Genomic DNA, 288,358 nt, shown 5'->3' on the forward strand with positions numbered 1-288,358 from the left:
CTCCCCGTGTCTGCGTGGGTTTCCTCCGGGTGCTCCGGTTTCCTCCCACATTCCAAAGACATATGGGTTAGGAAGCTGTGGGCGTGCTATGTTGGCGCCAGAAGCGTGGCGACACTTGCGGGCTGCCCCCAGAACACTCTACGCAAAAGGTGCATTTCACTGTGTGTTTCGACGTATGTGTGACTAATAAAGAAATCTTATCTTGGTTTAAATCTTCTCTGCACTCTTTCCTGTTTAATGATGTCTTCACCAGAACAGGGCAACCAAAACTGTGCGCGATACTCCAATTGTGACCGCACCAACAATATTTTATTTTCTATAACTTATATTCCTAAGGTAATTGGGGAACCTGGCGGCTACTCCAAGGCAGTACTGAGGGATTGTTGCATTATTGGAGGTGGTCCATTTTGCCCGTGATGTTAAACCCAGGATGTGTCGGTCCCTCTGGAGGACATGATAAATCCCACAATTCGGAACAAGGAAGTTTTCTGTAGTATCCCACCTAATGTTTAGCCCTCAGTCATCACAACCAAGTCACATTACCACAACACCACCTGTAATATTTTTCTAGTCTACAACAGTTTCAAAAGCAAAGTCCTTCATGAAATCCTAAGGACAGGGGAAGCGTGATGTTCATCACGCCCAATACATCACGGGCACATCCCTCCCCACCATCGGGAGTATCTACAGGAGGCGCTGCCTCAAGGAGGCAACATCCATCGTCAGAGATCCCCCACCATCTGCCCCCACCATCTTCTCACAGCTACCATCGGGCAGGAGGTACAGAATGCAGACAACACCGCATATTCCGCCTTGGGAGTCTCCAACCTGATGTCCTCAATATCAATTTCTCTAACTTCTGGTAACTCCACCCCTTCTTTTTCTTACCCCCCCACCCCCCCCCGCCACTCCGTTGTCTTCCCTTATTCCTGTGGATCCCTTCCCCCATTGATGACCTGCCCATCTCCTCTCCTCCCCTCCCTCATCCTTTATTCCATGGTCCACTGCCCCCTCCTACCGGCTTCCTTCTTCTTCAGCCCTTTGCCTCTTCTACCTGTCACCTCTCAGCTTATTACATCTTCCCCCCTCTCCCACCCTCCTGGACTCACCTATCACCTGGACACCTACCTTCCCCCTCTCACTTGGACTTGTCCCTCACCTGGACTCACCTGTCCCCTGCCTGCGTGTGCTCCTCCCCCTCCCCCCACCTTCTTATTCTGGCTTCTGCCCTCTTCCTCTCCAGTCCTGATGAAGGGTCTCGGCCCAAAACGTCAACTGTTTATTTCCCTCCATGGATGCTGCCTGACCTACTGAGTTCCTCCAGCACTTTTTGTGTATTGCTCCAGATTCCAGCATCTGCAGAATTTGTTGTGTCTAGGTACAGAAGCCCGAAGTCCCACACCACCAGGTTCAGGAACAGCTACTTCCCTTCAACCAGTCGGTTCTTGAACCAACCTCCACAACCCTGATCACTCCCTCTGTATAGCAACACTTTGACCACTTTGCACTACAATGGATGTTGTTTTTTTTGCCCTTCACCCTGTTCCTACCCTCTGTAAAAACCAGTGGAAGTGCGGGCGAAGAGGTAGTGAGGGGTTGGGTCACTGGCGAGAGGTTAGGAAGGTCACGGTTTAAACCTCTCTGTATCCTCTGTTGCTTCACAATGTGACAGCCCTGCCTAACTCTGACCGATGGAGGAACAGGAGGTACAGAAGCCTGAAGTCCCACACCACCGGGTTCAGGAACAGCTAGTTCCCTTCAACCATTCGGTTCTTGAACCAACCAGCACAACCCTAATCACTACCTCAGTATAGCAACACTGTGACCACTTTGATCACTTTGAACTACAATGGACCTTGTTCTTTCTGTTCTAATTGTGTTCTTCCTTGTAAAAATTGTGTATAATTTATGTTTTCTTGTGAATGCTGCTTATCCGATGCTCTGTGCCTGTGATGCTGCTGCAAGTAAGTTTTTCACTGCACCTGTGCACACATGGACTTGTGCACGTGACAATAAACCCGACTTTGACTTTACAGTTTGCTCTCAGCTGTCCAGCCCCGATGGGCGATGGGTGCTTGCCCGATGCATGAGAATTCCTCAAAAAAAAATCCCACAAGTATGCCATCCGTAAACCTTTAAAAAAAGTCAAACTATATGTCATCTCCTTACCTGTTTAAATAACAAATGTTTTACACTGCAATTCTATAAGGCTAAACAGTATCAATGTAAAATACAGCAAAAATAACTGAAATGAATGGCATTCTGAAGGCATTAGGCACACTTGCTTTCATCGGTCAGGGCACTGAGTACAGGAGTTGGGACATCACGTTGCAGTTGTACAACACATTGGTGAGACCGCACTGTGTGCAGTTCTGGTCGGCCTGTTAAACTGGAAAGGGTGCAGAAAGGATTCATGAGGAAGTTGCCAGGACAGGAAGGCTTGAGTCACAAGGAGAGACTGGATGGTCTGGGACAAAGGAGGCTGAGGGGTGACCTTATAGAGGTTTATAAAATCATGAAGGGCAGAGATGCCAGAGGAATGGTCACAGTCTTTTCTCCAGGGTAGGGGAATCTAAGACTAGAGGGCATAGGTTTAAGGTGAGAGGGGAAAGGAACCCGAGGGACAACATTTTCACACAGAGGGTGGTACGCATATGGGACGAGCTGCCAGAGGAAGTGGTTGAGGCGGGTAGAAATACAATGTTTAAGAGACACTTGGACAGGTATGTGAATAGGAAAGATGTAGCGGGATATGGGCCAAACGCATGCAAATGGGACTAGCTCGCGAAGACACTTTGGTCGGCATGGATGTGTTGGGCCGAAGGGCCTGTTTCCGTGCTGTGTGACTATGACTCATTCTCTTGTTTTGCAATTTCTCAGTTCTGACATGGTGGAAAGTCTTTGATGAAGCAGCTGAAGATGGTTGGACATAGATCACTGGTTTAAGGTGAGAGGGGAAAGATTTAAAAGGGACCGAAGGGGCAATTATTTTCACACTGAGGGTGGTGGGTTTGTGGAACAAGCTGCCAGGAGAGGTGGTGGAGGCGGGTACAGTAACAAGGTTTAAAAGACATAGATAGGAAAGGTTTGGAGGGATCTGGGCCAAACTCAGGCAAATGGGACTAACTTAGATCATAAATCTTCAAAGAGGATGTTTCTGCTAATCAGCCTACAGCTGCAATGCCCTTGTGTATAAACGTAAATAAACTAAAGATATCCTTTCACACATACTTTGCATAACACTTGAAATAGAATTCTCTGTTTGTGTCACACACAATCCTTTCCCCCCAGGACTGGGGTACAGTGTGTCACACACTGTCCTTTCCCCCAGGACTGGGGCTACAGTGTGTCACACACTGTCCTTTCCCCCCAAGACTGGGGTACAGTGCGTCACACACTCTCCTTTCCCCCAGGACTGGGGGTACAGTGTGTCACACTCTGTCCTTTCCCCCAGGACTGGGGTACAGTGTGTCACACTCTGTCCTTTCCCCCAGGACTGGGGTACAGAGTGTCACACACTCTCCTTTCCCCCAGGACTGGGGGTACAGTGCGTCACACACTCTCCTTTCCCCCCAGGACTGGGGTACAGTGTGCCACACACTGGCCTTTCCCCCCAGGACTGGGGTACAGAGTGTCACACACTGGCCTTTGCCCACACTCCCCACCCCTCAGACTGCGTGACCTTTTACTTTCCATCAACAACCTGCTCTTACAATAGCTCTAATGGAAAAATCAAAGTAATGACTCTTACAGATTACAAGCAGGGTTAACAGAAGCCTCAGGGGTTTAAGTGAGTGAGAGATGTCACGTCTCATGGTTTCTTTCTTTTATTGAAGTTTTATTTGAATTGTTAACTTTTCTATTGCAACATTATTTATCAGCATCTCGTGAGAGACCCACACGGCTTGGCAACTGCAAACAGAGTGCATTTAGATAGTGCCAGACTTTGTATGGTGATAAATGGTGCTGTCAGTGGCCCCTGTTGCAATAGTGACAGTCGGGAATAAAGTGAAGGTGATTGGTCACACATCAACTCACCTTGTGACAAGGAAGGAGAACCACAAAGTCCCTGTGGTGTGACCTCCTGAGGCACTTATCAGTTATCTATTGTTGAGTGAGGCAGTGCGGATACATCTGTTATCGCCTTGCTACCTGGGTTGTTTGATTTTCCTACCAAGGTTGAAGTGCTGGCATGCCTGGTATGAGTCCCTTCGGCAGACGTGTGGCCTTGGCAGGGCTGGTGGGAGGCTGCAAGCTCTGAGCCCTGACGTCACATCCTCATCACCAAGCCATCCCTTCAAAGAAAAGGCAAACAACCACTGCATAACGCTGCTTCGGTTGCAATGCTCCAAAGTCTTGTGACCTTGATTAGCCTTGGACTCTCCCTTGGGTCTTTGTTCCCCTGAATTCCCTTACAGAGGGATCTGGGGAGACCTGAATTCGGTGGACCCTGAGCTCTGCTAACTGGGAAGGTCCAGACATGGTTCCCAGCCTCCTGCAGCTGATCTCAGTCAGGGAAGAGGTAAAAGATCGGCAAATGGGTTTCAATGGGACCCAACCCAAGACCAAGACATAATGCAAATGTAAGCCCAGCATACTGCAACATATATTACAAGTATACCGCTTTGGGAGGGACACCCTACCAGGGGAAAGCTATAGCGGGCAGGCATGGTAGTGTAGCGGTTAGCCTAATGCTAGTACAGCGCCAGTGACCCGGGTTCAGTTCCGGCCGCTGTCTGTAAGGAGTTTGTACGTTCTCCCCGTGTGTCTGCGTGGGTTTCCTCCGGGTGCTCTGGTTTCCTCCCACATTCCAAAGACGTACGGGTTAGGAAGTTCTGGGCATGCTATGTTGGCGCCGGAAGCATGGCGACACTTGCAGGCTGCCCCCAGAACACTCTTCGCAGAAGATGCATTTGTCTGTGTGTTGCGATGTACATGTGACTAATAAAGATATCTTATCTTATCTCTGGCACTGAGTCTGGCTCTGTGGCTCAGAAAGGAAGGGGGGAGAGGAGTGTGGTAGGGATAGGGGATTCATTGGTTAGGGGAACAGACAGGGGATTCTGTGGACAAGAACGAGATTCCCGGATGGGATGTTGCCTCCCTGGTGCTGGGGTCAGACACATCCTGGATCGAGTCCACAATATTCTTAAGGGGGGAGGGTGAGCAGCCAGAAGTCGTGGTCTGCGTTGGTACCGATGACATAGGCAGGAGGGGTGACGAGGTGCTGCAAAGTGAGTTCAGGGAGTTAGGTGCTAAGTTAAAAGACAGGACCTCCGGGGTGATGGTCTCAGGATTGCTACCCGTGCCATGTGCTAGTGAGGCAAGAAATAGGAAGGAAGTGCAGTTTAAAACGTGACTAAGGAGATGGTGTGGGGGGAGGGCTTCAGGTTTTTGGATCATTGGGCTCTCTTCCAGGGGAGGTGAAACCTGTACAAACGGGACGGTTTGCACCTGAACTGGAGGGGGACCAATATCCTTGCGGGAGGGTTTGCTCATGCTGCTCGGGGGGGGTTTAAACTCAAGTTGCAGGGGGGTGGGAACCAGAGTGACAGGGCAGCAAGTGGAGGGACTGTGGGGAAAGTCGATGTTGAGCCTACAAGCGAAGACAGAAATCGGCTGGTTGATGAGCGTGGTGAGGCTAATGTTCTGAGATGCGTCTACTTCAATGCAAGGAGTATCGTAGGTAAGGCAGGTGAACCTAGAGCATGGATCGGCATGTGGAATTATGATGTGAGACTTGGTTGCGGGAGAGGCAGGACGAGCAGCTTAATGCCCCGGGGTTCCGATGTTTTAGACATGATAGAGAGGGAGGTATTAAAGGGCATAGTGGGCAACGAGGAAGGCCATCAAAGCTTGCAGCGTGATCTGGACCAGCTGGGAAAATGGGCTGAAAAATGGCAGATGGAATTGAATGCAGACAAGTGTGAGGTGACGCACTTTGGGAGGACAAACCAGGGTAAGACTTACCCAATGAATGGTGGTGGTCTGCGGTGTGCAGTAGAACACAGGGACCTGGGAATACAGATCTATAATTCCTTGAAAGTGGCATCACAGGTAGATAAGGTCATAAAGAGAGCTTTTGGCACATTGGCCTTCATAAATCAGGGCATTGAGTACAGGAGTTGGGATGTTATTTTGAAGTTGTACAAGACATTGGTGAGGCTGAATTTAGAGTATTGTGTGCAGTTCTGGTCACCTACCTACAGGAAGGATATCAATAATCTTGAAAGAGTGCAGAAAACAGTTACAAGGATGTTGCCGGGACTTGAGGACCTGAGCTATAGGGAAAGGTTGAATAGGTTAGGATTTTATTCCCTGTAGCACAGGAGAATGAGGGGAGATCTTACAGAGGTATACAAAACTGTGAGGGGTATAGACAGGGTGAATGCATTGTAGGCTTTTTCCCCTCAGGATGGGTGAGACTAAACTAGAGGTCATAGGTTTAGGGTGAAAGGTGAAATATTTAAGGGAATCTAAGGGGAAACTTCTTCACTCAGAGGGTTGGTGCGAGTGTGGAACGAGCTGCCAGCGGAAGTGGTGGATGCATGTAACATTTAAGAGAAGTTTGGATCGGTACATGGATGGGAGGGGTTCGGAGGGATACGGTCTGGGTGCAGGTAGATGAGACTAGGCAGAAGATTAGGCCGGCATGGACTAGACGGGCTGAAGGGACTGTTTCTGTGCTGTAGTGCTCTAATCCATCAGCTTTTGTATCTTCTGCCCATCGGGAGAGGGGAGAAGAGAGAATGTCCGGGGTGGGTGGGGTCTTTGATTGTGTTGGCTGCTTTGCCGAGGCAGCAAGAAGTGTAGACAGAGTCCATGGAGGGGAGGCTGGTTTCTGTGATGTGCTGAGCTGTGTCCATGACTCTCTGCAGTTTCTTGTGGTCTTGGGCAGAGCAGTTGCCATACCAAGCTGTGATTCATCCGGATAGGATGCTTTCTATGGTGCATCGATAAAAGTTGGTGAGTGTCAAAGGGAACGTGCCAAATTTCTTTATCCTCTTGAGGAAGTAGAGGCGCTGGTGAGCTTTCTTGGCCATGGCATCTACATGGTTGGACCAGGACAGGCTATTGGTGATGTTCACTCCTAGGAACTCGAAGCTCTCAACCCTCTCGACCTCAGCACCGTTGATGTAAACCCTGTCTACATCTCACTGCCTCGGTACAGTAGCCAGCATAATCAAAGTCCCCTCCCATCAGGCAGAAGGTACAAAAGCCTGAAAGCACATACCACCAGGTTCAAGGACTTCAGTTCTTGATTCCCCAGGGCTTTTCCGCCACAGCTGAAGCATTAGCCTGAATTGTGATGGGAAACATTCAAGTTGCCAGGTATGGGATGTGCAGTAAGTCCAGGACACACCACAGCAACTTCCAAATCCATAGCCTCCCCCAGCAGCTGTGTAGGAATGAACAATGAATAGCAACCTTCCCAACAATGCCCAAAAAAATACATTTTATAAAATGCAACCATTCAATAAGAAGGATCGCCCTCACCATCTCGAGGACATCTGGGGATGAGCAATGATATCACATAAGAACATAAGGAAGAGGAGCAGGAGTTGGCCATCTGGCCCGTCGAGCCTGCTCCGCCATTCAATAAGATCATGGCTGATCTGGCCGTGGACTCAGATCCACCTACCTGCCTTTTCCCCATCACCCTTAATTCCCCTACTGTGCAAAAATCTACCTAACTGTGTCTTAAATATATTTAATGAGGTAGCATCTACTGCTTCCCTGGGCAGAGAATTCCACAGATTCACTACTCTCTGGGAAAAGCAGTTCTTCCTCATCTCCGTCCTAAATCTACTCCCCTGAAGCTATGAAGCTATGCCCCCTTGTTCTAGTCTCACCTACCAGTGGAAACAACCTTCCTGCCTCTATCTTATGTATCCCTTTCATAATTTTATAAGGTTCTATAAGATCCCCTCTCATTCCTCTGAATTCCAGCGAGTATAGTCCCAGGCGACGCAATCTCTCCTCATAGGCTAACCCCCTCATCTCCGGAATCAAGAGGCTAACCCCCTCACCTCCTCTGCACCGCCTCTATATCACATTCCACGATAGTTTGTTTGTGCACTGGCTTTTCATTGCAGAGACAGAAGAGGGGCTATTCTATTAGGCACAAGGTGGAGTTCCAGCAGATATAAGATGGAGATTTCCAAAGAGTGCAGGTGAAGCAATCCACTGCATATTGAACCAGATCGTCTGAAGAACCTAGTGCCTCAAGTGCTTCACTTTGATTAAAAGCTTGTTGGTGCCCACTAGTGGTTAGGGCTAGAACACACATATAGTGAAGCTCCAATAACACAGAATGCAGAGACAGCACAGAAACAGGCCCTTCAGCACACTGTGCCAAGCATCAAGCACCCATTTTTACACTAATCTTATCCTAACCTAAGTTATTTTCCCCTCATACCCAGAATCAGAATCAGATTTATTATCACTGACTTGGATGACATGAAATCTGTCATTTTGCGGCAGCAGTACAGTGCAAGGACATAAAATTACTACAAGCTACAAAAATAAATTAGTTCAAAACAAGAGGAATAAGGAGGTTGGGTTCGTGGACCTTTCAGAAATCTGATGGTGGAGGGGAAGAAACTGTTCCTGAATCGTTGAGTGTGGGTCTTCAGGCTCCTGTACCTCCTCCTCAATGGTAGTAACGAAAAGAAGGCATGTCCCGGTTGGTGAGGGTCCTTACTGATGGATGCCGCCTTCTAGAGGCACTACCTCTTGAAGATGTCCTCGATGGTGGGGAGGGGTGTGCCCATGTACTCACCAACTCCCCCCAGACCCTACCACTTACCTACACACCAGGGGCAATTTACAGTGGCCAATTAACCTCCCGATCTGCACGTCTCTGTGGGGAAACAGAGCGCCCACAGGACACCCACGCGGTCACATGGGGAATGTACAAACTCCACACAGGCAGCGCCGGAGGTTGGGATCGAACCCGGCTCACCGGAGCTGTGAGGCAGCAACCCCACTCGCTGCGCCCCTGTGCCTTTCTTTCACCTTCCGGAGGTAGTAAAATCATAAGGGACATAAGTGTGCAACATGGCCAGAGGGCACAGGCTTAAAGTAAAGGCAGGGGGTTTAGAGAACGAATTTTTTACCCAGGGGGTGGTTGGAATCTGGAGCGCACAGCCTGAGAGGGTGATGTCATCGTCAGAGAGTCATAAAGCACGGAAACAGGCCCTTCAGCCCGACTCATCCAGTTTGATCAGGGCGTCTTCCTGTACAAGTCCCATTTGCCTGTATCCCTCTAAACCTTTCCTGTCCATGAACCTGTCCAAATCCCTTTTTAAACGTCGTAATGGTACCCACCTCTACCACTTCCTCAGGCAGCTCGTTCCATCTACCCACCACCCTCTGTGTGGAAGGATTTGCCCCTCAGGTCCCCTTTAAATCTGTCCGTCTCACCTTAAGCCCGCGCCCTCCAGTTTTAGACTTCCCTACCCTGGGGAAAAACTGCAACTATCCCCCTTATCTGTGTTGCTCATGATTTTACACACTATGTGGAGGCAGAGATTCTCACAACTATGTGAAAGACCATAAGACCGTAAGATATAGGAGCAGAATTAGGCCATTCGGCCCATCGAGTCTGCTCCAACGTTCAATCATGGCTTTTTTTTAAAACCCCATTTTCCCGCCTTCTCCCCGTTACCCTTAATCAAGAACCAGCTTGGTACGGCAACTGCTCTGCCCGGGACCGCAAGAATCTGCAGAGAGTTGTGGACACAGCCCAGCGCGTCACGGACACCAGCCTCCCCTCCTTGGACTCTGTCTTTACCTCTCGTTGTCTTGGTGAAGCAGCCGGCATAATCAAAGACCCCACCCACCCGGGTCATTCTCTCTTCTCCCCTCTTCCATCAGTAGAAGATACAGGAGCCTAAGGGCACGTACCACCAGACTTAAGGACAGCTTCTACCCCACTGTGATAAGACTATTGAGCGGTTCCCTTATAGGATGGGATGGACTCTGACCTCACGATCTACCTTGTTGTGACCTTGCACCTTATTGCACTGCACTTCCTCTGTAGCTGTGACACTTTACTCTGTACTGTTATTGTTTTTACCTGTACTACCTCAATGCACTCTGTACTAACTCAATGTAACTGCACTGTGTAATGAATTGACCTGTACAATCGGTATGCAAGACAAGTTTTTCACTGTACCTTGGTACAAGTGACAATAATAAACCAATACCAATACCAATACCAAAACCAATACCAATCAATCTCTGCCTTGAATACACCCAATTACTTGGCCTCCACAGCGCTCTGTGGCAACAAGTCCCACAGATTCACCACCCTCTGGCTGAAGAAATTCCTCCCCATCTCAGTTCTAAAGGGACATCCCTTTATTCTGAGGCTGTGCCCTTGGATCCTAGGCCCTCCTACTGATGGAAACATCCTCTTCACGTCCACTCTATCCAGGCCTTTCAGTATCCAGTAGGTTTCAATGAGATTTCCCCCACACCCACCCCCACCCCCATAGATAAAGAAGGCTACAGAACACCTATTAGCAAATGGTGTTATTGTAGATAGGCACTTGATGGTCAGCATGGATACAACGGGCAGAAGGGCCTGTTGTATGACTCTGTGACTACTTCTTTGTACCACAGTATAACATCTCAGGCTTAACTAAAGTGAAATTCATTTGCTAATCACACATACATTCTACAAATTTATTAGAGCTACATTGCATTTCTTTTTGCAGTTTTCTTTGACATTGAGTATGGGACTATATTTTCAAAATAGTCCAATGGATCTCACACATACACCTGAACAAGCAGACCTTGGCCTAATGCCTCATTCAAAAGCCAGCACCATTGACACTGTCGCACTTGCTCAGTACTGCACTGGACTGTGAGCCAGGGGTCAACCTGATTATGATTGACATGACACAGAAAAGATGAAAAAAAGACCCAGGGCATGGTTCTCCTCCTGCGACGTTGGGGTCAGTAACTGATTGGTGTCTGTGTGAGACTAATCTTAAGGACATTGTTCCAGACAACAGCAGTGCCTGGCTGTGAGCAGCTTCAGTTGTTCTTGCTCCAGATGAGCTTGTCTGACTGCTCTGGGTTATGTCACTGTTCCAACCACAGCAGGTCTGGTTAGAGGAGGAGGAAATTAGTCAGCAGCCCAACCAGATAGGCAGTGCTATACTGGGGACACAAGAGACTGTTGGAATCTGGAGCCAAGAAACCAACTGCAGGAGGAACTCAGCGGGTTGAGCAGCATCTGTGGGGGAGGGGGGAAGGAACTGTCGACGTTTCGGTTCAAGACCCTGCATCAGGACTGGGAGTGTTATAACGGGGTCTGTGGAGCGATCTGACTGTGTGACCAGTACTTAAATATATAGCAGCATAGACTTACAATTAAATGCCTTCGTATCTGTGATGAGGGTTACTGGCTCAAATTCCTGATGCATGTTCTAAGTCACAAATCAGTAAAAGCTAGAATAAATTGGCATGTTGTCAATGTTGGAGCACAAGTTTTAATATTGTCTACACAAGACCTCTCTTGTATTGCAGGATGGCTTGCAAAAATTGCAATGGCATTGAGGGATGCCTTCAATGTAATTATTCCATTGGGCCACCAGAGGACATCAGTGTCCCAGAAGCAGATGATCAGCGAGTAGTTGGACAGTACATCAAAACCGCCAAAGAAACAGGGTGAGTCCATATCAGTCATTCTCTTTATCTCATACAGTCATAGAGGTGTACAGCACAGGAACAGGCCCTTTGGCCCATCACATCCTTACCTGTACTTGTGCCATTCACCAGCACTTGATCCATAGCCTTCTGTGACTTGGCAATTCTAGTGCTTCAAGTTCCTGGGCGTCAACATCTCGGAGGATCTATCCTGGGCTCAACACATTGATGCAATCACCAAGAAGGCATGCCAGCGGCTCTACTTCATTAGAAGTTTGAGGAGATTCAGTATGTCACCAGACACTCTTACAAATTTCTATAGATGTATGGTGGAGAGCATTCTGACTGGTTGCATCGCCGCCTGGTGTGGAGGCTCCAATGCGCAGGATCGCAAGAGGCTGCAGAGGTTTGCAGACTCAGCCAGCTCCATCACGGGCACAACCCTCTCCACCATCGAGGACATCTTCAAGAGGCGGCGCCTCAAGAAGGTGGCATCCATCATTAAGGACCCTCACCATCTGGGACATGCCCTCTTCTCGTTACTACCATCAGGGAGGAGGTACAGGAGCCTGAAGACCCACACTCAATGATTCAGAAACAGCTTCTCCCGCTCCGCCATCAGATTTCTGAACGGTCCATGAACCCACGAACGCTACCTCGTTATTCCTTTCTTTTGCACTATTCTTATGTCTTTGCACTGTACTGCTGCCACAAAATAACAAATTTTACATCATATAAGTCAGTGATAATAAATCTGATTTTGATGCCTTTTAAATGCTGTGATAGTACCTTCCCACACCACTCACTCAGGCAGCACGTTCCAGATTCTGACCACTCTGTGAAGTAAATGCCCCTCAGGTCCAAATATACTTATGTTTGGAATAATCTGTACGGATGGCGTGCATAGATCGAGTGGACAGTCAGAGACTTTTTCCCAGGGCGACAATGCCTAACAGGAGGGGACATAATTTTAAGGCAATTGGAGGAAGGTGTAAGGGGGATGTCAGGGGTAAGTTTTTTACACAGAGAGTGGTGGGTGCATGGAACGCACTGCCGGCAGAGGTTGTGGGGGCAGATACATTAGGGACATTTAAGAGACCCTTAGATAAACACATGAATGATAGAAAAATAGGGGGTTATGTGGGAGGGAAGGGTTAAATAGATCTTAGAGCAGGATAAAATGTCGGCACAACTTCGAGGGCCGAAGGGCCTGTGCTGTGCTGTAGTGTTCTATGTTCTATTCTGTATTCTGTTATTGTTTACCCATGTACTCCCTCGATGTACTGATGTAATGAAATTATCTGTATAGATGGCATGCAAAACAAAGTTTCTCACTGTACCTCAGTACGTGTGACAATAATAAACCAACTTACCAATTTACCAACAGCTACTTCCCTTCAACCATTCAGTCTTGAACCAACCTGCACAACCCTGATCATTATCTCAGTATAGCAACACTATGACCACTTTGCACAATGGACTTTGTTTTTTTGGTTCTAATTGTATTCTTTGTGTTCTCAAACAAACGTTTTGCACTGAATCTTGGTACCTGTGACAATAATAAACCAATTCTAGGTGAAACATCATAAAGCAACCAACACAAGAGGAAGTAAATCCCTATGGCTTATCAGGTGAGAGAGAGAGAGAGAGAGAGAGAGAGCAATGACTGCAAAATGTCTGCTGTAACATTTGTTGCCTGAGATCAAGGTTATTAATACACCACACGGTGCCGTCACACCTGCCACACAGACTGTCTGCAGGCACTCCTCTGAGGCTTCCCGCCGTGTTGTGTGTGTCTGGAACAGCAGTGGACACAGACAGCAATGCACGTGCTCTGGAAACCAGCTGCAGTGCTGGTCAGCACCGTGCACCACCCTCCACCCTGAGCATCACCCTTTCACCAAACACCAACCCCACCAACCCCCCTCCCCGATCTCTTGACTGCCTTTCTGCTGCTGGATGCAACCAAGCTCTGTGATTCAAATGCCTGCTGGAATCAGAATCAGATTTATTATCACTGACGTATGACGTGAAATGTGTTGCTTTGCGGCAGCAGTACAGTGCAAAGACATAAAAATCTATAAATTACAGAAATAAATAGTGCGAAATAAAAGGAATAAGGAGGTAGTGTTCATGGGTTCACGGACCGTTCAGAAATCTGATGGCGGAGGGGAAGAAGCTGTTGCTGAATCATTGAGTGTGCGTCTTCAGGCTCCTGTACCTCCTCCCTGATGGTAGTAACGAGAAGAGGGCATGTCCCAGATGGTCAGGATGCCGCCTTCTTGAAGATGTCCTCGATGGTGGGGGGGTGGGGTTATACCCGCGATGGAGCTGACTGAGTCTATAACCCTCTACAGCCTCTTACAATCCTGAGCATTGGAGCCTCCATACCAGGCGGTGATGCAACCAGTCAGGATGCTCTCCACCGTACACCTGTAGAAATTTGTAAGGCTGACCTGCCGTCCCAGAGGCAATCCCCGCACATCTATGGGGCCCCTCAGGTAGTGTATTTATTATGGCACACTAGGTTTAACCAATTCCTGCTTGTCTTGCTGATTTAAAGCATCTTTGATGCACATTGATGGGGAGAATGAGCGGAGACCATGTGTGCTAAATACCATTTTAGAGTAGTTACAAAAAAAGAAGATATTGTACAAATGTTCTGTGGATGGCAGCCGTGGGATCCTAGGTTTTATAAGCTGGGTATAAAGTGCTGGGCGAGGAGAAGGATACACTAATACGTTTGACCCCCTGCTTGAGATAAATTGGTAAATTGGATTATTGTCACATGTACTGAGGTACAGTGAAAAACTTGTCTTGCATACCGTCCATGCAGATCAATTCATTACAACGGTGCATTGAGGTAGTACAGGGTAAAACAATAACAGAATGCAGAATAAAGTGTTACAGAGAAGGTGCAGTGCAGACAGACAATAAGCTGCAAGGTCATAACAAGGTAGGTTGTGAGGTCAAGAGTCCATCTTATCATACTAGGGTATCGTTCAATGGTCTTATAACAGCGGGATAGAAGCTGTCCTTGAGCCTGGTGGTACGTGCTTTCAGGCTTTTCTATCTTCTGCCGATGGGAGGGGGGAGAAGAGAGAATGTCCGGGGTGGGTGGGGTTTTTGATTACGTTGACTGCTTTACTGAGGCAGCGAGAAGTAGTGTCTAATTCTGGCCACATGGGTCATTACAGTTTTAGACACAGTTCAGAGGTGTAATTCCATTAATGAGGGAGTTACGTAGACAGATTGAGAAAGATGAACGTGTTCTTCATGGAAGACAGAAAGCTATAAGGAGCTTAACTGCATTACTAAGATGGAGTAGATGGAGGGAACAAACTTACTACAGCAGATAGATCAGAGGGCACAAACCTAAGGTGCTTGACAAAACAATAAGAGACAACAATGTGATGTAAAATTAAAAAGGAATTGCAGCGAGTGGCTAGGATTTGGAATGTACTGTCTGATAGAGTGATTCAGTAACATTCAGTAATTGCCTTTACAAGTGAGCTGGAGAAATCACCGTGGAACATGGGGAAAGAACATGAAGCAGGACTAATGGGATTGCTCTTTGAAAAAGGCAATGTGGATGATGGGCTGAATGGCCTCCTTTTTATGCTGTACTCCAGGGCAAAAAGAGCAAAGAGCCTCCCAGCCATCCCACCCACCTGCCCCATCAAGCTTCCCCTGCCCCAAGTGTGGCAGATTCAGTGGATTCTGCATGGAGTTCTGAGAACTGGAATGGGTGCAGGTGACCCTCCGCCCCAGGGGACAGTCTAGGAAGATCCGCAACATCTCGTCCAAATTATGGATACTGAGTATAGAGGAATAGAGGGAGCACCCCGTCTACAGATCCCTTAAAGTATTGGGATGGTTAGATAAGGTGGTTAAGAAGGCATATGGGATATTTACCTTCATTGGTCAAGGCACAGCATACAAAAGCATTGGGGTCTCACTGAGGTAGATTTCTTTATTAGTCACAGGTACATCAAAACACACAGTGAAATGCGTCTTTTTGCGTAGAGTGTTCTGGGGGCAGCCTGCAAGTGTCACCACACTTCCGGTGCCAACATAGCACGCCCACAACTTCCTAACCTGTACGTTTTTAGAATGTGGGAGGAAACCGGAGCACCTGGAGGAAACCCACACAGACACACAGGGAGAGCGTACAAACTCCTCACAGGCAGCGGCCGGAATTGAACCCGGGTCGCTGGCACTGTAATAGCATTATGCTAACCGCTACACTACCGTGCCTGCACAACATTAGTCAGGCCACCATAGAATAATCTACAGTTGTAGTAACCATGATAGTGAAACGACATGATAGCACCTAGGGAAATGCAGACACGATCTCGAAGACTAGGGCTGGGGAGTTATAGTTATGAAGAGTCTGCTGCTGGGGCCATTTTCTTTGGAAACAGCACCAAGCAGAGATTTATTTGACATGCATAAAATTAAGAGGGGCCTACACAGGGTAAATAGAAAGGACCCATTTTCTTTAACAGATAGGGCATTAATGAGGGGGCAGAGCCATATTTTCTAGCAGCTCAGTGAAACACAGGCCAAGTCACACAATGGCAGAGTAACGTCCAACAAGGAATGTAGCAGTGACATCACTGGTAAATGGCCTTATAAACAACAGTGATGGAAACCACAACACTCCCCCTGTTCACCTGCAGAACCACAATTACAACTGCACATTTTGAGTCTTAGATTAATACAGCACGGCAACAGGTCCTTTGGTTCAACCCATCCAAGGTGCACACTTAAGCCAGTCCATTTGCCTGCGTTTGGCCCATATCCGTCTAAATCTTTCCTATCTATATACATCCAAATGTCTTTTAAATGCCGTTATTGTATCCGCAACTACTTCCTCTGTTTTTTTACAAAATAAACTTTATCATAATAAAAGACAAACTATATACAATTACAAAACAGTGCCAACCTTTACATTCTTGTACAGATCATTCATTAGTGTTACCTTTTTATATAGAAAAACAGCACCGATGCCACACGTGTGGCTCCCTGGAAGCTACCGGTCCCGTATTTACAATACTTAGGGGCTTTCTCCCTGTCCCCGCCCCTCCCTCTCCAGTGGCAGAAGAACCCTAAACTGTAGTCCTTCCCCACCGAGCCTTTGCATTGGCTGCACCCAGCTTCAGTGCGTCCCTCAGCACGTACTCCTGCAGCCTGGAATGTGCCAGTCAGCAGCATTCCCCTACTGATATCTCACAGTGCTGGAAGACCGACAAGTTTCGGGCAGACCAAAGAGCGTCTTTCACCGAGTTGATGACCTTCCAGCAGCAGTGGATGTCCATGTCTGTGCGCGTCCACAGGAACAGCCCGTAGATCAGAGAATCCTCTGTTACGCTGCTGCTGGGGATGAACCGTGACAAGGACCCCTGCATCTTTCTGGCAGCTTGCTCCACATACACACCACCCTCTGCGTGATGAAGTTGGCCCTCAGGTACCTTTTAAATCTTTTCCCTCTCACCTTAAACCTATGCCTGCTGAGTTCCTCCAGCATCATAGTTTTTCATATAGATTCCAGCATCTGCAGTGTCTTACTTCTCTTCTCTTAAACCTATGCCTTCTAGTTTCTGTTTCCTTTTCCCTGGGAAAGAGGCATTGACAGGACAAGAAACATATGCATGTCTTTAAATATGTAGGGATCGAATTTAAGAGCCGCAAGGTAATGATGCTGCTGTATGAAACTCTGGTTAGACCACTAAGTGTCCAGTTCCGGTCGCCTCATTATAGGAAGGATGTGGAAGCATTGGAAAGGGTGCAGAGGAGATTTACCAGGATGCTGCCTGGTTTAGAGAGTATGCATTGTGAGGAGAGACTAAGGGAGCTAGGGCTTTACTCTTTGGAGACAAGGAGGATGAGAGGAGACATGATAGAGGTGTACAAAATATTAAGAGGAATAGATAGAGCGGACAGCCAGCGCCTCTTTCCCAGGGCACCAATGCTAAATACAAGAGGGCATGGCTTTAAAGTAATGGGTGGGAAGTTCAAGGGAAATATCAGAGGAAGGTTTTTTAACAGAGAGTATTTCCTGTATTTCAGATGGCCCCATGACCTCCCCTCAAACTCACACAGTTCCACAGAGTCCAGTCCCTCTCCACCCAGCTGTCGTTGCATGCCCGATCCGTTCATCCAACCGAGAGAAGCTGTGCCTTCAGTGAACACCACTCGCTTTGGAATTCCCTGCCTAGCTCCCTCTGCCGCACCATCTCAAGGGCTTCCACAAAATCCAAACATTTTATCAAGGCTTCATTGTCCCATTTTGCTTCCCCCATCCTAAACTGCATTTGTTTCTTTTTCAGCAAAGACGCAACTTTGGTGTTGATTAACAACTCTGCTGCACAGGTTGACTCTGTGGTTAAGAAACCATACGGTGTATTGTCCTTCATCAATCGTGAAACTGAATTTAGGAGCCGAGAGGTAATGTTGCAGGTATATAGGACCCTCGTCAGACCCCACTTGGAGTACTGTGCTCAGTTTTGGACATCTCACTACAGGAAGGATGTGGAAGCCATAGAAAGGGTGCAGAGGAGATTTACAAGGATGCCGCCTGGACTGGTGAGCATATCTTCTGAAAACAGTTTGAGTGAACTCGGACTTTTCTCCTTGGAGTGACGGAGGATGAGGGGGGACCTGATAGAGGTGTATAAGATGATAAGAGGCATTGATCGTGTGGATAGTCAGAGGCTTTTTCCCAGGGCTGAAATGGTTGCAATGGGTTTAAGGTGCTGAGGAGTAGGTATAGAGGAGATGTCAGGGGTAAGTTTTTTACTCAGAGTGGTGAATGCATGGAATGGGCTGCCAGCAATGGTGGTGGAGGCGGATACGATAAGAGACTTTTGGATAGGTACATGGAACTTAGAAAAATAGAGGGCTATGGGTAAGCCTAGTAATTTCTAAGGTAGGGACATGTTCCGCACAGCTTTGTGGGCTGAAGGGCCTGAATTGTGCTGCAGGTTTTCTATGTTCTTCAACGGTCCTCTCCAATAAGGACAGGCCGTTCGGCCCCTTGAGCCGGACTCACATTTGAGTTACAAGGTGGGATGGTGGAGGCAGGCACAACATTTCAGACGAAGGTAAGCACTTGAATCTCCAATGTACAAAGTGAAGTGTTGGTAAATAGGGTTAATATAGATGGCTATATGATTGTCAGCGTGCCGATAGTGGACCAAAGGGCCTGCTTCTGCACTGTGTGGTTCGATAAGATGGTAACAAAAGTGGGGCAGAGCCCAGAGATATAGACCCATTGGAGTTACCTTCCAACCAGACCCTGCAACACAATAATGCTTAGTACACACTAAAAGGAAAATGCTGATATAGCAGTTTGCAATGGGAAAAGCATGACCAAATATCATGGTGACAGAAAGAAGTTCACAGGCAGCAAGGACTTATAAAAGTTTTAATGCACAGACAAACATTTGATATAACTAAACCAACTTCAAATCTTGGAACAAAGTAGCAAGAACGGCAGACATTTAAGCTGCAGGAAGTGGTTGACACTTTCAGCATGACAGTCAAGAGTTGGTGATTCCCAATCAGACAAATTTCTGAGCGATTGCTAGTACTTTTGAATATTCGCCACCCAGCTTCCGCAGACTGGTGGGGATAGGCACCTTGATGCGCGTCCCGGTTGGGTTCCCGTTGTCTTCGATGAGCACCACGTTGTTGGAGTCGAACCTGGGTGTCATCCGAGGACCGGGCATCTTGTGGCCGACAATCAGCGCCTTCTTCTTCTGCCCTTTGATGGCCAGCAAGATCTTGTCTCCTACTTTGCCAATGCCGTTTTTGGTGTACACGTGAATGCACTTGGGTGGCCTGTGATACGGGGTATTGCCGAGGGAACTGTTGTCCACGACCCGCACCCTGGTCATCTTCTGTATGGCTGCACAGACTGCTGAGGTACTAAAGCGAGGGACGAGAGGGAAAAGTGGCTTCAAACATTAAATAAAAATGCACTCTCACAGTCAGGGCTGAAGCCCTCCAGCCACCACCCACCACGCCATAACTTACTCTACTGCTGCTTACACTTATGCACAGGTCACACTCATACCTCACACCTACCGAATGCAGAATGGCTGCATCAATGGCAGAATGATCTCAACAGCAGCATACAACATGGGACAGCAGGAGTCAAAATGTAGAAGAGCAATTAAAGTTCACTATGGGTTGGTAGGTTAAATGGCCACTTTAAATTGACCCCAGTATGTGGTGAATGGCAGAATCCTCTTCTATCGGGTAGAAGATACAGGAGCCTGAGTGCACTTACCACCAGACTTAAGGACAGCTTCTACCCCACTGTGATAAGACTATTGAACGGTTCCCTTATACGATGAGATGGACAATGACCTCACGATCTACCTTGTTGTGACCTTGCACCTTATTGCACTGCACTTTCTCTGTAGCTGTGACACTTTACTCTGTACTGTTATTGTGTTTACCTGTACTACATCAATGCACTCTGTACTGACTCAATGTAACTGCACTGTGTAATGAATTGACCTGTACGATCGGTATGCAAGACAAGTTTTTCCACTGTACCTCGGTACAAGTGACAATAATAAACCAATTCCAATCTGGGGGGAGTTGATGGGAATGTGGGGAGAAAAAAATGGGTTAGGGTGGGATTAGTGTAAATATGGGTGCTTGAAGTTTCTGTGCTATTTCTCTTTGTGGATCTATGGCTTAGATGGTGGCAGATGAAAAGTTTGTGGGTTCAAGTCCCACACTGGAGACTTAAGTAGAGGAAGCTAGGCTGTCACTCCCACAAAGGGAATGCTGCACTGCCAGCAATACCACCCTTCAGAGAAACACCAAACCGAGACCCAGTCTGCCTGATGGTTGAATGTTAAAGGTCCCTCGCCCAATGCAACAAAGAGCATAGTGGTGGGGCAGTTCCAGCAGCCCAGGTTCGATCCTGACCTTGGGTGCTGTCTGCGTTGAGTTTGCAAGGGCTTCATTTCCCCAGGTGGTCTGTTTCCTCACAGGGGTTACTCCTTCAGTGGCTAGGCGGCAAGAAAAATCAAGGGGTAACTTATAGGAGCCAATTAACCTACCAGCATATGGATTAGAGGGGAATAAGTGGAAGGGGACCAACGAGAATGCTCTGAGAGGCAGCACAAACTTGATGCCCTAAATGGCCTCCTATATTGTAATGAAGCATTTAAAATAAATCTCTTGTGATACCCTAATGCCTGTAAATGATTGTCACATTGAACGACATAAATGACTGCACCCAGGTCACGTTGTGTGTGTACGTGAAAGCTCTCGGGGATGCGGTTGAGAGAAGCAACGGCCCTGTACGGTGGGAAGCTTTTATTCCTTTCAAGTTATGCAGAAATAATTGTGCCAGTGTGATGTTAAAGAACAGTCTGCAAGCTGTTGACTGGAATCACTGAATTTTTAGACAAATGATGCAGTACCTGAACATCCGGCTCATTGCTTCTGCTGTATGAGTCAGAGGCACAAAGCCTTTTGTGAACAGCGCCATTGGGAATGTGAAGATGACAATAATTACAACGGGAAGATCCTGAAGATGTTGGAAAAACAGAAAGTATTGGGAACGCTCAGCAGGTCAGGCAGCATCTGCTGAGAGAAACACAAATCAATCTTTCAGTTCAATGACTTTTCATCAGTTTTCATAGATATTTATTCATTTCTATTTTAAAAAACACAAAGTTAGGCTGAGGCGTGGCACACAGACACAGTGGCTCTAACGTTGCTTTCTCCAGCCCATTTCCTCCTGGATTAAGAATGACTATTAGATAGTTGCCCAATCTCACACCCAGCTGCTCTATTAATGAGTTTAGAGTCATACAGCACAGAAACAGGCCCTTCAGCCCAACTGGTCCACACTGGCCAAGATTCCCATCTAAGCTAGTCCCATTTGCCCGTGTTTGGCCCATATTCCTCTAAACCTTTCCTATCCTGTACCTGTCCAAGTGTCTTTTAAATATTGTTAATGTACCTGCCTCAGCCACTTCCTCTGGCAGCTCATTCCATATACAGGCCACTCTCTGGGTGAAGAGGTTGCCCCTCAGGTTCCTATTAAATCTCTCCCCTCTCCCCTTAAACCTATGTCCTCTAGTTCTTGATTCCCCAAACCTGGGAAAAAGACTGTGTGCATTCACCCTATCTATGCCCCTCATGATTTTATACACCTCTATAGGATCACCCCTCATTCTCCTACGCTCCAATGAAAAAATTCCCAACCTGCTCAACCTCTCTCCATAACTCAGTCCCTTGAGTCCCAGCAACATCATTGTGATTCTCCTCTGCACTCTTTCCAACTTAATGGCATCTTCCATATATCAGGGTGAGCAAAACCGAACACAATATTCCAAATGCAGCCTCTCCAACACCTTGTACAACTGCAACATAACATCCAAATTTCTATACTCAATGCCCTGACTCAATATGCTGAAACTTGTATACTCAGTGCCTATTCAGTCCAGATATAAGGACTCGACCCGAAACATCGACTGTCCATTTCCCTCCATAGATGCTGCCTGACCCACTGAACTCCTCCAGCTTTTCTGCATGTTGGGCAGGCACAGTAGTGTAGCGGTGAGCATAACACTTGACAGCGCCAGCGACCAGGGTTCAATTCCCGCTGCTGCCTGTAAGGAGTTTGTATGTTCTCCCTGTGTCTGTGTGGGTTTCCTCCGGGTGCTCCGGTTTCCTCCCACGTCCCAAAGGCGTACAGGTTAGGAAGCTGTGGGCGTGCTATGTTGGCGCCGGAAGCGTGGCGACAGTTGCAGGCTGCCCCCAGAACACTCTACGTAAATGATACATTTCCCTGTGTGTTTCGATGTACGTGTGACTGATAACAAGATCTTAATCTTAAAAAGATTCCAGCATCTGCAGTCTCCTGTGTCTACATCCGCCCAATACTCAGATGCCCGGCATAACTCGCCAATTCCACATCCACTCCCCCCCCCCCCCCCACCCATATGCAAGACAAGAGGTTATACGCCCCCCACCCCCATTTAGGGTGGCGACGAGAGGGGATTTCCTGCCTGACGAGTTTGGGGACCAACCTCTGCACTGCTCTACGGGGGGGGGGGTAAGACCGGGAGGTGCTGCAAACACTCGGCTGCGGTGGGAGGGAAGTCAGCGCCCAGGACCGGGGACCGGTCGCTGTCCAAGTAACGGGGTCACACTGCACTGTCTGGTGGGTGCAGCCGCCTCCAAGGCGCCTTGCAACTTCCTGCCTCACACTCCGCCCACAGATTATTTGCCCACCTTCCCCCCACCACCCACCCCATCCCTCCTCCCTCCCCCCACCACCTACCCTGTCCCTCCACCACTCCCTCCCCCACCACCCCATCCCTCCCCCCACTGCCTACCACCTCCCTCCCTCCACCACCACCACTCTCTGTCCCTCCCCCCACCGCCTACCACCTCCCTCTCTCCCCATCCCTCCCCCCACCGCCTACCACCTCCCTCCCTCCATCCCTCCCCCCACCACCTACTACCTCCCTCCCCACCTACCGCATCCCTCCCCACACCATCCATCCCTCTCCACCCAGCCCTTCCTCCCATCCATCCTTCCCCCTCCCATCCATCCCTCCCTCCCCCATCCATCCCTCCCTCCCCATCCATCCCTCCCCCTTCCATCCATCCATCCCTCCCCCCTCCCATCCATCCCTCCCCCCTCCCCCTCCCATCCATCCATCCCTCCCCCCTCCCATCCATCCATCCCTCCCCCTCCCATCCATCCTCCCCCCTCCCATCCATCCCCCCTCCCTTCCATCCCTCCCCCCATCCATCCATCCCTCCCCCCTCCCATCCATCCCTCCCCCCTCCCATCCATCCCTCTCCCCTCCCATCCATCCCTCCCCCCTCCCATCCATCCATCCCTCCCCCTCCCATCCATCCCTCCCCCCATCCATCCCTCCCCCCTCCCATCCATCCCTCCCCCCTCCCATCCATCCCCCCTCCCCCCCCTCCATCCCCCCTTCCCCCTCCCATCCATCCATCCCCCATCCCATCCATCCCTCCCCCTCCCCATCCATCCATCCCTCCCCCTCCATCCATCCCCCCTCCCATCCATCCCTCCCCCTCCCCATCCATCCCCCCATCCATCCATCCCTCCCCCCTTCCATCCATCCCCCCATCCATCCATCCCCCCCATCCATCCATCCCCCATCCATCCCTCCCCCCTCCCTCCATCCCCCTCCCCCCTCCCCCTCCCATCCATCCCCCCTCCCCCCTCCCCCTCCCCCTCCCATCCATCCCCCCTCCCCCCTCCCATCCATCCCCCCTTCCCCCTCCCATCCATCCATCCCCCATCCCATCCATCCCTCCCCCTCCCCATCCATCCATCCCTCCCCCTCCCCATCCATCCCCCCATCCATCCATCCCTCCCCCCTTCCATCCATCCCCCCATCCATCCATCCCTCCCCCCTTCCATCCATCCCCCCATCCATCCATCCCCCCCATCCATCCATCCCCCATCCATCCCTCCCCCTCCCCATCCATCCATCCCTCCCCCTCCATCCATCCCCCCTCCCATCCATCCCTCCCCCCCTCCCCATCCATCCCCCCTCCATCCCTCCCCCCTTCCATCCATCCCCCCATCCATCCATCCCCCCATCCATCCATCCCCCATCCATCCATCCCTCCCCCCTTCCATCCATCCCCCCTCCATCCATCCCCCCATCCATCCATCCCCCCCTCCATCCATCCCCCATCCATCCCTCCCCCTCCCCATCCATCCATCCCTCCCCCTCCATCCATCCCCCCCCATCCATCCCTCCCCCCTCCCATCCATCCCTCCCCCTCCCCATCCATCCCCCCATCCATCCCTCCCCCCTTCCATCCATCCCCCCATCCATCCATCCCCCCCATCCATCCATCCCCATCCATCCATCCCCCTCCCCCCCATCCATCCCCCCTCCCCCCCTCCCCCTCCCATCCATCCCCCCTCCCCCTCCATCCATCCCCCCTCCCCCTCCCATCCATCCCCCCTCCCATCCATCCCCCCTCCCATCCATCCATCCCTCCTCCCATCCATCCATCCCTCCCCCCTCCCCATCCATCCCCCCTCCTCATCCCTCCCTCCCCCTCCTCATCCCTCCCCCTCCCTCCTCATCCCTCCCTCCCTCCCCATCCCTCCCTCCCTCCCCTCCCTCCCTCCCTCCATCCATCCATCCATCCATCCATCCATCCATCCATCCATCCATCCATCCCTCCCTCCCCCTCCCACCCCGTCCCTCCGGTCGGTAGTTACCGGGATCGGCGGGAGAAGCCGCACAGCTCCCGCACCCAGGCCCCACCGTACGCACTGACGCAATACGCTGCCTGGCAACCATGGCAACGCCGCCGCGCCCCACCCCTTTCTACCACAACAGTTTTTAAATTTGTTTTCAGTGCAGCCAGCGTCTTTCCTTACGTGACCTCTAATGTAATATCTTAGTAAACATGGTATATTATGATTTTTTTAATTAATGGGGCGGGGTAGGTGACGTCATTCGCACTGGAAGAGCGGGTGGCCGGAGAGGACGGGCGCGCCTCCCTCGGTGACGTCATTACGTTGGAAGGGTTGGGCGGCCGGAGCGGACGGGCACGCCTCCCTCGGTGACGTCATTACGTTGGAGGATGGGTGCGTTGAATCCGGAGCCTCTGGGTGACGCCATCCCGCTGAGGGCGGAGGGATGAGGGACGTCCCGCCGGTGACGTCATGACGTAGGGGGTTGGTTGAGGAGGGCGGGAGGGTGAGCGCTTCGGCGGCGGTGGCGGCTCCTCCTTCGTCACCTGCGGTCCCGGGACACGTGTTTATCCCCTCCCCTCCCTTCGCCGCCGGAGCGTCGGAATCCCGCAGCCGGCGGACTTTTGCGCCTGGTTATTTGTTCTGTATCGTTCCCGCTGTCTGCAGCTTTAATGGAGTCCGGGGCCGAGCGGCGAGCTGGTTGCTAAGGGCCGGCTGCGGTGGCGACGTGCGTGCAGGTAAGCGCCCGGCCCGCCGGCCGTACTGCTGCCCCTGCCCCGGGAACCGTGTGCCCGGCCGGCGGTGCTGCCCCTGCCCCGGGAACCGTGTGCCCGGCCGGCGGTGCTGCCCCTGCCCCGGGAACCGTGTGCCCGGCCGGCGGTGCTCCCCGGGAACCGTGTGTGTGTGTCCGTCTGCAGAAGCCGGGCTCCCGGTCCCATGCAGTGTTGCAGAGGATGCACCAATGCTGCATTTCCCCAATGCAAAAGGAATTTCGATTTAACTTTTTTTGCAGTAATTAAAAAAAGCTGCTGTTTTGTTTTCCTCCCAATTTCTAATTTTCCACTCCACTGGATCGATAGAAGGAAACGTATTTTTTTAAAGGTAGATATTATATGGCTTTTGTGCTTCGGCGTTAAATATCTAGGCAATAGAAGGGAGAGTCACCGCCTGCTATGAATAATTTCAGTTCATTTTGCATTTGTAAATCCGTCAGCTTTGCACTTGTGTCCTGTGTCTGTGGAGAAGGTTGGAAAGGATAAAGATTGCTAGGATTTTACGTACTCGAGCTTGTATTTGTGGCCTTCAGTGCAAAGAGGGAAACGGCTCCACCTGTAAGCTAGAACTGTGTTTGCATCAGCAACATTTTAATCCTCTTAAATTATGTGATCGCCATTTGAGTTATCAGCAATGAGTAATATTGTACGGCGGTAAAAGGTGCAATATTTTATACTACTCGATTTGGTGGTTTAATCAACCCATCGTATTTTTTTAAGTAATTCATGGCGCAGTCAGCGATAATTAGTATAATGTTCTCCTGAATAAAGTGCTTTACTGTTGACGATTTGATTATTTTGATCGTTTCTCTTTCGCTGACTGCCGAGTTGAATACGAGGCGGCAAACACTGAAAGCTGGATACGTGAATTGAAAATGGGTTGTGTATGGAATAGAAACCTTGGGATGGGGTGGGGGATCGAAACCCAGGTGAAGGACCCTGTGTTGATCTTTGGATTCTCTATTTTGATCGTTTTCTATTGTTAATTGTCTCGAAAGTGCTTATCCACGTTAGATCATGGTTTTGACTAGATCTCATCCAATCCTTTTTGTTTTCTTTGCACAACTTATTTATTCTGTAATTTATAGTTTCTTTGTACTGCTACCGCGAAACAACAAATTTCACGTCATATAAAACAGTGATAATAAACCTGACTGATTCTTTAATTCTCATTGGTATAAATATTCACAGACTGTTTATATTCTGAAATTGTAATGGACTGTAAATCTGTCCATTAAAAGTGACAAATCTGGCGCTTTTCTCTTGTAAATCCCAGAGTTTGTGTATGGCGGTAGCCTGTCAGTGTCCAAATAGTGCTGTCATCCAACATATGAGCTTGGGACATCTTTCTTTCCTTCTGTGCTGTTGAAGGCCATGTGTATGTGCTTTCTCTTTGGGGTCATCCATCGCATAAGTATGTTGTCAAATCATGAAGAGGTTAGAGAAGAGAGAGTGAGAAGTAGTTTGCAGAATGGGTCTTAATGCAGTAGGGCATGTCAATTAAAATTTTTGTCACTTTGTTAGGGCGGGAGAGATTTTAATTAGAAATTTGGTAAACATGTTTTGGGATGTATTAAAATTTGAGTTATGAATAGTTGCATTACTTCTACTGCTAAAAGTAATTAAACAGTGATATGGATATTCCAGTCATTAATATTTGCTAATGTTCATTTACTTTGTTCTAAAAGGTTGGTAGTCTTACCAAAACACATCCAACTTGGCATTAAGATCCTGGTTTGATTGGATTACAACCTCAACTTCACATTCCTGTCCACCCCTTTGCTTATCAGTTCTATCTACCTATCCCTTGATTTTCAAATACTGTCTCCACTGCCTTTTGAGGAAGAGAATTCCGGAATCTCGCCACCCTCTGAGAGGGAAGGATTCTCTCTTCCTCTGTTTTTAAATGGACAATCCCTTATTTTTAAATAGTGACCACTAATTCTCGGTGACCCCCTAATCTTTTCCATATCCACTGTCAAGACATCTTATGATCTTTAGTTTCAGTCAAGCTCCCTCTTGCTCTTCTGAACTTTAGGCTGACTCTATCCAACCTTTGTATGATAACCTCTGCCTTCCTTCTCTGAAGTGTTAACACAAGCATCTTTCCTTTAAGAAGATAGTTGAACTGAAATGAGGTATGCGTAGTGAATAGAAATCTTGAAGTAGGGGAGGCAGAACAAAAGGCCAGAAGCTAACTTGAACTAGTTATGTGATGTGGGATTTGTTTTAAAATATGCAGATGCTCCTCGTTCAGCAACATCTGTGGACATACATCACTAATGGAATCAACACCATTAGCATCACAGAGGTAACCAAACGGCAACAGTGCATTATGGAATGACTTGCACTTATGAAGCAAATTTTGCCTCAAAGTATTTCCCAATTGCTTGAAGACATAGTGAACAAATATAGCATCCATTTTTTTTCAATCTCCAGAGCACCACAGGTTGACATGGAAGGAATAACTTCAATTTTTGGTGGCATTAATAGAAGAATTTTGGTCTTGTCGTCTGGTAAACTTTCTTAGTGATGTAAAATTAACTGAGTAAGGGCCACAAATTCAAGGAACATCTCTCGCCCTCTCCCACACGTGGGACTGCAGTAGAATTTCAACCCGGGTAGCCTCTGATATGGATTTGAAACTGCTGCTTTTTTCTTAAAGGGGGCAAGCATGCCACAAACTGAATCAAGTCGACACTACTGTGGTCTGTGTCAGTAGAGTAGCCATAATTGTTTCTGTTGCACACGCTGGCTGTTGTTCCTTGTGCGGCTTTGTTCGTCATTCAGTGAGAAGCTTCCTCTGTGATGCACCGAGAATGATCAAATGTATCTGTCGTCACTTCTTGCTCGCCTGCTGTCTGGACTTGTATTAGCTTAGAGACCTTGTTCCTTTCCCTGCTTAATAATAGATGCAGAGAGTGAGCACTTTTTGTGCTTGAACAGTTAGTACTGTACTTGTTGGATACAATTAATGGAGTGTTGTCCAGTGGAAATTAAACTGGACAGACATCAGTGTGTGGGAATTGCAAATGATCTGCCAAATAAGTGATTATTGATTGTGGGGTGGCTAGCACCAGTAACAAGGCCGCCTTGTTACCATCATTAGAGATGCTTCTATGTCAGCTTGCCTCGTGTTGGGTTACCTGATCTTTCAAATGTAATGAACACTTAAAAACATTGTACTGAAACAGAGGATACCAATGTGTGGCATATCTATAGCAAACTCTAGGTTTGCGATATAATAAAATGGTCTGTCTTTTCAAAAAAATGTTTATTCTCAACTGCTATTAGCCTAGTCTCATTTGAAGTTGCCCACCTTTTCACGGACTCTGAACTTTGTCACCTTTGGTGATTTTCTGACAATTCCCTTTACTCTTGGTTTGCTGCCTGGGTTCACCTGTGGGCCACTGGATGAACCTTGCCTCTCAAGATTGTGTTCACATATCATTTCGGGGATACAGGTTCCTCCTCCACCCCCCCCCCCCCCCCCCCCCGCCACGTGATCTGTCTCTGTCTTGTGTGAAGATATAGTTGCCATCATGTGATTTTTTTCCGTGTGTTTTTGATGTGAACATCTGTCAAACTCTTTCATTGTCCAGGGATGGGCGTACATGTACTCCAATTTAGAATCAACACAATACTGAGAGAATTGGGGTTTATCTGCCTGTAGTGCTGCCTTTCCAATGAATCATTAAATAGAGGCTTTGCCTGTCCTCTTGAGGTGGGTGTGGAAGTCACATGAAGCTATTCACAGTACAGCAGGAGATTCTTATCTTTAACCAAAGTGTAAAACTGATCACTTAGTGAGAGGGGGTAGGTTCAGAACAGACATGAAGGGTAAATTTTTCACTCAGTGGTGGATGCCTGGAATGTGTTGCCTGATAGGATGGTGGAGGCAAATTCATTGGGGGCTTTTAAGAGGGGCTTGGATGGGCACATGAATGAGAGGAGGATGGTGGAGGCAAATTCATTGGGGGCTTTTAAGAGGGGCTTGGATGGGCAGATGAATGAGAGGAAAGTGGAGGGATATGGGCATTCTGTAGGTAGGAGGGAATAACTATATCAGCACAACATTGTGGGCCGAAGGGCCTGTTCTGTACTGTTTTCACATTTCCATTTTGCTACGTGAAAATTAACTCCTTTGTACGGTTCCACATCAAAGATATTCTTTAGCTATGAAGTGCTTTAGTTTCCTAGACGACAACTGTTGTTCTTCTGTATAAACCTTCTAACCCTTTTTTGTGTTTTACTACATTTCTCCCAAAAACTTTATCTGGCACCCTAAAGTCCTGTGGTCATGATAAAAGTCAAAAAATAAACTGCTGGAAGAAAACAGGTGAAGCAGCATCCTCATAGACAAAGCAGCTCTAAGTCATGTTTTTCTGTTTCCTTGGGTTGCTATATCAGGCAGTAAACATAGAAATAGACAATAACTTCAAACCAGAAGGAAGTTGTATATATAAACATCAGGCACACAATAATGACTGCACTTCAAATTACTTCATTGTAATGTACTCTCTAGCCATGAAGGCACTCAAGAAATGCCGTCAGTGGGAGTGCTGCACTGATGGAGGTGCCTATCACAAGAAATGCAGTCAGAGGGAGTGCTGTACTGATGGAGGTGCTTATCACAAATGCAGTCAGAGGGAGTGCTGCACTGTTGGAGGTGCCTGTCACAAGAAATGCAGTCAGAGGGAGTGCTGCACTGTTGGAGGTGCCTATCACAAGAAATGCAGTCAGAGGGAGTGCTGTGCTGTTGGAGGCACCTATCACAAGAAATGCAGTCAGAGGGAGTGCTGTACTGATGGAGGTGCTTATCACAAATGCGGTGAGAGGGAGTGCTGCACTGTTGGAGGTGCCTGTCACAAGAAGTGCAGTCAGAGGGAGTGCTGCACTGTTGGAGGCGCCTATCACAAGAAATGCAGTCAGAGGGAGTGCTGCACTGTTGGAGGTGCCATCTATTGAATGAGAAATAAGGCACCATTTGTTCTCTTAGATGAATGCAGGTATTGCAGAGAACAAAAGGGTTTTTTCCCTGGTAACAATAATTTTCCTCCAACCAGTACCTCGAATAAATCATCTTTCTGTTTAAGTGCTGTTTGCTGGATCTCATTCTGTGCAAATTTGCTGTCGTGTTTTCTACATCACAATGACTGTACTTCATTGTAAAGTACTCTCTAGCCATGGAAGTGCTCAAGAAATGCAGGGTTTTTTAATATGTGAGCTGGCAAACTGAGGCTTGAAGTCTTGTGCAGAGATATCCAGGCCATCCATGTATGCTTCATAGTAGACACATTTGGGGAGAGAATTCCAGTATATAGACTCTTGAAGGATTACATAGAAACATAAAAAACCTACAGCACAATTCAGGCCCTTCGGCCCACAAAGCTGTGCCAAACATGTCCCTACCTTAGAAATGACTAGGCTTACCCATCGCCCTCTATTTTTCTCAGCTCCATGTACCTATCCAAAAGTCACTTAAAAGACCCTATCATATCCGCCTCCACCACCGTTGCCGGCAGCCCGTTCCACGCACTCACCACTCTGAGTAAGACAGGAAAGCTTGCATGTCAGGATCCTTCTGTTGGTCCTTAAAAGAATTCACTTTCCCCCTCCCCCACCCCCCTTTATTTAAACATTCACTGGTGTGTATTAATTGGTAGAACACCATATTGAGCAGGAAACATTGAGACATTGCTCTCTGAATTTTATTTATCTTTGGCTCATTTTCATCTTAATACAGATATGGGTTATTGCAGCAAAATGACATTTTTGTTCCATGCCCTATAATGTGAATTATTTACAAAGCTTCAACATTCCCCTTCTGGATTCAGCTTGGATGCCCATACTACTCTGTAAAACTCTATTGAATCAGCTGTGATGTGTATCAAAATGGACTAAAATAATTTGATTTTTTTCCTGTTGATGCAAAGGGATCTATCCATTTCCCCTTAGCGATGATCAGTAGCTCCCCACATTTTAAGAATGTGGATTTGGGAATCACGGGCATTATCAGAATCAGATTCTGTGCTGTCAATTTCTCTGCCATTACCAAAATCAAATTGTATTATAAGTTTAGTACAATGTGTGGTTAGTTTAAAGGTGCTATTGATAGATCATTATATTTCCATGTTCTTCTGTAGCAAAACTCATTATTCCTATTGGTGTCAAAATCTGAGCATATGTAAGAATATCATTAAAATCAGATGTATCTGAAGAACTTAAAATACAGATACCAAAAGTTTGTTCTATTTAAAAACATTACCTCTATTTTCTTTTCACTATTAACTCTGAAGATGCATGTTTATAAGTTTGCCAGTTGCTTTGGCTTATTTTATGTTCTTGGTGTAAATTTTCCAAGATCCTAGCCATTTAAATTTTCTTTGCATAGCCCTGATTTCTTATTCCTGTATTCCTTAAGTTCCTCAAATTTTAAGTTTAAAATCCTCAAGCTTAAAATTAGTTCTGCCTTTAACATTGGTATCATCAGCATATGCGAGCCTCACCTGACCTCTGCACATCCATGAGACTAGTGTGGATTTGCCAGAGGGGGAGACTGAACTTCAGAATTCAGTAGGATTGCTGAAGATTTACCGACTAGTGTGCCTTGACTGCTGTTATTGTCTGGTAAGGAGCCAGCAAATGCCTAATTATCGGCTAATGCTCAATTGTCCACAAATTAAATGCAGCACTACAATGACTGGGCTAATAATAATTTGGTTTATAACCTAGAGCAAGCAAATACATTCCCAAAACTAGAATACAACACTCGAGTTTCCAGCTTGCCCTACTGTAATCTCTAACACTTTTGCCCTTTTCCAATAGTACTTAGTTCAATAATCTTTTCTTAAATAATGTGAGGGGAATGGAGAGAAATTTCAAGCAATTGAGTAAAACTGCATCTGTAAGAATTTAATTTGGTTTGAAAAGCACAGTATGTGAAAAGGATTGATTATAACATTTTCCTCTAGGATACAAAAAGCAAGCAATGCTTCATTATTCTGCAGAGTGGAAGTAACACATAACCAAGTCATGTATAGTCAAGCTTTGGATAAGTTGGAAAAACAGACTTTCCAGGGCAGGGGTGGTGTCTTTAATCAGTGCTTGTATTGGGCTGGTCATGTGACTGCCAGAAGAAGGCATTGAGACCAGTGTAGAGCAGGAGGTGCTGGAGGCAGTGACTGACCAGCTCTGAGTTGACGAGGTCTCTCTGAGACACTGCAGTAGTTTATCACCGAGCTGCCTAACAACAGGTCAGATGTTTCAGACCACGTGATCCTGAAGGGAATGACAGACAGGTACTGAGCAGTGGAGTCTACAAATGGAGACAATTCCAGATGAGAGCTCAGGCATTTAAGACTGACGTGAGAAATTTACTTTGTCGGACAGTTGGGTCTTTGGAATTTTTGTTCCTGAGCTCTGTAGATGCTCAGTCAATGATGGAGCTTGGAAGGGAATTGAGGAATAAGTGCAGTTGTTGCTGTAGAAATTCAGGTGGAATCTCACTGAATAGTAGCATTGGCTTGAGGTTCAGCATGGTCACCACCTCTTGTTCTTGTGTACAAAACATGAGCTTGGTGGTCAATATGACTCGATTGGTTCTCTGGGGAATCAGCCCCTTTCCCAGCTCCAAGTGCGTGGTCTTGCAACTTGCAGCACTTTATTTTATCCAAGTACTTTTTAATCGCACAGGATTTCTACCTCCACTATCCTTGGGCTCAGAGTTCTGGTGCCTCATCACTATTTAAACCTGCTGGGGTTTGAAACCTAGCTTGGGTAGACAACTTGGTTGGTGTGGACAATTTGGGCAGAAGGGCCTGTTTCTGTGCTGTATAACTCTGGCAACGCGAGTTGCTGTTTAAGCTTCCTTGGAGCGTTACGAAGGGTCGAGGACATGTTGGAATGCCAAGTGTTGTGGTGAATTAAAGTAATGGGCAAAGCAAAAGCTCAGGCCCATGCTTGAGACTGAGCAAGGGTATCTCACAAAGCAGTCACCTGGTCTGCATTTGGATTCCCCAATGTGTAAGAGCCTGCAACAAGAGTAGCAAATACAATATGCTAAATTAAAAGTGCAATCCAGTTGTTTCACTGGACAGTGAGAAGGCTGTCTGCAGTCCCTTTTGGGAAAAGCTGAAAGAGCAGGATGAGATGTGTTTGATGACACAATGCTGGAGGTGGCTGATGTGTTTTTTGACTTTGCTACCTGGTTGAGAGGAAGGCGAGGGCAAGGAAACCCTATTATCGTTCTTGGGTGGGCAGTGGGAATGGAAGTGCAGGGAGTGAAGCAGATAAATCAAAGTAGATGTGTGAGCGAGTCAATAATCAGTCCCTGGAAATGGCAAATTCAAGGTTGGGAAGAACTGGAGTTGTACCAGATGAAGGTGATGGAAGCAAAATTAAATGAATTTTCCCATTTGGAGGCAAGAGTAGGAAGCTGCACTACTGGAATCATTGTCCAACTTAAGGAAAGGAACTGATGTGTGTCTGGTTCACCTTGGTCGTGGAGAAAGAGTCAGGAACAAAGATGAGAGTTATGACAGAACCCAAGAATGATGGATTTTGTTTTTCCAAGTATTTAATTGGGGAACATTCTAGCTTGTCACATTGTTGTGACTGACAAATTTGTTTGGAGTTTCTTGTTCTGCAGGATGAAAAGGAATCCAAATTGATGCACAGAATCAGAGTTATCAACTGTGTTTTCAGGATTGCATAAATGAGAGAAATGTGGAAGAGAAAATGAGTAATCCATTAGCACTTCTAGCAGGTGACATTTTAAGCTCTGCATAGTGAAATTGTGCCCTACCTATTTTGTACACAACAGATAACTTTTCTGCAACTTATTTTTAGGAAGTCCTCCTTGAAGTGTTGCTTGCTTTCAATGAAAGAGATCTCAACTTGCATGTGATCAGATAACAGATTCGGAGGCTTCTGTAGGACGAGAAAGATGATGTATAGTAGTTGATAGTGCGCACTGCATTTTTCTTGGAACTGTTGGGGAGTTGTTAATCTCCATTGCACAATGAATGGAATCACACTGTCGTTAAAAAAGCAGGCTGTGGAGAGGAAAGGTTGAGAAAGATCCTGACAGATGGCAGGAAGATGCCTTTGTAGTCATCAAAATTGAATTTACTTTGTCATTATTGTAGCATTTGAGGTCCTTCTGTTCCCAGAGGTGAGATTGTGAATTTGTACCTAACGTTCCCCTCCAGCTCTCTTTGGCACTTCAGGAATTCTCCATGATCCCATCTCAGTTGACAGTGATTTCTGTGAGGTTCAAAAGGGTTTATAAGTGCTGCTTCATGACTTGTGTATGGTTGCTGTGTGGTGCAGAAAAATCTGTACACCTTGATGGAATTGTACTTGGACTTGGGAGATGTTCTTCAGCCTCTATATGAAGAGGTGTTGGAAGAAGCTCTTGTGATAACTTTCCCTGTGGTAGGAAAGCTCATTTATAATTACCACAGTCAGATGTCACTTCTTGAAGGTCACGATTACGGTGCGCCTGCGTGTTTCTTCTTCCCAATTGATAGGCTGTGCATTCGTGCAAGTTTATGAATCTGACCTGGATATACCCTGAAAATGTAGCTAGTTACCTTGTGAAGTCAAGTGTCTGAGTGCTTTGTTTTTCATTGCAAAACAGTTTGTCATTCATCAACGGATTGTGAAAGTGCCATGAAGGTTAATACAGGAGGGCGTGGTGTGTGGCTGTTTTGGTTCCTCCCTTACCCTGCTTAGCCTGTTTCATCAGCTAACTCATTGATAATTGGTTTGTGGTGGATTCGCAAGGACAGTGGCTTTGTATGCAGTCCTGTGAGGAAACTTGATTAGGTGGCTTGGATGTTATGTATCTAATTGTAAAGATCTGGCGTGGGAATAGGTTGAACACTTTCAATGTAGCTTCCAGTGGACAAAACACACAATTCATCAAATTTTAACAATAGTGTCTCCATTCTGGGCACCGAGGACCATTAAGGACCCCACAAACAGAGCTCTCAGCTCTTAACAGGAGCCACAGCATGTCCACAATAATTAACCCCTGTGAAGAAACTCATGACTTCTCTACCAGAAGGCATGAGGACTGGTTTATGAGGAGGGCCAGGAGATCCATGGATTAACTAACCACAGTGCAAAGTACTCTTAGATTGGAATGCTTCATGACTTGGGGTGGACGAAGAGGTATGAGTAAACAGGCGTCCGGTTGCCCTGGTCCACTGAAATATCGACCTTGGATGGTGGGTGGGAAGAGCACAGGAACAACTCTCGAATGATTGCAGCCTGTGTAGATTCTTCAGTGTTATCAAGACCATCTACTGCCAAACACCTAAAAGTCCAACTAGCTGAGAGCCATGAACAGGAGAGGAAGGCATTCAGTTGTTGACTGGTGTCCTTGACTCCATCTCCCAACACACTGTCTGGTCCAGGCTTGCCACCATCCCAGATGAACAAGAAGTTGAAAGACTGAAGTCAACTCAAAAAAAACAACAAAGCCAAGGAAGTAAATGATATTCCTGCAGAAGTTTGAAATATCGATTAAGAGGAACTTTAGGTGCAAGTCCACAATCTCCTATCCCACATCTGGAAAGAGAAGGACATGCCGGATGGACTCCAGAGATGATGCAATTGTGACCAATACAGGTAATGAGTCAGTAAGTCTTTATTAAGGTTAACGGCAAAGTTATTTCTATTGACGCATATACATATGTCAAGGAGCCAAAGTGTGGCTTAGAAAGCATCTTTAATCTACATGGAACTCTCAAAATTGGTATAACAGTAGTATTATATTTCCCATCTATAATGTCCTGTCCAAGCCACAAAGCAAGACAAAATTGCTTGAATGCCTTCAACTTGAGTCCGTTATATAATCGGGTCGCTGATACTGATGGATGAATGTGTCATCTTCCCTTGCATAATTGCTTGAGGTTGAGGATAAGTTTCACAAGGGTTTGTCAACAGCCTGGTTGGATCTGGTCCAAATGTGCTGAACTGTTCAGTGCTGAGGTGCTGGTGGTTGCATATATTGCACTGGTGATTGCATGTGTGTTAATAGTGGTAGTAATTGTGGTTAAGAATGAGCTAATAAATTTAGACTAGAGGATTAATTTTTTTTTCATAAATGCAGTGAAACGTCCAATGCGTACGGTAGTAATCAGAATCCCAACACTCCAGTTTCCTGCTTTAGTGCTCACAAGTAAGCAAAATTGACCATCCTAATGTGAGGATACTTGATTATATTGCTATTTTAAGCAGCTGTGTTATTTGTGGCTTCCCCTGATTAATTGTCTCACGTTAAGGCAGTGATCCATGATGAGTCTACCAGTTTTGTCGGTTCCAATATACCGCCCTATTGTTTCCATGGCAATGTGGAAATCTGTCAGGTTGCAATAAGCGCAGTCTAATTCTGCTCATCCTGCAATAGGAGAGGAAACATTTTCAGTGAAAGGTACTGCATACAGAGCAAAATAAGAAACTAACTTTTTTTTAAACTCCCCACTTTGCTCCTTTAATAAAAAATAGTTGCAGCACCTTTGTCATCTGAGCTAAAATAGCTGAAATGAATTGATTGGATGCCAATATACCTATAATCATGATATGACTCCATTATTCCAAGGCCCAATCTGACTGCCCAGAATTGCTCCTTCCAGTCTCCCTACAACCAGACTTAACCAGGTCTGAATCTGGAGGCTTATCTTGTTGGCCTGGGACATCCCAGCTGCCAGCAACAGTGTCTGGCTAATGGTGGATCAGGGAGGAGACATTGCCCCCAAAAGCTGACAATTTTTTTTAAAAATTCGTATTTAAGTGATTACAATTGAAATAACTTACAAAATTAAGATTTTGTAAGCAATTAATGAAGACCCCTTAACACTCAATATTTTTAATTATTTGCAGAGGGAACTTGCCTTCCATTTTGCCACCTCATCTGTAGCCACACACTTACCGTTGAAATCAACATGTCCTCAATTCTGCACCAACTCTACCCTGGTGCAAAATCTGTGGGCAGTTCTCTCCTGTAATTCCTGATGAGTCTCAAAGACTGGGCTCTGCCACTTAACTCTTAAATCTTGACTCTCACATTTGATAGCACCATGGAAGTTCTATAATACTTTCAAACTGCTGAACGGTGCAGTTCCTGCCCCAAATGTTACCCCTCAGAGCAATTCAGCAGAATAATTATCCATAAATTTTTCATAATTTTTTTATTTTTTATAACACTTCTGTATACTGTTAATTGTTTCTATGTGTAGTTACTAGTGTGATCAGGCTTTTCATGGAGGGTTAAGGTTGGTGAATGAATAAATTTGTATATTGGGGGCTGGTTGAAAATCCATGAAGTGTGGTACAGAATGGTCATTCTGCCCATTGGGTCTGCACAATGCATAATCTATTTAATCCCACTCCTTCACTCTTTCCCCATAAGCCCATAAACTACAAATTTTATGTAACTCGCATTTAGAAAGCTGCTTTTCAGCATATTTTCATTACCCTGCTGAATTCTATCCCCTCATTGGGTATAAAAGTTGATTTTTGTTTTTGTTGGATAATATATTCTAAAACAAAATTGTAAAAAGCTAGGAAAAATATCAATGATAACTTTTAAGTCACTTTCTATTTGCTCAATTGTTCCTCTTTTTTTTAAAAAAAAAGGATATTGGTGGCAAATGCAAAAGGAAGGCATTTTGGTTCATTTCCCTTTTTGTTGGTATCAAAGAAGTCAAGGCTTTGACTTTTCATTACAAAAAAATCTAACTGCTGCATCCTTTATTCAGAGTGTCTCTGTGGGTAGTCAGCCAAGTGTGGTTACATTCATATTTACCACTGACCTAATATCAATCTCAGCGATACTACATGTTTTTCTCAGCAAGCTAGACCCTATTAAATGTCATAGCTACTATTTTCCTACATCACTAGAAATATAAAACAGGCTTCTGAATAAAATGACAAAACATTTTGTCAGGCTTGAGGGGGAGGTTTCAAAGCTGAGGTTCAGTCAGATGAGCCATGATCTTGTCAAATGGCAGTACAGGCTTGAGGTGCTGAGTGGCCTACTCACTTGCATGAAGCTTAAACACACTATTAAGCAGGAGATTCTCATCTTTACCAACATCTCTGACAGGAGTTTCTGGATGTTAATGAGCCCCGGACTAAATATAGGATTTATTTAATGATATCCACTCCTCGGTCATTCCATTCCCTCTCAAGTTGACTTTCCACATTTGTCCTTGGTTTTATGTTCCACGTACACTCACGTGATTTGCCTTCTGATGGGAACATAAAATTAAACAATATAAGGTTTCACTGCTTGGTGGTTTACGTAAAGCCGATTTTTCCCATGCACCACCCAATCTCGGAGGTTCTTCCCTAGAGATGTTGAAACAAAAGGCAGGAAACTTTGCCTTGTCTTCCCACTGATGCTGACTGAAAAGAATTTTTCTGCATTGCTTTTGGAAAGACCAAACAGCTTGCAGCACTTTCTGCAATTCAGGATGTCCTGAAGTGCCTTCTGGCAAGAATATTTGCAGTGGATTGTCTTGGGATACCAATCAAGTGGGCGGTTCTGTCCTGGATGCTGGTGTGTATCTTGAGATTCATTGGCACAGCACTCGTCTGGTTAACTGAAAAATATTCCATCACGTTATTGACTCAAGAACAGCTTCCCTACTGCTATGAGACTTCTGAACTAATCACCTCTTTCACATCCTCTTCCCAGTGGTGCAGCCACTTCCTCGGACTCTTAGTTCTACCTCTCGTTATTCCATTATTGTCACTTTAGCATTTCTTTTTGCGTTACTTCAGATTGCACTACAATCTTTGCACCATTCTGTTTTGATTTTTCTCTGTATTTATTGTTGTATTCATTATTACCATGTCTACTGTTTACTCTGAGCTTTGCAAGCAAGGAATTTCATCGCGTCCTGGTGTATGTGACAATAAACTAATCTGAGACTTGACTTGGGCTTTGGGGTTGATGGAAAGGTTTTGGGGTGTTAGAAGAATTGTCATTTGATGCAGGATGCTCAGTCTCTGACAGGCTCTTGTAGGCATGGTATTTATGTAGCTGATCCAGTTGAGTGGATATTGATGATAATGGGAATTGGTGACGGTAATGCAAAATTGACTGTCAAGTGTACGTGGTTAGACTTGTGATGGAAATCTTTGACACTTTTGTAATGTCTATCTTTGTTACATTTTCAGCCCATGCCTGACTGTTGTCTATCTTGCTGCATGTAGGCTGCTTCATTTGCAGAGGAGTTGTGAATGGAAGATTTTTGAAATATCCATGCTCATGAAATATTAGCCATCAATGATGGAATGCAAGCAAGAGGTTCTACCCATATTAGAGCATCTCAGTTCAAGCCTCGCCCAAGAATATAGGCTGACAAAGCAGTGCTGAAGGATGTGTTCAGAGAGGATGCCAAGTATATCCATTTGCTTGTTCAGGTGCATATACGTAAATGATTCTATACACTCTTAAAAGACCAAGAGCTCTCCTAATATTCTGACCAGCTTTTGTCCCCTTGCTCAGCACTAAGTCTTCATTTGGTGCCTGAACTTTTTTTCTGTGAGTATCAAGCTGTTAGCTTTAGAAAATGTATATTCCTTTTCAGAGTATTCCTGTTGAGTGCACATAGGCAAACACAGCAGCCAGTGAGGCATTTAATCATCTGTGAAGCATGACCTTGGGATGTATTAAGTATGACATCATTGTTGGTCTGTTCATTTGTTCTTGTTTGTGTTTATCTCACTTTCATGAGGTTTTCCCCACACTGCTTCAGCAACTGGAGTTTATATACATCACTTTGCATAATTTGCAACTTAAACATTTGAAGAAAACTGCCACAGGCACTGAAGATTTGAATAAAAAAACATCCCTAAGACAATTGTGCATTATTATGGTGCTTTATATCCTCAATTCCCACGGTGATCAGTGTATACAAAGCAATTTCTCTTCTATAGAGTCTGGGATCTGAATTTTCATGGGTCTCAAGGGAAGTGAATAGTTGCTATAGAAAATTTGCGTCAATTCTAGTTGATCCTTCCATAGGGATGTACCAGTGGGGGATGTTGACTGGTGATGCTATCTGTTGGAGTGTTTCTCAACCAGTGTCACAGTGGTGCCACAGATTTTAAAAATGCCTATTTAAAACTGTTAGCTAAAATGTATGCAAGTTGCAGAAGTGTACTATTACATTTATGAACTACTCGTAATGCATTTTCTGCTGCTAACTTAGTCTGTTTTCACCTAGTTTTATTCATCCCTGGCTTGACTTTGGCAGGCCTCCCTCAGTCCTTGAGATGGGGTACAATGTTTTCTACTGTTCATATTATTGCAAATCCCTTGAATCTCTGCATGCAGCCATCCTGGTGCCCTAGGCAAGCAGACATGGTGATGACATCGTGTCTCTATGCTAGTATTTCTGTGAGCCACTTCTGCCTAGGTAATATCAGTGCTGGCACCAATTTTGTCAGCTGCTGTTGAATATTGCTTCACATTGTGGGGCATGGTCTTTCGTTAGAAGCATGGAATGGTACAGGGAAAAGGCTAGCAGTGTCGTTATTACTTGTGCTGCCTCTTTGTAAGAACTATCGAATATTTTCACTTCCCGGTACTTTCCATAAGGCTTTGCAACCTTTTTTCTTTTAAGTGTTTGGTTTTCTTTTTAAAGTTTCCATTTAACTCTGCTGCCATCTCCTTTTTCCGGGGAGTGCAATCCAAATGACAACTGACTCTACAAAAAGTGTTCGTGTTACCTATGATCCCTTTCCAAAGCACATTTTACCCCTGGAAATGGGTTTCTCTTTGCAAGTGCTTTTGGTTATGAATACCTATTGAATCTTGGAGCAAAGAAGATCAAGAATAACCCTATCTTTACCAGCATTGCCACGTAACTATTACCATTGTGGCAAATCCCTTGTCCTTCCAGGAGTGTGTGTTCAGAATTTAATGTCTAACTGTGTTTCTTCAGAGTCAGGCGATATAATTTACTGACTGTTTCATTTTACTTGATACTTTTGTAAAATTTAAGGATCAGCAGTATTTTATGTACATGGTACCTGTGCTACCTGGTGCACTTATTTTAATGTGACATGTTTGATTTGGCACCGGTTGAAGCTGAAGCAGGGAATTTTGGACATGAAATGCTATTTGTCCAAGGTCTAACACTTCAGTGGTTCAAGCCTAACATCATCCTTTTATGGTGTCTTGCCAAGAGACTGCAACAGCATGAGCATCTGTGGAAGGAATACATTATCTCAAGTTCGAGAACAGCTCCATGAAAAGTGGTAAACTGCCCTACTTTGTGATTATGGTTCAGATTGTATGGTATAAGACTTAAAGGTGATTGTGTTCTCAAGTAACCACATTTTTTTTAAAAAAGAAGTTCTATTTAGAGCAGGATATAATTGACTGAATCTAGTCCTGTTTGTAAAAAAAAAAGGATCTAAGCTAGATCTAAATTTAAACATTGCTTTTGTGGGAAGTTGTTTCCTAAGTCATTAAGAGTAAATTGTACAGCACAGACTCTTAAGAAGCCAAGTGTTTGAAGATTACTTTTCAAGATGTGGGCAGTGCTTATGCAATAGCAAGCTCTGTGACTTCTGTGATACCTTGACATTGCTGCTCTTGTCCTTGAGGTTTGGCTTGTGCTCAAGGCCTGCATTTGTTGTCCATCCCATTAGCCTTGAACTTGGCTTTTTAGGCCATTTCATGGTGCAGCGAAGAGCCAAATACATTGGGACAGGCTGGCAAGGGCAGGTTTCCTGCACTGAAGGAAATTGGTTAACAGGCTGGATTTTTTACAGTTTAGTTGTTTGTTGGCACAATTATTAATAACAGCTTTTTACTTCAGATTTATTTGATTATTGAACTTAAATTCCCTAGCAGTTGTGAGCTCTGACTGCGTGCCTCCAAATCAACATTCCAGGTCTGTGGATGATGCTGGCTTATGCTTGCTGAGTTACTACAATGCATGTTGGGGAGGAGAGACAGATAATTGAAATAAAAATATCCACTTCAGCTAAGCAAAAAAAGCCAAATTGTAAATATAAGTGAATTTACCGGGTGACGTGATGGTACAGCAGTCAGTGATGCTGCCTTAGAGCTCCAGGCACCCAAATTTGATCCTAACGTTGGGTGCTGTCTTGTGGAGTTTGCATATTCTCCATGTTGTTGTGGTCCTCTGGTTTCCTCCCAAAGGCGTGCTGGTAGATTAATTGGCTACTGTAAATTATCCTTTCCAGCAGGTTAAAGGCAAGAAGAATCAGAGGAGATCATGGGCATGTGTGAGAGAATAAGTTGACTCTGGGAATTGGGCTGGACCCAGTATAAGATAACAAATTTGAAAGCTTAAATTACATGGTATTTATAGCTTCAGCAAATTTTCTGGTATTACTAACCATAAATCTAATGGATATTTTCATTTTGAAACAAATTTTAGGAATAGATTTGGGGGTCAGATGCTCTGTGCTTTAGTCATTTCCTAAGCATGACTTCACTCTTTATAAAGTGTTATTTGCCATGAAAGACATTGCCCTTTAATGTGAGGTCACTGATGCTTTGCAGATAACTCCTCGCCAGTCCTGCAAGTGGCAATGACTGAACCAGTTTAATGTTTTTGGTGGGTGAGGGAAAATTCCTTGTTTCACGTCAAATAAGTGTCAATGGGCATGAAAGCCAGAGTATTTTCCATGCATGCGATCTGTCTTTCTATCCAGAACTCTGCTGAATGTTGGAAGTCCGTGTCGTTCTGGGTGACTGCACTGGAAATACGTATAGGTGTGTGATCTCATTGAAGGGTGTGGATGTGAGATTTACAAATCTAACTTGCATATACTACATTTTCCTAAGGCTTATGGTTTTCTGAAATGTAAGTGAACTAACTCTTACTGAAAACTCCAGAGTGCTTTGGATTCAAAAATTGTTTGTCCATTTAATCCCTCTATAGTTGAGTAGGGCATTACATTAGTATTTTGTAACTGTAGTGAATCTTCTTCTATCACAGGCTTCAGTTTGTTATGAGTTACCTAGGCTGGGGAAGAGGGCAGGGAGCAAGTATGTACTTAAAGCTGTGGAGTGTCAGGGTATAACAAAAATAAATAGCACAGATGAGTGGCTGCCTTTTGTCTGTTTATCATTCAATGAGCTGGGGCAAGATAATGAGCCAAGAAAGCCCATTTTAGAAACATTTGCAGAGGCTTAATGGGGCATCTCTTGAGCTGCTACACCTAAGGGTAAGGGCTGTGTGAGGGTGTATAGCATGAAGAATTATTTGTCTTTCAATGCTTAAGGTAGGCCATAATTTCTCTCATTCCTGGAATTGGTTTAATATTGTCACTTGTACCAAGGTACAGTAAAAAAAAAATTTGTCTTGCATACTGTTCATATCAGTTCATTACACAGTGCATTGAGATAGCACAAGGTAAAGCAATGCAGAATGTACTACATTTCACGTTATATGTTAATGATTTGGATGATGGAATTGATGGCTTGGTGGCCAAGTTTGCAGATGGTACAAATATAGGTGGAGGGCAGGTAGTGTTGAGGAAGCAGGGAGGCTGCAGAAGGACTTGGACAGGTTGGGAGAAGGGGCAAAGAAGTGGCAGATGGAATACAGTCGAGTCGGTAGTAGGGAAGGCAAATGCAATGTTAGTATTCATTACCAGAGGACTAGAATATAAAAGCAAGGATGTAATGCTGAGGCTATATAAGGTGTTGGTCAGACCACATTTGGAGTATTGAGTAGTTTTGGGCCCCATATCTAAGGAGGGATGTACTGGTCCTGGAGAAGATTGGAGGAGCTTTACAAGAATTATCCCGGGAATGAAAGGGTTAACATATGAGGAGCGTTTGATGGCTCTGGGCCTGTACTCGAGTTCGGGAGGATGAGGAGGGATCTCATTGAAACTTACCGAATATTGAAAGGCCTGGATAGAGTGGACATGGAGAGGACGTTTCCAGTAGTGGGAGGGTCTAGGACCAGAGGGCACAGCCTCAGAATAGAGGGATGTCCCTTTAGAACAGTGGTGAGGAGGAATTTCTTTATCCAGAGGGTGGTGAATCTGCGGAATTCATTGCCACAGACAGCTGTGGAGGCAGTCTTTGGGTATATTTAAAGTGGAGGTTGATAGGTTCTTGACTAGTAAGGGTGCCCAAGGTTATGGGGAGAAGGCAGGATAACAGGGTTGAGAGGAAAAAGTAAATCAGCCATGATTGAATGGCAGAGCAGACTAATGACCTAATCCTGCTCCTATGTCATACAGGCTATGGTGTTACAGTTACTGAGAGAGTGCAGTGCAGGTAGACAATAAGGTGCAAGGTCATAACGAGGTAGATTGTGAGGTCAAGAGTCCATCTTATTGTACTAGTGAACAATTCAATAGTCTTATAACAGCGGGATAGAAGCTGTCCTTGAGCCTAGTGGTACATGCTTTCAGGCTTTTGTATTTTTTCCCCAATGGAAGAGGGGAGAGAAGAGAATGTCCAGGGTGGGTGGGGTCTTTGATCATGCTTTACCGAGACAGCCAAAAGTGTAGACGGAGTCAATGGAGGAGAGGCTGGTTTCTGTGATGTGCTGGGCTGTATCCACAACTCTGCAGTTTCTTGTGGTCACGGGGCGAGCAGTTGACAGACCAAGCTGTGATGCATCCAAATACTGTGCCATTTGTGTTGAAATTGCAGATGTGTGAATGCAAGTTGAAGGCAAGATAGCCTCCAATTTCACCCACCATTGATGAAGTACTCTTATATTCATAAAAGCAAAACAAACACATTGGATTTAGTGGGTCTGACAGCAATCTGTGGAGAGAAACGGACCTGAGTCTTTACCCAAGAGGTCTTTGGCACAAATGTCCATGCGTACGCACTAAAGACCCCGCCCTTGCACCAGAAATGGCCAGATCTGATACGACTGGAAAAGCTGGTTATCTGAATTTGCAGTGTTGGTGTTTTGCGTCAATGGCTTCTCATGGTGGGATTTTATTGGCCTGGGCTGTTAGTTTTGTTTCTTCCTTCCCAGATGTTGCCTCACCTGCTAAGTGTTTCCAACATTTTCTATTCATTTCAGATTTCCAACATCTTTTTCACCTTTTTTGACTCTTTGTATACATACTGTCCAGAAGTTTGTGGGCTGCCAAGATTGGTTAAAACTTTTTTGTGTGTGATCACGTGATAGAAAAGATGGGAGTTCCAGGTTCTAGGGTGTGTTTTCAAAAAAAATTTAGTTGAATCCTTGTGTCTTTTGAACAAGTTAATTGGCCCAGTATCTAATTGACTTGAGTTCCAGGTTGAGTCGTCATGTGTAACTTTGAGAGGTAGACCTTGATCCACTAAAAATTCTTCAGTGAGAACCAATGTCAGCATCGAAATCAAGTACAATACTACAACTTTTTGTTTTGTCTTCATGATCTCTTTGTGCTTGTGATCCCATAGCAGTTTCCTTTGGTGGGTGGGGGTGAGATGAAAATCACCTGAAGGTTGAAGTGGATAGTCCACACTTGACAATCCCTCCAGTGTGTGTGTGTTCCTCCCCTATTTAGCATCTCGTATTCCAATTGACACTATGAGCTACTAGTGTTGTTTTTATCCTCTCAGCATTAATTTTCTATTGTTTTTATTCCAAAATAAACTTTATTGTAAGATATATCTTTATTAGTCACATACATCGAAAGACAGTGAAATGCATCTTTTGCATAGTGTTCTGGGGGCAGCCCACAAGTGATGCCACGCTTCCGGCGCCAACACGGCATGCCCGCAACTTCCTAACCAGTATGTCTTTGGAATGTGGGAGGAAACTGGAGCACTTGGAGGAAACCCACGCAGACATGGGTAGAATGTACAGACTCCTTACAGCAGCAGGTATTGAACCTGGGTCGCTGGCACTGTAATAGTGTTACGCTAACTGCTACACTACTGTGCCTGCCCCATTTTTAAAAAAAACAAATTACAACAATAAAACAGTGCAAACCTTTTATGTTTGTGTACGGATCAATCATTAGTGTTACCTTTTTATATATAAACAAAAAACACAGCACCAATGCCACTTATGTGGCTCCCTGGGATGCTACCCCAATCCCATATTTACAATATTTAAGGGCTTCCTTTCCTGACCCGGCCCCTCCCTCTCCAGTGGCAGAAGAACCTTAAACTGTAGTCCTTCCCCACCGAGCCCTTGCATTGGCTGCACCCAGCTTCAGTGCGTCCCTCAGCCTGGAATGTGCCAGTCGGCAGCATTCCCCCATGGACATCTCGCAGTGCTGGGAGACCAAGTTTCGGGCAGTCCAAAGGGTGTCTTTCACCAGGTTGATGACCTTCCAGCAGCTGTTGATGTCCTTCTCTGTGTGTCTATGGTAGTGGTAGGCTGCCCTTGTGAAGTATTGGTAGTTTTATACAACCTGAGTAGCTAGCAAAGAACTTGGTGTCAACCATCTTAATGTGGGACTGGAACTAAATTTCCAAATTAATTTTGTGGGAATAAAATGATTTCAAATACTGAATCAGCCATGCATAATTAATTATGTAATGCCATCCTGAAACAGTGAGCCCATTTATAAATTAATTCGCAGCTTGTGGGTGTTGTTGGCAAGGCCATCATTGTTCAAGTCCCTTCCCTAACGTATTTCTGAGCTAGATGGAGTCTTACAATGGTCTGGTCCTTTTCACAGTCACCATTGCTAATGTAGGGAGACAAGAGACTTTGCAGAACTCCTGAGACTGCAGATGCTGGAATCTGGAGCAACACACACAATGAAGATGAAGGGTCTTGACTCAAAACATCAACTGTCCATTTCACAGTTCATAGAGCAATACAGTGTGGATGCAGGCCCTTCGGCCCAACCAGTCCATGCTGACTATGGCATCTACCCAGCTGGTCCCAATTTCCTGCGTTCAGCCCATATCCCCCTAAGCCCCACCCCTCCATGTACCTATCCAAGTGCTTAAATGATTTCTCTCCATAAATGTTGCCTGTCCCACTGAGTTCCTCCACGGGTTAGTGTGTCGCACCATTGCTAATATAGTTTCTATTTAAATTCCTAGCTCCCATAGTGAAATTTGAAGTTAAAAGTCTAAGTCAGAGGAGATGCCATCACCCCTTCCCAGCTAGAACAAGGGTAGATTTCCCCTTTTATTCTTGCCTTCAAACCCACCACATTGAACAGACCATCCTTCATAATTTGCATAACCTCCAACATTATTCCACGTGGCACATCTTTCCCCCTCCATATTCAGCATTCCAAAGGGATCATGCTCTGTGAATTCCCCAGTTTGCTCTTCCATCTCCACTACTCTTTTGAACCTCCCACCTCCCTCAACTTGAAGCGCACTAGTTTTCTCATTTTGAATTCTGATGGAGTGTCTTGGATCTGAAACCTTGACGACTGCTGCTCTCCTAGCTATGATGCTGTTTGATCTACTGAGGGCTCCCAGCATTTTCCTCTTAGTTTTGGACTGAATCAGGAGAGCTCTCTGAACATAGCTATGCCTTGAACTGTCATCCACACGCAGGCATTTTCAGCAAAGCTTCTTGAATAGCGATCAAGATCAACGCTATTGTTTTCTTTTACCCTTTTGTCGAAGTAATTTGTCAGGGATTCCTGCTGATAATCATGCTATTACAGTCGAGATTAGCCAGATGAACATAGACCGTGACCAGTAGGAGGAAAGGCTCAAACAGAAGACTGTGTGATGTAAATAATTGATCATGTTCAAGAATTAGTAGCATATGTGACCATTAGCATTACCTGAATCCCTTGAGTGAGTCGTGCACCCAGGCATATGTTTATGTGATGTGCTCAGAAATGTATTTTGTTTGGAGTATGCACACAATCTTGTTTCATCTGAATTACTTTCTGGTGTGACCTTCCATGTATTATATTTTTTATCCTATCTGTCCCCTCCCCTTTTCAATCCTTCAAGAATTTGCAGTCTAATTTCTGGTATAAAATCCTTCGGCAATTGCTGACTTTTTTGCAGATTTTTGCCTTATCAGTAACACTGCACCATTCAACAGGGCATAGAAGCATGAAACTGAAAACATGGCTCAGATTGAGTTTCCCTGTGGTAGTAGCGTGGCAATTTTTCCAATCCTCAACCGCAAACTTTGTAAGGCTGTGCAGCAGTGGGGTTCTGGCTGTCTGGCATGACTCTGTGGTCCCCATTAGTCCCAGAGAAGATTTTGGGGTTCAGTCCACTCCCAGAGACGTGGGCACACAGGCTGCAGTACTGAAGAGTGCTTCACTGAAAGAGGTGCCATCTTTCAAACACTATGTTGAACTGCTTAAGTCAAGTCTATGGTGCTATTCTGAAGAAGTGTTGTATTGTGCTTTGTGGAAGCTTGCTATGCACAGTCAACTTTCATATTTCCTACATTTGCAGTGGGATGCAATACCAGTTGAATTGCTCTAAAGTGCTTTGAGGTTGTGAAAGTCCATCTTCTCAACATCTGTACTCATGTATGCTGAAGAGCAGATGACTGAGCAGAGTGCAGACTTCCTCTGGTATGCTGTCTCTGAACTGATTGAGACCCAGCACAACACAGGCCTTTCTGACAAATAACAAGCCACACCCATAGAATTGCTCAGCCAGCCAGTGAAGCTAACCAGTTCTCAGATGAATATTTCACAAAACGTTCAATTAAAAATACCAGAAAACACCTTTTTTTAAAAAAAACGTTTTAAATCATTTAAATCAAACCAAAAAATGTAAATTACCTTGTACTTCTCCTTCACAACTAATCCTCTCTAATTATACAAAGGTATTAAAAAAAAGGAACAGGAGTAGGTCACCTGGCCCTTTGAACCTGCTTTGCCATTCTGTCAGTGCTATTTTTCTGATCTTTTCCCACATCGCTTGACTCTCTTTTCAGTTTTGAATGAACACGGCAACTGAGCATCCGCTCTCTACACGAAGAAATTTCTCCTTGTTTTTGTCCTAAACTGTTTATCCATTTTTCTGTGACTGTGACCCCTGGGTTACACTTCTCAGCTGGGGAAATATCATTCCTCTGCATCCAGGCTCTAAAGCCCTTTAAGAGTCATAATCATATTGTGCAGAAATAGGCCCTTCAGTCCACCATGTCCATTCCAATCATTCAAGTAGCCATGCATACAAATGCCATTTACTGGTCTCTACCTCTACCACCTAGGGCAGTGCAATCCATTTAGCAACTACCCTGCTGGATGGAAAAAGTATCTTGATCACCTTTAACCCTCTTACTACTCACCTTAAACCTATGACCCCTAGTTTTGGTTGCCTTTGTTGTAAGGAAAGAGTTTCAAACTATCCACTCAATCTTTGCCTGTCATGATTTTGTATACCTCTATTGGGTCTTCCCTCGGCTTCCTCTGCTCAGAAGAAGGCAAACCCAGTCTAACTAGTCTCTCCTCATAACTGGAAATGCTCTGATCCTGGCAATTCTCCTTTGTACCCTCTCCAGTGCAATCTTGTCTTTGCAATGGTGTGGTGACCAGAATAGCCCACAGTACTTGAGCTGTGGCCAAACCAAAGTTTTGTAAGGTTATACCATGATCTATTTTATGTCCCAGCTAATGGAGGCTGGAGTCCTGATTTTATAAAGTACATTAAAAACATTTTAAAAGGTATTTGGATAGGGAAGGTTTGGAGGGATACGGGCCAAATGCAGGCAAATGGGACTAGGTTAGATGGGAATCTTGGTGGGCATGGACTAGTTGGGCCAAAAGGCCTATTTCCGAGCTGTATGACTGACTATGGTCTTGTAACAAACTCCCTCCCTAGCCACAGACTCCATCCCCTCACTGACAACAGACTGAAATTGAACCAAGACTGATTGCTACGTTGAGCTTTTACTGATCAGTCACTAAAACCATCTTTTTTCGACTTCTGTGGCACCACGCCATTCTGCCCTTCAGCCCATCTACTGAAACCTTCATCTACTCCATTATTAGTTCTAGACTTCTCTCCAATTGCTCACTTGCTGTCACTCTTAATTCTCTTCCTTTATTTTATACCAGTGGCTTTTAGTCCTTGGCCACCAACAAACATGACCTATTACTATCCATTGTCTATACTTCTATCAGATCTCCCCTCAGCCATGCCTTCACCAAAGTCCCACCACCAATCTAACCCTGCAACTGTAATCCCTCATCTGAAGAACCATTCTCATATATCTCCTCCACACCCTCCATATCTCCACATCCTTCCTATAATGTGCCAACAAGAATTGAACACAACACCTCGACTGAACCTGTATTTTTAAAGATTTAGCATGACTTCCCTAGTTTAATGTTCTATACCTTTCTTCATTAAAGCCTGGAATTTTGTATGCTTTCTGAATCTGCCTTGCCACTTTCAATGACTGTGCCCATACTGCCAGGACACCTGATGCTGCACCTCCTTTTAGAACAGTATTCTTTATTCTGTAGTTAAACTCCAATAATCTAGTGCACTGAAGACTTTGGTGCAGACTAGCAGATTTTCCAGACTACTTTTCTTTAAAATGTTGCATCAAATAATTTTCCAGTGAACCAGATAAGTTTAAAGGGAGTATGGGAACCAGACTCCAGTGAGTTGGGAGGGAGTGTGGCAAAAGCTACCTGGTGAGCCAGATACTGACCCATCAGGATTTCTGAGTAGTCGGATAGCGATTACTGAAGTTTACAGTATGTTGCTGCTCCTCATTCTTCCTTCCAAAATGCATCCCCTCTCATTTCTTGGCATTAAATTTCATCTGCCTATTCTACCCGGCTGTTTATATCCTGCTGCATCACCATCCTCTTCACAATTCACAATATTGCCAAGTTTTGTATCATCCAAAGACTTAGAAACTGCAGCTTGCACATAGAGTAAGTGCAAATTGTTGCTGAGGAACTGGTGATACAAGATGATAGTTTGGGAGAAAGTGGGGAATACATGTTTCTACTGGAAATCCAAAAATGTAAATGCTGGGAATCTGAAATAAAAACAATATGCTGGAAGCATTTGGGTTTTTATCATGCCCGTTTCCACCAATTGTCGTGTAATAGAGGGTCTTAAGTTATGATACCAAAAAAAATTGTATCTTTATTTTTCAAATAGTTGTTCAGAGTTGGAATACCTTACTAGAAGCAACGTATTATACTTCAAATGGATAAGTTCAAAATCAAAAGTTCAGACATAAACTTTTTTGAGAGTTGCATATGATTGGCAGTGGTCACCACCTCTGCAGTTTTTTTTTAAAAAAAGCTTTGTTTTTTGTTTAACACAGTTGACTTGTTTGAGACACAACTCAAATCTGATGAATCCAATTTTCCTTTAATTGTGTGAAATGTTGCCATGGATACTAATTTGAAGGGAGCCCCTGGCTTTGAATAAATCATTCTTTTGCTGCAGCCTGTAACCTTTGTGTCTTCTACTGGAGGGAGAAAATATTGCATGAGGACTTATGATTTGTTCAGTGGGTTAATCATCAATTGGTAAATATGACATATTGTGTGTTTTAAATATTATTGACAATCGAACCAAAATGCAAACCGGCAAGATGAAGAACAGCAGTAATTAGATCAGAGTTACTGAAATAGTGTTTCTTTATATAGAGCATTTGCAAAGACCAGTGTGTCGCAGGTGATGTTTGCTGTGAAGAAGGCCTTTTTACAGAATATAAGAAGGTAAATAATAGGAGCCACAGTAATCCATTTGGCCACTAATTCTGCTCTGCCATTCAGTAAGATCGTTACTGATCCAATCTTGGCTTCAACCACTTTGCTGCTCCCTCCCCATATGCCTTGACTTCCTTTACAGTATTTGTTGATCTCGGCATTGAATGTGTCCAATGACTCAAATTCTCCACTCAGAGCTACAGAAATATTCACAACTTTGAGCAGAGAAATTCCTTCTCGTCTGTCTTAAATGGGCAACCCATATTCTGAAACTCTGCCCATAGTTCTAGATCCATCAACTAAGGGAGAAGGCTCTGTATCCACCCTGTCAATGCCCCTCAGACTCCATGTTTCATTAAAGTTGGAGATTACCAAGAATGAGGCAGTGGATGTAGGCCTAACCTGCTTAACCTTCATCCATCACCCCATTCATTACAGGAATTAACCTAGTGAATCTTCTCTGTGCTGCCTCCATTCATTGAATCTGGAGACCAACATTATGTGCAGTATTCCAGGTGTAGTCTCACTAGTGCCTTGTAAAGTTTCATCAAAACTAGTCTATTTTAAAACTCTCTTCTTTCATTAAAGACTAATATTCCAATCTTCCTTACCCAGATGGGGCTTTCCACATTAGTTTTGCGTTGGGTTAGTCAGTAATCTTTAGTGCTACCATTGCCATGAAGCCAAGGGATCAATCCTGGTTCAGTGAGGGGTAGAGAAGAAGCAACATGAAGCATACCTAAAATGGGGTGGTGAATCTGCACAGGACTTGCATACATGCTGTGACAGGTATGCCATAGAGTTGAGTCATGCCACAACTAGTGGATCAAATCAGAGCTCTACAGTACTTGCATCCTGCCATGAATGGTGGTGAACAATTGCAACAGGATGCAGGAGCTCGGTGAACACCACAATATTTCAGTGCCAAAGAGAATGCTATAGCAATTTTATGTCCTTCAGTCAGAAATGCTGAATGGATGATGTAAGATTCCTACCACCACAGGAATCAATCCTCGGCCAATTTGATTTGCTCTGCAAGCCATCCTGCAATGACCAAGTCCACTTAATATAGGATGATTAGCCCTGACGATATACTGATTTGTGATGCTGAGTGTTTGTATGCTCCAGGACTCATTGCACCTACCATCAAGTTGCTTCAACACTGGCATTCACCTGGTAGGGAAAAGTTCCCTAGATGTACCCTGCCAACAGAAATCTGGATGCATCCAATACAACCTCTTCTGAATCACTGGAATAGTAGCCAGAGTAATGCGAAGTCTAGTCTTATCAAAGCAAGACATAGCAGTAACCTTCTCGCTGTTACTCTGGTCTGGATTTTGCCAAGACTGCCTAGCTCCAGACCTCAGTACAACTTTGAACCAATCGCAAACAAATAAAAAATCTGAATGCCAAAGGCAAATTGAAAGAGACTTCCCTTGCCACCAGAGCAGCATTTGATCAAATGTAGCATTGGGGAATCCCAGTGAAATTGTAATGAACGTGAATCAGGTACAACTCTCCAGAGGATGTAGTGATAATTGGTAGAAAGATGGTTGCAACTTCCTTTAGCTAGAAGTGGAGAATGGATGATTTGTAGAAGAGTACTGGCACACAAGAACACTATCAAACACATTTCTCCAATTTGCTGGTGTCCCTGACATGGAAACTTCAATACTGGGCCAAAATCTGGAACTCCCCACTTGTCAGTGCTTTACCAAAGGGCTTCAGCCATCCATGGAGTTAACTCACCACAATGCAATTAAAAATGTGCAATAGATGCTATCCATATCCTATGAATGAATTAAGACATTCCAGACCTTGTCTTATTTACATGAGATACAAGAATCTTTCATTCTTCAAAGCTCATCTCAGATTTAAATGGTCAACCCTTAATCTGAAACTAATGGTTCTAAATTCTTTGAGAGGAAGCATCCTCTCCAGGATTGAATTTGTCGATCCTTCTCAGAATATTTTTTCAATAAGATCACTCATTCTTCTAAACTCCAAGCTTGTATTATGTATCAACGAGTCGTCCTACTTTAAAGCAGAATGCAAATTAAGGTCCGTATTTTTGATTACTCTGAAATGGGAAATGTGTTCCCAAAAGAAGTCAAGATTAGTGCCATATCTGGGAAAGCTGCTGAATAAAGGCAAAGAGATGAATGAACAAAAGCTGACAACGAGCAAATTGATTATGCAGATCCAAAGGCATTATTTTGACAAACTAGAATTTTTCCTTGTTCCTAATCATCTCTCATCCAGACAAGTTCATTACAAGTGTAAAGATCCAGCGAATTTTTGATTTTTGCCATTTGCAAAATGTTCTGATCTTTTATTGCAGCCTGCATCCTACCTTGATGTTGAATTTTTTTTTTAGTAATCACTTTAAAACCAGTGAAAGACATTTGATTTCAATGAGCTACTGATCACTAAGCGTAAAGTTTGAGTATGGCACTTGCCGGGATTTCGGTCTTGTTCTTTGATATTTATATTTTAGCTCACGAGATGAGAAGTGAGGCTTTCGTTACCAGGAATGCAAAAGAGGAAGCTGTTAATTAAAGCTGCTATAAATAACATCCTGCAGGCGTACAGTTAGTGAACCTATGTTGACTAATAGAAACTGCTGGCCAACTACCACTATAGCTAAAGTTCACTATTTTAGCTGCACACACGTTTAGAAGAAAGAAGGTCACATACATTCATTTAAGTTGTATTTGCTTAATAAACATTCAGTAGGAAACATTTAAGTCTTGCTCTTTGACCACAGTTTGAAATTCTTGCGTGGATCCATCAGATGTGGTATTTCTTGATACTCCTTGTATGGTTTGTCCCGTTGCAGTATTTTGATTTCATCAGTGATTTTTATTGTGACTTTTGACTGTAAGCCAAATTAAACTTTTTTTTATTATTCATGTGAACTGGACATCAGGTGAGGGTGACAGCTGTTGCTCATATAATAGTGAGTGAGTCACCACCTTGAACAGCTGCGATATGGTGCAGGTACTCGTACAATGTCGCTGCAATAGGAGTTTGGGCTATCGACCCAGCAACGAAGGACTGGCAATGTTTCTGAGATTATTATATCTTAGAAAAATTAGTTCAACTCTCCTGTTAACCTAAATTTGATGATCTATCCTCTTAATTTCATCTTCACCTGGTAAATCTAGCTAGCACTCCCTCTCCATGATCATCAATTTTTAAGATGTTTAAAACCCAGAAATCTTATTTTTAGCATTACCTAACATTTGGCCTCAAAGTAGTACTCTGTTGTATCACTGGCATTTGAGGACTGACCTCTGGTAATGTCTGTGTGCAGTTTGGACATTCTTCCTGTAACTGAGTGGGGATCCTGCCCACCCCCCCCCCCCCCCCCCGCCCCTCCCGTGCTCCACTTTCTTCCCACATCCCAAAGATGTGCAGATCGGTAGGTTAATTTGCCACTGTAAATTGCCCCTGGTGTGCAGGGAGTGGTAGAATCTGGGGAGGGAAGATTTGATGGGGGGGATAAAGTAGGATAGGATTAAAAAGGTTCTTGATAGTCGGCGTAGATTCTGTGGGCCGAAGGGCTTATCTTTGCGTTGTCCAACTCTGACAACAGAAGTAAAATAGTCCACGAGGATGAATCACCCCCCACGTTCCCATCGTCCCATGCTCATCAATTTTATTTGAAGACTTTTTACCTTTTGCTCTGTTCTGCACCAGTCTCTGAATCTGTGCTGCACCTGCTTCAAGGCCAGTACATTGGTACCCTGCAAAGTTCTAGCCAGCAGAGAGCTGGTTGCTTTAATGCTTTGTCCTGGAGTACAAGTGCACACAGGCACATACCTCACTTTATTAAAGTGAAATAGGCTCCGTCTGCATACTTCTGTACTGGGAACCTGACACAAACCACTGCTGACACTCCTGCAATGAAATGGTGCAGTTATCCATGCAGGTAATGTGCAGAGGCTGCATGTGATGGCTAGCATTTGGCGGGCTGGGGTGTGGCTCTTCAGCGCTGAGATACGGAGCTCGGGTATGCACCTTGGCCGGTGTGGTGAGTTGGCCAGTGTAGCGAGTTTGCACCTTGGCCCACTCCCGGTGCTGACAAATCACTTAGATCCTGCGATCCTGTCACCTGTTGAATGTGATGGAAGCTGCTGTCTTAGGAGACAAGGCGAAGGACCATAGGAGCTAGGTGATTTGACAGCACGAGAAGCATCCGCTGCTAGTCCCCAGCAAAGGCCCTAACTCAGTGTGCTGGCCAGGATGCAACACCTTCAGCACCGAATGCCCCAGCCGACCAAACACCAGAGTGTTCAGGTAGCTTCTGGGCATTGCCTCTGCAATTCACTACACCATGTGGCAATGAGATCTCAGTTTTATTACTACAGGCATACCTGTGGAGACTAAACCTTTCCTCGATTATAATGCTATATAGACCCCAGTCAGCATTAATTCCATTGGTGCTGTCATTCCTAGGAATGGCATCCAGTGTGCTCAATGAGTGAATCCACGTGGGGTCTAACGAGAGTTCTCTACAGCCATAATTCCACTCTCTGTATTCAGCTAGGTCGAGATAAAGACCAGCATTCTATTTAACCCTTCAGATTACGCTTTGTACACGAGGTTTCATGGGTCCGATGGAACTTGCCAAATCTCCGCTCATTCAGAGTAGTTGGCACCTGCCATCAAATCTGATCCGTTGTATTTGATTGGCACAAGTGTCATTAATTATTGTGGGTTTCAGATTTCCAGCAGCTGTGTGCCTTGTATTCTCAATTCCAGCATTGTGTTTTCCTGTCTCCTCGATCATCTCATACTTGCATCTCCAGACAGATCAGCTGTGTAAGAAGCCTTCACCACCCTCCGTCAGCTGGCACTACCACTTGTCCATCAGTCTTTCTCAGTCTCCAGTCTACCATAGACTCCTTTTTGTTCTATCCTCTCCACTCCACTGCTCCTTCCCCACCCGAACCTTCTCTGCAATTTACAATAGCAAATGTTATGATAGCAACATTTAAGAGGCATTCAGATAGACACGTGAACAGGCAGAGGATGGAGGGATATAGATCATGTGCAGGCAGATGGGATTAGTTTAAATCAGCAGAGACATGGTGGGCCAAAAGGCCTGTTCCTGTGCCGTACTGTTCTATGTTTTAACTTAAAACATTACTCAATTTATAAACCTTTCCAAGTTCTGAGTCATTGACCTGAAATATTAATCTGTTTATCTTTACAGATGCTCCTGACCCGTTGAATGTTTCCAGCATTTTGTTTTTATTTCAGATTTTCAGCATCTGTAGGGTTTGGCCTTTTTGATAGCTGTACTGTCAGCAACAACAGATTCAGACTTTCCTTCATTAAATACACTGCAAGTACCTGAAGCCCACATCTGGAAATGATCATTTGGGTTGCCTACATATCTGGGTCACAGAATTAAAAACGTTCATGGCAGAGAAAGAAGCCGCTCACTGTAAATCCAAGCATATAGGACTATCTGTGTTCTCGAGATATATATATGGCACTAATTCTATAGTGCTATCTTTCCTGGGAATGCATCCTCTAAATCCAAGAGTGCTAAATAGCCCAACCCCACTTTCCAGCTCTTAATCCATAGCCTTTTGGGTTAATGCAGATGAAGTGCTCATCTAAGAACTTAAGTTAAAGCTAAATGCTGGAAGTACTGGGCTCAGGCAGCAACTATGCAAGCAAAAAGGGTTTTTGATCTGAATTCTTACAAGCATAAGTACTTAATTGTGAAGATGAGCAACTGTTAAGCGCAGGTAGCTACAGCAGTTAAAAGTCCCACAATGGGTGGAATGTATTTTGGTCCCAGCATCCACATAGCTATGTGACAGGAGCTGCTTTTCCTTGTACCTTCAGCCATTAACCCCCCCCCCCCCACCCCACAGTAGGGAAAGTTCCACCCCACCCACTTCTCCACATTTGTACTTGGTGCATTTTCTGGAGAGTGATCCAACAATTCTGAAAATTGACTTTCTCTACATTGGATCATTCTCTGTGAGCATTCCCTATATTGGATCCAAAGCTAAAACTCAAAATTGGCACTTGTTTAGAAAGAGGTTTCATTCTGTCTGTAACCAGTGTGGGCAGTGCACTGGTGAAGCAGGTTGAGCAGCTGCCTTGCAGCTCCTGTGACAGGGATTCAATCCTGATCTCTGGAGTTTGCATGGTTTCTCTGTGACCACACGAGTTTCCCCCCCCCCCCCACATCCTAGAGAGGTACTGATGGGTTTATTGGCCATAAATTACCCCTAGTTTGGGTGAGCGGTAGGAGAATTGGGTGCATTTAATCGGCATGAGAAAGGTAGTGGGTTGGAGGGAAATGGGATGCTTCTGAGAGCTGGCACAGACTCTGAGTTCCTCCAGCAGGTCGTTTGTTCCTCTATCCCCAATCTTGTTTTGACACAACTTTGCATAAGATAAACATTTACTCTAATGCTGTGGCTGTCCAGTATCAAATCCTGCTGCCTATTGCTGAGTCAGACCGACGGTTTAATTGCTGAGTCATTGCCTAATATGGAGCTAAAGTGCAGTGTGATGGTGAAAGCCACTATCTTAGAATCGTGCTATCTTCATCTGAAAGGTTTTATGCATAAACTATCATCTGAAAGTAAATAAAACCAACACAGCAATGGTGGAATGTTCAATTTGGTGATTACAGCCTGCACAATCGATTAAGTACATAATGATTTCTCGTTTATGGCTGCTTGTACAAGAGATTTTTATTTAATTTTTCATGATCCTGACAATTTGCATCTTTTACTATTGGCCACATGCCCTGACCTTGGTCATTGAGACCCTTTCTGGGGTAGAACAGACCAATTCAACACCTCAATTGGCAAATGTCCTTGGGGATGTTCACTGGTGTGGTTTGTGAGGATTCAAGCTATTTTGGCAGTGGGACGAGTACCAGCATTTGCAAGTGGGTGAATAAGAGAATATTAGGACTAGAGAAGAGTGCAGTACCATATTGGATACGAAGTAGCACTTCCGGGGCAGTCCCTTGACTGACTTCTCTGGTTTTGTGGGTTCTGAAGTGGCAGATATGAGAACCGCAGAATCTTCCACAGGTTGTGTGGAAGTGATTGGGCAGTTTGTGCAGTCATCTACTCCTGCTCACACGAGCTCCGTGCTCCTTATGCATGGCCTCAAGGTTCTCTAGCATTCTGAATCCTCCTCCAGAAAATCCCAGTAGTCAGTAGGGATATCATATTTCTTATGGAGCATGTCATTAAATCTTTCCCTCTGTTTTCCTGGTCATCTCTTCTGATGGCGAAGTTTTCAAATAGTGTGTCTATTTTGTCCATGTCAGTCATGAGAACAAGGCAGTGGCCCAGTGTAGCCGACTAAATATGCCTAGGACCTCTACTGGGAATGTGATCTGGGTCTTGTTACGGACTCGGTGAATGTCCCTTTTAAGATAGAGTTAGTAGTGTGTGTGTGGCATGCTTATGTCAACCAAAGATAAAGGACGTAATGACGTTGTTGAAGAAGTCAGTCAGAGGGGGAGAGAGAGAGAAAAGGGAGAGAGACACCAGCCTGCTAGTTTCTCTATTGATGGATGAGAAACAATAACTGTCTGTCACTGCAACCCACGTATGGAAATTGGAAGTAATCCGGTGGAGTTCACTTTGTTGCTGACCTGTAGAAGGAAACAGGTATTTGTGTGGACGGCCACGAGTCGGATGCTTTTCAGGGTGAGGAAGTCACTACCAAGTAAACGCTGAGGTGTCGTTTGGGTTCTATCATGGAACATTTGGATTTTGTAATTACTCTCTATTTTCCCTCTACATCTACGTTTTATCTTCAGACTACGGTGTTTGTTGAAGAAGCCTTTGCTCATGTTTCACCTTATGGCTTGCTGAACTGAACTTTAAGAACCATTCCTGGACTTGGAGTTTGGGAATTTGCCACACACACACACACACACACAAAGAGTCTAGTTTTGGGGTTAATGTTCAAGGTTTAACATTTTTACTTCTAACATACTAACATCTTTACTTTTATTTTTCTTATTATCGTAAGTAGTTATTAATAAAGTAGTTTTTAACATTGAATCATGACTCGGTGTGTTTCTTTTGTTGGTGGTTCGTAACAGTCTACAAAGATGGGTTTGGAATGCATAAAGTGTGACGGATAAGATTGGGGAGCTGCAAGCGCGAAAGCCATTTGGGAATACGATGTGGCAATAACAGAAAGAAGACATAAATGGCGAGGAGTGGGTGCTAAATATCACTGAAACTGCTCAGAAAAGAAGGATAAAGAGAGAAAAAGAGGAAGGGTGGCAGTACTGATTACAAGTACTGATTACAAAAGAGAGCAGAGTCCAATAGCTACAAATGACTAATGATGGGAAATTGAAATAAAAACATAATGCTGGAAGTACTCTGGTCAGGCTGTGTCTGTGGTGACAGAAACAGCTGAAGTTTCAAGCTGAATCTCGTGTTATAAAGAGCAGATATCTTTGAGGGAGTAAGGACAGAATCCGTTTGGTTTGAGCCAGACAAAAGGAGTATTCTGTAAGTCTTGCTGCAGAGAAATTGTAGATTGAGAGTTGATAAGAAGGAATTTTAACATTGTCCCAATCAACATTTAGCTAATTAGAGTAAATGTAAATTTATGGGATGGGTATGGGAGTTTATGAAGTGTGTTCTTAAGTTTTGACCATCATGATCGTGGCCCAACTAGGAAGGAAGCATCAGGGGGCCTGGTGCTGAGGAATAAGATGGACCACATGGCAATTAGTGATCATCGTATCATCAGGTTTAAATTAGTAATGGAGCAGGGCAAGGATTAATCTGAAGTTGAACTTCTAAACTGGAAGACTAACTTCAATGTGATGAGAGGATTTAGCCAGAGGAAAATGGGACTCAAGGATGACACAAAAAAAAGTAGTGAAACAGTAGGCCTCCTTCAGGAGGAGATCTTTTGGGAATGAGGTGGGTACATTCTCAAGTGGGAAAGGTTTAGGGGACTAAAAGCCAGGTTCTTTGGATTACGAGGGAAATGGAGAACATGAGTATGACATGAATTCTTTGAGAAAACCAGGCTAACCACAATCAGTAGGAGAGAATGTGACAAGATGATGGTGGTTAACATAAACGGGGACCCAGAAGTTTTCTTGCAATATAGATGATATGTGGGTAGTAAGAACAGACAAAAATTGACACAAAGCAAGGCTAGAATATTTAATTAGTTCCTAATATCAGTATTTACTGAAAGGATGCTGAAAAATATGAGAGCAGAAGTGGCAGAGGTCATGGACGAGGTAAAAATTAGTAAGCAACATGTCACTGTCGGTGCTTGGCGCGGAAGGTTGCTCAGGGAAGGAAGTTGTAGAAAACTTTCCCATAATCTTCCAATATTTTCAATGTGTACGGTAAATATGAAGGGTTTGTAAAGTGGCAATATAATAGTAGTTCAAGGGGTGTAAGAGCATTCCAATTAGTTACAAGCTGGTCAGTGTAACATTGGTGGTAAATAAGGTTTAAGAAATGATAATTGAATGTATAAAAGTCAGGTAGGTACAAAGGTTGAGTTAAGGATTTGTAGGAGGCAGCAAGTGTTTGGTTAAACTAATTGAATTTTTTAATATAGTAACAGATTGTGGAAGGGACTACAGTAGATATTGCTGAATTTTAAAGTGTTTAACAATACCACAGAAACCTGGTTTTTAAAAAAATTGAGGCTTGTGGAATAGGAGAATTGGTGCCAGTTTTTAAAAAAAATTGGTTTAACGATGAAAACAATGGGTTGTAATAAATGGTTTTTTCCAAACTGGATGATTAAGAAAAAAATTACTGTTCCCCAAGGGTCAGTGCTAGTACCATTGCTTTTAATGATGTACATTGGGACATGGTAAAACTTCAAAATATGCAGGTGATACTGAACTTGGAGATGAGACAGACAATGAGAATGTCAGTCATTTGTAGCAGGTTGTGGACTAGCAGAATGGACAGGCTAGTAGCAGATTAACTGGATGTAGCCAAGTCTGAGGTGTTGCCTTTTAGCAGAAGGGATGAGGAAAGACGATATAGACTTAATGACAGTTCTAAAGTGTGCAGGCATGAAGGACCTGGGGTTTCCTGTGCCTCTGAAGGTGGCAGGACAAACTGAGAGTAATTAGCAAAGCATATTGTGTCTTGAATTAGCAAAGCATATGGTACCTTGAGTTTCAATAATGTGTTTACTATAAAAGCAGGGAAGTTCTGCTGAACCTTTATACAACTTTGGAGTATTACTTCCAGTTCTGGTTGTTCCTCAGGGTCAATGTGAAAATCCTTGAGGGTACAGATATTTGCCCAATGCTTCCAGGACTGAGCGCTTTTGGGTACATTAGTTTGGAGAAACTTGCACGAGCCTCTTTGGAGCAAAGGCAGATTTAGTGGAGGTGTAAAAGATTATAACACATTTAAATGAAGTAGATGAGGAAAATATGTTCCTGTGAGATAACAGTACAAGGACTTCGGGTGGTGGGGTGCAGTGTATACAAGGGCTAGAGGATGCAGTGTCTTGCTCAAGAGGAAAAGGGAGGGTGTGAGAGAACTTTCAACAAGATCATGGCTGATTCTCTACCTCAGCACCATTTTCCTGCACAATCCCTTTATCCCATAATTCTTCTAATATTCAAAAACCTATCAATCCCAATTTTTGAGCCTCCAAAGCTGTGGTAGAAAATTCCAAAGATCCAGTACCCTTAGAGGGAAGCAATTTTTCAGCATCTTCTAAGGAAACTCCTGGTGTTAGTTGTTAACTTGTCAATTATTCTAGTCTTGCCTTGTGTCATTTTTTTTCTTTGCTCTTTAAATGGTCTATTCTGAGACTGCCCACTGGTTCTAGACTCCTGTCAGGGGAACAAAAAAATCCTTCTGCCCTGAGTTCTCTAAAATTCTGTAGGTGATCCTTGGCCTACTCAATTTCTCGTATGGCAGACCTGCCATCCCAGGAACCACACTAAATCAACCGGTTTGGGTCTGGTTCTGAAAGAGAAGTATCAAGTTACTATTCTCAACTTATCAGAATGTACCTCAGTGCAGTACCTGAGTAAAGGAAGCTGGGATGCATTGACCGTAGAGTAACCCCGAAGGCCTGTGCCTATTATTCCACATGACCTTTTTAAATATTGTCTTTTGTTGAAATTCATGAGGTTTAAGGCTACAGTTGCTTGTTGTATTCTGCAATTTTCTTGAATATTCTGTTATCCAATTCCATCTACGTGTTCACAGATGAAGCCTCTGTAGTGGGCTGGATCTTAAATAACGACAAGACTGAGTACAGGAAGGAAGTAGAGAGCCAAGTGACATGATGTCAAGACAGCCTTTCCATCAATGTCGGCAAAATCAAAAGAGCAGGTCATTGACTTGAGGAAGCAGGGTGGAGTACATGCCCCTGTATGTATCAATAATGCTGAGGTGCAGAAGATTGAGAACTTCAAGTTCCTGGATGTAAACATCACCAATAGTGTGTCCTGGTCCAACCACATGTTATTGGCCAAGAAAGCACACCGGTGCCTCGACTTCCTCAGAAGGCTAAGGAAATTTAGCATGTCACGTTGACCGTCACCAGTTACAGATGCACCGTAGAAAATATCCTATCCGTCATCCAGTCCATCAAGAAAACCCAGGAATGTAGCCAACGTAATCAAAAACTCCTCCCAGCCCAGACATTCTTCTCTTTCCCCCCCCCCCCCCCCCCCCACCCCACCTCCCCTTTGCCATCAGGCAGAAGATACAAAAGTTTGAAAACGAGCACCATCAGGCTCAAGGACAACTTCTGTCCCACTGTTATCAGACTCTTGAACAGACCTCTTGTACGATAAAGATGAACTCCTTGACCTCATGACACCTCATTGTGGCCCTGACTTTATTGTCAACCTGCATTGCACTTTCTCTGTAAATGTAACACTATATTCTGCATTCTGTTATTCTTTTCCCTTTGTACTACCTCGATGTAATTGTTTTGAAATGATCTTTATGGATGCCTTACAAAATAAAAGCTTTTCACTGTATCTCAGTGCATGTGACAATAATAAACCAATTACCATGTATTAATATGGAATCTGAGTTTGAGATTGTATTTACTTAGTCGAACATTGTAGGCAAAAGATATTAATTTTCCTTTTGGTGGTAGTGCAGACTTGCTATTCTATTGGAGATATTGTTAACAAATAATTAATAATGAAGCCAGGTAAACAATGCTTTTGAAGATTCCTTGGTCGCAGTGCTTCTGCAGCCTTTTCAGATGGAACTAGAGGTCTGTGTGGATAAAAACAAATTAAAACCCAACCCAAGTATTTAATTTTTGCACACGTCACCGGAGTCAGGAGGCACTGGCAAAAAAGTGGGGAAAAAGGCTATGCTGCATGTCAGTTGCTGTTGACTAAGGTCAGAGGACATGTGTAGTATTAAGTACATCATCCCTATTTGGATAAAGAACTGATCTAAGTCAGTATGGTGTGATCTAGTCAAGGCCAGAAAGGTCTGACCTGAGCCCAAATATTTTATTAGAGACACCTGACTTGCCATCTCAGGAACCATTGGAATGAATTGGGTTGGGTCAGGTCCTAAAAGAGAAGCAGCAGATTACTATTCTACAATTTATCCAAATGTACCTCACTGTAGTACTCGAATGTCCAGACTCAACAGTCAGGTCAGAGAGCTGGGCTGCAGATGGAGTCAATGAAGAAATTGTTAATCCAGTGTGAACTTAAGCTGTCTGCTATTCTAGCTGTATAACCAATGTTGTCTTTTTTTTGAGGTTGTAAGGAGTTGACCTTGATCAAGAATAACTGAAATTTTAGTGGCTACCTAGTTGTAGAGTCTACTTTTTTCAAAAAAACTGTGGCCCAGAAAAGTTCAACGGTGTAGAATTTAAATTTCTTGGTTGAAAATTTTCACCAATTTTTTTTTTAATGTTTGCTATTTAAGTTTCTCACAACTCATGACTATGTTGGAGTCCGAAGTTTGCTTTCTGTACTTTGATTTCCATTCCCTTTTCTTTACTATCCACTTTGTTGTATCAGTAATTTCTTTCTTCAGCCAGTGTTTTCTGTTCCTGATTGCCATCAAACTCCAATGTAAGCCAAATTTAAGCTTGCATCAGGGTAGAGGAAGTCTGAACCCAAGAGCCTGCACAGACTTCATGTGAAGAGGTTTTGTAAATACAAGGTCAGAGGTGACATTCATTCCGTTGCGGCAGATTTCAAAATACAGAGCACTTGTACAACGTTATCCTGAAGCTGGCAGCCTGCTGTTGCTTCTGTCTTAAATTGTAGCAGCGGTAGGTGAAGAACAGGACAATTTACATGGGAGATATGATCGTTACTGAAATGAGCATTTTATACCAAATCTGTTACATTAGAATTTAATCAGTTGTTTTGAAATGTGAAAGAAGTGTTTCCTGTAGCGGTTAGCATAATGCTTTACAGCACCGGCGACCCGGGTTCAATTCCGGCCGCTGTCTGTAAGGAGTTTGTACGTTCTCCCTGTGTCCGTGTGGGTTTCCTCCAGGTGCTCGGTTTCCTCCCACATTCCAAAGACGTACAGGTTAGGAAGTTGTGGGCAGTCTATGTTGACGCCGGAAGCGTGGCGACACTTGTGGGCTGCCCCAGAACACTCTATGCAAAGATGTATTTCACTGTGTGTTTCGATGTACATGTGACTAATAAAGATCTTAAAAACAAAATGCTGGTAATACTGGTGGGTCAGCGTGGACTGGTTGGGCCGAAGGGCCTGTATCCGTGCCGTATTGCTCTGTGACTCTGCTCAGGAAATCAGGCTGTATTTGTGGCCGGAGTACTTCTAGCATTTTCTGTTTTTATTTTAGATTTCCAGCATTTGCAATTTTTTTTAATGATTTTAGAGGTTTGTGTTGAACCACCAAAGCTGCAGGAGGTTCAGTAGCAATATTTTAGAGCAATGTACTCAAGATCAAGTATTTAAACTTCTACTTGTTATGAAGGATTTGCCATTAAACCTTCCTCAGTCATTGCTACTTTGATCAGAATTCCTGAGCAGGTTCTCAATAAACATAATCCTGCCCTCTAGGAGAATTTACTCTCAGGGCAAGCCAAGACATAACTGATGGCTTTGTAGCTCAGCTTAATTATAGTATTGTTTCTGGAGGCATAATTAAGTAATTTAACCACACCAGTCACTTTATACTCCTTTTTATCATTACAAATGATGCAATGGTACACGTGCATTTTTCTTGGGTGAACTGGATCCTTCTGATGGCAGGGTGTACTTTGCACCGCTTTACTTCCGGTGCAGACAAGTGAAGTTCATTACTTTGCCACACTGCTGGCTTGTTCACAGCCAGAACTCCAGTCACATCTGTCATTGAGTGTAGGTTTAGATCTGTCCAATCCACTCTGCAGTACCACTGAAAGGAGGAGACACAAGACCAGAAGTCAGAGTACACATTCCTTCAAATCTGCTGTTTCATTTAGTTAGATTATGCTGAGCTTCCACATTGATCCCACTCTCCTCTGTTTTGATCCCACTCTCCTGTGTTTTGCCTATCTATATTCCACAGTTGCCTGGTTCTCCAAAAATCAGCTGTTAATCCATTGTTGAACGCGTGCATTGAGTGAATACAGTGGCACAGAATTCCAAAAATTCTCAACCTTGTAAGAATTTCAAGGTAGGCCTAAATGACCAATACCTTGCTCTGAGATCATGATCCATTGTATTTAAATATGTAAAAAAAAGTTACTAGTGATTAAATAGAGGAGGATTTGATTAACCAATAATGAGTGTCCCATGCTTTAGTAAGATATGAAGAGAACATATTTTTCCTTCACTCTGAGGGTGATTTAAAACATGAGAGCTGGAAACATAATCCCCATCTGTTTCTGTCTGTCCGTGGCATGAAATCTGAAAAGCTGGATTTCCATCTTGCTGATTTTGAGAGAGCAAGCAATGTTTTGTCATGTGGTGACCTGCCCTTTTTGCTTCCACCCAGCCTGATGAGCAAGAATGATGTTTGCAAATGTGATTAAATTCTAACCAACATTCACAAAATCCAACCTTGCTGCTGAAGTAACATGATAAATCAGCTCCTTATTTCCAGGTGCAGTTAATGGTAAAATAACCCCGCACACTCATTTAGCACAGAAGCTCCCAAGATTCCTTTTGGCAATTACCCAACATTGGGTTTCTGCCTAAGAGTCTGCTTGTCATTTGGAGTGATGTTTACAAGCAAACCTGTTGCATGCCAATTCCTGGTGCTGTAAATTATGGCTACTACTGCTGACTTCCTGTGGCATGAAAGAGCTGTTCTAAACACTCTGGCAAACAATAATGTAAACTGTCTTAGCTAGCAAGTGCTGCCTGTTTAGTAAGGTTTCATTACAGATGGGTCATTGAAATAATGAGGCTTATCTGGTAAAAGTTTTGTTCCTAGAGTGTCTTTTTGAAATGGGATTGAAAGAAAAGTTGTTAATGAAACACTGGGTTTAATAGAAATTTAACCCTTTGCGCACACCTGTTCAAATGAAAAACTCGTTTGCAAAAATCAATCCCGGGCAGAGAAAGCCCTTCAAACAATTGAGGTAATATTTTTTAAAACCACTTTTTTGTTGAAATTGTCTGAAATGTTTTAGGCGTGCAGTGTCAGCAAGCTGTAGTTATATGGGGCACCAGATCTGGAGTATTGTGCACAGTATTGGTCTCCTTATTTTAAGGACATTACATTGGAAGCAGTTCAGAGTAGGTTTACTAGAATGGGTGATTTGCCTTATGAAAGGTTGTATTAAAACTTGTATTAGCTGGGGTAGGGAAGAGTGAAAGGGGACTCGATTCATGCGTCAGATCCTGTGGAGAGCATGTTTCTGCCAAGGGAAGAATCTAGAACTAGGGATTGCTGTTGGAAAAATGAGTTACCCATTTAAGATGGGATGAAATTTTTTGAGTGCTGTGGGTCTTTGGAACTCTTCCTAAAATGAAGTAGAGACTTTGAATATTTTTAAAGCAGAGGAAGATAGATTTCTGATAAGCAGATGAAAGGTTACCAGAAGTAGGCAGAAGTGTGGAGTTGAGGGTACACATCAACCTTGATCTTGTAACTGGCAGAGTAGGCTTAAAGGCCAAATGGTCTATTGTCTGCAAGTCAAAGATGTGTGTGTTTTGCAACACCTGAATAATTTTTCAATGTCCTACATGTATCAAACCAGTAATAACTCAATAGGATAGACAGTCCATTGCCAAATTGTGGGCATCTTTGAACTGTGGTCTTATACAGAACAGATTTGGGTGGACAGCTCCTAACTTAACTATCGTGGAGCCACAGAAATGCCTCAGTTTCATATCTACAATGTCAGAAAGTCGGTGCTGGTTGTTCAGATTTGCAGAAGATGCTAAACTAAAAGGCAGTGCAAAATCAGTTGGAATAGTGATCCAAAAAAAAGCTTTGGATAAAGTGGATGTGGAGAGAATGTTTCTGTTAGTTGGAGAGTCTAGAATCTGAGGGCACAGCCTCAGAATAAAGGGATGTCCCCTTAGAACTGAGATGAGGAGGAATTTCTTCAGCCAGAGGGTAGTGGATCTGTGGGATTCATTAATGAGATTTAAGCTCTCACCCTCTGGTTGCTAATCCAGTGTCGTAACCACTAAGGTGGTATACTATTTGTAACTGGCTTTTGCTGTTTGTTTGCATTTCCCCACCCTGTGCTCTACCTAAACACCAGTTCCCTCGCACACTTAGTTTGCACTGAACTGATTTGGTTAATTTGGGTGAAGTTATGCCATAGAATTTTAAATATTTCCTGCATCAATATTTAGTCCAATATTTAACTTCTCCTGACTGAGTTTGCTTTGCATCTTTTTGAAATAGCCTGTTTCCTTCAGCCGTTAAAAGCCGGAGGATGGTATGTTATCTTCTGTATCTTCAGTTTGAATGCTCTGAGTGAATTGCAGGGAGTATTAAGGAAGCCTTATTAACACATCTGTTTCCATCTGGGTCTAAAACAAAATAAAAGCAGAAACTTATAGAATTTCATTCTAATTCCTACTATGCTGTATCTTGCAGAAGTTAGAGACCAGTTAACTCAATTGAATGCAAACACAATCATTGTTGAATCACCATTTTTACATACTTATTGCTGATTTTAAAAAGTGAGCGCGTAACATTTAAGGTGATAGAACAATTGGAGTCTGTAACAATACATTGACATTTGGCAAGTTAATGGAACAATAGTGCAAGGTCAAAGTCTAAGAATTGCATGCATTTGAAAAATTTGAATGAGAGCCCAGAGGAAAGGGAGTGACGCAGCACTTGCAGGGGACGGAGAGGAAATGAGCTAAATTCTGAACTAGTGGTTAGATGCTCACTTTTTTCTACCTTTCACGAAAGAAACCCTGTCGGTTGCATAAGTAAGGGAGACTGGGGAAAACCTAGACTTGGCAGTTTCTCTGGAGAGAGAAGTGGAATTAATATTTTCGATCGATAACTGTTCATCATTGACAGGTGCTACCTGACTTGATTATTTCTAGCATTTTCTGTTTTATTCTGGATTTCTAACATCTGCCATGTTTGGCCTTTTTGAAGGAGTATTTGGTACAATGAGCTTTGTTTTAATGTGTGAAAATACATGGAGTAAAATGCAGAAATGGTTGACGATATCCTTGTTTCTGATGGAGTGTAGTAGTGCTCTAGATGTGTTATGAAAGCAAGTTCATGAGCTTTTGGGTCATAAGTGGTAACGTCCTGTTTAGGACATAGAACAGCATAGCACAGGAACAGGCCCTTCGGCTCATGATGTTTGTGCTGACTGTGATGCCAATTTAAACTAATCTCATCTGCCTGCACATGGTCTATATCCTTCCATTCACTGCATGTTCATGTACCTGATTAAATACCACTTAAATGTTGCTGTCGTATCTGCTTCCACCACTTCCCCTGGCAGTGCATTCCAGGCACCTACCACTCTTTTGTATACCGAATAAAAACGTGCCTCGCAAGTTTCCTAAAGCTCTTTTCTTCCTCCTTGCCTTAAATCTGTGCCCTGTGATATTTGACATTTCCACCCTGGGAAAAAGACTTTTGAAGTACATGTAAGTAACCAGCAAATTGTATTTAACATAATTCAGTTTATTGAGCTATCTAGACGGAGAAAGGGAATATAGTAAACAAATAATACTTCTAAAAAGAGGCATTAATCTTTATGAATTTCCTTTTGAGCCCTAGGTGGCATAACCTAACCTAGCGGAACTGGTTCTTCACATTTATGGGGCTCTTATTCAAAAAAAACTTACAATTTCGAAGTAACATACCTGCAGCATGTTATTCGCACTTTTCAAAATGACACGCAGACTTCAAGGTGTTGTGAAAAGTGCTTTATTAATTCAGGCCTTTGTGTCCTGCCAGTTATCAGTTGGGTGTAACCCAAATGAAGTTGAGAGAAATTAATGTTATAAACAAAGCCTGAAAAATCTGGTTACTGAACTCCTGAGTTTATACTGTCATCCAACTGCACTGCGTAGCCCATTTTTGATCCTACAGTCCTTCTGCCATTACAGATTAAATGCTACTAGATGTTGTTGATTGTTCAGCAAATCCCAGTGGTCTAGTAATGAGTTGGACATATGAGCACATCACTACTTAGAGTTCAAATATCCATTTTTGAAATCTTATTTTTTAATGAAATAGTAAGTATTAACTTATTTTAAAATTTGTCTTCATCTGCTTTTAACGTTGAAACAAATTTTCTGTAAACGTTAACTGTTGAAGTTAATAAACTACTCACTAGAGGAGACACTTAGTGATTAGCATCTCCCATGTGATGATTTGAAATGTGACACAGAACTATTTCTCTCAACTGTGCTGCCTCTGAGATATTGGTAGCACATTGGCTTTTGCTCACAAATAGATGGGTCTCAAAGCAAAAAAAAACTGCAGATGTTGGAAAGCTGAAATAACAGGAAACGCTAGAAATACTCTGTAGGTCAGACAGCATCTGTGTAGAAAGAACCAGAGTTAATTTTCCATGTTGATGCTCTCAACCTGTCATTTTTGTTCAGCTGTATCAAATATCCTCTCAACCATCTTCACTCCATGGTGATCAACCTTAACTTCCCCACTCTCATCTTGTGTGATATCTTTCAACCTTGGCACCATTCTAGTAAATCTGTTCCGCGCTCTTTCCAGGACTTCACATCCTCTTAATGTGTGAAGACCAGAATAAGACAAAATACTGTTGCTGAGGCTTAACTAGAGATTTAAAATCTCTAGATAAGCACATACTTTGGAGCGTAACAGGTGGTTTAGAATCTGACGTAGTGGACCTTGTGTGGCAATGATAGTTGCACTTAAAACCATTGGAGTGAGATTGTGAAAGTGTGTTTATGCTATGAGCATTTACAAAGGTGTTCGAGAGGACTGTGCTTGGCAGTTGAAGTAATTTTAATTGACTTCCTGGAAAATTGGTATTTTCCTTGCTCGTTAGTTGCATTTTAATATATGAGGGAGCAATTGTTAATCTGGATCCCTGTGGTTAATTTTTTTTGTACAAGCAATATAGGCATCACTGGCAAAACACTGACTATATCCTAACTCTGCCCCTCATGATTTTATAAACCTCTACAAAGTCACCCCCCCCCCCCATCCCCCTGCACTCCAGTGAGAATAAACCCAGCCTACCCAATCTCTTTGTAACTACAACCCTCCATTCCAGGCAACATCTTGGTGAATCTCTTCTGCACTCTATTGCTACCACATCTTTCATGTATTGTGTATAGTTCTGGTCATAGTGCTACAGGAAGTGTTTTATACAGTGGCAACGCGACGTCCCAACTCTTGTATTCAATACCTTAGTCTGTGAAGGCCGCCTTCACTACCCTATCCACCTGTGTCGCCACTCTCAATGAGCTACAGACTTGCACCCCAGTGTCCCTCTGTATATCAATGCTCCTGGTCTCCCATTTAGTCTATATATCCTACCAGAATTTGACTTCCCAAAATGTGTTATCTCACTTGTCAGGATTAAATTGTATCTGCATCCCTCCGCTCAACTTTCCACTGATCCATGTCCTGCTTTGTTCCTAGACAGCCTTTTTATAATTGCTATCTATGATTCCACCAATTTTCTTGCCCTCTGCAAATTTTACTGATCAGATCACTTGCCTTCTCTCCCATGTCATTTATACCTGGAACAAACAACAAAGATCCCCACACTGATCCCTGCGGTCCACCACTTGTTATAGACTTCCAGTCAGGAAAACACTCACCTGCAACTACCCTCTGCCTCAGATCACCAAGCCAGTTTTGGATTCAATGAATGTATTGCCTGAGCTGAAAGAGTTAAATCATGAGGATAGTTTGCATTCCATTCTCTTGAATGTAGAAGCTGAAGGGGCAATTTAATTAGGGTTTAAGATGATTTTTAAAAAAATTACTAGGACAGACATGAACTTCTTTCTTTAATGCTAGAATGAGGAACAAAGTGGCATAGAGTTACTGCACATATCAGCACAGTTGAATCACATGACACAAAAGGAACATTGCTAGCATGGATACGAAGTTGGTTAAGTTGCAGACAAGAGTCATGGTGAATTCTGGTTTTGAACCAATAGAAGGTGAATAGTGGCATTTCCCAGGTTGCTATGGCCATTTTTTTTTGTTGTTGGACTATTATTGATTTAGACTTGAGTCTAAATTTGCAGAAAGCCCAAAACGTAGTATTGTGAAAAGCAGTGTGATTTTTTTTTTATGGTTATTTTCAAGATCTGATCACTGCCAACAAGGCCAGCATTTATCGTGCATACCTGATTGCCCTTGAAGATGGTGGTGAATCGCTCCCTTGAACCACCGCACTCCTTCTGGTGAAGGTGCTCCCACAATGCAGGAAGTTCCAGGATAGCAGTAATATAGGATGGGAAAAATATTGCTAAGTTGGCATGGTGTGCAACTGGGAGGGGAAACCTGCGTGTGGTGGTTCCCAAGCACTTGCTGCCTTTCACCTTGGTGGTTGAGGTCATGAGCTTTGGAGGTCCTGTTGGAGTGGCCTTGGAGAGTAACTGCAGTACATTTTGTAGATGGCACACTGTAGCCACCATGCGCCATTGGTGGAAGGAATGAAAGTTTAGGGTCGTGGGTGGGATGCCAATCAAATGGACTGCTTTGTCCTGGATGTGGTCGAGCTTCTTGAGAGCTGTTTGTCCTGCCCCTCCCGACTCCATTTCATCATGCTGCTGGTTTATGCCTTGTGCATAGTAGAAAGTCCTTGGTGTCAGGATAAAAGAAATGTCATTGAAGTAGCTGAAGGTGGTTGGGTCTAGGATGATGTCCTGGCATATCACTGCGGGGTTAATGGCAGGAATGGCCGATGGTGGAATAGGCAGACGCATGGCACGTGGAGCTTAATGTGGACAAATGTAAGACGAGTGAGGAGAGGCAATGTAGAATCAAAGGTGCTGTTTTAAAAGGGGTACAGGAGGAGAGGAACCTGTGGCTGTGGATGCACAAATCATAAGCAGGACGGGTTGAGAAAGTGGTAAATAGGACCTACACAATTCTGAGCCTCAGTTGAGGCGGAATAAAAACAGGACAATTACGCTGTACCTTCTAAAGCATTAGTCTGGCATTCACTGGTGTATGTTTGGCTCTAATCATCACATTCTAGAGAGGATGTGGTCCAGCAAAGGTTTAAGTATGATTCCTGGGGTGAAGGACTACAGTTGGAAGAATAAGGTTGGAGAGGCTGGGACTGTTTCCTCTGGAGAAAAGGCTGAGAAAATAAAAATGTGACAATGTGGGGTCTCAACAGAGTTTATGGGGTCAGCTGTTGCAGTGCAAAGGTCGAGTACTATCGGTCACAGGTGTGAAATAAAAGGAAAGAGCATTGTGTGACGATAAACTTTTAAATAGCTTGGGTTTGAAATCTGAAATGCACTGCCTACGTTATGAAAGCATGCTTTTTGCCATTAAAAATAGCATCACATTGCAAGGCCAGATAATTTCCTGCTTTAGATGTGAATGAGGTATTCCACAGGAGAAAAGGTGAATTAGAGAACATTTTATTAACTTTGGGGACCTTTATTTGATGGTGGTACCTGATGCCTGTAGAATCTCAAGATAATCAAACAAAAACAGTGTAGGCTTTTGCATACAATTGCCTCTAGTTACCTTTGCCCAACTGGGAAATGATTTTAAAAAGTGCCACCAGTCAGGTGGGAAGAAGAAAACGTCATCTAGGTTACTGCAGCTTAGGTGAGACATTTTGCAGTATGAGAGACTGTGAGGGAAATGCACTTTGCACATTTTCAACATTCTAGCTTTAGACATAGTAAATAGTCCCACTATAATCAGAGGATAAAACCATGACTGTCAAGAACGCTTTTCGAGAATTATTAGCAATGATCTTGGTAATGATACAAGCACACATTGCCTGTTTTCACTCTGTCCACTAACCTTGTCTTTGGTTTGTATTTTATCCCCTCCAAAGCAATCTGCACCTCTCGCTGTACCCAGGCAGTCTTGCCGAGAAAGCAGAGCAGGTGGTCCCCTTTCTGTACTAAAGGTGCAGCTGTTCATCTTGTCAGTAACGAATGGGCACCCTTGTATCATTCACTTTCGGCAGTGATTTCATTCACAGATTAAAAACTAATATCTTCCTCCAACCCCAACCGCTTTGTGTGTTCTTTGTTACTTTGCTTCTTACAATCACTTCGTAAAGTTGAAGTCGATTGTTGCCAAAAAAAAGAGATGGACTTGTTGAATTTGTGCTTGTCATTATCGATTTATTCATAGCATGTTAGAAATATTCAGTAGTTTCTTTCTTTTCTTTGCAGATAAAATGATGAAGAAATAAAGATGACATCTAACTTCGAGTCAACCATCAGCTCCAGTGTGACTGTGAATTCTAATGCAACTAAGGAGTACTGCTACAGTGCTCGGATAAGAAGTACTGTGCTGCAGGGCCTGCCCTTTGGAGGGGTTCCTACTGTGCTTGCACTAGATTTTATGTGCTTTTTGGTATGTATGCATTGTTAGACTGGTATGTTAAGCATGTTAATATTTCCATAAGCTTTTTTTTGTCAACTATTCTATTGGTTTTTAAAAAAAAACATTCAAAAGCTACTGCTGCTAATCTTGCTTGTCTGTGGAATATACCTGGAATTTCCTGTCAAGAAAGCCAGAAGAACAATGCCACAAATACCACAAACACTTCAGAGGCCAATTACTAATTTTGCACGGTCTTAAGCATTCCCTGGAGATTCAGGATGACTTGCTTCCCTCCTGGTTCTGAGATGACTGAGTCCGATATAGGAACCTCAAACTCTCCACAACTGATGAGACAGGAGGATATGGGTTGGGTGCGTAGTTTGTGAGGTAGTACATTTCTTCTATTTAGGCTGGGGTCTCATGACCCTCCTGTGTGCTGCTACTCCTCCCATTTGAAGCAGTGGTGGGCCAGGGATTTGCAGGAGTATAGTGAGGCACATTAGTTTTCTTGGATGAGGCTTCGAGATTACCCGTCAATCTTCCTCTGTCCATCTGGTAAATCTCTTCCCATGACGGAGCTTGGATTTTAGCAGTCTGGTGTTGGGCATTTTGTGGAGGCAGCATCGTGAGGTCATTTCCATTTCCTGCAGTAGGTGATACATATAGGAGGCCAGAGAGCACTGCTGCCTGGTAGACTGAGTTTTGTGCCCCAGCTGAGGTCTTGAACTTTAAACACTTCTCCTCAGTTAACTGGCACACTGAAAGCAATGGGGAATTTTATCATCAATGTCTGCCTTCACAGAGGTGACTCCAAGAGGTACAAGCTCGCTGGTGAAAATTTAAGTCTTGACCATTCTATTCCAAGTGCCTTTTAAGTGATGTAATCGAAGCTCCCAAGTGTCTGTCCTTGTTCAACAATGCCTTGAAAATCCATAGCCAGTTTCTCTTCACAAGTACAACATCTTTGAACTCCTTGCCTAGCAGGTCAATGAGGCAGCTCACTACCACCACCTCGAGGGCAGTTGAGAAGGGCAATTGAGGGTTGACGACAAGTGCTGGCCTTGCCAATGGCACCCATATCCCATGAGTAAATTTATAAATAAAATTGGCCACAGCCAGAGTGTTGGTCACTGCAAGGCAGGAAGGATGGACTTCCATTAAAAGGAGGCCAAAGGAGATGAATGTGGCAAGGAATGGAGAATTTTACCTATGCAGATAGATTTGATCAGCTAAGCTGCTTTTGTTTTAAGGGGAGATATGTATGTGAAGTGCACAAAATTGAAGGGCCTAATTTCCCTTGGCACAGAGCTCGGTAACCACAGCATATAAATTTAAAATAAACTTTAATTGGTAGAAGAATTGGAAGGGAGGTGGAAGAAAGATCCTTTCGACAAGAGGGTGAAGACGAACCTGGATACTTGGTCCAAGCCCAGTGACCCAGCTATATGTATTGAGTTGAGGTTGGGTATCAAAAAAAACTTATGTCGTCAGGCTTGAGTTGCTTTGGGTTTTAATTATGTATCCAAGCTGGTCAGGTTTCAGAATTTTGTGACTGGAAGATGCATTACTCAAGGTCCAAGGACCTTGTGTAGCATATTTTAATGATCTGGACAAATATAAGGAGCATAATACAGTAGTTTGCAAATTACACACAAATGTGGTTGATAGTGAGGAGAAATTCTTAAGATTGCAGGAAGATTTAGTCAATTGGACAGAAATGTGAGTTCAATTTGTCAATCTCCAAATGACATTTAATGAATTTGGATGTGGGCAGCTGCTACAAGGCAAGGCAATACAGAATGCCAGGAAAGACTAAGTAGTGTGGAATGCATTCCCTTCTTAGCCAAGTCACAAAATGTAAGAGCTGTTGGGTTGTATTGCAACTGAATATATTAGTGGTTGGACAACAGCCTGATAAAGCTTCCTTGCTTTGGACCACAAGCCCATGCTTGAATTTGGTATGTTCTGCCAATGTACAAGTCGCAAACTAACTGACCATTCCTACACCTCCCTTCACACAGCAGTAACCCTCCACCCCTTCCCTCCGCCCCCCCCCCCCCCCCCCCCCCCCCAAGCCCCAGCTTTCTGCACCAGAAGAATAATTGGGTAGTTATGTTACTTGGAGCAACATAACTAGTCTCAGGGTGGTACTGGTAGAATTCTGGAAGTTGGTCATAGTTATACAGCATGGAAACAGGTCCCTTAGCCCATCTGGTCCATGCTGACCAAGTTGCCTGCCTGAGCTTGTCCTGTTTGCCTGCATTTGACCCATATTCCTCTAGACCTTTCCTATCCACATACAAGTCCAGATGCCTTTTAAACAATGTATTTGTACCTGCTTCTACCACTTCCTCTGGCAGCTTGTTTCACATACCCACAGCCCTCAGTGTGGATGGACAAAATTTCCTCTCGGGTCCTCTCTAAATTTCTTCCCCCCCCCCCCAATCTTAAACCTGTGCTCTCTAGTTTTAGACTCCCCTACCCTGGGAAAAAGACTACCATTCACCTCATCTGTGTCCCTCTTGATATTATAAACCTCTATAATTCCAACTTTTGTTCCGAAATCTTTTTTTGACACTATTGATTCTAAAATTCTTTCATATATTTGGCAGAATAAAAACCCAAGGCTAAGTAAGAAATATTTACAAAAACTTAAAAAAGGATGGTGGTATGGCCTTGCCTAACTTTAGATTATATTATTGGGCAATCAATATTAGATATTTAATTTTTTGGATACAAGATTCAGATGTAGTTCAACGCCCCAAATAGGTACACCTTGAGTCCCAGTCAGTACTTGAATTTTCATTAGTTTCTATTTTAGGAGCTCCACTCCCTTTTGCACTTACCAAATTAAGTAAACATATGATTAACCCAATTGTTAAACATACAACATGAATATGGTTTTAATTTCGTAAATTTTTTTGGATTGAATAAATTTATTCTATCAAGTCCCATTCAATCTAATTTTTTCTTTCATCCCTCCAGAGTTGACTCAGCTTTTTCCATATGGAAAAGGAAGGGAATAGTATGTTTTCGTGATTTATTCATTGATAACTGTTTTTCATCTTTTGAACAATTGTCTAACAAATACAATTTGCCTAGATGACACTTTTTTCGATATTTGCAAATTAGAAATTTTTTAAAAGCTACTATACCCTCTTTTCCCACACCTTACAAAACTGAAATTACGGAAAAAATTTTTGGTTTTTAATTCTTGTCAGAAGGGCTTGATAGCAATACTTTGATTTAATTATGAAAATTCGTTCAGAACCACTGGACAAAATTAAGAACGAATGGGAAAGTGAACTCCAGACATCTGTACCTGCAGAGACTTGGAAGAAAATTCTTCATTTAGTTAATACATCTTCAATGTGTGCCAGACATTCTTTGATACAGTTTAAGGTAGTTCACAGGACCCATATGTCAAAAGATAAGCTAGCTCGTTTTTATCAACATACATCCTATATGTGATGGATGTAAATCGAATGTGGCTTCTTTGACACATATGTTTTGGTCCTGTCCTCCTTTGGAAAAATATTGGAAAGATATTTTTAACATTATTTCAAATGTATTGAAGATTGATTTACAACCTCATCCTATCACTGCAATTTTTGGTTTACCAAGGATAGAATCTGGCCATCTATCTGTCTCCGCTAACCGTATGATTGCCTTTGTTACATTAATGGCCAAACGATCCATTTTGCTTAAATGGAAGGATCCAATACCCCCTACTACTTTTCAATGGTTCTTTCAAACTATATCATTTTTCAACTTGGAAAAAATTAGGAGTGGTACTGTTGATCCTTCGGTTAAATTTGAAGAAGTTTGGAGTCCATTTATTCAATATTTTCACATGATATAGATCCCCTTATAATCTTTCAATTTAGAGGAGCAGAGTTGATGACATAATATTGCTCTGTTTCTACTGAGAAATTTTAGTCCAGTTCTTTTTTTCTGCTTTTTTAATTTTTTTTCTTTAGCTTAGTTTGGTTTGATATATTGTTTGTAATTTTTCTTATTGTTTTGGGGATTTTTTCTTTCTTTTATATTTTATAATAAATCTTTTTCTTGTATATTATATTCATTCACTGACAGATCGTTGGATCTACAGATTTTTTTATACTTCATTGTTCTTTATGATTATCCATGTCATGATTGTTCTCCTGATCTCTTTGTATTATGTGTATAAACATTGATATATTAATCTGTATTAATTTGAAAACTAATAAAAAGATTGAAAAAGAAAAGAAACCTCTATAAGGTCACCCCTCAGCCTCCTTTGTCCCAGACCATCCAGTCTCTCCTTGTGACTCAAGCCCTCCTGTCCGGGCAAATTCCTCATGAATCCTTTCTGCACCCTTTCCAGCTTAATGACATCCTTCCTATAGCAGGGTGACCAGAACCGCACACATTGCGGTCTCACCAACGTGTTGTACCACTGCAACGTAATGTCCCAACTCCTGTACTCAACTCCCTGACCGATGTAAGCAAACGTGCCAAATGCCTTCAGTATGCCCCAGCCTATCCAGTCTCTCCTTCATGACTTCTTCCCCCTCTCTCTCTCCCCCCCCCCCCACCCCACCGACTTTTTCACTGTCCATTTTGTCTTTCATTTCTTTTGCATTCTTTCTCCCTCCAATAATGCTAGTCAATTTTTGCCTACAGGAATTTGTCATAGTAAATTTGAGAAGAGCCACCTGCGACTCAGAAGGAAGGAAAATAATCCTGACTCAAATCTAGCATTTGTCACTTTCGTTGCCTTTTTGAATTTCATGCTTTGTACAGCTGTTCAAGATGTCTGCTAAATTCAAATATAAGTCTATCTGACAAATGAAATGAGCTTGAAGTACAAATTCATTCATTCATTTTCACACACAAAGCTATTAAGCTTCATAAATCCCAGCTGTATAGCTTAAGTAGTATTTATGCTGTTCTCAAAGCTGGAAAAGCTTGAGGAATCTCAGATTTCCAAGAGTGCCGTGTAAGTTTAGCCCGTTTAAATCAAGCAGTTTTGCAGAGTAGATCACTGGGTTGGTTGGAGCTTGGGCAGAGAAGAAAGGGATTAAAAATAACATAGTTGGGTACGTGGGGATCTGATAAATCTGAAAGAGGGTACACAGTAAAGAAAAGTTTGGGGACATCTTGCAGAGGTTCGGCAGCAGTGATGTGAATATTAAAACTAAAACAGAATCGAAGCAAGGTTATTGTAAGCAAAATAAAAATCTCATTCCTCTAAATTTTGAAGGGCTCAGTGACCTCCTGTTCCTATGTATTATTTTGCGTCCCAGGTTTCCAAACCTGATTGCCTACAAAACAGACAAGTCCAGATGCTCGAATCTTTGAGGCCCACTGTTCAGTTTATGCACTCTGCCAATCCATGTATGGAATAAACCATGAATGTATAGCATATTGCAACCCAAGAACAATTATAAATAATGCAAGGAATTGCATTGACCCATTGACAAGAAAGCTGACCTGAGGGCTAAATGTTTGTTTTTTTTTGCCCAATTCAATTACAGTCCTCTTCCTTTGAACCATTGCTAATACTTCCATGTATTATGGACATGTACATTGACTACAACAACGCACTTAAAAATGAAAGTTAAACAACGGATTCTGGAAATACTCGGCAGGTCAGGGTGCATCTATGGGAAGATGGAGTTAACGTTTTGGGTCGAGTGGGGGATCACTTTTGATGGGGTAAAACCAGGGTGACCGTGGCGATAAGCTGTAAATGAGATTATCTGGTCAGTGAGTGAATGGAAGCAGTTAGAGAGTGAGACCATAGACAGAAGAATGTAGGAGTTGCAAAATGCAGAGCTGGAAGATGTGTAGCAGGTCAGGCTGGGCATGTCCTCCACTCCCTGTGTGGTGGGGGGGAAGAAAAGGAAAAAAGGGGCAAAAAAAAATAGAAATAAGCCAAGGCAATATCTGATACAGACAGATACTGATGCAGACAGAAATCAAGTTACCCGAAGTTGTAGAATTTAATATCAAGTCCAGGAGGCTGCAATGTGCCCAGATGGAAGATGAGGCACTGTTCCTAAAGTTTGACTTGTTGTAACAGTGCAGGGAGCAACAGTCTGATAGGTCAGAGTGGGATGGGGAATTAAAGTGGCAGCCTTCGGGAAGCTCGGGGTTGCCCCTGCAGACGGAGTGCAGGTGTTCTGCAAAGCAGTCACCCAGTCTGTTGTCTGCTCTCCAGTGTAGAGGAGACCACATTGTGAACACCGAATACAGTTCACTAGACTGGAAGAAGTGCAAGTGAATCGCTGCTTCACCCGGAAAGATCATTTGGGTCCCGGGATGGTGGGAATGTTGCATCGCTTGTGTTTGCAAGACAAAGTGCTGCAAGAAGGGGGACGGTGGTGGGAATGGAAGAATGGACCTGGGAGTTGTGAAGGGAACGGTCCCCGTGAAATGCTGAAAGGGGGAATGGGGAGATTTGTCTGGTGGTGGAGTATCTTTGAAATTGGTGGAGATTGTGGAAAATGATCTGTTGAACGCTCTTGGGGTGGAAGGTGAGGACGGGAGTTCTGTCCTGGAGGAGCGAGGGTGAGAGCAGTGGAACAGGAAATGGATGAGATGAAAATGACCTTGCTAATTCACTTAAATATGATATTGTTAATTCTTGGTATTCAGGTTAGCCACGTGTAAATGGCGGTGATGAATAAAGTTGTATTGAGGGGCTTCTCAGTTCTGCCAGGATGTGCAGGTCCATGACCCAATCACACAGAATAAATCATTTAAGCCGATGGCCGTCATTGAATGTGCACTGTGCATATTTGTTAGCTATTAACTGTTTTCATCATCTTTGTTTTATTTTAGGCACTCTTGTTTGTGTTCTCCATTCTACGGAAACTGGCCTGGGATTATGGGCGTCTTGCACTGGTTTCGGATGCTGACAGGTAACAGCATGAAGTAGTGGTCTGTGTTTAAATTTTTCTGTTACTATTAGCACATGTTGAAGGATCACAGTACATTCTAACCCTTAATTTTTTTATATATATGTTATACTGAGAACATTGGAGTCTGTACATTCAGTCATCTAGGTTGAGACTGATCTGCAGATTGTGTGTATGTTTGTGTGAGGTTTCTGATTTCATTTCAGAATAAACTGACTAAGATTTTGTACCCTCTTGTGTCTATTCCACTTGCAGCAACAGGTTCTCCGCATCCAACCCAAATCCATTATTTAAAAAGAAATTAGTAGATAAGCCCTTCATTATTATAAAGTAATTCAAATCATTCACTGCTCTCCTGACCTATCGTTTAAGCCCCGGTTCATTAGTGAATCGGGGACGCCCTCAAGATCACTGTATCCTTCCCAAAATTGAACTGCAGATGGGATCAGACCAGTGCTCTACACTTTTTTTTATTGCTTCTTGACATACAGGCCAGCATTCTATCAGAATCCTGGAATAATACCACACAGAAGATTAATGCATTGCAGTTCTTTATAACTCATTATGTTAAAAATAAATCATTTTTCCCTTTAGCTCAATTCTTCTAGCTACTGACCTTGCCATTGGAAGCAATGGTAGGTTCAATAACTAGAAGGGAGTAGATGCAGTCCAAACATTTGAATACTCAGTAAACTCTTTAAATTTTACTCTCTTTGCACCCGTGCACAAGCTTTTCAGAAGCCATCTTGTGACTTTCACAATTTTTTTCCCTCTTCCCCCATGGTTGAAAGCTGAGATCCTAGGTTAAGGAAACATCATACTCTGTTAGTCAGAGAATATTCCCTACTTGTCCTTGGCATCCAAACTACTTGCCAACCTTTGACACGGCAGTTAGTAATTAAATATTTAATATTAAATTTTGAAGTCTTTTTTAAAAAAAAGAGCTAGTGTTTTTTTTTGTTGGTGGGAGTGGACTGGGGAGCGAATGGGTCAGTTAAGTTGAAGTAGAAGCACATGATAGGTGGGAATTAATATAAGGGACTGGAGTGTTCATTTCTTAGGCCAAGATGCTTTAAGGAGCCTGTCACTTCACAGTACTGAAATTCATTTCTGTGTATCTTTGGAGACTAATTTTAGTTTGCAACTCGTACTGTAACAATACCTCTGCATATAGTTGAAATGCATCCTAATTTATGGAACTTTTGTTTCTAAAATGGGCACTGACTCACTTTTCTGGCCCACCTCCTGATCTCTCTAATTTAGATATTCTTTCCAAAAATAAATCCCTAATAGTTGTGTTTTTTTTTAAATCCTTGGCTACTTAATTTGATGTCTTCAAATTGTTGATTCTACTTTCAATGAATTGGGCCGGTAGTTCAAGGATAAACATTACCTCATTGGTCTAATTCTAATTTGATTTAAAAAGAGCGTGCCAGAAGTCAAGGCAGCTATTTTTCAAAATTTCCTTTTCACTAAGATTAATCAATTTTAGTCTCTATAAGTATCAATACAAGGATGGTGAAAGTGTTGGATGAAGGAATAAGTATTTTATACGGCTGTAACATTTTACCTTTTAGATTTTTGTCTTAACATTGCTTCACTTTACCTTCCCTTGCCTGTATCCCATCCCCACTATTCCAAATTATTATGTTGTCAACTTATTATAAAATGTGCATCTTTTAATTTAATGGGTTTTTGACATTATTATAAATGTATTTGTTCAAATTTTAAACAATATTTAATTTATAAGTGCTAATCGGAAATCCCTGTGAAACAGCTCACTGATGTAAGTGGCTATAAGATGCTCATTCTTGCCATCATGGGTTATGATGTCATTTGAATCTGTATTACAATCACTTGATTCTAGTTTTGCTTTGAATGGTGACTTGTATATTGATTGTATAGTATTACGTGACTATGGGTGTGACAGATCATTTAATAATAATGACACTAAAGCAGCCAGTCAAGGCACCTTGGAACTGTGTACGTTTGTAAGGCAGCTCTCCAGAAAATATCTGACATGAAGTGTGTGGTACAGGAACAGAGGACCATTCATCACAAGAGTGTTCCATATTTTTCAGCTTTTCTGTTTGGTTCTATAATCATAAAGTCTTGTCAATCATTTACTTTATACAACAGTGAACAGGACAGTAATAGACCTTTGGGTAAATTCACCTTTGAAGTATTTTGTCACTGAAGTTAGATTAGTTCCATCACTGGAGCTAACTATTTAATTCTTTTTCCCCTGTTCCTTGTGGCTTTACAGGTTTTTTTTAAAAGCAAACCAACTAATTTTTAGCACAAATTTTGTGTGATTCCCCACTAGGGTTGGAATAAAAATGAAGTGAAAAACAGTGTTGGAGGCATCATCTGGACTGATGAAGGGTCTCGACCCAAAACACCCAACTGTTCATTTCCCTCCACAGATGCTACCTGACCCACTGAGTTTCTCCAGCAGTTGTTTTTTTTTTTGCTCTAGATTCCAATACCTGCAGTCTCTTGTCTCCATGGAACAAAAATGAACTTTTTTGCCTACAAACTAAAATATAACTGAGATGTTATTAAAATTTGGACAGCATACAAGGAACAAAATCTTTGTCAAGACTGTTACACAAATCAGACCAACTAAAATTTATTTCCCAATTAAAACACTCCTACCATTCACAGGCCCTTTCTTGGTTAGAAGCCTGACTCTTAGCTCAACCCACCTGTGATTCTAAATTTCTGTGTTTGCTGCTTGCTATACTATAGCATTTCTTGTCAAGGTTATGAATTAGTCATCACTGCTTTCTCCTGGACCTTCTGAAAGTTTGGCCCACAATCATACTTGAAGTTTAATGTTTGCCTTTTATATATTGGGATCTTGGCTAAATGAGAAGAGAAATGATGGGCTTCCATTTTTTACCCCCACGGAATGTGTGGTTATTGGGGCAGTGGCATTCTGGCCGAGAAACTGCTTATGGAGACAGAACGAAGGGATAGTGGTGAATATTTTTTTTAGAATGGGTAATGCAGGATTTCAGATTTTTCAGTTGATGCAAACCAAGTAATGCTTTTAAGTGATGGGGAGATGGTAACTTGCATCAGGAGGAGATAAACCACCTGGCGAAAGGAGCAGATGCATGATGGATGAAATTTAATGTGAGGCAGCATAAAGTGATTCATTTTTGTAAAATTGTTCAAGGTAGTATAAACAGTAGGACACCATAGAAAGAGTCAAAGTTCAAAAGCAAGTAAGGCTGGGCTATTTAGGATACTGGTTAGGTCCGTATTCTGGTCATCAACACTGGTAAGATACTGACCCCTTTCCATGGCATAAAGAAAACTTACTGGAATAGAATCATGGAAGGAGGACCACAGTTATGTTTAGACTAAATAATTTTGAATTGTTCTCCTTGATGCAGAAAAGGTTATGGGAAGATTTCATCGAGTAAATCTCAGTGGTGGAAGAAGCAGTAACTAGAGGACAGTTATAATATACTTGGCAAGATTTGGGGAGAGATTTAAAAAAAATACCAAGTTAATGACCTGGGTAGATGTGCCATCTGAAATATTGCAAACAGATTTAATGATGACTTCCAAAAGGAATTAGATAAATATTTGGAATCATTTTCAGGGAAATGGTGAAAGAGGAAAGAATTGGGCCTATTTGGGCAGGCATTTCAGAGAGCTGGATCAAGCACAATGGGGTGAATCATCTCCTTCCTTGCAAACCTCCAATATGGCTATTATTGACTTGCCCAACAGATTTTAGCCAGAACTAATTCTGGTTCAAGATAAAAGCCACAAAGCTTTGTTTACCCGCCTCTGGCCCTACTTTTGGAGTGTGTGGAAGACTTGTAGTCCCCCGGTTGAATGCTCTAAACTATCTTGTCAGCAGTCTGATTATCTTGTACTGAGGTGAGTCACAATTGGGGGGAAAAAAATAGTCTTTTGAATGATAGAGGTTTGTCACACAGGAGGAGGCCATTTAGCCCATTGTATCCATGATGCAAAACAGTTGACCAATATAGGATTCCCACTACTTCTGCTATTGTGAGCCAAGTCTTAAAGAAATGGCTGATCTTGATCAGAACTATATTTTTGCCATGTCCTGAAAAGTTCACAAAGGAGCCTACTCTGCCCATTGTATCTGGGTCAGTTCTTGGCTAAAGCTGATCCCACTGCCCTAATTGAATATTTCTACATAGTGTTGCAATATACGTAATTTATAACTGTAACTTTTAATACATAAAGACTGATATTGTAGGCTTCTATTAAAGTAAGCTAGCAATGGCTAACATCATAAAATGAATGTAGTTTCCAAATAATATATATTCATTTAAACCAGGAATAAACATCAGACAAGCTGGTTCAGCCACGGCTATTGAGAGGTTAAATATAGTGTTGGATCAAAGGATTAAAACATTGCCAAAAAGAAAGCAGCAAGTCTGAGGACTGGGAGGGAAAAAAATCAATTCAGCGAAGGAGGACCCAAGGCATTGATAGCAAAAGAGAAAGTAGAAGTAGGTAAGTAAAAGATTTAAAGGTTTATGTGGGTCTCTACAGACTGAAAGGAGATGTATTGAAGGATGCTGGATAAATTAAGTATTGTCTGCCTATACAGATAAACAAGATGCACAAAATCTCCTGGAACTGGTGGAGCACCATAGGTTTGGAGTAAATGGGGAGTTCAAATAAATTAACACACAAATAGAATTGGAGAAACTATATGGACTGAAGTGATAAATCCTTGGGACCTGATGACCTGCATCCCAGAGTTTTGAAAGAAGTGGCTGTGGGAATTTCCCAATTTCCCGAGTTTCTCAAACAATTTGCACAGATTTGATAGTAACAAACACCCCACTATTTAAGGAAGGAGATGGAGGAGAAAGCAGGAGCTTGTAGACCAATCAGCTTGGCATCAATGGTGTTACAATGTATTAAGGAATTTTAGCAGGGCACTTGAAAATAATAGTGGGATTGTACATGGTCAACATTGATTAATGAAAGGGAAGTGATGCTTGACAAATCAGCTGGAATTTTTTGTGGTTGTAACTACAGGAATAGATGAGGGTGAATCATTTGATGTGCTATATTTAGACTTGCAGAAGGCCTTCAATAAGGTCATAGTCATAAAGATGCAGGCCTGTCAGCCCACTAAACCTACCCTAACCCATTCTCACATTCCCATCAAATTCCACCCCAAATTCTGTCACTGACCCTACACAGGCAATTCAGTGGTCTACCAACTCGCACATTTTAGGGATGTGGGAGGAAACTGGAGCACCCACAGGAAACCCACGTGGTCACGGAGAATGTGCGAACTCTGCACAAAGCACCAGAAGTCAAGATTGAACCCAGGTCACTGGAACTGAGGTAGCAGCTCTGCTACTTTGCTGCCCAACATGAGTTCATGGTATTGGGGGTAATATGGTAATGGGTGTGAGAACCGGTTAATGGATGAAAATAATAAGATTTAAAAGATCATTTTTGAATTGGCAGGCTGTGATCACTGGGCTATCTCGGATTTGTGCTGGGGCCCTAACTGTTCACAATTGATAACTATGATTGGGGGTGGGGGGGTGTGGTTATGTGTAATAGATCCAAGTTTGCCGTGAGGAGGATGTAGAGGGGCTTTGGGGTGTTAGGGGAGATGTAAACGGGCTAAAAGAATGGGCAAAGGCATGACAGATGGAATATAATGTGGAGAAATGTGAAGTCATCCACTTTGGTTTCAATGACAATAACCATTGTACTAATAATGTGATTGATTATTAGCCATTTTAATTGCTTTCAGTGTGAAAGGAATGCAATTTGACTTTGAAAGGGGAGCGGGAGTTTGGAAAGTGCAGTTGAAAGAAAAATCAAAAATAACTGCAGATGCTGGAAACCTGAAACAAAAAAAATGCTAGAAATGCTCAGCAGGTCAGACAGCATCTGCAGAAAGAAACGATGAATGTTTCAGGTCAAAGACCCTTTGGCATTTTTGGCTTTGTCAGTTTGGGGCTTCCAACGCTTTGTCTTTGCTTGTGAAAAATGAGCATGGGGTCAGTCTACTGTCCTTCCAGGGACTGGAGTGTGCAGGGAATCAGAGCCCCAGTTTGCAATCCAAAGGAGCTGAATTCTCTTTAGGAGACTGCAGGTCACTGCATCAACTACCACCCCCTCCCCCCTCCCTCCCCCCCTTCCAGTGCCCACCCACCCCCCACCCCCCCCCCCCCCCCCCCCCATGCACCTGTTTTGCAGGAGTTGGAATTGAGGCTTGTTACCTGCAGGTTGGATAAACCTCTGGTCAGCTCAGCCTCTACTCCTACACCTCAGTTTTTCACGAGTGTGCAAAGGAGTTTTGTGAGTCAAGTGGGTGACTCCCAGACTCCAGGCAGCCTTGAGGAAGAGTCCTGGGCACGTGGCAGCCTTAAATCATGGCTGACCGGTATCTCAACTTCAGTAACCCACCTGTGTAAATCCTTTAAAGCCTTGTCAAACAAAACTCTACCAAATTCGGTTCTAAAAACTTCTCATTGATTGCTCTCCATCCCCCTCCCCCATGTGCATTGATTGGGTTAATAGAATCTATTTCTTGCAAATTATATTATGATCCCAAAAAGAGTTCTGTCTTATCTAATCAGAGAATGCTGGAGCTTGTAATTAAAGCCAGTACAGGGTCCATTTCTCACCTCAGAGACATGAGATCAATTTGGCCATTACTAAAAATGTTGTCACTAAAACCATAATCATGTTTTGTTCTTTAAAACGCTAGCCTGGAGCCTCCACTGATCTTCTGATACTTGGTGTTGCTGACTCCTGTTGATTTCTTCGAGAAGCCTAGTTTGAGAGCTGTCCAAATGCGCTGCATAGATCTGACTTGGCTCATGATCTGGTGCTTATTGTTTGAGTGTAAGGCTGAAAACTTTTGTTTGGCTTCTCAAGATTCAAGGGTGGGGTCAATACAGTGGCTCTCAGAGGACTCGTAGGTTTATTTCTGAGAAATGCTAGTTTAATGAAGTAATTAATATGTATTCAGTATGAAATACTGCGCTTAGTTCACTTCCTTCCAAGGCGCAATAAAAACAAAAAATTAAAAAATATAATTTTGCCAGTCATATTCTCCCTTCTACCTCCTCCTCTTCCTGGTTATTTTGGCACTACAAGAGAACAGGCAGATCAGAGAATGCAGTCACTGCAGCATTAAACTGAATGCTCCCAGTTTTGGTCTGGGATGGGGAATGGAGATCTGATGGGAATATCTGTAGATTGGGAAGTTATCCAGTCTCCCTAAGTGGAATACCTCCAGAAGGGCTGCTGAATTGCTCACGCAAACCACAACATGTATCCAATATTTTTGCATATGAAGGGGATTGAAATGCTTGAGCAGATCACATGAAGCCATCCACACTTCCTACCCCTTCCTTGCCTGTAACATGTGATACCTTCTAAATTATCTCGAAAGATGCTAAACTACCTGTGCTGGTTACGAGAGTCATCACTCGATTGGGCATTGAGGATATTTGCCTTGGTTCAGCATGTTGAGAGCAAGCAGTGGTGCATTCAAATTATTGATCGTAGAGGTCGGAGGTGGCCTATAATCTTGTCTCTGATCTAATCTAATGGGTTAATCAAATCTAATCAAGTTGCATTCCCTTCACACTGAAAGCAATTAAAATGTCTAATAATCACATTATTAGTACAATGGTTATTGTCATTGAAACCAAAGTGGATTACATCACATTTCTCCACATTATATTCCATCTGTCATGCCTTTGCCCACTCTTTTAGATTAAATCTAATCTAATTTCATGCATAAAAATTTACAAAAGTGTCTTCAGTCTATATGTGACCTGAATTGTGCCCGAAAGCATTGAGATAAAGGAACTTGTAGGTGCTAAAGCAATGCTTAAAGTATGCTTGAAACTTCTGAATAGTAGGTTTTTTTTTGTTCCACCAAATGATTAGGTTGCACAATTTGAAGGCTGAAGAACAATCAAATTTTAGAATAGATGGGAAATTTGAATGACACTTTAAATCAGTGACAGGTTTAAAATGGTGAATTTCTTTCTTCGAGTAAAACACTGGCAAGAATTGAGGGCCAGAAGCTCGAGTCCCAGAGAGTCATCCTTTGAGCCTTGTAGTTTGTTGCAATCATTACCAAAGACCAGAATAGCTTGTTGCTGGCTGGCCTGGAAACTGGAGATGTAGTATGGACTTTATCACATGTACTTGGACCCTGTATGTCAATGAGGTGGCTTTTTTGGGCTCCAGATGACATCTAATTTAAAAGCAAATAACTAGAGATGCTAGAACAAAAAAACAATGCTGGAAGAACTCAGTCAAGTTTATTGTCATGTGCACAAGTACATGTGTGCACAGGTGCAATGAAAAATTTGCTTGCAGCAGCACCACAGGCACATTGCATTAGATAAGCAGCATTCACAAGAAAAACAAATTGTACACAATTTTTACAAGAAAAAGAACACAGACAAAAAAGCAGTCCATTTTGGTGCCAAGGGATCGGCGTGGTCATAGTGTTGCTAAACTGTAGTGGTGATTAGGGATTTGCGGGTTGGTTGATCGGCATTTGCGCAGGCAAAAGGTGCAAGTCGATGTTTCAGAGGGGACTCTACATCACGACCGAGAAGGAAGTGGAAAAATTGCCTGTATGAGAATGAGGGGATAGAGGCCGGTAGGTGATAGGTGGAACCAGGTGGGGAAGGGGCTGGACAGAAGCTGATGCGTGGAACCAGGTGGGGGTAAGGGGGGAAAAAGGCAGAAGAAAACTAGGTGGATGAGTGAGTGAGTGTGGGAGGAGAACACCAGGGGCGTGGTGTACCCGAAATTGGAAAATTCAATGTTCACACCATTCGGTCATAAGCTACCCAGCAAATGTTCTTACAATCTCCACAGCAATGGAGAATGTTGACGACAGACCAGTTAATATGGGGGAGGGAAGGAGAGTTAAAATGACATGCCACCAGAAGCTCGAGATAGCCGTTGGTGGACACTCACAGGTGCTCTGCAAAATGGTGGCCTAGTCCAGGGTTGGTCTCGCCATTGAAGAGAGGCCGTATTGCAAGCACTGAATGCAGTAGACAAGGCTGGAAGGGCTGCTTGTGTCCCTAGATGGTGATGAGGGTATTGCACCACCTGTAGTTGCAGGGGAAAGTTCCAGGGCGTGGGTGGGAAGGGATGAGTGGACCCAGGGAGTGGTCCCTGCAGGAAGAGGGAGATGGGGGAAGATGCGACTGGTGGTGGGATGACATAGGAGCTGGCAGAGATGGCAGAGGGTGATGTGTTGGATGTGGATAGTGATGGCCTAGAAGCCCTTGAGCAGAGGTCTCATCTTGAAAACAGAAATGGAGAAAAATGGATGGCATCCTTGCAGGAGGCAGGGTGGGAGGAAGTATAGTCGAGGTAGCTGTGGGTTTATGAAAGACTGGAGGTGTAGCCTGGCCTCCTGACTATTTCCAGCATTCTATTTTTATGCCAGATGTATTGTTCATTTTTTTCATGGTCTGCAGCTCGCTGCTGTTATCTAAGGTTCTCCAACTGGAATGATTTTTTTTTAATTGGGCTGCTTTAAAATCTTTGCTTTTTTTCACCCAGTGAATTGTATAAATTTCTTCATCCCCTTTTGTAGGCATGGCAGTAAAAATGGATGTGCAAATAGTTAATGAGCTGATAGCCGAATAAAACTTTGTCATTCTCTCACCCATCACATATTTAGCCGAGAGTTAGGTGAAAGTAATTATTCCAGCTTGCATCTTGCAGGTGAAATAAATTTGCTAAACTCGATTTAAATTGCTCTCATTTAATTGCTGTCAGATCCACATTTTTGTGGCAATCTTAACTAGAGATAAGATGGGAACTATGTGAATTGGTGTAATTAAGATGCGTTATAAATCACTTAATAAAGCAATCTACACAAACTGTTATACCAGCTCTCAAGCTATTCAAATATCAGAAAACCATTTTTTTCGGTGAATTTTCTATTAGCTGTCCTTTCTCCAGTTTCCACTTCTGAATTTAAAAAAATATCCTCTGACGGATCGTGGTTCAGGTTCACACCCTCTGCTGCCTATTTGACACCTGTCTGTTGTTATGCCATTCAGCTTTGTGCTTCATGGCATCTTGTACTATTTCTCTCCTTACTCACCTCTCTGGCCTGCCACCTTACTGGCTGAGATAAAATAACTTTTTTTAACACTTCATCTGTACTAACCTCAGAAGTTGTAAGAAAAAGAGGACTAGACCGAGCTCAAATACAGCTTAATTTTGCTGTTTCAGTTGAAGTCATTGGAACATTTTAAGTAAAATGGAGTTCAGGGTTTCTAGGTGGCATGGCCGGACTGCTGCTCAGTCCCAGAGCATAATCATACCCCATTTCTTCCAAAACTGCTGTTCTTGGCACTGATGCTCTCATATGTTCTATGCTCATTACATTGATTTTGTTCAATCAAAGCAAACATTACCGACACTTTCAGATAGCTCTTGTAAATAACTAACTGGATGTGTTGACAGTCAGACACAAGATCATATTAGTACTATATTGCCAATTATCTCTGCAGCTTTCACATGCTCTGCATTAACTTTGTCACTTCGTACTACCTCTTCTCACCCCTCAGCCATGTGGCCTGTTGAATTCCCCCTTTCAATGGGTCACCTTGCCTTACAAGGGAAAGCAAATTATGATCTAAGATTGGCAAGAAATTGAACATCTGATTCTTCCAAAAAAAAAGTTGCTATTTGTCCTTAGTGTTTAAACATTTATTTAACTGCAGCACTTGGGTGATTTGGATTTAGTTGTGTGGAGTTCCCGGGGTGAAATGATTTGAATTTCTGACTGCATTGCTCAGAACCACTTGGTGGGGTATTTGAGAACATAAGTGGTCAGTTTCCCAGTGCTTTCATTTTCAAGCAATAGCTGTAAGGGTGAGCTTTCAGTTATAGCAGGAGTTGGCTCACAGAAAGAGCCAGTGTACACTGAGTCATAGAGCACTACAGCACAGAAACAGGCCCTTTGGCCCATCTAGTTCATGCTAGCCTGGTTTTCTTCCGAGTCCCATCTACCTGCACCTGGACCATAGCCCTCCATACCTCTGTCATTCATGTTACCTATCCAAACTTCTCTCAAATGTTCAACCTGCATCCACCACTTCTGCTGGCAGCTCGTTCCACACTTGCACCACCCTCTGAGTGAAGTAGGTCCCCCTCAGATTCCCCTTAAATAACTTGATGGGCTGATTCCTGTGCTGTATTACTTCATTCTATGAAACTCCACACAACAGTTGATTTTCTGAAGAATGTGCTGGACATAATCTTTAATTTGCTCCACCAGCTCTCATTGAGTCACTATTAACAAAGTATGTTGGACTGTGTTTTTGGGCTCTGATTACTGAAGCTAATGTTTATAAAAAGATATTGTATGAAGCTATGTGTTGTCATCTCATTTTTAATTGGGGCTGGTGTAGGGATATGTAACATCCAGTTTAAGATTTCCGTACAGAAGCAGGTTTTTTGGGCCTATTACAGTATTCTCAGCTTTGCCCAAACTCTCAATGCTGGTAGACTATTTTCATGGATGTTTTTGGAGTCTCAGCAAACGGTCTTGAGCACAACAAGGCAAGAGAAACCACCACACTTCTGCTGTCTGCTTTCATTTGAGGTAAAGTTGGATTTTTTAAAATGTATTTTTAAGGTTTTTCTTTTACATTTTTAGAAAGAGACATGGAAAACTTCGAGCAGAAGAGCGGGAATAGTATGTTTGAGGTTTATTTTTCCACTTTTAGTTTTTTCTCCCACAATCTGTGGTAGCATTAACAACTTTTTCATTCACATGCTCTCTGGGTTGAATTGATACTAATGTTTCTTCAGTAAGGGTGCTGCTGGTGTGTAATATTTCTTTTGGCAAGTACACTGTATGGATTCTATAATATAGCGGAGTCTCTGTCAGCGCTTGTCATCTACTGCCCATGTGAGAAGTTGCAGTAAGTTTACCACTTTATGTCCAAGCCTAAACTTAACTTGTATTGGAACACTTCATGTGCAATGCAGTGAGAGCCATTTCTTATCTCGTTTCCTGCTGGGAAGATACTAATCTGGGCTATAGTTCTGTGAATTCCACCAATGGTATGCATGGTGCCTTCAGCATAACAAACCTCAAAGGCTTTGCAGGAAAAAAAGGTCCAAGCCAAGAAAGAATTGATAGGGGAAGACAGCTGGAGGTTTAGGCCAACAGGTCAGTTTTTGAAGAGATTCTCAAAGGTGAGAAATTAAGTGATTTGGAAGAGAGCCGGACCCAGGGAGAGTTGAAAGTTATTCTAATGGCAAAGTGTTGTAGAGGTGTGAGTGTACGAAAGGCACCCAATTAGAGAAGCATACTACTTAGGTGTTACAGATAACATACTGATGGGAGATGGCAGAAAAGGTGGTTTAAATCCTGCATAAAGGACAGAAATGAGGTTTTTAATAATATCGAGAAGGGGATAGGAGCTAATGTTGTGCACGTTAAGGGTTGTGAGCAGGGCTCAGTACGTGTGTGGCAAAATGTCGCACAAAATGGAGCTTTAAAAGGAAGCACTAGGGTTTGGTTTATGGATTGAGAGGTTCTGCTGGCACTTATTGCTGAGTGGAGAAGATGGGCGGAAGCAGTCTATTTAGGATAGACAGGAAACTGGAATCGGATTGATTAAGGGACGTCAAGTAAAATGAAATTCAAGAGACGATGGTAGTTGGAGAGAATGGATGAATTAAGGATAGGCTTTGGAAGGAGGGCTGAGAGGTTAATTGACTGGTCCATAAATGCAAGAGGTGGGTCTTGTGGAAAAGGTGAGTTGAAGAGAAAAGTAGTGGGAGATCAGAAGTACAGTAGGTGGGAGAGAAGCAAGGTTGTGACTGACCAGGAAGAGCGAGGGGAGGAGGAGGACGATAAAAGCTGCTATTGAGGTGCAACAGCTTTTATACTATTATTAGACTATATAAGCATTGCCACTGGAAATATCTATTCAATCACTGTGCTTGTTTTTAAATTTATTGAATAATCCTGGCTTTGTGTGGTACACAGTCAAGCTTCTCACAAGGTGCATATATTGCATGGCCTTCTGGTATTGAAACATGTTAAATGATCTGAGTCAATGATGTTCACTTGGACTTCCTGCAGTTTAACAACAAGTGGAGATGTAATTGCTTAACACAAGCTGGTTGATTAGCTATGCTCAGCCAGCTTAGCTAAGAAATTTGAATAACTTATTCTTCTGGGTACAATATTCAGCAGTAAAATGAGGCAGCATCGTCCTCAATGTAAATACTGGTCCACTGAGACCCTCATTTAATATTTAAGAATTTGGTGGTTCTAGTTGGATTGCTGGCCTTATAATCTCTTCCTTTGGATTGTCTGCTGGATTCAAATCCAGGGTCTCCAGTGCAGTATCTAGGCTGGCATTGTAGTACAGTGCAAACTGCTGGAGGTGTCATCTCTCATGATGAAAGTGAGGCCCTGCCTATCCTCTTCCCTGGATATCCCATGCCACCCTCAAAGGAGAGCAAAAGAACTTTCCCGGAACCCTGCTTGACCATCCCTTGGCCAACGTCAAATAATGCATTTCCTGTCTTTTATATATTATATATATACACACACACATACACACATACATATATATCTCGGTGCTTTTCGTGGCATCGTGCTGTGTACAAATTATAGTTCTGTTCTGATGTCTACATTTTGGAGGGAAACATTAATTTGGTCATCAGTTGCTTTAGATAATCCTGAGATTGAGAGATTCTGTATGAATGCAAGTCCTTTTCAAAACAACCCATGCCCATACCCCCTACATGTAACATTACTCCAGAATAGAACAATTGCATTTTTACATCTGCTCCTATTCAGTTTGAGAGGAACTAAATTCAATATATCCGCATCAGAGAGAGGGGCTGTGTGTGCTTAACCTTTTACTAGTTGGCCTCCATTGACCCACTGTAAACAATAAAACATGTGGGTTAACTGAGATTGTTGTGGGGCATTAGTCATCTTTAAGATACCTTTTTGTGTTCTGAAAGTGCATCTGACTTTATAGTGATTCTATCATCAGCTATGTTTCAGGTATAGGTAGGCAGGTTGCTCTGTTTATCCCCAGGGGATTTCCCTGGTCCCCTGAGCTCCTGGCAGGTTCATCACATGAAATGCATTGCAAGTGTGGCCACTGTTTTAATGTAGGGAGAAGCAGTGTAAGATTCCACAACAGAGTTAAGATAATTGGCCAACCTGTTTTTAGCAATGTTGATTGAAGGACAAACCTTGGTCAGCCCTACTGTATGAAAGCTGACAGTTCAATGAATCATCTGAAAGAGAGCACCTCTGTTTCAGCAGTCCTTGGTACTGCACTGAAGAATTGGGCTCGAGGACTTGGAAGGGCTTGCACCAATAATCCTACAGATTTAAAGGTGGGAGTACCACCATAGAGCCAAAATATAGAAATACTACGATGACTGTTAGAACTCTTTGGATACTGTAGCAAATCCTTCCAATATCACCAGACCTTGGGCTGCAGGATGTTGCTCGTTATCTTGTTAGGAAGGACCAGCTGAACATCGGCTCTTTCTTTCTGTTCTCTCTTTCTCTCTCTCAAATGATGACTATTTGCAAAGGTCCGTGACTCTTGGAATCTTAACTACTGTCTAACCTCTATCTCTTCCCCTGCAAGTTGCATTTGCTGCTAGCAGATGAACCCCTAGAGTCGGTGGTGGTGATTGGTAAAGTGATTCCGTGTTAAAGTGGCATTATCTCAGGTGTCAGCAGGCCTCACTTTAATACCTGAGCAGGTCACTGAAGAGGAGACACTACTAATATTCTTGCTGCAGTTCATCACATTGTAGATGAGGTGACAGAACAATTAAATCTTCAACACTACGTGCCCAAAAACATTTCACTACCTAAACAGAAAATAGAGTTACACCATTACCACTTCTGTCAAATGTGTGTTTACTGAACTACGGAAATGCAAGTCACTATTTGCGAGCAGACATAGCTGTTGAATTGCACTTTGAAATTTAACGAAAGGCACTGAAGCAAATACTTGTTGAAGTGCAACAATCTCATTATCGAGGCCTGCTGCACGGTTTTAATGCCACTGATACTAGTTTACTCGCAGTTAGCGGAGTGATTGTGTGCTGCTGACAGCCTCTACTCTTTTGTCTCTGCCCTTCAGTGTGGCTTCGGCTCTGCATTCGGAGAACCATGATAGATACGAACGTCTGACTTCAGTGTCGAGCTCAGTTGACTACGATCAGAGGGACAACGTGAGTAATTTTGCTTTTTGTTTCCAGAGAAGTTTAACAAAGGCGCTTTTGCTTTTACTGCAAAAGTGATTTGTTGTTCCAGCAAATTTATCAGATGTTTAACAAGGTAAAAGAGTTTGTCATTTATTAACCATATTTTGGCTGAGGATCCTTGTTACTGTCTTCAATTAAGTGTTTGAAAATGGCCAAAATGAGTTTGGTTTGCTTCTTTCCCGGTTGTATTTGTGATGACACAACACACACAGAATGCTGGAGGAACTCAACAGGTCAGGCAGCATCTATGATGAACAGCAGGGAACAGGGAAATGAACAGTCGACGTTTCAGGTTGAGACCCTTCTTCAGTCCTGATTATTTCCCTCCTTTGATGCTGTCTGACCTGCTGAGTTCCTCCAGCACTTTGTGTGTGTGTGTGTGTGTGTGTGTGTGTTGCTTCAGATTCCAGCCTCTGCAGAATCTCTTGTGCCTCTGTATTTGTGATGAGCTGGGAGCCAAGTGATTGGAACTGATCTTTGTTTAGCAAGTTATTTTGAGTAGATGTTGGAGCAGAATTGATGGATGCATTTAGTATACTGCTGAGTGAGAAGAGGATAATAGATTGTTTTTTGCTTTTAAAATTATTGAACTATTCATTGAAAATCATTAACTTTTGTAGATAGTATAAGAATGCTGATTCACAGATCAAGTAGAAAATGAAAGGGCAGTGAATTTTCGATGTCCTGATCAGCACTCCCCAAACATCTAATCACCAGTCAGTCTGCAATTCTGAAGAAAAGCCAAATGTGCTAAAGGGAAGGAGTTGGGAGGTGGCTTCCCATTAACTAGATGGCACTGATCTTCATTTGGCAGTTCAAAGTTCCCAATCTCTTTAATCTCTTTCACCTTATCAGTCTCCACTCAGTACCTTTGCACCTTTGTTGTGCTCTCTGTTGAATGAAGGTGGCATACACTACAGTAGTTGGTTGGCAAGGCCAGTACCTCATACTGAGCATGACTTGAGGAAAGCAAGGATGCAATGCACTCACATGACTGCCTTAGTTTTCGTACACTGGTTGTCTTTATGAAGTCGGGAGTGATGACGAGGCTGGGCCGAATAGCCTACTGTAAAAATGGAATTAAGGGTATTTGCGTTAAGGACAGAAACACTGTTTTGGAGGTTTTAACCTCTTCCAACGGCTGCTGTGTGCAGTTCCGGTCTCCGTGCTACAGGAAAGTTGTGATTAAGCTAGAGAGGGTGTGGAAAAGATTCGCGAGGTGGGCTTCATTATGGTGGGTGACAAGATTCACCAAGAGGCTGAGAGGTGACATGTCTGAGATTGAGAGGCATACATAGAAACAGTGTCTGCTTCCCATGGTGGGGTGAATAAAGCTAGAGGGTATAGGTTTAAGAGGGAGGAGGTTTAAAGGGGATCTGAGGGGTACATTTTTCACACAGTTGGTATCTCAAATGAGCAGCCAGAGGTGGAGGAGACAGGAACTTTTAAGAGGTATCTGGACAGGTACTTGAATGAACAGGGTATAGTGGGATATGGAAGTAATGCAGACAAATGGGATGAGTACAGATTGCATGGTAGTCAGTGTAGACTTTGTGGGCTGAAGGGCCTGTTACTGTGCCATGTAACCGTATGACTCCATGACACGCACTCTGGCCTTGATAAGTTCACGATATTCTTGGCTCTGTGGGGTGAATCCATGGGCCATTTATGGACCAAGCGTCAGACAGCTGAAGAGTCTACAAATGTTCCTTCTATCGGCAAGTTTCTGATCCTCCTCGCTCTTTCCACCCACCACCTGTTGCTAGAGTCACAACTTTTCCGCAGTACTTTAGATGCCTGTGAAGCTGTTACTACTGAGGCATGGTGGACCTTCCAGTCTACAAGCACCTTGCATTTGTGGTTAATTAGCCATGGGAGCGGCAGACTTGGCTGCCTTTGTGTGTAAATCTTCAGTGAAGCAGCTAGGGTATTATTGGAGCCCATGATCTACTGCCATGTGAACTGGAGTGTATAGGCAGGGCACTCACTGGTGATGGAAACACTCCAAAGAAACTAGTTGGAACCACCTACCGAACACGTTTGTCTGGCAACACTTGGTTTTTTGTGATATTGATCGGTTGGTAAGATGGCCAGAGCTATGGCAGATGGAATTTAATCCTGATAAATGCAAGATGATGCACTTTGGGAGAACCAGTAAGGGTAGAATATACACAATACATGGTAGGGCCCTATACAGTATTAAAGAGAAGAGAAACCTTGCTGGAAATCCAAGCATCCTTGAAGATGTCAGCAGAGGTAGATAATGTAGTAAAGAAGGCATATGGAATACTTGCCTTGGAGAATGTGATAGAACAAAGCACAGTACAGTACAGCACAGGAACAGGCCCTTCAGCCCACAATGTCTGGACTAAACACAGTGCCAAATTAAAATAAATCTCTTCTGACTACACAGGATCCATATCCCTCCATTCCCCCCACACTCATGTGTCTACCTGAAAGCCTCTCAAATGCCATTATCATATCTGCTTCCAACGCTACCCATGGCAGCCCATTCCAGGTACCTACCACTGTGAATAAACAAAAAAACTTGCCCACACATCTCCCTTAAACCTTCCCCCCCTCACCTCACATGCACGTCCTCTAGTACTTGACATTTCTACCCTAGGGAAAAGATTCTGACTGTCTACCCTATCTATGCCTCCCAGAATGTTATGAACTTCTGTTAGGTCTCTCCTCAGCCTCCGACGCTCCAGAGGAAACAATCCAAGTTTGTCCAACCTCTCCTTATAGCTCATACCCTCTAATCCAGGCAGCATTCTGGTAAACCTCTTCTGTACCCTTACCAAAGTTTCCACATCCTTCCTGTAATGGGGCAATCAGAATTGCACGGAATGTTGCAAGTGTTGCCTAACCAATGTTTTATATAGCTGCAACCTGACTTCCTTACTCTTGTACTCAATGTCCTGACCAATGAAGGCAAACATGCCATATACCTTCACCACCATATCTAGTTGAGTGGCTACTTTCAGGGAGCTGTGAACTTGGACCCCAAGATTCCTTTACATCAATGCTGTTAAGGGTCCTGTCTTTAACTGTATACTTTCCCATTGTGTCGGACTTCCCAAATTACTATATCTGACACTTGCCCAGATTAACCTCCACGTGACACTTGCTCGGATTAAACTCCATCTGCCGTTTCTCCACCCTTTTCTATAACTGTTCTCTGTCCTGCTGTCAAGTTTTGACAACCTTCACAGTCCACAACTCCTCTAATCTTTTGATTTGTCTGCAGACTTACTAATGCACCTATCTACATTTTGATACAAGTAATTTGTATACATCGCAAACAACAGAGGTCTTAGTACTAATCCCTGTGGAACACCAATGGTCACAGATCTCCATCCAGAATAACATCCTTCCACCACTACCCTCTTTCTTATATGGGCAAGCCAATTCTGAATCCAAACTACTAAGTCACTGTCCATCTTAATCTTCAGGATCAGCCTACCATGAGGGACCTTATCAAATGCCTTACTAAAGTCCATGTATTTAACATCCACTGCCCTACTCTCATCAATCAGCTTCTTCACCACCTCAAAAAAAAAACTCGATCAAATTTGTAGGACGTGACCTGCCCTGCACAAAGCCATGCTGACTGTCCCTAATCAGGCCATACCTTTCCAAATGTGCACAAATCCTATCCCTAAGAATCCTCTTCGGTAACTTCCCTACCACTGTTGTGAGGCTCACAGCATATAGTTTCACGGATTATCCCGATTTTTCTCCTTGAACTAAGGAACAACATTGGATACTCTCCAGTCCTCCAGGACCTTGTCTGTTGCTAGTGAGGATACAAAGATCTCGGTCGAGGCCCGAGCAATCTCCTTTCTTGCCTCTTTCAGACAGTGACCTGGGATATATCCTATCAGGCCCTGGGGACTTCTCCACTTGAATTCTCTTCAAGAGACCCAGCACCACCACCTTCCTGATCTCAAAATGCCCTGGCACATTAGCATGCCCCACACTGTTCCCACTAACCTCCATGTCCTTCTCCTTGGTGAATACTGATGCAAAGTACTCATTTAATACTGCCCCCACACTGACTCTAAGCATAAATTCCCTCCTTTATCCTTGATTGCACTAGAGAGGGTGCAGAGGGGATTCACTGGGATGGAAAGATTGGATAGATTGGGTTTGTTTCCCTTGGAGCAGAGGAGGCTGAGGGGGGACCTGATAAAGCTGCACAAAATTGAGGGGCATGGAGTAGATAGAAGGAAACTTCTCCCCATAGCCAAGTTATATAAAACTGGAAGGCACGTTTATGGTAAGGTGTGCAAGAGATTTAGAGAGGATCTGAGGAAGAATTTTTTTTCCACATACAGTAGAGGGTATTGAAATCTGGAACACACTGATGTAGTGGTAGAGGCAGGGACTCTCTCAACATTCAAAGTATTTGGATGAACACTTGAATTGCCAAGGCATAAGAATGCTATGGATCAAGTGCTGGTAAATGGGGTTAATGTAAGTAATTGATGGTAGGCATGGTGGGCTGAATGGCTTATTTCTGTGCTGTGTGACTGTCTCTGTAACTTAATAGTTTTTTTCCCCCTGTTCCAGGGAATGACCTTGATACGAGACTAAGGTCCAAGTGCTGTTAGCTATTCTTGCAACTCAGTCATTCTAAAACATTAATTACAATTTTCTTTTCAAAGCATAATAGAGGTGTTGCTGGGTTGTTGAACTCCATTATTTAACTCAAAGGCACGATAGCAACCTGATGATGAAAAGTCCAGATTCTTTTTATAGATCTACATAGGTCACCAAATCTACTATCTGCAATCACATTTTGTTTTCCAAGAGTACAAAGATTAATCTGGTATTATGTAGGTATATTGTTAACCAATCTTAGGTATTTGCTTGAGTGCTTGATGGAGAGAGCATTAAAGGAGTCAGAATATTTGGCTTTTAATTTGCATCATTCAGTAATGGATTTACTGGAAATAATTGAGGGTTGTGCAGGCTGGATTGTTGGGGGTATTTAAAGAGGAAGTAAATACATTTCTGAAAGATCAGAGATTTGAAGGCTATGTGGAAACTGGAACAAGAGAGATGAGGCCTAGAGCAGATCAGCCATGACTACCAGGGCAAGGCTGAGAGGACTACTATTTTCTTATGCTTTTACATTGAACAAAGTCTTAAATACTTCCGTAGGAATTTTAATCTCTTTCCCCCACTTGCCCCTTCTTCCTTCACAATCTAAGGTTTCAAGTCCTTGGCACCAGCCACCATTTAACACTATCCAATGACGACCTTAGTGATCAGCAGTGAGAGTACTAGTTTGTTTCTTTTCATTAAATCCAGAGTACTGCAGCCAATAATAGATGTGGTAGAGGTGTACAAGAACATTGTTGGTTTAGATAGAAGTGAACAGGGATTTAAATCTTTTTAGCAATGCATGACAGAGGTCAGAAAGTGTTTTATTCTGGGAATAGAGTCATAGAACAATACAGCACGGATACAGGCCTTTTGGCCCAACAAGTTCATGCCGACCGCGGTGCCCACCCAGCTAGTCCCAGTTTCCTGTGTTTGGCCCATATCCCTCTAAGCCCCACCCCTCCATGTACCTATCCAAGTGCTTCTTAAATGATACTGTTGTACCTGCCTCAACCACTTCCTCTGGCAGCTTGTTCCGTATACTCGCCACCTTCTGTGTGGAAAAATTTGCCCCTTGGGTCCCCTTTAAATCTTTCCCCTCTCACCCTAAACCCATGCCCCCTAGCCTTGGACTCCCCTACCCTGTGGAAAAGGCTGTTACCATCACCTTGTCTATGCCTCTGACAATTTTAAACTCTTCTATAAAGTCATCCCTCATTCTCCTACGTTCCAAGGAATAAGGACCCAGCCTGGCCAACCTCTCCCTATAACTCAGGTCCTCTAGTCCTGGCAACATCCTCGTAAATCTTCTCCGCTATCTTTCCTGTAACAGGGTGACCAACACTGTACGCAATACTCCAAGTGCAGCCTCACCAACGACTTGTACAACTGCAACATAATGTCCCAGCTCCTATACTCAGTGCCCTGACTGATGAAGGCCAGCGTGCTAAATGTTAGGGTTACAGTTAGGTTATAGTGCTAATAGTTGAGGTTTGGAATTGCTGCCTGTCAGGATGATGGAAACACAGCCTTAAGTGATTTCAAAAGAGTTGGATAAACACTTGAGAGATAATTTGCAGGGATAGGGAAGAAAGAGCAGGGAAGATGGACTGAAAGGATTATGCTCCTTGGATCTGGCATTGACTAAATGGCCTCCTGCCCATTAACAAATCTGTGATTCTACAAATGCTGCATGCTATTTGTAAATCTGTATTGTGGTAATCTTCCTGTAGCATGAGTGCTACTACTACATGTTCTGTTTGAAAGGTCTGTGTTTAAAGTGTAGCCCGACCATGCAAATTAAAGATCACTTTCGAACCACACCGTCATTACAGACTCTGCATACACCCAGTTATCAAATGGCCAGTACCATTTGGATAGCTGTTAAGTGGTGTGAGTCATGATGATAAATTTGTACTATCTGAATATCTAACAATTTAATCCCAAACGGTATGAGTGTGTCTCCAGTGGACTACATTGGCATGCATCTGAAAGCCTTTTGGCAGTTACTAAGTTTAAGTGCATGCTTTAAATAACCTACACAGATTTTATATTGTTGATGGTGGATCTTAACATTTATTCACCAATGGGAGCACACAGAGTAATTCCTTCCAAATTGGAAGTCCACAAAAGACAATGTGGTGATCTTGTAAGAAGTATATAGGACCCTGGTCAGACCCTACTTGGAGTACTGTGCTCAGTTCTGGTCGCCTCACTACAGGAAGGATGTGGAAGCCATAGAAAGGGTCCAAAACAGATTTACAAGGATGCTGCCTGGATTGGGGAGCATGCCTTATGAAAACAGGTTGAGGGAACTCGGCCTTTTCTCCTTGGAGTGACGAAGGATGAGGGGAGACCTGATAAAGGTGTATAAGATGATGAGATGCATTTAAGGTGCTGGGGAATAGGTACGGAGGAGATGTCAGGGGTAAGTTTTTTACTCAGTGGTGAGTGTGTGGAATGGGCTGCCGGCAACGGTGGTGGAGGCGGGTATGATAAGGTCGTTTAAGAGACTGTTGGATAGGTACATGGAGCTTAGAAAAATAGAGGGCTGTGGGTAAGCCTAGTAATTTCTAAGGTAGGGACATGTTCGGCACAGCTTTGTGGGCCGAAGGGCCTGAATTGTGCTGTAGGTTTTCTGTGTTCTAAGTACAAGTATCACATGAACTTGCTTGGACATAGTGAATTTGCTGCCCTGGGTTCAGCAGTGGGCATGTTACCTATGATGTGTAGGTTGCTCAATCCCCACGCAACCAATTTAAAAGAAATGCAGGATGTAATTTACTATTGAAATTAGTGAATTGTATTTTCTGAAGTCTCCCTGCTCCTGAAATAATCAGCCTAATTCAGAGTTGCTGTCTGTCCACCCTTGCTGCTTCACATTCCAGTGCAGTTTGTTAGAAAGGTATAAAAACTGATGGGGCAAAAAAAAATGAGCTGCTGGAGGAACTCAGCGAGTCAGGCAGCATCTGCGGAGGGAAATGGACAATCGACGTTTCGGGTCGAGACCTTTCGTCTGGATGGAAAGAATAGAGGGGAGTTGGCCGGCATAGAGGTGGGGCAAGAAGAAGGGTGATTGGCAGATGGAGTCGGGTGGAGGAGGGAAGGGTGGAGGTAGTGACAGAAGCTGGGAGGTGATGGGTGGAGGCAGCAAAGGGCTGCAGATAATGGAATCTGATGGGAGAGGAAGGTGGGGGAATCAAATATGGGAGGTGGGCAGGGCAGGTGGGAACAGTGGGAGGAGGGGAGCTAGTGGAAGGAGTGTGTATGTTGAGCAGATGGAGTAGGTGGGGGAGAAGAAGAAAATGGGGTGGGGAGGGGTTTGAAAAGGGTGCTTATGTGAGAGGAGCTGGGTAGATCAGGAGGGGAGAGAGAGGAACAGAAGGGAAGTGGGTTACCCAGACTGGAGAATTCATCGTTCACGATGATGGGATTTGGTGGTGGGGGGGGGGGGGGGGGGGGGGGGGGGGCGGCAGGTGTCTACTTTTTGCTGCTTAACATAATCATTCACATTGCAGGATGAAATCACATAAAGGATTCACTTACCCCCTTGGCTTGTCTGTCCAAATGATGAGCAATTTTTTATATATATCCTACTTGTGTAGTGCAACTGTATTTTGATTCCAGGATTTTTGCTGCTTATTCTGTCCCTTGAAAGGATACAGTATTATACTCCGGGGAAAATCAGTGTTCTTCCTGACATTTGTCAAGTTGCTGATTCACCAGTTTGCACCTACTTCAAGTGGTTTAGCTTGCCGTATAGTAGTGGTGTGCATTTGCTATTGGTAAAGTCGATGATCTTATTTTGCTCCCCAAAGCTGTTTCTCAGTCACCTTTTAAGGCTAAGTTGTATCTGCAGTTGAGCTATAACATGCCCATTTTCCTCCAGTCTTTCCTCCGCACAGCCTTGTAATCTTTGGAAGTGTGTATTCACTTCCTTTTTGAAAGTTAATGATTTTAGGAGTGCTGATGTTTAAAGGAAAGAAGATTTGTTGATTGTTCCTGGGGACCGACCAGATTATGTTAGAGACTTAGTCCCTTTACATTGACTTGTTACTGTGAGAGATTGTAAGACAAGCTTTTCACAGTACCTCGGTACAAGTGACAATAATAAACCAATACCTTCCTTGCTGCAATTTACTGACAGTGAACTTGGCTGTTGACAACCACAGAGTGAAAACTGAGAACTTGTCCATGGGAGAGGAAGAGGTATTCATATCAAATTACGTTTTCATAAAGTCACACTGATGTCCCGTGACAGAGGCCTTGCAGTTACTTGCATTTCCAGCTAATTGTGCTGACTTTTGATGTTTTTCAAATTGCCTTTCTAAAGTAATGGAACATGGCAGGCAATTCATTGATTCCTAAGTTGTTTGGAAAATCTGTCCTCACCACTGAACCAGCAGTGGTTCATTGTATCTTCCTGGATCACAGTGAGGGTCACCATTGACCAGAAGCTCAACTGCACCAATCACAAATATTAACCTTTGAGTTTAAAAATACTTTTACTCTGCTAGGGTGGCTGCCAGAGCACCTGAGAACATGGTGAATAATGGAACAAGTCATGCGACAGAAGAATTAAGAAGCAGTGAGAGTGGGAAATGGTGAATCAAATGTAAAAGCAAGGGGGAAAACACTAAATGCTTTGGTTGATACCTGAAGTATTCTAATAAATTTATCATGTGTACTTTCCCCTGCATGAAGCCATGCTGACTCTGATTTGATCAGATTATGACTTTCTAAATAAAAACAGAAAATGCAGGAGATACTCAGCAGGTCAGGCAGCATTTGTGGAAAGAGAAACAGTAAATGTTTCAGGTCGAAGACTCTTCATCGGACCCTTCATCTTTGACCCGGAGAGTTAATTCTTTTTCTCTTTCCATGGATGCTGCCTGAATATTCCCAGAATTTATTGTTTTTATTTCAGATTTACTGAAGCCTTTTGCTTCTCACAACTTTCTAAAAGTTCTGCTATTACCTCGATAATCAATTCTAACGATTTTCCATCTATAGACATTAGGCTGTATTTTCATTTTTATATTCATCTTTTGTTTTCAACCTCCGCTGCATTTACTTGTATACCAAGGTAAATCATAGTCAAATTGTTCAAAAAGGGGTGGAGAGGAAATGATGAGAGAAAAGTAAAGAAAAACAAGTTAATATTTAAATTTTTAAAAAGGTCTTTTGAAACCATGGCTGTAACTGGGATTTCACAATTGAACTTCTTCCATTTAAGAGCTGGAAAGGGTCATTGCAATTGTAAAATCAGAAGATTGCTTCATCAAAATGGTCTGGTTCTTGTCAAGTACCCATTAACAAAAGGAAACTGGCACATCTGCAAGACTAAAGCCAGCAGCTTGTGGTGATTCACAATCCAAGGGATAACTCTTCCTCCCCAATTTGATTACTGATAACTAAGTGTCATTAAGCTCAATTATTTTGCCAGCAAATTCTGAGCCATGTTTCTGCAGCTGAGTTTTGAATTTGCTCGCTCCAAAGGTGGGCTATGTCCTTGGATACTGCTGTTCCCAACAAGGAGAAACTGTTTGCCCAGGCTGGCAATGTGTATTTTTTCCCTGTGAAAATAGGCACGGTAGTGTAGCGGTTAGCGTAACGCTGTTACAGCGCCAGTGACCCGGGTTCAATTCCGGCCACTCTCTGTAAGGAGTTTGTACATTCTCCCCGTGACTGCATGGGTTTCCTCTGGGTGCTCCGGTTTCCTCCCATATTCCAGAGACATGCGGGTTAGGAAGTTGTGGACGTGCTGTGTTGGCGCTGGAAGTGTGGTGACACTTGCGGGCTGCCCCCAGAACACTCTATGCAAAGATGCATTTCACTGTGTTTTGATGTACATGTGCCTAATAAAGATATTGCTCATCTCATTATCAAAATACGAAGAGTACTCTTGTTCAACTTTTGTTCACAACTTCACCTGGAGATTTGAGGAGGTGAGATGGGATGTCGGAATTCTTCAGTCTTCATTTAATTCTTACACTGTTGATGTCAATGGCAAGGGCAGCATTTGTTATTTCTTCCCAACTACACTCAAAAGTGGTGATACTGAACCACTTTGAACTCCTACAGGAGGTGAAAAAGAAGCAACAATCCCAGAGCCACTGCACGTGGTTCAGTAGGATAGCTGCCTCTTTTTTTTCCCCCCTGTTTGTGTACAAAATAGCAAGGTTATACTAATGAGGCTGGGCGCTTTGGCAATCTTTCTTGTTTTGCAAAGGCAGTCAACGAGGTTTTGAAGTTCAAACATTGTAAGCCATTGGAAATAACTTGCATGTGTAAAGCACCTGGCTGGAAACGGCCTTTTTACAGTCCTTCATAATCTGCAGCCAGAGCCAAAACCATAACATGTGGGGCGTCTCATCTGTACAGAGGGTGGGAGGATGAAGTGAGCAATAGTTAAGGATTCTGTAGTTAAAGAGCAGACTGGGATCAGAGAAACGCCAGGCACAATTTCAAGATATACCGCTGCCTGTTAATGCCAACTCCATCAGTGCCAGTGTTCCTGGGACCGCATCCTGAGCAATAAATAAGTTACCAGTGTATTCTGTATTGATGTTGCCAAGGCTTTTGACATGGTCCCATGCAGGCTGGTTTAAAACAAAAATTAAAAGACCAGGGGATTGGAGGGGGAGTACCGGATTGGAGGGGGAGTACCAAATTGGATCCAACTTTAGCTCCATGGCATGAAGCGAAGGTTGACAGGTGTCTTTGTGACTGGGAGGCTTTTTCCAGTGGGATTCTACAAAGGTAATTAGTCCCTGTATATATTAATAATTCAGATGTAGTGAGCATGATAAAGAAAAGCAAAAAAAAAATTGCACATTTCATAAATCTGAAATAAAATCAATGCTGGAAATACTCAGCAGATCAGGCAGCATCTGAGAAGAGGGATAGAGTGAACATTTCAGTAACTTTTCATCAGTTCCTACGGTGCTGCTAAAGAGGCTGCAAGCACATCCTCATCAATGGCAAGGCCATACATGTGTTACGTACAGGAATGACTCATTCACAACCATGGTGCCACACTGTGATGCAGGTAGTGCTGTTGTCTCACAGCCCCAGCGACCCAGTTTCGATTGTGATCTCCAGTGCCGTCTGTGTGGAGTTTGCGCGGTCTCCCTGGGTGCTCTGGTTCCCCTCTCACATCCCAAAGATACGCGGGTGGTTAGACTAATTGGCCACTGTAAATTATTCCTAGTGTGGGTGGTGGGAAAATCAGGGTGGGGGGTTAATGGGTGATATGAGAGAGAATGGGTTAGAAGGAAACATGGGAATGAGGTTGCTTACAAAAAGAAAGCACAGACTTGAGAGGACCAATGATGATCTATGTTGTAATGAAATACGAATGATATGAATTTTCAGCCAGAAATGGTGAGTGCGTTGTTCATCTGCACTTCAAAGATCTCTGCTGGAACTGAATCCAGTCTTGAGCCAATTTGATTCACTCTGGTACCAAGAGAAAACAGCACTGGATACAGCAGCTGCAATGGCACCTTGGGCAATGCACCAGTTAGTGCCGCTGCCTCGCAGCTCCGGGGACCCGAGTTCAATCCTGACCTCGGGTGCTCTGTGTAGAGTTTGCACGTTCTCCCTGCGGCTGTGTAGGATTCCCCCTGGTTACTTCCCACCTCCCAAAGATCGCTGGTAGGTTAATTGGCTACTGTTAACTATCACTTAGTGTAGAGAAGTGGCAAAAAGAACCAGAAGGAGAGTTGATGGGCACGTAAGAGTGATTAAGTTGCAGAGCTACGGGGGAAAAGAAGGGAAATCGGACTGATGGGTTTGCTCCGCTGCCATGGGTTGAAGGGCTGAATGACCTGCATGGTTGGTGATGTTCAATAGCCCCAGGACATTACTACAGGAGCTCCTTGGGGCAGTAGTCCTGGGCTCACTCCAATGGTTTCATCAAAGACTTTCCTTCTGTCATAGGATCAGTTCACTGATTGCACAGTGTTCAATTCTATTCTACAGTAAATGAAAAGGACTCTACCTTTTATGCAACAAGACTCCACAACATTCCAGCATGGGCAGATTAATAGCAAGTAACTAAGCTGACAGGGAGTACCTATCTCCAGTTGGAGGGTCTACTCACCAGCCTTTTGTATCCAACTGACATCAGTATCCAGGGTTTCACCATTGACCAGAAACTTGACTGGAACAGCCATAAAACCCGAGGCTTGAAGAGCAGGTCAGAGACTAGATGACAACTGATGCATCTCCTAATACCCAGAGCCTTTCCATCCGCGATAAGGCACAAGTCAGGCACACACTGGATGAGTGTGGCTTCAACTGTCAAGAAACTCGACACCATCCAGGACAAAGCAGTCCACCTGATCGCGTCCTGTCAACCACCAAAAACATTCATTCCTTTTACTTCTGGCACTGGTTGGCTGAGGTGGGACTGTCTACAAAAAGTACAGCATCAAGTCACTCATCTAGGCTACTACAACAGCACCTCCCAAACCAGCAACTCTATCATAAGGAAGGACGAGGGCAGCAGACACAGGGAAGCAGCAGCACCAGCTGGAGCTTTCCCTCCATGTTGCACACCACTTGGAAATGTATCACTGTACCTTCATCCTTGCTGGGTCTAAATCCTGGAACTCTTTCCAACCAGAAGGAATGCAGTGGTTCAAAGAGGCAGCTCACCACCACCTTCACTGAGCCTTAGGGATGGGCAATAAATGCTGCCCTCGTCAGTAACGCCCAGATCCCTGAACATGATTGAAATCGAGAAAAATCAAACAAAACGTACAAGATGTTTTCTTCCTTTAGGCAAAGTATAGCGTATAACAGCAGGGGTCACTGTGTTAGAAATTTATGTGACACTAGTTCAACTTCAGCCTGAGTACTGTGTACGTTTCTGGTCATTGCACTCGAGGGAACGATGCTGCTGAACTGGTATCGGAAACATAAGGACTGAACCATTATGGCAATGTGGAAAGAATGAATATGGCGTTGTCCTCATTGGAATAGTGGAGGTTGAATGGAGAATTTATTGTAGGATATAAAACCAAGGGTCCTACAGAAATGAAGTAGGAAGGACCCTATTCAAAGAGGGCTTGTATTTAAACTAATTTAAAAGCTATGGACCTAATGTGGACAACTGGGATTAGTTTAGGTAGGTACAACTGTCGGATTGGATGTGGTGTGCTGGAGGGCCTGTTTTTGTGCTGTACAACTCTAACTCTGGTGGAAAAATTGGTGGTGTTGAAAGTTATTTTCACCCTGCCATTGGTAAGGATCTGGCTCTCACTGCCTGAAAAATTGGTAGAAACAAAGATCCTTGCCACATTTTTTTTTAATTACTTGAATGTGCCTTTGAAGACTCGTGGCCTTCAGGACTTGCAGCCTTCTGGAAGTTAGGATTGGGCTGGGGAGCTCTTTTTCAGCTAGCAAGAACACGCTGAATGTCCTCTTCCTCTGACATACATATTCTGTTTCTGTGAGCACAACCTTTGTTCTTCTAATATTGGTAACAGCTGAGGAGGTGATCTCAAAAGGATCTAAACATAGCAGTTGTGCCCATGTCCCTTTAAGATCATGGTCAGATGATACAAGTAGAAGCTCTAATTGCTTGATAAGAAGCATAGAATATTACATTGCAGACTCTTAGAACATTATACCAGCAGAATGATGGGCAATTCTAGAGTTGTGTGTCATCACTAACAGCTTACAGAACTTTTTTTCCTCAAAAGATTACTTAAGCTATAGCAGATTTTCATCAGTGACAACATAGACACTGGGTTTTCTGAAAAATTTAGTGCTTGTATGCATTTATTGGGAACTTCAGGGCAGGTACTGTTTTCAGGGAACTGAAAACCAAGGCAGTGTTTAAAAGGCTGTTAGCGATGTGGTAGATAAATGGCAGACTCAGTGACAAATCCATAAGAATTAAACCCAGTTCATCTGCTGAATATTTTTTCCACCCCTTGCCTCATTTGCAAAAGGGTGAATGTCAGGACTGCATAACAGTTTTTTAGTGATTGCATCGCCGCATCTCTCTTGCAAGCATGCCTTCCCAGTGCACAGTTGAAACATCCCACTATCAGATGACTGATCACTGGCAGTAAGCTGTGAAATTCTTCTCCTGTGAGACGGTGACTGAATTTACACCTTGCTGCCAATTCCAATGAGACAAGGGTATGAAAAAGGATTTTGTTACACTGAAGCTCCAACAGTTCAACAGAGCATGGCATCGAAGATTTGCCACTTTCATACCTGTCATTGCAGTTCATGTGAAATCTTGTCATGTGCCTCTCAGACGTGGTGACCGCACTTGATTGCTCTATTGAGGTAGAAGTTTTGGATAGGCCATCCATACTAGATTGTTACTTGCCGAAACCATATAACGTTGGACATGATCTATCTGTTCAATAAAGGGGTTATACACAAAGTGACCCTGACTAAATTGAGTTGTTCTTCCTGAGTGATTTTAATTGACCTTCCACTAATTTTTATCTCTGCCTGTTAGGTCACCTCGGCCACCTTCTTTAAGCTCCTACCTGTCCGTCTTTCCACATCCATATTTATGCTTGCTCCTGCTGCACTTGCATATTGTCTACAGCTCTATTATAACACTCCTTTAGAAAGGAAGTATCATATTAGGTTTTCTGTGCATTTTGAGCGTCAAAAAAGCATTTAATAGTGTAAGTCGTGACTACTGTTGTGGGGTTTGTGTGTAAAAGTTAATGCATGGAATGCTGCAACATAAGTGTTCCCACCTCATTTCATCTTGCCCTATCAAGATATCCTTGGATTCTGTTCTTACCCAAGTTTACTTGTACATCTTCAGCTCAAACTTTCATGTGAGCAGGTTCTGTGTTCCACGGGTTGACATTTCCCCTTCAATTTTGCCATGTTGGCTCTCAATCTAATTAAGTGCTCTAGCCATCAGGTAGCTATCAGAATCAGTTTTATTATCACTGACTTGGATGACGTGAAATCTGTTGTTGTGCAGTGCAAAAACATAAAATTACAATAAATTACAAAAACAAATAATACAAAAAAAGGAATAACTAGGTAGCGTTCCTGGACCATTCAGAAATCCGTTGGCGGAGGGAAAGAAGCTGTTTCTGAATCATGGGGTGTGGGCCTTCAGGCTCCTGTACCTCCTCCCCAAAGGTAGTAACAAGAAGAGGGCATGTCCTGGATGGTGAGGGTCCTTGGTGGATGCTGCCTTCTTGAGGCACCACCTCTCAAAGATGTCCTCAATGGTGGGAAGGGTTCTGGAGGTGGTTTCAGAAGTCTCTTCCATTCTCTGATGTACATTTAAAAAAAAAGTGTTCATTACTTGGCTAAGGGTAACAGTAGTGGTAATTTACTACACTACGCCATTCTAACATTCTAATATTTGTTTACAGGGCTTCTGTTCGTGGTTGACTGCTATCTTTAGAATAAAGTGAGTATTCTCATCTTAAAATCAAATCCATAATTTATACGGAATGATAGACAATAAAGACTTGCGTTGTTGAAGCCAAGTCCTGTAGTTGTGGAAGTGTCTCATGATGCAGCTTCTTGCTGTGATTAACATAAGAATTTTACTGCATCATTAATGTGACGAGTGGAATTTGAAAATCCTCCTGATGTAATACAAGTAAAGGCCTGATACTCCTTGGGTCTGGACCCAAGCCACACCACACATCTTCTCATTTGATATCTAGCCATCATGGTAGGGGATTTAATCACAACCAGGCAGGAGTGACACAGTGGACCCATTGTACAGCCCCCGTTGTGGTTTGCATTGCCTTCTGTCACGAGCCACCCCACCCCCAGTACTGTTACATCAGTGATTTTTCAAATGGCTCTGCCGAGCATCCCTCTGCAGATTGGTGTGTGCTTCCAGAAACCATCGATACTATCATTTCCGAGCAGCTGTTTGACACTAGTGCCCCACTGAAAATGTTGACGTTTTCTGACCACCCTTCCCTCCTTGGGCAATCGTATAGATGCGACTCCATTCAAATGCCACACATCATCCTACCTTGATGTGGAATGTATCAGATATTGAAAAGTAAGCTGTGCTGTTACATAAAACCCATTTAACAGGCTGCCAATAAGTGAGCAAATGCAGAAATCTGATGTGCTGAGAGCAGTCCTTTCACTTTCATCTCCATTTGAAAACCTACATATTGAAGTGCAGTTTATTTGAGAGTTATACCGCTCATTTTGTTCTCATTTCGTTGTCTTAACCGATAACCTGTTCCCTAAACCCTTATTAAAATATTTGCATTAAGATAATTTATTATTTCATATTTTCTCACCTCAGGAGGAGGCTTTTGGCCCATCAAGTCTATCCAGCACTGAGCAATCCCATCAGTCCCATTCCCCTACAAACCCCCCATTTCCTCTCACATGTCCATCAATTCTCCTGCCATCCAATGTACAGTAGTCAATTACCAGCACGTCTCTGGGATGTGTGAGGAAACTGGAGCATCTAAGCAAAACCCACGCCATCAGAGGGAGAACATACAAACTCGGTCCACACCCGAGATCTTGATCAAACCCAAGTGGCACAAGTTATGCAGCAGCAGTACTGCTCGGCCACTGTGTCACCTTTCATCTGTCTTTCCTGACACATTCTAAGATTTGAGATGAGTTGTAATTCATTTTGCAGTCGATTGGTTTTATAGAGTCGTAGATTAATACGGCACGGAAACAGGCCCTTCGTCCCAACTCGTCCATGCCGACCATGGTGCCCTTCAAGCTAGTCCCATTTGCCTACATTTGGTCCACTTCCCTCTGAACCCCTCCTATCCACATACTTATCCAAATGCCTTTTACAATACAATGCTTCTTGCTGATGCAATAGGGACATTTAAAAGACCCTTAGATAGGCACATGGATATAAGAAAAATGGGGTGTTATGAGCTGTGTAGGAGAGGAGGTTTAGTAGATTGATCGTTCATATAGGTCAGCACAACAGTGTGGGCCGAAGGGCCTGTACTGTTCTATGTTCTAACTGTTGTTATTTGTCTAAATGCTTTTATTCTTCTGTTTTTGAATTTTGTGCTTTGATTTAAAACTTCCTTGGAAGATGACAAGAGAAATCCTAAATGTGCTAAGAATGATTAGCCATTCCTGAACTGCTTTTGCCGTAGTTGATGAATTCCTGTGGCCACTCCAATTAGTTTAATTAGTGCTCTTTGACTATTTAAAATCCCTTTATTTCAATAGTATTTGAGGAGGAAATAGCAGGGGGGGGGAGTGATTTAAAATATGATGTATTTTCTAATAGGATGGGATGGATTTTACCCGTTACCTGTGTCTGTTTCCACTTCTCACAGAGATGAAGAGATCAGGGAGAAATGTGGCGAGGATGCCGTCCATTACTTGTCCTTCCAGCGTCACATTGTCGGGCTGCTGGTTGTCATTGGTGTTCTCTCTGTGGGTATAGTCTTGCCTGTCAACTTCTCGGGCGACCTGCTCGGTAAGTTTTGCACATCAGTGATACTGAACCTTAAAGTCATAGTTGTACAGCAGAGAAGCAGGCCCTTCAGCCCACCATGTCTATGCTGACCATCATGCCTATCTATACTAATCCCACTTGCCTGCATTCATCCCACATCCCTCTATGCCCTGCTCATTCAAGTACCTGTCCAGGTGCCTCTTAAATGCCTTACTTTTCCTGCCTCTTCCACCTCTGGCAGCTCATTCCAGGTACCAACTACTCTTTGTGAAAAATTTACCCCTCAGATCTCGTTTAAACCTCCCTGTCACCTTAAACCTATTCCCTCTAGTTTTAGACACCCCTACCATGGGAAATAGACACTGGCCATCTACCCTATCTATTCCCCTCATAATTTTATATACCTCTATCATGTCTCCTCTCAGCCTCCTATTCTCCAGGGAAAACCGACATAACCTATCCAATCTCTCCTTTATAACTCAAGCCCTCCAATGCAAGCAACCGGAACCGTGCACAATACTCCAGCCGCAGCCTAACCAGCGTATTATACAACACGACACCCCAACTCTTGTACCCCGTACGCCACCTTCACCACCCTGTCTACCCCTGTTGCCACTTTCAGGGAACTATATGCTTATACCCCCAGGTGTCTTTATTCACTGTGTATGTCCTGCCCTGGTTTAACTTCCCAAAATGTGTCACTTCGCACTTGTCTGGGTTAAATTCCATCTGCCATTTCTTTGCTCACTTTCCCAGGTGAGGTGACATCTATAGTAACCTTAGACAACCTTCTTCACTGTCCACTACACCGCTAATTTTGCTGTCATCTGCAAACTCGCTAATCAGTTCACCAATACTCTCATCCAAACAGTTAATATAAATGACGAACAATAAAGAACTCTGCATCGATCCATGTGGCACTGTACTGCTGCCGCAAAACAACAGGTTTCAAGTCATTGAAGTCAGTGATAATAAATCTGATTCTGTCACCTCTTGTGATGGATATTCACTTTCCAGGTCCCAAAAAGGCTTGTTTGCTAACCTCAGCTTTTTTTTAGCACAGCAGTATGACCTGTCCAAAGATCCACGTTTGCTTAATTAAACACTCCAGTCACCTGGGCCTGAAAATGTGGTTGGAAAAAACATCACATGCCAGTGATGTCAACCAAGTGAAAAACCAGTATAAATGTTAGAAAGCAGTCAGGGTAGGGGGGATGACTCAGAAGGGGTTACAGAAAGAAGACCTAGAATTCATTCCTCAGCCTTTGGTTTTTGTGATGGACGACTTGTTCATCTGCAACTTGTTGGTATGACTTTTTAGCTTGTAAGAATTGTACTTGTGTTTGGAAATCCTTTGTAAGTTAAAAGTTGTTGTCAGGAATTACTTATTAGAATTAAACGTGTCTCACTTAAAATAATTGTTTAAACTGCTTTGTTAGCTGGAAGTATCTCCTCCTTGGTTGGGAGGAGGGACCTACCACTCAAAATAGTGATTGACAGCTACACCTTTCTGTAGAGACTAAAGTAGTGAAGTAAACTAGTCCTTGAAGTGTAGGTTAATCTCCCTATAGTGAGGGTATTCGTAGATACTTATGCCAGATAGAACTTAAAGTCTTGACTTAAGTTTAGAGCTCTTGGCTGGTACACTCAATATCATCACACTCTGGTCACAGGCCTCCAATCTGGAAAAATGACCCTCCACTACCACCCTCGACCTCCCTACTGCCAAGCCAATTTTGTATCCCATTGGGCTCGCTCACCCTGGATCCCATGTGATCCAACCCTCCAGACCAGCTTACGATGTCAAACATCTTGCTGAAGACCTTGTGGAATATTGAACTGATGACAAAAACATAACTTTAGGTTGTCCCAGCACGGCTGTGGGATGCAAAAATTTCATCCAAAATCATGTAAAGCACTTTTCCTTCTACTTTTTGCTGCTGAACCTGTCAATTTGGGGAGCAGAGGCTGAGCACCTTTGTTTACCTGATTAAGCTAAGTGCCAGGCCATCACATGACCAGACAAGTGTCTGGGCCATGTGAATTCCCATGTAAGTTTGGGCATTTCCACTGGGCTATCACTTCTAATTTGAATACAAGTGAAATGCTTTAACATGCACAGCAAGGTAAAGATAAGGCCAGTTAACCTGTATCATAACCATGTATTGAGTCCTAACTCTTGGCTTCCTATTTCCATGTGGTGACTGATCTGATTTGTTTCCAGTATTTTATACTGTTTCTGATTTCCAGTGAGGTCTACTTTTAGTATTGGTTTATTCATTCTTGCAATGTTTTCTTCACAGTATCCCAACCAGTAGTTTGAAGTTTTTCGGTGCTCTACCTGTGCAGGGTGATGAAGTTCAAGTTCCTGTTTCTCCAGGTTTTTTGTTGAAGTGACACCCTAATTTTAAGGTCATTCTCTCCTAGTCAACAGGGCGTCTTACTTATCAGACAGAGGAGCATAGATTCATTTCATTTTCCTGACTTAAGCTTTACTGAGCCAGTCTCTTGTACAACATGTAGAAAATCCAAAATAGAAGGCAGGTTGCGCCAAACTAATTAAATGCCTAACTAAACTAATCCCTTCTGCCTATAGAAGGTCTATATTCCTCCATTCTCTGAATATTCATGTGCCTATCTAAGAGCCTCTTAAACACCTCTATCAGATTTGCCTCCACCACCACCCCTGGCAGTGCATTCCAAGCACTCACCACTCTCTGTGGGGAGGGGGGGGGGGTCTGCAGGGGGACAACTTGCCCCACACATTTCATTTGAATTTACCCCCCTCACCTTAAATGCATGCCCTCTAGTATGAGACATTTCAACCCTGGGAAAAAGATACTGGCTGCCTACTCTATCTATGCCCTTTAATCTTATAAACTTCTGTCAGGTCTCCCCTCGACCTCTGCCGCTCCAGAGAAAACAGCCCAAGTTCGTTCAACCTCTCTTTATACCATGTACCCTCTCATCCAGGCAGCATCCTGGTGAACCTCTTCTGCACCCTCTCCAAAGCCTCCACATCCTTCTCGTAATGGGGTGACCAGACTTGAATGCAGTACTCCAGATGCACCCTAACTAGAGATGGTCGTTAGCCAAGAGAACTGATGACCATTCCAAACTCTTGGTTTGGTTCAGTTTTGTTCCTTGCCATCATCTCAAATTGGTAATAATTGACGCCCATAAGCTGTACAGAGACATGAGATTCTGCAAATGCTGGAATCTGGAGCAACACACACAAAGTTCTGGAGGAACTCAGCAGGTCAGGCAGCATCTATGGAGGGAAATGAACAGTTGATGTTTTGAGTCAAGACCCTTCATCGGGACTGGAAAGAAAGAGGGCAGAAGCCAGAATAAGGAGGTTGGGGGAGGAGGAGGAGCACACACTGGCAGGTGATCACCAGAGATCGCAGAGGGGGAGCAGAGAGAGGGCCTCACAGAACCCCTGTCAAAGAGAGAGGGGAAGCTTTCAGAGTAGGCACGAAGTTTGTGCCATGGGCCGCATTCTGTAAAATTTGAAACATTGACTCAAGTAGCACCATTCAGGCAGCCATGTCACAAATAAAACCAGTTACAGAAAATAAAGTTTGGGTTGGATTAATATAATTGAGCACATGTTGGTTGAATACAATCTGAGCAATTCCCTACCATACATTCCTTTTTGGGTGTCTTTAAAAGGGTGGTAGATCTGATTTGGGTTCAAACACCTTGATACCGTGTGGCCACTCATCATGATTGTTGGTGATATTTTTCCTCATTTAAGAGGCTTGATGAGCAGCCTAGTAATCAAATGTACATGAAAGAGGGCGAAACTGCATTGTTCCTCTCTCTTTGGCTATAATGAACTGCTGATTTATGGGGTTGGGTCTGAGTTCCTTGGGGTTTTGAAGGACGAAATTTATACCAAATTCAGAGTGGCTGACTGCCAAGACCTAGAAGTCTGCGTGTGAAGTAGCATCAAATAAAAGCGGGCCAGTTGACTGTTCCATCACCAATGCCCACTCTATTATTCTGTTCTCACTTGCATCTCTGTTGGCCTGTTGTTAAGATGGAGACTAGAATAAAAACAATAGGAGCCAGGGTAAGCCACACTGCCTCTGTCTGCTCGCCTCTGCTATTGAGTGCGATCATAGCTCATCTTGTCATTGGCCTCCTGCCTGATTCCCCACAGTAGAAGTGTGTACCTAAAGTGTTCCAGTGGTTTGGCTGTAGGATTGAGTTACCTGAGTGAGCAAACAAAAGCACAGGTCATGTTACAGACTGCACTAAAATGGATCCAATCCAGAATATGAAAGTGGAATAATAAGAAAATGCAAAGTACTGCTGAAATCGGTTTATTATTGTCACATGTACAGAGGTACAGTGGAAGACTTTGTTTTGCATACCATCCATGCAGATCATTTCATTACAACAGTGCATAGAGAGAAAACAATAACAGGATGCAAAGTAAAGTGTTACAGTTACAGAGAAAGGGCAGTGCAGGCAGATGACAAGGTGCAAGGGCATAATGAGGTAGATTGTGAGGTCAAGGGTCCATCATCGTACTAGGGGACTGTTCAGTAGCCTTGTAACAGTGGGATAGAAGCTGTCCTTGAGCCTGGTGGTGTGTGCTTTCAGGCTTTTGTATCTTCTGCCCAATTTTTTTTGGTGGGGGGGGGAAGAGAGGAAGAAAATACCAGAGCTAATTGGTATTGTTTGGGTGAGGAGAGGGTGTAGACTTTGTCAGAATCGGTCAGTCTGTGTCTGAAATGGTATATTGAGTCAATGCCTCTGAGGTGCTGCTGCACTAGTTTATCTTCAGCAGTTTCTATTATGATTTGTTCTAATGACAACTTTTTCCCCTTGGAACACAATCTAAACAGTAAAATTCTGCCTCTTTCAGAAAATAATGCTTACAGCTTTGGCCGGACAACTATAGCAAACCTGAATTCTGGGTAAGCATTGTAAACCTAGTGCTTCATGTAGATCCATAAAGGCATGTAGTTCAGAGTCAAGAGTGCTGACTAGGCTGTTTTGTTGCATTATCCTTGTCAACTTGTGCATGTTACACAGGGGTTGAGCTGCCAGTGATTAAGAGTGAGAGCCCAGGTTGCTTTTCTCCACCACTTGTCTCCCTCTTTGAAGCCTGGAAACAGAGTCATAGTCATACAGCATGGAAACAGGCCCTTCGGCCTGACTAGTCCATGCCGACCAAGGTGCCCCGTCCAAGCTAGTCCCATTTGCCCGTGTTTGGCCCATATCCTTCTAAACCTTTCCTATCCATGTGGGAGTTTGCAATATTGCCTGTCCTACAAATCCACTAAACCATTGGAGCAATGTAGACTTGCACAAGAGGTTTCTACCAGTCCACCTTTAACCGGTTTGCTTGGTAGGGAATGAAAACATCCAGAACTTGTGGGTTTTCTAACTGCTTGTAAAGCAACAGCATTTTTCTCATAATATTAACACCGGGGAAAGGAACACTCAGTATAATAAAACTCTGGAATCTTCAGGGCTTTGGTGCTAGTAGATTTTCCTGTCTATTAGATGTAACTCCTTTTAATTGACTGTTTTTATTATACTACTGTGGAACATCCTTAAAAAAAAATAAAGCAGTGAGCCTAGTGTGTTAAAGGTAAAATGAGAAACATGAGTGAATTTGAAGGGAGTGTGGGAAAACTCAGCTCACCAGGGCCCCCATTCCCCACACTCCTTGGAAAAACTCAGAGCCCCAAGGAGCATGGGTATGAGGTCCTGGTGAGTTGGGTACCGATCTGTCAGGATTTCCAAACAATTGAATAGCAGGTTATCGGAGTGTTACTGTAGTGGGGAAGGGGGGGGGGGGGGGGGGGGGGGGGTGTCCTGAAACGCAGAGCTAAGTTTGAGCTGGTGTATATGGTGATTGTTACACTGAATAAATGCAAATTAAGACCAGAAATATGTTTGACAATTATTGATGATATCTTGCCTTACAAATCTATCCTCCCCATGATCACGGTCTGATCAGGGACAGCCAGCATGGCTTTGTGAAGGGCAGATTATGTCTCACAAGCCTGATAGGGTTCTTTGAGGAGGTGACCAGGCAGATTGATGAGGGTAGTGCAGTAGATGTGGTCTACGTGGATTTTAGTAAGGCATTTGACAAGGTTCCACATGGTAGGCTTCTTCAGAAGGTCAAAGGGCTTGGGATCCAGGGAAGCTTGGCCGTGTGGACTCAGAATTGGCTTGCCTGTAGAAAGCAGAGGGTTGTGGTGGGGGGAGTGCATTCGGATTGGAGGGCTGTGACTAGCAGTGTCCCACAAGGATCGGTTCTGGGACCCCTGCTTTTCGTGATTTTTATCAATGACTTGGATGAGGGGGTGGAAGGGTGGGTTGGCAAGTTTGCAGACGACACAAAGGTTGGTGGTGTTGTGGATGGTGTGGAGGATTGTTGAAAATTGCAGAGGGACATTGATAGGATGCAGAGTTGGGCTGAGAAGTGGCAGATGGAGTTTAATTCGGAGAAATGTGAGGTGGTACACTTTGGAAGGACAAACTCCAAGGCGGAGTACAAGGTTAATGGCAGGATTCTGGGTAGTGTGGAGGAGCAGAGGGATCTGGGGATTCATATCCACAGATCCCTGTAAGTTACCTCACAGGTGGATAGGGTAGTTAAAAAAGCTTATGGGATGTTAGCATTCATAAGTCGTGGGATCGCGTTTCAGAGCTGCGAGGTAATGATGCAGCTCTACAAAACTCTGGTTAGACCACACTTGGAGTACTGTGTCCAGTTCTGGTCACCTCATTATAGGAAGGATGTGGAAGCATTGGAAAGGGTGCAGAGGAGATTTACCAGGATGCTGCCTGGTTTCGAGAGTATGCATTATGAGGAGAGACTAAGGGAGCTAGGGCTTTACTCTTTGGAGAGAAGGAGGATGAGAGGAGACATGATAGAGGTGTACAAAATATTAAGAGGAATAGATAGAGTGGACAGCCAGCGCCTCTTTCCCAGGGCACCAGTGCTTAGTACAAGAGGGCATGACTTTAAAGTAATGGGTGGGAAGTTCAAGGGAGATATCAGAGGGAGGTTTTTTACCCAGAGAGTGGTTGGGGCATAGAATGTGCTGCCTGGGGCGGTGGTAGAGGCAGGTACATTGGTCAAATTCAAGAGATTACTAGATAAGCATATGGAGGAGTTTAAAATAGAGGGATATGTGGGGGGAAGGGGTTAGATAGCCTTAGGTGAGGTTTAACGGTCGACACAACATTGTGGGCCGAAGGGCCTGTATTGTGCTGTACTGTTCCATGAGTTAACTTATTTTGTGAGCTATTAATGTTGTTGGATCCACTGGCAGCCACTGCACTCATGTTAACTGTAGCTGCTCCAACACTGTCAACAAAGCAGCAGCTATCCCTTCCAGCCACCCACTTCAGGTGCAACCTCTCAGCCTTGATCTAAAATTTGGAGCGAGGGTCATCAGAGTTAAAATGCAGGGCGAACCAAAACTTCTGCCAGAAGCAGCTAGGTATGTGGGAACTGCAAAACAATTTTCTATTTTTAAAAAATCAATTAACCATGATGATAAGGTGAGGGTGTAGATGAAAAGCTTTGCTATGTTAACCCTTTAGGTATTATAGATTTTGTTTTGAGTTTAAATGGTATTTTAGACCAATTTGCATGGCATTGATTGTTCCTTTGACTCATCTCTCTAATCTTTTCCCATTTTTATAAAAGGAATAACCTGCTATGGCTCCACACAGTCTTCTCTTTCCTGTATCTGCTTCTCACTGTCTATAGCATGAGACGACATACTTCAAAAATGCACTACAGAGAAGATGATTTGGTAAGTGTTGCAATGAAATATACTTGAATCCATTGTAGTCGCTATTAGCCAGTTGATTGGGATCTGGATCGTCAGATTCTATTACATTATTAATTTCTCCTATACATTAAGAGATCGGTAGCTGCAACTGAGTCTCCATTCGACATCTGAAGTAAATTGCCCAACCATCATGTTTCTTACGGGATCCAGTACAAATCAAGACAAGCTCAGTCCAACCCCTCTTTGGAAAGGCCAGGAGGTGTTTATGGGTTGGGAGGGGTCCAGGAGGAAGGCAAAATCAGTGGAATCACAAATGAGGAATTTTTTTTTCTCTCTGAAGGAATTTGGTTGGAGGAAAAAAGGCTGAAACTGAGGTAGAGCTATGAGTTAACGTGCTTCCTGCAGGCAAACTTTGGGTACAGATTCTTATGGATAGTGTAAATAGGTGCCTATAAATACCAAAAGAAACCTGCTGTCTTAGTAGACACATGGCAAATTGGTTACCACACAGGAAACCCTCTCCCACTGAGTCCTTGCTGGCTCCCTACAGAGCAGTCCCATCATTCCCATTTCCCCGTAGCCCTGCAACTTATTTTCTCTCACATACCATCGGCTCTCCTTTGACTCGTATGCTACCTACCTACACTAATGGGCAGCTCACAGTAACCAATTAACCTATCAGCTTATGGGATGTGGGAGGAAACCAGAGCATTCAGCTGAAGCCTACACTCGCAGGGAGGACGTGCCAGCTCCACACTGTGCCCAAGATAAGAATCAAGCCCAAGCCTGTGAAGCCCCACCATGCTATAAAAGCAAGCGATCATCCAACAAATTTGAGTCATAGTCATACAGCATGGAAACAGGCCCTTAGGCCCAACTGGTCCATGCTGACCAAAATGCCCCATCCAAGCTAGTCCCTTTTGCCAGTATTTGGCCCATAACCTTCTGAACCTTTCCAAACCCTGTACCTGCCCCTGTACCTTTCCAATCCCTGTACCATCTTTTAAAAGTTGTTACTGTACCTGCCTCAACCACTTCCTCTGGCAGCTCGTTCCACATACTGATCACCTTTTGTGTATGTATGTATTTTTAAAACAAAGTTGCCTCAAGTTCCTATTAAATCTTTCCCCTCTCACCTTAAACCTATGCCCTCCTAGTTCTTGAATTCCCCAACCCTGGGAAAAAGACTGAGTGCTTTGACGTATAGATCTTTTTTCCCTGTTGATAATGGACTCCGCTTATAAACTGTTCAGGTTAATCAGGGCGCTTTTCGAGAAATAAACTTAAGGTCCATTGCTGTTTCAAAACTTTTGACGTGATAAGCAGAAGTTGCAATGTTTGGCTTCTACCTGGCCATAGCTTTATTATTTTAAACTAGATATTAATATGTATGGTCCTTGGACTGTACACCATGGATGGTATTGATGTCACCTGCTCAGAATTCTGCAATAGCAAGACAGAGAAAGCTGAACCAGGTCTTAACTGGACTTCAAGGAACTGTATAAGTATCATGGAGCTACTCAACACAGGCTGGCTTCAGTGTTGAGTCATTCCATGATACCTATACAGCTCCTTGAAGTCCACAGCATCCACCTTCCCCCATGTAAGTGGTTCTTTTCATCTTTCAAGTATTGGTGATGGTCCTCGCTCTCAATCTCACTCGCAATGTCCTCAGTATCCCTGGCATCATCTGCCCAACCTCACCCAGTCATAATGTAGTATCCATCCCCCATGCCTAACCTCCTGTCTGGTGAGCTCTCAAACCCAACTCACTGCCCAGCCCTCTGTCAGAAACCCAACAGTTCTCTCCATGGTCCTGTCTTTGAATCCCAACCTCTCCCCATCCAATACAATTCTGTTCCTCTGTGCTGCCTGCAGTAGCCTTGGGAACTGAATGTTGAAACATCTTCAGAGGCCAATCCAAGAGGAGTTGTGGACCACAGTTTGGGTGTCCCCACTCTATTTGATTGCAGCAAGCCATAGTAGCTTAAAAGTAGCCGATTTATAGGATTGTTTTCTCTGCGGTGGCCTTGGCTGGGAGTGGGGAGAGCTGATGGTTCATTGCATTGAGAGAGTAGACAGCTGGTATCTTTTTCTGCAGGGTCAATGTCTAATACTAGAGGGCATGCATTTTAGATGAGAGGAGGTAAGTTCAGAGGAGGTGCGCGGGGCAAGAGGCAGATACAATAGAGGTGTTTAGGAGGCTCTTAGATAGGCGTTTGGATGTGCAGAAAACAGAGGGATATGGACCTTGTGTAGGCAGAAGGGATTAGTTCAGTTAGGTGTTTAATTAGTTCGGCGTGGGCTGAAGGGCCTGTTCCTGTGCTGTACTGTTCTACGTTCTAAAATTGCAAATAATTACTCAGCTTGCCGCCCTTCTGATCTGTTTACTTATGGGGAAGTATCTTACTTCTGTATTTTACCTTCATCTATCAATGCCAGCTGACATTTACACAGTGCTTTTAATATGAAACGACTTAAGGTGGTACTTGGAGTGATCATATTTGACACTGCTACAAAAGGGCTGGCTGGGTGAGGCAGAGTTGAAGTGCCACCTTTTGAGAAGAGACGGTAAGCGATTTAGGGAACAATTCCAGAGCCTAAAGCCTAGACAGTGGAAAGCTGGACGGCATGCACACCTCCAGAGGACTGTAAATTTTTTAAGAATGCACAGCAATCTGATTAGCCCAAAAAAAACCCCATGGTTTCATAGTTGTTATTACAGTTGGAGATCAGCCACATCTAAATTAGAGATCAAATCAGTAATTGGAAATGTGGTTTTGAACTGCTGTTTGAAACAGTCCGTTATGTTGAAACATTTGACATTTTTAAGTATCTTTTTTTTGCAGGTAAAACGCACTTTATTTATAAATGGATTATCAAAATATGCTGAAACTGAGAAAATAAAACAACACTTCCAGTAAGTACAGTTTCAACTGCTTTACTATTGATGAGCTTAATCATTGATACTCTGTTTTTTGAAAATCCATACGTACATCAATGGCACTGCCTGCAGCCACCCACTCTACCTTGTCAAAAAACTCAAGCTTGATCAAACCTGATCTCCAGCACTGGTGTAGGCCACCCCATGTGGCTGCTCATTTTCTCTGGTTGATTCATTCTAAAAGCTTTCCCCATCTAATAGAAACTAATGAGAAGCTGAACTAATTTACTTCAGTCCATGAATCAGGAGTTGGTGAAGATAGTTGGTCTGAAAATTAAAACTTTGCATTCCAACTCATAAATTAGGTTATGATCTTTGCCTTGGATTAATTGATACTCTGTTCATTACAGGGAAGCTTACCCAGACTGTCCTGTTTATGAAGCCCGACTCTGCTATAACGTGGCAAAGTTAATGCGCCTCAGTGCAGATCAGTAAGTGACCTCCCATCTTTCTCTTGTGATAGTTCGGTAGTTAATTCTCTGCCTCGCTCTTGTATCGATTGTACTGTTCGGTATGTTTATTCAAACCATAAACTGGTTGTTTTCTGAAAATGTATTTTGACATTTGTTACGTTGCTATGCGCAGGACCAGATGCTACCATTTTAGTTCATCTAACAACATCCCCTTGTCATTTTGGGGCCATGGTGCACTGGACTCTTAGTACTGGAGATACGTTCCCTGGAACGGGAAGCACTAATAGAATTAGTACTAAAGGGGGTTACTGTAGCTTTAAGCACAAAGAGGCATGCTACAGATAGTACTGGTGTGCTAAGGATCTGGTGCAAGCTCCTGCCCCCTACCCTTTCTATGTGCTTTTGTGCAGGCCACCTGGCACAACATCCCACCCTCTGCTGACACTGCTGCAGCAACGAGTTATTCCAGTCCTCTGTGTGGAGACACGACCTGTTAAGGCTGCTGTTGGGTGCGCTGGGGTGAGCAATGCAGCTGCTCAGTAATGAGAGCAGAGTACGGAAAATGAGGTGCTGTTCCTCCAGTCTGTGATTGGAATTCTCCTGGCAGTGGAGGAGGCCGAGGACTGACATATCAGTGATAGTGTGGGAGGGGGAGTTGAAGTGACTGGCAACGGAGAGATGTAGGTCGCAGTTAGGGACGGAGCGCAGGTGTTCTGCGAAACGGCCACCTAGTCTGCATTTGGTCTCGCCAATGTAGAGGAGGCCACACTTGGAGCACCGAATGTAGTAGGAGGTGATATTAAGGACGGAAAATGACGTACTGTTCCTGCAGTTTGCGCTTGGAATTCTCCTGGCAGTGCAGGAGGCCATAATGCTCAATACTGAGGTGCAGGGCTCAGGGTTGCACCCTGGCCAGCACAGGGAGTGTGGATTATTGTTGGGAACTGACAGCAAACACTCCATTTGTCAATAAACCACCTGGATCCTACAGGCTCTGATCACCTCCTATCGGATGCAACGGGAGCACCCACCTCCCCCCTTTACTTGGCTGCACAGCTCTCCCCAGCCTGGGATTTCTCTGTAGTGACATACTCAACAATGTTTACTAGCTTCTGAGTGTGTGTTACCACAGATTAATCCCAAGGCTGGGGAGAGCTATGAAGCCAAATAAAGCGAGGAGACAGCATCTTCCATCGCATAGACTATTGGACCAGGCAGTCTGTCAACACACAGAACAGGTGTTTGTTTGTAATGTATATAAACGATTTGGATTGTAATTCATCACTTATTATAAGCGATTTGGATGTGAATGTACAAAACGTAGTTAGTAAATTTGCAGATGATACTAAAATAGCTGGTGGTGTAGATCGTGTAGAAGGTTATGGAAAATTACAAGAGGATCTTGATCAGCTAGGTATGTGGCCTGAGGATTGGCAAATGTCTTTCATTCCACATAACTGTGAGTTATTGCATTTTGGGAGATCTAACCAGGGTAGGACTTGTAGAGTGAATAATAGGTCCCTGGGGAGTGCTATGGACCAGAGGGACCTAGGTGGGCAAGTGCAAAGTTCACTGAAAGCGGCATCACAGGTAGATAGGGTGGTGAAGAAGGCGTTTGGCTCGCTGGCCTTCATCAGTCAGGACATTGAATATAAGAGTTGGGAAGATATTTTGCAGTTGTATAAGACACTGGTGAGGCTGCACTTGGAGTATTGTGTACAGTTTTGGTCACCCTGTTAATAGGAAAGACTTTATTAAACTAGAAAGTGCAGAAAAGATTTACCAGGATCTTGCCTGGACTTGGGGGCCTGAGTTACAAGGAGAGGCTGCATAGAGTAGGACTTTATTCCCTGGAATGAAGGAGATTAAGAGGTGACCTGATAGAGGTATATAAGGTCATGAGGTGCACAGTCAGGGTGAAAACAGTCTTCTTTCCAGGGAGGGGGTGGAGGGCATAGGCTTAAGATCAGAGGCGAGAGATTTAAAAGGGACATCAGGGGCAACTTCACACAAAGGGTGGTGCATATTTGGAACGAGCTGCCAGAAATAGTGGTTGAGAAGGGCATATTTGCAACATTTAAAAGCCATCTAGATAAGTACATGGATAAGGAGGGGTTTAGAGGGCTATGGGCCAAACACTGGCAGATGGGACTAGCTCGCTGGGCAACACAGTTGGCATGGATGAGTTGGGCCGAAGGGCCTGTTTCCATGCTAAGTGACTCTGACTCATGGTACTGCTAGTCCCCAGCAACGCCCGAACTCACTGTACTCAGCACACACACCTCTCGCCCAGGCCTACCCAACACTGTCTCACGGGCAGCCTCTCCAAGCTGAGTGACTCCTTGCCCCTGGTGCACCAGGTTCCTGGCACATTTCTAAAGTACAGTGCGGTGACTGCCTGTGTGTTTGGACTTGAAGTGCACAGTAATGAATCAGTGTTCAGTGCGGTACCAGGGCCCATGGCGAGCCATGCAAAAGAACACAGAAGCCCTGTGTAAGAGACAGAAGGAACACGCCACCTCACAAACCGCCCTCGGTGTGGAAGTTCCCACACTGTTGTCATTAGCCACCTCAGAACCTAAAAAATCAGAATGGAAGCAACTCATCTTCAATCCCAATTGTCTGCCTTAAAAGAAGAAATCCAATGTAAACAGTTTCTCTAGATGTGACTTGTTAGTGCCATTTATGAGTACTTCCAGGTCTTAGGAAACGTCTTATTATGTAGCTGACCTTTGCAGTTTGTGCCTAAGCAGACAAGTAACGTTCACCCTGAGCCAGTGTCTGTAAAAGCTATCAGAATTCCAGATGTGGATGAACTAATTTAATGCAGAGACTCAATTGTATTATGTATTCTGCCCTGTCATGTGGGAGTCTTGGGTCTCAAAACTTGTGGCATTTGGACTGGGCAATGCCAGCGCTTCCGAGCAAGTTGCTGGCCATTGTCAGCTACCCATTATGGAGTAGCAATGACCACTTCCTTTTCATGGTGTGCCAATTGGCTTTTTACCACAGTGGCAACTTTCATGGTCAGTCTCCTGGTACTGGAACACAACCTGCCAGCTTCCTGTAATCACCTTCACAGCTTGCAAGGTGGAATCTGAAACATGACGTCTTGGTGACCAGTCCAATATGTTGTTGTATTCTTGTGTAGGCCGCGTACCCCTGAAGGCTTACTCTATCTGTGGAGCAAATTCAATGAATCGTAGATCCCACTGCATTGTACAGCGAGGGTCCATAGTTCATGGCCGGATATTAATGTTGCTAGCATTCCAAGTTGTACTGATGTGCCTGAGTGTTCCCACAAAAGTATATGCCACTGTGTGTACTCCCTTGACTTTGTTCATTCTGTGTGTGTTCTGTTGCTGCACTTTAGGCGAAAAGCTGAGCGTAGCCGATTGTACTATTCTAAAGAGGAAACGCCAGTTATGATTTATCCCAAGCCCTGCGGTCAGCTGTGCTGCTGTGTTGTCAAAGGCTGCGAGCAGGTAGGTGAACTGATTCTGACGAGCAAACCGATTCTCATTGAATGGATGAATGTTGGGAAGAATCTGAATCGTATCAGATAATGGGCTGGTGGTAGCATCAGGCAAGAGTCAACAACTACTTTGATAGACACAAGAGACTGCAGGTCTGGAATCTGGAGCAACACGCATCTGCTGGAGGAACTCAGCAGGTCGAACAGCATCTGTGGGAGGAAAGGAGTTGTCAGTGTTTCGGGCCAAAACCCTGCGTCAGGACCCTGATCTGCCCCGATGCAGGGTTTCAACCAGAAGTGTCGACAATTCCTTTCCTCCCACAGATGCTGCTCAACCCACTGAGTTCCTACAGCAGATTGTTTGTTGCTTGTAAATATGCTATCTCTGCAAAATCTTCCTGAGGAGACTGGCCTGGTGTTGCATCAGCTTGGATTGTGATCCTGTCGCCATGTGGAAGAGCAAGCAGTCAGATTTTGTTCACCTTATTACTGTCCAGTGATCCCTCCCAGAAAGTGTGTATGCATTTTCCTAATTGCGTAAAAGGATAAAGGGTAAAAGCTATTTCCATAGTACATTTCATTTCCTCAGATTGTCCCAAAGCACTACAGACAGTGAAGTTCTTTTGACTTGTAGTTTCCTTTATAGAGTCGTACAGCACAGGAAGAGGCTCTTCAGCCCACCACATCCATGCCAACCATCAAATGCCTATCTTTACTAATCCCACTTACCAGCACTTGGCTCATAGCCTTCTGTACTTTGGCGATTCAAGTGTTTGTTGAATGTGAGAGTTCCTGCCTCCTCCATTCCCTCAGGCAGTGCGTTTCAGATTCCAACCACTGGGTGAAAAAGTTCTTCTTCGCATCTCCTCTAATCTTCTTGCCCTAAGCCTGTGCCCTCTAGCTTTGGATGCCTCTGCTGTAGGGGAAAGTCTTATATTATTTACCCTATCTATGCCCCCTCATGATTTTGTACACCTCCATCAGCCACCTCCCACTCCAAGCAAAACAAACCCAGCCTCTCCTCGAACTGAAATGCTCCATCCCAGGCAACTTCCTGGTGAATCTCCTCTGCACCCTCTCCATTGCCATAATAAATTTGCACAATATAGTTAAGGAACTTCATTAGCCAATTTGCACACAGGAAGTCATGCTAATTTTTTTTAGTGATGCCCATGGCAACCTGTCTGTTTTTCTTTCTAAGTGTTCCATGGGACCTTTTGCATCCAACTGAGGGGCGGTGGGCTGCGATTTAACTTGTAGATCTGCTTGGATTGTTAGGTTTGAGTAACTGAGGTTTTACCGCTGTTGTTGGTAAAATCTCAGATGGCAATGAGTAGGCATACGAGAGCGAGACAGGTTGGCTGGTTGAGTGGTGTCACAACAACAACCTCATACTCAATGTCAGCAAGACCAAGGAATTGATTGTGGACTTCCGGAAGAGCAAGTTGGGAAAACACACACCAGTCCTCATTGAGGAGTCAGTGGCAGAAAGGGTGAGCAGCTTCAAGTTCCTGGGTGTCAACATCTCAGAGGACCGATCCTGGGCCCAACACATTGATGCAATCATGAAGAAGGCTCGCCAGTGGCTCTACTTCATTAGCAGTTTGAGGAGATTCGGTGTGTCACTAAACACTCTCACAAATTTCTGTAGATGTACAGTGGAGAGCATTCTGACTGGTTGCATCACAGCCTGGTGTGGAGGCTCCAATGCACAGGATCGCAAGAGGCTGCAGAGGGTTGTAGACTCAGCCAGCTCCATCACAGGCACAACCTTCCCTGCCATTGAGGACAACTTCAAGAGGCGGTGCCTAAAGAAGGCGGCATCCATCACTAAGGGCTTTCACCATCCAGGACATGCCCTTCTCGTTACTACCGTTGGGGAGGTAGTACAAGAGCATAAAAACCCACACTCAATGATTTAGGAACAGCTTCTTGCCCTCCGCCATTAGATTTCTGAATGGTCCATGAACACTACTTTGTTATTCCTTTTTTGTACTATTTATTTTGTAATTTATAGTAATTTTATATCTTTGCACTGTACTACCACAAACTAACAAATTTCACTACATATAAGTCAGTGATAATAAATTTGATTCTGATTCTTGAGTAGAACTTGTAGCTTTCTGATGGCAAAATAGTATTGGACCAATAGGTGACAGTGTGTACACACATTGGGCCAACCTGTGCTGTGAATAAATTTGAAAGTGAGTTGAAGTTGCCTCTTTGTATGTGAGAAGGGATGCTCCCGGTATACCTACGTTGCATGTAAACCTCTACTCCTCAAGATGAAATACAATGTGTTTATATAATGTATTTCATTTTCCCCCATTGATAATCTCAGTGGGAGGGGAGTCCTTGGTTCCACGTTGAACAAATTGCCGACATTACTAATGTGTGAATGCCAAATCAGCAAACCTACATTCAGCAAAACATTTTGGGCTTATTTCCAGTAGGAATTTCTTGCCTATAGTTACGGCAAGCATTTTGTTTCTCCAGGAAAACGCAGTGGAATACTACACCAAATTGGAACAGAAACTGAAGGAGGAGTACATGAAAGAGAAGGAAAAAGTGTACGAGAAACCACTTGGCATGGCTTTCGTAACATTCCACGATGAAGCAGCAGCAGCTCGGTGAGTCAGCCTTACAAATCTGAGCATTGTGGACAGACTCGGCCTAAAGAAAGGGAGATCTTTGCATCTGCAGGGTCATTCCTGGTGTTGAAGCAAAGATGAGCTGTTCAAATGTAAATGGCAGATGGTAACAAGTGACTGACAGCATGAAGCAAGAATAACAATTCAGCTTTTGTAGCAATAACTGAGTATTACAGAGAGACAGCTAGCAAAAGGAGGACGACAGTGGAGTTTGATGAATGTAGTAATGTTAGAAAAACTGATTTAATTTCCTATTTAAACACCCACGAGCACAGTGTATGCCACATGCACTTCTGTGGTTCAGACTTGAGTATCCATGGCATAATTTTGAAGCTTGCAGATGATATGATATTAGGAAAGTTATAAACCTGTGCAGAGAACAACACCATTCAAGACGACAGACTGATGGAATATACTCGTATAAGACAGCACAGCTACTAAAACTGGCGCTTCGCAGCACCAGTGACTCAGGTTCGATCCCGACGTCTGGTGCTCTCTGTGTGGAGTTGGCACGTTCTCCCTGTGAACACATGGGTTTCTTCTGGACGCTCCAGCTTCCTCCCACATTCCAAAGAGGTGCCGATTGGTAGGTTTACTGGCGAATGAAAATTGCCCCTACCATGTAAGTGCGTCGTAGAATCTGGGGGAGTTGATGGGGATTTGGCAAGGGATTGGTGTAAAGTGGGTTCTTGATGGTCAGTGTGGGCTTGGTGGGCCAAATGACTGATCCTGTCTAGTTTAACATCGTGAAGAGTAAAATCATGTATTTTAAATAGAGTGGCAATATAAACTAAATAATTTAATTTCAAAAAGACTTCAGGACCACAGCCACTTAAATGTATAGAAACCCGGGTATTTGAAGGTAGCAACGCAGGTTGGTAACTTCAGACCAGCGTTATAAATGGATACGGATTACAAAATCGAGTAATTTCTGCTAAAACTTCATAAAAACAAAGGTTGGATACCAGCTGAAATATTGCACCACATTGTGGGCACCACGATAAGGAAGAATGTCAGAGCATTGGAGAGGGTGCAGGGGAGATTTACCGCAATAGTTTTGGGAATCGGGGTATTCGTTTTCATGAACAGCATATGTATCAAGCTTGGAAGTCTAAGTGAATATTTGATAATGGCTTTCAAAATTAAGAAGTGTTTTGATAGAGTAAATGATGAGAAGTTGTATCTAGTGGCTGAAGGATTGGTAATCCGAGGACACAAATTTAAGAACCCGAGGCGAATCGTCTTTTTAAATCTTGCCAGTTACTATAATCGGGAGTCAGCCACTTGAAAGAACATAAGAAAATAGCAGGAGTATGCCACTCGTCCCCTCAAGCCTGCCCTGCCCTTCATGGCTGATCTGTTAAGGAGCTTCTCTGTGCTAGTTCCCTATTACCCTGAATTCCCAGATCTTTCAAAAGTTTATCTTCTACTTTAAATGTCTCCAATGATTCTGGAGATTCACTATCCTCTGTGAAAAGTTCCTACGTGCTTCAATTTTAAATGACAGACCCGTAATCTTGTAACTATGTCCCCTCATTTGCGAATCTCCCACTAGTGGAAATATCTTGATGTCTACCCAGTTGTGTCACCTCAGATGTTTCAATATGAATAGCCCTCGTTCTTCTAAACTCCAAACTTTCCTGCATCTTCACCACAAAATTCGGCGTCAGAAGTTTGCAAAGGAACATCTAAACAAGTCTAATGTACTTTGTAAACAAGTCCTGTGGACTGATGAAGTTAAAATAGAACTTTTTGGCTGCAGTGAGCAAAGGTATGTTTGGAGAAAAAAGGGTGCAGAATTTCATGAAAAGAACACCTCTCTAACTGTTAAGCACGGGGGTGGATCGATCATGCTTTGGGCTTGTGTTGCAGCCAGTGGCATGGGGAACATTTCACTGCTAGAGGGAAGAATGAATTCAATTAAATACCAGCAAATTCTGGAAGCAAACATCACACCGTCTGTAAAAGAAAAAGCTGAAGATGAAGAGGATGGCTTCTACAACAGGATAACGATTCTAAACACACCTCAAGATCCACAATGGACTACCTCAGGAGGCACAAGCTGAAGGTTTTGCCATGGCCCTCACAGTCCCCCGACCTGAACATCATCAAAAATCTGGATAGACCTCAAAAGAGCAGTGCATGCAAGATGGCCCAAGAATCTCACAGAACTAGAAGCCTTTTGCAAGGAAGAATGGGTGAAAATCCCCCAAACAAGAATTGAAAGACTCTTAGCTGGCTACAGAAAGCGTTTACAAGCTGTGATACTTGCCAAAGGGGGTGTTACTAAGTACTGACCATGCAGGGTGCCCAAACTTTTGCTTCGGGCCCTTTTCCTTTTTTGTTATTTTGAAACTGTAAAAGATGGAAATAGAAAAAGTAATCTTAAAATATTAAAGAAATGTGTCATCTTTAACTTTATGCCTTTTGGAAATCAGGTCATCTTTTACTTGCTTAGCTATTCACAGTAACAGAAATTTTGACTAGGGGTCCCCAAACTTTCGCATGCCACTGTAGTGTAACATACAGAATGCTGGAGGAACTCAGCAGGTCAGGCAACATCTGTGGAGGGAAATACGGTCGACGACTTGGGTCGAGACCCTTCATCAGGACTCAGAATATAGTGTTACAGCTACAGAGAAAATGCAGTGCAGGCAGACAATAACGTGCAAGGTCATAAGGTAGATTGAGGTCAAGAGTCTATCTTATTGTATATGCAAACAGTTTTTCACAGTACCTTGATATATGTGACAATAGTAACAATTTAATAAACCTAACATAAGCAGCATTCACAAGGGAAAAAAATTGAACATAAATTATACACACTTTTTACAAGAAAGATTTTGAACTTTATTCCCACAGAGTTCTCAGAGACTTTAATGCCTGCAAGTGTCAGGGCTGCTTATTCAGGGGAGAGCCGCAGCAGTCTTCAAACAGTGAGTTTCTTCATGCTTCAAACTGGACTGTGAGCTATGCCCCTGACCCCAACAACATTTACTGGTAAGGTGCTGCTCTCTTCTATTCATAGAACATAGTGGACCTACTTATGATCCTGAGTTATTATAAACCAAGTTCACCACTGGGTAAAAACAGAAAATGCTGGAAATACTCAGCAGGTCAGGCCGCATCTGTGGGAAGAGAAACGGTTAATATTTCAGGTGGAAGATGCTTCATCAGAAATCACCACTGGCTGATCAGTCACGTGCATTCAAAGTGTTGGCAAGGCTGTATTGATTTTGTGCTTGGAAGATTTTAATGAGCAGTTCAAAACCAGCACATGCCATGTGGTAGTTGCATTAGGCAAGTAATTGTACAACAATTTAACACACTGATGATGGACTGTTGTGTGACAGGCAGGGAAAATTGAGGCTGGTGTTTACATGGTATTGTTGCTCTCGTCCTTTCTCATCATTACAAGTTGAAAGGCGTAGAGTTGGGATTCCGACTGGCAGATTTTTAACAATACTGTGAGACTGCTCTCTTCAAGTAGCAGTCTATAAAATGAGGATCTTGAAAGGCTGTTCTTCCAGCTCATTACAAGTCTTGACTTTGTCCAATGCCTGGGCCACGAACAAAACATCCATCTCGTATTTTTCTTCCCCTGTTGCAGCTGGTTTAGTGTCTTGTTAGGCATCTTGAAGGACATTAAGAGTCAATCACATGCTGTGAGCTGTTGTTAAGTGCTGATTAGACAGACAAGGGTGATAGTTTCTGCAAAGGTCTTTCGTAGTTACATTTTCATAGTGATTTTCTGGTGGTAAGGGTAAAAGCTACAGGATCTTACTGATTTCCACAGTTTCTCGGTGAGACTAGGACCTGAATCGCCATAGGTTGGCTACTACATCTGTTCCAGCCTCAGTTGCTGCATCACTGTTGCTGTGGAGAACTCTGTACAGGTGCAAGCTTGCATCCCATCAGTCAGTGAAACAAGTTAAAGATAAATAGATGAATGTGAAATGAAACACGACGGCATCTTGTGAAAGTCGACCCGCGCTGTAATAAAGCAGCCAACAGCAGAACCAAGGAGCGTACAACTAATGCTTTATTATTTAACGCTAGCGGGAGTGAGGGATACAGAGAAAGAGTAAACAGTGTAACCCGAGCTCTGTACTGATCCCCACTCAAAGATTTACATGTTTGTGTCCCTCCTTATATACTTAATTTAAAGATGCCTACGTGCAGAGTTGCACATACTTGGGCAGTTGCTGACAGCAAACTTTAGCAAAACAAGATATGCCTTAAGCACTTCTTTGTTTCACCCAAGCACCTGCACATCTTGCAGTCATAAGTATAGTCATACCATGGTTGAAGCAATAATAGCTGCGCACCATTAACCCTTACATTTCCAGTTACTTTTCACGTTCTGTATGTTTTTCAATCTGTTGTTACCCCTGTGTTTTCGTATAACATTTTCCTCCAGTTACCTAGAGTATCTCTGAGTATGTATTCGGCCAAGAGATGCATCATAAAACATGAAAACCATGTCCTGTAATGCAGTTTCCAGTGTAGTGGACAGCAAGTGTTAATACTGGAGATGAGATTATTGCTGTGCTTCAACAGAGCTGTGTCCAATCCTGAGTGATTGAGACACAGTACTGCTGACACCTTCATGGGAGGCTCCTACAACTGTGTTGGGACTAGAAGTTTAGAACAGCAGGAAGAGGATAGCCAGAGGTGGGATCCAACCAAGCAGACAGAGCAAGCATCAGAAACTGGGCAGAAATGGTGATATTCGAATTGACACAATTCCCTTTGCCTCAGTTGGATTGGGCTTGTTACCAGAATCCACTCTGCTGCTGGTTTGTGGGCAGATGATACTTAGTTTTCTGGGATATAATGAGGATGTGTCCTATCCAACATTCTTGCTTTGCCTGAACATTTACTTCTGTCATCAAACATATTCTGGACTGGGTAGCTGGGTATTATGGATTCATTATGGTAAATGGAACTTTTTTATTTCCACAGGGAACACTTGTATCTGAGGGGAATTTCCTGGTGGCTACGCTGCTTCATCATCAACTCTGTCCTTTTCATTCTACTCTTCTTCTTGACCACCCCGGCCATTATCATTACAACAATGGACAAGTTCAATGTAACAAAGCCCGTTGAGTATTTAAACGTGAGTATCACTATTTCATTTCCTTTAAAGAAACATTGCTTTCGTTTTGCTCCACAATCCCCTTGCCACTGAGAGGAAATTAATCGGAATATAAGTTAATAATAAGAATACAAGGAGAAGGCTTCTACTCTCTCATTTGCTGATCTTTCACCTCAGCAGCATTAACCCCATATCCTTGTTCCAATAAAAGTATCCCGAAATCTATCAATTTCTCATGATAGTGCACAGCGACTGAGTCTCCACAGCATTCTTGGATGGGATGAGGAAATTTCTTCTCATCTTTCTCCTGAATGGCAGGGATAATTAATCCCACTGGGCTGTGCAAAGGTAGCTGTCAGTCAAATATTCAGGAAGAACAAGAATAGAACATCTTGCCTGCCCCATTTTGTGATTGACACCATTGCCCACATATGTCTGTTCAAGGCCTTGTATAGATCCACTCTTGGAAAGGAAGGACAACCAAACATAACCTTACAACGTTTCAGAAAAGAATTCTGCCTTCATGATCAGAAATCAGGCAAGTTTCAGGCATCTACAAACGATTAACTAACTTCCAGTGATCTCTCTGTGTCCTGTGTTTCCAAGTGTTTATCACTTGCAGTAAGGTGTTCAGCTGCCTTTGTGGTTACAGTGAATCTACGTTCGCCGTACATGTGGGGAGCCTATCACAAGCTAGCAAAAAGTCTGCAAAAAAAAAAGTACCTGTTGACAAATGACCTTGTCCCACATCTTCGCAATTCGTTCTCTAAACCTTTCACCACTGCATGGGCACCAAAATGCAGATTTGCGTTTAAACCCCTCATTCGTGTCTCTGTAGAATCTCCAAATGTTCAAGGCAAATTGTCCTGAGTCCAAGTCCACCTTAGTAATTAAGCAAAATTTTTTTTCAGTTATCAACCTTTTAAAATGTCCCCTCATCAAAAGACCAGAACACTCAAGCAAACAAAGTTACCTACTTCATTAAGGCTGTTCAGCCAATTGGAGACAGTATGTGGAAATGATGAAGGTCCTTAGTATCTGGATGCCTCACTACAATTTCTAAGACAACTGCGGCCAGCAAGTAGCTGCCAATCAAATGAACCTTTTTTTTTCCTCTCTCTCTTCCCTCCCCCCCACCCCCTCCAACCACCACCACCACCACCATGACTCAAAAGACTTATCCAAATGTAGTCAAGACCAAATGTTGGCCTTTGTCTCCACTCCTTAGAGGGAACATGCCTTGAGATTTGTAGTTGGGGATTTGGCATCAGAATTTGCACTTTCCAAATTTGCCACTTGACGGTGCTAAATCATGACCTTTCAACTTAATTCCAAGCATCAAATCTATTCAAACTAACTTCCTTTTCTATTCTTGTCTTGACAGAACCCCATCATAACGCAGTTTTTCCCAACGCTCCTGCTGTGGTGTTTCTCAGCCCTTCTCCCAACTATAGTTTACTACTCAGGATTTTTTGAAGCGCATTGGACAAGGTACTTCTATGTGTATATTTCTGTTTTGAGGCTTGTTAATTTTCTTTACAAGTTCTGCTTATTTACACATCAAAACCTGCTGGATTTGAATCCTGCGTACTTACTTTGCTGGTTAACTATTTTGAACGTGGGATTTGATGTTGACTGGTTTATTTGAGAGGAGAACCGTGTTTTTTTATCATAAATCAGACGGCAGTGCTAGGGAACAAAATGTTCTTCAGGTTCACAATCATTGACACCGCCCTTTTCAGTTAAATTAAGGTTCCAACAACTTGGTTTGTAGGAATAATTCTTAATATGCAAGAGCTGTGTGTGTTTTCATAGTGTACTAACCATGAACCCTTCAAGTTATACTGAATATCAACAGCTTGGCTGGCCATTCATCAGCATGATCTTGCTGTGCACAGAATGACTGCTGCCACTACCTACTGAAGAGATGGTGCATTTCTTAACACTCAGGTGCGAAACACAGGGAAGTCATATATGAAGTAATGCAGAGCAGGCTTGATGTATCAAGCTCCTGACTTACATGTTTGTCTAAATGCAAGTAGAGTGCAAGTATAAAGCATGTTAGGATGCAGAGTGAAAATCCCCACCATCAGTCTTGGAGGAGGTCCACTTTGAGCTTCTAGTTTGCTGATCTCTTTAAGATCTTGTATATTAGCAAGTTGTCATTGTTCACCCCACTGAATGAGATTGAGTCTGAAATGAACCAACTCGGTTGGCACTGAAAGGGAGAGGGAGGAGGCAAAAGTTGTGAACCAAATCTTTACAGCTATGTTAATGGCCCATCTACAACTTGCCACCTTCTGCCATTTCTCTGTTAAGCTAGGTTGTTTTGTGTTGTCACCAATTAGTAACATGGTTTTTTTGCTTACCCAGCTGTTGTCAAAGGATATAGACCAGTTGGAAATGTGGGCCGAGAAATGGCAGATGGAGTTTAATCTGGATAAGTGTGAGGTGTTGCACTTTGGGAAGTCAGATTTAAGAGGAAAGTATATGGTAAATAGCAGGATCCTTGGGAGCATTGATGTAAAGGGCATCTTAGGGTGCAAGTCCATAGCTCCCTGGGAGTGGCAACACGGTAGGCAGGGTGGTAAAGAAGGTGTATCAGATACTTGCCTTCATTGGTCGGGGTGTTGAGATTAAGAGTTGGGAAGTCCTGTCGCGGCTGTTTAAAACTTTGATTAGGCCATATTCGGAGTATTATAGAACAAACAGTACAGCACAGGAATAGTCCCTTCGGCCCACAATGTCTGTGCCGATCACGACGCCAAATTAAACTAAATCTTCTCTGCCTGCACATGATCCATATCCCTCCATTCCTTGTATATTCATGTGTCTGTCTAACAGCCTCTTCAATGCCACCATTGTATCTGCTTCCACCACTACCCCGGCAGCCCGTTCCAGGCACCCATCGCTCTCGATGTATTCTTTTTTTAAAAAGACTTACCCTGCACGTCTCCTTTAATCTTTTCTCCCTCTCACCTTAAATGCATGTCTTCTAGCACTTGACATTTCTACCCTGGGGAAAAAGATTCTCACTGTCTACCTTATCTTTGCCTCTGGTAATTTTATAAACTTCTTTCAGGTCTCCCCTCAGCCCCTGCTCCAGAGTAAACAATCCAAGTTTGTCCAACCTCTCCCTATAGCTCATATCCTCTAATCTCATACCCTCTAATCCTGGTAAACCTCTTCTGCACCCTCTCTGAAGCCTCCACAACCCTCCTGTAATGGGGCAATCAGAATTGCATGCAATATCCCAAGTGTGGCCTAGCCTATGTTTTGTATAGCTGCAATATGACTTCCTGACTCTTGTGCTCAATGCCCTGACAAATAAGGGCAAACATACCATACCCTATCTGATTGTGTGGCCACTTTCAGTGAGCTGTGGACTGGGCCCCAAGATCGCACTGTATGTCAATGCTGTTAAAGGTCCTGCCATTAACTCTATACCTTCCCCATACATTTGACCTCCTAAAGTGCAACACCTCACACTTGCTCAGATTAAACTCCATCTGTCTTTTCTCCACCTGTATCTGTAACTGATCGATATCCTGCTGTATCCTTCGACAGCTCTCTACACTGTCCACAACTACAATCTTCAGGTCATCTGCAAACTTACTAACCCACCCATCTACATTTTCATGTAAGTTAAAGGCCCCACCACCAAACCCTGCAGAGCACCACTGCTTACAGACCTCCAGCCAATTCTGAATCCAAACTACTAAGTCACCATAGATCCCATGCATCTTAATCTTCTGGATCAGCTTGTCTCAGTAAAATACATGTGGACAACATCCACTGCCCTACCCTCATCAGTTGCCTTCGTCACCTCCTCAAAAAAAATCAAGTTGGTCAGACGAGACCTGCCCTGCACAAAAGCCATGCTGACTGCCCCTAATCAGGCCATGTTTTTCCAAATGCGCTTAAATGCCATCCCTAAGAATCCTCTCCAAAAGCTTCCCTACCACTGATATGAGGCTCACCGGCCGATAACTTCTTGAACAAAGGAATGACATTGGATCCTCTCCAGTCCTCTGGGACCTCATCCGTTGCTAGTGATGATACAAAGATCTTTGTCAAGGCCTCAGCAATCTCCCCTCTTGCCTCTTTAAGTAACCTGGGATATATTCCATCAGGGGACTTGTCCATCTTGATTTTCTTCAAAAGACCCAGCACCATCATCATCCTGATCTCAAGGTGCCCTGGTACATTAACCTGCCCCACTCTGCTCTCACTATCCTTCGTGTCCTTGGTGACTGCTGACACAAAGTTCTCATGTAGTACCATGTCTACATCCTCTGACTCCAAGAATAAATTCCCTCCTTTATCCTTGAGTGATCCTCCTTTACCCTCTCCCTAGATCCTCTCTTGTTTTTAATGAAGTATGAAATGTAAGTATTGTGTGCAGTTCTGGTCGCCTCATTACAGGAAGGATGTGGAGGCTTTGGAGAGGGTGCAGGAGAGGTTCCCCAGGATGCTGCCTGGATCGGAGAGTAAGGAGAGGTTGGGCAAACTTGGATTGTTTTCTCTGTATCGGAGGCTGATGAGTGACCTGATAGAAATGTGTCAAATTATAAGAGGCGCACATAAGGCTGATGGTCTGTCTTCTTCCCAGGGTAGAAATGTCGAATACTAGAGGGCATACCTTTAAGATGAGGGGTGAAAGTTTAAAGGAAACTTGCATGCCAAGTTTTTCTTTACTGAGTGGTATGTGCCTGGAATGCACTGCCAGAGGAGATGGTGGAAGCAGATACTATAGCAACGTTTAAGAGGCATTTAGACAGGCACATGAACAGGAAGAGTATTGAGGGATATAGACCATGTGCAGGCAGATGTCAGTTTAAGTTGGCATTGTGGTCAGCACATGTTCAATGGAAAAACAAGAGACTGTAGATGCTGGAATATGGAGCAAAAAACAATCTGCTGGAGGAACTCAATGGGTCAAGCAGCATCTGAGGAAAGCAGTTCATCCAGCAGATTGATTGTTACTCTAACTAGAGAGCATAGGTTTAAGGTGAGAGGGAAAGATCTAATAGAAACTTGGGCAACTTTTTTTTACACTAAGCATAGTTTATATGTGGAACGAGCTGCCAGAGGAAGTGGTTGAGGCAAGTACAATGAAAACCTTTAAAGGACAGTTGAACAGGTACATGGATAGAAACGGTTTAGAGGGATATGAGCTAAACGTGGTCAAGTGAGACTAGCTTGCGTGGGGCACCTTGGTCAGCATGGACCAGTTGGGCTGAAGGGCCTTTTTCTGTGTTGTATGACTCTGTTCTGTTTTTCAGGTCACCTGGTGAGTTGGGTAACTTCGCTTTCAGTTTAAACTGTTGTTTATCTTCATTTTGATTATGAAATGTTCAGTAACCTGGTCAGAGTTTATTCAGTGGAAATTAAACAGGCTAAGAATAGGACTAAATTGGTTTCAACATCCTGAGAGATGAGGGACTATGTTAGTGAAAAGGATCACATTAGAAACCTAAATGAATCGTACTGAAACCCAAGCAGTTATTTCCAATGTTACTTTGGGGAAGGGAGTGGTTACCTATCTGGATACTATCGAGGCAAAAGGAATGGTTACATTTAATGAGTGTTAGAATCGTACTGCATGGAAACAGGCCATTCAGCCCAGCTCGTCCATGGCGACCTGTGGGCACTCTTCTGTATTAACCCCACTGCATTTGGTCCATAGCCCTCTGGGAGATTCGAGTGCTCATCTAGACACTTTATAATGTTGTCAGCGACCGATCTGCGACCACTCTCAGGCAATGCATTCAGCCTCTCACCACTCTCTGGGTGAAGAAGGTACCCCTCATAACCCCTCTGAATCTATTACCCCTTATCCTATGTCCTCTAATTTTATCTACCTCTGCACTCCTGCAATCTACTCCTCATAATTTTGTATACCTCAATCATCTCCCCTTTTAATCTCCTTCACTCCAAGGAGAAAAGACTCAGTCTCTCCATAAATGAGTTGCTCCATCCCAGGCAACATCCTGGTGAATCTCCTCTGCTCCCCCTCTGCTATCACATCCTTCCTTTATCTTAGTGACCAGAACTGCATGCAGTGCTCCAGCTGAGGTCTGACCAAGATTGTTGGAGCATAACCTCCCCACTTCTGTATTCAGCGCTATGACTAATGAAGCCCAGTATCCTGTATGCCTTCCTAACCATGATGTCTACCTGTGTTACCACCTTCAAGGGTCTATGGACTTGTACTCTGCTCCCCCTGTTCCTCAGTGCTCCCAAAATTCATGACCTCCTATTTGTCTGCATTAAGCTTCATCTGCCATTTTTCAGTCCATTTCACCAAAATATCATCATTTTTCTGCAGCCCAAGATTACCTTCCACACTATTAACAACTCCACTAATCTTCGTATTATCCGCAAGCTTGCTGATCTTGGGTCCCAACACCGATCCTTCTGGGACACCACTAGTCACAGGCATTCAATTGGAAAAAGCAGCCCTCTACCATCACCTTCTGTTTTCTGTTGCCAAACCAGTTTGCCACCTTGTCTTGGATTCCATGGGTCCTAACCTTTTGAACCAGTCTCTCATGTTGGGACCTTGTCAAAGGCTTTACTTAAGTCCATGTAAATCACATCTACTACCCTGCCCTCATTGATACACTTTATTATCTGTTCAACGAATGTGATCAGATTGGTCAGATGGAATCTCCCCTTGACAAAGCCATGTTGGCTGCCTCTGATTAGTCCCTGCCTTTCCAAATGATCATTAATCCTCTCCCTCATTTTTTTTCCCCTCCAGTATCTTCCATACTTCTGATGTTAGGCTCACTGGTCCATGGTTGCCAGGCTTTTTCCTGCTGCCTTTCTTGAAGAATGATTACACCTAATGATTGTTACTGAGAATAGATTGATGCTCACCTCTTAAAGATTAATGTAATCAACATGACCAACTAATACAGTGTGACCACTGGCAGCATTTTCTGTTCAACTTTGACCTCTGCATCCATGCTTGGAGCCAGTGTTGCAAGAGAATGTATAAGCCTCTCAGTCTTCCTTTGGGAGCATGTACCTTCTATCTCTAGTCCATTGAAAAATGTTAGTTGATCAAGATGTCTCTGATCTGTAGATGAGAAAGTATATTTGCCAAAGCTCAATTATTTATCCATCAAAGTCAGTGCTAGTGTCAGAAAATCAATTATTTAAGTGAACAAAATAGGCAACTTGCTGTCTGTTTTCCATTATTCTGAATACAGTCTTTGATTGCAAAGAGCCCTGTAGAGAATCTCTGACTTCTTTACAGATTAAGTTCCTTTCCCTTCATCATAAACAAATGAAGTCAGCTTATTATCAAACTTCTGGTCAAAGAGATTAAAGCTATCCATTCAGCCACCTTTGAAGCTTCACTCCTCATCTTGCCCAGAATAAAACCTCACCCCTGCCTGATCACTGAATCCACCCTCTTTCAATTCTTCCTGTATCCCCTTCCTGGCTTCCATGCATGGTGCAGTTGCAACTGGGTCTTTGTCCTTTGGTATTGACCTTCTTTCAAGATCACCTTCATCACACCCTCTTCCGAAAAGTAAATTCTCACATTTTTGTCGCTATAAGCTACCATCTCATCTCTGCCATCCATCCTCTTCACACGTTGATTCTCAAATCCTTGCCCATCTTTCCCACAACTCCATTCGTCTTTGAGTCCCTAATTCAGCACGGATTTTAAACAATGTTATGAAAAGACACCTTTGGTAACTTTGACAATGGTCCTTTAATTCCTCTGCCTTTTGACAAAGAAACCTATGACATATTCCTCCCAATACTTCTCCAGCTCATGTCTTCCCTACACATTCGTAGCCAGAACAACATCAAAGATAGCTTGCGTGCAATCTTCTTCCAGCCATGGTTCTTATTTCTCGTGTCTCATTCCTGTGCTCTGGAATACATTCCAGGAAATAAGCATCATACAGTACAGAAACTGACCCTTCAGCCCATTGTGTCTGTACCAGTCATCGATTGCCGACTGTCGTAATCCCATTTCCAGTACCTTGTCCATGGCCTTCTATCCCATGGTAGTTCAAGTGTTCATCTAAATCCTACATGTTGTAAGGGTCTGCCTCCACCACCTCCTAGGACAGGGCATGTGCTCCAGATTCCAACCTGGAGAATTCCAAAAATTCTTCCTTGAATTCCTCTACATCTCTTAATCCTTATTTTAAGCCTGTGCCCTCTGGTTTTAGACACCTCTGCTACAGGGGCAATGTTTATCATTAACCAATCTATTCCCCACATAATTTTGAATACTTCTATCATCTACCCTCCCCTCCCCCACACAGGCCCTCTTGCTCCAAGGACAACAAATCCAGTCTTATAACCGAAACACTTCCAAACCCAAGCAATATCCTGGTGATGCTCTTCTGCACCCTCTAGTGCAATAACATTCTTCCTATAGTGAAGTGACCATAATGGGGACAATTCACCCATCTGTGGCCTAATCAATGTTTTACAAAGCTATACCATAACCTCCCTATGTTTATATTCTATTCCCTGGCTAATGAACACAAGTATCCCGTACGCCATAACCACATTATCTACCTGTGCTGCTGCCTTCAGGTAACTTTGGTCAAGTACACTGAGGTCACTCTGCTCAGTGATTCCTAGGGTTCTATCATTCATTATTTACATCCTAGCCTTGTTAGACCTCCCAAAATGCATCGCAATGTTTTTCAGGATTAAGTTTTATCTGCCATTTCACTGCCCATCTTACCAACTCATCTATAGCCAAAGTCAAATCTCTTCACTATCAACAAAGTCACCAGCTTGCGCACTTCCTAAGCGTAATCCTAAATTCATTACATCTTCATCTCTCCCATCCTAAGCATGCCTCCCACATTCACTTTCATCTCTCCATCACTCCCATTCATTGCACCCACCAAACTCTTGATGGACACCTCCCCCAACTCAGTTAATGTCCCAGCCCTTGCCTTGACGCCATCAAAACTAGCACTACGAGGTCTCACAGTTTGAGTGCACTCTTGGAGATGTATATTGGAATTGGTTTATTATTGTCACTTGTACCGAGGTACAAGTCTTGCATACCGTTCATACGGACCAATTCATTACGCACTGCATTGAGGTAGTACAAGGTAAGACAATACAGAATGCAGAGTAAAGTGTCACAGCTTCAGAAAGTGCAGTGCAGGTTGACAACAAGGTGCAAGGTCATAATGAGGTAGATTGTGAGGTCAAGAGTCCATCTTATTGTACTAGGGGACAATAGTCTTATAACAACTGGGTAGAAGCTGTCCTTGAGCCTGGTGGTACGTGCTTTCAGCCTTTCGTATCTTCTGCCCGATGGGAGAGGGGAGAAGGGAGAATGTCTTAGGTGGATGGGGTCTTTGATTATGCTGGCAGCTTTACTGAGGCAGCGAGAAGTATAGACAGAGTCCATGGAGGGGGAGACTGGTTTATATGATGTGCTGAACTGTGTCCACAACTCTCTGAAGCTGCTTGTGGTCCTGGGTAGAGCAGTTGCCATATCAAGCCACGATGTATCCAGATAGGATGCTTTCTATGGTGCATCAGTAAAAGTTGGTGAGTGTCAAAGGGGTTATGCCAAATTTCTTTAGCCTCCTGAGGAAGTAGAGGCACTGGTGAACTTTCTTGGCCGCGGCGTCTACGTAGTTGGAACAGGATCGGCTATTGGTGATGTTCACTCCGAGGAACTTGAAGCTCTCAACCTCAGCACCGTTGGTGTAGACCGGAACGTGTGCACTGCACCACCAGCCACCACCCCCCCCCCCCCCCCCCCCCCCCCCCCACCTTCCTGAAGTCAATGACATCTCTCTTGTTTTGCTGGCATTGAGGGAAAGATTGTTGTCATGACACCATGGACTGGGCTGACCAAGTAAAATAATGGGGATATGGAGGTGAGAGAACGAGGCGTTTTCTCCCCCAGGGAAAAAACTTCATATAAATGCTAAATCTTTTCATCATTTGAATGTTATAGAACCAATGAAATAGCCACATTCTATTCAATTTGTAATCACTGTGGAATAGTAGGCAATTTATAAATAGCAATTCTAAGAAATGGCAATAAGATAATCTGTTCAAATGATGTTGATTCAGTGACATCTTGGTCTACAGATAACTTCCCTGCGTTTTTTTTGAGATTTTATGTTGAGCCAATCAATGCCACCTTTTGTAAAAACAGGAAATGGTGGAAATACTCAGCAAGTCAGGCTGTGCATCCCTGGGAAGAGAAATGGGGTTAATGTTTCGGGTCAAAGACTCTTCAATAGATCTTCTATCTGAAACATTAACTCTGTGTCTATTCCCACAGATGCACCTGACCTTCTGAGTATTTCCAGCATTTTCCGTTTTTGTTTTTAAGATTTCCAGCATCTGCAAGTTTAAATGTTTTCAATGCCATCTTTTGGTTTAGAGAGCATCTAACTCGAAAGAGAAAACTACAGTGCTCCCTTTTATTTATTTTTTTCAGCCACAATTATATATGTTTCTACAAGTTTCACTTGAAGCCTTGACATTTTGAGTTTTTGGGGTCTAGAAGTTCTGGTTACGATGCCAAATTTAATCCCTGCTCCATCTCTTGCAGGTCAGGGGAAAATCGAACAACGATGCACAAATGCTACACTTTCCTTATCTTTATGGTTTTAATTCTGCCATCACTGGGCCTCAGCAGGTGAGTTAGCCAAGTTTAAGAACCTAAACAATTCAATGTGTATATTCTCCAGCATTTCAGCAAGCAATGCCAATCTTTTGGTACAGAGGCATGTACAAAATGTGGAAAGTGATTGGATGTGTTTAGTGCAGTGTCATTGATTTAGTAAATAAAAGGCATCAGGGACACTCACCTGGCATAGGATCTTTTGAGCTTGTAGGTGGTGTCGGGACTTGCCTAAAGCATCATCTCCAAGTACTTTCTCTCCCAATCCCTTATCATGCTTGTAGTGTGATAGTGTGTGATCTGATAGTGTGTGCCAATAATAGTGTCCAATGGATCAGAAACCTCGAGCTGTAAACATTCTTGTTAAATGGAGGCAACTCTAGCCTTGAGCATTTTCCCCAACCCCAGTGGACTAGTGAAATAAAAGATTGCTACCCGTGAATTAGTTTGTGAAGAAGATGTGCATTGTACTTCCAAGCTGTAGAATTGTTGTTCCCTTGATCTTGCCTGGGTTGCCTTGTGTACGGTTACCCTAAAAAGGACAACAATAGTTTGATTGTTCTGATAGCTCTCCTGCACAGTGTAGAGATTGGAATCTGGATCCTGATTCCATATGTGAAACTTTCCACAGCACAATCCTGATGTGGCCTCTATTTTGCTTTTCACAAGTTACTTAACAGACTGAGACTGGGAATTGCTTGCTTAATCTTAACTCTTCTCAAAACATAGTCATCCTGATGCAACGAGGGCTCCTGAAGGAGCCCTTTTTTTGAAACCAATTTTCTGAGGGTGGTGTGGAAGAAAATCGATAATGAAGAGCATTAAAGGTGAAGTTGCTGCAATGGAGTAATAACTCGGCAGATCCAGTCCGAACAGATTTGCAGCAAGCCAGTATGTAAATTATCCATAAATCTCTAAGACTCTGCTTATTTCGATTCTAGTCTGGACCTGTTTTTCCGTTGGCTGTTTGACAAGAAGTTCTTGGAAGAAGCCACCGTACGGTTTGAGTGAGTATCTGACTACAAAGCTCCTCTCTGTTGACCGATATGCACAGAATTTCTCTAGGTCTGGCTTTTTCCAGGTTTCCTAACCGTTCGGTGGTTGGTCTGGCAGTGGGGTTTATTGGGAGTTTGTACTTTGAGGTATGGTCTGTTGATGGGTTGGAGTTGGGGGGTATGCTTTGTTGGCTGGGTTTCAGTGGTTAACAGGTAACCTAGTCTTCAAGAATTTACCTGATGGGTTCAACCCTTCATGCTTATTCTTACCTGCCAGGTATTGAGACCTTTTTAAAAACCTGGCTGTTGCAGGTATAAAAGCAGAGGTAAGAAGAGTCATTAAGATGGTTTAAATGATCACGTGCGAGCAAATTGGCTACTTGCCCCTTATCTTTTGTCCATTAAAGTCTGATGTTGGCAAGCTTGGAGTGTTTCAGGTTAGCCACTGACACAGACCTAGAACTCTTTCCTCTTACTAGGCATTTCTGCTCCCATGTGGTGGAAGCAGATGGAACTCAAGTTGCTGATAAATTCATACTGCATTCACTTAAGGGAGAATATGAGTTAATGTTTCAGATCAATGACTTCATCGGGTCTTTTCACACTGAAGATCTACTCTTCCTATCTCCATCAATGCTGCGTGACCTTTAATTTTTTTTAAATTTTATTTACAGCGTGGTAACAGGCCCTTCCGGCCCAACGAGTCCGCGCTGCCCATTTTAAACCCAAATTAACCTACCCGTACGTCTTTGGAATGTGGGAGGAAACCGGAGCACCCGGAGGAAACCCACGCAGACACGGGAAGAATGTACAACCTCCTTACAGACAGCGACGGGAATCGAACCCCGATCGCTGGCGCCGTAATAGCATCACGCTAACCACTACGCTACCGTGCCGCCCAGCTGAGTATTTTCAGCATTCTGTTTTTGCTACAGTATTGAAGGCACCTGTTTGTGATCTTCTCTCACACAATAAAACAGGAGAGAAGACAAGCTGCTTCTGGAACTCACAGGTCATCTGTGCTCTTACAGATGGAGCAGTTTCGTGGTTCTGTCAACTGTAGGCAGTACAGAGGAAGCAAAGTGAAATAATTTACAAGGGAGGATGAAACCAAGTCAGATTCTGTAGTTTAAGTTGTATGAGCTGGAGCTTTGATAATATGAACTGACCGAGTCTTTCAGAATCAAATTAATTTTAATTGGTGTGCTTTTCAAAGAGGGGTTAGGAAGAGACTTACGTTTTTTTTTGTTGGATGTTTTAAGTAATTTCCCAGGTGTGAACAAAGAAAAGGGGTTGCATTTCCATCACTGCTTTCATGACAACGGGGCATCCTGAAACAATTCATACCCAACGAAGTGCTTTTGGACAGAAAAAGTGAGAGTCATTGGAATGGTAGCTAGATGATGCAATAGGGGAGAAACTTGGTTTCTTGACTTGCATATACATAGTTTTGGAATGTCTACCAGCTGGTGGTTATGAGAGAGAGGGAACAACATAGAACAGCACAACACAGGAACAGGCCCTTCAGCCCACCTAATTAATCTAGTAATTAAATGCCTAACAAAACCAATCCCTTCTGCATACACAATGTCCACATCCCTCCATTCCCTGCACATTCGTGTGCCTATCCAAGAGACTCTTAAACACCACTATCTTAACTGCTTCCACCACCACCCCTTCCAGGCACCCACCGCTCTGTGTATATATTTTTTTAAAAACTTGGGAATTGGAATACTTGGAGAATTTTGCCAAGGCCTCAATTTCTGCAACATCGTCAGAGCAGTGGAAGCCTCAATATTTGGTCTGGCCAGCTTCAGTACCGATGGAGTGGCCCCTGGAAATACAGAGGAAGAAAACTCGGCAAAGCCTATTGTCATTTGGATGAATGTGTTTTTTAAGGCATCTTGAGCACATGAGGTGGTGATGGCTTCATAAAGAATAGACAGACCCTGTGCTGAAGAGGTGTCAGTGTTGTTTGAGTATATTAGAAGCTCCATTGAGACTTGAACTTGTTACGAGGCTTTTTCATCATTTTCGCTGAATGTTTGGCCTATGTTTTTTGCACGTTGTTACACTATTGGACTTGGGTAAAGCTCTTGCATTTAGTTAATAAAAACTAACTGAAATATCATGACTTTGAGGTTTATGTCTTTACACCTTGCAGTGACATTATCCTGGACTGGGTTTTGCAAGACTTGAATTAGGGCATCACCCTGAAAATGCCCAGGTTCTAACTGACTAATGCTGAGAAGAGCTTATGACATTGAGAGTAATAGGGGTTGTAAAACAAGTGATCGTCTCGTCTTGTTGTAGACTATTTCAATAGCAGGACCTTTAGGAGCATTGATGTATGGAGGGATCTTGGGGTGCAAGTCCATAGCTCCCTGAAAGTAAAAACACAAGTGGATAGGGTATTAAAGAAGGCATGAGTATATTTACCTTCATTGGTCGGGATGTTGAGTTCAAAAGTTGGGAAGTCACGTTACAGCTGTATAAAACTTATGGTTAGTTTGGAGTTCTGGTCGACCCATTACAGGAAGGATGTAGAGGCTTTGAAGGTGCAGAAGAGATTCACCAGGAATTTTGGATAAGAGAGTATTAGCTGTAAGGAGATGTTGGACAAACATGGATTGTTTTCTCTCGTACGTCAGAAGCTGAAGAGCAAACTGATAAGAAGTATATAAAATTATGAGAGGCATAGATAGGGTAGATGGTTGTTCTTTTCCCCAGGGTGGAAATGTCAAATACGAGAGGGTGTAGCTTTGTAAAAGGGGGGGGGGGGGGGGGGGGGGGGGGGGGGGGGAGGCATTTAAAGATTTACGAGGCAAGTTTTTTGTTTACAGAGAATGGTAGGTGCCCAGAATATGCTGTCGGGGAAAGTGGTGGAAGCAAATACAATAACAGCACTTATGAGGCATTTAGACAGGCATATGAACCTGCAGGGAATGGAGCAATACAGACCATGTGCAGGTGGATGGGATTAGTTTAAACTGGCATCTTTGTCAGCACAAGACATTGTGGGCTGAAGGGCCTTTGTGTTCCATGTTTATCAGGATTCAAATGAGAAGTACCTTGAACAGAGATTTTGACCTGTTTCATGCTTTTTATGTACCCTTTCCCCCTACTCTATACCAAATCTATTTCCTTTTTCACAAGATCACAAGACAAAGGAGTGGAAGTAGGCCATTCGGCCCATCGTGCTTTTCTTGCCCTGTCCTCCACAACAATCCTCTGGGTGAGGAACTGGAGGGCCGCTGACCTCGAATGACCATTCTTCATGGAAGATTCCATTGTTGCACCTTTACCTGGCAAACGCACACACAACAACCAGCTGAGGGGAACCCCATAGAAACCAGGAGTTGGGCTCTCTTCCAGCAGATCCTGAGTCTCATGGTGGTGAGGCTGCTGCAACTGCTGACACCCCAGACATTTTTGGGGTGATCAGTGCTATAACAATATTGTTAGTTATGATTTTATTGTTAAACATTGCCTCCACCAATGACACAAAGATGGGTGCTTAGGTACAGATGACAAACAGTGCATCATGCAGTATATATAATCAGTTACTAAAGGCTTAGTTTGTTTAAAGAGTGAAGGAAAGAAACTACAGCAACGTCACTTGTAAAAGGGCAACTCTTCAGGAAAATGTACTGAGTGGGGCAGCACGGTAGCGTAGCAGTTAGCACGACGCTATTACAGCACCAGCGATCGGGGTTCGATTCCTGCCGCTGTCTGTGAGGAGTTTGTACGTTCTCCCGTGTCTGCGTGGGTTTCCTCCGGGTGCTCCGGTTTCCTCCCACATTCCAAAGACGTACGGGTAGGTTAATTTGGGTTTAAAACGGGCGGCGTGGATTCATTGGGCCAGAAGGGCCTGTTAACCACATTGTAAATAATTTTTTTAATTTTTAAAAAATTTTTTAAATTTTAAAAATTAAAAACTTATATTTGAAGGATAGTTGCGTTTAAAGTACATGCACAACTCAAGTCACTTGCAGCAATGTGGTCACTATACCTGATTGACAAGGGAATTACCCAGTCACCTCCTCTTTGGCTGGTTATAGCATTGTCACCAAAAGTAGCCAACAATTAAGTTTTGGAATATTTGAATGTTGACCAGATTTTAATATACGATGGTTATTGGGAAGAATTAACGTCATTGGTTTGGCCTGTCTATGCCTACAAACAGTTCAGAGTGAAAACTGTAATTGCTTCACTAAATGAACTAATTTGTGTTGAAATGAGTGTGTTGTATGTTGGCTTTGGTAAAACAGACTTGGTATTCATGAGAGGAGCCGGTCACTATTTCTTTGTTCTAGGCTCATTCTCGTGCCTGGAGGTTGCCATTATCAATAGTAGCAGATCACAAGTGAATGTTTACAGTGAGTTATTGGTTGTATTAATCCACACTAATGAAAACTTAAACATTGGATTTCATCCCCAATCTTGGGAATACACTTGACCAATTGAAATAGAGGAATGGATGAATACTAAGAATGTTGCACAGTGATACAGCTGGTGGAGCCTCTGCCTCTCAGCTCCAGCAACCAGGGTTCAATCCTGACCTCGGATGCTGTCTTGGTGGAGTTTGCGTGTTCTCCCTGTGACTGGGTTTCCTCTGCGTGCTCTGGCTTCTTCCCACATCCCAAAGATGTGTGAGTTTCTAGGTTAATTGACCGCTGTAAATTGCCCCCTAATGTACAGGTGGGTGGCAGAATCTGGGAGGAGTTGATGGGGAATGTGTGGAGAATGGGTTACAGGGAAGATCAATGGGGGAATGTTCTTTGTGCTGACATTAGACTGGACGGGCTGAAATGGCATCCTATGTCATGAGAAAATATTGGAATTGGTTTATTATCGTCACATGTACCGAGGTACAGTTAAAAAAAACTGTCTTGCATGCTATCCACACAGATCAATTCATTACACAGTGCATGGAGGTAGTACAAGGGAAACCAATAACAGAATGCAGAATATAGTGTTACAGTTACAGAGAGAGTGCAGTGCAGGTAAATATTTCTTTTCATCAGAGATATTCTATTATGAAGGAGATCAATGCAGTAAAATGCCTAAATAACATCGATGTGAATGATTGTCGAGACGTGCTGTGGTCTGGATGCAGCATTAATCCTAATGTTCTTCCCTCAACTTGGCTGGAAATTCATTCCAGGAGAATTCTCTCTCTCCAATGGCATCTGCATTAATTTACTGCCAGAGCACAGGAGCCAGAGGAGGCCACCAGGCCCCTCACTCAACCCTGCCACATCATTTGGTATGATGGCTGATCTGTGCTGGCCTCTTCTGTGTCAGTTCCCCATAACCCACATTCCCTGAATAACCCACATTCATCAAGCCCGCCCACCTCTGCGTTTGTCCAGTGGAATGGGTTTGCACATTATACAAAGTGGTGATCTTTAGCTAGCTGCCAGTTCTTACTCGGCTCATCTGTTTTCTGTTTTAGGTGTGTCTTTCTCCCCGATAACGGTGCTTTTTTTGTGAACTATGTGATTGCTTCAGCATTCATCGGAAATGCCATGGACTTGCTGCGCATCCCAGGCCTGCTGATGTACATGATCCGCCTGTCCTTGGCAAAGTCGGCAGCAGAGAGGAAAAATGTCAAACGCGTAGGTCTCATTGATTTGTCTTTCTCTCCTGGTATGCCAGCCCTGTGCTGCTACTCGCAATGAAAGTTACAACCCTATTGTAAAAGTGCTTTTGTAATTGTATATCAGCCCACATTTGAAATTTCCTTTCCCACACAAGCAGACCTTGTTATTTGTCTGTGGATCAGCAAGTCTGTCCACTATAATTGGAATTGCTCCCGCATAGGTACAGATAACCTCAAGTCAGATGCTGGGTGGGACTGGACTGAGTAATTCTACTCATGAGCTGCATTATTTTAGATTTTAAACTCTAAGCAGTCCCTCTGCGCTTGGGAGTTCCCTCTCATCTCTGCATTTCCAGGGAGATGGTGTGAATCCATACCAGGCAAATTTGTTGATACTTAGCATCTTGGTTTGAAAACTCTTCAATGTAGTAATGAACATCGGTTGGCCAACGGGAATATTTGCTATGTTGTTTCATGCAGTTTTGTTTTGGGTTCATTTTTCCCCCGCCCACGACCCAATGATATTTTCCCCAAAAATTAGGAACATCTTGAATCCTACAAAGAAGGTCACTCAGTCCCTTAAGCTGCCTCTGCTATTCAATGCAATCCTGGCTGATCTGATTGCAACCTCAACTCTGCATTGCTGCCTACCCATAGTAACCTTTCAGCCCCTTGTTTATCAAGAATCTTTCTACCATTGTCTTAAAATTAGTCTGACTCTGCTTCCAGTGGCCTTTGAGGAAGAACATTCCTCAAGACTCTCAACCCTCAGTGAAACTTTCTCCTCGTCAGTCTTAAATGGGGCATCCCTTATCTTTCTGAAACAGTGACCCTATTTCTGGGTTCTCCCACAAGTTGGCATCCTCCCTGTCAAGCCCACTCATGATCTTGCATGCTTAAATCAAGTCACCTCTCACTATTCTAAGCTCCAACGAATAGGAGCGTAGCCTGTCCAACCTTTTCTCACAAGACAACCTGTCCACTCCAGATATCGTCAAATAATCCTTCTCTGAACCACTGGTTAACAACCTCAAATAGAGCAATACCCTATCAATATATACGTTGTATCCACATACTAGTCTTTTGCAAATTGTGCATTAGGACACCCAGATCCTTCTGCATCTCAGAGCTCTGCAATTTCACACCATTTAGATAAAACTCTGTTTCTATTTTTCCTGTTAAATTCGGAAACTTCCCACATTATATTCTATTTGCCAGATTTTTGCACACCCACTCAACCCATCTGCAGATGCTGGTGCAGAGGTTCAGGAACTAGACACGATTCAGGCAAGGGCCCAATTTACTCTGGTGGAGGGGACATCCCAGTTCAGAAAGGAGGAAGACCTCTCAGATTTAGTAACTATAAACTTCCATGCCTTCATCCCCAACCCTGCACTTTGGAGTTCTGCATGACTTTGATTACGTATTACAAAAGACAAGTCTGGTAACTAGTATTAAAATGAATTTGAAGCATAAAGATTTCAAAAGGGGTGGGTTGGGGGGAGAGACTTCTATTTAATCAAGTGCTGATATTCCAACCGTAAAGTTCATGAAGTGTGCTCACCATTAAATTAGATGTTGTGAACCAACTCCCTTTGTACCTGGGAGCTGCTGCCAGTGCTGATTGTGTATGAACACGCATTTGTACATGCGACTGCAGTTTTACTGCTTTCAAAGGCAGAGGGTGTTTTGGCAGTGTTCGCACTTTGGTGCCAGTTTAGAAATCATTCCACAGCACAGGATCTGTTTTGGCCATCGTGTCTGCACCATCTCTTCCTATTCCATCATCATCTTTCCCCATCTTTTTCTAAATCCTTGCATTCTTTTTAGAACATCGAACATTACAGCACAGCACAGAAGTGGGCCCTTGGGCCCACAATGTTGTGCCGACATTTTATCCTGCTCTAAGATCTATCTAACCCTTCCCTCCCACATAGCCCCCCATTTCTCTATCATTCATGTGTCTATCTAAGTGTCTCTTAAATGTCCCTAATGTATCTGCCCCCACCACCCCTGCCGGCAGTGCGTTCCATGCACCCACCACTCTGTGTTTAAAATAAACTTAGCCCTGACATCCTCCTTGTATCCTTCTCCAATCACCTTAAAATTATGTCCCCTCGTGTTAGCCATTGTCGCCCTGGGAAAAAGTCTGACTGTCCACTCAGTCTATGCCTCTTATCTTCTTGTACTCCTTTCTCCAACTATTTATCTCTTTCCTTCTGTGTTCTCTGTTTATCTATGCTTCAGCCACTGAAGCTGTTCTCTTTTACCTTTTGTAAACCCTTCATGGTTTAAAACATCTTTCTCAGATATTCTCAACCACGTCCACTCTGACCCCTGGACCTTACAGTTGTTGTCATAAGCTTAAATCTGATATTCCCATATACAGTATTTGGGCTCTACCTTTCCCTCAACGTTGTAAAAAGTGCAAGGTTCAGGCTTAAACACAGTTCAGGTGTGCTAAATCTAGCTCCAAGTCATGTTTTCATGCATCTCCTCATGAGATTGAGATATCCTGAGAAGCACATCAAGCAGTCTTATCCCTTATGTTCGCAAGTTATTTGGTAGCAATAAAGCATACAGGTCTTCAAATAGGATCCATACGGTAAACCCATGCTATTGCTGGATGTTGCACATCAGATGCTTGCCAGTTTAATCACCTGGATTGGGCTAAATTGGCCAGTCTTGGTTATGGCATCACCACCACATCCACTGTGTTATGCAGAGTAAAGTTTTGCTTGGGTTTGTTTTGGCCACTGTTCTGTTGGATGGTACACTGATGTCTATCTCTATTGAACACAAATTTAGTTAATGTCTGAGATGGGGATGTGCTATCTTCGTGTGGAATAGAATGGATTGAGAAGTGTTTGTACCTTGTAGACCAGAATAATGGTCTCAACCAGTGATTCTTCAAATATGGGTTACAGAGACCCCTCACCCCTGAGGCCACACTCGACCAGCTCCCCCAACCCTACCACCCCAGGAGGCCCAAGGCTGCCAGGGCATCACCCCACCACATGCATCGAGCTGAGGTGCAGGTCTGAAGGCAGAACTTAGCTGAGGCTGACCTGCTGATGTCCAGGTCTGCAGCGAGCAGGCCTCTACTCCATCTACTCGAATGTTGAGGGAATGGGGAAGGAAAAACTTGCACCACATCCTCTCACCACCAACTTAAGCCAGAATTCCTTTCTCTCCCTCTTTCCTTACAGCCACCCAGTCTACTTCACCTCTTCCCAGCATTTCCCCTTTGATGACAAAGCATTTTCCTTCTACCTTGAACAGTTGGATGCAGCTACTGTCCAATAAATGATCGTGTTATTAGTGCAACCAAAGTATATAGTCATTGAAACTTTGAAAGACAGCTATTAGACCTGGAGCAAGACTGGGAAGCAGTCCTGATGAAGAGTCTCGATCCGAAACGTCGACTGTTTATTTCCCTCTGTAGATGCTCCCTGACTTGCTGAGTTCCTCCAGCATTTTGTGTGTGTTGCTCCAGATTCCGGCATCTGCAGAATCTCTCTTGTCTCTGGGAAATAGTGTCATATTCAAGCATAAGATGGGTCTTAAAAACCAACACAAGTTTAAGGACATTTGATCTTAGGAAAGCAGCAGCAATAATTAAGAATCGATATTACTATATCATCCAGCCATTTAACTTTATATAGAGATTTGCAATTGTAATATTTTTATTTGATTAAATTTTTTAAATTTTATTTACAGCCTGGTAACAGGCCCTTCCGGCCCAACGAGTCCGCGCCACCCATTGTAAACCCAAATTAACCTACCCGTATTTCTTTGCAATGTGGGAGGAAACCGGAGCACCCGGAGGAAACCCACGCAGGCACACGGGGAGAACGTACAAACTCCTTACAGACAGTGACGGGAATCGAACCCCGATCGCTGGCGCTGTAATAGCGTCGCGCTAACTGCTACGCTACCGTGCCACCCTTAAGTTAAGAGCTTTTTTCTCTCCTGTTATCGAGAATACTCTCAAACGAATTCAAATGGACAGAAGAATAGATTATAAACTCACTATTGCCTGATACCTGTTTATAATGCAACTTTGCGCCAGCAGAGAACCCAGCAAGCCCTTGCCATCCTGACAGTAGCCTGCAATACCTCAGCCTGTTCGTTGTTTGCGATCCCTAGGAAGTGAGAAAGGAAACGGAGAGCAGCCAACAAGAGGAAATATATTTTTTAAAAAAGGAGACAGGAGAAAGGCAAGAACAGATAAGTAAAAGTGGAGTAAGAGGTGAGAGCAAGGGAAAAAATCATGTTTAAAGGCAGCAATAAATAAAAATAAGTTGGGAGAGGCAGAAATAGCTGGTGTTCTATGCAAGCTGCATTGGTTATGCTGCAGTATTTCACAAACTTAAACAACTCGGTACGTAAATTGGATTAGTATACAATGACGTTCTCGAGACCTGTTCGTCCACGACAATTGAGAGTGAGAAGGAGTAGCGTGCTTCTAAGAGTTTTTTGAAGAATTGTCTGATGTTTCATTTATGAAGCTGGATGTTAGTGCTGTGAGGGAAATGTGCCCTATCTTTACATCCAGTGTCAGCATTGAATGTACCAAACTTGGTTATTGCACTTGTCAAACACAAGGTAAACTTCCGTTTACATCATGACGAACTATATGAAAAGCCTTAAATCTGTTATTTTCCTGATGGGGCTACCTGAAAATTATATATTGACCATAGAAATCTGATCATCTCAGATATCCCCTTGAATTCCCCTTGATGTGCTTCCAATTCCAGGATCGCCTTATGGGGGAGAAACTTCTTTTATCCCCAATTTTCCTCCTTCCCCTTAACTCACGACAAGAAGAAATTTGGCTTCTGCAGCTAAATAAGAGAAGCACTGACCTTGGGATAGCCAAATGAGAAATAAATAGTCTTCTCAGTTTGTGCTTGTGAAGCATTTTTCCTGCAATCAATTGCAAAGCACCAATGAAGTGCAGTTTAGCATTTTGTGTTTGTATTTCATCTTGTGGGATTTTGGTATGGGCAAAATGAATGTTTCCGCTTCAAACAGCCAGCGTTAGCATCAAACAAAACCAGATCACTAATTGCAGATTATTAGTTATTCTCTTTAAACAACCTACTTCAGTCCTAGAAGAATGTCCCCTGCTTGAACCTTTGATGTCTTTGTAATTTGTACATTGCTTGTGCCTCATGTTAAAGCCTGACTTGTGCTGAAGGACCATCCGTGTGGGTGAAGGTCTAGTGGAGTTAATCCAGAGAAAAGACTGACCTGTTGCTTTAGGCTGTAACTAAAATCCAAGGTTTCAGGTGTGAAAACACTGTGGATTACCCAGTTAATATCCCTGGTCTCGCATGCTAGTGTTTTACAAAATAGCAAAAGAGGTGGTGAGTACATAAAGGTGGCTAAATCCCCAAGACCTGACCAAGTGTATCCTAGGACACTGTGGGAGGCAAGGAAGAAACTGGGTCCCTGGCAGAGATTTTTGTATCTTCCTTAGCACTAGGAAGACTAGAGGGTGGCTAATGTTGTGCCTTCATACAAGAACAAGCCAGGGAACTACAGGCCAGTGAGTCTAATGCCAGTGGTGGGAAAGTTACTGGAGGGGACTCTGAGAGACAGGATCCATCTGCATTTGGAAAGGTGAGGATTGACTAGGGAAATCTTTCACGAATCTTGACTTTTTTTTGAAGAGGTGACCAAAAAGATTGACGAGGGTAAGGCAGTAGACATTGTCTACATGGATTTTAGCGAGGTCCCACGTAGTAGGCTGGTCTGGAAGATGAGATCACCTGGGATCCATGGTGAGGTAGCCAATTGGTTCTCAAGTTGGCTTGGGTGTAAGGAGTCGGACAGTGTAGAGGAGGGTTGTTTTTCAGATTGGAGGCCTGTAACCAGTGGTGTGCCGCAGGGATCTGCACTGGGTCCCCTGTTATTTGTCATTTATATTAACCATTTGGATGAGAATGTAGGTGGCCTGATTAATTTGCAGATGACATCAGAAATTGGTGGTGTGGACAGGGAAGAAGGTTGTCCAAGGTTACAACAGGATCTAGATCAATTGGGAAATTGAGCAAAGGAACGGCCGATGGAGTTTAACTCGGACAAGTGCAAAGTGATATATTTTGGGACGGTAAACCAGGGCAGGACATGCACAGTAAGTGACAGTGCCTTGGGGCATGTTGTAGAACAGAGACCCAGGAGTAAAAGTACATAGTTCACTGAAAGTGGTGACATGGTGGTGAAGAAGGCATATGGCACCCTTGCCTTCATCAGACAGGACATTGAATACAAGAGTTGGGATGTCAAGTTACAGCTGTACAAGACGTTAGTGAAACCACACCTGGAGTATTGTGTTCAGTTCTGGTCACCTTACTGTAGGAAGGACGTGATTAAGCTGGGGAAAGTGCAGAAAAGATACTCAAGGATGTTACCAGGACTGGAGGACTTGATTATAAGGAGAGACTGGGACTGTTTTCCCTGGAATGAAAGAGGCTGAGGGGTGACCTTGTAGGGGTTTATAAAATCATGAAGGGCAAAGGTAAAGTGGATAGATGCACTTTTTCCCAGGGTAGGGGAGCCCAAAACTAGAGGGCACAGGTTTCAGGAGAAAGATTTAAAAAGAGGCAAGTTTTTCCACACAGGGTGGTGAGTATATGGAACAAGCTGCCAGAGGAAGTGGTTTAGGCAGGTACAGTTATGTTTAAAAGACCTTTGGACAAGTACATGGATAGGAAAGGTTTGGAGGGATGTGGGCCAAATGCAGGCACATGGGACTAGCTCAGGAAGGCATCTTGGTTGGCGTGGATGAGTTGGGCCGAAGGGCCTGTTTCCATGCTGTATAACTCCTTCTATGAGCAATGTTTATTCTGTTGGTGAACTGGCTTGAAGGATCTGAAGCTCAATGATGTGAGCTAAGCTCAATTAAGTTGCACACAGAAGCCCCCCCAGCACTGCCGTTGCACCTCCAGCTGCCTGCCGTCAAGCCAGTCTCTGGAGTTCAAAAGTAGAGTGCATTACTGCTGAGCTTTGAAGTTTGGTTTGATGCATCTATCTGTTGCATTCTTAGAGCCATAGAGTTATACATAGAAAAACGGGACCTTCACCTCACCCTGTCCATGCAACCATCGAGTATCAATCTATATGAATCCTATTCATCACTACCTATGCTTTGCGATTCATGTGTCTATCTAGATAATTAAATGTTGCGAGTCTCTGCCTCCACCACCCTTTGGATGAAAAAAACTTCTTCCTTTTTATCCCCTTTAAACCTCTTGCTCCTTGCCTTGAACCTGTGCTCTCTGGTTAAGGACACCTCTGCTATGGGGGAGAAATTGACTCATTGACTACCCTATCCGTGCCCCTTCATAATTCCGTGCTCCTTTTGTTCTTCCAGCATCAAGCATACGAGTTCCAGTTTGGAGCAGCTTATGGATGGATGATGTGCGTCTTCACTGTTGTCATGACCTACAGCATCACGTGTCCCATCATCGTTCCATTTGGTGAGTGTCGTCGTGAATGAGGTCGGATTATCCCAAAAGTGTCAGGCCCTGCTGTTAATGCCAGTGAATGATCTCAATGTGTCTGCGGTTCATCTGTGCATTAACATGGATGCAGTATACCGTTAGATCTGTGTGTTTTATTTCAGCTGCGACCCTTGGGTTGGGCAACCTCAACGTTGATTCCCATTTCTCGCGTGGTTCTCCAGTACTTTTGGGTTTTGCCCGACCTGGATGGTGGGTTTCCCAGAAGCATTTTCCCTCCCTTTTGAGCAGTGGGTTGCCCCAGTTTCACTCCATTTCTCTCTTAGTGGGTGGGTTATCCCATGAGCAGTTGCCTCTCAATGTGTTTTGAGAAAGGAAGGAGAGATCTTCTCAAGTTAGTCAGTGTATGGATCAGGATAACAGAAAAGATGGGCTCCGCCTAAGACCGCAAGAAACTGTAGAGAGTTGTGAACGCAGCCCAGTCCATCACACAAACCAGCCTCCTCTCCATTGACTTGGTTTACACTTCCTGCTGCCTGAGGAAAGCAGCCAATATAATCAGGACCCCTCCCAACCCGGTCATTCTCTCTTCTCCCCTCTCCCGTCGGGCAGAAGATACAAAAGCCTGAGAGCACGTACCACTGGCTCAAGGACAGCTTCTATCCTGCCGTTATCAGACACGTGAACTGACCTCTCGTATGGTAAAAAGATGAGTTCTTGATCTCCCAGTCTTCCTTGTCGTGGCCCTTGCACTTTGTCTGCCTGCCTGCACTGCACTTTCTCTGTAACTGTAACACTTTATTCTGCATTCTGTTTTCCTTTTTACTGCCTCAATGTGCTTATGTATGGCAGGATGGCAACACAAACAAAAGCTTTTTCACTGTATCTCGGTACGTGTGACAATAATAAGCCAATACCGTGGTCAAAAGAGAAGAGAGATGGCGATCATTGGATTGGATAATTTCAATGTTAATTCCCATCTGATTTTTCACGATTCACACTGACCTCTCCTGGAAGATTACCATCAGTGCAGTGAGCAACATGTTTTCATAATCAACATAATGATTCTTAGTATTTTCCCTGCCATTGTAACTGTAAATTAATTATTTTTCAGTTATTAGTTTACAACTGATCAAAATGTCTCTCAAGGGAGTGGATGTGAACCATAAATAAGTGTATTGGTTACAAAGCATTAGTGACCCCTTTTTAATTAAAGGCACTTTATGGTGAGGGCAATGGATTAACTAGCAGAGGTTGCTTAGCAGAATATTATCCTCCTGCTCTTTAATTTTGTTAAATGACTAATCGCAAGCTCGCCTGCGGATTCGGTGGCTGCGTACACCGCCTGGTCTGGTACTGAGCACGGAGACTGGGAAAGTTGCAACGTGGCCTAACTGCTAAAGAAGCTGACCTCAACCAAGGTTAAAGTGGCTTCTATACTGCTGCACTAGGGGGCAAAGAACTGGTCAGGACTCCCAAGGGACCCCCTTCTGGGAAATGAGAAGATGAGCAAACAATCTTGCCCGGTTATGACGCACTCATTGATTGGTTCACTTGGTGACACCTGTTCACTTGCAGAGCTGTACTGCGTCAGCGCCTTTTTGGCAGGTGCTGGGGAAAACCCTGGGAGGCAGAAGGGAAAACACTGGATGCTTGAATGTCAAACCCTCCCTGGAAACTCATCTTGACGAGAGTGTTGGAAGTTTTTCACCCCTCCACGTGGGAGGTGCACTACTTCACTAGTAAACTTGGCTCCTAGTGCCTGTGCTCATCTGCACTAATGCTGTAAGAGTTTCATCGGGGTTGAAGTACATGAAATATGTGGAATTTGGAATTCTCATTGCAGATCCCTTGTTGCAGAAGGAAGCGCAAGTAGTTGGACAGCTTTCAAAGGGGATTGCAAGACAGAATGATCTCTTCTGTAATGCAAGGCTCCAGAATTAAGCCTGCAGAACAACTACATGTCCCAACTCTCACCGTTCCATTCACCCGCCGCCCCTGTGTACGCAGGTGTGCACTACCTCCTGGTTAACCAGTGTCATAATTTTTGAATTGTGCATTTTGCATTCCCTTCCCAGTTTTGTCCCTCTACATCTCCGTAATCTCCTCCAGGCCTTTAATTTTATAACATTAGTACCTTTGGACACTCTTTTGCTGCACTATATAAAGGAATGCTGCTGCTGTTCTGATGTTTGACTGCTAACGTAATCCATACTCCAGTCAGTTTGAGGTCAATAAATCACTTGAAGCTTTGGCACAATTTTAGTCCAGTCAGTTTGAGGGCCATAAATTACTTGAAGTTTTGGCACAGTTTTAGTTTGAATTTGTGAAAATTTGGCAGTCCAACTCGTGCATTCTGAAATGTGTAAAATACTTGGATTGCACATGGGTGATTACAGGTCTGCCACTGAGGACCACTTCACTACCCAACCCCAACTACTCTTGCAGTGTGCACTGACCCAGTCTCCAGAACCTGTTGATAGTGCGGTGAAGTAGTTCAAACAGCCTATGATGAAAGCTGAACCACAACTTGCACGTATCGTAACATTGTGCAGCATCAAAGCAGGCTGTTCAGCCCACCAATTCAATGCCAACCATCAAGCACCCATTTGCACTAATCCTACAGTACTCCCTCTTTTTATTTCCCCATATTCTCATCAACCTCATAATCTCATTCGAAATGCCAGCCCACATTCTCTGGATTGGGGATTGAAGAATTCCCTTGCAGGATTCCTACACAAGGAAAGCATTTCTCACCCACCAAAGACGAAACAATAGTTCTGCTCGCCAGAGTGGTCATCCTGCACCTGGATCACTGCCAGTGGACTTTAAATATTGAATGTCCAGCTGTCCAAATGCCAAGTGTAAGCAGGATGTTGAGTTCAAAAACATGCTCGGGAGGTAACAGTTTGAACTTCCCCTGGGGTGAGGAAGTGTTCCTCTGGGGTGAGGGGTGAGGAACACACAATATAAGTTTGGAGCATCATAAAGCACAGAACAGTACAGCACAGGAACAGGCCTTTTGGCCCACAATGTCTGCGCTGAACTAACTAAATTAGTAATAAAATGCCCAACTAAACTAATCCCTTCGGCCTACACAATATCCATATCCCTCTGTTTCCTGCACATTCATGCACCTATCTAAGAGCCTGTTGAAAGCCTCTATCGTATCTGCCTCCACCACCACCCCTGGCAGCGCATTCCAGACACCCATCACTCTCTGTGCATATTTTTTAAAAAAACTTGCCCCGCCCATCTCCTTTGAACTTGCCCCCTCTCACCTTAAATGCGTGCCCTCTAGTATTAGATATTTGAATCCTGGCAAAAAGATGCTGGCTATCTACACTATCTATGCCTCTCATAATCTTATAAACTTCTATCAGGTCTCCCCTCAGCCTCCACCGCTCCAGAGAAAACAACCCAAGTTTGTCCAATCTCTCCTTGTAGCTCATGCCCTCTAATCCAGGCAGCATCCTAGTAAACCTCTTCACCCTCTCCAAAGCCTCCACCTCCTTCCTGTAATGGGGTATGACCAGAATTGAATGCAATGGAAGATCACCTGTGACTCGCACCGGAGATATTTCATCTTGATAAAGGACGTTATCGGTCATAATTCGTACTGGTTCCAGATTTAATTTTGAAATGCATAAGGTAGCAGTGGTGCCACATAAGAGAAACTCGACATTTTTCAGCATCTGTTTATAAAATAATTCTTGCCATTTTTAAATTTTTCATTGAAATTCATTTCCTATTTGGACTGAGCCATTCTGAGCAAGTCCACATCACCTTATAGAATGACCAATTACAACATCACCTTGCCATTAATCAGAAGCTCTTGATTTTGTTTGGGTCATGGAAACTTATCTCAGACTGTTTCTGCTTCTCCATGTGCACTTATTGCATTCCAGGCTCTTGTCTAGTAAGCATCGTGGAGGCCCAGTAAAATTGTTTTAATGAAGTACAAGTGGTCTGCATCAGTTTTAGTGGCCTAAAAGGCATAGAAACAGGAAAAGGTAATTCAATCCCTCATGCCTGCAACATTATTCTATTAGACTATGAAAGATCAGTCCCTCCATTCCATGTTTATTCTACGTCCTCTTGTAACTGTGCTAGAGGTGTCAGGTAACATAGTACAGGACAGGCCCTTCGGCCCACGATGTTGTGCAGAATTTATTAAACGAATGACTCCTACTTAATCTAATCCCTCTTCCCTGCACATTGACCGTATCCTTCCCTTCTCTGCATATTCATGTGTCTATCTAAGGGTCTCTTAAATGCTCCTATACTGTCCGCCTCCCCCCACCATTCCAGGCCTTCGCCCCTCTGTTTTAAAGTAAAACTTGTCTCGCACATCTCCTTTGTACTTTTCCCCCTCTCACCTTAAATACATGCTCTCTAGTACTAGACATTTCAACCCTGGGGAAAAAGGTACTGTCTCTCTACTTACGCCTCGCATAATTTTGTAAACCTGTCTCATATCCCCCCAGCTTAACATTAGTAAACTGTTGCTGTTGCAAGGGCAGACTGGAGGATTCCTCTAGCGCAGGAAGCACCTATTTCTGATCCCACTTTTCTATTCAGTGAAGGTCTTGGTAGGCACAGTATTTCACCAGCATCTCCCAAACCCATGCCCTCTACCACCAAGAACTGCAGACACCACCAAACAGGTTCACCACCAAGTTCAGCACCATCCTGACTTGGAAATGTTTTAGAAGATGAGAGATTGAACCTTAATTTCCCAAAGACCCTGTGGTATTCTCCTACACAAGTCGCTGAACACCACCATGTAGGTGCATCAGGCATTTAGGGGGGCAAATGGTATGTTAGATCCTTTGCTAGAGGATTTAGATACAAGAATAGGGATGCCTTGCACAATTGCAAAAGGCCTTGTAATAGCAAACCTGGAGTATTGTGTGTAGTTTTAGTCTCCTTACTCAAACAAGAAGAATATGCTTAGTATGAACAGAGGGACCTAGGAGTACAAGTGCATATTTCATTGAAAATGACGTCACAGGTAGATAGGGTGGTGAAAAAGGTGTTTAGCACGCTGGTCTTCATTAGCCAGGGCATTGAGTACAGGTGTTGGGACATAATGTTGCAGTTGTGCAAGTCATTGGTGAGGCCACACTTGGAGCACTGTGGACAGTTTTGGTCACCCTGTTATCGGAAAGACGTGGTTAAACTGGATAGAGTGCAGAGAAGATTTACGAGGATGTTGCCAGGACCAGAGGGCCTGAGTTACAGGGAGAGGTTGGCCAGGCTGGGTCTTTATTCCTTGGAATGTAGGAGAATGAGGGGTGACCTTATAGAAATGTTTAAAATTATGAGAGGCATCGATAAGGTGGATGGTAACAGTCTTTTCCCCAGGGTAGGGGGCTTCAAAACTAGGGGGCATAGGTTTAAGGTGAGAGGGGAAAGATTTAAAAGGGAACTGAGGGGCAACTTTTCCATGCAGAGGGTGAAGAGAACATGGAATGAGCTGTCAGAGGAAGTGGGTGAGGCAGGTACCATAGTATCATTTAAGAAGCACTTGGATAGGTACATGGAGGGGAGGGGCTTAGAGGGGTATGGGCCGAATGCAGGAAATTAGGACTAACTGGGTGGGCACCAGGGTCGGCATGGACTGATTGGGCCAAAGGGCCTTTATCCGTGCTGTATCGCTCTATGACTCTGAGTACAGTCAATATTCACCCAGATCGGTTCCTGGGACGGCAGTTCTGTCACATGAGTAGAGATCAAGTAGGCTGGGCTGCTATTTAGGGTTTTGGAAAACTATGCTAATAAATATAAAATAAATTCTTAGAGGACTCAGAGAGAGATGGGGTGGATGTTTCCCTTGTCTAAGGTGCCTGGAGCCGGGGTCACAGATTAAGGGGCAGGCCCTCTAAGGCAGAGATGAGGAGATATTTCTTCACTCGTGGGGCAGTGTAGCTTTGGAGTTTTCCACTCCAGAGGCAGTGAACACTCCGCCACTGAGTTCATCCAAAACTGAGATAGATTGGAGCAACAGCGGGAAATGTGACAAGAAAAATGCTGTTGAGTCAGATGATCAGCCGTGATCTTGCTGAAATGACAAAGCAGGCTCAAAGGGCAAATGGTTTCCTCCTCTTCCTCGTGGTGTTCGCTGTTCCCGCAGAACACTTCAGCCGCTTCTGTCTCTGGCAATCACGGTCTTGCATCCTGACTCTCCCTCTTTCTAACCTCTCATCTCTTCTCTGTCCCCACCTTTATTTGCCTTGGCTGTCCTCACCCCACCCCAAAAAAAAACAAATCTAGCAGTCTGTACCACCATTTCTGAGCTTACCTTCCCCATCCACCTGTTCTTTGCCCCCTGCCAACCTTCCCCCAACACTCCTCTGCCCAACCTCCCTCCCTTTAATATTACCTCATTGTTAAAAGGCGCTAAAGACTTAAGTAAAAACAACAAAAACCAAGATAATGTTCTACTAACTGTATACTTTTTCAATTTAATGTAACGTTTAAATTTTTTTTTGCCTCTAGGTTTAATGTACATGCTTTTGAAACACCTAGTGGATCGTTACAACCTGTACTACGCCTACCTGCCTGCTAAACTGGATAAGAAGATCCATTCGGGTGCGGTAAACCAGGTGGTGGCTGCTCCCATCCTCTGCCTGCTGTGTCTGCTTTTCTTCTCCACTGTAAGAACAGGTGAGGTGATTGACATGCACATCAGCAGCCAGAGACCAAAGTACCCACAATAACCCACATGCATTTGACCACTCTGCTCTTCGTGTTAAAATGCAATCTACAAGTCCTCCCCATCTTACGGACTTGGAGCTGTTGCTTCCACCCACTCCCCTCTTTGCTATTGTCAGCCATGCCTTAGCTCTCGCTTCCGAGCCCAGCTACATTTCTAGTTGAACAAAATCAAGGCTAACACTCCAGTGCATTAGTAATTAAGTCCTGGACCACCAGAAGGTGCCATCTTTCAGATAAACAGACCTTGTCTTGCGATAAGATGGACACTTTTCCTCACAATCTCCTCGTTATGGCCTTGCACCTTATCGTCTGCCTGCACTGCACCTTCTCTGTAACTGGAACACTTCATTATTGGTTTCCCTTGTGCTACCCCAATGTACTGATGGATGGCATGCAAAACAGTTTCTCACTCTACCTCAGCACATGTGACAATAATAAACCAATTTACCCTTAAGTTCTCAGGTGGATCATGCAGGTACTGTTTTGACGAACAGTTCTCAGTTTCTTAGTCGGTATACATCCTTCAACTAACTGTAACCCAAACAGTTGGCAATTCAGAAATGCAGCTGCGAACTGAGTTGCCACCTGGCAGAAGATGCCTGCAGCAGCCAGCATATCCATCCTGCCTGTCTCCTCAACACCCGTTCGTACATACAGGCTACACTTAAGTCAGGAGTTTGTAACCTGGAAAAGACCTGGACGTATCCTATGATCTTACTAACTATATTCCATTACCAATTTTGAAACATTGAAATAGATCATATGACTGCAATTAAAATCTTTTGATGGGTGGCAGAGCAGTTAGCAGTGCTGCCTCTCAGCTCCAGAGACCGGAGTTTGATCCTGACCTCTGATGCTGAAAAGTCAGAGGTCAACTTAAGATGAAAAGCAAAGTGGCCAAATATGTTTTGGTTATTATGAATTCTTTAGTCTCTGGCTGCTGATGGATGTTTAAATAAATATACAGGTAAGACGCATTAACCTGGAAGATCTTAGGTACTGAAATTAGTGCATGCCTGTTAAAATGATGTCCTTATTTATAAGTGTGTTCATTTTAAGTAAGGTTATTCTAGAGGCAGAGCGTTTTCAGTTATGTAAATAACAGGATTGCTCTTCAAGAGAGCTAGCACAGAGCTAATAATGGAGCAGTTCATCAGATTTAGTAATGAATAATGAACTAGATTTAGTTAAAATCCCTTAATTGCATGAGCATTTAGTTATTACCACAGGTAGAAGCCTTTGGGGTTATGTTGGCTCCCAGCCTAGCAACCACATCAGACCACCCTCCCCTCCCCTTATTTCTCTGTATCCCTGCAACTTATTTACTCTTGCATGTCCTTGCCTTGCTTTTCAATCTTTGCCTTCACTGAGGGTTAACTTAGTGGTTAATTAACCTACCAGCACCACTTTGGGATGTGGGAGAAAAGCTCAGCTGACCAGAAAAATCCAGCATGGCCACAGAGAAGGTGCAAACTCCACACAGACAACGTCAGAAGTCCGGATCAAACCCAGGTCCCTGCAGCTGAGAGGCAGCAGTGCTAACTTCTCTGCCACCCATTAAAAGATTTCCATCACTGTTATACTTTGGATTTCAATGTCATGGTATCAAAAAGGGGGTAATGGAATATAAAGTTTATATTTTTATATATGTGTATATATAGTAAATTATAGAGTTGTTGGGCACTATAATGAGACCAGCTGCCCATGGTAAACTGGACAAATCTACTAAATGATGTGGACCAATAGAAGTTGCTAAAATAAAATTGCCAAATCAATTTCCACCCTACTGGGGGGGTGGTGGGGGTGGTTAGCAGCAGAGGAACATGGATGTCAAAAGAGGTAAGAGGCAACAAAAGAGTTGTGAAGAGGATACCAATAGGAGGGCTTTAGAGAGAACACAGTGTACGTTTATCAGAATGATTACTGAACTTCAAAGATTAAATTAAAATGGGGAGAATGGGGTTACATTGTCTGGAATTTAGAAGTTTGATATTAATGCTTTCCAGATACTGAAGTGAATTGATGGAATAGATAGCATACAATTTCTGCTGTTTAGGGAGTCGGACTAGGGGGGCAACATTTACAAAATGGAGCCAGCCCTCTTAGGCATGAAGCAGGCAACACCTCTTCACATGGATGGTGGCGAAAATTTGGAGCACTCTTCTGCAAACAGCAGTTAATTCTGGGTCATTTGAATGTGAGAACACAGTCTTTTTCCCAGCGAACGGGAATTAAAAAAAAAACTAGAGGGCATAGGTTTAAGGTGAGAGGGGAGAGATTTAAAAAGGACCCGAGAGGCAACTTTTCTACACAGGGTGGTGCATATATGGAATGAACTGCCAGAGGAGGTGGTTGAGGCAGGTACAATAACAACATTTAAAGGACATTTGGGCAGGTACATGGATAGGAAAGGTTTCGAGGGATATGGGCCATATATGGGCAAATAGGACGAAGATGGGTATCTTGGTCAACATGGATGTTTTGGGCCAAAGGGCCTATTTCCCTGCTGTATGACAGTGTGACCTCCTCATCTTCCTGTGTTGATGGCTTTGTATTCAGAAGACTGAACTTAGCAAACTTGAATGAGGTTGGCATTCAAATCTGAGAATGATATCAGTAAGAGTGCCCATGTAGTTGACAGATTGTAGATTAAAAAAAATCTGTTTGGCTCATACTCGTCTTTTTAAGAGTGCAATCTATCTCCTTTTTCATTGTTCCACGTTGTTCGTAATCACAAATGTAGTTTAGCCTTCCATGTCACACCCCTGATTTCCTGAAACTGGCTGTCTTTTCTGGCTTCATCTCACTGCTCTGCCTTTCACTCTTGGTCCTCTAGTGCTAAGTCTGATCGATGGTTCTGTGCTTGACTCCTGTCTAGTTTGGTGCGCGGGTTAGGCTGCTTGTTCACACACCTCAAAGAGCTAATAGGTGGAAGCTGAACACAGCCACAGACATCAACTACAGTGCAGTTCAGTCTAACAAATCCTTCAGTTGCTCAAAGCATTCCCTAAACTGAGACTGCAGTTGGAAAGCCTGATGTCTGCTTGCAGCATCCCAAGTGCAATTATCCCTGTTTTCTCATCTTCCCCATGGTCACTGACCTAAAGTGGCTTCTGTTCACTGATAGCCTTGATGTTTAAAAATTCTAATCCTTGTCTCGAAATCCCTCCAGGATCTTGCCTCTCCCTGTTGCAACAGTGACTTCCCTTCAAGAGCACTTTGATGTTGGGGCTGCCAATGTTGAAGATTCGCTATGTCACTCAATAGCCTTCAAAATTATTTTTGTTTTTATTATTTTCAGGATTCTTGGCTGCTACGTCCATGTTTACATTTGTTGTGCTGGTGGTCACTATCGTTATCTGCCTCTCTCATGTCTGTTTTGGCCACTTCAAATACCTCAGTGCTCATAACTATAAGGTAAGTGACTTTTTAATCTGGCTTGTCCTCTGCCTGGTAACCTTGTGTCTGATGTTCAGCTACTGAGCTGGCAGACGTTTTAAGGTCACTGCACAAACACTCACTAAATGGGCTAAACAGGATAATTAGGATGGCTGTAATTCATAAAATTTTGGGTCCGTCACAAAACGCTTGTATTTGTTGACAACGTCCTTGCTCCTCTGGAGTTCAATGGATGTGTTCTATGTACAAACGTGTATGTGTACTCCAGTAGCATGTAAATTAACTTTGTGACCTTAAAGACACACTTGTCTCAGCAACAGAATAATGCATCATACTGCACGTACATAAGCCTGTTTGACATTAAAGCACTGAAGTCAGCCAAGGGAGATGTTGGTTTTTCCCCTTCCTCCTGTGATTTATATCACCCTGGAATTAGTGGTTTAGCTAGCATTGATCTCCTTCACATCTCCAGAGAATCCTGTGTGATGAGACCTTGAGGTTCTGCAGGAGACAGTCAAAGGAAGTTGGATCCCCTTCCCATTTGTTGGGATTCTCTTTCCCCAAATCCTTTTCTTGAAATTGATTCCAGGTTGGGCTGGAATTCGGCAGGTGACCTTGCCCTTCATTGTTTTGGACGTGTTGGTGAGGGCTTCTGGGCGACAGGCCATGATGATCATCTACATGTGAGCACGGTTTTCTGGGTGACTGTTCCAGCTGCTCTACCCTGGATACGTTGAGGCCACTTGGACCTGCTTGTTCCCCATTGGAACCTGTTAAGTCAGTCGAGTCAGCCTGCAGTGCGTAGATCAGGGACACTCTGCCGTAGAGATTGATCCACTCCCCCTCCCCAAGTATTCTTGGGAATTGCTACTAATTCTTGTTTTATCGTATTGCCACTCCTGGTGTGTATGTTCTTTTGGTTATTTGACTCCTTTGTTTCAAGTAATTTTCCCTCTAAAAGAATTGGATCTTGTTGGTATACACTTCTTGATCCATCTGTCTGCCTTCCGGTACACCACCCCAGTACTCACTGACCGTGTCTGATCTCGAGGGGCGAGAGTGCCAGCAGGCTGCGTTCAGCCAAGGGAGGTGTTATGCGATGTCCTTGTACAATTAGCCTCAACCCTACTTTCCAATGAGTAATGGTAATTGGGGTGGGAACACTGGCTTGTTTTGTATGTTCTCCCCAGGAGACCACTGCAGTTAATGATGGCAATGTTTAAGGAGCATTTAGACAGACCTTAAACAATAGCAACGTTTAAGAGGCATTTAGACAGACACATGAGCAGGCAGGGAATGGAGGGATATAAGCTATGTGCAGGCAGATGGGATTAGCTTGTACTGGTGTCAGACATGGTGGGCCAATCCTGTGCTGTACTGATGCATGTTCTAATATTAAGGGGCCAGGATTGCAATCACTATTTTAATGGAGGGAGGGATTTAAATCTCTTGGTGCCACTATTAAAATGATCCTTGCCAGATAGATTTTTCCACTTGCAGATAATATAACATCCCCTGTTGATTTTCAGCAAAGCTCCACTCCAGGAGATGCAATAAGTACAGAGGACGAATCCTGTTACAGGACACTGGTAATTCTCACCACAGTGTTTGGGAGTTAACCCTGACTAATTGTACCAAATCATTCTTGCAGATCACGGTGATGCATAACAATCAGACTTGAAACTTGACTCGATTTTTGCATGCTCATTCTTTTTCCTGTTGTTCCATCTCGCACTTCTCCAGGCGAGGAATTCGAGGCAGGCAATGGGGAAAACTTCCTATCATTTTGCTCTCTGTCATACTATCAGATCTTCCCGGAAACGAGCTGACCTGCTTTTAGCTGAGCCATGCAAATTAAAGGAGCTGTATGCAGCATACAAGCACAGGCAATTCGGCTTATGAAACCTGGGCACATTTATTTCCTACATATGTATATATTATAAAATGAAAGAAGGCCATTTGGCCCTTCAGTCCTGCTCCACTATTCAGTAAAGTCATGGCTGATCATCCTCAATACGTGTTCCTGCTCTCTCCCCATATCCCTTTTGTCCCAATCTACCCACCACCTCCAACAACTTGGCTTCCATTGCATTCTGTAGTAGAGAGTTTTGCAAATTTGCCAGTCTTTGAAGAAATTTCTACTTCTCTCAGTCCTAAATTGTACAGCATAGAAACAGGCTCTTTGGCCCACCATGTCTGTGCTGACCATCGCACCTATCTATAGTAATCCCACTTGCCTGTGTTAACTCTATATCCCTGTATGCCCTGGCCATTCAAGTGCCTCCTTTTTCCCGATCAGACCCTCAATGTCCCTCATCAGCCAAGGTTTCCTAATCTTACCAGCCTTGCCCTTCACTCTTAAAAGGAACACACTGGCCTTGAATTCTTATCTCACCTTTTAAAAGCCTCCCACCTGTCAGATGTCCCTTTACCTGGAAACAGCCTCTCCCGATCAACATCTGAGTGTTCCTGTTCAATGCCATCAAAATTAGCCTTCCCCCAGTTTGGGACTTGAGGACCAGTCTGATCTTCTTCCATGGCTATCTGGAAGCTAATAGAATTATGGTCACTGGTTCCCCCACCAGCTCATCAGCCACTTGCCCAGCCTCATTTCCTAAGAGATCACGTGTAGCCCCTTCTCTAGTAGGGCCATCTACATATTGCTTCAGAAAACTTCCCTGGACACTTATATTCTGCCCCATTTAATCCCCTGGCACTCCCAGTTGATATTAGGTAAGTTAAAATCTCCTATAACAACCCTACATCTGTCTGTGATTTTGCCTACATAAATATCCTAATTCCTGCTGACTTTTGAGAGGGCTATAGTAAAATCCCATCAGTGACACCTCCCACCTCCCCACCCCACGAGTTCTATGGCCTTGCTGGACACTCCCCCAGGTCTCCTCTCTAAATATCGTCATGACTTTCTTGCTAGTCAATAGTGCAACTCTCCCTCTCTTGCCTCCACCTCTGTCAGTCCAGAGGCATCGGTTCCCCGCAACATTGAGCTGCTACTCCTGCCCATCCTTCAACCATGTTTCCGTAATAGATGTAATGTAAAAATCCCACGTGCCGATCCATGCCCCAAGTTCATCTGCCTTGCCTGTCAGGCTGCTTTCATTAAAGTGAATATATCAGACCTTCCACACTCCCTGTCCTGCCCCTGCCTGTCCTGTTTACTAGACTTGCTGGCTTTAACCTTTTCAAGTGTGTTACCACATATCCTATCATTATGAGTTCTCGACTTAGCTAGGGGAACCATCCTCCCAGCCTGTCAAACCCTAACAGAATTTTAAGTTTTCCCTCTTGTTCTTTTGAACCCTAATGAATACAGGCCGTGCCAACACAATCTCTCCTCATATGGCAGCCCTCTCATCCCAGGAATCACTCTGATACATCTCTGCTACCTTCCCTCTATGGCAAGTACATCCTTCCTTGGGTAAGGTGACCAAAACTGCAGCCAGTACTCCAGATGTGGTCCTGTATAATTGCAGTGAGACATTCTTGTTCTGGTACTCAAATCCTCTTGCTATAAAGGCCAGCACACCATTTGCCTTAGATGCTAGATGCAGCTGAATGTTTGTTTTCAGTGACTGGTGTGTAAGAACACCCATGTCCCTTTGTACATCAACACTTGCCAATCTGTCTCCATTGAAGTCATACTTTGCCTTTCTCGTTTTCCTACCCAAGTGGATAACTTTACATTTATCCACATTATTACTACATTTCATAGAATCATAGAACAGTACAGCACAATACAGGCTCTTCAGCCCACAATGTTGTGCCGACCTTTAAACCTCACCTAAGACTATCTAACCCCTTCCTCCCACATATCCCTCTATTTTAAATTCCTATGCTTTTGGCCACACACTCAACTTGTCTGTCACCTTGAACCCTCTGTTGTCCTTCTCTGAATTCTCAATCCCATCCAGCCTCAAACTCGGAAATATCGTATTTGGTTCCCTCATCCGAGTCATTGATGTAGCTTGTGAACAGCTGAGGCACGAGCACTGATCTCTGCAGTAGCCTACTAGTCACCCCCTGCCACCAGCAGAAAGTCCCAGTTATCCCTGCACTGTTTTCTGTCTGCCAACCACGGTGTTTGTAGAAGGCTGTTCTACAAACAGAACAGCCTTCTACAAGGAAGGAAGTTTGTAGAAAGACACCCAAAAAGCCAAAGGGAACCCTTCTGTGCAGGTGGCTCAGCAGGTTCAAATTCCTAATGTGCCCAACTTTGCTCAAGGTCCATTTGGTTCTGACTACCACAAGGCTCGATAGATATTTATCACTCGCTAACAAAGGATACGCAACCAAGGGAAATAAATTACAGATCAGCCATGACTGGTTAAATGCTGTGCAAGATCAAGGAACTGTGGTCCACTTCTCATTCTGTATTCTTTAAACTCTAGACAGAGACTACTGCATATTTGCTTTTTCACTGAGTCCAAAAGCCAACACAGTGCAAATTTAGATCCCAGCACGTTACCATTCTAAAGTAGTAGCAGTAATCAAGCACCAGATATTTGCCAATACCTGCCCAACACTGGCTTGGTTGAGAATGATGTACCAGAGCTCATTGCAAGCCTGACCGAGACGTGGACATGTGTTGAATGTTAAAAAGAGGACTATCTGCTCTTCTACATTCTGTCCATCCAAAGTCTTTAACTGGTTTAAACCCAAAAGAAATCGGTTGGAGTCATTCCTGACCCAAAGGAAGGCAATTGTGCTTGTTGGAAGCTAGTAACCATGACCCAGAATATGATTGCAGGATTCCTCGGAGATATCTCCATCCAGCTCTCTCCATCGATTATCTCTACCCTGTCAGAATAGCATATAACTCTGGGTTTTTCTGCACTGCCCTTCCCGGGAAGTGGGATAAACCTGCTCCATTTTTAGCTGGCATGCATATGATGGGATGAATGGCCTCCTGTGGTGTTAACTTTCTCAGGTTTGTGGTTTTCATATTTCGTAAAAAAAAAGGATAGGGCAATAGAGCCTATCAGGTCTATTCCATCCCTTGGATCAATCCCACTCCTCCCACCCATTTGTAAGAGTACAAGGACCACAAAGCTTCAGGAAGTAACACAGAACCAGGGGAACGGAAATAAATGTGACCCAGCCCTGTTGTTGAAACTCTGGCCGAGCTGTGAAAGCAGATTGCTGAATTGCAATGGTGTCCTTTGATGATGTATGTCATCCAAGGGAAGTTGCCAAGCTACTTCACCCAGATTAAAAGTATGTGTGAAAAGAATCAGTAGTTCATACAGCCCCTTGAATCTGTTATTGCAATTCAATAAGATCATGACAACTTTCCATATCACTTGATTCCTTCATTGTCTTTATTGATCTCTGCCATGAATATATTTGATTAGCAATCATCCATAACTCTGAATAACTTCTCCTTTTACCGAATCATACTCCTCTCTGCATTTAACCCATTGGGCATATTTACATCTGAATTCATTCTGAAGTCACAGAGGTGGGAGAGGGGAGCACCAGGTTCATGAGAGGATCTATGGATATTCTGGTTGAATTTTCTTTTGGGATCAAGGGACATTCAATTGAATATTCCTAGATCGGCAAACAGGATGTGAGCCTGTGACAGGGGCGCACGTGCTTTCAGCGGTGGCTGGGCTTGATTGGCCTCTGCTCATTTTGAGGATGGAGTAGACGTACATAAAGGCGCCTAATGGGTGTTGATCTCGCTTTCAGATTGATCGTAGTGAAGTGGATGGGACTGTTGAAGCAAACGGACAACGGGATGGCACCTCATCCCCACCAAAGGTTACAGTAAGTTGTCTGTCTTCTGTTGGATTTAGATCACTGGCAGCTTCATGGCATTGCTTACCTCCTTCAACAGTGGAAGAGTCCAGATTTACCTGCTCGGTCAGGTTCTGTTGTGGGTCCTCCCTTTTGAATCGTGATCTGGGTTCATGCTCCTAAATTACAATACTTTCTGTGTCGCTCGGTGTTTCTGTGGGAGTTTAGTCAGGACCCCAGGCACAGGGTAGCAGACGCTCAAAGTGGCGGTGCAGGTTGACTCTGTGGTTAAGAAGGCATATGGTGTATTGTCCTTCATCAATCGGGGAATTGAATTTAGGAGCCGAGAGGTATTGTTGCAGCTATATAGGTCCCTGGTCAGACCCCATTTGGAGTACTGTGCTCAGTTCTGGTCGCCTCACTACAGGAAAGATGTGGAAGCCATAGAGAGGGTGCAGAGGAGATTTACAAGGATGCTACCTGGGATGCGGAGCATGCCTTATGAAAGCAGGTTGAGTGAACTCGGCCTTTTCTCCTTGGAGAGACAGAGGATGAGGGGGGACCTGATAGAGACGTATAAGATGATGAGAGGTATTGATAGGGTAGATAGAGGCTTTTCCCCAGGGCTGAATTGGTGGCCACAAGAGGACATAGGTTTAAGGTGCTGGGAAGTAGATATAGAGGAGATGTCGGGTAAGTTTTTTACTCAGAGTGGTGAGTGTGTGGAATGGGCTGCCGGAAATGCTGGTGGAGGCTGATACGATAAGGTCTTTCAAGAGACTGTTAGATCGGTATATGCAGCTGAGTAAAATAGAGGGCTATGGGTAAGCCTAGTAATTTCTAGGGTAGGGACATGTTCGGCACAGCTTTGTGGACCGAGGGGCCTGAATTGTGCTGTAATTGTTCTATGATTGCACAATATTGTGTAGATGTTTACTGCACCAGTTTAAAATGACTGACTTCATTAAAGCATTGCACAGCAGTTGTCTCAAAAGTTGTTACACAACTTTTCAAGCTGTTGTTTTAACATAGAATTTAAATGTTCTCCTTTGTTTCTTTGAGTCCAGTCTAATTCCCATCATTCTCCTGCTCAGAACATGGTGTATGTGATTCTGTCCGTTAAGGCTCTTCAAACAACAATCACTTTCTCGCTCACTCCGGCTATCAACTGTTCGTTCAAGTTTGCCGGAAATGGGTTCGGCTTGAATTGCTCTTGCCCTTTTTTGTAATGCATCTATTGATCAGAAACTCAACTGAACCAGCCACGTAAAAACCGTGGTCACAAGAGCAGGTCAGAAGCTGGGTATCCCTCAGCGAATGACTCTCCTCCTGACGCCCCAAGGTCTTTCCGCCATCTACAAGACACATGTCATTAGTATAATGGAATACTCTCCACTTGCCTGGATAGATGCCATGCCAACAACTCTCAAGCAGCTCAACACCATCCAGGACACAGCAACCCATTTGTTTGACACACCATCCACCATCCTACACATTCATTCCCTTCACTGTGTGCACCATCAACAAAATGCACTGCAGTTACTCACCCAGGCTACTCCGACAGCACTTCCCAAACCCGCCGCCTCTACCACCAAGGACAAGGGGCAGCGGGTGCAGGCGAACACCACCATCTGTGGATTCCCCTTCATTATGCACCATACTGACTTGGAAACTTATTGCCAGTCCTTCATTGTGCCTGGGTCTAAATCCTGGAATGCCCTTCCCCATCAGTGAACTGGGAGCACCTTCACCTGAAGGACTGCAGTGGTTCAAGAAGGCAGCTCACTGCCACCATCACCTCGAACTGTTACAGATGGGAAATAAATGCTGGCCTTGCCACAGTTGCCAAGATCACAAATGAATATATTTTTTCAAATGTACAGTTTAGATCCAAGTCTTATGGGACATAATATAGAAGTTTGCAGGCAATGTAAAAGTCGACAGAGCAGTGACAGTCTGGAGCAGAGATTAGACTGCAGGAAGACTTGGGATAGTCTGGTCAGTTAGACAGAAAAGTGGCAAATGAAACCTGCAGGGTGTCCAGACGCTGGTTTGTCGGGCTATTCTGTGAAGGAGTTCAGTACTAACCTGCCAATTCTCCTGTCTGCAGAGATACATTGCCCAGGTATTGCAGGATCCTCAGTCAGAGCCCACGGGAGACGATGACGAGCCAGCATCGCAGAAGGACACCAGGGAAGTGATCAGTGAAGGAGAGTTCCAGTCCTGTGAAGACAGTCTCATTGAAAACGAGGTTCACCATTAGTGGAAAATCAAGAGGAGTTTTTTTTTAAAAGCAAACAAAAGTGCACAGTTTAGGACCAGGAACAAGGACACCACAGCTTCAGTGAAACTCCAGACTGTAATTATTAGTCCTTGGTACTATGTAGCCTATACCAGTACAATGCAAATTGCTAAACTTGTATTTGTTTTGCTGATGGAAGGAACACTGCAGAACTGAAATGTAAATGGGTGAAGCTGGAAAGAGAAAATAGCTACTCATTTTTACTTGTCTGACCAAACGTAAGCCACCATGTCTGTTTATATTAGCTGCATCTCTAACATTAGTCCAAGAAAATACTGCTGCCACCAGAATGGGAAATGAGCAATCGAGCCTGGTTACATAAGCACACGTATTGTTGCTGGGTAGGGATGTGTGTGATCGAGAGAGAGAGAGAGAGAAAGGAAGGAAGACGTTTGGTGTTTTTTTTAAATCCTTTGTGCTGAAAGAAAATCAATATTAGAAAATTCCTGGGGAAAAAAAATTAGTGCACTTTTTTCCTGTTCCAATCATGTGAAGAAGTACATTAACGTTGTAGGGATATTTGTACGTACGTGGTTAAACTTGGAGATTAAAAAAAGATGGTCCAGTGTTTTTTTTGTTGTTGTTACCCAGCAGATTTAAATGAGTTCTCAGTGCCAGGTATCATCTGTGTTACTTGGTTAGGAAGAAGAGTGGAAATCCAGCATGTTCATGGTTCAGACAGTGCCGGGTGTTTCCTACACGTCAAAGTGCAAACGCAGGCAAATGCAGCTACCACACATCTGGAAAACGGTTGTAAAGTCAGATGTGCACAAAAGAGAGAGTATCCCATACTGAAAGAAAACGAGCAATGTTGGCTCTGTTTAGTCAAACAACTGCTGTTGGAGCTGAGCTGGAGATTCCTCTGAGGATCGCAAGCAGAAATTCCCGATGGGCTACACCTCCAACATTTCGTCCCTCTGAATGTTTCGCCCATGGGCAGTACTATTGGGCAAGGGTGGAGCACATTTATCATGAAACATTTCCTGTTCGAGAGGCTGGTGATCTTTGGCGAGGGAATAGGGTAGTTAATACTTTAGTGTTCAAATCATAAAACTTTTGAGGAACTATGTACAGAAGATGTAGCAAATCTGTATCTGCCACATTTTTTATCATCGGTTTGGATGGAGCTAGCTGAATAATTAGAGTAATCCTGCATTAAACATGCTGGTGGAACTTGCGGCCACATTTTATGTTAATCATTTGGTTTTGGGTAGAGCTGCCTGAAAAATAATTTGGAATAATCATGCTGGTGGAACTTGTGCCTGTATCACATAAGGACAATGTGTCTTTTGTACGGTTTCCCACCCACACCCCTCTTCCACAAGGTGGTGGCATCGTCCAAAAATCCTTGAGCTGTTGTACTTCAGTTTATTAAAAATGTGACCAGCAGCCCCACCTGGATTGAATCACTGCATATTAAGGTTCAGCTGTGCCTGGTCTTAGCAAAGGTGGTAGAGGATGCCCTTGCCAGTAGTGAAAGGATCACCAGCCTGAAATCTCGATTATTAATGGTGACGATTAAGTTGCAACAAGAGCGCAATCAGAATTGAAATGGAACGTTTGTCTTTCTTCCTCTTCTCTCTGTAATGCCAATGCAATTAAAGACCTAATGCAATGATTTTTAGTGTCGTCCTACAGACCAACCAGCCCGGAAACTGCATCACCCATTTTGATGTGATAATGTTTGAAGCCTCAGTTTGCTGACACTACTAAATTTCCTTTCCTCCTCCAACAGATTAGAGAGAGGGAGAAAGTAAACACGAGTCAGTGTTTAATGTCTAGGTGTGATTCATAACATTCCTTAATTCACCAGTTGTACTACTTTTCTGATAAAACTTCATTTGTAATTTGGTCTTGAAGGAAGCAAATATTGTTGGACAAAGTTTGCATTCTTGAATATATAGTAATTACTCTTTGGCCCACTGGGTCTTTTAAATTGGTGGATAAACTCCTCTCTCCATTGCACTTGTACAGTTTTCTGTATGCTCGGGGTCAAGGAAGGATAGGTTTTTTTATTTTCAGAAGGCTGAAGAAACTCGATTAGTGTTAGATCCAGACTGGCTGCCTTTTTACTGATGACCAAAAGGCAGCGACTCCCAGGATAACTTGAATGGTGTGTTGCATTGTTTCGATGGAATTCTAATTAAATGCAGAACCCATTTTGCCAAGGCACCTCACACTCTGGGACTTCTGTGCACTCTAGATAAGAAAATAGCAGTGAATAATGATCTGGGAACTGTGGCATTGGCAAAGGCTATTTTGCACAGGGTATTGGATTTCCAGCTATATAACTGACACGAGGGAACATTGGCATTCTACCTAGTGCATGCAGTGCTGCATCTGAAAGATCGTTCCTTTGCTGTAATAAGTTCAATATAATGGGAATTATTAGGAAAGGGGTTGCTCCATTAAACCCAATATTATGTGGGTGACTGAGCAAAGTTCTGCCCACTGCATTTATCTAGAGTGACTTTAACACCAATCAAAATGTCCTTATTTTCCCCAAGAATTATTACCCTGAGTTTTGGATTCGGTATCATTGGGGATTAGCATCTGAAAACCATTTGGCTGGAACAACGTGCCCACTATTAACTTCTGTCCATTTATGTGTGAGTTTTCACGCTTGCTGATGAGCAAGACTTCTTTAACGTGTGCTTGGGTAACGTGCTTGGGTGGGGTTATATGTATATAGCTGAATGTACTAGAGTGCAAGTATTGTGTATATATAATAGACACACCTGTCCTGTGGTGCAAGTGGTGATGTCTGTAGTAGTCAGAAATTATTAATAGATATTATCGTTTGAAGCTCTGTTAATGTTGTACATAATCACTTGTGTAAGAATTTGGAAATTCGTCTAAAAAGAGTATGCCTTCTACACACATTGTTCCTTGGGTATTGAACTCTCAATGGGGAGACCAGAACTTGAATCTAAATCTCCACTAAGTTCCCTTTCGGATACAATTGCCTCACCTCAAATTGGCTTGGAACAACTGGGCTCGGCTGGAAACGGAGTGGGCAAGATTCCTTATCTGGTTGACGCTAATATTGGGAGTGATCTCGCTGTGAGATTCAGGTAATTAAAATGAGCTGGAGGGACCTTTTTTAATTAATCCATACCATGCCTGACTGGAAATGCCTGATCTGGGTACAAAACAATACAATTGTCCGCAACTGGCATCTTGTTCCAAAGTGTATAAACAGTTATAACACTGGAAATGTATTGTCATTTGATGATTTCCATTTCAAGTTATTGTGCAGTATGTTGTTTTCAATGTAAGGAACTGGTACTTCACTCAGATTTTTCTGTAGATGGTGTTACCCTTTTATGTCCAGGGACCTGAATTAGTTGCCACTCGTCCATAGCGAATGAAGTTAATGTTGCTTTATAAATCACAAAGAATGGCTTTAATTGATTCCTTTACTGGAGCCTGTGCTTGACTAATTCTCAAATCCCATTTAGTTTATGATGTATCCATTCTAATGCATGCAAAGAATGATCACAATTCAACGTTTAAAATACTGGAGATATATTTATTGAACATTCCAGCCAAGGAAACTATTAGAACAGTATGGGATTGAACAAATACCATGGTGATTCAACAAGTGCTCACTTGGAGTTTTGTATTCAGAAAAGCCTCTATTGAAAATACAGCAATATACTTCTATTCCCCCCCGTAGAATTCCTTAAAATTATTGAGATAAAAATAGTAATTTGTGGGTTCTACAGTACCCTGTAACATTGTTTCTCCAGTGAGCTTAATGTTTAATCAGGCTAACACTAAATATTAAGAATTTTCCTCTGTTCATCAAATAAGATGTAGTCTACCAGAAGAGTTGATTCTTATCTGCGGTCCATTCTCTTACCCCTTTTTATATTTTTTTTTAGTTATTGACCCACTCTTTCTAATTACACTTTAGAAAATTTAGGTAATCTTTCAGGTCAGGGCATACTCCTCAAGAACCTGCTGTGAAGTGGTGTAGAAAGAGACACCATTCTTCCACAATTCTATTATGGGATGTGGATCTCCATTTTCTTTGCAATTGTTGAGGGACCTGTGTCACTTCAGTTTTTATGTTTTGATTTTATTATTTGGTGTTTAATTTTATTCCCAGTTCCTTTCCTCCTCACCAACCTGCACCTCAGTTCTGTAGCTGCCTCAAAGCAAAGTTGCATTGTTTGGATTCCAAGCGGCATACATTGAAACCGGTGCCTGACAGGAGGCTTCCCCGTGACTTGGTCCCAATAGGGAATCTGTCCTGGACCACCTTGTGGTGGTCTTCAAGTGCAGCTTTGATAACCTGTTACGAGAGATCCTCCAGGTATCTGCATCCAGAATGCATCAAGGTGGCTCTCTTCTTCTGGTAGTTAATGGGGCAGAGTGTCATGATGGATTAAGGTTGTTCTTTCACTTCTGAGGACCTTGGTTTGTACCTAAACCCATCTGTTTTTCTTCCCCTAAGCTTGTTTTTTTTTTGTCATTCTTTACCAGCCTCTGTCCCTACCCTGTTAATGGGTCCTAGGTAAGTAAATTTAGGCACTGCACAACCTAGTGAACTTAGCTGAAATTGTCTACTTTAGAAAAGTCTTGAATGGAGGAATTGGGAATCAGGGCGAGGTAGTGAAAGCATTGATGCAGCATGGGTTATCCAACTGGAATCATTTAGGACACCTTGGGGCAATTTCACCCTTGCCATGTGCTGTTCATTAAAACGATAAATCTATCTGATGAATCCAACTTGAGCTGGGAACAAGGCGATGTTTTGAGTCCCTTGAACAAAAAGAGCAAAACCTGCCCGTGTAATGGGCCAATTACCTCACTTCAGAAGGTTGTTGGCCACCTTTTTAATTATTTATCAAGGGTGACTGGATGGGGAGAGGGTGGGTTGTGGCAGCTGTCACTGAATGATTGCACTTGCTGTTGACATTGTGGTCTGGCCCCAAGTCCTTAGTTGCCCCATCAATGATCCACTTGCAGTCAAGACAGGGGACTTGATGTGCATCAGCCTCCTCTTTAAAACCATGCCTTTAAGGTGTTGGTCGCAAACAAATCATTGACTACCAGAGACTGATTGTGGCTAGAATTCCAAAAGGTAGATTAATAACATTTAACTTAGTAATTTATTATGTATGTGTCACATTAGCAGATGTGTTTGTTGTACTTTTGTTGCCTTGTACCCACTGGAGATCCAACCTCCAAAAGGGATGCCTAAGTGAGGTTGTAAGTCCTCATGGAGTGAGGAATCCTGACTCTGAACTCTCTTGTTTGTCCAAGCATTTCCTTCCTACTCAGCCCCATTGGGATGTATTGTTTGACCAGTTAAGTGTTTTGAAGGAGGTTGTTATGGGGCGGGGAAGACTAAGAATATGGGAATCTCACAGCAGCAATGTGGAATCAAAGTGACAGAAGCCGTTGATTGTGTTGAAGTTCATCTGTACAAGTATGGAAAACTTGGCTAATGAGATTAAATTAACATTCTTTTCTAAAAAAGCACAGTGAAAATTTGCACGTTTAATCTTTACCCAAGATACTGCACTGTTTGTGAAACCTCGATATTCAGATGAAGTTGAGAATGCAAAATATACCAAGTCTTTGTCCTTCTCCCTCTGACCTACTGTTGTGTAAAGATGAGAGCAGAGTATCGGCATTTCCTATCAAAGTCACCGTGAAGGCAAGTTTAGATAATATTTTGTGTAACTGCATGTAAATTATTTGCCAGAGATGTTTTTTTAATAAAAGGTTTAACTGTGTCCTGCAGCATGACTTACTGAAATATGGAAGAGAAAATAGAAGTTTGATATTTCCCCTTTCATCCCCACTGTTATTTATAATGTGGATGTATGTGTAAATATGTACATAACCTACTAGCTGTTGTGAATACATATTACCTGTTCTCTTTAACCAGGGTCTTGGAGAATCTGATGCAGTAGGTCCTAATTATAGCAGACGGAGCAGTCGTGCTTCCATTGCTTAATGCAGTAGTCTCTACATGTGGTTGTATCTCCTTGCAGGTCTAGTGATAGGACAACACCTCGTGCTTTAGAAACATCCTGGGGGCCATTCCAATCAGTGGCATTGCTTGCTGCTGTCATCTGAGTGTTGATTTCTGGATCATGTTCACTGTGGCTTTGTGAGTGTTCACAAATGAGCAGGTTGTTGCCCTCAGATCCTGCACAGTGACCAACTATAACCAGGCTGTGGAGCTGGGTGATGGAGAGGGTTGTGGAAGGAGGAGAGAGTTTGTTATTCCCACTTGCAGGAGGAACCGTTGGGAACACTACCAGTTCATCAGGTTGGACTTTTTCCTGTGGTCCCATGATCGTCGGAAGAGGCAGGGAGCGTAAGAGAGGTGTGGTTGATGCACCTGCAAGGACTTCACTATGAGCTATGCCGAGGAGAGATCCTTGGATGGCTCTCCATATACACAAGGAAAAGCCAGGATGGTTTATGGGGTCTTTTGTCAGTACTTGCAAATGACTTTATGTGCACTGACCCATGGACCTGCAAACTTCCCCTGTGCATTGCATGTGCACCTGTTTCCTCTTGCTAGTTTGCAGTATGTTATCTGTTTGCTTGGCCTGTCTGTAGTTATGTGCCTCCTCTCAGCCGCTTGCGTGTTGGATGGGCTACCAACTCCAGGGTAGATGATGGTGTGCAGTGTTTCTGGGTTTGGTTCAGGGCTGGCTGACAGATGAGAAACCGTCATCCACTTTTTTGTGTGCTCCCAGAAACTCTGGTTTTCACTGCCTACAGCACGTTGTCGTGTGTAGACTATTTTCACAAGATGATTGGAATTCATCTTCATCTAGTCTTGTCGAGAGGACCAAAGGGGGAAGTAACTCTGTAGATGCTACCAGTGGGGTGCATTGAAATGAAGCTTCATCCAACTTCTTGCTCCTCACCCTGCGAATGTGGGTTGTCTGGAGGTTCAGACACTTCCTGATGCCAACCGTAGTGCAAGGTACAAAACCGAAACTGGGCAGGGGGTTGGCAAGTTCTCCAAACCCATGTTGATACTGCAGATGATTGAATTATTGGCTGAGAACTAAAGCTAAAGCAAACCAGTCAGATTGGTCTATGGCCCAGACAAACCTAATGGGAGAGACGTTGGTTACAGTCTAAACTGCAACGAATACAAGTTGGTGGTAAAGCACAACTTTTGTTTGTTTAATGCCATTGTAAGTTAATACTCCCAACAGTGCATTACACTCAGCTCTCTGCACTAGCAGTTCAAAGCTGTAACTATAGTAAATGTTGAGTATATTGGGTGATGTGTACCAATCAGTTCTTGTAGTGCCGTACTACCGCCACTTTTCCACTTCTCTCCGATTTGCTGGGTTTAGAATTCTCCTATGGTGTTCCTCACGGGTAATCTTTGGATCGCAGTTTTGGTGATAAGCTACTAGCTTGCTCTGTCCTCTCAAGTGAGTTGCAAGTGATAATCAAATTCAAGCAGTTTTTAAACTGCTTAAAAATTTGAGGTTGATAAGAGGGCACTTGTACCTGCTTGTAAATTCAGCTCATCAGATTAGGACCAGTGTTCAAGATTTTTATCGAGATTGTTTTGCACTTGTAGCAACCTGGTGTGTAACAGACGCGTGCTGGACTTTTCCACAGATAATGGATACACTCCTCTGCAGAGGAAGAAAAATACGCCCAACCTTTTAAGTTCGAGGAATTGCAATGAGGGAAATGTTAAACTTAGCCTCTGCATTGATCAGATTTTTTCTTCTGGTGTATCAGATTTCCAGTCTTGGCACTGGCTCAATACTGTTTTGCCATCTGTGGAACTTGCAAAATGTTTAAAGACGTTCAATAAACAGTAAATATTGTACAAACTTGGGCTAAACATTTGATTTCCACGCCTGGGTCTGCCCACAGACCATTACCGATTTTTAAAGTGAGTCAGCAATCCTTAATCTTCAATTATAGAGCTATACAGCACAGAAACAGGCCATTCAGCCCCACTCTTCCATGCCGACCAAGTTGCCTAACTGAGCTAGGCCCATGTGCCTGCATTTGGCCCATATCCCTCTAAACCTTGCCTATCCATGTACCTGTCCCAATGCATTTTAAATGTCACGGTTGTACCCGCCTCTACCACTTCCTCTGGCAACTCATTCTGCGTATGCACCACCCTCTCGGTGGAAAAAGTTTCCCCTCCCATTCCTTTTGAATCTTCTCCCCTCACCTTGAACCTATGCCCTCTAGTTTTAGACTCCACTATTCTGTGGAAAAGACTGACTATCTATGTCCCTCATACTTTATAAACCACCATGTTGTCACCCCTGAGCCTCCTACACTCGGGGGTGCGGGGGTGGTGGAGGAGGGGAGTTATATCCAGCTGCCTTTAATTGGTTGTCAGTGCCTCTATTGCCAATCATACACCCAATCCCCAATGAGCAGTCGCCATACCAATTGGAGACCAGTCTGATTTCAACAGGGTGTGATTTGAGTGTGCAAAACCCTCTTTGTGAGATCGATCTGGCTTCCTCTGCATGACCTCCACTCAGTGGCCTGTCGAACACTGATGGACAGTGGCGACCACCACCTCCATACCTTAACTCATAGCTGAGTAGGAACCACTTTCATCGCCGTGGTTCTGAGGGATGGGACCCAGTGGGGCAATGCCGGGTTAGCTGGTTGCAGTCACTTCGTGTTGCAAGATCGTTGTGCAAGTATATACAGCTACCCAGTTATCTGCACGAGTGATTTTAATGTTGTAGAATAGAAAGAAAATGTCTAGGAATCTGGCAGATTGGGTATCAAAACTGCATTTAACGGTCTGCCCTCCTGATTTCTGCCAGACCAGAAGTGTTCTCATTCAACAAGTGTTGGAGGAGCTAGCCTCGTGCATCTGAGCTCCAACCGGGGTGTAAACATTTCAGCCGAGCAAAACTCTCCTGTAGCAATAACACTAGCTGTGACCGTGTGATCTCGGTGCTTTAATCGTCATCGGCACCTGGGAGTATGGATAGAATTCAAAGCCTTTCTGCACTCTTGCTCTGTATTAACTATCGCTCGCAGTTTTGTGATGTGCCCAGTTAGTGTGTTGATGTCTTTTGTAGCTGCTTGGGAGCATCTTTGGTGGAGCTGCCGGCGCATAGTTCCAGCAACCCGGACCCGGGTGTGATCCTGACCTCCGGCGCGGTCTGCATGGAGTTTGCACGTTCTCCCCGGATGCTCCAGTCTCCTCCCACGTCCCAAAGGTTCGGAGTGTTCATCGGCCGCTGTAAATTGCCCCCAGTGTGTGGTAGGATCTGGGGAGAGTTGATGGGAACATAGGGAGAGTAAAATGGGATTGGTGTATAATGGGTGCTTGCCGGTTGGTGCAGACTCTGGCCAAAAAGGGGCTGTGTCCGCGCTACACATCCGTGACTCTAAGGTGTGGTCAGCCTGCGATAACATGTTTCCTTGTGGCAAACAAATAGACGTGAAATTTACTTTGGGGGTGAGAGAACAATACACCTGATTCTATTGTTGTCATCTATTGTCTATTCTATTGTATGTTGAACAATAATTCACAGTGTTACACAGCGCAACTTTAGCCCAACTTTTGTCCATGCCAAGGTGCCTTCCTGAGCTGGTCCCATATCCCTGTGAACCCTTCCTATCCGTGCACCCGTCCAAGTGTCTTTTAAACGTTGTTGTACCCGGCTCAACCACTTCCTCTGGCAGCTCATCCCACATACCCACCACCCTCTGTGTGGAAAAACGTGCCCCTCAAGTCCCCCATGGTTTAAAATTCCCATTGAATGAAAATTAGAGTTGGATACCAAAGGCTATATTTAAATTGCACCCATCAGAGTTTGTTCATTGGGGTAACTGGCTGCTCCACACAGACAAGTGGAGCCTTTACTTCAGTGCCAAGAAGGTAAGCACATTTAGATATGGCTTGTTTCCCCCTTGTTGCACTAGCAACAATGTTTAAGTTAATTGGATATGGCAAACTGTTCAATTCCTGGAACTCCCTCTGAAGAAAATGATGGGCTTTACTCGAAGATCTCTGCTAACCCTGTATTTGTTTGTGTCGCAGTGTCCGATAGCTGTAGTGTCGCGGCCACCAGCCACAGCTTGGAATTATGACACGTTACACAACTAGTGTACAGTTGAATGTAACCCTGGAAATAACAGGTCAGTGGACATCAAGCCAAATGTTGTCCCAGATAAATATCGACACCATTATTGTTAAACTTACTCTCGCACATATTCTGTCTCCTCCTTTGGAAGACGAGTATTAACCTTGTACAAGATGATAAGAGGCATAGATCGAGTGGACATTCAGAGACTTTTTCCCAGGGCGACAATGGCTAACAGGAGGGGACATAATTTTAAGGTGACTGGAGGAAGGTATAAGGGGGATGTCAGAGGTAAGTTCATTACACGGAGAGTGGTGGGTGCGTGGAACGCACTGCCGGCAGAGGTTGTGGGGGCAGATATACAAGAGACTCTTAGACACATGAATGATAGAGAAATGGAGGGCTATGTGGGAGGGACGGGTTAGATAGATCTTAAGAGCAGGATAAAATGTCAGCACAACCTTGTGGGCCGAAGGGCCTGTACTGTGCTGTCGTGTTCTATGTTCTATAACCAGTCCACACTTCATGTTAACCACTCATGATCAGTGACAGGAAGGTACTATGATGCTGTTCATTCCCCCCCCCCCCCCCCCCCGCACACAGCATGAAGAGAACAGTGAAACAGCACCCGTTCTCTACCACAGCTTCTCACAGGATCATGCCCATTTATTTCCAAAGTTAACACTTAAAATTGAACAAATTTGGGGTTTTAAGTTTAAGGGAAATGGGCCAGTATTGGTGTCCCTGTCTAACCTGAACAGTGCCATTTTAACTTGGCTCTGTGCAAGCTGAGAGAGCCACCACTTGCTCATGCATCTGGTTGCCGTCCTTAACTCGAAATACTCCAACAATCGGGAAATGTGTGAAATTCGGAGATCTTCTGAAGGAAACGCCCTTCCCAACTGGATTAATTGTGTAAGATGCCAATCATTATTAATGCTCATCCTCAAGGCAGTGGCGAAATAAAAGGGTTGAAGTGTTTAAGTTCCATCTTATTTAAAAAAGAAAACATGTTGAGAAAAAAAATTAGCATCAAAAACCCTCTTTGTGTCAGTTGCCTGTGGTGTTGGGTTCAGGTAAATGAACCGTCTAATGTGCTAGTATCTCGTGCCAAAACCAGCATCACAGTATTGTACGGTGGTAGTTAGGGTTAGTGCAGTTCCAAAACCAAGGCTGTGTTTTTATCTCTGTCCGTCTTCACTATCCACCAGATATATTCGATCGTTGTCAATGTTGTCCAGAGGAGCAACGTCATCTGGAGGCAGGGGTTCGTCCTCTTCCTTGAGCTGACTGCTGTTCCCCATGGTACCATATGTCGGGTGGTTTTGTGGGTCGAGGTGGCTCTTCTCTGTCTTGGTTGCTCGCAGGACTTTTGGGACGTAGGCCTGTAAATGGAATAGAACGTGGAGGACGAAGGTCAAAGATCAGAATGTCAGCCATTATAGAGTACACTGCCCCTTTCTCCAGCTGCAGGTAGTGTTCATCATAAGCGCACCCCGTCTTGTCCTCCACCCTGTGTAGAATGCAGACAAATCTCCCAAGTGAGTCGGGAGATCAACAAAAATCCATTTTATTTTCTGCTTCCCCTCCTGTGATCAGCACTGGGACATTCTGAGCTGCCAATGCCCCCCAACCCCCAGATCACCCATCGAACAAGAGGCAAAGGAAAGGGAGTTGCTGTCATTGAGCCACTGAGTTGGGTCGTCTGCAGCCTGCTTGCCCAGTGCCCTGGCGTTTGTCTCAGCCTGGTCCCTGCTGTGTGTTCCAGCCCAGGGCCTGTCTCACTGTACACTCAGAACAGCTTTGGCACCCGATGAGGCCTATCTCCTGGTCTGGGCAGTCCCTGTTGTCGGTGTGAGGGCAGCCACTGAATGTGTGTGTGCATCTGTGACATTGTCAAATCTCCACTTACGGCGTACAGAGTGTCGGCCTTCATTAGTCGGGTTATTGAGTTCAAGAGCCACGAGGTGATGTTGCAGCTCTATAGCAGTCTGGTCAGACCACACTTGGAGTACTGTGTTCAGTTCTGGAAGCCTCATTATAGGAAGGATGTGGAAGCTTTAGAGAGGATGCAGAGGAGATTTACCAGGATGTTGCCTGGATTGCAGAGCATGTCTTAGGAGGATAGGTTGAGTGAGCTAGGACTTTTCTCTTTGGCGAGGAGAAGGATGAGAGGTGACTTGACAGAGGTGTACAAGATGATAAGAGGCATAGATTGAGTGGGCAGCCAGAGACTTTTTCCCAGTGCGACAATGGCTAACACGAGGGGACATAATTTTAAGGTGATTGGAAAAAGGTATGGGGGGGGGGGGAATGTCAGGGGTAAGTTTTTTTTTTGCACAGAGTGGTGGGTGCGTGGATCGCACTGCTGGCAGAGGTTGTGGGGGCAGATACATTAGGGACATTTAAGTGACTCTTAGATAGACACATGAATGATAGAGAAATAGGGGGCTACGTAGGAGGGAAGGGTTAGATAGATCTTAGAGCAGGATAAAATGTCGGCACAACATTGTGGGCCGAAGGGCCTGTACTGTGCTGTAGTGTTCTGTTTGTTCCACTGAAGCCAACTCATTGTCTGTTTTGTACTTATTGTTCATGAAGTCACAGTTACACAGCACAGAAACGGACCCTTCAGCCCAACTCATCCATACTGACCAAGTTGTCTACTTGAGCAAGTCCCATTTGACCCCTATCCCTCTCCTGCCCACATACCTGTCTAAATGTCTTTTAAACATTGTAACTTTATCTACCTCTACCACTTCCTCTGGCAGCTCGTTCCATATACCCACCACCCCCCATGTGGAAAAAGTTGCCCCTCAGAACCCTTTTTAAAACTTTCCTCTTCTTGGGCTTGAAGGGATCAAGAGAAATGGGGAGAATTCTGGAACAGGAGCGCAATCATCCATGATACTGAAAGTGGGAACGGGCTGAAAGGCCAAGTGCTGCTATTTTCTATCTTTAGAGCACAGACGCTGTTTATAGCTTGAAATATATATTGTGGCTTTATCAGTACATTAATTAAGATCATTGAAACTAACTTGCAGTAGTTGCACATTTATTATTTGAAGTAACACTGTGGGAGTACTTTCAGCAGGACCACTGCAGTGGCTCACCACCAAGGCCTTCTCCAGGGGTGAGAAATGAATGCTCGCCTCGTCAGTGACACCCACATGCTGGGGGGGCGAATTATCCCAGGAGCTGATACCTCCCATTCTTTGCATGCAGGCTGATGAGCTTGCATCGGATTTAACCCTGGCGGGGGCAGATTTTCCAGCAGAGGGGGCCTGTGGAAGTTTGCGCTGCCTCATCAAACTCCACGAGGAGCCCACCGGAGCAGGTCGGGCAGCCACAACTGACGGGAGGATTGGGCTGCTTGAGGGACTGTTTGGGACCCCTGGATGGCGGGAAGGGAAGAGGTAAAAAGATCTCATTAAGCTAGAAAGAGTGCAAAGAAGATTTACGAGGAGGTTGCCGGGACTTGAGGGCCTGAGTTGTAGGGGGAGGGTTGGACAATCTGGGCCTTTGCTCGTTGGAGACTGAGGGGTGACCATAAAATCATGAGGGGCCCTAGGGTGAATGCGCACAGTCTTCTTCCCAGGTAACGAGTTGCCAGAGAAAATGGTTGAGGCAGGTACAATAGCAGCATTTAAAAAACATTTGGACACGTACATGGATAGGAAAGGTTTAGAGGGATATTGGCCAAATGGGACTAGGTCAGGTGAGCACCTAGGTAGCATGGACAAGTTGGGCTGAAGGGCCTGTTTCCATGCTGTGTTACTCCATGCCCAGTGTTGCAACTCCTGAGACTGCATGGGAAAATGCAGAGACATAGGAGCGGTTGTTGGAGATGGAACATTAATGAGGGAATTGCAATGGGAATATATTTACATACTTCCTTACAAACAGGCCCATTAAATCTCAGCACACCCATCAATCCCATTCCTCCACTTATTTCCCTGTGACAAATTCTGTCTTAATTCCAGCCAGATCCTCCTCCCACCCACTTACACTAGGGGCAATTTACAGTGGGCAGATCGTTGGGAGGAAACGGGAGTACTTGGTGAAAACCCAGGGAGAATGTAGAAACTTCGTACAAACAGCACTGGAGATCAGGATTGAACCTGGGTCTCTGGAGCAGTGAGGTGGCAGCTCTAACTACTGCTGTGTTGTGTGCCCCTTTGATCTTCTAGAAGGGGGTCAGGGTGGTATGTCTGAATCCTGTTGGAGACGGTGGAAATTATGGAGGATGATCTATTGACTTACAAGGATATAGATTTACAAGGATGTTGCCAGGACTCGAGGGACTGAGTTACAGGGAGAGGTTGGACAGGCTGGTCTGTACTCCTTGGAGTGTAGGAGACTGAGGGGTGATCTCATGGAGGTATATAAAATCATGAAGGGCATAGAAAGGGTGAGCAGCCTTTTTCTTTTCCAGGGTTGGGGAATCGAAAACTAGAGGACGTAGTTTTAAGGTTAGAGGTGAAAGATTTAGTAAGGACCTGAGGGGCAACTTTTTTTTTACACAGTGGGTGGTAGATACATGGAACCAGCTGCCAGAGGAAGTGGTTGAGGCAGGTACAGTAGATACATTGAAGCAGTATGTGAACAGGTATGTGGATGACAAGAGTTTAGAGGGATATGGGCCAAATGCTGGGGAATGGGATTGGCTTGAATATACATCTTGGTCAGCATAGACGTGTGTGGGCCAGAGGGCCTTTTACCGTGCTGTTCAACTGACTCTGGAGACATGAGAGACCTGCAGGTGCTGGAAATCTGGAGCAACACACACAAAGAAAAAGTGCCAGAGGAACTCAGTGGGTCAGGCAGAATCAATGGAGGGAAATGAACAGTCGACGGTTCGAGCCCAGACCCTTCATCTGGACTCTTTTCTGAGGGCGGGGTGGAAGTTGGTGTGAAGTTGATGAAAACTGATGAGATCCACATGGGTGCAGGAAGCAGCACCAATGCAGTCGTCAATGTAGCGCAGAAAGAGTTGGGGAGCGTTACCGGTGTAGGCTTGGACCACGGACTGTTCCACAGAGCCATCGAAAAAGCAGGCACAGCTGGGGCCCAAGCAAGGGGGGGGGGGGCGGAATTGTCAACGTTTTGTGTTGAAACCCTGCATCGATCCTTTTTTCCACAGAGACACAGACAAGCTTCTCAATCCACAGTTCCTCCAGCAGATTGTTTGTGACTCCAGACGCCAGCATCTGCAGTCTCGTGACTCCATAGAAACTATTTATGCTCCGTGTGAGCCTTCTCCCACTCTCGGCTCAATCTATCAACACAATCCTCTGTCCTTTCACTCTTTCCATAAAATGCTTCTACACGATTCACCTCGGCTGTTTCTGGTGCCACTGGGTTCCAACCTCTCAACGTGCCCTGGTGGAGAAGTTCTTCCTGAACTTGCCATTGGATTTCTTGGTGACTACCTTGTATTAATGGCCTCCAGCTTTGCTCTTCACAAGTGGAAGCACTGGGTCTTCTGAAAACCTTTCATAATCTTAAATACCCCATTAGGCCACTCAAAGAGAGGGGAAACTCAGCTTGTACTTGCCCCATAGATATAGCCTTCCATGTGATCCTGGATTTTACTTTTTGCACCCCTTCTCGTGCCTTTTTGCTTTTGCCTAATATGCAGGGATACGAAGCATGTACAGGCAGAAGAGATTTGGTTTAATTCAGTATCATGTTGGCAAAACCATGGGCAGAGAAGGGCCTGTTCCTGTCCTGTGCTGTACTGTTCTGTGCTCCAGTTCAACCAAAGTTTGAAACTAATTTAGTATAAACCTCTCTCCTTTTCAATTTTGCCCATCTTGAAGTAGAACTTGGTGACCAGTGCTTAGTTTACTTTAGTTCTTACCTTATGGACCAGTGTTTAATATTGATCTGGTTTTGCTTTCCTGCACTAATTAAATGGGCCATAATTGCCATTTTAAGTTTTCTAATGTCCCAGAATCATGGGAGGCCAATCACGATGAATATATCTCTTGGTCCACCCTTGCAGGCTGGTGTAATTTGTTCCATTTTCCCTCGGCACAGACTAACCCTCCCAACGTTGCTTTTGGCTAGATCGGAAGGGGCTAGGAGCCACACAAGTAGCTGTGCAAAAATCAATCTGGCCCCCACCTACAGAGGTCGTGAAGTTCAGTAAACCCTGTCGGCGGCGTAGTCAGGCACTCTCCTGCCACCAGTTCAGTAAGATGAGATATTGACATCGAAACACACAGTGAAATGCATCTTTTGCGTAGAGTGTTCTGGGGGCAGCCCGCAAGTGTCGCCACGCTTCCGGCGCCAACATAGCACGCCCACAACTTCCTAACCTGTACATCTTTGGAACGTGGGAGGAAACCGGAGCACCTGGAGGAAACCCATGCAGACACACGGGGAGAACGTACAGACTCCTCACAGACAGCGGCAGGAATTGAACCCGGGTTGCTGGCGCTATAATGGCGTTACGCTAACTGCTACACTACCGTGAGTGTTGGCCCAAGTCTGTGTTGCTGCTTGTAGCCGTGGCCATCCTCGCCACCCAACAGCACTACAGTCCCAAACTTGCATTTGTGCAGAACATCTCCTTAACAACACACACCTTGCACTGGTCACTTGGACAGGAACAACCTAACCATTTTTCTTTAAGTCACTGGAAGGGTGGAACTCCTCACAGGTTGGTACAAAGGACCCGTGTCTCTATCACTGACCCGTTACTTACTCTTGATTGCCAGGCACGGGCCGCTCCTTCTGTGTCCGTCTCTTTGCTCAGCAGCTTCATTGCCTGGAAAAGGACAGATGTTGTTCACCAGCACCCCCAGCCCTGCCTCTTGCTGCTTCTGGCCTTTGCAAGTGTAGGAAAGTTTTCAGCTCCCACGACCCTGTCCTCCGCACCCGCCCCGCCCGCCCTGCCTCCCCCCAGGCCTTTGTCAGTGATGCAACTTTTAGTGTCCTTGGCAACCATGTGTTGCTGCGGACACTGGGAGTGCATCCAGCCGGGTAACCACATCAGAGCTTGGAGCTAGGGATGGAGTCACTGGGGAACATCCACGGCTGAGCTGGCTTATTGGTGAGGAGGTTCAGACTGACCAGGCAGGAAGAGGTGGGGTGGTCACCAGGGCACAGTTGGAAAGGCAGGTAAGCACAGGAATCCTCTGTGGCCGTCCCCCTCTAACAGATGCACGGCTTTGGACACTGATGGGGGGGGGGGAGGAGGGAAGAGGCAGCAGTAGGCACGTACGTGGTGCCACGGGTGGCTTTGCTGCACAGGAAGGGAGAGGAATGGGAGGGCTACAGTGATGGAGGATTCATATCAGAAGGGGAAGAGAGAGGCATTTTGTGCAGCCACAAGCAAGTCCCCTGGTTGGTATGTTGCCTCCCTGATGGCCGTCAGGATGTCTCAGAGCAGCTGCAGGACTTTCTGGAGGAGACGGGTGAACAGCTTACAGTTGTGGTACCTGTCAGTGTGAAGGACACGAGTAGAAAAGGTGACAGAGATCTTACAAGCTTAAATGAGAAGAGGGTAAATAAAAGGAGCTCCAAAACAAAAAGGTACCAATCCAGGATTATCCACGTGCTGGTGCGAGAGGAGGATAAAGTGGATGAATACATGGGTGGAAAGATTGTGAGGAGAAGAGTTTATGATTCCTGGGATATTGGGAGGGCAGAACCACTACACACTGGACAGGTTGCACCCAGGCAGGGCCAGTACCAATATCCTTGGAATGGGAGTGCTGGGAGGGGGCGGTTGCCGGTGTTGTGTGGGAGGGTAGAAAGTAGAATGGCAGGGAGACAGGAGGGGGAGACAAGGAAAGAATTGGTAAATCAGTTTATTATTGTCACATATACTGAGGTATGGTGAAAACCTCTGCATTCCACACAGATCATTTTCATTACAACAGTGCATTGAGGTAGTACAGGGGAAAACAATAGCAGAGTGCAGAATATAGTCTTACAGTTACAGAGAAAGTGCAGTGCAGGCAGACAATAAGGTGCAAGGTCAAGAGTCCATCTTATCATACAAGAAGTCTGTTCAAGAGTCTTAAAACAGCGGGATAGAAGCTGTCCTTGAGCCTGGTGGTACGTGCTTTCAGGCTTTTGTGTCTTCTGCCCGATTTGGGGGGGGGGGGGGGGGAGGAGAAGAGCGAATGTCCAGGATGGGTGGGGTCTTTGATCATGTTGGCTGCTTTACCGAGGCAGTGAGAAGTGCAGACAGAGTCCATGGAGGGGAGGCTGGTTTCCGTGATGTGCTGGGCTGTGTCCACAACTCTCTGCAGTTTCTTGTAGTCCCGGGCAGAGCAGAAATAGATAATAGAAGATGCACAAGTGGAGAGCAGGGAAACGGGACAGTGTGGGGGAAAAAAATCACAGGGCTAATAATGTTGGGGACAAGTTGAAAGGCACAGAGCATGTACAATAATGTAGGTGATGTAATAGCTCTAAATTATCATAATATTGCCACCGTTACAGAGACATGGCTGTAGGGTGACCGAAAGTAGGAACTGGTAGTCGATACTTAGGAAGGACAGGAAAAAAAGGTCACAGAGGCGGGTGGTGTTAACAAAGGGAGGAAGTCAGTGTAATGCCGAGGAAGGACTGGCTCAGAAAATCATGTGGCAGCTGTGTGGGTGGACCCAAGAAACACCAAGGTGCCAAAAACCTTGGGGCTTGTCTTCAAGACAAACAGTCCCAGTGATGTGAGGGATGGAATTAAACAGGAAATTCAAGAGGCATGCTACGTGGAGTGACTGGGTGACTTTGAGCTAACCAAATTAGCAATAATATTTGAGGAATTCCTGCCTTTTTAGACCAATATGTTCAGGAGCAGGCTTCCCTACACTAAGGAACAAATAATTAACAATCCTGGTTGTGTGTCTGTTTAGACCCTTAAGGCATGGTGAAGATAACATGATAAAATTCTGCATTAAGGCAAAGAGTGAAGCCACAAAATCAGAAACTTATTCTGTATCTGAACAGAGGAAACTACAAAGGTATGAGACACAAGTTGGCTATGATAGATTGGAAAAGTAGTAAATCGATTGGGTGGGTAATTGATAATGAATGTGCACGTCAATTATTCATTGTTGACGAGTCCATAAACGTCAGAAAAGCAGACTGCCCCGTGATTTATGGAGCAACTGCTGGTGCCTTCAATTAACATGCTTTGTGAGTAGCCCTTAAATGATTTCTATCTCACCCCATTCCATTTGCCTGTTTTCCAAACTCCTCTCCGCACACAGACCTACTCAAAGCAATCAACCAATACCTCATCCAGCCTCCGTAAGTGCACTGAATAGTCCATAGAACACTACAGCACAGTACAGGCCCTTTGGCCCACAATGTTGTGCCGACATTTTATCCTGCTCTAAGATCTATCTAACCCTTCCCTCCCACATAGCTTCCCCCCCCCCCCCCAACCACCATTTCTCTATCATTCATGTATCTATCTAAGAGTCTCTTAAATGTCTCTATCTGCCCCCACCACCTCTGCCGGCAGTGCGTTCCATGCACCCACCACGCTCTGTGTAAAAAAAACTTACCCCTGACATCCCCCTTATACCTTCCTCCAATCACCTTAAAATTATGTCCCCTCGTGTTAGCCATTGTCACCCTGGGAAAAAGTCCCTGACTGTCCATATTCTTACACATTCCCCTGCAGAGGGGCTGTGATGCCATTGGTGACTAGACTAGCAGCTAGAGGCTGGAGCATTGATGCGGGGAAGAGTTCAATCCCATTCCTTGCAATTCGTACTTTCAATCTGTAATTAAAAATCTTGCAACCACAATTCTAATAATCTAGTTCATTGCTGGGAGCATTATGGACCCCTCCTCCCAAAAGTTCTGCTTTGCTTCAGCTGAGACCAGTTAAATTATATTTAATAGCAACAATATTTGAGGAATTCCTGCCTTTCTTAGACCAATATGTTCAGGAACAAACTATAGAGCAGGCTTCCCTACGCCAAGGAACAAATAATTAACAATCCTGTGTGTCTGTCTGCTTAGACCCTTAAGGCATAGTGAAGATAACACGATAAAATTCTGCATTAAGGCAAAGAGTGAAGCCACAAAATCAGAAACTTGTTCTGTATCTGAACAGAGGAAACTACAAAGGTATGAGACACAAGTTGGCTATGATAGATTGGAAAAGTAGTAAATCGATTGGGTGGGTAACTGATAATGAATGTGCACGTCAATTATTCATTGTTGACGAGTCCATAAACGTCAGAAAAGCAGACTGCCCCGTGATTTATGGAGGGAAATTGGGGCTCTCCACAACGGTTTTGTGGAGAGCCTCTAATTTGCGGAGGTCAGTCCTGGCGCAGGTTCTCGACCTGAGATGTCAGCAGTTCCTTCTCCCCCACAGATGCTGCTCGACCCGCTGAGTTGTTCTGTTTCTGGCCGGGAGCGCACTGATAAAGTGCACTCTGGAGGGAGCAGGGGGCATGGGGTGAACAGACGCCGGAGGGAATTTGGTGAAGCTGTCGGAAGCAAAGGCGGCCGAGCCTCTTCTTTTGATGCTCTTCCTCTGCTTCACGTTGCTGGGGTTCAGTGAAGTGCTGGGCCCTGCCACTGAGTCCACGAACCCGACGGATACCCAGCCAGTGCTGCCACAATGCTAGACTACAGCGTGCTCCAGTCAGCACCACTGCACCCAACCAAGATGTTTGACCCTGCCCCCACCACCTCCATGGAAGTCCCCTTCCCACTCCCCACCCCACAACCATGGAGCCCACCTCTTCTGCTGCCTCCACGCCCAGAGCCCCGTCGGCTTACCATCACGTTAATGGTGAAGTTCTTGAAGGAGTCGGAGCAACTCAAAACGATGCAGATGGCAATAGTGAGGAGCACCACGGTGAAGGTGAAGATGGACGTCGGCGCGGTCAGTCCTACAGGAGGCAGGAGAGAGAAGGACTGAACCAGCAACTGGGGATCTATAAAAGGCCTCACAGCTAGATAGGGTAGTTAAGAAAGCTTATGGGATGTTAGCTTTCATAAGTCGAGGGATTGAGTTTAAGAGCTGTATAAAACTGGTTAGAATCATAGAATTATAGAACAGCACAGCACAATACAGGCCCTTCAGCCCACAATGTTGTGCTGACCTTTAAACATCACCTAAAAATGACCTAACCCCTTCCTCCCACATATCCCTCTATTTTAAATTCCTCCATATGCTTACCTAGCAATCTCTTGAATTTGACCAATGTAACTGCCTCCACCACAGCCCCAGGCAGCACATTCCATGCCCCAACCACTCTCTGGGTAAAAAACCTTCCTCTGATATCTCTCTTGAACCTCCCACCCATTACTTAAAGCCATGTCCTCTTGTGTTGAGCATCGGTGCCCTGGGAAAGAGGCGCTGGCTGTCCACTCTATCTATTCCTCTCAATATTTTGTACACCTCTATCATGTCTCCTCTCATCCTCCTCCTCTCCAAAGAGTAAAGCCCTAGCTCCCTTAGTCTCTCCTCATAATGCATACTCTCTAAACCAGGCAGCATCCTGGTAAATCTCCTCTGCACCCTTTCCAATGCTTCCACATCCTTCCTATAATGAGGCGACCAGAACTGGACACAGTACTCTAAGTGTGGTCTAACCAGAGTTTTGTAAAGCTGCATCATTACCTTGCGGCTCTTAAACTCGATCCCATGATTTATGAAAGCTAACATCCCATAAGCTTTCTGAACTACCCTAGATCTTAGACCACACTTAGAGATATCAGAGGAAGGTTTTTTACCCAGAGAGTGGTTGGGGCATGGAATGCGCTGCCTGGGGTGGTGGTGGAGGCAGGTACATTGGTCAAATTCAAGAGATTACTAGATAAGCATATGGAGGAATTTAAAATAGAGGGATATGTGGGAGGAAGGGGTTAGATCATCTTAGGCAAGGTTTAGAGGTCAGCACAACATTGTGGGCCGAAGGGCCTGTATTGTGCTGTACTGTTCTATGATTCTATGATCCAGGCAGTGTGTTGTATGTGCTGGAGGAGCGGAACCGGCCAGAAATGGACTTACCTCCTCGGAGGATGGAGAAGAACAGGAGCCAGAGGAGGCAGATGATGGGCGCGGCAGCAGCCTGCTTCACCACAGCGGTGTGCAGCCTCTGGTTGAGCTTGACGGGCAGGTAGGTGTAGTAGAGGTTGTATCTGTCTACCAGGTACCGCAGCAGTATGTAGATCAGTCCTAGTGTGGTTCAAAGGAGAAGCCAGGGCAAGGCAATGACACAGGTCAAAACCAATTCAGAACAACACACCCCTCGCTCACTGTCAGATGTGCACACGCATGGGTGCACACACACACACATATGCACACACACTCGTACCACGTGCACGCACCGTACACTTGCGCACAAGAAAATAGCAGGAGTAGGCCACTCGGCCCCTCACCTACCCCAGCATTCGATATGATCATGGCTGACCTCAACTCCTCTTCTGTGCCAGCTCCCCCACAATTCCTCGATCTTTCAAATGTTTACCTGCCTCCACCTTAAGTATATCCAGTGATCCAGCCTCCACCAGTGTGTGTGGGGGGTGGGGGTAGAGAATGCCAGAGATTCACCACTTTCTGGGAGAGGAGATTTCTGCACACCTCAGTTTTAAATGACCAGCCTTGGTAGTGACGCTCCCACTGGTGAAAACACCTCACCTTCTACCCTGTTCAAGCCCTGTTAGGATCGTGTATGTCTGAACAAGGTTCTCTCCCCTCACCATTCTTAAACTCCAAGGAACACAGATGCACAATTACTGAGAGGGACACACACACACACACACACACACACACACACACACACACAGAGGGATTATTGCAAGCAAGATCATGTGCATTTACTTTCCCACCCTACCCTGATCAGCTCACTGAACTCCTGGAACCCTACAGCTGTACACAGGGATTCATCCTGTGATCTCTCTAGTTAGTGCAGATCAGCCCAGCGGTGTGGGCAGCAAGGTCAAGGAGAGCTGGGTTGCTGCATTGTACGGACACGTACAACGTGCAGTGGTGTCGGAAGGTCATTCCCCCATCTGCTTCTACAAGTGACCACCAGGAGATTCTTTCACCTCCTGCCTAGCCTGGATGAGTGTCCGTCAGTACTCACTGGGCTGTGAGGTCCCAGTCTGACGCTGACACTCGACGTGCTGGGGGAAGAGAGCACCAGCATCGTGCCTTCCCTTTGAGGAGGTCTGGGGGAGGACAGGCAGCAGCATTGGCAGGTTATTGCGTCGGGGACGTAGGCTTCCCATCTTCCAGACCGTGGCAGCGACGACGCTCCAAGGGTACGTAACCCACTCCGGGGCTTCCCAAGGCCGTGGAGGATCGCAAGTCTGTTTAATTTCCTATTGAGGAGGCCAAGATTAGCAGCAGTGACGAACTCCGTGCTGTGCGTAGCACCGTGAGTGGGTCCTTACCAAAAGGAACGATGAGAGGACAGGTAATGCTGTACGCGGTCACCACCGTGAAGATGCACAGTATCCACGCGTAGTTCAGTCCAAACTCAAACGGGTATGCCTGGTGCTATGGGACAATAAAATGCAGATCAATGACTGAAAAACCATGTCACAGGTCAGTCCAGAAGTAAATGATGACAAGTGCGGTCACTGTCATAGAGTCACCCTTTGACCCAGCATGTCCATGCTTAGATCTATGTAATGTTTATCATGTTTCTAATGTACGCGTTAGGAAGTTGCGGGCGTGCTATGTTGGCGCCGGAAGCATGGCGACACTTGTGAGCTGCCCCCAGAACACTCTACACAAAAGATGCATTTCACTGTGTGTTTCAATGTACCTGTAACTAATAAAGACACCTTATGGTTTTATAAAATCATGAGGGGCATTGATAGGGTCAATGCACACAGTCCTATAAGGTCGCCCCTCATTCTCCCACACTGCAATGAAAAAATGAAAATCCATCTGCAACAGAAACATTTTTTTCTCCCTCCACTACCTCCTCTCTCACTGGGAATTTCCTACCACTTTGCAGCTTTTATGTTCCTTTGTCCGTGTTCTCTCATGCACAGTCCTCCCGAAACAGATGACTGATCCACAGCTTGTCTCAATCTATCGGAGATACTCCCTTTGTCCTATCCGTCCCTTCACCCTGCAGCCTAAATATAAATTGTGTCTTTTCTCTTCCCCAGTTCTGATGAGGGGTCCTTGATCCAAAACAGCGACTGTGTTTCTCTCTCCCAGCATCCCTGGTTTTTATTTCGGGCTTTCCAGCATCTGCAGGGTTTTTGATTTTCAAGTAATCTTTCTCTTCCTTTAACTAATTGAGTATTAAAGATTAAAGATTGTGTGTGTTAAAGAGAGGTGTGGACACAGCCCAGCGCATCACGGACACCAGCCTCCCCTCCATGGACTCTGTCTATACCTCTCGTTGCCTTGGTGAAGCAGCCGGCATAATCAATGACCCCACCCACCCCAGACATTCTCTCTTCTCCCCTCTCCCATCAGGTAGAAGGTACAGGAGCCTGAGGGCACATACCACCAGGCTCAAGGACAGCTTCTATCCCATGGTGATAAGACTATTGAACGGTTCCCTTATACAATGAGATGGACTCTTGATCTCACAATCTACCTTGTTGTGACCTTGTATCTGCAATGCACTTCCCTGTAGCTGTGACACTTTACCCTATATTCCGTTATTGTTTTTACCCTGTACTACCTCAATGCACTGTGTAATGAATTGATCTGTACGAATGGTATGCAAGGACAGCTTTTCATTATGTGACAATAATATACCAATTACAATTAATTCAGATAAATGTGAGGTGTTGCATTCTACGTGGATCGGAAGGGCTTAGAGAGATGTGGGCCAAATGGGACTACCTTGGATGGGGATCTTGGTCGGCATGGACCAGTTGGGCCAAAGGGCCTGTTTCTGTGCTTTAGGACTCTCTGATGCTAAAGATTGAAAAGTAATAATATCTTTAGTTCTGATTTCAATGTAGGCATAAACGGTCAGTAGGGACTCGTTGGGCTGAAGGGCCTGAATGGCCAACTCCATTCAGCATCAGATGGACCCCCCTGCCGGAGTTGAACACCAGCCCAAGCCTTGCTCTGTGGTACGAAGGTCTCCAGTGGTTCCCCGCCCATCTCTTCCTCTGCCCGCCCCATAGGACGCCCGAGGCAAGCACCGACCTGCTTGACGACTTTCCGCTCGGCTGCTGACTTGGCCATCAGCATCCTGAAGGTGTAGAGCAGGAGGCTGGGCAGGCGCAGGAGTTCCATCGAGTTCCCGATGAAGGCCGCCGCAATGACGTAGTTCACGAAGAAGGCGCCCTGGTCGGGGAGGAACACGCACCTGGGGGACGAGGAGAGTGTGGGGATCAAACTTTATTTTTATTTCGGGCTTTCCAGCATCTGCAGGGTTTTTGATTTTCAAGTAATCTTTCTCTTCCTTTAACACACACAATCTTTAATACTCAATTAGTTAAAGAGAGGTGTGGACACAGCCCAGCGCATCACGGACACCAGCCTCCCCTCCATGGACTCTGTCTATACCTCTCGTTGTCTTGGTGAAGCAGCCAGCATAATCAATGACCCCACCCACCCCAGACATTCTCTCTTCTCCCCTCTCCCATCAGGTAGAAGGTACAGGAGCCTGAGGGCACATACCACCAGGCTCAAGGACAGCTTCTATCCCATGGTGATAAGACTATTGAACGGTTCCCTTATACAATGAGATGGACTCTTGATCTCACAATCTACCTTGTTGTGACCTTGCATCTGCAATGCACTTCCCTGTAGCTGTGACACTTTACCCTATATTCCGTTATTGTTTTTACCCTGTACTACCTCAATGCACTGTGTAATGAATTGATCTGTACGAATGGTATGCAAGGACAGCTTTTCATTATGTGACAATAATATACCAATTACAATTAATTCAGATAAATGTGAGGTGTTGCATTCTACGTGGATCGGAACGGCCTGCACCCGACAGCAGTCTTCAGGGGGTACGGAGGCCCATGGGGAGCTGACACAGAAGGGGTGATCAGCCACGGCGGGGCCGGGTTGAGGGGCCGAGTGGCCGACTCCAGCTCCTGTTTCCTCGCGGCACTTTCCCCACCACCTCGGGGGGTGGGGGTGGGGGGAGAAATGGGCTCCGGTGGACGTACTCTCTAGAAGCCCAGCTCCAGACACCTCAGGCCCCTGCCCTCAGCCAAGTCACCGGGGGCGGGGGGGGGGGGTGGTCTCTGATCCAAGGACGCAGCCTCAGAACAAAGGGATGTCCCTTTAGAACAGAGACGAGGAGGAATTTCTTCAGCCAGAGGGTGGTGAATCTGTTGCCACAGAGGGATGTGAAGGCCAAGTCATTGGGTGTACTTCAGGCAGAGATTGATAGGTTCTTGACTGGTAAGGGGGTTATGGGAGAAGGCAGGACAACAGGGTTGAAAAGAAAATTGAACAGCAGAGCAGACTCGATGGGCTGAATGGCCTAATTCTGCTCCTATATCTTATGGGGTGTGGACAGGATGTGAGGGAATCCAGAATTAAGGGTTACTGATTAAGGGAGTCACCTGCTTGAGAGAGATGAGGTGTGGTTTTGGATATTTATAATGTAAAGGGAGACAGATTTTAGATATGCAGAAAGGTGAATAGCTATCTGGTGTAGGCAGGGATGTAGAGCTGAGGTTACAGTCAGCTCAGGCAGAAACGTACCCAATGGTGGCCCATGTCTGGTCCTAATTTGTACATTTGTGAATCCTCTTGTTCACCACTCAGAAGCCCAGCCCTTCTATGTTTCCCACACACCGCACACAGCCAGCCTTCCCCTTCCGTCAGCCACCCACCGACTCCCCCACCCACCATGCATAACCCTCCTCAAAAGTACCCGCAGACATTTCCCGTTACCACTTCCCTTCCCTCGTCTGTGTGTGCACACCACCTCAAGGTGGCAGCATCGATCATCAAGGATCCCCACCGTCCAGGCTATGCCCTCTTCTAGCTGCAGGAGGGACAGAAGCCTGAAGTCCCACACCACCAGGTTCAGGAACAGCTACTTCCCTACAACCATCAGGTCCTTGAACCGACCTGCACAACCCTAACCCTACCTCAGCAGCGGAACATACGGACCACCTCTTGCACTGCTGTGGATACGGTTCCTCCACCATAAAATTCAGGTGCATGTTCCACCCAGCAACCCATCCTGCACATAAACTTGTATTTAAGAGGCATTTAGACAGACACATGAACAGGCAGGGAATGGAGAGATACTGACCATCTGCAGGCAGGTGTGCTGCTTAAATTGGCATCGTGGTCAGCACAGACATGGTGGGCTGAAGGGCCTGTTCCTGTGCCATTCTATGGATGACACATTGGTTGATTGGTGTAGAACATAGAACAGGAACAGGCCCATCGGCCCACCACGTCTGTACCGAGCATGATGCCAAATTAAAACATACCCCTCCATTCCCTGCACATCCACGTGCCTGTCTAAAAGACTCTTGAACACCTCTATCGTATCTGCCTCCATCACCACCCCTGGCAGCACATTCCAGGCACCCACCACGCTCTCTGCAACAAACCTGCCCCACACTTCGTTTTTGAACATTCCCCCTCTCACCTTAAATGCATGCCCTCTAGTATTTGATATTTCTACCCTGGGAAAACTATCCTATCTATGCCTCTCATAGTTTTATGAACCTCTATCAGGTCTCCCCTCAGCTTCTGCCTCTCCAGAGAAAACAACCCAAGCTTGTCCAACTTCTCCTGATAACATATGCCCTCTAATTCAGGCAGCATCCTGGTGAACCCTCTCTGGGCTCGATCCTCCCTTAAATCCATGAACGAGCCCATACTTTACACGCCAGATGCATAGCGTCATCCATCCTAAAACACACCAACACATCCCTCACACAGCAAACTCCCCGATTAACCACTTTCAAACAGAAATGGTCATGGTCTTTTCCCCAGGACAAGGGAGTCTAAAACTAGAGGGTGTAGATTTAAGGTGAGAGGGGAGACAGATTTAAAGGGGACGTGAGGGGCAGCTTTTTCCACATAGAGGGCGGTGGGTGTGTGGAACGAGCTGCCCGAGGAAGTAGCAGAGGCAGGTACAACATTTAGACAGGTACATGGATGGGAAAGCTTTAGAGGGATTATGGGCTAAACACAGGCACATGGGACTAGCTCAGGTAGACAACTTGGGTCAGCATGGTTGGGCCGAAGGGCCTGTTTCCCTGCTGTATAATCCTGCGACTCTCACCTAATTACCTATTCTTCAAGGTCTCCTCAGTGTCCTACTCCACCCCATGAAACACAAGCAAGACCCCCGAACCTATTCTCTTCAGTGTTGACTCTAAATTCCCGCAACTCACGAACATCCTCCGAGGCAGGTTACTCACTCGAATCTGACCTTGCCTTCCTCCAGAAATCTCTTGTCAAACAGCCAGCGAAAGAAGAAATCTAGACTGCAACAAAAATAAGACGGAGAGAGTGTGACTCAGTTACCTTGTGCTGTGGTATCCAGTTTAAGCATCACGAGGATCGTGTGACGATGGAGAAGTGAAAGTGCTCAGTGAGCAATGAGCCTTGCTGAAGCTCATAGCATAATAGAGGTGTATGAGATGATGAGAGGCATTGATCATGTGGATAGTCAGAGGCTTTTCCCCAGGGCTGAAATAGTTGCCACAAGAGGACACAGGTTTAAGGTGCTGGGGAGTAGGTAGAGAGGAGACGTCAGGGTAAGTTTTTTTACTCTGGTGAGTGCGTGGAACGGGCTGCTGGCAACGGTGGTGGAGGCGGATATGATAGGATCGTTTAAGAGACTTTTGGATAGGTACATGGACCTTAGAAAAATAGAGGGCTATGGGTAAGCCTAGTAATTTCTAAGGTAGGGACATGTTTGGCACAGCTTCGTGGGCCGAAGGGCCTGTATTGTGCTGCAGGTTTTCTATGTTTCTAACTGCTTCATTACAGGAAGATCAGGAGATTGCAAGAAAACATCATGTTACAACCAGAGGTCAGAAATGTATACAAATGAACAAGTCAGCTTAGTTGGAAACACAAGAGACGGCTGATGCTGGAATCTGGAGCAACACACAATCTGCAGGAGGAACTCAGCAGGTCGAGCAGCATCTGTGGGAGGAAAGGAACTGTCGATATTTCGGGTCGAGGGTTTCTGTTCCAGGATCTCGACTTGAGAAGTCAACAGTTCCTCCCCCACCACAGATGCTGGTTCGACCTGCTGAGTTCCTCCAGCAGTTTGTTTGTTGGGAGTCAAATTGCTTGGAGGGTTTGAGGGTAGTGGAGTTATGCGCCAGGTTGATCTTCAGAGCTGGTGCTAGGTAGTTGTGGACTCTTGAGGTACCCCCTGAAATGGTCAAACAACCAGAATCATTACTGAACACAGTCACCACATTATAGGAAGGATCTCACTGCACTGGAGAAGGTGCAGAGGAGATGCGTCGGGATGTTGCCTGGGATAGAGCGTTTCGGCTATGGAGGGGAGGCCGGATAGGCTGCTTTTGTTTTCCCTGTGTGGGGTGTGAGGGGGAACCTGGCTGAGAGAGACAACATTATCAGGGGCATAGATAGGGTAGACGGTGCAGAGGTGTCAGAGGGCAGACCACCTATGTTTAGGTTCCAGGGTAAGGGGGAGAAGGTTCAGAGGCCCACTGACATCTTTTTAAGAAAAAAGGTCACAGGGTTTCCAGGACAGGACTGCTGTTAATTGGGCCGATTTGACCAGTGCTTAGTTACGTCCCCAATTACTCATGCCTGTGACCTCTGGTGCTGTCTGTGTGGAGCTTTACAAGAATGAATATTTTCAGTGAGTTGTGCATTGTACTAATCTGCATTTAATGAAAACTTAAAACGTTTAAACATTTGCATTCCATCCCTAATTTGGGAATATACCTGATGTCTGAATGGTTAACCAAGTGAATGAGAGGAATGGATGAATAATTTAGTAAGGTTCTTGCTTTATTCTTTTGTGCATTTATTCCTTGCACCTTATTGTCTGCCTGCACTGCAATTTCTCTGTAACTGGAATACTTTATTCTGCATTCTGTTATTGTTTTCCCTTGTACTACTTCAATGCACTGATGTGATGTGATGAAATGATCTGTATAGACGGCATGCAAAACAAAGGTTTTCACTGCACCTCGGTACATGTGACAATAATAATAAAAATGTCACACACAATGGACTGTTTAATTATCAGGAAGACAGACAGGGGAATTGAGTTTGCAAAGTTAGCACTTTCAAAATTGCACCTATAAAAACCTTCACAAATCTGTCAATTGTTGCAAGAACAACTGGTTCACCACTATCCATCGGTGAAGGAGGCTTTGTCACCAGTCTCACCGATCTGTGCACCTTTCTTGAACGATGCCTGATATTGCCATCTGGTGGCCATTGAAACCTCAAAGTGGAGTTTATTATTGAGAAACCTCAAAGTATTGTGCACAGGTGCAATGAAAATCTTACTTGCAGCAGAATCACAGGCACAGAGCATCAGATAAGCAGCATTCACCAGAAAAACAAAGTAAACATAAACTATACTTAAGTTTTACAAGAAAGAACACAATCAGAACAATAGTTCACTGAAATTGGCTACACAAGTGGATAAGGTGGTCAAGGCAGCTTATGGAATGTTTGCTGCCTTTAGTAGGGGCATTGAGTACAAGAGTAAGGAAGTAACACTGCAGCTGTATAAAACTTTAGTCAGACCACACTTGAAGTATTGTGTGCAGTTCTGGTCACCCCATTACAGGAAGGATGGGGAGAGGGTGCAGAAGGGGTTCACCTGGATTAGAGGGGATGAGCTATAAGGAGAGGTTGAACAAACTTGGGTTGTTCTCCCTAGAGAGTCGGAGGCTGAGGGGAGACCTGAGAGAGGTTATTAAAGTTATGAGAGGCATAGATAGGACAGACAGTCAGAATCTTTTCCCCGGGGTAGAAACGTCAAACACTAAAGGACATGCTTTTTAAGGTTAGAGGGGGGAAGTGAGGGGCAAGTTTTTTCTTTTTACGCAAAGGGGTGGGTGCCTGGAATGGGTCACCAGGGGTAATAGTGGAAGCAGGCAGTTTGGTGGAATTTAAGAGGCTTTTAGACAGACACATGAATATGGAGGGATAGGGATGATACACAGGAGGAGGACATTTAGTATAAATTGGCATCAAGATCAGCACAACACTGTGGGCTGAATGGCCTGTCCCGTGCTGGACTGTTCTATCTTCTAGAACTAAAAAAAAACAAAGTCCATTGCAGTGCAAAGTGGTCATGGTGTTGCTGTTATTGAGGTGGTGATTAAGGTTGTGCAGGTTGGTTCAGAAATCGAATGGTTGAAGAGGAGAACTTCTCGCCTCAACCAGGAATGGATGATCCAGGCTTTGCACTGATCACGTCCCCAGATTTTAATTTAAAATCCCTGGTGTGAGGAGCCATTCGGTGTTAACAGAGTCCTTACCTTGTGAGGCCCAGCGATGGTAGTATCAGCACCATGATAATGAGGAAGGTATAGACTTTGTGCATCGTGAGGCGGTTTTCACTGGACCTGTGGGGATGGGTTGATGAATTCAAAAGATGAGCAGCAAATTTCAGACACTAAGCAAATCCCCGAACAACTGTGACCATCCCATCCCTGACCAGTCCTCGGGCTCAGCAAGAGGACACTGCACTTGTTCTTGAAAACACCTTCAAGTGACTCATTTGCCTGGTTTTAGAACATGGAACAGTACAGCACAGGAACAGGCCCTTCAGCCCACCATGTTGTGCCGAAGTAATTAAACGCCTAACTAAATGAATCCCTTCTGCCTGCTCATGGTCCATCTCCCTCCATTCCCAGCACATTCATCTAAGAGCCTCTTAAACACGTATCGTATTTGCCTCCACCACCACCCCTGGCAGCACATTCCAGGCACCCACCGCTCTCTGTGTAAAAAAAAACTTGTCCCTCACCTCTCCTTTGAACTTACCCCCCCTCACCTTAAATGCATGCCCTCTAATATTAAACATTTCCACCCTGGGAAAAAGATACTGGCTGTCTACTCTATCCAGGCCTCTAAGAATCTTATAAACTTCCATCAGGTCTCCCCTCAGCCCTCGCCGCTCCAGAGAAAACAACCCAAGTTTGTCCAACCTCTCCTCATAGCACCTGCCCTCTAATCCAGGCAGCATCCTGGGGAACGTCTTCTGCACCCTCTCCAAAGCCTCCACATCCTTCCTGTAATGGGGCGACCAGAATTGAATGCAATACTCCAGATGCGGCCTAACCAGAGTTTTATAAAGCTGCATCGTAACTTCCTGACTCTTGAACTCAGAGCATCAACTAACAAAGGCAAGCATGCCATACGCCTTCTTTACCGTCCTATCAACGTGTGCAGCCACTTTCAGGGAGCTATGGACTTGGAAAACAACATGACGCTTTCTTTGGTTGTGTGAGGTGTTGCCCACAGCAGGGCTGTGGGACATGCCCAAGGGGTCAGGCTGTGCTAGCAGAGAGAGCTAAGCAGATGGAGGACTAACCCAAAAAAGCTGATCGACAGCCTTGGGGGGGGGGGGGGGGGCGGGTGAGTGTCGTGGGGTGGGGTGGGGGGGGGGAGAAAGAGGAGGTTGGGGGGCAGGGGGTGGAGGGGGGGGAGGGGGTGGGGTAGGGAGAAGAAGGGGAGGGAGGGAGGGGGGCTAGGGAGGAGAGGGGGTTAGGGGAGGGAGGGGAGGGAGGGAGGGGGAGCCTTTTAGCCCGGCGTGCGGGGGTTGAATGGAAGGAGGGAGCCGCTCCCCTTACCTCCTCCCTCCCCACCAGCCCCTTACCTCGTCCAGTGGCCCACAGCGACGGAGGAGTAATGAACGATGGAGGGTAACAGAGCCGAGAAGGTCCACAGCAGCAGGGTGGGGAAGAACTGGTTGATGACAGGGTCCTGTGTTTAAAGGCAGTGGGTGAGTGAGGGTTGCATCGGGCGTTATAAAATAAACAGAACATAGGAGTGGTCCATCGATAGTCGTACAGCAAGGAAACAGGCCCTTTGGCCCAACTTGTCCATACTGTCTGAGATGTCTATCTACACTGGTCCCATTTGCCTGGGTTTGGCCCATATCGCTCAGAACCTTCCCTACCCACGTACCTGTCCGACTGCCTTTCAAGTGTTGTTGTTGTACCTGCCTCTACCACTTCCTCTGGCAGCTCGTTCCACGTACCCACCGCCCTCTGTGGGGAAAATGTTGCCCCTCAGGTTGAGTTCACCAGGGCAGCCTGTGCTCTACGTTACAGCCTCAGTGACGTCTGTGTTCACTGGAGTAAGCTGCGAGTGTCAGACAGAGCAATGGAAGAGCAGAGCTGATCTATCCGAGGGAGGGTGTGGAGTGGGAGGAGGGGAGTGAGGGAGGGAGAGGGGAGGGGGGAAGGGAGGGAGGGAGAGGGGAGGGGAGGGAGTTGGGAGAGGCGGAGGGGAGGGAGGGAGAGGGGAGGGGAGGGAGATGGGAGAGGGGGAGGGGAGGGAGGGAGAGGGGAGGGGAGGGAGATGGGAGAGGGGGAGGGAGGGAGAGGGGAGGGGAGTATTTGGAGCAGTTAGTTCCCAGGTTCAGCCCCCTGAAATCAGAGACGGAGAGGAACCGGAGCACAGAAGGAGGGACCCAGGGGGAAGCGTAACGCCAGCCAACGGGGCGGTTGGTACCGCAGGTGTTGTCGCTGCCACACAGCTCCAGCGACCGGGGTTCAATCCCGACCCCCTCCAGAGTCTGCAGACTCTCCCTGTGGCTGTGTAGCTCCCCCACCAGCCCTCCGGCTTCCTCCCACACCCCGAGGGCGTACCTATTGGTCAAGTGCCCCCAGAGTATGTGGGTGGTGCTGTTGGGGAGGAGGGACGCCCACAGGGAAGCAAGCGGTGAATGACACCATTTGGATCACTTTGTGAGCCAGCACAGACTCGGTGGGTCCAATGGCCTCCCGCTGCGCTGTGAGGAAATTAGGTGGGGGGTTGTCCAGAGCTCCGGGGCAAGGTGTGACAGTCGCTGACACACTCAGGGAGGCACCATTCATCCATCAGCACCTGGGTGTCACTGACAAGACCAACATTTACCCCCCTCCCCGTACCTAACTGCCCTGGTGAAGGGGTGTCCGGCTGCCCGAGGCCAGAGGTGAAGGTTCTCCCACAGCACTGTTGGGGAGGTTTGTAGATGGTTCCCACTGTGGGCCAGTGGTGGGGGGATGAGGTCGCAGTTAAACAGCAGGTGGAACCTTATTCATCCCTTTCCTTGTAGACGTTGGAGAGGCTTAGGGATGTCAAAACACAACTCACTCACCATGGGTTACCCACCTCCGACCTGCCGTTGTAGACACAGTATTTATGAATCTGGTCTGGTTGAGTCCCTGGTCAGTAGCAGCATCACTGATGTCCAGGGTGGGTGTCGTACCGTCTTCAGTTGGAGGCGGCCATTGCCTGGTACTTTTGTGACATGAATGTTACCTGCCAACAATCAGCCCCTCCATGAAAGTTGCCCAGGATGGTCTGCATCATTTGCTGAGGAGATTGGTATTGGTTTATTATTGTCACTTGTACTGAGGTACAGTGAAAAACTTGTCTTGCATACCAATCATACAGATCAATTCACTACACAGTGCAATTACATTGGGTTAGTACAGAGTGCATTGAGGTAGTACAGGTAAAAACAATAACAGTACAGAGTAAAGTATCCCAGCTACAGAGAAAGTGCAGTGCAATAAGGTGCAAGGTCACAACAAGGTAGATCATGAGGTCAGAGTCCATCTCATCGTATAAGGGAACCATTCAATAGTCTTATCATAGTGGGGTAGAAGCTGTCCTTAAGTCTGGTGGTACGTGCCCTCAGGCTCCTGTATCTTCTACCCGATGGAAGAGGAGAGAGAATGTCCTGAGTGAGTGGGGTCATTGCTTTACTGAGGCAGTGAGAAGTGTAGACAGAATCCATGGAGGGGAGACTGGTTTCCATGATGTGCTGAGCTGTGTCCACAACTCTCTGCAATATCTTGCGGTCCCGGGCAATGAGATGTGAAGGGAATTGAACACTGTGATCGGTGAACATCCCCACTTCTGGCCTTATGATGGAAGGGTCACTGAGGAAGCAGCTGAAGATTGGTTGGGTGGAGGACACTGTCCTGAGGAAAATCCTGGGGCTGAAGTGATTGACCTCCAACCACCACAACCAACCCACAGCCAAGAAAGCTCAGCAGCGTCTACTTCCACAGGAGGCTAAAGAAATTCAGCACATCTCCCTTGACCCTCACCAATTTTTATCACTGCACCATAGAAAGTATCCTATGGCTTCACAGAGGCATCATGGCTTGGTACAGCAACTGCTCTGCCCGGGACTGCAAGAAACTGCAGAGAGTTGTGGACACAGCTCAGCACATCACGGACACCAGCCTCCCCTCCATGGACTCTGTCTACACTTCTCACTGCCTCGGTAGAGCAGCCAACATAGTCAAAGACCCCTCCCACCCTGGACATTCTCTCTTCTCCCTTCTGGCAGAAGATATAGAAGCCTGAAAGCACGTACCACCAGGCTCAAGGACAGCTTCTATCCCGCTGTTATAAGACTATTGGACAGTCCGCTAGTATGTTTCTACAGATGTACAGTGAAGAGCATCACTGCCTGGTACAGAGGCTCCAATGCGCAGGATTGAAAGAGGCTGCAGAGGGTTGTAGACTCAGCCAGCCCCATCACGGGCACAACCCTCCCCGCCATCAAAGACATCTTCAAGAGGCGGTGCCTCAAGAAGGCAGCATCCATCACTAAGGACCCTCACCACCTGGGACACGCCCTCTTCTCGTTACTACCATCAGGGAGGAGGTACAGGAGCCTGAGGACCCACACTCAACAATCCAGGAACAGCTTCTTCCCCTCCGCCATCAGATTTCTGAACTGTCCAAGAACCCATGAACGCTACCTCGTTATTCCTCTTTTGCACTGTTTATCTTTGTAACTTACAGTAATTTTTATGTCCTGCACAGTACTGCTGCCGCAAAACAACAAATTTCACAACGCGTCAGTGATACTAAACCTGATTCTGATACGTTAAGATGGACTCTTGACCTCACAATCAACCTCGTTATGGCCTTGCACCTTATTGTCTACCTGCACTGCACCTTCTTGGTAACACTTTATTCTGCATTCTGTTACTGTTTTCCCTTGTACTGCCTCGATGCACTATTGTAATGAAATAATCTGTATGGACGGCATGCAAAACAAAGTTTTCCACTGTACCTCGGTACATGTGACAATAATAAACCAACTTACCACCTTTTTGTGTGAAGTAGGGCTCCACCCACTGTAGCGTTTTCCCCTTGAAGCCCACTGACTTCGGTTTTACCAGGGCTCCTTGGTGCCACATTTGGTCAAATTCTGTCTCAGTGTCAAGGGCGGTCACTCCCACCTCCCCTCGAGTTCAGGACCGTGGCTGTGACAAGGTCTGGAACAGAGTGGTCCTGATGAAGCCCAAACTGGGCAGGGTATTGGAGAGAGAGACAGAGAGACAGAGAGACAGAGAGACAGAGAGACAGAGAGACAGAGAGACAGAGAGACAGAGAGGGGGCGGGGATCACTCGACAACACCTTCCGTCACTTTGCTGGTGACTGAAGGGAGACTTGTGATTGGGCAGGTAGGATTCGTCCTGCTCTTTGTTTTACAGCGGGATAGGAGGCGGAGAAAGCAGCAGGGGTTAGGAAGCAGCAGGAAGAGGTCGACTTACGTTGAGGTAGTAGATAGGCCGGGTGATGTTGAACTGGTCAATGGTGGACAGCGCAATGGACGGCGTGGTGAGGAAGAAAAGCAAGATGAAGACCAGCAAATTGATTAAGAAACAACGGATCCACCAGTGAAATCCCTGGACGGAGAGGTTCTCCCTGCCGGAGACAAGAGACAACCTCCATAAGACCATAAGACACAGGAACAGAATTAGGCCATTCGGCCCATCGAGTCTGCTCCGCCATTCGAGCATGGCTGCTTTCTCCTTCTCAACCCCATTTTCCCACCGGTTCCCTGTAACCCTTAACCCCCTTACCGATCGAGAACCTGTCAACTGCCCCCAATGATCTCCAGCCTCCCCTCCATGGACTCTGTCTACACTTCCCGCTGCCTCGGTAAAGCAGCCAACATGATCGGAGACCCCTCCCACCCCGGACATTCTCTCTTCTCCCCCCTCCCATCCGGCAGAAGATACAAAAGCCTGAAAGCACGTACCACCAGGCTCAAGGACAGCTTCTATCCTGCTGTTATAAGACTATTGAACAGTTCCCTGGTACAATAAGATGGACTCTTGACCTCACAATCTACCTTGTCGTGGCCCTTGCACCTTATTGTCTGCCTGCACGGCACTTTCTCTGTGGCTGTAACACTTTATTCTGCATTCTGTTTCTCTTTTTACTGCCTCGATGTACTTACATACAGGATGGTCCGTCTGGATGGCATGCACACAAAATATTTGTTATCTCGGTAAATGCGACAATAACCCAATTACCAATACCCTGGTTAGGCATCCCATCATACTCCAGCACAGACCCCAGCCGCCCCTTCCCGTTTGCCCTGACGGATCCCAGTTCAATCTCCAGTCACTGGTGACCCCAGGATGTGGGAGACTTGATGGATGGGGATGCCATTGAGTGGGAGACCATACCCTCCATAAACAGCCCACCTCCTCCATGGGCACCTCACTCCATCAACAGTCTCCTCCCTGTAAACACCATCCATACACAGTGCTACAAAAGCATCATGTTCATGGTCCATAGATCCCTCAAGGTTGCTGCGCAGGTTATTAACGCGGCGTATGGTGTGTTGGCCTTCATTAGTCAGGGGATTGAGTTCAAGAGCCATGAGGTGATGTTGCAGCTCTATAGAACTCTGGTCAGACCACACTTGGAGTATTGTGTTCAGTTCTGGTCGCCTCATAATGTAGGAAGGATGTGGAAGCTTTAGAGAGGGTGCAGAGGAGATTTACCAGGATGCTGCCTGGATTGGAGAGCATGTCTTATTAGGATAGGCTGAGTGAGCTAGGGCTTTTCTCTTTGGAGAGGAGGATGAGAGGTGACTTGATAGAGGTGTACAAGATGATCAAAAGCACAGATCGAGTGGACAAGTCAGAGACTTTTTCCCAGGGTGACAATGGCTAACATGAGGGAACATAATTTTAAGGTGATTGGAGGAAGGTATAAGGGGGATGTCAGGGGTAAGCTTTTACATAAAGAGTGGTGGATGCGTGGAACGCACTGCCAGCAGAGGTCGTGGGGGCAGGTACATTAGGGACATTTCAGAGACTGTTAGATAGACACATGAATGATGGAGAAATGGAGGGCTGTGAGAGGGACAGGTTAGATAGATCTTAGAGCAGGATAAAATATCAGCACAACATTGTGGGCCAAAGGGCCTGTACCGTGCTGTAGTGTTCTGTGCTCTATTAAGTCAACCGAGTAACAAAATAACAATACAGGCAAACCCCACGTCACAGCCGTTCGGAGGTGACGGAAATTCACCCTTACACAACTCACTCCCCAAAAATTTGAGATTCGGTTCGCCTCTCACAGAATGTGTCTGAAGAGGAAGCAAACAGATAAACACAATTCTATTCTCAGCTCCTGTTTCTTGATAAACGCGTGGCTCGGCATTAATGGAAAACCAGTGATTCAGACTGCTTTCTCAGAACGCAAACCCCTCTCCCGTTGTCTGTGACACCAGGAGAATGACAGCCAGTGTGGCGCAGCGGTAGAGGCGCTGCCTCACAGCCCCGGAGACCCGGGTTCGATCCCAACGAGGGGGTCATCCGTACCGTTTCTCTCCCTCCACCCCAACTTCCCTCTGGACCCATTTCCCCTCCAAACTGTCAGCACCACGTCCCGCCTCCCAATCTACAGTCTGCTCCGTACTTCCTTACAACGTAGAAAGAGGCTGTTCAGCCCATCGAGACCATGCCAGCTCACAGGGCAATCCCAAGTCGTCATCACATTCTCAACAACTCTACCCCTCACCCGCACACTGGGGCAATTTGCAGAGACCAATTAACCCACCGACCCCTCACGCCGTTGGGATGTGGAAAGGAACCGGAGCACCCGGGGGGAGGGAACCCACGCGGTCGCAGGGAGAACGTGCCAACTCCAAACACAGACAGCGCCGGAGGCCGGGATCGAACCCAGGTCTCCGGAACTGTGAGGCAGAGGCTCTACCCGCTGCGCCGCACTGGCTCTCGTTCTCCCAGGGTCACAGAGGGCATTCGGGGTGCAAAAGGGCAGCAAAACACAGAGCCTGTCAGAGATGCCTATCCGTGTACCTGTCCAGGTGTCTTTTAATCACTGCAATTGCACCCGCCTCTACCACCTCCTCTGGCAGCTCGTTCCACACACCCACTACCCTCTGTGTGAAAGAGTTGCCCCTCAGGTCCCCTTTCCCCTCTCACCTTAAGCACATGCCCTCTAGTTTTAGACTCCCCTACCCTGGGGAAAAGACTGTGATAACAACCCTGTCTATGCCCTTCATAATTTAATATTGTGAGCCTCTTATAAACCTCTGTAGTTCACCCCTCAGCCTCCTTCACTCCAGGGAAAACAAGTCCCCAGCCTATCCGGCTTCTCCTTATACCTCAAGCCCTCCAGTCCCGGCGACATCCCCGTGAACCTTTTCTGCAGCCTCTCTCGGTCAATCAGCCCCTTACCAGGAGACGTTCTGGGGAGCCGGTGCGTAGGTGACGCTCCACTTGGCAACTGCAAGGTTCTGGCTGTAGGGGGAGGGCTGTCTCTCTGCCCAACAGCTGCAGCCATGACACCGGAGGTTGTTGAAGTCCCTCAAGACTCTACAGAGAGAGAGAGAGAGAGAGAGAGAGGGAGGGAGAGAGTGGAGGAGTCTTTCCATTGACTGTTACACACCAACAGGCCGTTTGGCCCAACCTGTCCATACTGGCGTTTATTCAAAACCTCCGCAGACCCAGAAAAACTGAGGTAAAAACAGAAAATGTTTGATGTACTCAGCTGGTCGGGCAGCGTTTGTGAAGGGAGTTAACATTTTAAACCATAAGAATAAAGATGATAGAACTTTTTTTTTTCTTGTTTCAATGGAGGTTAATTCAGTGATTACAGCATCTTTACAATACTACAGTATTTCATGATTCACACTACTTAACTACATCTTTTTGCGTAGAGTGTTCTGGGGGCAGCCCGCAAGTGTCGCCACGCTTCCGGCGCCAACATTGCATGCCCACAACTTCCTAACCCGTACGTCTTTGGAATGTGGGAGGAAACCGGAGCACCCGGAGGAAACCCACGCAGACACATGGGGAGAATGTGGGTTTCCTCCGGGTGCTCCGGTTTCCTCCCACATTCCAAAGACGTACGGGTTAGGAAGTTGTGGGCGTGCTATGTTGGCGCCGGAAGCGTGGCGACACTTGTGGGCTGCCCCCAGAACACTCTACACAAAAGATGTATTTCACTGTGTGTTTTGATGTACACGTGACTAATAAAGAGATCTCATCTCATCATCAATAGCTTTAAATTACAACACGGTCATCGCTATCCAGAATTCATTTGAGCCCGTGGCCTCCAGCGGTCTCGGAAAGCCCCCAGTGTACCCATGGGTACCGCACGCTCTTTCACCAGGGACATGTGGGCACGGATGTAACCCCAGAAGAGGGGTGGGCAATTTGCTGGGGCAGAACCCCTGACTGCCCCGCCGCCTGGACCAGTGAACAGCCACCTTGGTGACCAGAAGATTCCACCCCCCCCATCCCCCCGACCAACCCATCCACCCACCCTGTCCCCTCCCACCGCACCAAGTGACGGAAGGTCAGGAGCGTGGGGCTGAAGTGCGGCCAGACCTGAGGAGCAGCCCCTTCAGATACCAAGATGAGGAGGACTAGGGGTGAGAGTAGGTCACCTGGTCTGCCGTTCATGGAGGTCTTCTTGACCTTCTACCTCTGTCACATTATTTTGCCCTCTCCCCATGCCCCGTCACGTCCAGAAACCCGTCGACGTCGGTTTTGAATCAACGATAATTGAGCCTCCGCAGCCCTGTGAGGAATTACCAGTCCTCCTACCATCCACCTTCATGAAGAGCCAATTAACCCACCGGCCTGCACGCCTTTGGGATGTGGGGAGGAAACCAGAGTGCCCGGGGTGGGGGGGGGGGTGGGGGGGGGGGGGGCAGAACCTACACATTGACCGGGAGAACGTGCAAACTCCGCGCAGACAGCGCCGGAGGTCAGGATCAAACCCGGGTCATTGGCAGCGGATCTACCAAATGGAGCAATTAACAATCTGCTGAAGGAACTCAGCGGGTCGGGCAGCATCTGTTGGGGGGGGGGGGGGGGGGGCGCGGGGAGGAAAGACGGACAGTCGACATTATGGGTCAACACCCTTCATCCAGATGAACCAGTCCAGGTGAAGGGTCTCGACCCGAAACGTCACTGGCCATTTCCCCCCACAGATGCTGCCTGACCCACTGAGCTCCTCCAGCGGATTGTTCAGCGCCCCAGATTCCAGCATCTGCAGTCTCTTGTGTCTCCAGTTCTACCAGATTCACTACTGTGCCTTGGGACATCCACATACATAGAACACAGAACAGGCCCTTCGGCCGACAATGTCTGTGCCAAACACGGTGCCAAATTAAACCAAATCTCTTCTGCCTGCACATGGTCCATCTCCTTCCATTCCCTGCAGATTCATGTCTGTCTAACAACCTCTTAAGCACCACAACTGTATCTGCCTCCACCACCACCACCCCTGGCAGCACATTCCAGGCACCCACCGCTCTCTGTGTAAAAAAACTTGTCTTGCACATCTCCTTTAAACCTTCCGCCTCTCACCTTAAATGCATATCTGTAGTATTTGACATTTCTACCTGGGAAAAAGATTCTGTCTGTCTACCCTATCTATGAATCTCGTAATCTTATAAACATCTATCAGGTCTCCCCTCAGCCTCCAGTGCTCCAGTGAAAACAGCCCAAGTTTGTCCAACTTCTCCTTATAGCTCATACCCTCTAATCCAGGCAGCATCCTGGTAAACCTCTTCTGCACCCTCTCCAAAGCCTCTACCTCCTTCCTATAATGGGGCGACCAGAACTGCACACAGTACTCCGGTTGCGAGAGGGCAGACAGGATCCCATCTGAATGGCAGGACCCCTGAGAGGGCGGCACCTCCCTTCTCTCTCTGGACTGTCAGTCGAGATGCTAAACCCTAACACAGAGGTTCACGTCGTTCCTTCCTGTTTGATAAGGCAGCTTCAGAATAAAGTTCCCGACGTTCGCTCCCAAAAAGTCACCCGGCTCTTGCCTGGACCCCTCAGTTTCAGTCCCAGACTCACCGTGTTGCCATGGTTTCATCCTGGAAGGTGACAAAGGCCAGTCCGAGTGGCTTTCTTCCTACCACTTCTCTCTCCTGGATGAACTTGTTCTGTAGTTCACTCTCCAGTTTTGTGTAATACTCCACTGCGTCTACCTGTCAAAAGGGCAGGGCACGTCAACAGCCATTCCCAAATTGATAAGCACTGAATACTAAGTAATATTCCAGATTGTGTTTCAGCTTGTACAAGCTACCAGACCCACGTGGTTGTGCTGACCTAATCATAGATTCATACAGCAACACAGCATGGAAACAGGCCCTTCGGCCCAACTCATCCATGCTGACCAAGATGCCCATCTAAACTAGTCCTACTTGCTCGCATTTGGCCCATATCCCTCTAAACCTTTCCTATCTGTGTACCGGTCTAAATCTCTTTTAAATATTGTTAATGTACCTGCCCCAACCACTTCCTCTGGCAGCTGGTTCCATATAGCCACCACTCGCTGGGTGAAGAAGTTGCCCCTCAAGTTCCCATTTAAATCTTTCCCCTCTCACCTTAAACCAATGCTCTCTTGTTTTTGATTCCCTTTCCCTGGAGGAAAAAAGAGTGTTTGCATTTACCCTCTCTCTGCCCCTCATGATTTTATACACGTTTATAAGTTTTATACAGCTCTCTAGTTGGTTGAGAATGGGGCTCAGTGAACTGATACATTACTTGGGCTGTAACATAAGTTTTAGAAGACGCTCAACATTTCCTGCTGGTGTTAAGATTCTGGTCCTGTAGCTATGGTTTTATTATGAGTGAATTATGTATAATAATGTTCTAATGTAATGTAAATTAATTTAGGAAGGATGTGGAGGCTTTGGAGAGGGTGCAGGGGAGGTTCACCAGGATGCTGCCTGGATTAGAGTATGAGCTATAAGGAGAAGTTAGACAAACTTGGGTTGTTTTCTCTGGCTGAGGGGAGACCTGATAGAACTATGTAAAATTATGAGAGGCATTGATAGGGTAGATAGTCTGAATCTTTTTCCCAAGGTCAAGATGTCTAATAGCAGAGGACATGCATTTAAGGTGAGAGGGGGAAGGTTTAAAGGAGATGTGCGGGGCAAGTTTGTTTGGTTTTTTTTTTACACAGAGAGTGGTGAGTGCCTGGAACGGGGTGGTGGTGGAGGATTGTGCTATAAGGAGGTTGGACAAACTTGGGTTGTTTTCTCTGGAGCGGCAAAGGCTGAGGGGAGACCTGATAGAGGTTCATAAAAGGCATGGCTAGAGTAGACAGCCAGTATCTTTTTCCCCAGGGTCAAAATGTCTAATACTAGAGGGCATGCATTTAAGTTGAGAGGGGGAAAGTTCAAAGGAGATGTGCGGGGCAAGTTTTTTTTTAACCCAGAGAGTGGTGGGTGCCTGGAACGGGCTGCCAGGGGTGGTGGTGGAGGCAGATACAATAGAGGGGTTTAAGAGGCTCTTGCATAGGCGTGTGAATGTGCAGAGAATGGAGAGATATGGACATTGTGCAGGCAGAAGGGATTAGTTTAGTAAGGCATTTAATTACTAGCTTAATTAGTTCAGCACAACATTGTGGGCCGAAGGGCCTGTTCCTGTGCTGTACTGTTGTGTTCTATGGAATGAGAGGGTTGTTCTACCAAGAGAAACTAAATAGTTTGGGTCTATATTCCTTGCAGTTTAAAAGAATGAGGGGTGACTTTATTCAAGCATACAAGATCCTAAGAGGGCTTGACAGGGTAGATCTTGAGATGTTATCACTAGTGGGAGAGTCTTGAACAAGGGGTCAGAGCTACAAGATATTGAACTGCAGTAGCCATATACAGAAGGTGAGGACAAGAGCAGGTCAGGGGGTGGGAATCCTGTAGTGAGTAACCCTCCCGCTGACTCCCCAAAACCTGTCCACCTCAAGGCTCAAATCAGGAGTGTGATAGAACACTCTCCGTTTGCCGGGACGCGGGCAGCTTCAACAACCCTCAACAAGAAGCTCGACACCACAAAGGGACATAGCAGCCCGTTTGACAGGCTCCCCAGCCACAACCATTCACTCAATCCCCCACCGACACACGGTGGCAGCAGTCTGTACCATCTACAGGATGCACTGCAGCAACTCCCCAAGACTCCCGTAGACAGCACCTTCCAAACCCACCGCCTCTACCAGCTAGAAGGACAAGGGCAGCCAAAGCACAGGGAACACCACCCACCGGGAAGTCGCCCTCCAAACCACACACCGTCCTGACTTGGAAATCTATCGCCGTCACCGTCACTGGGTCCAAACCCTGGGATCCCCTCCCCAACAGCACCGCGGGAGGGCCTTCACCAGAAGGACTGCAGCGGTTTGAGACGGCAGCTCACGCCCACCTTCTCAAGGGCAACCGGGGATGGGCAATAAATGCTGGCTCGGCCTGCGAAGCCCACATGCCCTTGAATGAATAAAACAAAAGATAAGGGGACAGCCATTTAAAACCAAGGTACGTTGGAATTTCTTCTGGCAGAGGGGTGGTGAATCTCGGGAATTCTCTGCCCTGGTAGGTAGCAGAAGCTGGATCAGTAGCAGTATTTAAGGCGGAGTTGGATAACTATTTGATTGATTGAGAAATAATGGGGTACGGAGAAATGGCACAGAGCAAGATCTGACACCAGTGGAGACTAGCCCATGATGATATTAACCGGCGGGATGGGATCGAGGAGACGAGTGCCCTACTCCTGCTCCTATTTTTTTGTGTTTCCGCGTAATACTAATGCACTCGTTATTGCTCTTCCCATGTACTACCTCGACGTACTGATGCCTTGAAATGATCTGTATGGATGGCATGCAAAACAAAGGTTTTTACTGTACCTCGGTACAGGTGACAATACACGTGACAATGAGGGACAGGCACGGTAGTGTAGTGGTTAACGTAATGCTATTACAGCGCCAGAGACCCGGGTTCAATTCCGGCCGCTGTCTGTAAGGAGCTTGTACGTTCTCCCCGTGTCTGCGTGGGTTTCCTCCGGGTGCTCCGGTTTCCTCCCACATTACAAAGACGTACGGGTTAGGAAGTTGTGGGCGTGCTACGTTGGCGCCGGAAGCGTGGCGACACTTGCGGGCTGCCCCCCAGAACACTCTACGCAAAAGATGCATTTCAGTGTGTTTTGATGTACGTGTGACTAATAAAGATGTCTTATCTTAACACTGAACCAATTACCTAACCAAATACAAGAGAAAGAATCATTCAGAAATGAGCCAAGTTTCTCATGCAAATCAGCTAAAACTGAACGCCGTTGAGAGAAGCTGGTGGTTGATCAGTGAAATTTAGCCCCAGGTCACTGAGCTGCCAGCCAAGGATAAAGCCAACAGTGGCTGGTACTGCTCCCTGCCATCCTCTGAGAGATGACACACAGTGAGGATAGAACCCTCTGTGGTTCCATCCTGAGACTCAGGGGTCAGCTGTCCAGTCACTAGGAGGGTACAACTCAAGTGACATTATTACTGCACAGAGTGGCTGCCCTTCCTTCTATCCAGCCTCTAGCCCTCTGCTCTTGTCTCCGATCATGGATAACATCTCTATCTCACAGCTACCATCGGGCAGGAGGTACAGAAGCCTGAAGTCCCACACCACCAGGTTCAGGAACAGCTACTTCCCTTCAACCACTCGGTTCTTGAACCAACCGGCACAACCCTGATCACTACCTCAGTAGAGCAACACTGTGACCACTTTGGTTGATAGGTTGAACGAGCTAGGGCTTTTCTCTTTGGGGAGGAGGAGGATAAGAGGTGACTTGATAGAGGTGTACAAGATGATAAAGAGGCATAGATCGAGTGGACAGTCAGAGACTTTTTCCCAGGGTGACAATGGCTAACACGAGGGGGCATAGTTTTAAGGTGATTGGAGGAAGGTGTAAGTTTTTTTTACACAGTGATGGGTGCGTGGATCGCACTGCTGGCAGAGGTTGTGGGGGCAGATGCATTAGGGACATTTAAGAGACTCTTAGATAGCCACATGAATGATAGAGAAGTGGGGACTATGTGGGAGGGAAGGGTTAGATAGATCTTAGAGCAGGATGAAATGTCGGCACAACACTGTGGGCCGAAGGGCCTGTACTGTGCTGTAGTGTTCTCTGTTCTAATTGAGTTCTTTCTTGTATAATTTTTAACATAGAACACTACAACACAGGAACAGGCCCTTCAGCCCACGACGCTGTGCCGAACTAAATAAGCTAATGACACCTAATCCTTTCTCCCTGCACAATGTCCGTATCCCTCCATTCTCTGCACATTCATGCGCCTGTCTAAGAGCCTCTCAAACACCTCTATCGTATCTGCCTCCACCACCACCCCTGCCAGCACATTCCAGGCACCCACTGCTCTCTGTGTAAAACAAAACTTGCCCCGCACATCTCCTTTGAAATTCCCCCCCGCCCCTCACCTTAAATGCATGCCCTCTAGTATTAGACATTTCAACCCTGGGAAAAAGATACCGGCTGTCTACTCTATCTATGCTTCTCATAATTTTATAAACTTCTATCAGATCTCCCCTCTACCGCTCCAGAGAAAACAACCCAAGTTTGTCCAACCCCTCCTTATAGCACCTGCCCTCTAATCCAGGCAGCATCCTGGTGAACCTCTTCTGCATCCTCTCCAAAGCTTCCACATCCTTCCTGTAATGGGGCGACCAGAACTGAATGCAATACTCCACAGATGTGGCCTGACCAGAGTTTTATGAAGCTGCACTTGTCCTTGAAGACGTACTTGTGCATATGACAGTAAACTCAACCTGACTGCCCTCCCAACACAGGAACAGATGTCCCTGGGGCTCGTTCATTCCTGACTGGGTCACAGTCAAACCATCCATCCGCTATCACACCTCTGATCTGGGAACTCTGTCCACACCTGTTCACATCCTCGGAAGCTGCAGCAGCAGAAATGGCCACAAGGCTTGGGGTTGATGGACACCCTCTCGCCACGGTTCTCGAGCAGAGTGCTGTAGTATTCCCGACTGCGGCCTGCCTTAATCCTGCAGGGAACCAAAAGGAATGCACACAGAGGTAAGTGCACCGCATCTCCTTCCCCTTCCTCCCAACTCCCCCCAGTGCCGCGTGGAGCCTCCCAGGATAAAACATTAACCTCCCGCACCCTGCTCTGAGTGACTGATCAGAAGGTTTGACAGAGAAAACATTGATTGGTTAAAACGCTCAGCACAATTCAACTGTTGCAGGAACACGGGCTCGTCAGGTAGACGTGGTGATCCTGTATGACGATAAATACCCTACTGCCCTCCCAACCCTGTAGGAATGGACACTGTGACCCCGTGGGCCGTGCCGTCTTCTCGCAGCTACCATCGGGCAGGAGGTACAGAAGCCTGAAGTCCCACACCACCAGGTTCGGGAACAGCTACTTCCCTTCAACCATTTGGTTCTTGAACCGACCGGCACAACCCTAATCACTACCTCAGTATAGCAACACTGTGACCACTTTGTGCTAAAATTGACTTTGTTTTCTTTTGTCCTAATTGTGTTGTATAATTTATGTTTCATAGGGCAGGCACGGCAGTGTAGCAGTTAGTATAACATTATTACAGCGCCAGCAACCCGGGTTCAATTCCCACCACTGTCTGTAAGGAGTTTGTCCGCTCTCCCCATGTCTGCATGGGTTTCCTCTGGGTGCTCTGGTTCCCTCCCACGTTCCAAAGACGTACGGGTTAGGAAGTTGTGGGCGTGCTATGTTGGCGCCGGAAGCGTGGCGACACTTGCGGGCTGCCCCCAGAACACTCTACGTAAAAGATGCATTTCACTGTGTGTTTCAATGTACAGGTGACTAATCTTATCTTAATATATATTTTTCTTGTGAATGTTGTGTATCTGATGCTCTGTGCCTGTGATGCTGCTGCAAGTAAGTCTTTCATTGCACCTAAGCACACATGTACTTATGCTTATGACAATAAACTCCATGACTTGACATCAGGCATCAGTGGTGGGTGTGAGGTCGGAACCAAGGGCTGAAACCTTTGACCACGTGTCCAACCCATGGCCGGTAATCACACATCGCACCACTGCTCAAACCTCCCCATATCCCCCACCACCAGCAAAGAGGCCAATCAAAGACATTCCGGCTATTGGAATATAATCGACAGTGGTTGTGGCCCAGAGTTCAAAGACACACACTCGGTCTTTTTCCCAGGGTTGGGGAAATCAAGAACTAGTGGTTTAGGGTGAGAGGGGAAAGATTTAATAGGAACTCGAGGGGAAAGATTTAATAGGAACTTGAGGGACAATGTTTTTGCTTACACAAAGGGTGGTGTGTATGTGGAACGAGCTGCCAGAGGAAGTGGTTGAGGCAGGTACAGTAACAACTTTTAAAAAGGCAGTTGGAGAGAAGCATCGACTGGAAAGGTTTGGAAAGTTATGGGCCAAATGCTGGCAAATGGGACAAGCTTGGATGGGGCATCTTAGTCAGCATGGACCAGTTGGGCCGAAGGGCCTGTTTCCGTGCTATACGACTCTATGACCAGTAGGGACTGGCCTGTCCAGTAACACCCTCGTCCCATAAGTACATTAAACTGCAGAAATCTTAATGAGTGGAAGAATCATAAATGGTCACCGTCAAATTTGTCCCAACATGTCTACATTTCCCACTGCCTCGGGAAAACGAGGAACCCCACCCACCCTGGACACTCTCTCTTCTCCCCTCTCCTGTCAGACAGAAGATACAAAAGCTTGCAAGCACGTACCACCAGACTCGAGGACAGCTTCTATCCCACTCTTATATGCTAAAGGTGGACTCTTGACCTCACAATCTACCTCGTTGTGGCCCTTGCACCTTATTGTCTGCCTGCACTGCACTTTCTCTGTAGCTGTAACACTTTATTCTGCATTCTGTTGTTGTTTTCCCTCTTGTATTATCTTGATGTACTTATGTATGGAATGATCTGTCTGGATGGCATGTCAAACCAAAGTTGCTCACTGTACCTCAGTACAAGTGACAATAATAAACCAATACCAATTACCAATCCAGAACTGTTTAATTAACAGCTCCATTCACTTGGACCCACTCCTCCATCTTGTCAACCAGGCAATAATGATGTACGAACCTAAGATTAAGATCCAAGATACCTTCTTCATACCTGTCAGATCTTTTGTGCATGGTCGGAATATTGGCCACACTGCCTTATTGGTGAATGGGCTGATATCTACAACATACAATGCACCCACAAGGTCTGCAGAATCATAGATGACCCCTCTCATCCCTCCCACGACCTATGTGTCCCACTACCATCTGACAAGCGGTACCGGAGCATCCAGGCCAGAACTACTAGACTGCACAACAGCGTTTCTCCCCCCAGGCTGTCAGGCTCCTGAATACACTGACAAATGCCGCGTCAAAAGCCCTAGTTTGCACAACGGTGTATAAGAACTTTGGCTGCTGCTGACCATGTTTATACATTTAGTGCAACACACTGAGTTCTGTATTTTCTTCGTCCAACTCGGTTTTGCACTAACCTTGCACTAATTTTGTATTCTGTATATACCGGTTTTTTTGCACTGTTTGTACTTGCACAATCTTTTTGTCTGCATTTATTGTATGTCCTCTGTTTTATGTACATCCTCTGTTGTGAGAGTCTGGGGGAAACAACATTTCATTCCTCCATGTGTTTTTATAGCATATGGGTGAATGGCAATAAAGTAACTTGAACTTGAACTGAGGCCATTGGCCATCTCCTCGGGGAATGTGCCTTTGCCAGGAAGTTCTTGGGATGAGCTGCAGGAATTTTCGTCCTGAGCAGCTGCGTATCGTGAGCTGTTCCGGGGACACACACTGAGACAGTATCGACCGCCGCTGGGAAACCACTGGTGCAGAGGGAGATACCCTGCAGTCTGCCTGAAACCCACCGGGGCTCTGGAGCGAGGTGTTGCCCGTGACTGAGTGACGCGAACCAGCACGGTCTAAGGTCTGGGGCTGGTTGCTGGGAGAGGCCCTGAGGCTGGGTACAGCACTGCAAGGGCTCCCTGGGGAAGGGTCTGAGTTAAGGTGTCTCCTGCCACTGCCCTCTAAGTGGTTGGAACATGTTTTGGACCCCTCTGAACTATTGGCTTTAGGGTTGTAAATGAATGATAACTGATAGAGTCAAAGACCATAAGGTATAGGAGTAGAATTAGGCCATTCGGTCCATCGAGTCTGCTCTGCCATTCAACCATGGTAGATTTTTTTCAACCCCATTCTCCCCATAACCCTTAACCCCCTGACCAATCAAGAACCTATCAATCTCTGCCTTAAATACACCCAGTGACTTGGCCTCCACAGGCAATGAATCCCACAGGCTCACCGCCCTCTGGCTGAAGAGATTCCTCCTCACCTCAGTTCTAAGGGGACGTCCCTTTATCCTGAGTCACACAGCATAAAAACAGGCCCTTCAGCCCAACCGATCCATGCCAGCCAAGATGCCCATCTAAGCTAGTCCCACTTGTCCGCGTTTGGCCCACATCCCTCTCAACCTTTCCTATCCGTGTAACTGTCCAAGTACCTTTTAAATGTTGTTAATGTACCTGCCTCAACCACTTCCTCTGGCAGCTCGTTCCATATACAGACCACTCCCTGGGTGAAAAAGTTGCCCCTCAGGTTCCTATTAAATGTCTCGCCTCACGCCTATGCCTTCCCCAGCCTTGGGATAAAGGCTGGGGGTATCCATCCTATCTAGGCTGATGTGCTAATGTCAAGTAATTGGACTTGCATGTCATTCCGAAAATTTGATTTGAATGTGCTGTACTATGTACAATTGATTTTTTATTAAATGAAATATATTTTAAAACTTACGAAGTAACATCGACACACAGAGGAAGCATTGATGGAACACTCGCTGACTGTACATCACCTAGAGCACAGAAAGAGCTCACTCAGCCCATCATTCTGGTGCTGGCTCTTTGAAAAGGCTACCCAATTTGTCTCACTACCCCAGCCCCACTTCTTCACACCCAGTTCCCCTGTGAGGGTCACCACTCATCCTGCTTCTGGCATCTGTCAGTGTGTTCTGGATCGCAAACACATTCTCATCAGAGCTGGTGTGATCCAGATCACAAACAGTTGGATAAACATGTTCTCGTCTCAGTCGCGGTGTCCTAGAACAGACGGCCAGGTAAACATTCTCACTTCAGTCAGTGAGACTGGAATACAGACAGCTAAATAAACGTGTTCTCATCTCATTTGGTCTGTTCTACAACAGACATCTGGGCAAATGCGTTCTCATCAAGTCCATGTGTTCCAGAACACGGACAGCTTGGTAAATGTGTTCCTGCCTCAGCCGGTGCGTTTTAGATCACAAACGACTAGATAAACGTGCTCTCGTCTCATGTGGTCTGTTCTAGAACGGGCATCTGGGTAAAAGTGTTCTCATTTCAGTCCATGTATTCCAGAACATCAACAGCTTCGTAAATGTGTTCCCGCCTCAGCCAGTGCATTCTAGATCACAACCAGCTAGATAACCGTGATCTCGGCTCAGCTGATCCATTCCAGATTGCAAATGGCTGGATAAACAGGTTCTCGCCTCAGCCGATATTCTAGAGCACAAACATCTGGACGAACAGGTTCCCATCTCACCTCTGGTCCCTGAGCCAATTATCTCACAGCCGATGCTGAGTGCCCTCCCCACCCCCACCCCGTGCAATGGAAAAAACTTCCCCTCATTTGAACCATCAGAGCACTTCACAGTTTTCAACAGTCCAATCAAATCTCTCCAAGGCAATCTTGGCTCCCCAGAAAGAATGGTTTCTGACAACACCCCGTGATCTCACACACACACACACCTGCAGGTTCCCCTCCCAGTCCGCACCACCCCGCCCTGACTTGGAAGTATATCACCTTTCCTTCACTGGGTCTAAATCCTGGAACTCCCTCCCCAGCAGCACTTCTCCGGGAGGACTGCAGCGGGACACAAGGGTAGTGAAGGATGGACAATAAATAATGCTGGACTTGTTTGAGGGAATTAAAAATGTAGGAAAATTACAAGCAGCTGCTGCCAGTGCTCCACTCTCCCTCCCCACATACCTGGGCTCACAGGTATCCGACCTGTCAATCAAACCACAGTAGGAGGCAGCCACACCTCTGCCACTTCACCATTCTTCTGAGGACTGCACCTCTAGCCTTAAAGGGACAGGCACCCATACCTTCTGACAGCCTGATCCACACAAACAGCGGCAACGCAGCCCAGGATCACATCAGAGTGCTGACAGCAGAGGTCACAGCGCACAATCTTAAATCGGTCAGTAACTGCACAATGGGCAGCACTGTGGCGCAGTGGGTAGAGCTGCTGCCTCGCAGCGCCAAAGACCCGGGTTCGATCCCGACCTCGGCTGCTGACTCCCTGCACAACGTTCTCCTCGAACTACCTTCTCTCCCCGTGACCTCGTGGGATTCCTCCAGGTGCTCCGGTTTCCTCCCGCGTCCCAGAGACGTGCGGGTCGGTGGGTTAATTAGCTGCTGTAAACTGACCCCCCCCCCCCCCCCCCCCAATGTACAGGTGGATGGTAGAATCTGGGGAGAGTAAAATGGGATCAGTGTTAGTGGGAAATTGATGCTTGAAGGTCAACAGGAATTAAGTGGGCTGGAGGGCCTGTTTCCATACTGTACGACTCTCCCAGCAGACTTAAAACTGATTTTGTCTGACCAAACAGCAGTTAACAGTGGCCTCTGACAAGCGGACAAGCAGAAAGCTTGAGGAGCACATACTGATCACAGATTGTGCACTGCAGATTATAATGGCCCTCCCATAAAACAACAACATCAGGTGAATTAAGAATGTCTTGGCAGAACACAGCATTACAAAGTGCCTTCAGTAACCACAGAACAATGAAGAAACTACTTCTAAACACGTGGACTAGCTGGCATTAGCAGTTATTCTCCTGCCCAAACAGACACCGAGGGTGGAGGCAGTTGATGACCCTCAGCAATTTTTACAGATGCACCATCAAAAGCATCTTAGCCAGATGGGTTGAATGGCCTCTTTCATTAGGAAACAGAACATAGAATAGGAGCAGTCCCTTTGGCCCACAGTATCTGTGCTGACCAGGACACTAATTTAAACTGTACATGGTCCGTATCCCTCCATTCCCTGCCTGTTCAGGTGTTGCTCTTAAATGTTGCTATCATTTCGGTTTGTCGCCTTTGACACTCACCAACTTTTATCGATGCACCATAGAAAGCATCCTATCTGGATGCATCACGGCTTGGTACGGCAACTGCTCTGCCCAGGACCGCAAGAAACTGCAGAGAGTTGTGGACCAGCTCAGCACATCACAGACACCAGCCTCCCCTCCATGGACTCTTTACCTCTCGCTACCTTGGCGAAGCAGCCAGCATAAAGACCCCACCCACCTGGGTCATTCTCTCTTCTCTCCTCTTCCATCAGGTAGAAGATACAGGAGCCCGAGGGAACGTACTACCAGGCTCAAAGACAGCTTCTATCCCACTGTGATAAGACTTGAACGGTTCCCTTATACGATGAGATGGACTCTGACCTCACGATCTACCTTGTTGTGACCTTGCACCTTATTGCACTGCACTTTCTCTGTAGCTGTGACACTTTACTCTGTACTGTTATTGTTTTTACTTGTACTACATCAATGGACTCTGTACTAACTCAATGTAACTGCACTGTGTAATGAATTGACCTGTACGATCAGTATGCAAGACAAGTTTTTCCACTGCACCTCGGTACAAGTGACAATAATAAACCAATACCAATTATGGACATATTCAATGAATTGAACTTACGCCTCCATTAACCTGTGAAGTACAACGAAGCCATCACTACCTCCGCCCATGATACGTGGAACATATCAAACACAGAACAGGACAGGCCCTTCAGCCCACGATGTTATGCCAAACTAATTAAACCAATTACTCCTAATTAATCTAATCCCTCTTCCCAGCACATTGGCCATACCCCTCCCTTCTCTGCATATTCACGCACCTATCCAAGAGCCTCTAAAACACTCCTGTGGTATCTGCCTCCACCCCAACCCTGGCACCGGATTCCAGGCACTCACCACTCTCTGTGTAAAAGACCTACCCTCCACATCTCCTCTGAACCTTCCCCCTCTCACCTTAAATACATACCCTCTAGTATAGACATTTCAGTCCTAGGAAAAGGATACTGGCTGTCTACTCCATCTGTGCCTTACATGTTTTATAAACTTCTATCAAATCTCCCCTCAGCCTCCGCCGCTCTAAAGAAAACAGCCCCAGCTCGTCCAACCTCCTCATAGTGCATGTCCTCCAAACTAGGCAGCGTCCTGGTGAACCTACTCTGCACCCTCTCCAAAGCCTCCACATCCTTCCTGTAATGGGGCGACCAGAATTGAACAGTGACTGTGGCCTAACCAGAGTTTTATAAAGCTGTAACATAGCTTCCTGGCTCTTGAACTCAGTGCCTCCACTAATGAAGGCAAGCATGTCATACGCCTTCTTTACCACCCTATCAACCTGTGTAGCCACTTTCAGGGAGCCATGTGCCTGGACCCCAAGACCCCTCTGTTCATCAGTGCTGTTAAGGATCCTGCCAGTAACTGTGTACTCTCCCTTTATGTTGAATCTCCCAAAGTGCAGCACCTCACACCTGCCCGGATTAAACTCCATCTGCCACTTCTCCGCCCACTCTGTAACTGATCTACATCCCACTGTATCCTTTCGGCAGTCTTCTACACTATCCAGAACGCCACCAATCTTTGTCTCATCTGCAAATTTCCTCACCCACCCTACCACATTTTCATCCAGAGATCCCTGCAGAACACCACCAGTCACAGACCTCCAGCCAGAACAAGTCCCATCCACCCCTACCCTCTGCCTTCGATGGGTTGAAAGACTGTACCCAGACGACTGCCCTGCTCCAGAACCCATCAGAACACATGGGCAGACTTTAATGAACTGAGGTTAAAGCCTCCAATCAGTAACAGGCTCCAACACATAAACCTTCTTACCTCTTGGCATCCAGGTCCATCAGTCTTTGCACATCGTAGCAGAGCTGGACCTCCAGAACTGTGCACATTGGGTAGGCCTCACTGACAAAGGGAAAACAGAGTCAGAAAGCACAGCCTTGAACAGGGAGGGAATGGCCGCTGTATCTCAGAGAGGTGCTAACCAATGTTGCCGTGTCAGGATGTACCACCGTGGTCATAATGTTCCACTGTAAAACGGCCAGACAGTGCATGGTGTCCCTAGGTACTAAAGGGCTATTCCCTCAATGGAACAGCAGGGGTTAGACACAGAGTGAAGCTCCCTCTGCACTGTCCCATCACACACTCCCAGGGTTTAAGCCCCCAATACACTGTCCCATCACACACTCCCAAGGCAGGGACAGTGGGATTAGACACAGTTCCCTCTACAGAGATATCACCGATCGTGGAGGACAGACTGTTCCTTCCTCAGGACTCACTCCTGCAGTTACTGAGTGTGCTGGCGGGAACTCTGTGAGAATCAGGAGCTCCCCTCCACCTACCCACCTGAGGTGCCGGGCTATGATCTCCTCCGTGGCCTCCTTAGGTATCCTCGTAATAAATAAGGTGCATTTGACCTGGAAAGAGGGACACGGGATTAGGGAGAGACCTCAACCAAGGTACAGTGGTTTATGGGGTCTGGTGGATGACTCTGCAACTGGGAGCAACTAATCACGCTGGTTCAGGCCAATCCCTCCCCACTTAGGGACCAACACAGCTCCGGTGCAGTTGGCACAGGCTCCAGCTGTGCCCAGGGGTGCATCCAAGTGTTACCGAAAAACCGGTGAGTTAAGTCACAGTTGGATGTGGAAGCCGGGGGGGGGGGGGGGGTGCGCGGGTGGTGAGAACATCAATGATTTAACTTGACGCCACTACAACAACAATGCCAGAGCCTGATAGTAACAGTGAGCATAACTCAGGTGGCCCAGTGGCGCAACGGGTAGAGCTGCTGCCTCCCAGCGCCAGAGACCCGGGTTTGATCCCGGCCTCGGGTGCTGTCTGTGCGTGCAGAGTCCGCGTGTTCTCCCTGTGACCGCAAGGGATCCCCCCCCCCACAAGGTGCACCGGTTTCTTCCCACATCCCAAAAGACATGCGGGGTCGGCGGGTTAATTGGCCACCCTAGTGTGTGGGTGAGGGGAAGCATCCGGACGGAGTTGATGGGAATGTGACTAACACAAAGGGGCATAATTTTAAGGTGATTGGAGGAAGGGTACAGGGGATGTCAGAGGTAAGTTCTTTAAACAGAGGGTGTTGGGTGTGTAAAAGATAACTGGAAATGTAAGGGTTAACAACTGGGAATGTAAGGGTTAATGATGTGCAGTGATTCTTCCCATGGTGTGATAGTCTTTCAACCATAGGTGACTATAGTTATGGCTACAAGTTTGCAAGTGTTGGTGAGAAACAAAGAAATGTTTAAGGCATATCTTGCTTTGCTAAAAGTTTGCTGTAAGCAACTGCCCTAGTATGTGCAACTTCCCACGGAGGCTTCCCACAGATTAAGTATAAAGGTAGGGACACTAACCAGTAAATCTCCGAGTGGGGATCAGTACAGAGCTCGGGTTACACTGTTTACTCTCTCTGTATCCCTCACTCCCGCTAGCGTTAAACTAATAAAGCATTAGTTGTACGCTCCTTGGTTCTGCTGTTGTCTGATTTATTACAGTGTGGGTCGACTTTCACAGGTGCGTGAAACGCACTGCCAGCAGAGGTTGTGGGGGCAGATACATTAAGGACATTTAAGAGACTCTTAGATAGATACATGAATGACAGAGAAATGGAGGGCTATGTGGGAGGGAAGGGTTAGGTAGATCTTAGCACAGGATAAAATGTCAGCACAACATCGTGGGCTGAAGGGCCTGTACTGTGCTGTAATGTTCTATCTTCTAATAAAATGGGATTGGTGTAGAGGGGTGATTCATGGTCAGAGCAGACCCAAAGTACCTGTTTCTGTGCTGTGTGACTCTAACGTTCAACAGATGAGCGTTAATGTGAACAAGAGAGTATCCTGAGGGGTAAGGGCAGGAATTGGGGAGAGGCCACGGGAGATTTAAAGAAGGGAAATGTCTATTTTTTTTTAGGCAAAGGCAGATGCTCGAGGAAAACCAACATCACAGGACTTCAGAACCAGACGTATACCCAAGGTTTCTGAAGGCTGGCAGTGACAGTGCATAGTTTGCTGAAAGTGGCGTCACAGTTAGGCAGGGAGGTAAAGAAGGCATTTCGCACAATGGCCTTCATCAGTCAGGGCACTGAATATACAAGTTGGGACGTTAGGTTGCAGTTATATAAGACGTTGGTGAGGCCGCACTTGGAGTACTGTGTACAGTTTTGGTCACCCTGTTATTAAACTAGAAAGAGTGCAGAAAAGATTTACCTGGATGTTGCCTGGACTCGAGGGCCGGAGTTACAAGCAGAGGTTGGATAGACTAGGACTTTATCCCGGAATGTAGGAGATTGAGGGGTGACCTGATAGAGGTATATAAGATCGTGAGGGGAATTGACAGCGTGAAAGCGTGTAGTCTTTTTCCCAGGGAGGGGGTGCTAAAAACAAGAGGGCATAGGTTTAAGATCAGAGGCGAGAGATTTAAATGGGATATCAGGGGCAGCTTCTTCACGCAAAGGGTGGTGCGTATTTGGAATGAGCTGCCAGAAATAGTGGTTGAGGCGGGCACATTAGCAACGTTTAAAAGCCATCTAGATAAGTCCATGGATAGGAGAGGTTTAGAGGGCTACGGGCCAAACGCGGGCAGGTGGGACAAGCTCGCTGGGCATCACAGTCAGCACGGATGAGTTGGGCCGAATGGCCTGTTTCCTTGCTGTATGACTCTATGACATTGAACCCTCCCTGTGGAACACATCTACACCAGGTCCTCGTTGGCATGAACGTGAACTAGGAGACCCCTCAACAGCGCCTTGGCTTTCCAAGCACTCGTCAGCCAGTCAGACAAGGACCACATCAGACTCAGCTATGATGCCTTCCAGGGTCAAACAGCCAACAAAGTACAGCAACTGGAAACGGGGTAGCAGAAGGTGGGCCTTTGGAAGACAAGGGCCCAAAAGCAACGGGACATTAAATCTTACCACATCGTCCTCTCTGTACTCCATGGAGGAGGTGTGGTGCCTCAGGACTAGGATGGTGAGCAGGAGGTAGATGACTGCAAAAATGGTGTGAACCCAGAGGATGTCATTTCTGTGACACGAAACAAACAGTGAAACCAGCTCATTCCTCAGAATTTTATAACATTTAAGTTTAAATTCAGGAGATATTCACCATAGTTCATCAGAAGGCAATGACAAACACATTCTCAACAGAGCTGGCAACAGGCCTAGGCCTACAGGTAGGAGTCCCGGCAACAGGCCCTCGGCCTACAGGTAGGAGTCCCGGCAACAGGTCAGGGGCCCAAGGTTGGAGTACCAGCAACAGGCCCTCGGCACACAGGCAGACTAGACCCAGAGCCTGTAGCAATGTGGCAGACAATGGGCAGTGAACCTTTTCCAGATTTTCCCATTCATTATTGTCTCTTATAAACCTTTGTGAGTTCACTTGAGCTTAAGTTTCACTGCCTTGGCTTTGAGATTCCTCCTGGGGGAGCAGCCAGCCAATTCTGGGTTCACTGACACAGGCTGGCCACATCCCCCGAAAGGCCGCAGTGACATCACCTAGGTCAACATCTTTGGGTACTTACTTAATTTTTATGTTTCCAATAGTTGTTCTCCCAAAGCTTTCAGGATCATTGTCTACGGGTCAAGGGGAAAGAGAGATATAATGAGCAAGACAGTACAACTAATATGCACACGGCAACAATGTCCAGTCATAGATACACACAACGTAGAAACAGATGCACCAAGTCCACACCGTCTTTCAGGCATCCATTTGCGTGCCATCAGTACAGACCATTTCATCACATCAGTACGTTCGAGGTAGTACAAGGGAAAAGCAATAACAGAATGCAGAATAATGTTTTATAGTTAAAGTACAGTGCAGGCAGACAATAAGGTGCAAGGGCCATGACAAGGCAGATTGTGAGGTCAAGAGTCCATCCTTATCATACTAGGGGGCCGGTCAATAGTCTTATAACAGCGAGATAGAAACTGTCCTTGAGCTTGGTGGTACACACGGGTCATTCTCTCTTCTCTCCTCTTCCATCAGGTAGAAGATACAGGAGCCCAAGAGCACGTACCACCAGGCTTAAAGACAGCTTCTATCCCACTGTGATAAGACTATTGAACGGTTCCCTTATACGATGAGATGGACTCTGACCTCACGATCTACCTTCTTGTGACCTTGCATCTTATTGCACTGCACGATCTACTTTGTTGTGACCTTGCACCTTATTGCACTGCACTTTCTCTGTAGCTGTGACACTTTACTCTGTACTGTTATTGTTTTTACCTGTACTACATCAATGCACTCTGTACTAACCCAATGTAACTGCACTGTGTAATGAATTGACCTGTACGATCGGTATGCAAGACAAGCTTTTCACTGTACCTCGGTACAAGTGACAATAATAAACCAATTTGTGCTTTCAGACTGTTGTATCTTCTGCCCAACGGGAGGTGGGAGAAGGGCGAATGTCCAGGGTGGGTGGGGTCTTTGATTATGTTGGCTGCTTTACCGAGGCAGCGAGAACTGTAGACAGAGTCCATGGAGGGGAGGCTGGTTTCTGTGATGTGCTGGGCTGTGTCCACAACTCTCTTCAGTTTCTTGCGGTCCCGGGCAGAGCAGTTGCCGTACCAAGCCGTGATGCATCCAAATAGGATGCTTTCTATGGGGCATCGATATAAGTTGAAATCTCTTCACTCAGAGGGTGGTGAGTCTTTGGAACTCTCCACCCTTTGGAGGCTCAATGGATTCAATGGAGCTCACTGGATCTGTGGATGTTACGGAAGCAAAGGGATATTGGAATAGAGTGGGAAAAAGGCACTGAGGTAGAAGATCATGGTGGTACAGTCTGAAGAAGGGCTGAATGACCACCCCCAACTCCCCCCCCACCCCTTAGGCCCAAAAAAAGAAGGCCTGACTTTCCATAGCACCTGCCACATCCCTCTGAGGCCCACCCAAAGCTGCAGCCACTGAAGCGCAGCCCCCAGAGCAACGCTGGGCAGGCGGCGGCCAGGGCGCACAGCAAGATCCCAGGGGGAAGGTTGCAGATCCCTACCTACCCAGCAAACTGCCAGACAGGTTGACGGGGAGGATGATGCCCACCGACATGATGCTCATAACCACCAGGATGATGATGAGGTGGCGCTGGAAGGAGAGGTAGTGCATGGCATCGTCGCCACACTGCTCCTGCAATTCACTGTCCCTGTGGGAAACACAGAGGAGGTTAGGTGGGGAGGGGGTGCGGGGTGGGGAAGTGGAGAGGGTCAGGACAGAGGAACGCATCACAAATCAAAAGGCCCCCGTCCGAAATGTCCCAACTCCAGCCCCCCCGGCCTTCTCCCCCCCAACCCCTGGGCGCCTCCGCATCGGTTGCCACGACTCCCACTGCCATTCCCGTCATCGGGACCCTCAATGGGGAACATCCGCTCTCCCAACACTCGAGGACTGGTCGCCTCCCACTGCCCAACAGCCAGTTAGTGACTTGCCCAGAGACGTCAGCGCTGTAGTCCAACAATCTGGGGTAGATTGTGGGTGGGGTCTGCAGTGGGCGGGGTCTGCTGTGGGCGGTGCTTGTGGTGGGAGTGGCCTGCTGCGGGCAGGGCCGGTTGTGGGCGGTGCTTGTGGTGGGAGTGGCCTGCTGCGGGCAGGGCCAGTTGTGGGCGGGGCCTGGTGTGCGTGCGGGTGGGGGGGCGCACTTGGTGTGGTGTGGGCAGAGGTTGTAGTAGGAGTAGCCTGTTGTGGGTGTGGACTGTTGTGGTGGGGCTCGTTGTGGGCGGGGCCTGGTGTGGGCAGGACTTGTAGTGGGTGGGGTCTGCTGTGGGTGGTGCTTGTGGTGCGAGTGAACTGTCATGGGTGGGGCCTGTCGTGGGTGATGCTTGTAGTGGGGGGGGGGGGGGGTGCTGAGAAGGTGGCCTGTTGTGGGCAGGGCTTGGAGTGGGTGGGTCCCAGAGTGGGCGGGGCTACAAATGCCCCACTGCCATACAGATAAGAGCAGCAGAAGCCCATTGGACCCAGAGTCTCCCGTGGGCAGTGTGTGAAATAAAAGGGGGAAAATGATCTACAAAACCAGATCTGTCCCTGAAATCTGACCGTTAAACTCTAAAAGGCAACTCTCCGAAAAATGCACTTCCCAACTTCACACCCACCCTGTCTGTGCCGGATCCCAGGACAAACCCACGCCCCCATTTACTCCTCTGTAACCTCTTCACACTCACATTCCCATTCACCCTCTGTGATTTTCCCACCCCTCACCCACACACGGGGGGACAACTTACAGCAGCCAATTAACCCACCGACCCCACACGTCATTGGGATGCGGGAGGAAACCGGAGCCTCTGAGGGTGGGGGGGGGATCCACGCAGTCACAGGGAGAACGTGCAAACTCCACACAGACAGCGCCCAAGGTCAGGATCGAACCCGTGTCTCTGGAGCTGGGAGGCAGCAGCTCTACCTGCTGTGTGACAACAGCTATTTTTCTTCAAAAAGCCATCTGTTGAGTCTCAAAGAACGAACCTTCCCCACCGCCAATCAGGAAGTTGGACACATTTCTTCTCTCTCCACCCCCAATAACCACCCTCCCCACCACCACAGATTTGTCAGCTGACCCCCTCCCCCAACCCCCAAGTTCACAAGCACACTGTCTCGAACAAGGGAGAATCTAAAAGGGAGGCTGGAGCAGGGATGGAAGGTCCAAGAACCTTTAAAAGAGCTCTTTGGATTTGCAGTGACAGTGGGACCCCTACCCAGACCAGTCCCAGGTGTCCTGGCCCACGGTTATCTCTGGATGCCAGTTCGGTGGGCAAGCATTTCGGGGATAGTGACCACAATTCCCTGACCTTCAGCATAAGCATGGTCAAGGATAGGAACAGACATTATGGGAAAGTATTTAATTGGGGGAGGGCAATTACGATGGTATTAAGCAGGAACTTGGGAGCGTAAATTGGGAATAGACACTCTCTGGTAAATGCACCGCAGAAATGTGGAGGTTGTTTAGGGACCACTTACATGGGGCTCTAGATAGGTCTGTACCACCGAGACAGGGAAAGGATGGTAGGGTGAAGGAACCCTGGTTAACAAGAGGAGGAAAGTTTAGTCAAGAGAAAAAGGAAGCATATTTAAGGTTTAGGAAGCAAAAATCAGAAAGGGCTGTTGAGAGTTATGAGGTAGCCAAGGAGGAGCTTAAGAAGGGACTTAGGGGAGCTAAAAGGGGAATGAGAAGGCCTTGGCAAGTAGAGTTGAGGAAAACCCTGAGGCATTCTACACATATGTGAGGAACAAGAGGATGACTAGGGTGGGGGTAGGACCACCCAGGGATAAGGGGGGGAGAAAGTGTGTCTGGAGGCAAAGGAGGTAGGGGAAGTCCTGAATGAACATTTTGCTTCAGTGCTCACCAGGGAGAGGGACTTAGACGAATGCGAGGTTAGCATAGAACAGGCAATTGTGTTGGAGCATGTCGAGGTTAAGAAAGAAGCAGCATTGGAGCTACAAAAGCATTAGGATAGATAAGTCCCTGGGGTCGGATAGGATATACCCCAGGTTACTATGGGAAGTGAGGGAAGAGATTGCTGGAGCGTTAACGATGATCTTTGAGTCCTCCCTGACCACAGGAGTGGTAGCGGAGGATTGGAAGATGGCAAACATTGTTCCATTGGTCAAGAAAGGTAAAATGGATAATCCTGGGAATTATAGACCAGTGAGTCTAACATCAGTGGTGGGCAAGCTGTTGGAAAAGATTCTTAGGGACAGGATTTATGAGCATTCGGAGAAGCAAAGTCTTATTAGGGATAGTCAACGTGGCTTTGTGAAGGGCAGGTCGTGCCTCACAAACCTAATAGAGGTTTTTGAGGAAATGACAAGACAAATTGATGAAGGTAGTGCGGTGGATGTGGTGTATATGGATTTTAGCAAGGTGTTTGACAAGGTTCCGCATGGTAGGTCATCCAGAAAGTCGCGAGGTATGGGATCCATGGAAAATTGGCTGTGTGGATTTGGAATTGGCTTGCCCACAGAAGGCAGAGGGTAGGTGTAGAAGGGGACTAATGGTGTTCCGCAGGGAGTGCCCTGACTGATGAAGGCCAGCGTGCCAAACACCAAAAGTGTGAGACAAGGGAGAGTGTGAGAGCATAGTTGAGGGACAGGGAGAGACAAGCTGAGAGAGTAATGATAAGATTTCTTTATTAGTCACGCGTACTTCGAAGCACACAGTGAAATGCATCTTTTGCGTAGAGTGTTCTGGGGGCAGCCCACAAGTGTCGCCACGCTTCCGGCGCCAACATACCATGCCCACAACTTCCTAACCCGTACGCCTTTGGAACATGGGAGGAAACCAGAGGAAACCCACGCAGACACGGGGAGAACGTACAAACCCCTTACAGACAGCAGCCAGAATTGAACCTGGGTCGCTGGCGCTGTAATAGCGCTACGCTAACCTGTGCCACCATCTATATACACCTCGACAAAGACAGAGTGACCACCCACGCTCCATTGAAGACCCCACACCTAGATCTGCACCCCCCTCCATCTGCTCCCAAGTGCCCACTTCTGCCTCAACAGCCAAGCAGAGAGAGGAGGGGGCTCCATTGAACCACCAGTGGGCGGGTCTGGTACTCACTTCATGGTAAAGGTGTTCATTATCCACGAGCAGAAGCCCTGTGGAGACAGGAGGAGTTAGTCAGTGATTGCCACACTCCTGATTCACAGCCCATCCAGAGACACGCCCACCCCTCACGCCCTGACGTCCCCCTAAAGCACTTCGGTAGCAATAACGAGGAGGGGAGCTTCGACATCCTTCCAGAGAGAATTCAAAGCGAGGGTCCCGCCAACTCTCTCGGCACACGGGAGAGCCTGCACCTTGTTCCAGCGACGTCTGCTCGGAATCTCAGCCAGAATGTTGAAGAACATAGGAACACTGCAGCACAGTACAGGCCCTTCAGCCCACAATGTTGTGCCGACATTTTATCCTGCTCTAAGGTCTATCAAACTTCTTCCTCCCACATAGCCCCCTATTTTTCTGATATTCATGTGTGGGAGAGCGGGGAGGGGGGCGGGAGGGAGGCGGAGAGCGCGGGGGGGCGGGAGGCAGAGAGCGCGGGGGGGGGCGGGGGGCAGAGAGCGCGGGGGGGGCGCGGGAGGCAGAGAGCGCGGGGGGGGGCGGGGAGGCAGAGAGCGCGGGGGGGGCGGGAGGCAGAGAGCGCGGGGGGGGGGCGGGAGGCAGAGAGCGCGGGGGGGGGGGCGGGAGGCCGAGAGCGCGGGGGGGGGGCGGGAGGCAGAGAGCGCGGGGGGGGGCGGGAGGCAGAGAGCGCGGGGGGGGGCGGGAGGCAGAGAGCGCGGGGGGGGGCGGGGAGGCAGAGAGCGCGGAGGGGGGGGGCGGGGAGGCAGAGAGCGAAAGGGGGGGGGGGGCGGGAGGCAGAGAGCGCGGGGGGGGCGGGGAGGCAGAGAGCGCGGGGGGGGGGGGGGCGGTGGGCAGGAGAGCAGCGAGCGCGGGGGGGGGGCGGGGAAGGCAGAGAGCCGGCGGGGGGGGGAGCGGGGAGGCAGAGAGCGCGGGGGGGCCGGGAGGGCAGAGAGCGCGGGGGGGGGCGGGAGGCAGAGGAGCGCGGGGGGGGGGCAGGGAGGCAGAGAGCGCGGGGGGGGCGGGAGGCAAGAGAGCGCGGGGGGGCGGGAGGCCAGAGAGCGTGGCGGGGGGGCGGGAGGCAGAGAGCGCGGGGGGGCGGGAGGCAGAGAGCGCGGTGGGGGGGGGCGGGAGGCAGAGAGCGCGGGGGGGGGCGGGAGGCAGAGAGCGCGGGGGGGCGGGAGGCAGAGAGCGCGGGGGGGCGGGAGGCAGAGAGCGCGGGGGGGGCGGGAGGCAGAGAGCGCGGGGGGGCGGGAGGCAGAGAGCGCGGGGGGGCGGGAGGCAGAGATCGCGGGGGGGCGGGTGGCAGAGAGCGCGGGGGGGCGGGAGGCAGAGAGCGCGGGGGGGCGGGAGGCAGAGAGCGCGGGGGGGGCGGGAGGCAGAGAGCGCGGGGGGGCGGGAGGCAGAGAGCGCGGGGGGGGCGGGAGGCAGAGAGCGCGGGGGGGCGGGAGGCAGAGAGCGCGGGGGGCGGGAGGCAGAGAGCGCGGGGGGGGCGGGAGGCAGAGAGCGCGGGGGGGCGGGAGGCAGAGAGCGCTGGGGGGCGGGAGGCAGAGAGCGCGGGGGGGCGGGAGGCAGAGAGCGCGGGGGGGCGGGAGGCAGAGAGCGCGGGGGGGCGGGAGGCAGAGAGCGCGGGGGGGCGGGAGGCAGAGAGCGCGGGGGGGGCGGGAGGCAGAGAGCGCGGGGGGGCGGGAGGCAGAGAGCGCGGGGGGGGCGGGAGGCAGAGAGCGCGGGGGGGGCGGGAGGCAGAGAGCGCGGGGGGGGCGGGAGGCAGAGAGCGCGGGGGGGGCGGGAGGCAGAGAGCGCGGGGGGGCGGGAGGCAGAGAGCGCGGGGGGGGGCGGGAGGCAGAGAGCGCGGGGGGGGCGGGAGGCAGAGAGCGCGGGGGGGGCGGGAGGCAGAGAGCGCGGGGGGGGCGGGAGGCAGAGAGCGCGGGGGGGGCGGGAGGCAGAGAGCGCGGGGGGGCGGGAGGCAGAGAGCGCGGGGGGGGCGGGAGGCAGAGAGCGCGGGGGGGGCGGGAGGCAGAGAGCGCGGGGGGGGGCGGGAGGCAGAGAGCGCGGGGGGGGGCGGGAGGCAGAGAGCGCGGGGGGGGGCGGGAGGCAGAGAGCGCGGGGGGGGCGGGAGGCAGAGAGCGCGGGGGGGGCGGGAGGCAGAGAGCGCGGGGGGGGCGGGAGGCAGAGAGCGCGGGGGGGGCGGGAGGCAGAGAGCGCGGGGGGGGCGGGAGGCAGAGAGCGCGGGGGGGGCGGGAGGCAGAGAGCGCGGGGGGGGCGGGAGGCAGAGAGCGCGGGGGGGGCGGGAGGCAGAGAGCGCGGGGGGGGCGGGAGGCAGAGAGCGCGGGGGGGGGCGGGAGGCAGAGAGCGCGGGGGGGGGCGGGAGGCAGAGAGCGCGGGGGGGGCGGGAGGCAGAGAGCGCGGGGGGGGGCGGGAGGCAGAGAGCGCGGGGGGGGGCGGGAGGCAGAGAGCGCGGGGGGGGGCGGGAGGCAGAGAGCGCGGGGGGGGCGGGAGGCAGAGAGCGCGGGGGGGGGCGGGAGGCAGAGAGCGCGGGGGGGGCGGGAGGCAGAGAGCGCGGGGGGGGGCGGGAGGCAGAGAGCGCGGGGGGGGGCGGGAGGCAGAGAGCGCGGGGGGGGCGGGAGGCAGAGAGCGGGGGGGGGCGGGAGGCAGAGAGCGGGGGGGGGCGGGAGGCAGAGAGCGGGGGGGGGGCGGGAGGCAGAGAGCGGGGGGGGCGGGAGGCAGAGAGCGGGGGGGGGGCGGGAGGCAGAGAGCGGGGGGGGGCGGGAGGCAGAGAGCGGGGGGGGGCGGGAGGCAGAGAGCGGGGGGGGGCGGGAGGCAGAGAGCGGGGGGGGGCGGGAGGCAGAGAGCGGGGGGGGGCGGGAGGCAGAGAGCGGGGGGGGCGGGAGGCAGAGAGCGGGGGGGGGGCGGGAGCAGAGAGCGGGGGGGGGCGGGAGCAGAGAGCGGGGGGGGGCGGGAGGCAGAGAGCGGGGGGGGGGCGGGAGGCAGAGAGCGGGGGGGGGCGGGAGGCAGAGAGCGGGGGGGGGCGGGAGGCAGAGAGCGGGGGGGGGCGGGAGGCAGAGAGCGGGGGGGGGCGGGAGGCAGAGAGCGGGGGGGGGCGGGAGGCAGAGAGCGGGGGGGGGCGGGAGGCAGAGATCGGGGGGGGGCGGGAGGCAGAGATCGGGGGGGGGCGGGAGGCAGAGAGCGGGGGGGGGCGGGAGGCAGAGAGCGGGGGGGGCGGGAGGCAGAGAGCGCGGGGGGGGCGGGAGGCAGAGAGCGGGGGGGGGCGGGAGGCAGAGAGCGCGGGGGGGCGGGAGGCAGAGAGCGCGGGGGGGGGGGGAGGGAAAAACAGCCAGTCCCCAGCACAGAAGAGGCAAGCAGTGACAAGTGTCCCGTTGGGCAGAGGTCTGGTGGAAGAGACGTAAGGCTACTTACAACATCTCTTACGAAGCGTTCGTTGGAACTGGTGAATGAGGAGCTTCGTTTGTACGTCCTGGGAATGTCCACTGCCTCACTATGAGGGAAAAGGCTCAGCATCAGAACGTCCATACCCTCCCAGCTGGGGATGGGGGGGGGCGGGGGTCAAACCCCTCCGTCCCAGCTTGAGGACTTACCCTCACCTTCCCCCCCCCCCCGGAAGGGCAGGGCGAAGCAATCCCACCGGCACCAACCCACCCACCCCCCCCGAGTGACCATCCACACACGGGGACATCAGCAGAGCAGGTGTAGCTCGGCCAACTGCAGCCCAACCTTGTCCATACACACACACACACACAGATACACGCGTGTACACTCACATACACTGATGTAGATACATGCATGCACACACTCACACGTGGATACAAACACACACACGCTTACATACCCTTACGTGTGCACTCATGCACACGCATGCTCACACACATGGATACAAAGGCACAAACAGGCTCACACATAAAGGCACATACACGCACACTGGTGCACACACACACCCACACGTGTGTACCCACACAAGCATATATACACACTGCACAGACACATGCAAACACGTGTGCGCACACGTGTTTGTGCGCACACACACACAAACATGCACTCCCCCATTTGCCATCCCTCATCTGACGTGTCCCTGCAGACTGTATCACAACCTCCTGTCTCCGGTTGTCCCACAACCACCGCTCTCGCCCCTTTCCAATTTCAGGCACGGGGCAGCACTCCCCCAGCCCAATCGAGGGGGATCCGGGTACAAACCCCACTTCAGAAGCGCTGTACAGGGGGTCCCGGTGCCGAGGTGTTCGGTTGCTGGACCAGGGTGCGGAGAATGTCCACAGATCTAGAGACATTCGATAAGCTATCTTTATCAGTCGCATGTACATCGAAACACACAGTGAAATGCATCTTCTGCGTAGTGTTCTGGGGGCAGCCCACAAGTGTCGCCACGCTTCCGGCACCAACATAGCATGCCCACAACTTCGTAACCCGTACGCCTTTGGAATGTGGGAGGAAACCGAAGCACCCGGAGGAAACCCACGCAGACACGGGGAGAATGTCCAAACTCCTTACAGACAGCGGCCGGAAATGAACCTGGCACTGTAATAGCGTTCCATTCTAGCTAGAGAATCCTTGTTCAAGGAATTAAATTAATCTAATATAAATAAAAACAGGAAAAACTGCTCAGGCAGCACATGCAGCGCAGTGGCACAACAGGCAGAGCCGCTGCCTCACAGCGCCAGAGACCAGAGTTCGATCCCAACCTCGGGCGCTGTCTGTGTGTGTGGAGTTTACACGTTCTCCCTGTGACCACGTGGGAGCCCCCCCAGGGTGCTCCGGTTTCCTCCCACATCCCAAAGACGTTAGTAAGTTAATCGGTCACTGTAAATTGTCCCTAGTGCGTGGGTGAGTGGTGAGCAGGGGAACCTGCGGGTGGTGGTGTTCCCCTGCACCCACTGCCCCTTGTCCTTGGTGGTAGAGGCAGCGGGTTTGGGAGGTGCTGTCGGAGTAGCCTGGGCAAGTGACTGCGGTGCATTTTGCTTCATCAGGTAACCCTGCATCTTGCTTTAAGAATGTGTCCTTTGAAAAGCCACATACTCCACACAGTCACACAACACGGAAACAGGCCCCGCGGCCCAACTCATCCATGCCGACTTACGTTGCCCAACGGGCTAGTCCCATCTGCCTACATTTGGCTCATAACCCTCCAAACCCCTCCTATCCATGTACTTATCTAGATGGCTTTTAAATGCCGCCTCAACCATTATTTCTGGCAGCTCATTCCAAATACCCTTTGCCCATAATAAGAGAATACACTAGTCAATTAAGTGACTGAGTAACTTGGCGGGAGAAGACAAACTCGTAAACTTACAGGTCAAATTACTAGTTCAGTGACAAAAGCCGAAAGTTGAAGTTTAACTGCACCCAATTTTGCCCAGAGATGTTTAGAAATACAAATCCCAGTACTGGGGAAGGGAGGAGTCACCTGGCATTGTCGGAGATGAGAGCAAGGCGTCCGTAGTCCCAGGCTGTCTTCCTCAGTATGGAAAATAGGAGGATCACCAACTGCAGGAGGCAAAACAAGAGTCAGCACAGATCTCTCTCTTTCCCTCACACACACATATCACAAGACAAAGGAGCAAAAGCAGGCCATTCAGCCCATCGAGTCCGCTCTGCCACTTCACCATGAGCTAAACTATTCTCCCATCTAGCCCCAATTCCCGGCCCTTCCCCATATCCCTTGATACCCTGACTAATTAGATACCTATCAATCTCCACCTTAAACACCCCCAATGATCGGGCCACCACAGCTTTGCATGGCAACGAATTCCATAAATACACAACCCTCTGGCTAAAGAAATTTCTCCGCATCTCTGTCCTAAATGGGTACCCTCTAGTTCTAAGACTGTGCCCTCTTGTCCTGGACTCACCCACCATGGGAAACAACTTCGCCACATCTACTCTGTCCAGTCCTTTCAACATTCCAAATGTTTCTATGAGGTCCCCTCTCATTCTTCTGTACTCCAATGAATACAGTCCAAGGGCCAACAAATGCTCCTCGTATGTAAGCCCTTTCATTCGGGCAGGCAAAAGATACAAAAGCTTGAGAACCTGTACCACCAGGCTCAAGGACAGCTTCTATCCACATCATGTACGGTTTTGGTCACCCTGTTATAGGAAAGACGTCATTAAGCTGGAAAGAGTGCAGAGAAGATTTACGAGAATATTGCCACGGCCTGAGTTATTGGGAGAGGTTGGGCAGGCTGGGACATTATTCCTTGGAGTGTAAGAGACTGACTGAGAGGTGACCTTACAGAGGTGTATAACATCATTAAGGGCATAGTTAGGACGAATGCGCACAGTCAAAGACGAGTTTATTGTCAGATGCACAAGTATGTGTCTGCACAGGTGCAATGATAAACTTACTTACAGCAGCATCACAGGCGCATGGCATCAGATACGCAACATTCACAAGAAAAGCAACATAAATTATGCAAAATTTTACAAGAAAGAACACAATTAGGACAAAAAAATTCAGGGTTGGAGAATCAAAAACTAGAGGGCATAGGTTTAAGGTGAGGGGAGAGATTCAAAAGGGACCTGAGGGCAACTTCTTCATGCAGAGGGTGGTGCATATATGGAACGAGCTGCCAGAGGAAGCGGTAGAGGTAACCACAATAATCGACATTTGGACAGATACATGGATAGGAAAGGTTTAAAGGGATATGGGGCCAAATGCAGGCAAATTGGCTTAACATAGATAGGCATCTTGGTCGGCACAGACAAGTTGGGCTGAAGGGCCTGTTCCAGTGCTGTATTATTCAATGACATTACTCAATGGGCAGGCATGGTAGTGTAGCGGTTAGTGTAACGCTTTACAGCGCCAGCAACCTGGGTTCAATTCCCACCGCTGTCTGCAAGGAGTTTGTACGTTCTCCCTGCGTCTGCATGGGTTTCCTCCGGGTGCTCCGGTTTCCTCCCACATTCCAAAGACGCACGGGTTAGGAAGTTGTGGGCGTGCTATGTTGGCGCCAGAAGCGTGGCGACACTTGCAGGCTGCCCCCCAGAACACGCTACGCAAAAGATGCATTTCACTGTGTTTCAATGTACTTGTGACAAATAAAGATATCTCATCTTATAAATGGCCTTTAATGACAAAATTCAGCCTCCAGCATAATTAACAGATGTAACTGGACTGTAATCCCAAGACTCTCTGTGGGAGTTCATGCTGTAATGGGAAATGGATGTGGCGAGGTCTAAAAACACCGTCACTGTACACTTGAGACACGATTGTGGGTGTGTGAAATGTGATGTCCTCGTCTATTGACCAGCTTCACAAGTTCAGTCAGTAATTTCCTTGACTTGATTTCCTTAAGTTTTTGTTTGCACGCCACCCAGACAGATCATTCCATACATAAGTACGTTGAGGTAGGACAAAAGGAAAAACAACAGAGAGCAGAACATAGTGTTCCAGTTACAGAGAAGGTGCAGTGCAGGCAGACAATAAGGTGCAAGGGCCACGACGAGGCAGATTGTGAGGTCGAGTCCATCTTTAGCGCATGAGAGATCCGTTCAAGAGTCTGATAACAGCGGGATAGAAGCTGTTCTTGAGCCCGGTGGTACGTGCTCTCAGGCTTTTGTATCTTCTGCCCGGTGGGAGGGGGGAAGAAGAGAGAATGTCCGGGGTGGGAGGGGTCCTTGATTAGGTTGCCTACTTTGTCGAGGCAGTGGGAAGTGTAGACAGAGCCGATGGAGGGGAGTCTGGTTTGAGTGAGGGACTGAGCTGTGTCCACAACTCTTGCGATCTCGGGCAGAGTAGTTCCATACCAAGCCGTGATGCATCCGGACAGGATGCTTTCTATGATGTATCTGTAAAAATTGGTGAGGGTTGTTGGGGACATGCCAAACTTCCTTAGCCTTCTGAGCAAGTAGAGGCGATGGTGTGTTTTCTTGGCCATGGCATCTACGTGGGTGGACCAGGACAAGTCCTACTCCTAAGTGCTATGTTCTCGTGGGGAATGTATAATTTATGTTAATTTAAGTTTATGTTTGTCCTCTTCACGTAACGCACTGTGCTGCTGCTGCAAAAAGCTAACGTTCCTGGCATTTATCCCGTGTATGACTGCCTACGACAACAATAAACTTGAACGTGGAGAAATTAAGTAGCAAAACCAGCTGCAGCTCCAGAAATCAGATCTGATAAGGCTCTGCAGAATTGCAGGAGTTTCCAGGAAAATAAACGGGGGAAACCTGTTTACTTAGAAAAGAGCAGCAAAAGATTCGGACTCCAATAATCTGCCCACACCCATTGGAGAGATTAGGGGTCATATTCAGGACACCAGACTTTCCCAGGATATCCTGGTTGGCTGAGTCCATGATGCACCCAGGGAGCGTCAATTATAAAACACAGAACATTGCAGCACAGGAACAGGCCCTTCAGCCCACAGTGTCTGTACAGAACGTGATGCCAAATTAAACTAAGTCTCTCCTCCCTGCACGTGATCTGTATCCCTCCATTCCCTGCAAATTCATTTGCCTATCTAAAAGCCTCTTAAGCACCTCTGTTGCATCTGCCTCCACCACCACGCCTGGCAGCGCATTCCATGCACCCACCACTCTGTGTAAAAAAAAAACCTGGCCCACACATCTCCTTTGAATTTACCCCCTCTCACCTTAAATGCATGTCCTCCAGTATTAGACATTTCAACCCTGGGGAAAAAAGATACTGGCTGTCTACTCTGCCTCTGATAACCGTATTAACTTCCATCAGGTCTCCCCTCTGTCGCTCCAGAGGAAACAACCCACATTTGTCCAGATGCAGAGATTCGACCCAAAATGTCGACAATTCATTTCCTCCCACAGATGCTGCTCGACCCGCTGAGTTCCTCCAGCAGATTGTTTGTTGCTCTAAGTTTGTCCAACCTCTCCTTATAACTGATACTCTCCAATCCAGGCAACAAACCCTTCTGCACCCTCTCCAAAGCTTCCACATGAATGAGCAGGGCATGGAGGGATGTGGAATTAATGCAGGCCAGTGGGACTGGTATAGATAGGAGCAATGGTCGGCATAGACGCTGTGGGCCACATGAGCAACTTTGGGCCCAATATCCATGGAAAGATGTGCTGGTCCTGGAGACAGTCCAGAGGAGGTTCACAAGGACAATCCCAGGAACAAAAGGCTTAATGTCTGAGGAGCATTTGATGTCTCTGGAATTCAGAAGGATGGGGGGGGCGCGTGGGGAGCGGATCTCATTGAAACCTACCGGATACCAAAAGGTCTGGATAGAGTGGATGCGGAGAGGATGCTTCCATCAGTAGGAGAGTCTGGGATCCGAGGGCACAGCCTCAGGGTAAAGGGACGTCCCTTTAGAACTGAGATGAGGAGGAATTTCTTCGGCCAGAAGGAGGTGAATCTGTAGAATTCGTTGCCACAGAGGGCTGTGGAGGCCAAGTCACTGAGTGTATTTAAGGCAGAGGTTGATAGGTTTTCATTTGGTAAGGGGGGGGGGGGGGGGGTTAATAGTTACAGGGAGAAGGTGGGAGAATGGGGTTGAAAAAAAAATCAGCCCCGATTGAATGGCAGAGCAGACTCGATGGGCTGAATGGCCTAATTCTTCTCCTGTATCTGATGGTCTTTTGGCCAAAGGGCCTGTTTCTCTGCCTTACAACTCTAGGACCCGAGACATGTCAGCGCACAGCTCTGACAGTTTGTTCAATACCACTGAATGCAATTTTCCTGTGTTTCTCCTGTCTTCCAGTTCCAGATTACGGCCATTTCTGGGTTGTCACTTGTACCCTCTGTACAATGAAGACCGACACAAGATTACTTTAATTCATCTGCCATCTCCTTACCTTATTAATTCCCCAGGCGACCAGAATTGAATGCAATACTCCAGATGATCCTTGAATAAACTTGAACTTAAACTACCAGCTCACCCTCCCTTCCTTCAAACCCACTGCACCAGGTTGCTTGTCCCAGATGCCCTTTGCTTACCCAGAATATGATGAAGTAAATGAGGATGACAGTGGGAATGCCTCCGAAGCTGTGCTTGTCCTGCCCCGTCGGTTTTCCCAGTGGATTGAAGCAATCGGTGCCGTTGAACGTAATGACGCCAGAGCCTTTGTGGATTATGAGTGCAGGGGTCGTTTCCAAGGTGCTGGGTGAGACTGTTGAGGCCATCTTCCGAGCCTAAAGAAACAATCCCAGTGGATCTGATCAATCAATAAAAAAAATTGGCAACTGCCTCCCTCTCTCCAGCACCCCTCGACTCACAACATCACGAGACAAAGGAGCAGAAGTAGGCCATTCGGCCCATCAAGTCCACTCCACCACTTCACCATGAGCTAAACTATTCTCCCATCTAGACCCAATTCCCGGCCTTTTCCCCACATCCCTTGATACCCTGACTAATTAGATACCTATCAATCTCCGCCTTAAACACCCCCAATGATCGGGCCTCCACAGCTGTATGTGGCAACGAATTCCATAAATCCACGACCCTTTGGCTGAAGAAATTTCTCTTCACCTCGGATTTAAATGGGTACCCTCTAATTCTAAGACTGCACCCTCTTGTCCTGGACTCACCCAGTGGAGTTGCCGGGGATCGTGTGAAGTAACCTGCAAGGTTCCAGGCCGGTATCCCTGGGAAACCAATGGAAGATTTAACCGAGGTCTTCAAAATGGGGGCTCCTGAAGGAGCAAACGCGTCCACTCTCAGGGGGCTCAGTAACTAAGGGAGGCAGATCTGGGTAAACCCAAGAGAGGGAGAGGCGACAGAGAGACATCATCTTTCCACACAAGTGGGGATGGGAAGCAGGCTGCCCGAAGCGGACTTAGAAGCAAGTTGGAAGGGACTGATAGATACACTTGGAAAGGGACCAATGCGAGGGGCCATGAGGAGAGACAAGGGCAGAGGGGCTAATGGTGGACACAATGGGGCTACGTGGCCTCCCTTTATGAGGTAAAGTTCTGAGGTCATTCTGAGGTTCTTGCTTCCAAGGTGAATGATTGGTTCTACCGGCGTAATTGAGCAAATTCCCATCTTTCCCAGACAAGGTCTGAGAGTAACACGAAGGGGACATGGTCGCTGACTGTGGGAACAGGACCCATGGTCTACAAGCGTCAGAGTGCACCAAGGTCTTTGTGTGGCCACTGGAGGAACTCAGCGGGTCAGGCAGCGTCTGTGGAGGCAGAAGGATGGTCAACGTTTCCGGTCCAGACCCTTCGTCAGGACTGATGCAGGGTCTCGAACCCAAGCGACAACCCTCCCTCTGCGTCCACGGACACTGCCTGACCCGCTGAGTTCCTCCAGCAGCTTGCTCGTTGCTCCAGACCCCAACTTATGTGGTAAATGTGCCTGGAGCTAAATCAAGGAAATTACTGACTGAACTTGTGAAGCTGGTCATTAGACGAGGACATCACATTTCACACACCCACAATCGTGTCTTAAGGGTACAGTGACGGTGTTACAGACCTCACCACATCCTTTTGCCATTACAGCATGAACTCCCACACAGAAGCACTGGGTTCACAGTCCAGTCATACCTGTTAAGTACGATGGAGGGTGAAGAATAATTTTGTCATTAAAGGCCATTTTAGGGTTATACAGCACGGAAACAGGCCCTTCGGCCCAACTTGTCCATGCCGACCCAGTTGCCTAACCAAGCTAGTCCCATTTGCCTGCATTTGACCCATATCCCTCTAAAGCTTTTCCATCCATGTACCTGTCCAACTGCCTTTTAAATATCATAACTGTACTCGCTTCTACCGCAGGCAGAAGATACAAAAGCCTGAAAGCACATACCACCAGGCTCAACGACAGCTTCTGTCCCACTGTTATAAGACTATTGAACGGACCTCTTGTACAATAAAGTGGCCTCTTGACCTCACAATCTACCTCGTCATGGCCTTGCACCTTATTGTCTGCCTGCACTGCACTTTCTCTGTAACTGTAACACTATATTCTGCATTCTGCAATTGCTTTTCCCTTGTACTACCTCGAAGAACTGATATGATCTCTATGGATGGCATGCAAAACAAAGTTTTCACTGTACCTCAGTACAGTGACATTAATAAACCAATTTACCAATTTCTTCCAGCAGCTCGTTCCATACACCTACCACCCTCTGTGTGACAAAGTTGCCCCTCAAGTCCCTTTTAAATCTTTCCCCTCTCACTTTAAACCAATGCCTTCTACTTTGCCGTGGTAGGCATGTCTAAAACTATAGGTTTATGGTGAGAGGGAGGAGGTTTAAAGGGGATCCGAAGGGGAAATTTTTCACACAGAGTAGTTGGTATCTGGAATGAGCTGCCGGGGAGGTGGTGGAGGCAGGAAGACAGACATTTATGAGGCATCTGACAGGTAATTGAATGAGCAGGGCATGGAGGGATGTGGAATTAATGCAGGCCAGTGGGACTGGTATAGATAGGAGCAATGGTCGGCATAGACACTGTGGGCCATATGAGCAACTTTAGGCCCAATATCTAAGGAAAGATGTGCTGGTCCTGGAGAGGGTCCAGAGGAGGTTCACAAGAATCATCCCAGGAGTGAAAGGGTTAACGTATGAGGAGCATTTGATGTCTCTGGAATTCAGAAGGATAAGGGGGGGGGATTTCATTGAAACCTACCGGATACTGAAAGGCCTGGATGAAGAGAGGATGTTTCCATCAGTAGGAAAGTTCAGGATCCAAGGGCACAGCCTCAGAATAAAGGGACGTCCCTTTGGAACCGAGATGAGGAGGAATTTCTTCAACCAGAGGTGTGGTGAATCTGTGGAATTCGTTGCCACAGACGGCTGTGGAGGCCAAGTCATTGGGTGTACTTAAGGAAGAGATTGATAATTTCTTGACTGGTGAGGGGGCTACAGGGAGAAGGCAGGAGAATGGGGTTGAAAAAAATCAGCCGGGGTTGAAAAAAAATCAGCCATGATTGATCAGGCGGCACAGTAGCGTAGCAGTTAGCGTAACGCTATTACAGCGCCAGCGATCGGGGTTCAATTCCCGTCTCTGTCTGCAAGGAGTTTGCATGTTCTCCCCGTGTCTGCATGGGTTTCCTCCGGGTGCTCTGGTTTCCTCCCACACTACAAAGACGTACGGGTAGGTTAACTTGGGTTTAAAATGGGCGGCGCGGACTCGTCGGGCCGGAAGGGCCTGTCACCACGCTGTAAATAAAAATTTACAATTTAATTTGAACGGCGGAGCACACTCGATGGGCCAAATGGCCTAATTCTGCTCCTGTATCTGATGGTCTCATGGCCAAAGGGCCTGTTTCTATGCCTTACAACTCTAGGACCCAAGACATGTCACCGCACAGTTCTGACAGTTTGTTCAATACCGCCGAATGTAGTTTTCCTGTGTTTCTCCTGTCTTCCATTTCCAGATTACAGCTACTTCTGGGTTGTCACTGTACCCTCTACAGTGAAGACTGACGCAAGATTAATTCATCTGCCGTCTCCTTATTTTACATTATTAATTCCCCAGGCTCACTTTTTGCAGGACTTTGTTAACTTTTTATTTTTAAAATATGTATTGAAATTCATACAACCTGCTTTTACACTTCAAGCTCATTTTATTTTACAGTCAACTTTTTCCTTCCTTGTTATTCATGACTTTTTTTTATATACATTCTGTCAACCATCTTTTTTTTACAACTACTTGCTTTCCCTTCAAGCACGACACTATCTTTAACCCTTTTTCACCATGGCTGCTAGGTCCTCCCCTTGTACCTATATACTCTGCATTCTGGATCTCCGTCTGCCACTTCATGTCTATTGGCCGAATCCTGAACCCAATTTGCCAGCCGACTTTAGCTAGTTCTGGTGTCACGTCCTCATCATTACCCTGACTTAAGTTGAAAAAATTAGTCGGACCAATTCTCCTCCCCGTCACTCAAACTTTGACTGGGATTGTTAAAGCCCAGAGGCGCCTTCATTGCAAGGTCATTAATTAATTAATCTTTGCGCAATACCAGAACTAGTACAGTCTGCTCTGTGGTTGGCTACAGAATGTGCTGTTCCAAGGAACGATCCTGTAAACTTCAAGGCTTCCTGTACCCATCTGTTTTTCGCAGTCAATATATGGAATAAAATCCCCCATTGCACTGCATCTGGTTGCTTCGTGGATCTGGTACAGCAATTCAAATGTGCAGGAACGTAAGAAGCTGCAGAGAGTAGTGGACTCAGCCCCAATACATCACGGGCACATCCCTCCCCACCATCGGGAGTATCTACAGGAGGTGCCGCCTCAAGGAGGCAACATCCATCACCAAAGGTCCTCACCATTCGGGCCGTGCCATCTTCTCGCAGCTCCCGTCGGGCAGAAGGTACAGAAGGTTCTTGAACCAACCGGCACAACCCTAATCACTACAGTTTAACCACACTATGACCATTTTGATCACATTTTTTTAATTCTAGTTCTGTTCTTCCTTGTAAAAATTGTGTATAATTTATGTTTCTCTTGTGAATGCTGCTTATCTGATGCTCTGTGCCTGTGATGCTGCTGCTGCAAGTAAGTTTTTCATTGCACCTGGGCATACGACAATAAACTCTATTTTGACTTTGAAGTTTCCAGTACAGGCGATCCACATGTTACAAGAGGGCTGCATTGCTAAAAAGTGGTCCTCATCGCGGTTTTCCGCAACCCCAAGCCACGTCATCTGCACATGCGTCAAGAAACGCAAGTTGGAAAAAAGTGTTATGCTTATCTGTTTTACTTCTTCTCACATTAATTTCATGAGAGGCAATTTTGATTCTGTATCCCAGATCTTTGGATCGTGATTTGTGAATTCCATCAGGGCGAATTCCCGTAACCAAAACTGCCGTAAGGTGGGAATTACCTGTATTTCTCTCTTTGCACTTTGTTAGGGATCCAGCATGTCACTGTCACGAGCAACTCCTTGCCTATATTACCGTTCATCCCGATCCACAGATCCTGGTTCCCTGAACTTATAGAGTTAGTGTCTTACAGCACAGAAACAGGCTCTTTGGCACAACTGGTCCATGCCAACCAAGATGTCTATCTGAGCCAGTCCCATTTGCCCGCATCTGGCCCATAATCCCTCTAAACCTTTCCTATCCACGAACAAGTCCTCCCCAGGTTACAATCAACTTATATACAGCCCGTGCATACGAACGAGCGTCTGGGAGGATTTGCCAATTGCTGCGGGGCTGCAGGCATCATCCGCCGCCTGGGGACTCAGATCACGGCTGCATTTCCGATGTGCCAACTGTCCGGGTCACCAGCCGCTCACAGGAACGGAACCCTGTCATAACCTGGGGACAACCTGTACCCGTTCAAATGTCTTTTAAACGCTGTGATTGTACCCACCCCAACCACCTCCTCTGGCAGCTCGTTCCACATACCCACCACTCCCGGTCACGGAAACCAACCTCCCCTCCACGGACTCTGTCTTTACCTCTTGCTGCCTCAGTGAAGCAGCCGGCATAATCAATGACCCCACCCACCCGGGTCATTCTCTCTTCTCTCCCCTTCCATCGGGTAGAAGATACAGGAGCCTGAAGGCATGTACCACCAGGCTCAAGGACAGCTTCTACCCCATTCTGATAAGACTATTGAACAGTTCCCTAGTACGATGAGATGGACTCTGACCTCACAATCTACCTTGTTGTGACCTTGCACCTTATTGCCTACCTGCAATGCACTCTCTCTGTAGTTGTGACACTTTACTCTGTACTGTTATTGCTTTCACCTGTACTACATCAATGCACTCTGTACTGACTCAATGTAACTGCACTGTGTAATGAATTGACCTGTACGATCGGTATGCAAGACAAGTTTTTCACTGTACCTCAGTACAAGTGACAATAATAAACCAATGCCAAAAAGAGTTGCCCCTCAGGTTCCTTGTAAATCTTTCCCCTCTCACCTTAAACCCATGCCCTCTAGTTTTTGTCTCCCCTACCCTGGGAGAAAGATCTGCCTTATCAATGCCCCTCATGACTGTACAAACCTCCATAAGGTCACCCCTCAGCCTCCTTCCCTCCAGGGAAAAGTCCCGGCTTATCCAATCTCTCCTTATAACTCAAGCCCTCCAGTCCCGGTAACATCCTTGTGAATCTTTCCTGTGCTCTTTCTAGCTCAATGACACCCTTCCTACAGCTGGGTGACCAGAACTGCACACAAGTCAACACCCTCTATGTAGTCCAGTTTTCATGACTAACCAATAAACTTTCTCTCACCGCTGCATTGCCTTAATTCACAGCAGTGTTTCCCTCCAAGAGTAACTCCTAGTGACGGTGAAAATCTGTGGGCTACACATTCTGTGATGCGAGATCCTCACGGTGATCGTGCACCAGTGACTGAAAGAGAACAAATTGGTGATGGTGAAGTGATAGGGGTTTGCCTCTGGGCTGACCCTACAGCTGAGCAATGAAGACACGTTGTACTCTGTGGTGTCCTGTTGGGGTTGGTAAATGGTCTATTATGGTCACGCCTGACCTCACGATCTACCTTGTTGTGACCTTGCACGGTATTGCACTGCACTTTCTCTGTAGCTGTGACACAAAAAAAGTGCAGTGCTACAGAGAAAGTGCAGTGCAATAGGGTGCAGGGTCACACCTCTGTACTGTTATTGCTTTTACCTGTACTACCTCAATGCACTCTGTACTAACTCAATGTATCTGCACCGTGTAATGAATTGACCTGTACGATCGGTACGCAAGGCAAGTTTTTCACTGTACCTCAATACAAGTGGCAATAATAAACCGATACATGTACCAAGATACGGTGAAGGGCTTTGTTTTGTGTGCCGTGCAAACAGATCAAAACACCATAAGACATAGGAGCAGAATTAGACCATTTGGCCCATTGAGTCTGTCCTGCCATTCAATCATGGCTGACTTATGCCATCCATAAGTACATCGACGTAGTAAAAAGACAAACGGAACGCAGAATATAGTGTTGCAGTTACAGAGAAAGAGCAGTGCAGGTTGACAATAAGGTGCAAGGGCCACCTCGAGGTGGATTGGGAGGTCAAGAGTACAACTTTTAGCGCACGAGAGGTCCATTCAAGAGTCAGGTAACAGCGGGGTAGAAGCTGTCCTCGAGTCTGGTGGTCACATGTTCTCAAACTTTTGTATCTTCTGCCTGACAAGAGAGGAGAGAACAGAGAATGTCCGGGGGTGTGAGCTGTCCCTGATTATATTGGCTGCTTTCCCGAGGCAGCGGGAAATGTAAACGGAATCGACAGAGGGGAGGCTGGTTTGAGTGATGTGCTGGGCTGTGTCCACAACTCTCTGCAATTTCTTGTGGTCCTGGGCAGAGCAGTTGCCGTACCAAACCGTGACGCATCTGGATAGGATGCTTTCTAATGGTGCATCGATAAAAATTGGTCAGGGTCAACTGGGACATGCCGAATTTCCTTAGCTTTCCGACGTCTGTCAACGTCGGACTGGGAGGGAACGCTGGTTCACTGGTCCCCTTATCCTTCCAGTAAATTTGAAGGATTTCAAGGGAGACAGCATTGGTGGTAATTTTCCATTGCACTGAGGTGCCTGCTGTAGGCAGTCCAGGTCTTGGAAGCACGTAGGAGGGCAGGAATCACCTGATTGACAGTAAGTTTTATACCCTGCACCAGGCTCCTGAAACAAACAGCTAGACAGGGTGGGAAAGAAAGCTTTTGGCACACTGGCCTTCGTAAGTCAGGGCATTGAGTATAAAAGTTGGGAGGTCATGGTGCAATTGTACAGGATGCTGGTGAGGCCGCACTTGGAGTACTGTGTTCAGTTTTGGTCGCCCTGCTATAGGAAAGATGTCATTAAACTGGAAAGAGTGTAGAAAAGATTTACCAGGATGTTAGAGGAACAAAGGACTGCAGATGCTGGAATCTAGATGAGAAATACGAAGATGTTGGAGGAACTCAGCAGGCCTGGCAGCATGACAAGGGTGTTGCCAGGACTTGAGGGACTGAGTTATAGGGCTGGGACATTATTCCTTGGAGCGTAGGAGGGGTGATCTTATAGAGGTGTATAAAATCATGAGGTGCATCGATAGGGTGAACGCACTCAGTTTTTCTCCCAGGGTTGAGGAATCAAGGGCACAGGTTTAAGATGAGAGGGGAGAGATTTAATAAGAACTTGAGAGGCAATTTTTTTTTTAAAAAACACAAAGGGTGATATGTATATGGAACGAGCTGCCAGAGGAAGTGGTTGAGGTAGGTACAAAACAACTCTTAAAAGACAATTGAACAGGTTCAGGGATTGGAAAGGTTTAGAGGAATATGGGCCAAACACGGGCAAATGGGACTAGCTTGGATGGGGCATCTAGGTCAGCATGGACCAGTTGGGCTGAAGGGCCTGTTTCTGTGCTGTACGACTCTCTATTCTGGCCTCTGTCACAGAAAGACAGTATGAGGTAGGCCAAGGAAAAGATTCATGGCTTCGAGGAATTCTATCTCCCCTACTGACTCCTGGGAACCCCAGTCTCATGACCACTTGAAGGAGCAATTGGGATGGGACGGAGACCTTCAAGGACATGCGTCGGGGGCACACAGAGGTCCTGGGTGGATGACAGAAGGAGCGCACCTCCTCAAAAACTGCCCACCTGTGGAAGAGTCTGTGGTTCCCACCCTGACCTCGTCCCTCACGACCCAGAAAACCAGAGTGGAACCAAGTCATCCTGAGGGAATGAATCGTAGAATCGTACAGCATGGCAACAGGCTATTTGGCCCAACTTGTCCATGCTGACCAGTGAGCACCCTTCCACATTAATCCCACCACCCAACACTTGGTCCACAGCCCTCTTAGGCCTACAGTTCATCTGAACATTTATTAAATGCTGTCAATGACCCAACTTCAACCTCACTTTCCTGCATTGCGTTCCAGGTACTCACCACTCTCTAGGCAAAGAAGGTCCCCCGCTAAATCTCTTTCCCCCTTACCCGAAGTCCATGTACTCTAGTTTTATCTACCTCTGATATGGGGTGAAGTTTCCTGCAGTCTACCCTATCTATACCCCTCATAACTTTATGTACCACAGTCATGTCCCCTCTTAACCTCTTCCAACTCCAAAAGAAACAGACCTACCCTCTCCACTCTCTCCTCGTGACTGAAACACTCCATCCCAGGCAACACCCTGGTGCACCCCCTCTAGCGCCGTCACATCTTTCCCGTAGCACGGTGACCAGAACTGCCCGCAGTACCCCAGCCGAGGTCTGACCAAGGTTTCGTAAAGTCAGAGCATAACCTCCCTCCCTCGATATTCGTCGCCTCAGAAGGATGTCTGCAGAGGGAATGTGACCTGCAGACGGATGTACAAAAGTGGCCAGGTTCTCCAGTGCTGTGGCCAATACTTAACCCTCAACAACACGGCATAAGAATTGGAAATGGAATTGGTTTATTGTTGTCACTTGTACCGAGGTACAGTGAAAAACTTGTCTTGCATACCGTTCGTACAAATCAATTCATTACACAGTGTGCATTGAGGTAGTACATAGAACATTACAGCACAGTACAGGCCCTTCAGCCCATGATGTTGTGCCGACATTTTATCCTGCTCGAAGATCTATCTAACCCTTCCCTCCCACATAGCCCTCCTTTTCTCTTTCATTCATGTGGCTACCTAAGAGTCACTTAAATGTCCCTAATGTATCTGCCCCCACAACCTCTGCCGGCAGTGCGTTCCACACACCCACCACTCTCTGTGTAAAAAACTTAACCCTGACATCCCCCTTATACCTTCCTCCAATCACCTTAAAATTATGCCCCCTCGTGTTAGTGCAAAGCAAAACAATACAGAACGTACAGAGAATGTGCAGTGCAGGCAGACAATAAGGTGCAAGGGCCACGACGAGGTAGATTGTGAGGTCAGGAGTCCATCTTATTGTACTAGGCAACCATTCAATAGTCTTATAACAGTGGGATAGAAGCTGTCCTTGAGCCTGGTGGTACGTGCTTTCAGGCTTTTGTATCTACTGCCCGATAGGGGGGGGGGAAGAGAGCATGTCCGGGATGGGAGGGGTCTTTGATTACGTTGGCTGCTTTACCGAGGCAGCGAGAAGTGTAGACAGAGTCCATGGAGGGGAGGCTCCACGGCACAGTGTCAAAGCAGTCAGTTCTACTGCTTCACAGCTCCAGCAACCCCAACTGGATCCTCACCGCCTCCCCCCCCCCCCCATGTAGTGTTTACAGGGTTCTCCCCGTGACCACATGGATCCCCCCCCCCCCACCCCGGACACTCCGATTCCCTCCCACCTCCCAAAGACGTGCAGATCGGTGAGTTAATTGGCCGCCGTAGGTGACCCCCTAGTGTGTAGGTGGTCATCAGGAGAATTGGGGTGCGCTGATGGAAACCCATCGGAGAGAACGGATTACAGGGGAAATTGGTGGGGGTGGGGGGGGGTGGTAAAACCAGGATTTCTCCTTCGATGGGCCAAGGGGTACGGACAGCGTACAGGCAGACGGGATCAGTTTGGATTGGCATCACAGTCGGCACAGACACGGTGGGCTGAAGGGCCTGTTCCTTAGACAGCAGAGGTTTAAGGTAAGAGGAAGGAGTTTTAAAGGGCATCTTAGGGGAAAGTGTTAACTTAACACTTATGTTTATGGAGTTTTACGAGGCAAGTTTTTGGTTACATAGAAAGTTGGTATCTGGAACTCGTTGCCAGAGGAGTTGGACCCAGATATAGTCAGCGCATTGAAGAGACATTTAGGCAGACACCGAACTAGGCAAGGCACAGAAGGATACAGTTCTAAAGCCAGCAAATGGGATTGGTCTAGGTGGGCAAAAAGGTTGACAGTGGTTCTCTCCTTATCTAAGTAAGGATGTACCTGTTGTAGAGGGAGTCCATTAAAGATACACAGCGGGTAGAGCCACTACCTCACAGCGCCCGAGACCCAGGTTCGATCCTGACCTCCGGAGGTGTCTTTGGGGTCTCCTCCCTTCCCCACCTCCCCTCCGGATGCTCCGGTTTCCTCCCACACCCCAAAGGCGTGCGGGTCGGTGTGTTAATCGGCCGCTGTAAGTCACCCCTAGCGTGTAGCTGGGGACAGACGATGCAGGAATCTGCAGCAAAAGAACAATCTGCCAGAGGAACTCAGTGGGTCAGGCAGCATCCGTGGGCGAGAATGGACAGCAGACATTTCAGGTCCAGACCCTTCATCTGGACTGCTGGGTAGGCAGTTGGCAGGAGTATTGGGTGGGGGGGGGGGGGGGAAGTGGAGGGGTTTGCTGATGGAAAAAGAGTCAAAGAGAACAGTTTGCAGGGGAAGTAGACACACCAAATGCTGGAGTAACTCAGCAGGTCAGGCAGCAACCATAAACAGTCTGCACATTTCCCTCCGTAGATGCTGGCTGACCTGCTGAGTTCCTCCAGCATTTTGAGTGTGTGTGTGTGTGTGTGTGTGTGTGTGTGTGTGTGTGTGTGTGTGTGTGTGTGTGTGTTGCTCCAGATTCCAGCATCTTGTGTCTGCGGGGAAATTAGTGGGATAGCACCGAGATCCAGCACAAGATGACGGGCCGAATGGCCTCCTTCTATTCCCTCCCCCCCCCCCCCCCCCCGGAAGGATGATAGAAAAAGCATCCAACAAGCGTGAGAGGCCATGATCAGACCGGTTTGTGGGACTGTACTGCATCCAAGCAGGCAGTTTCCTGAATTCAAACTCTCTAAAAGCAGAACACTTCTCGCCCAGCTCGCTCACTGACCTCCCTCGTTACCGAGAGACTTGCAGGAAAACAAGCACGGTTAACCCACCGTGAGGCAGGGAGAAGCTTGTTCGCTCAACCTCAACGTAGCCAGGCCACCTTAAATCACACAGTCTACAAACTCATGGGGGCGACGGGGAGAAGGTCCCTCACATCGTCCCCAACTAGCCCAGGGCTCACACCAGCCCCTTCTTCCCCCAACTCCAAAGTTAGCTGGAAGTAAGCCCGGACCTAGGAAACTTTAGGAAACTTTGACCCAGAAGTTAGTTCGCGTCAGCAGCCCGGGGAGTTTCCGCCTGTCAGTTTCCCCACTGGTGAGATCCCCCAGCGCCAGTCTCCGCGTTAATCCAGCTGAAGCCCTCCTCATCTCAGGCGACGTGGCGGTAAAACCCTTCACAGTGCAACAACCGGCTCCTCCCCAACCCCACTCCCGGCCGGGTGAGCCTCCTACCTGTCGCCGGTGTTGAAGGATCTCACCAGATCGCGGCTCCTCGCTCCCTCGGGCGCACGATGCCCCTCTCTCTCTCTCTCTCTCTCTCTCTCACCTTCTCCCAATTGCTAACACCCTTCCAGCCAAGTCCAACACACGGAGGCAAACATTTCTTCTAATCATGCGCCTTTCCTTGCTCTGACCTTGTCCGCACCCACACGGCGCGCCGGCTTCCCAATGACATTCAGCCGTCTGTCGTGTCAAACAACACTCAGCAGGTCAGGCAGCGCCTATGGCGAGAGAAACGCGGTTCACTTTCCAAACTCGAAGTACGATAACGTTATATCTCTCTCCACAGAGCAAGAATCTGCTGGAGGAACTCAGTGGGCGGAGCAGCGTCTGTGGGGAGGGGGGAAGGAATTGGTAATTGGTTTATTATTGTCACATGTACCGAGGTGCAGTGAAAAACTTTGTTTTGCATGCTGTCCATACAAATCAATTCAAAATATCAGTGCATTGAGGTAGTACAAGAGAAAAGCAATAATAGAATGCAGAATATAGTGTTACAGAGAAAGTGCAGTGCAGGCAGATAATAAGGTGCAAGGCCTTGACAACAATGGTTGAAGTTTAAGGTCAATTCAAGGGTCCTAAATGCAGGGTTTCAACCTGAAACATGGACAATTCCTTTCCCTCCACAGATGCTGCTCAACCTGCTGAGTTCCTCCAGCAAATTGTGTGTTGCTCCAGATTCCAGCATCTGCAATCTCTTGTGTGTGTGTGTGTGTGTCTCTCTCTCTACAGATGCTGACTGACCCCCTGAGTGCAGCATTTTCTGGTTTTTATTTCAGATTCTGCAGTTTTTTTTTCATTAGGAGGAACTCTCAGGCAATTAAGCATCTCACTGGGTGTGTAGTTACTGCTGTACTGTCGGGTCATGTTTGCTCAACTATTTGGTAAATTGATTTGTTATTGTCACATGTACCGAGGTACAAGGAAAAACTTTGTCTTGCATGCCATCCATATGGTTTATTTCGTCACATCAGTACGTTGAGGTAGTACAAGGGAAAAGCAATAACAGAATGATAAATAAAGTGTTAAAGTTACAGAGAAAGTGCAGTGCAGGCAGACAATAAGATCTAGAGCTATATTTTCACCATCCACTGATACCCTGGCTGACAAAGGGTCTGGGACTCTAACAGATGTGACCTTGTTACACATAAATAGGTGTGTAGATATTAAGGGTAAGTGCAGGTAATAATGAGGGGCTGAATGGCCTACTCCCATTTCTAGTTCTTACATAATTATTACTATGTGTAGGGCATCATAGAATATCTTCTCATCCAGCCCACGGTAAAGCAGCCAGCATAATCAAAGGCCCCTCTCACCCTGGACATCCCGGGCCGTGCCATCTTCTCGCAGCTACCATCGGGCAGGAGGTACAGAAGCCTGAAGTCCCACACCACCAGGTTCAAGAACAGCTACTTCCCTTCAACCATTCAGTTCTTGAACCAACCGGCGCAACCCTAATCACTACCTCAGTATAGCAACACTGTGACCACTTTGCACTACAATGGACTTTGGGTTTTTTTGCCATAATTGTGTTGTTTCTTGTAAGATTTACGATATTTTCTTATATATTTTTATTATATATTTCTAATATATTTTTCGGATGAATGTTGTTTATCTGACGCTCTGTGCCTGTGATGCTGCTGCAAGTAAGTTTTTCATTGCACCTGTGCACACATGGACGTGCATCTGACAATAAGCTTGACTCTGACTTTGACAAACACACACATACACTCACAGACAGACACACACACACACACACACACATGTCCGCGCACACACATATACACATTCAGACTCACACAAACACACACACGCACACACAGACACACAGACACATATACACACAGTCACACACACATACAGACATATACACACACACCGACACACACACACAGACACACACACATACACACACAAACACACACACACAGGCACACACATACAGACATATACACACACACACACACACACACACACACACACACACAAAGAAACACATACATACATACAGAGGGAGTCTCACTTGGTGGGTCCAGATGCAGGGATTCGACCCGAAATGTCAGCAACTCCTTTCCTCCCACAGATGCTGTTCGACCCGCTGAGTTCCTCCAGCAGCTTGTTTGTTGCTACAAACACACACACAGACACACACACACACACACACACACACACACACACACACGTATGTATGTTAAACTTACTTTTACTTAGGCAGTAAGCCAAAAAGCAGGACCTGTAGGATTGGCATCTCAGGATTACCCCCTGTAACCCAAGCTAGCAAGGCAAGAAATAGGAAGCGAGTGCAGTTAAATGTGTGGCTAAGGAGCTGGAGCAGGAAGCAGGGCTTCAGGTACAGGGATCATTGGGCTCTCCTCCAGGGCAGGTGGGACCTGAACAAGAAGGACAGGTTGCACCTGAACTGGAGGCGGACCAAAAAAAGACAAACAAAGATAAGGTAAGATCTGTATCAGTCACATGTACATCGAAACACACAGTGAAATGCATCTTTTGCGTAGAGTGTTTTGGGGGCAGCCCGCAAGTGTCGCCACGCTTCCGGCGCCAACGTAGCATGACCGCAACTTCCTAACCCGTACGTCTTTGGAATGTGGGAGGAAACCGGAGCACCCGGAGGAAACCCACGCAGACACGGGGAGAACGTACAAACTCCTTACAGGCAGCGGGCGGGATTGAACCCGGGTCGCTGGCGCTGTAATAGCGTTACACTGACCGCTACACTACCGTGCCAGCAGATGGTGGAATCAATATCCTTTAAGGAGGTTTGCCAGTACTAACTCGGAAAGGTTTAAACTAGAGTGGCAGGGGGGTGGAAACCAGAGCTGTAGGTCAGCAAGTGGAGGGATTGAGTGGAATGTAGAGGTTAGGCCAAGTAAGTCTAACGGGAAGGACAGACAGGGCCAGGTTAATGAGCACAGTCAGGCTGACGGAGTGAAGTGTATTTATTTCAATGCAGGGTGTATTACTGGTAAAGCAGCTGAACTTAGAGCCTGGATTAGTACCTAGAACTACGATGCTGTTGAGGTGGTTGAGAGAAGGGCAGGACTGGCAGCTCAACGTTCCAGAGTTCCGATGTTTCAGATGTGCTGGGTAGGGATGTAAAAGTGCTGGAGAAGTTGCTCTACTGATCAGGCAGCTGTACTTAGAGGGGAGAGAAGATAAGATATCTTTATCAGTCACACGTATATCGAATAGGAAGCGAGTGCAGTTAAATGTGTGGCTAAGGAGCTGGAGCAGGAAGCAGGGCTTCAGGTACAGGGATCATTGGGCTCTCCTCCAGGGCAGGTGGGACCTGAACAAGAAGGACAGGTTGCACCTGAACTGGAGGGGTACCAAAGAAATTGAACCCGGGTCGCTGGCGCTGTAATAGCGTTGCACTAACCACTACACTATCGTGGCTGCCCCTCCTGTCCAGTGAGACAAAACGGGTAGAGCTCAGGAATAAGAAAGGTGCCATCACTATAATGGGATTCTCCTACAGGCCCCCCAATAGTCAGCAGGAGATAGAGGAACGGATATGTCGGCAAATTATGGACAGATGGAAAATCGACAGGGTAGTTGTGGAGGGTGACTTTAACTTCCCCAATATTGTCTGGGACTCCCTCAGTGCCAGGGGCTTAGATGGGGCAGAATTTGTTAGGTGCATCCAGGAGGGTTTCTTGACACAGTCCGTAGATATTCCAGCCAGGGAAGGAGCCATACTAGAATTGGGAATTGAGCCCGGCCAGGTGATCAAGAGTTTCACTGGGAGAGTATTTCGGGAATGGTGATCATAACTGTAAGTTTTCAGATAGTAGTGGATAATGGCAGGCATGGTAGTGTAGCGGTTAGCGTAACACTTTACAGCGCCAGCGACCCAGGTTCAATTCCCCCCGCTGTCTGTAAGGAGTTTGTACGTTCTCCCCGTGTGTCTGCGTGGGTTTCCTCTGGGTGCTCCGGTTTCCTCCCACTTTCCAAAGACGTACGGGTTAGGAAGTTGTGGGCATGCTATGCTGGCGCCAGAAGCATGGCGACACTTGCGGGCTGCCCCCAGAACACTCTACGCAGAAGATGCATTTCACTGTGTGTTTCGATGTACATGTGACTAATAAAGATAAGACGGGACCTCGGGGACAAGTGCTAACTCAGGAAAAGGCAAGTTACAACAGTGTCAGGCAGGAGCTGGGGAGAGTAGATTAGGAGTGGCTGTTATTGGGTACATAAAACATTACAGCACAGTACAGGCCCTTCGGCCCACAATATTGTGCCGACATTTTATCCTGCTCTAAGATCTATCTAGGTCTGATGTGCAGGAGTCATTTAAAGGCCAGCTTGTCAGACTTCAGGTCCAAAATGTTCCTCTGAAGAAGAGAGACAAGGATGGCAAGGTTCGGGAACCTTGGATGATGAGAGATGTTGCAAATCCATTTACAAAGGGAAAGGAAGAATGTGTAAGTCTTAGGAAGCTGAAATCAGACAGGGCCTACGAGGAATATTAAGGAAGCAGGAAAGAGCTCAAGCAAAGAATTCAGTCTAATATTGTGAGCAATCTTGGGGCCTGTATCTAAGGAAAGATGTGCTGGTCCTGGAGAGGGTCCAGAGGAGGTTCACAAGAATCATCCCAGGAGTGAAACACACACATGGATACATGCACACTTACACATACAGTCGCACACAGAGAAGCACAAACGCAGGCAGAGACACAGAGACATGCACACACAGACACACGCCAACCAACACACACACGTATGCATATAAGACATCAGAGCAGAATGTGGCCATTCCGCCCTTCGAGTCTGGTCCTCCATTCGACCATGGCTGATTTATTTTTCCCTCTCAACCCCATTCTCCTGCCTTCTCCCCGTAACCTTTGACGTTCTTACCTATCGACCTCCACTTTAAGTACAACCAGTGACTTGGCTTCCACAGCCGTCTGTGGCAATGAAACCCATAGATTCACCAGCTTCTGGGTAAAGAAATTCTCCTCATCTCTGTTCTAAAGGGATTCTGAGACTCTCCCACTGATGGAAACATCCTCTCCACATCCACTCTATCCAGGCCTTTCAATACTTGGTAGGTTTCAATGAGATCCCCCCTCATCCTTCTGAACTCCAGTGAGTACAGGCCCAGAGGCATCAAAAGCTCCTCATACGTTAACCCTTTCATCCCCAGGATCATTCTCGTAAACCTCCTCTGGACCCTCTCCAGCACCAGCACATCACACACAGGGACAGATTCACACAGGGAGACACACAAAGACAAATATAGACACAGACACACACTCACGCAGAATCACACACATGCACACACATGCGCACACAAACACATTTATCAAAAGTTCTGCACTTCCGTAGCACCTTGTGCAAAGTATATCCCAGTCAATTGCTCTTCAGATGTGAAAACCATCTATTAGACAGTCTGTGGACTGCAATGTCCCATAGCCCACAGTAAGACAGTGAGTGAAACCTCCCCTGCCTTGAAACATCTCCTCAGGATCTTCTACGTTGGCAGCACAGGGTTACAGCTCAATTTCACATCTAGGACATAGGGTAACCGCTGAAAGACCAGCAGATTATGGTGCTCCCATCTTGAATTGACGAGTGACTGACTGAGCACTGCTGACTGAGCCCACTTGACTCACACGTTCTGCTGGTCCTGACCTCATTGCTATCTTATTAACCAGAGCAACTTCTTCATCACGCTAATCCCATTCATTTTAAGTACCTCTGCCTAGGCTGGTCTTTCAGCAGACTTTGGGAGCTGCCCCACGTCTTAGGTAAGACATTATGCTGCAAACCTGCCCAATTTTTATCGATGCACCACAGAAAGCATCCTCTCCGTTTGCACCATGGCTTGGTGTGGCAACTGCTCTGCCTGTGACCACAAGAAACTGCAGAGAGTTGTGGACACAGCTCAGCACATCACGGAAACCAGCCTCCCCTCCAATGGACTCTGTCTACACTTCTCGCTGCCTCGGTAAAGCAGCCAGCATAATCAAAGGCCGCACCCAACCCGGACATTCTCTCTTCTCCCCCCTCTCGTCGGGCAGAAGATACAAAAGCTTGAAAGCACGTACCACCAGGCTCAAGGACAGCTTCTATCCCACTGTTATAAGACTACTGAATGGTTCCCTAGTACGACAGGATGGCCCCTTGACCTCACAATTTTACTCGTTCTGGCCCTTGCACCTTATTGTCTGCCTGCACTGCACTTTCTCTGTAACTGTAACACTTTATTCTACATTCTATTATTGTTTTCCCTTGTACTACCTCAATGCACTGCTGTGATGATCTGTAAGGACGGCATACAAAACAAAGTTTTTCACTGTACCTAGGTACATGTGACAATTATAAACCAATTACCAATTAAAGGAAACACTGCAACAAGTTTAATTCAAATTGGCTTAGGTCAAGTTATATGAGAATTCAAATATTTAGAATATAGAACATAGAATAGTACAGGAACAGGCCCTTCGGCCCACAATGTGTGTGCCGACCATGATGTCAATCTAAACTAATTCCATCTGCTTCTTAAGCATCGTCATTGCGTCTCCTTCCACCTCTTCTCTTGACAGGACGTTCCAGACACTTACTGTTGAAAGTATCCTGACTGCTGCATCATGGTCTGGGACGGCAATTTGAAAGTGCAGTGATATAAGAAGTTGCAGAGAGTAGTGGACTCAGCCCAGTACATCACGGGCACATCCCTCCCCACCATCGGGAGTATCTACAGGAGGCGCTGCCTCAAGAAGGCAACGTCCATCATCAAAGATCCCCACCATCCGGGCCGTGCCATCTTCTCGCAGCTACCATCGGGCAGGAGGTACAGAAGCCTGAAGTCCCACACCACCGGGTTCAGGAACAGCTACTTCCCTTCAACCATTTGGTTCTTGAACCGACCAGCACAACCCTAATCACTGCAGTTTAGCAACACTATGGCCACTTTGCACAAAAGTGGACTTTGTTTTTGTTTTGTTCTAGTTGTGTTCTTTCTTGTAAAAACTGTGTATAATCTATGTTTTTCTTGTGAATGCCGATTATCTGATGTGCCTGTGATGCTGCTGCAAGGTTGTTTTTTGCACCTCTGCATACATGTACTTGTGCATATGACAATAACTCGACTTTGACTTTTGACTCTGTGTTAAACAACTTGCCTCTTAAATCTTTAAACATTCCCCCCCTCGCCTCAAACCGACATAAGCCACGTGTAGAAGCAGCTTTGAATTCTGACAGGTGGCCACGTCTGTCCTACAGGTAAACTCTTCATGGAATCAGAATCATTGAAACAAGGCCATTTGGCCCCTCATTCCTGTGTTTGTCAACGAAGAGATCCCCAGATTAACCCCATCTTCCTGCACTGGGTCAAAGTCCCCACTGAAGTCCACTTTAAATGTGGGGAGGGTTTTGCCTCCAATATCTATTTAGGGAATGAGTTTCAGATCCCCATCACTTCCTGAGTCATAGATGCAGCACAGAAACAGGCCCTTCGGCCCAACTTGTCCATGCCGACCAAGATGTCTACCTGAGATAGTCCCATTTGCCTGCGTTTGGCCCATATCCCTCTAAACCTTTCCTATCCATGTACCTGTCCAAGGCAGGTACATTTTTGAAATGTTGTAGATGTACCCACCTCAACCACTTCCTCTGGCAGCTTGTTCCACATACCCACCACCTCCTGTGTGAAGAAGTTGCTTCTCAGGTCCCTTTAAATCTTTACCCTCTCAGCTTAAACCTACGCCCTCTAGTTTTAGACTCTCCTACCCTGGGGAATAGACTGTGAGCATTCACCTTATCCATGCCCCTCATGGTTTTACAAACCTCTATAAGGTCATTAAGCTAACAAGTTTTTCACTGTTCCTCGGTACAAGTGACAATAATAAACCAATACCAATACCTCTCAGCCTCCTTCGCTCCAGGGAAAACAGTCCCAGCCTATCCGGCCTCTCCTTATAACTCAAGCCCTCCAGTCCTGATAATATCCTTGAATCTTTTCAGCTTAATGACACCCTTCCTATAGCTGGGCGACCAGAACTGCACACTGTACTCCCAGTGTGATCTCACCAATGACTTGTACAGCTGTAACATGACGTCCCAACTCCTGTACTCAGTGCCCTGACCAATGAAGACCAGCGTGCCAAACGCCCTGTCTACCTGTGTTGACACTTTCAGGGAACCATGCACTTGTACCCCTGGGTCTCTCTGTTCTACACTCTCCAGGGCCCTGCTATTTACTCCGTAAATCCTGCCGTGGTTTAACTTCTGAAATTGCTAAATTAAGTTCCATTGGCCGTGCCTTAGCCCACTTTCCCAGTTGGTCAATACCTGTCGTAACCTTAGACAAACTTCACTGTCCACCACACCACCAATGTTGGCTGAGGAGGGGAGGCGTAGGTGGGGCGAGGAAGGAGGAGTGAGTAGAGGAGGGTGGGGATGGTGAGGAGAGAGGGAGGGGTGGATGAGGGAGGGTGAGGAGGGAGAGGCGAGGAGGGAGGGGTAGGCGAGGAGAGGAGGGGGAGGAGAGAAGGAAGAGTAGGATGTGGAGGGCAGGTGAGGCCAGGACGGAGGGGTGGAGGAGGGAGGGTGGGGAGTGGTGGCTGAGGAGAGGATGAGGAAGGGAAGGTGAGGAGGAGGGAGGATGAGGGAGGGACTTTAGGAGGGAGGGGATGGTAAGGAGAGGAAGCAGGGGAGGGCTGGGGGAGGAAGGAGGGAGGTTGAGGAGAGGAGGGAGGGGAGGTTGAGGGAGGGACGCGAGGGTGAGAGGGAGCGGTGGTGGAGGGAGAGGAGGATGAGTGGGGATGGGAGGGTGAGAAGCGGGGAGGGGAGGATGAGGAAAGAGGGCAAGAGTGAATCGAGGAGGGAGGCGAGGATGGGCGGGAGGGGAGGCGAGGAGGAGGGGGAGGGACGAGAGGATGAGGAGGGAGGGAGGGTGGGTGGGATGAGGCGAGAAGGGGAGGGCGAGGAGAGGATGAGGAGGAGGGAGTGAGGGTGAGGAGGAGGGGGAGGGGCGGAGGGCTTTGGGCGTTGGAAACCATCCCACCTCCCCAGCTGGGAGGCGACAATCGTCCCCCACCCCACCCCACCCCACCCCCCCCCCACAACTGGTACTTGGCCCCTTTGTAGGGACGACACCCTTGGCCTCAGTCCCACAGCAGCCTCCCCATCCGAGGAGGTCGGACATGGTCGCCACTCAGCAACAGGGGGCATCACCTGCCATTCCACTCCTTCCTCGGTTGGGGGGGTGGGGGGGGGGAACATGTTTGGACAGGACAGCCCACTGCCCAGCCCTCTCACTGGGGACCTCAGTGTGTATTGAGTTCAGACAGGGGAGTCTCTGTTGACTACCTTTGTGTTGTAACATGGATTGTCCGGTGGTGATACCTGGATTTATCTCCAGGGCCAGTGATCAGTAACAGGACAATTCTCATGCACGGAGCTGATTAGATCTCATCCTGCCTGCAGGTCCACACCTTCACCTTTAATCAACTGCTAATGTGATCCTTGAAACCCACACTGAGGGAGGGGGGGTGGAATTTCCGGAGGAAGCTTCTCATCATGGATTTAGGCAGCGGATCGCAGGATGTCCTGAGAGTCAGGAAGGAGAGGAAGTCAGAATTTTGGAGGCACAGGAAAATCCCACAGATGCTGGAATCTGGAGCAATACACAGAAAGAGGGCTGCCGTCTTCCCTTCCAGTCCTGATTGGTATTGGTATTGGTTTATTATTGTCACTTGTACCGAGGTACAGTGAGAAACTTGTCTTGCACACCGATCGTGCAGGTCAATTCATTACACAGTGCAGTTACATTGAGTTAGTACAGAGTGCATTGAGGTAGTACAGGTAAAAACAATAACATTACAGAGTAAAGTGTCACAGCTACAGAGAAAGTGCAGTGCAATAAGGTGCAAGGTCACAACAAGGTTGATCGTGAGGTCAGAGTCCATCTCATTGTATAAGGGCACCGTTCAATAGTCTTATCACAGTGGGGTAGAAGCTGAAGGGTCTTGGCCTGAGACGTCGACTGTTTATTTCCCTCCATGGATGCTGCCCAACCTGCTGAGTTCCTCCAGCACTTTTTATGGAGTCGGAATTTTGCCAGGAGGGTGTTGAAATGGTCTGGATCTGAGGTGACAAAGGCGTGCAGAGGAAGGGGAGTGGGCGAGGAGGTTTAAGTAGGTGGGCAGGGGCTGCATCTTTCGACGGTCACAGAATACGGGACAGTCCCACGTTACGGGGTGGTAAACCCGTTGACCCCTCCTTCATTGTCCCAGTGAGCTCTGCTCTAGGAGTTTAAGCTTTTGGCAGACCAGTGCTTGTGCTCCAAGTTCCACCTTTTCTGTCCCAACTTCCAGTGTCTGTGCACTATTTAACCCTGAGTTTCAACTCCCACTGTGACCCTCTCCCATCTCCGTGGAACCTCCTACAGCTCCAGATCTCTCCAAGGCCTCCACTGTCCTCCAATTCCACCTTCCTTAAATCACCCCAGATCCAATCACTCCATGATCGGTTACCGTGCCTTCAGCTATCTAGGCCCGACACTCCAGGATTTCCCCCTGAACCTCTCCACATTTGGGCCCCTTATCTTAGGAAGGATGTACTGATGTTGCAGAGGATTCAGAGCAGATTTACGAAGATGATTCCTTGAATGAAAGGGCTCACATACAAGGAGCGTTTGTCGGCTCTTGGACTGTACTCACTGGAGTACAGAAGAATGAGAGGGGACCTCATAGAAACGTTTTGAATGTTGAAAGGACTGGACAGAGTAGATGTGGCTAAGTTGTTTCCCATGGTGGGTGAGTCCAGGACAAGAGGGCACAGTCTTAGAATTAGAGGGTACCCACTTAGAACAGAGATGCGGAGAAATTTCTTTAGCCAGAGGGTCGTGGATTTATGGAATTCGTTGCCACATACAGTTGTGGAGGCCCGATCAGTGGGGGTGTTTAAGGCGGAGATTGATAGGTATCTAATTAGTCAGGGTATCAAGGGATATGGGGAAGGGCCGGGAATTGGGGCTAGATGGGAGAGTAGTTTAGCTCATGGTGAAGTGGCTGAGCAGACTCGATGGGCTGAATGGCCTACTTCTGCTGCTTTGTTTTGTGATTTCTCTCCCCCCTTTAAGTCTACCTCTGCGCCCGTGTTTTTCATCATTAGTAGCTCCTTACGAAAGTTGATGTTAGTTTCTAGAGTCACAGAGCACAGAAGCAGGCCTTTCTGTCCACTATGTTGGTGCTGCCCCTTTGCTCATCTGCACTAATCTCATTTGCCCGCATTAATTACTAGAGGGCATTGATTTTATCTAAGAGGGGGAAGCTTTACAGGAGATTTATGAAGCAACAAAACAGAGACACAAGAGATTCTGCTGATGCTGGAATCTGGAGCCACACACACACACACACACACACACACACACACACACACACACACACACACACACACACACACACACACACACACACACACACACACACACACACACACACACACACACACAAAGTGCTGGAGGAACTCAGCGAGTCAGGCAGCATCCGTGGAGGGAAATAAAGAGTCGACGTTTCGGGCCGAGGCCCTTCATCAGGACTGGAGGGGAAGAGAGTCAGAAGCCGGAATAAGAAGATGGGGCGGGGGGGAGGGGGAGGGGGAGGAGTACACACAGGTAGGGGACAGGTGAGTTCAGGTGAGGGGGAAGGTCGGTGGGTGGGGGAGAGGGGGAAGTGGGAATGTTGCGAGAAGCTGGGAGGTGAGAGGTGCAAGAGGCCGAGGGCTGAAGAATCCGGTAGGAGAGGGCAGAAGGCCGTGGGAAAAACGGAAGAAAGTGGGGAATGGATGAGCAGGTCGGGAGGGCAGGTGGGGTGGAAAGATAAGATCTCTTTATTAGTCACGTGTACATCAAAACACACAGCGAAATGCATCCTTTGCGCAGAGTGTTCTGGGGGCAGCCCGCGAGCGTCGCCGCGCTCCCGGCGCCAACACGGCTTGCCCGCAACTTCCTAACCCGTACGCCTTTGGAATGCGGGAGGAAATGAAGGAGAAGGGCAGAGGGGTCCACAGGCAAAGGAGGGGGAGAAGAGGGGAGGGCGTTACCGGTCGTCAGAGGAATCGATGTCGAGGCCGTCAGGTTGGAGACTCCCGAGGCGGAATATGAGGTGTTGTTCCTCCAATCCTGGGTCTGGCCTTAAGGTGGCAGGGGAGGAGGCCATGGACAGACACGTCAGTACGGGAGTGGGATGTGGTCACCGGGAGGTCCTGGCTGTTGCGCCGGACGGAGGAGTCAAGTTCTTTTACACAGAGAGTGGTGGGTGCCTGGAACGGGCTGCCAGAGGAAGGGGTAGAAGCAGATACGACTGCAACCTTTAACGGGCAGTTAAGACGGGTAGATGAACAGGTGGGGATTGGAGGGATATGGATCATGTGCAGTTTAAATAGTCAGCACAGATATTGCGGGCCGAAGGGCCTGCTCCAGCGCTGTACTGTTCTATGTTCTAGGTCCCTATCCTTCTAGGCCTTGCCTATTTAAGTGTCTGTCTAAATGTCTCCCAAACGTAGTGACTGAGGATTTGCACGGTAGTGTAGCGGTTAGCGTAACGCTATTACAGCGCCAGCGACCCGGGTTCAATTCCGGCTGCTGTCTGTAAGGAGTTTGTACGTTCTCCCCGTGTCTGCGTGGGTTTCCTCCGGGTGCTCTGGTTTCCTCCCACATTCCAAAGGTGTACGGGTTAGGAAGTTGTGGGCATGCTATGTTGGTGCCGGAAGCGTGGCGACACTTGCGGGCTGCCCCCCAGAACACTCTACGCAAAGGATGCATTTCACTGTGCGTTTTGATGTACATGTGACTGATAAAGATAGCTGATCTTGATTGTATTTGATCCCAACTCCTTCTCTGGCAGCGAGTTCCTGATATCAACCAACCTCTCTGCAATTTAACAATGCCCCTGTATCGGTTAATCTGCCACGTAAATGCACACTATTGTTGATGAGGTAGTTATTGACTAGTGACAGGAGCTTACAATGTGGAACAATGGGAGAAATGTTGGGGGGGAAAGGTGCGTGAATACACTGTTCCAACAAGGTCCTAGAGAGATACAGCACACAGGCCCTTCAGCCCATCGAGTCCGTGCCGACCATCAACCATCCATTTACACTGATCCCATTTTACTCCCCTCACGTTCCCATCAACTCCCCCCAGATTCTACCCCTCACTCACACACTAGGTGGCAATTTACAGCGGCCAATTAACCCACCGACCCCGCACGTCTTTGGGATGTTGGAGGAAGCTGGAACACCCGGGGGAAACCCACGCGGTCACAGGGGGAACATGCAAACTCCACACAGACAGCACTCGAGGTCAGGATCGAACCCGGGTCTCTGGAGCTGTGAGGCAGCAGCTCTACCAGCCGCTGATGGATTTGAGGTACTCTCTGGGATCTCAGCTCTCTCAATGCTCTGTTATCATAGACTGGAGAGCTTGTGGTTGTTCTCCCGAGAGATCTTTGCTGTCTCACTGTATAAAGCAGCCAACATAATCAAAGACCCCAACCACCCAAAACTATCTCTCACCACCATTGGGCAGAAGATACAAAAGCCTGAAAGCACGTACCACCAAGCTCAAGGACGGCTTCTATCCCACTGTTATCAGACTATTGAAGTGTCCCCTAGTACGATAAGGTGGACCCTAGCCCTCAGAATCTACCTCGTCATGGCCTTGCACCTTATTGTCTGCCTGCACTGCACTTTCTCTGTAACTGTAACACTATATTCTGCATTCTGTTATTGCTTTTCCCATGTACTACCTCGATGCAGTGATATGATGAAATGATCTGTATGGATGGCATGCAAAACAAAGTTTTTCACTGTACCTCGGTACATGTGACAATAATAAACCAATTTACCAATTTAAGACTGAGGTATTGAGGTGTTCAAACCATACGCAGGCAGAAATTATTTACATTCACTGTGGGAGTGGCGATGGGTAATGAGAAGGGACATTTAGCCACCCTTGGATTGCACAGTACAAGATCGGCAAACAGGTAAAAGGACTGAAGGTGTGATCAGAGTCATAGAGTCATACAGCACGGAAACAGGCCCTTCAGCCCAACTCATCCATACTGGCTGTCTTGCCCAGCGAGCTAGTCCCATCCGCCTGTGTTTGGCCCATAGCCCTCTAAACCTCTCCTATCCATGGATATATCTAGATGGCTTTTAAACGTTGCTAATGTGCCCGCCTCAACCACTATTTCTGGCAGCTCATTCCAAATACGCACCACCCTTTGCGTGAAAAAGCTGCCCCTGATGTCCCTTTTAAATCTCTCGCCTCTGATCTTAAACCTATGCCCGTTTGTTTTTAGCACCCCCTCCCTGGGAAAGAAGACTCTGTGCTTTCACCCTGTCTATGCCCCTCATGATCTTTGTACATGTCAGGTCACCCCTCAATCTCCTATGTTCCAGGGGATAAAGTCCTCGTCTACGCAGCCTCTCCTTGTAACCCAGGCCCCCAAGTCCAGGCAACATCCTGGTAAACTCTACTGCACTCTTTCTAGTTTAATAACATCTTTCCTATAACAGGGTGACCAAAACTGTACTCAATACTCCAAGTGTGGCCTCACCAACGCCTTATATAACTGCAACATAACGTCCCAGGGCAGGCACGGTAGCGTAGCGGTTAGCGTAACACTATTACAGCACCAGCGACCCGGGTTCAATTCCGGCCACTGTCTGTGAGGAGTCTGTACGTCCTCCCCGTGACTGCGTGGGTTTCCTCCAGGTGCTCCGGTTTCCTCCCACATTCCAAAGACGTACAGGTTAGTAGGTTAATGTGGTTGTAATTGGGCGGCACGTATTCGTTGGGCTGGAAGGGCCTGTTACTGTGCAGTTTTTTATAAGTAAAGTTTTTATTTAAAGCCCCAACTCATATACTCAATGCTCTGACTGATGAAGGCCGGCATGCTAAATGCCTTCTTCACCACCCTGTCTACCTGTGATGCCGCTTTCAGCGAACTACGCACTTGCACACCTAGGTCCCTCTGGTCCATAACACTCCCCAGGGCCCTATTATTCACTGTCTAAGTCCTTCCCTGATTCGAACGTTCAAGGACCACTGACCTCTCTGGCAGGAGATGGAGACGTGGGCTCTTGATCTTCCACGAGGCCAAAAAAAGAGCCAAGAGCAAGTAGAATGAAGTATACATCACACCCCATTCGTGAATTGACTCAATATATACTTTAATTCAGGTTTATCTACAAATATCATACATGCATTGAAATCTGACTGTGGACACATCGGGATCCGGTCAATCCCCACACAGCGAATGTGTTCGGGGAACCCGCTTCCTTTCTGTGTCGATGGAACTCACTCCGCAAAGCCCAGTCCGAAATCTCTGTGTCCCCACTTGCAGGGCCCCTTCCTCAATAATCCATCCTGGGGCTGCATGGAACTTGGGAGAGCAAAGCTTGCCCACGTCGGAATTCTACCCTCCCCACGCGAGAATAACCAAGGACAAAGCTGCCGTATTGACCTGCACTTGAAATTCACGGTTCAAAATGGAGGGGTATTATAATGGACCAAGTCCCATCGACCTGGAGGTAAACTTGCCATTATTTCCTCCGACTGGCTGTCTTTCCTGACTGTGACCACTCCCTTCCCCTGTACAACCACCAGATGCATACTATCTCAGGGACCGTCATAGGACAGACCTGGAGAAGCCCACCTTAATCCCCACCCAGTCGAGCCCTGTGTCCCCACTACCTGTAACTCCAATCCCATGTACACAGCTAGGCATTCCTCCCCCCACCCACCCCCACCCTCTTCAAGTATACAGAGTCTCTGCGTAACAAATACCATTGTTAAAAAGGAAAGACTGTACAGTATCATTAAGTGCTTCCAACATTGTGGCTGAGTTCCCATCAAGTGGGACGTTTTGCGATAACAGTCAAGGTATCACCAGACAGTGCTGCCATTAATCGTGGCGTCCTGGCTCCCAGGGCAGGAGCAGCGCCCTGGGATCGGTGGACACCTAACCGGGCAGGGATCCGGGCGAATGACTGTCCCCAGAAGTTAAGTTCAGGGCATGTTGAGAGTGTGTAAAGTTGATAGCAGTTGACATGAGATGGTCGGATTAAAGACCCAGCCGCTCGACTGATCCAAAGCAGGAACGTTGATGTCTTGGGTTACCTCACACCGACATGATTCAACGGATAGCACACTGAGGAGTGAGTCGGCCCTTGGAAGACAACCCCATTCCCAAAACCATCATCTTCCCAACGGGGACCAGGATAGAACGATTAACGCCGAGACCCTCCCGCGGCGCCCGACGACAGGAAATGGATCTGGCGGGGTCGATTCCGGATAAAAAGCCCTCCACTTTGAGGGCGGAGGCTCGACGAGAACTCAGCAACACCCCTCCCCGAATAAAACCCTCTGCCCTTCCTGCTGGGGTGGCCATCAAGAGAGGTGGCAGGGCCGGTAACCACGGTGACGTAGGCCGGCTGGGCCTAAAGTGGAAGGAGGGGAGGGTCAGTGGGCGGGGGGGGGGGCGGGGAAGGTGCTGTCAAGGGTGACAGGTCAGCACTGCCCCAGCCGGCTATATGACCGAGATGTTGTCGGTGCTGCAGCCGCACTTCTCGGTGATCATGTTGGGGAACTCGGCCACCTCGATCTCCGTGTAGTCGCCCTTCTTCACCAGGTACATCATGGGCAGCGAGGCGCTCTCCACCGCCGCGCAGCTCCTCTCCCCGTACTCGAAGGGCCACCGCGGCTGCTTGCACCCCCCCACGCAGCGGAAGGCCTGGTAGCCGGGGGGCTCGATGATCCAGTACTGGGTCCACGCCAGCTCCCGGAAGTTGATGAAGTATTCCTGCCTGCAGCACGCTCTGCTCCTCCGGGTTCGGCTCCCCCCGCAGTCGCCAACGGCACTGGAAGCAGAGGACACAACGTGGTCATTCACCAACACTGCAAATCCAAGAGCTCGTTCCTCAAAGGGATGAGAAGCATGAGCTGAAATGGGAACAAGGAAGGCACCACATCATCTGTACTTTCTCAGGAGATTCGTCATGTCGCCGAACTCACCAACAAACTTCCACAGGAGATTCGGCATGTCACCGAACTCACCAGCAAACTTCCACAGGAGATTCGGCATGTCGCCGAACTCACCAACAAACTTGCACAGGAGATTCGGCATGTCGCCGAACTCACCAGCAAACTTCCACAGGAGATTCGGCATGTCGCCAAACTCACCAGCAAACTTCCACAGGAGATTCGGCATGTCGCCGAACTCACCAACAAACTTGCACAGGAGATTCGGCATGTCGCCGAACTCACCAACAAACTTCCACAGATGTTGGAAGCGTCCTGACTGGGTGCATCACGGTCTGGGACGGCAATTTGAATGTGCAGGAGTGTAAGAAGCTGCAGAGAGTAGTGGACTCAGCCCAGTACATCACGGGCACATCCCTCCCCACCATCGGCAGCATCTACAGGAGGCGCTGCCTCAAGAAGGCAACATCCATCGTCAAAGATCCCCACCATCCAGGCTCTGCCATCTTCTCGCAGCTCCCATCGGGCAGGAGGTACAGAAGCCTGAAGTCCCCACAGCACCAGGTTCAGGAACAGCTACTTCCCTTCGACCATTCGGTTCTTGAACCGACCGGCACAACCCTAATCACTACAGTTTAACAACACTGTGACCACTCAGATCAATGCACTAAAATGGAGTTTGTTTTTCTTTTGTTCTAATTGTGTTTTTTTCCTTGTGAAAATTGTGCTTAATTTATGTTTTTCTTGTGAATGCTGCTTACCTGATGCTCTGTGCCTGTGATGCTGCTGCAAGGAAGTTTTTCATTGCACCTGTGCACACATGGACTTGTGTGTGTAGCAATAAACTGGGCTTTGACTTTGGACAGCAGAGTAGTAGGGGGTGGGGACAAGGAAAAATGGACTAATAGGAATGGCAAATGAAATTAATTTGGATAAATACGAGGTGTTGCCCTTTGGGGAGACAAATGAGGGTAGGACTTTCACAGTGAACGGTAGGGCCCTGGGGAGTGTTGTAGAACAGAGGCACCTAGGACCACAAGTACATAGTTCCCTGAAAGTGGCATCGCAGGTAGACAGGGTGGTGAAGAAGGCATTTGGCACGCTGACCTTCATCAGTCAGGACATTGAGTAGAGAAGCTGGGATGTTATGTCGCAGTTGTACGAGACCTTGGTGAGGCTGCATTTGGAGCATTGTGTTCAGTTCTGGTCACCCTGCTATAGGAAAGATGTCATTAAGCTGGAAGAAGTGCAGAGGAGATTTACGAGGATGTTGCCGGGACCCAGGGGACTGAGGCTGAGCAGGTTGGGACTTTTTTCATTGGAGTGTAGGAGAATAAAGGGTGATCTTATCGAGGTGTATAAAACCATGAGGGGCATAGAGAGGGTGAATGCACTCAGTCTTTTTCCCAGGGTCGGGGAATCAAGAACAAGAGGGCATAGGTTTAGAGTGAGAGGGGAGAGATTTGATAGGAGCCTGAGGGGCAATTCTTACACCCAGAGGGTGGTGCGTATGTGGAACGAGCTGCCAGAGGAAGTGGTTGAGGCAGGTACATTAACAACATTTAAAAGACATTTGGACAGGTACATGGATAGGGAGGGGACCTGATAGAGGTGTATAAGATGATGAGAGGTATTGATCGGGTGGTTAGTCAGAGGCTTTTCCTCAGGGCTGAAATGGTGGCCACAAGGGGACACAGGTTTAAGGTGCTGGGGAGTAGGTATAGGGGAGATGTCAGGGGTAAGTTTTTTACTCAGAGAGTGGTGAGTGTGTGGAATGGGCTGCCGGCAACGGTGGTGAAGGTGGATACGATAGGGTCTTTCAAGAGACTGTTAGATCGGTACATGGAGCTGAGTAAAATAGAGGGCTATGGGTAAGCCTTGTAATTTCTAGGGTAGAGACATGTTAGGCACAGCTTTGTGGGCCGAAGGGCCTGAATTGTGCTGTAATTGTTCTATGTTCTATATTTCTATGTTCTATGTTTAGAGGGACGTGGGCCAAACGCGGGCAAATGGGACCAGCTTAGATGGGAATCTTGGTCGGCATGGACCAGTCGGGCCGAAGGGCCTGTTTCTGTGACTCTATGACTCTATAAGTCAGCCACTTCAAGTCCCCTCGCCTGCTCTGTTCTTCAGTAGGTTCTTGGCCTCTGCAGCGAATGAAAGGTCAGAAGGACAGTCAGGGCCTTTGTCCCAGGGTAGGAATGTCAAATACTAGAGGGCATGCTTTTAAGGTGTGGGGGGGGGGGTAGATTAGTGGGGATCCGGGGGAACGATAGAGGTGTTTGAGAGGCTGTTAGGCAGACACATGAATCTGCAGGGATTGGAGGCATGTGGATCGTGTGCAAGCCAATGGGATTTAGTTTAATTTGGCCTCGTGTTCAGCAGACATGGTGGGCTGAAGGGCCTCTCCCGTGCTCTGCTGTTCTGTGGCTGATGTTCTAACTAGCCGATGGTGGGAAGAGACAAACATCACCCGATGGAATTCTCCAGCCACGTACCAATTGGTAACCAACCCTGCAGAGTTGGCTGGGTCTCCCTGACTCTCGACTCTACTGGCATCACGGACACCAGCCTCCCCTCCTTGGACTCTGTCTTTAACTCTCGCTGTTTTGGGAAAGCAGCCAGCATAATCGAAGACCCCACCCACCCGGGTCATTCTCTCTTCTCTCCTCTTCTGTCAGGTAGAAGATACAGGAGCCTGAGGGCACGTACCACCAGACTTAAGGACAGCTTCTACCCCACTGTGATAAGACTATTGAACAGTTCCCTTATAGGATGAGATGGACTCCTGACCTCACGATCTACCTTGTTGTGACCTTGCACCTTATTGCACTGCACTTTCTCTGTAGCTGTGACACTTTACTCTGTACTGTTATTGTTTTTACCTGTACTACCTCAATGCACTCTGTATTAACCCAATGTAACTGCACTGTGTAATGAATTGATCTGTACGATCGGTATGCAAGACAAATTTTTCACTGTACCTCGGTACAAGTGACAGTAATAAACCAATACCAATACCGATAGCAAGGCCAAGAGGACGTACCCATATTCACTGAAGCTGAGGGTGTAGAGGACCAGCTCCGGTTTTCCCAGCATCCGGTTGGTGGGATCCTGGGAGGTAAAGCTGACGAACCTGGCCAGCTCAGCCGCATGCCGCCCCGGACGCTCAGCTTCAATCCACACCTCCAGGTACATGCGGAGCTCCTCGGTGTTCTGCCAGTAGTGGATGGCCTGGGTGACATCGAACATCTTCCAACCAGAGTCGAGGATGGGGACCAGCCTATCACGGGGGGGGGGGGGGGGGGGGGGGGGGGGGGAGACACAGCGCGCGTCAGTCAACGGCAAGGAGAGCACCCAACCCCTTGGAAACATGATCCCACTTCGCCGGCCAGTGAACAGTTCACCTGATGATCGGCCTCCCGAATGGGGGCAATGTGAACTGTTGTATTGGGCGAGCCTTTTCCAAAGGGCTGGCACGGGTTCAATGGGCTGAACAGCCTCCACTTTGTGCTGCAAGTTTCTATCATGGACCTGGTGCATCTGTTCCACACCCAGGGATGTGTTCTTAGTCAAGGTGAAACAACTCTCTTACATTCCCAAGGACTTTACTCCTTGGAGCATAGCAGACTGAGGGGTGATCTTCTCGAGGTGAATAAAATCGTGAGGGGCATAGATAGGGTGAATGCACACAGTCTTTTTCCCAGGGTTGGGGAATCAAGAACTAGAGGGCATGGGTTTAAGGTGAGAGGGAAGAGATTTAAAGGGGACCTGAGGGGCAACTTCTTCACGCAGAGGGTGATGCATATATGGAACGAGCCGCCAGGGGAACTGTCATAGTCATTGAGCAATACAGCACGGAATCAGGCCCTTCGGCCCAACCAGTCCATGCTGACCACAGTGCTCACCCAGCCAGTCTCAATTTCCTGCATTTGGCCCATACCTTCCAAGCCCCTCCCCTCCATGTACCTATCCAAGTGTATTATGAAGCTATTAAATAACACTATTGTACCTGCCTCACCCACTTCCTCTGGCAGCTCGTTCCATATACTCACCACCCTCTGTGTGGAAGAGTTGCCCCTCAGTTCCCTTTTAAATCTTTCCCCCTCTCACCCTAAACCTATGCCCCCTAGTTTTGGACTCCCCTTCCCTGGGGAAAAGACTGTTACCGTCCACCTTGTCGATGCATCTCGTAATTTTAAACACTTCCATAAGGTCGCCCCTCATTCTCCTATGTTAAAGGAATAAAGACCCAGCCTGGCTAACCTCTCCCTGTAACTCAGGCCCTCCAGTCCTGGCAACATCCTCGTAAATCCTCTCTGCGCTCTTTCCAGTTCAACCACGTCCTTCCTACAACAGGGTGACCAAAACTGCACTCGGTACTCCCAAGTGCGGCCTCGCCAACGACTTGTACAACTGCAACATAGTGTCCCAGCTCCTATGCTCAATGCCCTGACTGATGAAGGCCAGCGTGCTAAACGCCTCTTTCACCACCCTGTCTACCTGTGATGGTGCTTTC

General features: G+C 46.1%; 4 protein-coding genes across 9 annotated transcripts in view; 1 reads left to right on the top strand and 3 right to left on the bottom strand.

Moving 5' to 3' along the window:
- Window positions 1-19,076: 19,076 nt before the first annotated feature.
- mrpl14 (mitochondrial ribosomal protein L14) lies at window positions 19,077-25,011 on the bottom strand. Of its 2 annotated transcripts, none has more exons than XM_052024167.1 (3): window positions 24,923-25,011; window positions 21,111-21,276; window positions 19,077-19,593 (listed from the first exon to the last, which is right to left on the bottom strand). In XM_052024167.1, the coding sequence occupies exons 2-3, from the start codon at window positions 21,176-21,178 to the stop codon at window positions 19,227-19,229; spliced, it is 435 nt and encodes a 144-aa protein (XP_051880127.1). In that variant the 5' UTR covers window positions 21,179-21,276; window positions 24,923-25,011; the 3' UTR covers window positions 19,077-19,226. The 2 variants fall into 2 exon arrangements, with proteins under 2 accessions (XP_051880127.1, XP_051880126.1); XM_052024166.1 differs by having other exon boundaries at window positions 21,111-21,273; window positions 24,923-25,000.
- A 361-nt stretch (window positions 25,012-25,372) lies between these two features.
- Window positions 25,373-182,351, top strand: LOC127574799 (CSC1-like protein 2). Of its 4 annotated transcripts, XM_052024163.1 has the most exons (26): window positions 25,419-25,638; window positions 25,981-26,002; window positions 75,078-75,261; window positions 82,060-82,139; window positions 93,832-93,870; window positions 97,316-97,406; window positions 113,432-113,469; window positions 115,355-115,497; window positions 120,356-120,407; window positions 123,167-123,275; window positions 126,104-126,174; window positions 126,549-126,629; window positions 129,985-130,096; window positions 132,583-132,716; window positions 135,600-135,737; window positions 137,703-137,856; window positions 139,220-139,326; window positions 148,412-148,498; window positions 149,425-149,490; window positions 154,937-155,099; window positions 162,465-162,570; window positions 169,054-169,221; window positions 172,574-172,689; window positions 174,201-174,260; window positions 178,384-178,461; window positions 180,542-182,351. In XM_052024163.1, the coding sequence occupies exons 3-26, from the start codon at window positions 75,100-75,102 to the stop codon at window positions 180,692-180,694; spliced, it is 2,508 nt and encodes an 835-aa protein (XP_051880123.1). In that variant the 5' UTR covers window positions 25,419-25,638; window positions 25,981-26,002; window positions 75,078-75,099; the 3' UTR covers window positions 180,695-182,351. The 4 variants fall into 4 exon arrangements, with proteins under 4 accessions (XP_051880122.1, XP_051880123.1, XP_051880125.1 ...); XM_052024162.1 differs by lacking the exon at window positions 25,981-26,002 and having other exon boundaries at window positions 25,373-25,638; XM_052024165.1 differs by lacking the exons at window positions 25,981-26,002; window positions 174,201-174,260.
- A 9,092-nt stretch (window positions 182,352-191,443) lies between these two features.
- Window positions 191,444-267,134, bottom strand: LOC127574933 (CSC1-like protein 1). Of its 2 annotated transcripts, none has more exons than XM_052024452.1 (23): window positions 266,958-267,134; window positions 254,661-254,855; window positions 250,152-250,231; window positions 248,135-248,213; window positions 244,721-244,758; window positions 241,170-241,312; window positions 239,690-239,741; window positions 239,085-239,193; window positions 236,510-236,580; window positions 235,988-236,068; window positions 227,913-228,036; window positions 223,058-223,191; window positions 220,418-220,555; window positions 217,469-217,622; window positions 213,555-213,661; window positions 212,212-212,298; window positions 209,143-209,208; window positions 205,934-206,096; window positions 204,202-204,307; window positions 202,814-202,981; window positions 201,577-201,689; window positions 197,525-197,587; window positions 191,444-192,197 (listed from the first exon to the last, which is right to left on the bottom strand). In XM_052024452.1, the coding sequence occupies exons 2-23, from the start codon at window positions 254,844-254,846 to the stop codon at window positions 191,994-191,996; spliced, it is 2,466 nt and encodes an 821-aa protein (XP_051880412.1). In that variant the 5' UTR covers window positions 254,847-254,855; window positions 266,958-267,134; the 3' UTR covers window positions 191,444-191,993. The 2 variants fall into 2 exon arrangements, with proteins under 2 accessions (XP_051880412.1, XP_051880411.1); XM_052024451.1 differs by having other exon boundaries at window positions 266,776-267,134.
- A 15,917-nt stretch (window positions 267,135-283,051) lies between these two features.
- LOC127575520 (left-right determination factor 1-like) overlaps window positions 283,052-288,358 on the bottom strand; it is an 18,955-nt gene continuing 13,648 nt past the window's right edge. The window contains exons 3-4 of the mRNA XM_052025453.1: window positions 286,886-287,122; window positions 283,052-283,718 (exon numbers count right to left, since the gene is read on the bottom strand). Of these exons, the coding sequence (XP_051881413.1) occupies window positions 283,388-283,718; window positions 286,886-287,122 (568 nt within the window). The 3' untranslated portion in view covers window positions 283,052-283,387. The remainder of the gene's footprint in view (window positions 283,719-286,885; window positions 287,123-288,358) is intronic.

Source organism: Pristis pectinata, chromosome 10 (assembly GCF_009764475.1).
Source record: "Pristis pectinata isolate sPriPec2 chromosome 10, sPriPec2.1.pri, whole genome shotgun sequence".
Lineage (NCBI taxonomy): Eukaryota > Metazoa > Chordata > Chondrichthyes > Rhinopristiformes > Pristidae > Pristis > Pristis pectinata.

Excerpts from the sequence above, each read along its gene's own strand:
- mrpl14 (XM_052024167.1), bottom strand. The coding sequence starts at position 21,178 with ATGGCGCTGTTCACAAAAGGCTTTGTGCCTCTGACTCATACAGCAGAA. Across the intron at positions 19,594-21,110 it reads GCAATGAGCCGGATGTTCAG|TACCTCAGCAGTCTGTGCAG; the intron begins GTACTGCATCAT and ends CCCTCGCTTTAG.
- LOC127574799 (XM_052024162.1), top strand. The coding sequence starts at position 75,100 with ATGACATCTAACTTCGAGTCAACCATCAGCTCCAGTGTGACTGTGAAT. Across the intron at positions 120,408-123,166 it reads ATAGCAAACCTGAATTCTGG|GAATAACCTGCTATGGCTCC; the intron begins GTAAGCATTGTA and ends TTTTTATAAAAG. Across the intron at positions 172,690-174,200 it reads TCAGTGCTCATAACTATAAG|CAAAGCTCCACTCCAGGAGA; the intron begins GTAAGTGACTTT and ends GTTGATTTTCAG.
- LOC127574933 (XM_052024452.1), bottom strand. The coding sequence starts at position 254,846 with ATGGCCTCAACAGTCTCACCCAGCACCTTGGAAACGACCCCTGCACTC. Across the intron at positions 239,742-241,169 it reads CCTGTCTGGCAGTTTGCTGG|ACAATGATCCTGAAAGCTTT; the intron begins GTAGGTAGGGAT and ends CTTGACCCGTAG. Across the intron at positions 239,194-239,689 it reads ATTGGAAACATAAAAATTAA|AAATGACATCCTCTGGGTTC; the intron begins GTAAGTACCCAA and ends TTCGTGTCACAG.